The 288,358-nt window shown below is 39.6% G+C and overlaps 5 protein-coding genes, 3 long non-coding RNA genes and 1 pseudogene across 28 annotated transcripts; 4 read left to right on the top strand and 5 right to left on the bottom strand.

The window, feature by feature from the left end:
- Positions 1-10,064: 10,064 nt before the first annotated feature.
- Positions 10,065-13,396, bottom strand: LOC309623982 (cysteine protease ATG4C pseudogene; annotated as a pseudogene). Its single transcript has one exon. The product of its transcript is annotated as a cysteine protease ATG4C pseudogene (transcript).
- Positions 13,397-48,324: 34,928 nt separating this feature from the next.
- On the top strand, positions 48,325-112,808 carry FAM169A (family with sequence similarity 169 member A). Of its 9 annotated transcripts, none has more exons than XM_082376934.1 (14): positions 48,802-48,932; positions 57,674-57,851; positions 67,556-67,690; positions 68,747-68,846; positions 69,160-69,245; positions 71,360-71,531; positions 88,700-88,879; positions 93,441-93,569; positions 94,073-94,185; positions 96,405-96,444; positions 96,960-97,110; positions 103,669-103,825; positions 107,111-107,314; positions 108,705-112,808. In XM_082376934.1, the coding sequence occupies exons 2-14, from the start codon at positions 57,816-57,818 to the stop codon at positions 109,251-109,253; spliced, it is 2,052 nt and encodes a 683-aa protein (XP_082233060.1). In that variant the 5' UTR covers positions 48,802-48,932; positions 57,674-57,815; the 3' UTR covers positions 109,254-112,808. The 9 variants fall into 9 exon arrangements, with proteins under 9 accessions (XP_082233063.1, XP_082233065.1, XP_082233060.1 ...); XM_082376935.1 differs by lacking the exon at positions 48,802-48,932 and adding an exon at positions 49,347-49,473 and having other exon boundaries at positions 94,076-94,185; XM_082376933.1 differs by lacking the exon at positions 48,802-48,932 and adding an exon at positions 49,347-49,473.
- On the bottom strand, positions 60,914-230,145 carry LOC309622626. The gene is made up of 2 exons (XR_014241041.1): positions 230,068-230,145; positions 60,914-67,449 (listed from the first exon to the last, which is right to left on the bottom strand). It is a non-coding gene; the product is annotated as an uncharacterized lncRNA (long non-coding RNA).
- NSA2 (NSA2 ribosome biogenesis factor) lies at positions 113,761-121,411 on the bottom strand. The gene is made up of 6 exons (XM_082378428.1): positions 121,254-121,411; positions 119,473-119,660; positions 119,232-119,382; positions 117,245-117,424; positions 115,234-115,426; positions 113,761-114,003 (listed from the first exon to the last, which is right to left on the bottom strand). Exons 1-6 carry the CDS (start codon positions 121,254-121,256, stop codon positions 113,936-113,938), a joined length of 783 nt encoding a protein of 260 aa, XP_082234554.1. The 5' UTR covers positions 121,257-121,411; the 3' UTR covers positions 113,761-113,935.
- GFM2 (GTP dependent ribosome recycling factor mitochondrial 2) lies at positions 121,514-175,085 on the top strand. Of its 11 annotated transcripts, none has more exons than XM_082376534.1 (22): positions 121,514-121,532; positions 126,730-126,813; positions 128,007-128,091; positions 129,672-129,701; positions 130,187-130,244; positions 130,743-130,840; positions 134,864-134,989; positions 135,749-135,837; positions 140,394-140,482; positions 142,021-142,081; positions 142,356-142,535; positions 146,427-146,507; positions 147,842-147,990; positions 149,442-149,582; positions 149,666-149,765; positions 150,495-150,684; positions 152,608-152,684; positions 154,922-155,060; positions 161,987-162,166; positions 163,580-163,695; positions 167,815-167,997; positions 168,445-168,926. In XM_082376534.1, exons 2-22 carry the CDS (start codon positions 126,754-126,756, stop codon positions 168,571-168,573), a joined length of 2,361 nt encoding a protein of 786 aa, XP_082232660.1. In that variant the 5' UTR covers positions 121,514-121,532; positions 126,730-126,753; the 3' UTR covers positions 168,574-168,926. The 11 variants fall into 11 exon arrangements, with proteins under 11 accessions (XP_082232660.1, XP_082232663.1, XP_082232662.1 ...); XM_082376537.1 differs by lacking the exon at positions 168,445-168,926 and adding an exon at positions 175,056-175,085 and having other exon boundaries at positions 121,517-121,674; XM_082376536.1 differs by lacking the exon at positions 168,445-168,926 and adding an exon at positions 168,207-168,391 and having other exon boundaries at positions 121,517-121,674.
- On the bottom strand, positions 163,722-203,348 carry HEXB (hexosaminidase subunit beta). Of its 2 annotated transcripts, none has more exons than XM_082377453.1 (14): positions 202,946-203,348; positions 198,999-199,144; positions 194,670-194,735; positions 189,430-189,476; positions 189,029-189,139; positions 177,353-177,454; positions 175,236-175,365; positions 173,662-173,842; positions 173,009-173,095; positions 171,664-171,736; positions 170,696-170,870; positions 169,717-169,807; positions 169,460-169,564; positions 163,722-165,530 (listed from the first exon to the last, which is right to left on the bottom strand). In XM_082377453.1, the coding sequence occupies exons 1-14, from the start codon at positions 203,203-203,205 to the stop codon at positions 165,455-165,457; spliced, it is 1,650 nt and encodes a 549-aa protein (XP_082233579.1). In that variant the 5' UTR covers positions 203,206-203,348; the 3' UTR covers positions 163,722-165,454. The 2 variants fall into 2 exon arrangements, with proteins under 2 accessions (XP_082233579.1, XP_082233580.1); XM_082377454.1 differs by lacking the exon at positions 163,722-165,530 and adding an exon at positions 168,922-169,085 and having other exon boundaries at positions 202,946-203,346.
- LOC309622569 lies at positions 199,151-205,462 on the top strand. The gene is made up of 3 exons (XR_014240985.1): positions 199,151-200,160; positions 200,522-202,812; positions 204,629-205,462. It is a non-coding gene; the product is annotated as an uncharacterized lncRNA (long non-coding RNA).
- Positions 230,146-231,759: 1,614 nt separating the features above from the next.
- On the bottom strand, positions 231,760-233,493 carry LOC309622554. The gene is made up of 2 exons (XR_014240969.1): positions 233,355-233,493; positions 231,760-232,156 (listed from the first exon to the last, which is right to left on the bottom strand). It is a non-coding gene; the product is annotated as an uncharacterized lncRNA (long non-coding RNA).
- Positions 233,494-236,652: 3,159 nt separating this feature from the next.
- ENC1 (ectodermal-neural cortex 1) lies at positions 236,653-250,070 on the top strand. Its single transcript, XM_082377338.1, has 3 exons — positions 236,653-237,483; positions 241,428-243,242; positions 247,224-250,070. Exon 2 carries the CDS (start codon positions 241,441-241,443, stop codon positions 243,208-243,210), a length of 1,770 nt encoding a protein of 589 aa, XP_082233464.1. The 5' UTR covers positions 236,653-237,483; positions 241,428-241,440; the 3' UTR covers positions 243,211-243,242; positions 247,224-250,070.
- The last annotated feature ends 38,288 nt before the right edge of the window (positions 250,071-288,358 follow it).

The raw sequence follows: 288,358 nt of genomic DNA, 5'->3' as shown, positions 1-288,358 counted from the left end.
TATCATTGTCTCTCCAGAATCTGGTAGTATGCCTGCCCAGAGTGGGTGTTTGATGGTTATTTGTTGAATACAAAAACATAAAGGAAGAAAGAGGGAGTCTAGAATGAATATCAGGCTTCTGGCAAAAGCAACTAGGTGGATTGTGAAATTCAACTCAGCTCAACTCCATTTAATTCTTTTATGAAATAAAGCACAAAGATATGTGCATTTGTGATAAAGAGAGCTGGAAGAGGTACATTCTCCTCTGCCTCTCTGAGGAGTCCCACAGGCTTCTCTGTGGATGGAATTTGCCATTGTGAATGAAAAATATTGCCTGTCATATCAGTAAACAAAGGATGTGGCAGCCATCAAGCCATCACAGTACAGCTGCCCCAAGAGTGAGCCCTGAGGGAACTCAGGATGGAAGCAGGATGCCTGCCATCAAATCATCAGACACTGTAGCCACCGCCCCCGCCCCCCCCCCTCCCCCCGACAGTGCACCCTGAAGAGACTCAAGGTGACAAATCACAGGATACTAGCCCCAGAGAGCTGATGTGCATATCAAAGGAATGATTTCAGGAAGCCCAGACTCTTGCATCTTCCCATACATAGAAAAGTGCTACATTCCTTAACTTGAGATGGCTGGTTTTCTTTCATTAACAGTAATCTTTTGATGTTCCGACTACCTGGTCTTTGTTGCAAAAACTCCTATGTATCCTGGCTCCCCCCTTGCATCTTCGGAGCGGTTTCTCAGAGTGATCTGAGATGCTGTGTCCCGGGCTAGAATCCTCAGTTTTGTCTGCCAAATAAAACATAACTCTCAACTTTTAGGTTGTGCATTTTTTTCAGTCAACACCATCTTATTACAACACATAGCACACCGAAGAGGAAACGAACAGCGTTAAGGCAGAATTCTGAAAGGGCAGGCTGAATTTGTTCCTTCAGAGGATCTATCTAGGCTGATTCCTCGAAAGGTCATCTTGAGATTTCATGAAGATGACAAAAAACTTATTGATCTATCTAGGCTGATTCCTCAAAAGGTCATCTTGAGATTTCATGAAGATGACAAAAAACTTATTGATCTATCTAGGCTGATTCCTCGAAAGGTCATCTTGAGATTTCATGAAGATGACAAAAAACTTATTGATAGGGGTTTCCCTGGTGGCGCAGTGGTTAAGAATCCGCCTGCCAATGCAAGGGACACAGGTTCGAGCCCTGGCCCAGGAAGATCCCACATGCCGCGGAGCAACTAAGCCCGTGCACCACAACTACTGAGCCTGCGCTCTAGAGCCCGCGAGCCACAACTACTGAGCCCTCATGCCACAATTACTGAAGTCTGTGCACCTAGAACCCATGCTCCGCAACAAGAGAAGCCACAGCAATAAGCTCACATACCATAACAAAGAGTCGCCCCCGCTCGCTGCAACTAGAGAAAAGCCTGCGTGCAGCAACAAAGACCCAATGCAGCCAAAAATAAATAAAATAAAATTAATTAATTAATTAATTAAAAAGCATATTGATAATTACAAAGCATGTGTTACATGGACTTTGGAAGATAATGATGTTTCAGTGTGGGTTCAATATCACTAATTATCAGAGAAATGTAAATCAAAACTCCAAGGAGGTATCACCTCACACTGGTCAGAATGGCCATCATCAAAATATCTACAAACAATGAATGCTGGAGAGGGTGAGGAGAAAAGGGAACCCTCCTACACTGTTGGTGGGAATGTATATTGGTACAGCCACTATGGAGAACAGTATGGAGGTTCCTTAAAAAACTAAAAATAGAACTACTCTATGACCCAGCAATCCCACTACTGGGCATATACCCTGAGAAAACCATAATTCAAAAAGACACATGTACCCCATTGTTCACTGCAACACTATTTACAATAGCCAGGACATGGAAGCAACCTAAATGTCCATCAACAGAGGAATGGATAAAGAAGATGTGTACATATATACAATGGAATATTACTCAGCCATAAAAAGGAATGGAATTGGGTCATCTGCAGAGGCGTGAATGGACCTAGAGTCTGTCATACAGAGTGAAGTAAGTCAGAAAGAGAAAAACAAGTACTGTATATTAACACATATATGTGGAATCTGATAAATGGTTTTACCAGATTTTAATGGTTTTTCCCATTTTTCTGGGAAAAATGGTACAGATGAACCTATTTGCAGGACAGGAATAGAGACACAGAGAGAATGAATGTGTGGACACGGGGGGGAGGAGGGAATGAATTGGGAGATTGGGATTGCCATATGTGCACTGCCATGTGTAAAACAGATAGCTAGTGGGAACCTGCTGTATAGCGCAGGGAGCTCAGCTTGGTGCTCTGTGGTGACCTAGATGAATGGGATGGGGGGTGGGGTGGGAGGGAGGTCCAAGAGGGAGTGGGTATATGTATACATATAGCTGATTCACTTTGTTGTACAGCAGAAACTAACATAACATTGTAAAGCAACTATACCCCAATTTTAAAAAAATTATTGATTGTAAAAATGTATCACTCTGAGCTTGATGTCGACAGTGGAGGCGGCTGCAGTGGCGGGAGACCACGGTGGGTGTATGGGGACTTTCTGTACCCTCTGCTCAATTTTACTGTGAACGTAAAACTGCTCTCAGGAATAAAGTCTATTAAAAACAATATGTTAAAGATAACTTACCCAAAAAGATAAAATTGTGGTTCTCATTCAGAAGCAAAATGAGCATGTTGAAGATTATGTTTTACTCAGAATTAGGGAATCAGGCAGATGTTAAAACTGGTTCAAAGGAAAAGTCAAAGAACAGACACGTTCATATAGTGGGAATATAGTGATGAATGTGCCAATGGAGGCAAATGAACTTCTTCCTTAGTGGGGGAGGGAAGTCAACTGAACATCTGTTGGACAGAATAGAATTTGCGTGCCTGTAGACATCTGCATGCCTGGAAAGATCAATTTGCATTTCTGTTTTCTATGGGGTACAGAGCTGTAAACTAGTTCCCATAGAATTAGCATCTGGACTGTGGAAGGGTGTGCTATCGTTTGCCTTTGAAGCACACATTTTCCCTCCACATGCGTACAATCAACCATTAAGACTGTGTGGCTCCATGCTGAGAATCCACTGTGTCTGCACAGACTTTGTTTAGTCCGGTGAGGATTGCTTCTTGGGGGAACCACAGAACTTCCACCTCACATGGTCTGGTAGCTGCAGGAAGATTGAACCACATCCTGACATTTCTTCTGAAACATTATATTCATCCCCTGGGCAGAAGCAAGGCAATGACTTCCTTATTCAGACTTTATTTTTTTTAAACAGCTTTATTAAGGAATAATTTATCAATCATAAAATTTACTTAAGAACACAATTCAGTGATGGTTAGTAAATTTACAGAGTTCTGTATCTACCACCTGCAATCATTACAGTTTTAGAATATTATCATCAACCCAAAGAGAACCTTCATGCTCATTTGAAGTCAATCCCTGTTCCCATCCCAGACCCGGGCTGTCACAAACTTACTTTTTTTCTCTATAAATTTGTCTTTTCTGAATTTTTTTTTTTCTTTTGGCTGCACCATCCCTCTCATGGGATCTTGGTCTCCTGACCAGGGACTGAAACTGGGCCACGGTAGTGAAGTCCAGAATCCTAACCACTAGGCAACCAGGGAAATCCTCTGAACATTTCTATAAAGGGAATCATATAGCATGTGGTCTTTCATGCCTGGCTTCTTTCACTTAGATAATTATTTTTAAGTTTGTCCATGTTTTAGCATCTATCAGTAGTTCAAACGTTTTTATTTCTGAATGAGTATTCCATTGTATGGATATAACACATTTTGTTTATCCATTCATCAGCTGATGGACATTTGGGTTGTTTCCACTTTTTGACTATCATGAATAATGCTGCTATGAACATTCATGTACAAATCTTTGCACGAAAATAGTTTCATTTCACTTGAGTAAATACCTAGGAATGGAATTGCTGGATCATATGGTAAACATATTGTTTTAAAACGTTGGTCTTATTTTTATTCATGTATAGTGAGGCCAACAGATCAAGAGATGATTTTCTTTGAAAAGATAGTCTGTTACAGTTCCCAGGAGAAGGGGGCATGCCAGGCCAGGCAGGGCTGTATCGGGAAGCACTGGGTTGGTCAGGAGGCAGAAAGGGAAAATGTGGGCAAAGGACTTTATTGTGGTTTCTGCAGAAAGGTACCGGCAAGGCAGGGTAAGTGGATTTACAATTGGCTGGTTTAAATAATTTCAGTAAGTTATGGTGCATAGAGGCTGCCCCTAGTTGTCTGGTACCTGGCCCTTAGGTGATTGGAGCAGGAGGATAGTGGCTCTGTGTGCAGAGCTCCATAAAGAAGGGAGTGGCGCTGGGTTTTGAATTGGTTGGTTTGCATATGAAAGGCGCCCTCCTGGATAGTTGTTTACTCTCTAGCTGGACCTGGGAGGGCAGACTCCCCACCTAGTGTCTGTAAGGCTCCAGATGTCAAACATTAGAATGAAAAGACATGCTTAATACACATATGTTTCACTTTTTGAGAAACTGTCAAACTGTTTTCCAAAGTGTCTATGCCATTTTACATTCATCTCAGCAATGTACGAAGGTTCCACTTTCTCTATAATTTCACCAGCACTAGTGATGACCTGTCTTTTTTTATAGCCATTTTACATTTTACCAGGTGTGACGTGTTATCTTGTAGTTTAATTTGCATTTCTCTAATAACTGATGATGGTGAGGCTAGTTTCATGTGCTTATTGGCTTTTCCTATATCTTCTTTGGTGACATATCTGTTCAAAAATTTGCCCATTTTTAAATTGGATTTTGTCATCTTATTGTTGAGTTTTAAGAGTTCTTTATATATTCTGCAATCAGACATATGATTTGCTTCCTCACAGCATGGCAGCTGGGTTCTAAGAAAGAGCCTTTTAAGAGGCAAAAAGTAGAAGCTGCCAGTCCTTGTATAGCCTGGGCTTAAGTCCAGATTGTCACTTCTGCCACATTCTCTTGATTACAGTTAGTGACATGGCCAGCCCAGATTGAAGGGGAGGGTAAATGAGCTCCTCTCCTTGTTATGAAGAGCAAAATGCACATACAGGGAGGGCATGAATTGGACTTGGCTATCTTTAGAGATGGGCTGTCACCCTTTCAAGTACTTTAATAATTCTAATATCTATAATACATTAAACAAGTATGGTGGATGTTAAGATATTTTAAATGGTTCAATATAATTTTCAAACATTAAAAATTCTCTTATACCTCTTAGCTCAAATTCCAAATCTAAATCATTTATTTACTCATTTTAAATTGGAATCACAAAGCTAACCTATTAGATGCTATAATTTGCCAAATTTTCTTAACATTACAAATATTTTAAATACCAAGCAAATAAAGATTGTTCCTCGTGGCAGACAGACCCTAAGGTGATCCCCAATGATTTCCCTTGTCCCGGTGTCCATACTTTTGTGTAATTCCTTCCCCTTGAGTGCAGGCAGGACCTGTGACTTGCTTCTAGCCAATAGAATATGGCAAAGGTGATGTGAAATCAGTTCCTTGGTTAGATTGTGTTATATGGAAAAGATGACCAGACATTACGCCCATGATTATGTTATGTTGTAAAAGACTCTGTTTTAGCAGACTGGAGTGAGAGATTCTCCTTGTGGGAGATGTAAGCATCTCTTACTTCATCTTACTTGATGAAGTAAGTAGCCATGTTGGGAAAGTCTGCTGTGGGCTGAATATTTGTATTCCTCCAAAATTCATACATGGAAATCCTAACCCCCAAAGTGATGGAATTAGGAGGTGGGGTCTTTGGAAGTAATTAGGTCATGAGGGTGACCTCATTAACTTCATGAATGGAATTAATACCCTTATAGAGGAGGCCCCAGAGAGCACTGGTGCCCTTTTTCTGCCACATGAGAACACAACTGCAAGCTGACAGTCTGCAACCCAGAAGAGTGCTCTCACTGGAACTTGGTTATGCTGCTATCTGACAACCAGTCTCCAGAACTGGGAGAAATAAATTGCTGTTGTTTATAAGCCACTCAGTCTATAATACCTTGTTATAGCAGCCCAAATGGACTAAGAAAAAGCCACGTAGCACTGTGGACTCATTTAGGAATGTGGACACCTCTAGAATCTGAGGGAGCCCTCCAGCCGACAGCCAGCAAAAAGTCAGGGTCCTCAGTCACATAGCAGAAAGGAAATACCTTCTGCCAACAGCCTGAATGCACTTGGAAGTGGATTTTTTCCTTAGACAAGCCTCCAGATGAAAATGCAGTCAGCGCCTTGATGGAAGCCTGGTGAGAGCCTGAGCTGAAGACCAGCCAGGACTCCTGATCCTCAGAAACTGTGAGATAATAAACGTGTGTTGTTTTAAGCCACTATGTTTGTAGTAATTTCTTATACAGCAATAGAAAACTAATATATTATTAATCTTAACACAAAAGTACTAATGTTATGGATGTGCTTTACTTTCTTTTTTCTACTAATTCTGATCTTCCTTTAGTCAAAAGATATCTATAGGGACTTCCCTAGTGGCGCAGTGGTTAAGAATCCGTCTGCCAATGCAGGGGAGACGGGTTCGATCCCTGGTCCGGGAAGATCCCACATGCTGCGGAGCAACTAAGCCCGTGCGCCACAAGTACTGAGCCTGCGCTCTAGAGACCGCGAGCCACAGCTGCTGCCCGCATGCCTAGAGCCTGTGCTGCCTAGAGCCTGTGCTCTAGGCACAAGAGAAGCCACCGCAAGGAGAAGCCTGCCCTCACACCGCAATGAAGAGTAGACCCCGCTCGCCACGGCTAGAGAAAGCCCGCGTGCAGCAACAAAGACCCAATCAATGCAGCCAAAAATAAAAATAAATTAAAAAAAAAAAAAAAAGATATCTATAAAACAATTATATCATCTATGCAAATTGGGAATCTTATTTTAATTCAGCCAATTGTGGTTGTATATCAGCCAGAGGGATTTTTCTTTAACTGGGACTTGGGATTTGATTTTTTTATACTTTACTAATGGCACATTATGAGCCATTTAATACAGTTCTATACCTTAAAGGGATGGTCTTGGGCTAGATTCAAATCACACATTACCTATTCTTCTGTCTGATTTGAATCTTCTACCCTACCCCGCCCTCTCCATAAATTATTAGTCCATTATTTGTTCCTTGTTTAGACGTGTGTTTATTTGGCTTTTAAAAGCTATTATAATGTCTTTCTGTGTGACTTAAAGGTTGTTTTAATGACACTGCATATGATTCTCTCTACATATATCTTATTCTTATTAGTCCTCTTTGAACATGATCATTGCATTTTTTTTCGTTTTTTGGGTTACAATTCATGTAGATATTTAAATAGCATTTGTCTGGATTCTGCATATTGCATACCAGAAACAATAAACATTTGATAAAAACTACAATATGAAAAGATGTGGAAAAACAAACAGAAAAAAAAGGAACCTGATGGAAGCAAACAGGAACAGAAGAAAAGAAAAACAGCCAATAAATAATATCCTTGGGAAAATAATAGAAGATTTTGCATCCATCAGATAAGGATGGGGTACTCTGAAAAACTAACAATGAACATTTGGAAATTTGAAAAATATGAAAGCTGACATAAAACATTGTGATAGAACAGTTGGAAAGTCAATTCAAGGTTATCGTCCAGCAAGAGGAACAAAAAGAGAAAAGGAAAATAGAACAGAAAGGGGCTGGTGACATGGACACAGAGCATCAATCAGAGAGATCAGAAATCACAGAAAGAAAAAAAAAAATGGAAGACAGAAATTTTCCCAAGGAAAAGTACAAGAAAATTTCCCACACATGAAGAACACAGAGCCTCCAAACTGAAAGGGCCCTCTAAGTGCTAGCAACATGAATAGCAAAACATCCACGAGGAGGCACATCCCTGACATTTCAGAACATCTGACTTAAAGAGGCAACATGAAGAGCTTTCAGAGAGATGAAACAGGTTACATATAAAATAATGACAGAGTGCCATAAGACTTCTCAGCACCACTAGATAGTAGATAATAATGTAGTTCTGCCTTTTTTTTTTTTAATTTGTTTATTTTATTTATTTTTGGCTGCGTTGGGTCTTTGTTGCTGCGTGCAGGCTTTCTCTAGTTGCGGTGAGCGGGGGCTACTCTTCGTTGCAGTGAGTGGACTTCTCATTGTCGTGGCTTCTCTTGTTGTGGAGCATGGGCACTAGGCGCACGGGCTTCAGTAGTTGTGGCATTCGGGCTCAGTAGTTGTGGCTCGCGGGCTCTAGAGCACAGGCTCAGTAGTTGCGACGCACCCCCTTAGTTACTCCGCGGCATGTGGGATCTTCCCAGACCAGGGCTTGAACCCGTGTCCCCTGCATTGGCAGGCGGATTCTTAACCACTGCGCCACCAGGGAAGTCCTAGTTATGCCTTTAAAATTACCCAGCCAAACCATGAATCAAGTGTAGGGGTCAATTAAGACACTCTCCTTCCTTAGAGCCTGCTGAAAGTTGTGCTTCAGCAAATGCGGAGAGCAAACAAACCAAGGGAAAGAATATTACTGGATCCAGGAAAAGGAAGCCCAACACAAGAGAAACAGTTTGATGGAGAAGGAAATTCTCAGGATTACAGCTGTGCAGAAGGGCTTAAGAGCAACCCATCCAGACTGTGGTAGGAAGGTAGAGTGCTATGGGAGGGAGGCCTCAGAGAAAAAAATGGAAATAGATTATCGAGAAATATGCTCGAGCATTGTGGGGAAAGAAAACACCTACTGAGAGTATTTGACAGAACAGATGGACCACTTGGGAAAATATTAAAGATCAGTACAGAGCAAACAGAATTTTTAAAATTGTTAATTCCAGGAAAAACAAAAATTTGTATGAGATACAATATAAAACTAACTGGATCATCACTAAACTATATTTGCATAGCCAAAATAATATATTGACTACTGATTTAGCTAGAATTTTTTATCCTGGAGAAGGAGAGAGGAAGTAGGAGGTGGTAATACAACAGACTATATTATCATCTACTTAATACGAAGTTAATAGTTTCAAACTGATAAATCAAGAAATTGCAGTATAAATATGTTACTTAGAAATATGAAGATAAATGCCAGGTTTAGGAAAAAAAGCTAAATTAGTTCAAAATATTTGCCTCCAAGGAGTAGGGAACAGATATTTTCATTAAGACCTTTCAGTATCATTTTGAGCACCTACTATATGCAAGGCATATACCTCCTTCTCCTCAAGATCCCAATCTTCAAAGTCAGTCCACTACCAAAGAGCCATATGGTGACCCCTTTCATTGCCTCCCCCAGGACCCTGCTCCATCCATCACTGTTTTTTTCATTTCCATCATCAGTCAGTCTCTCCCTCTCCACTGGTTTCTTTCCCTTTGCTTATAACTGTGTCCAAGAACTTCCAGCTTGGCAAACTGACTGGCCAACTTTGGCTTCATTCCCTGGATTCTGATCTCATTTCTTGGCACAGAATATCGTTGGAATGATATCCACTACTAATGAGCCCTCGTTGGGCCCAGCTCCAGGACCTCCCACATAATGGGTACTTGCCAGGCACATAACGCCAGCCCTACCTGTAGCGATGGGCACTGAGAAGTCAGAAGTACAGTAACTGTGGAAAAACAAAAAGGAAAGAGAAAAGGATGACACCAAAAGATGGCAGGGTCATTATCAACATTGGGAACTCAAGAACAGGACATTTGGTGAGAGAGGTAAGGAATATGAGAAATTTGGTTTAAAACATTGAGTTTGGGGCTTCCCTGGTGGTGCAGTGGTTGAGAATCCGCCTGCCAATGCAGGGGACACGGGTTCAAGCCCTGGTCTGGGAAGATCCCACATGCCGCGGAGCGACTGGGCCCGTGAGCCACAACTACTGAGCCTGCGCGTCTGGAGCCTGTGCTCTGCAACAGGAGAGGCCGCGATGGTGAGAGGCCCGCGCACCGCGATGAAGAGTGGCCCCCGCTCGCCGCAACTGGAGAAAGCCCTTGCACAGAAATGAAGACCCAACACAACCAAAAATAAATAAATAAATAAATAAATTTTTAAAAAATAAAAAAAATAAAAAATAAATAAAAACAAAAAAAAAAACATTGAGTTTGAAGCTTATAGAACTGGGTATTAATCAGGGTAAGGTGGACAGTTAATCATGATCCTGAAACAGTGAAATATAATGGGAAAGGTTTTGGAGTTAATATATACTAGATTCATATTCTGGCTCTGCCAGTTACTAACTGAATTGGCAAGTCACTGCTCTGAGACTCAACGTTCTCATCTGCAAAATAGGGATTGTATCTTGATTAGAAAGCAGGCATGACAAATTTGAGATGTCAACAGGCAATCAGAACGTGATTCTTTCCGCCTGCCAATGCAGGGAACACGAGTTTGAGTCCTGGTCCAGGAAGATCCCACATGCCGCAGAGCAACTAAGCCCATGCACCACAACTACTGAGCCTGTGCTCTAGAGCCTGCGAGCCACAACTACTGAGCCCGTGTGCCACACTCCTGAAACCCGCGCACCTAGAGCCCGTGCTCCACAACAAAGAGAAGCCACCTCAATGAGAAGCCTGCACACTGCAACGAAAAGTTGCCCCAACTTGCCGCAACTAGAGAAAGCCCGCGGCGCAGCAACAAAGACCCAATGCAGCCAAAAAAAAAAAAGAACTTGATTCGTATTGACTGTAGTGTGACATCTAGATTGGAGATGTCAGGACTGCAGGTCATATTCTGATTGCAATAGTGCAGAAGATCAAGGATAACAGGCTCGAGGTGTACTCGAGGGAGGGGCAACCAAGGGTAGAGAGAAATGGGACAATTTAGGAAATACTCAGGAGGTAGAACTATAAGGACGTTGTGATTTATCGGTTTGGGAGGCGGGATTGTGGCAGATGATGTCAGGGCTCCACCTGTGTGCTTTTGGGTCCCTCTACCATTTTCATGCTGTGCTTTCACTTCAAGCAGCCAACACCTGCGAGGAGAGCCAGAACTCTCTGGGATTACATCTCCCAGGGGAGAGCCCGAGCAAATGACTCCTGGCGTGGAAGTATACCTCCTCCAGCTTCCTTGCCCCTGGTCCAGACAGCTCTCAGGTACAACTGTCTCCAGGCTCTTCCGTGGAGTTAAGCCTAAATTGCCCTCCTAGGGACTTTGTTGTTTTTTCGTTTGTTTGTTTGTTTTAATGTTCTTATATCTTTATTAAAGTACTTTATAAACCTGGCTCAGTAATAACTCTTATACTTTTACATCACAAATTTGCCTTTAAATAATACATAATACACTTAAGGCAGATTTACCTTATAGATGGCCTCAGCTTCTAAACACCACTGCACTGATTTATACAAATAGCAAAAATCACATGGAGGAGCATCTACTGATATCTTTCTTGGTGCTTATCTTTAGCTTTTAAAACTGCATAATAAGTAGAGTTTCCATAAAATTTCATTTTTGAGATAGGAAACAAACAATTTTGCCTTTATCTATTAGATTGGATGTAGTTATTATTAATAACATAAACTTTAAATCTGTGGGGAAAACCAATACTTTACCTTCACTCCCCAGAGAAGGCTCAACAGCAAGCAAAATGAGGAGCCATTGTAAAATCATATTGCTAAGTATTACCTTAACTCAAAATTCTGCTTATATAATTGTATCATATCACAGCTAAAAATTACTATTTAATATATCAAGATACATCCAAAAGCATCCTTTGGTTGAATTAATATCAGGAGGCTTAGGCAGCACTGAAGAGTCATTCTCTGGTCTTCTGGTCATTAGTATAAACTGAAGCTTTTGAAACTATTTGGTGATCCCATTTTGGGGCCCAATATCACAAAACCTTCAGGAGAACAGTGGACCAAGGTGGAAGAATTTGAAGACTGGAAGACTTGCAGTTGAGGCAGAGTTATCACTAGCAGATCTTAGGGAAATAGGAATGCGGCCAGAATCACTTGATATTTATTAGAAATCAAGATTTACTAAAACATTTCTCTTTCAAAAAAATAGCTTTAAAACTTGTATATCAAATGTTCTTTTTTTAAAGAACATATAAAATTAAGATATTTGTGAAAATAAACCAGTTTCAAGTATACTAGTTTCTCTTCCTTTTTCCTCCTTCAAAGGATTTCTTCTCATTGAGCACAAATGTGCTAATCTTTACAGCAAGACAAACTCTTCTGTGCTAAATCTTTTTAATCTTTTCTTTTCATCCTCTGAGAAAAGGTGTTCTTCATTGGTTGTAGTAGATGTAAAATCATAGTCTCTGGAATGACCATTTACAAAACTAAATAAGGAATATTTCTCCTTAGAAGAAATTTTCAGCATCTTAGTGATTTCTTCAGAAGCTCGTTTGAAGTCCTGAACATTTTGACAGTAAAATCCTATTGTACAGCTAAGATCCATTTTTTGAAATGACATCTTTTTGGGAGAAGGGCAGTGGAATGTCTCAAGAGGGAAATCCTTTATGCTGACGTCTACAAAAGATTGCCAGTAATGAGGATCCATGTAAATCAAAGTGTCATCTTGAAATCCAGCAAAGTAATATGACTGTTTAGGTTTGCCACCAATAATACCCACACAGTATTCAAGGCTTAAAATACCCTTTACAAAATCTAAATAGTCGGCATTGTTTCTTTCTCCACCAAGTCTAACAGGAACTAGAATAATAACAGCTTTGTCATCTGTATTATCAGAGGCCATGGAAGCACACTGTTTATCAGTTACATCAGAACTGTAAACTGTGCAATGTTGCACAACATAAATAGTTATTCCTTGTAAATCTGAGTGTCTTGCTTCTTCAACTGCTTTTCTTAAAATGTGAGCAACCACAGCTAGTCCATACCAATCTCCAGCTTTTTCCCCAGACTTCTTTCCATATTCTATTAGTTGGTGTAAACCAAAGAGAGCCAAGGGGGAATCACCAAACCAAGGGATGATTTTCCTGTGATAAATTTCATTTTGCATTTCATGATCATCAGAATATCTCCCAGTTGTTTCCTTCAGAGAAATTGTTGGGGTTTTGAGTTCTCTTTCCCCTGAAAGTGATGCTTCGAAAGATGCAGTAAATTACAGTGTTGGAAGTCCATGATTCAGAGTCTGAATTTTCAATGTTCAAAGCATCAGGCCAGCCAGGTCTAAGCTCTACCAAGAAAGTGTAGTATGAGTCCTTGAGCCAACAGCATCTGGCCAGTTCTTAATGTACAGCTCCAAGCACAGTCCGTTGTCAAAGCTGAGCCTTCTATTTGAGGAAATTCTTCCCTGTGGGTAAGCCATATTCTTGAAATGAAACCTTTACGAAATTCTTCTACATTTCCCTCAATTACACGATCTTCTATTGTACATCCTGATCTTGCAGGTAAACAGTTCATTCTCATTTTATTGAAATATTTGCTTTATTGCGGTGGTCTGGAACCAAACCCACAATATCTCTGAGGTATGCCTGTAGTCTAAACAACTTCATATTTAAAATGGTAACACTTTCCAAGCAATAATACAGGGGAATTTCTACTAAAATATGTCTTTGTTTTCAACACCCAACCATATTTCACGTTGTTCCAAGCAGATATAAATTTAGTTTTTAGCTTATCAACTTCATCTGTTCCTGTGGCCTCCCTATTCAGATTCTAAAGAAAAAGCCATCACTTGACTGCATTCTTCTGTAAGTTTAGTCTTTTGTTCGGGATATGTTCCAGCTCCAGCAGCAGCTGCTACAAAAGCAGCCAGCACACATGCAGGCGCTCCGACCTCAGCGCCGCAGCTACAGGCACCTCGAGCTCCCCAGCCACCATAGTCGGGACTTTGTTTGATATCAAACACTTGCTTAACCTCCTTCTCTTCCATGTCTCTCTTCCTCACTCCCTTACTGTTTCTTCCTAGTGGCGCTTCCTGATCAGTCGCTTTCACATGAACCTTCATCTCAGAGTCTGCTTCTGGGAAGTCCATCCTGAGACAGTGTGGTAGTCATTAATGTTGCTTATTAATTTTTCTGCCCTCTGCCTCTGGGCACGTGGTAGGGCTATACTTCCTGGCCTTCTGTGCTTGGCTGTTGGGGCCAAGTTATCAGCTCTAGCAGAGGTGATGTGTGCTGCTTCTGGGCTGAGCATGAAATCGCCAAGATGAAACCCTTCAGAGCTCTTTTCCCTTCGTTGTGGTGACCAAGAATGTTCCAGATAGTGGCTTATCTCTCAGCCTGGGACCTAGAGGCAGTGTGACAAAGTGGAGCAGAGCCCCAGCTCCGACTCAATAGTCGGAGGGAGAAGTAAACTTGCATTGTGTTAAGCCACTGAGAGTTTGGGATTATTCGCTATACAGCAATACAACCTAGCACCTCTTGACAGATATAGAGAGTGAGAAAAGGAGAAGAATCAAGGATGACTAAGTTTTCTGACTCGGGCTATTAGACGGATGGGGTTAACATTCTTTGAGCTTGAGAAAAGCAAGGAGGAAGAGCTGGATTTTCTTTTTTTTTTGGTTTTTTAGGTAGGGAATTAAGTGCAGTTTTAGACATTTTTGAGTTTGAGATTCTTGTGGCAGTCTAAACTGAGATATTGAGAAGATTGGTTCTGAATCTCTGGAAAGTGATCTGAGCTAGAGACAGATACTTGGGACATAAGTAATAATTTAGGAAAATGGAAATATAAAATCAGGACCAAGAGAAAAATAGAACTGCATAGGTGCTAATGATAAACATTAACACAGATGCTGTGATTGACATTAAAAATTTTTTTTAATTGAAGTATAGTTGATTTACAACATTGTGTTAGTTTCTGGTATACAGCAAACTGATTCAGAATATATATATCTATGTATTCTTTTTCATTATGGTTTATCATAGGATATTGAATATAGTTCCCTATGCTATACATTAGGAACTTATTGTTTATCTTTTTAAGTTTTGAATTTTATTTTATTTTTTTATACAGCAGGTTCTTATTAGTCATCAATTTTATACACATCAGTGTATACATGTCAATCGCAATCGCCCAATTCATCACACCACCACCCCCGCCCCCCCGCCACTTTCCCCCCTTGGCCTATACGTTTGTTCTCTACATCTGTGTCTCTATTTCAGCCCTGCAAACCAGTTCATCTGTACTATTTTTCTAGGTTCCACATATATGCGTTAATATACGATATTTGTTTTTCTCTTTCTGACTTACTTCACTCTGTATGACAGTCTCTAGATCCATCCATGTCTCTACAAATGACCCAATTTCATTCCTTTTTATGGCTGAGTAATATTCCATTGTATATATGTACCACTACTTCTTTATCCATTCGTCTGTTGATGGGCATTTAGGTTGCTTCCATGACCTGGCTATTGTAAACAGTGCTGCAATGAACATTGGGGTGCATGTGTCTTTTTGAATTATGGTTTTCTCTGGGTATATGCCCAGTAGTGGGATTGCTGGATCATATGGTAATTCTATTTTTAGTTTTCTAAGGAACCTCCATACTGTTCTCCATAGTGGCTGCATCAGTTTACATTCCCACCAACAGTGCAAGAGGGTTCCCTTTTCTCCACACCCTCTCCAGCATTTGTTGTTTGTAGATTTTCTGATGATGCCCATTCTAACTGGTATGAGGTGATACCTCATTGTAGTTTTGATTTGCATTTCTCTAATAATTAGTGATGTTGAGCAGCTTTTCATGTGCTTCTTGGCCATCTGTATGTCTTCTTTGGAGAAATGTCTATTTAGGTCTTCTGCCCATTTTTGGATTGGGTTGTTTGTTTCTTTAATATTGAGCTGCATGAGCTGTTTATATATTTTGGAGATTAATCCTTTGTCCGTTGATTTGTTTGCAAATATTTTCTCCCATTCTGAGGGTTGTCTCTTTGTCTTGTTTATGGTTTCCTTTGCTGTGCAAAAGCTTTGAAGTTTCATTAGGTCCCATTTGTTTATTTTTGTTTTTATTTCCATTACTCTAGGAGGTGGATCAAAAAAGATCTTGCTGTGATTTATGTCAAAGAGTGCTCTTCCTAAGAGTTTGATAGTGCCTGGTCTTACATTAAGGTCTCTAATCCATTTTGAGTTTATTTTTGTGTATGGTGTTAGGGAGTGTTCTAATTTCATTCTTTTACATGTAGCTTTCCAGTTTTCCCAGCACCACTTATTGAAGAGACTGTCTTTTCTCCACTGTATATCCTTGCCTCCTTTGTCATAGATTAGTTGACCATAGGTGCGTGGGTTTATCTCTGGGCTTTCTATCTTGTTCCATTGATCTATGTTTCTGTTTTTGTGCCAGTACCATATTGTCTTGATTACTGTCGCCTTATAGTATTGTCTGAAGTCAGGGAGTCTGATTCCTCCAGCTTTGTTTTTTCCCCTCAAGACTGCTTTGCCTCTTCGGGGTCTTTTGTGTCTCCAGACAAATTTTAAGTTTTTTTGTTCTAGTTCCGTAAAAAATGCCATTGGTAATTTGATAGGGATTGCACTGAATCTGTAGATTGCTTTGGGTAGTATAGTCATTTTCACAGTATTGATTCTTCCAGTCCAACAACATGGTATATCTCTCCATCTGTTGGTATCATCTTTAATTTCTTTCATCAGTGTCTTATAGTTTTCTGTATACTGGTCTTTTGTCTCCCTAGGTAGGCTTATTCCTAGGTATTTTATTCTTTTTGTTGCAATGGTAAATGGGAGTGTTTCCTTAATTTCTCTTTCAGATTTTTCATCATTAGTGTACAGGAATGCAAGAGATTTCTGTGCATTAATTTTGTATCCTGCAACTTTACCAAATTCATTGATTAGCCCTAGTAGTTTTCTGGTAGCATCTTTAGGATTCTCTATGTATAGTATCATGTCATCTGCAAACAGTGACAGTTTTACTTCTTCTTTTCCAATTTGTATTCCTTTTATTTCTTTTTCTTCTCTGACTGCCGTGGCTAGGACTTCCAAAACTATGTTGAATAATAGTGGTGAGAGTGGACATCCTTGTCTTGTTCCTGATCTTAGAGGAAATGCTTTCAGTTTTTCACCATTGAGAATGATGTTTGCTGTGGGTTTGTCATATATGGCCTTTATTATGTTGAGGTAGGTTCCCTCTATGCCCACTTTCTGGAGAGTTTTTATCATAAATGGGTGCTGAATTTTGTCAAAAGCTTTTTCTGCATCTATTGAGATGATGATATGGTTTTTATTCTTCAATTTGTTAATATGGTTTATCACATTGATTGATTTGCATATATTGAAGAATCCTTGCATCCCTGGGATAAATCCCACTTGATCGTGGTGTATGATCCTTTTAATGTGCTGTTGGATTCTGTTTGCTAGTATTTTGTTGAGGATTTTTGCATCTATATTCATCAGTGATACTGGTCTGTTGTGGGAGGCATGCAGTCTTAGCCGGAGGTAACTCCTGGAGGAGACAGTATGTCTCTCACAAAAAGCAAAGCCCTTACCCTTGACTTGGAATGCACTCTTTTTCCCAGGCCTGAGGAATGTAAAAGAGATTAGCAAAGCTATCTCAAGCCAGGAGACCTCAAGGAACTGAGAGTCCTGGTTTTTCCTTATGGCTGGGGGCTGTGTGTGTGCCTGGTTAAGGGAAGCTAATGCTCAAGGATAGTTGTTGTAAACTTGTTGACGTCCATGGTGGTGACTGAACTGAGACGATAAGCAATTCTATGGGTTCATTGTCTAATAATGAGTTCCTCTTCTGTCTATATAAGATTCAATAAATTCTAAATAAAGTGCCTTGCAACCATCAGTTGTCTTGGTCGTTCTGACCCCATACTCGCAGTGCTATTTCGTCCCTTACCCCTCTCCGTCGGGACCTGGAAGACCCCCTGCGGTGGCTGGACTGTCGCAGCCTGTAATTTTCTTTTTCAGTAGTATCTTTGTCTGGTTTTGGTATCAGAGTGATGGTGGCCTCATAGAATGAGTTTGGGAGTGTTCCTTCCTCTGCAATTTTTCGAAAGAGTTTGAGAAGGATGGGTGTTAGCTCTTCTCTAAATGTTTGATAGAATTCACCTGTGAAGCCATCTGGTCCTGGACTTTTGTTTGTTGGAAGATTTTTATTTATTTATTTATTTATTTTATTTATTTATTTATGGCTGTGTTGGGTCTTCATTTCTGTGCGAGGGCTTTCTCTAGTTGCAGCAAGTGGGGGCCACTCTTCATCACAGTGCACGGGCCTCTCACTATCGCAGCCTCTCTTGTTGCGGAGCATGGGCTCCAGACGCGCAGGCTCAGTAGTTGTGGCTCACGGGCCTAGTTGCTCCGCGGCATGTGGGATCTTCCCAGACCAGGGCTCGAACCCGTGTCCCCTGCATTGGTAGGCAGATTCTCAACCACTGCGCCACCAGGGAAGCCCTGTTGGAAGATTTTTAATCACAGTTTCAATTTCATTACTTGTGATTGGTCTGTGCATATTTTCTGTATCTTCCTGGTTCAGTCTTGGAAGGTTATACCTTTCTAAGAATTTGTCCATTTCTTCCAGGTTGTCCATTTTATTGGCATAGAGTTGCTTGTAGTAGTCTCTTAGGATGTTTTGTATTTCTGCGGTGTCTGTTGTAACTTCTCCTTTTTCATTTCTAATTTTACTGATTTGAGTCCTCTCCCTCTTTTTCTTGATGAGTCTGGCTAATGGTTTCTCAATTTTATCTTCTGAAAGAACCAGCTTTTAGTTTTATTGATCTTTGCTATTGTTTTCTTTGTTTCTATTTCATTTATTTCTGCTCTGATCTTTATGATTTCTTTCCTTCTGCTAACTTTGGGTTTTGTTTGCTCTTCTTTCTCTAGTTCCTTTAGGTGTAAGGTTAGATTATTTGAGATTTTTCTTGTTTCTTGAGGTAGGCTTGTATAGCTATAAACTTCCCTCTTAGAACTGCTTTTGCTGCATCCCATAGGTTTTGGATGGTCGTGTTTTCATTGTCATTTGTCTCTAGGTATTTTTTGATTTCCTCTTTGATTTTGTCAGTGATCTCTTGGTTATTTAGTAACATATTGTTTAGTCTCCATGTGTTTGTGTTTTTTACATTTTTTCCCCTGTAATTCACTTCTAATCTCATAGTGTTGTGGTCAGAAAAGATGCTTGATATGATTTCAATTTTCTTAAATTTACTGAGGCTTGATTTGTGACCCAAGATGTGATCTATCCTGGAGAATGTTCCGTGCGCACTTGAGAAGAACGTGTAATCTGCTGTTTTAGGATGGAATGTCCTATAAATATCAATTAAATCTGTCTGGTCTATTGTGTCATTTAAAGCTTCTGTTTCCTTATTTATTTTCATTTTGGATGATCTGTCCATTAGTGTAAGTGAGGTGTTAAATTCCCCCACTATTATTGTGTTACTGTCGATTTCCTCTTTTATAGCTGTTAGCAGTTGCCTTATGTATTGAGGTGCTCCTATGTTGGGTGCATATATATTTATAATTGTTATGTCTTCTTCTTGGATTGATCCCTTGATCATTATGTAGTGTCCTTCCTCGTCTCTTGTAACAGTCTTTATTTTAAAGTCTATTTTATCTGATGTGAGTATTGATACTCCAGCTTTCTTTTGATTTCCATTTGCATGGAATACCTTTTTCCATCCCCTCACTTTCAGTCTGTATGTGTCCCTAGGTCTGAAGTGGGTCTCTTGTAGACCGCATATAGCTGGGTCTTGTTTTTGTATCCATTCAGCAAGCCTGTGTCTTTTGGTTGGAGCATTTAATCCATTCACGTTTAAGGTAATTATCGATATATATGTTCCTATGACCATTTTTGTAATTGTTTTGGGTTTGTTTTTGTAGGTCCTTTTCTTCTCTTGTGTTTCCCACTTAGAGAAATTCCTTTAGCATTTGTCGTAGAGCTGGTTTGGTGGTGCTGAATTCTCTTAGCTTTTGCTTGTCTGTAAAGCTTTTGATTTCTCCATCGAATCTGAATGAGATCCTTGCCGGGTAGCGTAATCTTGGTTGTAGGTTCTTCCCTTTCATCAGTTTAAGTGTATCATGCCACTCCCTCCTGGCTTGTAGAGTTTCTGCTGAGAAATCAGCTGTTAACCTTATGGGAGTTCCCTTGTATGTTATTTGTCATTTTTCCCTTGCTGCTTTTAATAATTTTTCTTTGTCTTTAGTTTTTGCCAATTTGATTACTATGTGTCTCGGCATGTTTCTCCTTGGGTTTATCCTGTATGGGTCTCGCTGAGCTTCCTGGACTTGGGTAGCTATTTCCTTTCCCATGTTAGGGAAGTTTTCAATTATAATCTCTTCAAATATTTTCTCAGGTCCTTTCTCTCTCTCTTCTCCTTCTGGGACCCCTTTAAATGTGAATGTTGGTGCATTTAATGTCGGCCCAGAGGTCTCTTAGGCTATCTTCATTTCTTTTCATTCTTTTTTCTTTATTCTGTTCTGCGGCAGTGAATTCTACCATTCTGTCTTCCAGGTCACTTATCCGTTCTTCTGCCTCAGTTATTCTGCTATTGATTCCTTCTAGTGTAGTTTTCATTTCAGTTATTGTATTGTTCATCTGCGTTTGTTTGTTCTTTAATTCTTCTAGGTCTTTGTTAAACATTTCTTGCACCTTCTCAATCTTTGCCTCCATTCTTTTTCCAAGGTCCTGGATCATCTTCACTATCATTATTCTGAATTCTTTTTCTGGAAGGTTGCCTATCTCCACTTCATTGAGTTGTTTTTCTGGGGTTTTATCTTGTTCCTTCATCTGGTATGTAGCCCTCTGCCTTTTCATCTTGTCTGTCTTTCTGTGAATGTGGTTTTTGTTCCACAGGCTGCAGGATTGTAGTTCTTCTTGCTTCTGCTGTCTGCCCTCTGTGTTTATCTATTTTACATGTAGTAATTTGTATCTGTTAATCCCAAACTCCTAATTTATCCCTTTCCCTTTTGGTAACCAAAGTTTATTTTCTATGTCTGTGACTCTGTTTCTGTTTCATAAATAACTTCATTTGTATCATGTTTTAGATTCCACATATAAGTGATATATGCTGTTTGTCTTTCTCTTTCTGACTTAATTCACTTAGTATGATACTAAGTCCATCCATGTTGCTGCAAATGGCAAGATTTCATTCTTTTTTATGGCTGGATAATATTCCATTGTGTATATATATATATATATATATATATACACAAACACACATTGTGTATATATATATATGTGTGTGTATACACACACACACACACACACACACACACACACACACACACACTACATCTTCTTTATCCATTCATCTGTTGATGGACATTTAGTTTGTTTCCATGTTCCATGTCTTGGCTATTATAAATAGTGCTGCTGTTAATATTGGGTTGCATGTATCCTTTCAAATTATAATTTTGTCCAGATTTGTGTCCAGGAGTGGGATGGCTGGATCATATGGCAACTTTTTAAGGAATCTCCATACTGATTTCCATAGTGCCTGCACCAATTTAATTCCCGCCAACAGTGTAGGAAGGCTCCCTTTTCTCCACACCCTCTCCAGCATTTATTTGTAGACTTTTTACTGATGGCCATTCTGACTGGTGTGAGGTGGTACCTCATTGTAGTTTGGATTTGCAGTTCTCTTATAATTAGTGATGATGAGTGTATTTTCATGTGCCTATTGACCATCTGTATGTCTTCTTTGGAGAAATGTCTCTTTAGATCTTCTGCCCATTTTTTGACTGGGTTTTGTGTTGGGGCGGTTGTTGTTGTTATTGAGTTATATGAGCTGTTTGTATGGTTTGGAAATTAAGCCCTTGTCGGTCTCATTGTTTGCAAATATTTTCTCCCAGGTTGTCTTTTCATTTTGTTTATGGTTTCCTTTGTTGTGCAAAAGCTTGTACGTTTGATTAGGTCTCATTTGTTTATTTTTGTTTTTATTTCTATTACCTTGGGAGACTGACCTAAGAAAACATTGCTACAGTTTATGTCAGAGAGTGTTTTGCCTATGTTCTCTTCTAGGAGTTTTATGGTGTCATGTCTTATATTTAAACCTTTAAGCCATTTGGGGTTTATTTTTGTGTATGATGTGAGGGTGTGTTCTAACTTCACTGATTTACATGTGGCTGTCCAGTTTACCCAACACCACTTGCTGAAGAGATTGTCTTTCCTCCATTGTATATTCTCGCCTCCTTTGTTGAAGATTAATTGACCATAGGTGTGTGGGTTTATTTCTGGGCTCTCTATTCTGTTCCATTGATCCATTTGTCTGTTTTTGTGTCAATACCATGTTGTTTTGATTACTGTAGCTTTGTAGTATTGTCTGAAGTCTGAGAGGGTTATGCCTCCAGCTTTGTTCTTTTTCCTCAGGATTGCTTTGGCAATTGTGGGTCTAGGTCTTTTATGGTTCAATATAAATTTTAGGATTATTTCTTCAGTTCTTTGAAAAATGTCATGGGTAACTTGTTAGGAATCGCATTAAATCTGTAGATTGGGAATTCCCTGGCAGTCCAGTGGTTAGGACTCTGTGCTTTCTTTGCCAGGGGCCCAGGTTCAATCCCTGGTCAAAGAACTAAGATCCCATAAGCCGCATGGTGCAGCCAAAAAAAAAAAATCTGTAGGTTGCTTTGGGTAGTGTGGCAATTTTAACATACGATTGAAATTTAAGTTGGGCATTAAGCATCCTGGCCAGGGACACAAAGGACACATGTTCTAATATATGACTCACACTATTGGAAAGAAATAAGTATATCAGTTCCTTTCTTTCAAGAAACTAAAGTTCTGAATGTTCTCCTCCCACTTCAACCAGAGTAGCTTTTGAATAATATGGTCTTAGAGAAAGAATTTTATGACCCCCCAAAATTTGGAAAACTAGAGGTAATCTTCCCTGAGTATCATTTCTTTGGGCTAGATTTCTGATACAAACTGAATGACAGAAAATTCAATATATAGTCTCTGAGGAACTCCAAATGGAAGAGAATCCCAGGGGTATCTAGGCAAAGCAGACTTTTCTCCAGGAAGCAGCTTTGGAATTTTCCCAGCATTTATTTTCGCTATCTAAGTTGTCCTGTGAAGTTACATTTTGTGGCTTATAGCCCATCTTGATCACAAGTTTGGACAGTGCTGCTCTGTATTTGCCAGCATCTCCACTGAATAGTGACTGCCACTACTTTTGTGGCCATGAAACTTTCCCAACAAGTATTATGTCTTCAATAGAGCAGAAGGGAATAATCAACCACAAAGGGGCCTGGAAGTGATTTTAATCATGGAGAATGACTCTGCAAGATGACTACAATACCTAGCTAATGTGATATGTAGGGTTTTCTTTCACAGGACAGCAAATCAACTCAGTTCACTGAACGGACATGGTCATTGGTAAAGCATTCATGTATTTGTTGGAGCCTAGTAAGTTTTATGAGAGTGAAAGAATAATTCTGGCATATATGTAAAATATCAACATTTGAGGGAAAATAGCAACCATAGGAAAGAAAATGGAAAAAAAAATCACAAAAAATAAACATTTTAAATGTAAATACCATGCAAGAACCACTAATATATGCTCAATAAGATGCCATGATAAAAGTCTTCTTTTACAGAGTGAACTAAGTGAACTAAAGCATGTTTTTGGTATTAATGATAGTGTCTATAAGGAAAACCCACCTACCCTTAAAACAAAAAGACAATGATTTAAGTGTTCTCCTTATTCTCCCAATTTTAATGGGTTCCAGAGTTTAGCGAAAACTTCAATTGTAAAAATGCTCATAGAATGGGCAAAACAGAGAACAACTATAAAAAGCCAGTGGTAGGCACAAAAAGCACAAACCGTAGAAGAAAAGATTAGTAAATTTAGACATTAAAACTAAGAATGTCTATTCATCAAAAGATACTACAAAAATAATTTAAACTTTTCATCAAAAGACACTGATAATAATAATAAGAATAAATATTAATAGAGTGCTTCCTAGATGTGAGGCACTGTTCTAAATATGTTACATATTTGCTTAATAATACTTAATATTATTACTTAATAACTTAATATTACTTAATAATACTTAATTTTTAAAATAATACTTAATATTATTACTTAGTAACACTTAATAATACATACTTGCTTAATAATATTACCTTCATTTAACAAATGAGGAAATTGAGGCAAAAAGGATTTTTTTTAAGTGAAAAACAAGCCATGGACCAGGAGAATATATCACACACACACACACACACACACATACACACACACACACACACACAGAGAATATCTGGAAAACAATAAACAGAATAAAAATGACCCAATGGAAAAATGGGCAAAGGGGATGAACAGAAGAGGAGACCCAGTGGTCAATAAACATAAAAGATGCACAATCTCAGTAGTAATCAGAGAAATGCGTAGTAGAACAGTGATGAGACAGCATTCCCAGGGCATCCAACCTGCAAACAAGACTGACAATACTGAGTGCTGGTAAGAATGTAGAAGAACTGGAACATCATTACACTGGTGGCAGCAGCAGAAATTCGCACAACCACTGTGAAGAACAGTACGACCTTATCCAGTAAGCTTGAACAGGCTCAACCGTTAGGAGTCAGTAATCCCACTCCTAAATATATATTCTTAAAAATACAAGCCCATGAGCATAAGGCGACATGGGCAAGAATGCCCATTGAGCCGTATTTATAATGGCTAGTTATTGGAAACCGTCTTAATTTCTACCAATAGGAGATAAACTGTAATTGATTCACCTGCTAGACTAACTCACAGCAGTGAACATTAATGATGGGCACCTGCCAGCCTGTGTCTCTGTGAACCTCCCCCAGCCCTCTCCTCATTGCTTCCTGGGTTTACCAGACCCTTCTCTTCACATGGTCTTACTGTGAATGGGGCAAATACAATTAATTGTCTTTCTGTTTATTAAATTACAGGGGAGTTTTTTCCCCATATTTTCTCCCTCAGATTACCCAACACTTTTTTTTTTTTTTTAATTGGAGAGTCTCTAAATCCTTCAGTCACATATTTATACACAATTGCTTGCTTTACCTCGAGAGGGCTAATCACATCCACGGTGTACACGTTTGCTTGTTTTATTCTGTGGCAGCCTTATTTCTAAATCACTGGGTAAGGGACATCTCACTGTAGCCTCGAGATAGAAAAAACACCCTTGCGTGTGCTGAGTTTTGAAAGATGATTAGAGTTTGCCTGGCAGACTGTGGCAGGTAAGGGCATTCCAGGTGGAGGAATGAATATATGTGAAAACACAGAGATGGGAAACAGCTGGGTTGTTGAAGGACCTACGAGCAGTTTCTAGAGCTCTCAGTGTGACTGCAGTAGTGTCAAGGGCAAGCCCGGACATGGAGGTGTCAGATTGGAGGGGGAGGGCTTTGTGTCTTGGGAGGAGCGAGGGAGCACGTTAAACAGGCATGTCACTTCCTCTCCGCACGTTTACCCCTCTGCTTTCACACTGTTTCCCCTAAGCTTTTTTCATTATTGCCATAACAAGTCATGTCAACGTATTAATCTTGAAAAATAATTGCTGAAAGGACCCCAGTTTTGAAGAAAGTGCTCAGGAGGAGCACTCTTCCTTTTGCTCCCAACTGTACGTCCCTCTGAAAAGTGGCTGCAGAGTGAGGTAGACAGTGGCCTGGCCACATGGGACTTAGGAAAACCTGCTAATCGCTGGGACTTAACCTGGTCTGTGATGTGCCCAGCAAAAGGTTTTAGGCAAAGGATTAATCCAAAAAACCCTACACACCTGAGAGCAAACACACACTCCTACACACACATATACATATGTGCATGTATAGATAGACACACTATTTAGAGGCATTAGATAGATGCTCTATAAATGTATCAAATATGTATATAAATGTATACATAATTGCTTAGTTTACTATATTCACACACATATGGTGTGTTATACATATATATATACATACATGTATGTATATACATACATACAGTCTGGTATGTATATATAAAGAATATGATATTTATATTATGTATGCAATGTCTATATACGTATCTATATACTGTACAGAGGGAGAAACAAACAGTTGGAGAGAGAGAGGTAGAGAGATGGAGAAACTGGATGGATACCTACCTACACTACTAACAATGGTTACCTCTGAAGGCAGATTGGAGGGGGGACTTTCACTTCCTGTTTATACCTTTTAGGATGATTTGAAGCTGATACAAGAGCATACATTGATTTTGTAATATAAAAATCTCAAAAGCATAAAAATTTAAGGATTATGTAGATTTGGCTAATAATGAACATTTTAGAATAAATGCCCAGTGTTCTATGGAAATGAGAGCTGTGGCAGTGGTGTGAGGTAGGGATGGGGGGGCTGCAGAGGTTGGAGCGGGTACAGGCTGGAGATCAGTCAGGAGGCCTCTGCAGCAGGTCCAGGAGAGGATGATGTGTGGATATATGCACTCTTTCACTGCTGAGCCTTTGCTCTGCTCCTCCCCAAATCAGGAATCTGTCTCCCACCACAACTTCTCTACCTACTGAGATTCTGCTCATCCTCCAAGGATGAGTTCAAATCCTGGTTTCTTCATAAAGCCTCCCCAATCCCAGTCTCCTTTCCAGAGTCACCTCCTCAATGTTTCCATGGCACTTTATTTCTTCAAGGATGGCATTTCTTTCTGCCTTGTTCTATCACTAGTTATTTATATCTCTGAACCAGACTGTAACAACTTTAAAGGTCAGAGCCATTTCTCTAGCCATTAAAAAAAAAAAAACTCACAATTCTAGCACAGGGCTTTGCATGTCATAGATTCTCAATAAACGCTCTTTGAATGAAAATCATTCAAAAGAACCAGGTCTTGAGATAGAAACCATTTTAACGCGATATTTTCCTTTTTTTCTTCTGTTGATGTAGCTTATGATAAACCTACAATTTTTTTCCTAATTTCATTACTCTTCAATTAAAAAAAAAACCTGACTGTAATGACCACATAGAAAAAATTAAAAGCTTATTTTCCTAAAAGTGTAATTTTTTTTCAGCTTTTGAAAAAATTTGATTGAAGTCTGGTTGATTTACAGTGTTGTATTAATTTCTACTGTACAGCAAAGTGATTAGTTATATATACATTCTTTTTCATATTCTTTTCCATTATGGTTTATCACAGGATAATATAGTTAATTGAATATAATAATATAGATAATATAGATAACTGATAATATAGATAATTGAATATAGTTCCCTGTGCTATACAGTAGGACCTTGTTTATCCATTCAATATATAATAGTTTGCATCTGCTAATCCCAAACTCCCAATCCGTCCCTTCCCACACCCCGCTGCCTTGGCAACCACAAGTTTCTGTTTCATAGATAAGTTCATTTGTGTCATATTTTAGATTCCACATATAAGTGATATCATATGATATTTGTCTTTCCCTGTCTGACTTCACTTGGTAATGATAATCTCTATATCCATCCATGTTGCTGCAAATGGCATTATTTCATTCTTTTTTATGGCTGAGTAGTATTCCATTGTATCTATGTACTACATCTTCTTTATATATTCATCTGTTGATGGACATTTAGGTTGTTTCCAGGTCTTGGCTATTGTGAATAGTGCTGCTAAGAACATAAGGGTGCATGTATCTTTTTGAATTAGAGTTTTGTCTGCATATATGCCCCAGAGTGGGATTGCTGGATCATATGGCAACTCTATTTTTAGTTTTTTGAGGAACCTCCATACTGTTTTCCACAGTGGTTGCACCAACTTACAGTCCTACCAACAGCGTAGGAGGGTTCCCTTTTCTCCATACCCTTTCCAGCGTTTGTTATTTGTAGACTTTAACGATGGCCATTTTGACTGGTGTGAGGTGGTACTGCACTGTAGGTTTTTTTTAATAAATTTATTTATTTTATTTATTTATTTTTGTCTGCATTGGGTCTTTGTTTCTGTGCGCGGGCTTTCTCTAGTTGTGGCAAGTGGGGGCTACTCTTTGTTGCAGCGCGTGGGCTTCTCACTGCAGTGTCCTCTCTTGTTTTGGAGCACGGGCTCTAGGCATGCGGGCTTCAGTAGTTGTGGCATGCAGGCTCAGTAGTTGTGGCACACGGGCTTAGTGGCTCAGCGGCATGTGGGATCTTCCCAGACCAGGGCTTGAACCTGTGTCCCCTACATTGGCAGGCGGATTCTTAACCACTGCGCCACCAAGGAAGCCCCCACACTGTAGTTTTGATTTGCATTTCTCTAATAATTAGCAACATTGAGCATCTTTTCATGTGCCTCTAAACAGTGTAATTTGATGTTCTGCATATTGGTGTCTTCTTTATGGAATTTCAACCTTGCCTGCCCATAAGAATCACCAGAGGAAATTTTTTTAAAATACAGTTCCCACGTACTGTATATTTGAAAGTTGCTTGGATCTTAAAAATAGATCTTAAAAGTTTTCATCACAAGAAAAAAATGTGTAACTATGTATGGTGATGGATGTTAACTAGACTTATTGTGGTGATCATTTCTCAGTATATACAAGCAATGAATCATTGTGTTGTACACCTGAAACTAATATAATGTTATATGTCAATTATACCTCAATTAAGAAAAAACAAAGTTTCCAGAGCTACTTTCAGAGATTTTGATTCAATTGTTCTGAGGTAGAGGCTAAGGCCCTTATTTTAAATCTCCTCCCGTGATCTTAGCATGCAGCCAGGGTTGAAGTTTTACTGAGCTAGTGCATCCCGGAAGGATTTCCTTTGAACTCCTTTACCAGAGAGAGATCAAAGGCTTCACATGGATTCACTTGAGATCAATTTCACTTGGCCATCTGGCTGACTCTCTGGGTCTTCCTCATTTCCACCAAGATTCTAACAATGTTTAAGCCCCAGCACCCCCATCCCTTTACCCGCTTACCATACACACAGGTCAGGAGCTTTATTCTCATTTCACTTTTTAAAAAACTTTGCCATAAGTTTGACAGATTATAATGCATTTTGTCATTTTGCTTTTACAGTTCACTATAAATGTCTTTTAAATAATTCTTCCAACTTTATTGCTTCCTATTTTTCAAAAATATACTATTTATATAAAAACATACTGGGAATTCCCTGGCAGTCCAGTAGTTAGGGCTCTGCGTTTCCACTGCAGGGGGCACGGCTTCGATCATTGATCAGAGAACTAAGATCCCACATGCCACGTGGCATGGCCAAACAAAAAAAACAAAACAAAACAAACAAGCAAACAAAAAAAATACAGATATATGTGTATTGCATATATGTAAGCACACACACACACGTGTGTACACCTTTATCTATTGTTCTGCACCTTCCTTTTTTTTTAGCTTATTCTGAGATCTTTCAAACATACAGAAGAATATATATAAGAAGTAGTCAATAAATAGAAGCATAAATCCAAATGGCCAATAAACGTATGGAAATATTCTCAATCTCATTGTAATTAGGAAAACGCACATTCAAACTACAGTAAGAATACAGTTTACATCTATCATCCTGTCAAGAGTTTAAAAGTCTGACAAGAGGAAGATGTGGAGCAATGCAGTGCTAAAATACTGCTGATTTGAGTATAAGTTAGTACAACTGCTTTGGAGAGCAAGTTGGCAGTATTTTGTGTATTAGTCAGCCATAGCCATAATAACGCTCTGTAAAAAAACCACTCCAAATAAGCAAAGATTTCTTTAAAAGGATACAAAAGAAAAATGAAAAGAAATTAAAGAAAACTTTGATAAATTGAACTTCATTAACTATTTATTAACACTATTAAAAGGGTGAAAAGAGAATCTACAAACTAGGAAAAGACATTTGCAATAATACATCCTACACAGGACTTATATCCAGAACAAAAAAAAAAACTACAAATCAATAATGAAAAGAAAAAAGGTAAACTAAAAAATTAGGCAAAGACTTGAAGACGCACAAAAGAGGATAGTCAAGTGGCCAGTAAGCATATAAAAAGATATTGTTCATCAAAGACATGAACAGGTTGAAAGTAAAAGGATGGAAAAAATATACCATGCAAACAGCAAAAGAGAACTGTAGTGGCTATATAAATATCAAAGTAGACCTTAATACCAAAAAAATTTACTAGAGTTAAAAAGTCACATTTTATCATGATAAAAGTATCAGGAAGATGTAACAGTTATACACATAATACTTACCTAAAACTGAGCCCCAAAATACATGAAGTGAAACTTGACAGAATTAAGTGGAGAATTAGACAATTAGTGATAATAGTTAGACTTGAACACCCAACTTTCAATAATGGGTAGAGTAACTAAAAAAAAAATCAGCAAGGAAATAGAAGACTTCAACTACACTACTTATCCACTAGACTTAACAGACATATACAGAATGGGTCACCCAATAGTTCATCCAACAACAGCAGAATACACATTCTTCTTAGGTGCACATAGAATATTCTCCAGGATAAACTGTATTTTAGCCTATAAAACAAATATGTACATTAAAAAAGAAGAAAGATCTATCATCAAAAAGAACACAAATAACAAATGTTGGCCAGGATGTGGAGAAAAGGGAACCCTCCTACACTGTTGGTAGGAATGTAAATTGGTGCAGCCACTGTGGAAAACAGTATGGAGGTTTCTCAGAAAGCTAAAAATAGAACTACCATATGACTCAACAATTCTACTCCTGGGTATATATATGAAAAAACCAAAACTACTAATTATAAAAGATACATGCACCCCAATGTTCATAGCAACATTATTTGCAAGTACCAAGATATGGAAGTAACCTAAATGTCCATCAACAGACGAATGCATAAAGAAGATGTGATACACACACACACACACACACACTCACACACAGTGGAATACTACTCAGCAGTAAAAAAAAGAATGAAATTGTGCCATTTGCAACAACATGAATGGACTTGATTGGTATTATGCTAAGTGAAATAAGTCTGACAGAGAAAGACAAATACTGTATGATATCATTTATATGTGGAATCTAAAAAATACAGCAAAATAGTGAATATAACAAAAAAAGAGGCAGATTTACAAAAATAGAGAACTAGTGGTATCAGTGGGGAGAGGGAAAGTGGGAGGGGCAGGGTAAGAGTAGGGAATTAAAAGACACAAACTAAAAAAAAAAAGATACAAACTATTATTTATAAAATAAGCTCCAAGGATATATTGTACAACAGGGGGGAATATAGCCAATATTTTGTAGTCACTCAGTTCTTATGTTTCATTCTTCTGAGGGTGTATGAGTGAGAGTCTCCATTTCATACCTCCGGTCCATTTTATTGTTTGTTTGTTTGGTTTTGGTTTTTTTGCCACACCTCACAGCATGTGGGATCTTAGTTCCCTGACCAGGGATTGAACCTGTGCACCCTGCCTTGGAAGCATGAAGTCTTATCCACTGGACCGCCAGGAAAGTCCCCTCTGGTCCATTTTAGAATGAAATCCTTTCAAAGCTTTTGGATAGACTGACCATAAAAAGAGAAGACTCAAATTACTAAAATCATGAATGAAAGGGGATCATTACTACTGACCTTTCAGAAATAAAAAGGATTATAAAGGAATACTATGAACAAGTGTATGCCAACAAATTAGGTAACCTAGATGAAATCAACAAATACCTAAAAGCATACTATCAAAACCAACTCAAGAAAAATATATAGAGACTTTGAATCGACCAATAACAAGTAAAGAGATTGAATTAGTAATCAAAAACTACTCACACACACAAAAAGCCTAAGCACCATCTTCACTGCTGACTTCTATGAAACATTTTAAGAATTAACAATAATTCTTTTCATACACTGCCAAAAAATAGAAGAGAGAATACTTCATAACTCATTCTATGAGTTCAGTATTACTCTGATAACAAAGCCAAACAAAGATATCACAAGAAAAGAAAACTGCAGACCAATATCACCTATGATCATAGGTGCAAAAATGGGATTTATCCCAAGAATGCAAGGTTGATTCAACATATGAAAGTCAATCAACATAATACATGATATTAATAAAATAAAGGAAAACCACAGAACTATCTCAACAGACAAAGAAAAAATGTTTGACAATATCCAACACCCTTTCATGATAAAAACACTCAGCAAAATAGAAGGGAACTTCCTCAGCCTGATAAAGGGCACCCATGAAAAACCCACAGCTAACATCATACTCAATGATAAAAGACTGAAAACTTTCCCCCTAAGATCAGCAACAAGACAGAGATATCTGGTGTCATCACTTCTTTCAGTGTTGTCCTGGAGGTTCTAGCTAGGGCAACTAGGTGAGAAAAAGAAAAAAAAGGGAATGAAGATTGGAAGGGAGGAAGTAAAATTATTTTTATTTGAGATGACATGATCTTGTACACAGAAAACCCTAAAAAAAATCCAGAAAAATAATAGAGCTGATAAACAAATTAAAGTTGCAGGAGGGAATTCCCTGGTGGTCCAGTGGTTAGGACTTGGCGCTTTCAAGGCCACGGCCCAGGTTCAATCCCTGGGAACTAAGATTCTGCAAGCCACGTAGCAAAAAAAAAAAAAAGTTGCAGTGTATAAGATCAGTACACAAAAATCAGGGTTTTTTTTGTTTTTTTTTAAATTTTATTTATTTATTTATTTACTTATTTATTTATTTATTTATGGCTGTGTTGGGTCTTCGTTTCTGTGCGAGGGCTTTCTCTAGTTGCGGCAAGCGGGGGCCACTCTTCATCGCGGCGCGCGGGCCTCTCACTATCGCGGCCTCTCTTGTTGCGGAGCACAGGCTCCAGACGCGCAGGCTCAGTAATTGTGGCTCACGGGCCTAGTTGCTCCGCGGCATGTGGGATCTTCCCAGACCAGGGCTCGAACCCGTGTCCCCTGCATTGGCAGGCAGATTCTCAACCACTGCGCCACCAGGGAAGCCCCAAAAATCAGTTTTATTTCTATACACTAGCAGTGAACAATCTGAAAACTGAATTAAGAAAACAATTTCATCCGAAAGAATAAAATAAATTTCTCTAAGGAAGTATAGGGCTTGTACCCTGAAAACTATAACAATGTTAAAAAAAAAAGTTAAGATCTAAAGAAATGAAAAGATACGCAGTGTATACATACTGAAACACATAATATTAAGATGACAGTGCTCCTCAAATTGACCTACAGATTCAATGCAATCTGTATCAAGAATTCAATTGCCTCTTTTACAGAAATGGACAAAATGATTCTAAAATTCATATGTGTTTTGTTTGGGGGTGGTGGCAAACTATGCTCAGAGACTGAGATTGTCTTTGCCGATATTTTTGTATCTATTTGACACACGTGTACTGTAGGAATTATAATAATTTTGCAAGCCAATAGCATACAGGATAACATCTCTTAATAAGTCAGTAAAGTAATAACATACTCCAGGGACTCCCCTGGTGGTCCAGGGGGTAAGACATCGCCTTCCAATGCAGGGGGTGTGGGTTCGATCCCTGGTTGGGGAGCTAAGATCCCACATGCCTTGTGGCCAAAAAACCAAAACATGAAACAGAAGCAATATTGTAATAAATTCAATAAAGACTTTAAAAATGGTCCACATCAAAAAAAAAAAGAAAAAAAAAAAAGAAAGAAAGAAAAAAGATAAGAAATAACATACTCCAAACAAACGATAGATCAAAGACACTATTGTTCCAGGCAAGGGAGATAAAAGAAATAAAGCCCAAATTTAGTTCAAGGTATACCTTTATACAAGTTGGTTCTCGGGAGAGGCAGCTTAGCCAACAGTGAGCTGACATCCAGCTGCCAGCAAAACAAAAGTGAAAAGTCCCCTGTTGCTAGAACACATTGCTAGGGAACCATGGCGCTGGTGTTGGCAGGCAAGATGATCTTCTTCTTTGGGCCACTGCATGGCTTTTGCCACTGTGGATAAAACAGTTACCTTTACCATGGCAGGAGCTAATGCCCTAAGATCTTCAAAGGCTATTTAGATCAGCAAAGGGTGGCCTTACCCATACCTAACACTCTTGGATAGTCCTCACAAACTGTAGGTATTTTTAGCCTAAATGTCCCCTCATAACAGTTGCTTCTTCATATGTTCTTATTAATCAGCCTCCAGTGGGTCCCTTCAGCAGCTGAGTTACTGAGTGCTTATCAGCAGCCCCAGATGTGGATGATGACATCCTGATGTATGATTTCACTTTGATATCAAAATAACAACTTCCCTCTTAACGACAATTTCATTTTTGTCATAAACAAGTGGATCTGAAATCATATCAAACCACTACACAATAAGATGGAAATGCCAAACTTGAAATGACTGATGTCCATCAACAGGAGAAGGGGCAAATACATCATGGCATTTTTATCCAGTGGAATAGTACACAGAAATCAAAAAGAAGAAGCTACTTCTACACTCAACAACATGGGTGAGTGTCACACACATAATGCTGAGCAAAAAAGTCAGACAGGGCTTCCCTGGTGGCGCAGTGGTTGAGAATCTGCCTGCTAATGCAGAGGACACAGGTTCGAGCCCTGGTCTGGGAGGAGCCCACATGCCGCAGAGCAACTAAGCCCGTGAGCCACAACTACTGAGCCTGCGTGTCTGGAGCCTGTGCTCCACAACAAGAGAGGCCGCGATAGTGAGAGGCCCGCGCACCGCGATGAAGAGTGGCCCCCGCTTGCCACAACTAGAGAAAGCCCTCGCACAGAAACGAAGACCCAACACAGCCAAAAATAAATAAATTAATTAAAAAAAAAAAAAAGTCAGACAAAAAAAGTTCATACTACATTATTCCATTTACATGAATTTCAAAAACAGGCATCTGTGACGTCAGGTGTCAGAATGATGGTTACCTCTGGGGAGAGGTATTGACTGGGAGGGGGAATGGGGGAGCCTGCTGACATGTTGGAAATGTTCCCTGTCTTGATTTGGGTGGTAGTTATCTAGGTGTCCACATATTAAAAATTCATTGAACTTTACGATTAACGTTAGAGAACTTATGCCCTTTCCTATAAATGTGAAGCCTTAGTTCAAACTTAAACATCAGAAGTTTAAATCCCTTCACTTTGTCTCATCTCAGTTTCTCTGTTGCGTGAATAATCTCACCCTCTGCAGAGTTTTAATAAAGGTGATAGCCATGATACTTATTCAAAATGCAGATTCTTCGGTCCCGTTCTAGACGTCCTGGATTGGAACCTTTAGAGAGAAGAGACTCAGGATTCTGCATTTTAACACTGAAGCTGGAGAGCACAGGGAGCCCGTGCACTGAAGACCTAGTTCCAGCCCAGCCCACACCCTGGTGCTGATCAGTTCCACTGTAGCATTTTCAAACTAAGGCCAAGCCGAAAAATTGAGAGACACTGTGCATTGTTTTAGCCTTGATGTGGGGGAAGCAGAAGACTGTCCCTCTTCTAATCCTTGGCAGGACATGCCTTTCATAGCCGGATGTGCCTTTGTTTGGATTGAAAGTTAATTTCTTTTTGCTCCTTTCCACCATATAAAAGAAATCAAGAGTTTTGCCTGATCTTCTTTTTTTTCCCTAGTCATCCTAGTTCAGAGTTTCATGAGGTTTTGTTTGTTTGTTTTATTGATTGATTTTTGGTTTTGAAGTTGGGGTAAAGGAGTCCTTGCTTTATGTTTTCTTGATTACAACATCTATTGCTTCCACATGCAAATTTTTACTTTGAAAGCATTTTTAGTTCCAGCATTACCTGTAGGACACAATTTAGCTGTTGAGCAAATTCCTCGTTCTGGTAACTAAGCTGACATGAAAAAAGCCAATTGGTAATATTGCCGCCCTCTGCTCTGCAATATTTTTAAAAATCAGTAAATGAAGCTGGCAGTGGTGTTAGCGAAAAAAAACTTGGGTCCGCTTGCCCCCGTGTAGTAAAGCCAATCCACTGACACTAGGTTGTGGTGAGGGAATGTGCAGCGTTTATTGTAAGGCACCATACAAGGAGTTCGGACAGCTAATACTCAAGAAGCCTGAACTCCCCAGTGGGTTTCAGCAAAGCGTTTTTAAAGGCAAGGGGAGGGAGGTCGGTCCCAAGTGTGTGGTCAGCTTCTGCACAATCCTCTGATTGGTTGATGGTGAGGTAAAGTAAAAGGCGATAAGTTGTTGCAAATATTTCCTGGTTCCAGAGGGGATGTGTTAATCTCTTCCAACTGGTGGGGGTTTCAGCACCTGTAAAACATCTTGGGAAATGTGCATAAGATACTATTATCTAGGTACTTCAGAGAGCAGCTAAAGCAGAGGACATGGGGGAGGGGGTCTGTCCTGGGAAGGCCTGATAGGATCTTGCTTGGTTACAGTGGGGCTGGGGGGTATTGGAGGGGTGGGGAGGAGGGTGAATGGCAGGGTGGGATTGCAATGCCTCTCCATCTTTAGTAAACACAGGTGTAGGTACTTTATACATTTTGGTTAGTAGAGTGTTTGCACAACAGTGTACTCAGAGTGTGGAATGTGCCACCAAAACCCAAAATAATGTGCTGTAATTCATTTTCATTTAAAATGAGTTATGTCTTTCTCAAAACGGATTAAAGACCTAAATGTAAGGCCAGACACTATCAAACTCTTAGAGGAAAACATAGGCAGAACACTCTATGACATAAATCACAGCAAGATCCTTTTTGACCCACCTCCTAGAGAAATGGAAATAAAAACAAAAAGAAACAAATGGGACCTAATGAAACTTAAAAGCTTTTGCACAGCAAAGCAAACCATAAACAAGACGAAAAGACAGCCCTCAGAATGGGAGAAAATATTTGCAAATGAAGCAACTAACAAAGGATTAATCTCCAAAATTTACAAGCAGCTCATGCAGCTCAATATCAAAAAAACAAACAACCCAATCCAAAAATGGGCAGAAGACCTAAAGAGACATTTCTCCAAAGTAGACATACAGATTGCCAACAAACACATGAAAGGATGCTCAACATCACTAATTATTAGAGAAGTGTAAATCAAAACTACAATGAGGTATCACCTCACACTGGTCAGAATGGCCATCATCAAAAAATCTACAAGCAATAAATGCTGGAGAGGGTGTGGAGAAAAGGGAACCCTCTTGCACTGTTGGTGGGAATGTAAATTGATACAGCCATTATGGAGAACAGTATGGAGGTTCCTTAAAAAACTAAAAATAGAATTACCATATGACCCAGCAATCCCACTACTGGGCACATACCCAGAGAAAACTCTTGATTTGAAAAGATATGTACACCCCAATGTTCATAGCAGCACTATTTACAATAGCCAGGACATGGAAGCAACCTAAATGCCCATCACCAGAGGAATGGATAAAGAAGTTGTGGTACATATATACAATGGAATATTAATCAGCCATAAAAAGGAATGAAATTGGGCCATTTGTAGAGACGTGGATGGACCTAGAGTCTGTCATACAGAGTGAAGTAAGTCAGAAAGAGAAAAACAAATATAGTATATTAACGCATATATGTGGAATCTAGAAAAATGGTATAGATGACCTTAATTGCCAAGCAGAAATAGAGACACAGAAGTAGAGAACAAAGGTATGGAAACCAAGGAGGAAAGGGGTGGGGTGGGAGGAATTGGGAGATTGGGATTGACACATATACACTATTGATACTATGTATAAAACAGACAACTGACAGTGATTTCGGCTGCAGGCAGCAGTAAGTGTCAGCTTGCAGCCAGCAGCAGGGAGAAGTAGCTGCAAGCAAGATCTTAGTTCCCGGGCCGGGAGTTGTAACCACTGGACCACAGGGGCCAGCAGCTAGGGCCTGGATCCCTAGTTCTTGCCCACCTTGCCAAAAATGAATTCAGACAAGGAGGCAGAAGGTAAAGAGAAAAGTAGAAAAGTTTATTGGGAAAGCAAAGTACATGTGGAAAGACGCACGGGTGAACTCAGGGAGAAAGAGTCCCCAGAGTCGCCCTTCTGGGGAGTTTAAATCCTTTATAAGGGGGCAGTCTTCCGGGTCTTTGTCTTCTTTTTGACCAATCGTATGGTTTTGACCCCATGGCTAATTTGCCTCTGGACCCTCCCCTGGGTGCGCACACACCCCTCCGTTAAGATGAATCCCACTGCAAAGGCCTCTGGGAGGAGATAGTAGGACTTACTGTGTTCTGGCATCTCCTGCCTTTTTGACCCCGTGAAGGTTTTTGCGCATGTGTAGTGCCTCCCTTGCTCCAAGGATGGGAAATGTGTGACCTCTTGATCTTTTAACAGGGTTTAGTCCCACTCTGTCCCTGCCATAAAAATGCCCAATGTCCGGTTATTTACCCTATTCCTGTTGCTGGTTTTTATATCAAGGTACAGATCTTGAAATATAGACAGGAGTCCGGCCATAAATATGTAGTCCTGGAGCCCATTTGTCTCCTGCTTCAGGAAATGCAAACAAGGGGCTGGTAATGAGCCTGGAGCTCATCTTCTTCTCACCCCAGGAGGTGTGAACAGGAGGCCAGTTGTAAATGCCTAGCCTGGAGCCCATCTATCTCCTGCCTCAATGGGAACACACTGTATAGCACAGGGAAGTCGGCTTAATGCACTGTAGTGTCCTAAATGGAGGGGATATATGTACATGTATGGCTGATTCACTTTGCTGTGAAGTAGAAGTTAATACAATATTGTAAAGCAACTATACTCCAATAAAAATTAATTTAAAAAAAAAAAAAAGAGAAAAGAAAAAGGCGCCCCATCCTCTGGCTGTTGGAGTTAGGGCACTTGGTATGGCACACAGAGCCCAGGTAGGATTTCAGACTTTTCTCGTGCCCTCTGGTGTGTGGCCTTGTGCCAGGCCCAGCATGTATAAAGACCATGGAGCAAGGACATTATAGTGTGTATTCTCAGGGTCCCTCTTCAGCTAGGAATCGACTCTGCTGGGGAGCGGGCAAGGATTAAAGTATGGGACTCATTTATTACGAGACTGATGGGGCAGAGGCCTTTACCCAGTTGTGTAGGAAGAGGACCTACACAGCCTCTCCTTGATCTGTCACCTCTTCTATTTTTTTTTTTGTCCCCTCTTTTTGATCTTGGACACGCTGGTCCTGAAAACTGCAAAAACTCTGGGTACAAATAATTCCATCCAAACCCTCGTCCTAAGAGACTTGACCAAACTCTAGCCGGCTTCTAGCAGCCTAAGGCCCTGGCATGACCCACCGTCCACCCCCCCCTTAAGTTCCTGTCTGGAAAAGCTCTCAGCTGACAAAAGAATTACTGTTTGTTCCCGCCAACACCGGACCATAGGCCCTTGACCTCCCATTCTCAGAGCAGTTATTGAAAAAACTTACAGTTGTAAATTCTTCTTCTGTCCCTTTGAGATATATGTGAGTCTCCTACAACCCAAGAATGTCTTTTTCAAAGCCCTGAAAGCCATTTCTTTGAAGCGTAATCATCAGGATGATAGGGCCTCTGCCTCCCAGTCTCTGGGGGACACCAGATACCTAACTTGGATGAATTCCACTTAGCAGACACAGAAGGCCTAAGCACATTCACATTCACGTTAACCAACTCCCTTACCCGCTTTTTGTAACTTTTCCCTTTTCTAATTTTGCTCGCCCCTCCCTCCCTGCTTTGCTCCCCCTCCCTAATCCCTAATTCTCCTTTTAAAATGAGCACACTTCTGCGCAAATCAGAATTGAATTCGGCTCTTTCCCCTGCGGCAGTAGTTACTGAATAAAATCTGTCTTTATCCCCTTTAACTAGTGCGTGGCTTTGTTTGTCTTTGATGGTTCTACCAATTCTTATCCTGCTCCTTTCTATAAAAGTAATATAACTTGCCATCCCTTAATGTTCTAGCACACATATTTTTCCATGTTGATATCTAGTTTCTATAAATATAATATTTAATCACTGCATGTTATGGGTTATGTACCACACATTTCTTAACCAAAATCTCACTAAATTTGTTCTTATTATAAAAGGACTATATGTTTATCATGAAAAAATAATATAAAAAAATATAAATTACCTATTCAGTAATGCCACTACCCAGTTTTTCCCCTTTTGAATTCATTTTCCAACTTTTGGTGTTAACATTTCAATATATATCCTTATGGTTTATACATTCTCTGAATATATCTGTATAATCGAGCATAATTTTAAAAGCAAAAGTGGTATCATACTCTTTAGACAGATGTCTTTGCTACTCAACATTTTCCTATGTCCATAAATATTGTTCAGAAAGGCGATGTAAAGACTACAGCACATTCCACTGTATGGAGGTACCAACACTTTCAGTAACAACTCTTTGGTGGGCTTCCCCACCACCAGTATTTTCCTGTTACAAACAATATCGAAATCATCTTGTTTGCAACTCTTTGTGTTCACCCTTAACTAGTTCCTTTGGATAAATTCTGAAGGGAACCTTTAACTCCACTGATGACTCAACTCCTTTCTTTGGGCCTCAATACCCCACATTCGCCCCTTCCTCTCTGGCTACGTCTCTGCTTCCCATATAGGACCTTCTTCTGGTCTCTGTTAGGTTTTGCCTGTGCCTGTGCTTTTTCCTCCCAGTCTCCCACAGTAAGCTCACTCATCCCATGGCTCCTCCAACTTCTATCCCCATGCAATGACTCCCCATCTATACCTTCAGTCTAGATGTCTCCCCTGTTGGGGCCCAGGGCAGGCCGCCTCAATAATCAACAAGCCTCAGTGTCATATTGATTATTTTGAATGAAAGTTACCTAAGGGAATTCCCTGGCAGTCTAGTGGTTGGGACTCCACGCTTTCACTGCCAAGGGCCCGGGTTCAATCCCTCCCTGGCTGGGGAGCAAGCTGCGAGGCACAGCCAAAAAAAAGAAACTTAAAAAACAGCCAATGCAGTAGAGACACTTTGACCCTCTTCTCTGTCTCCCTGAAAGCGGGAAATAAATCTCCCATGTGAAAGATGCCTTCCCTGTGCCAGGAGGTAGAAAGATATCCTTATCACCAGAGGTAGGGAATTCAGGGCTGAGAAGCCTGTATAAATAAGGCTTGTTCCTCCTTTACTAATTTACTACCCAAGCCCAAACTTTGCTTAAATTCCTTAGTAATTAAGCATCCACACCTAAGGTTCTTTGTCCTGTCAAATCCTCACAAATTTATTGTTTCTTTGTGTGAAAAAATATAAGAGCTACCCGCCTTTGGTCACTCTCTGAGCATCATTTTATGATCTCCTATGTGCGTGAAATTTAATTGGTTTTTCTCTTGTTAATCTGTCTTGTATATTAGTCCAGCCACTGTTACTGATCCAAACGCGGGTCCGCTTGCCTGTGCCCAGTAAAGCCAATCTACTGACACTGAAACCCTGCGGGGCCCTCCCAGGTACAAAAGACTTTCCTTGTCCCGCGTCCAGCTTCTTATTTGCAGGATAAAGGCTTCAGCCTCCTAGACCTCCCTGAGCTCCAAAGAGCAGATTCAAACAGTTGCTAATCAGGGAAGTAAGGAAATGAAGAAACAAAGGAGTAACAATCAAGAAACTATAGTGCAGGATCCTGGTGCCTCCTCAAGGAATATACGTAACAATATCTTTGAGTTTTCTGCAGGAACTAAGGTCCCCACCCAGGTGGAGGATGGTAACTTCAGGCTGAGCACAAGATTCCTGGGGCACCACCCCTTTACCTCAACCACCAACCAATTAGAAGAAAGTCCCATACCCTCCTCACCCCAAATTTTGCCTATAAAAACTTTTCCCAAAAATTATCTAGGAGTTCGGGTTTTTGAGCACAAGCCACTCATTCTCCTTTCTTTGTCCTGCAATTAACCTTTCTCTGCTCCAAACTCCCACATTTTGGGTTATTTGGCCTCACTGTGCATGGGGCACATGAACTTGTGTCCAGTAACAACACTGGGTTGTGGTGAAGGAAAGTGCAGCATTTATTGCAGGGTGCCAAGCAAAAAGTCCAGGGCAGCTAGTGCTCAAAATACCCAACCTCCCTGATGGGTTTCAGGGAGGCATTTTTATTTTTTTTATTCTTTTTTTTAAAAAATCAATTATTTATTTATTTTTGGCTGCATTGGGTCTTCGTCCCTGTGCGTGGGCTTTTCTCTAGTTGTCGAGAGCGGGGTCTACTCTTTGTTGCGGTGAGTGGTCTTCTCATTGCGGTGGCTTCTCTTGTGAAGCACGGGCTTTAGGCACGTGGGCTTCAGTAGTTGTGGCTCACAGGCTCTAGAGCGCAGGCTCAGTAGTTGTGGCGCACGTGCTTAGTTGCTCCGCGGCATGTGGGATCTTCCCGCACCAGGGCTATGAACCCGTGTCCCCTCCATTGGCAGGCGGATTCTTAACCACCGTACCACCAGGGAAGTCCAGGGAGGCATTTTTAAAGGCAAGATAGGGAGGGGAGTTGCAGGATATGTGATCAGCTCATGCACAATTCTCTGATTGGTGGATGATAAGTTAACCGGCTGATGTCACAGGGGTTAACATTATCAATCCTCAGGCTCCAGTAGGTCGGGTCATCAAATAGTCAACTTCTTCCATTTGGTGGGGGTTTTAGCATCTCAGTAAAACAACTGAGGAAATGTGAATCAGATACTGTTATCTAGGTACTTCAGGGAGGAACTAAAGCAGAGGGCATGGGAGGGCGCGGTCTGTTCCGGGAAGACCCCATAGGATGCTGCTTGGTTACACCACAAGAACATAAGAAGGGTAGAGAGGGAAATTGCCCTCCTGTCCCCGACAACCCTGAGCTCCAGTTCCTAAAGATCTGTTTCAGATGTTCCCACTTTAACGTCTCACAGCACAGAAAACTCAACATAGCCAAAATGAAATTCATGATTTTACTTCCTAAATTCTCCTTCTCTAGTGATGCCTATTTTAGTAAGCAGCACCAGCATCTACCCTGGTTGAAGCCAGAAGCCTGGTGGTCTTGCTTCTCTTCTCTATTACTTTGCACATTTTGCCAAGTCCTGTTGATTCCACTTCCCACCTTTGAGCTTTAGAATTCATTTACTTCTCTTCATCCTCACTGTGACCTCTAGACCAGACTGCCATCTCTCACCCAGATTAATTAATCAGCTCCATAACTGGTTCCCTGCCTCAGTCATATTTTCTTCAATTCATTTTCCCCATTGCAGCCTGAGAAAATTTGCTAACATGTGTCACTCTGAAACTTAAACTTTTTAAACAGCTCTCCCTTGCCTTTGGGAGGGAGTCCATACTGACCATGGCTGACCAGGGCTTTTTAGAGGAATAACTGGTCTTGCCTGTTTCTCTGGTCTCATTTCTTGACACTCTACACTCTGCTAAAAGCACTAGTTGTCTTCTCAGTTCTCCCAGCAAACCATTGTTCTACAGGCACATCCACATTTCTTGTTGCCTCTGCCTGTCCCATTTGTCACTTTGTCACATCACAGGGTCTATACAGCACAGTGCCTGGCATAAGAGACTTTTCGAAAGACACATGTTCAGTTAATAAATATATAATATTGGGTGAGAGGGTGTTAATATAAATATTTTCTAGAAGCTTGGATATATACTAATTGAGAAGCAGTATAGTTAAGTCTAAAGTCTAGCATTTAAAGTCTAGTATAATTCAGGACAATGGTCAAATTCCTGCTCTTCCACCTTGGGTCAATTTCTTCACCTCCTTAAACCTCAGTTTCCTCATCTTTGAAATAAGGATATAGTATCTACCTGAAATCGATAGTGTGAGGATTAAACAAGACAATTTAAGTAAAACATTTAGTACAATGTTTGGTACATAAGTGTTTAATAAACGTAACCCGGCAACAGTGACAATGGTGACCATGATACTTTGCCTCCAGATGGGCGGTCCATTTGCATGCCAACCTATTACAGAGTGAGTAGCTGTTTCAATAAGCTTTGTGGTTGCTATTAGTGATTAAAAATAATACCTCTTATTGCCTGCAGTAAGATAGGCAAACTTTTTTGTATTTCTTTGATTAATAGTAATATACCTCTTTAGACATTCATGGTATTATTTATACATTTTGGCTTTTAAAAAAAATTCTTTAGTGACATCTTCATGCACATAACTTTTTTTTTTTCCACTGTTTTGAAATTTTTACTTATTTTCTTGTCATTTATTCAATACCCACTTTAGGAAATACACTCAATAAAAAACATTAGATTGTAGTTAATTTTTTCTTCTTTTTAAAAGTTTCCTTAAGTATTAAGGGGAACATTCACACTTTCATCACTTCTGATATGTATTGCCAGGTGGCTTTCTATGAAGTATAGACTACTTATTCTCATTTTAGGATCCCTCTTGATGCCTTGATTCTTCTACTTGTTTTTAATTAAAAATGAAAAACATAATTATACTTTTCTGTATATTCCTTATACACTTGGCATGGCGATTACTTTGGCCAGTAACTTGTTTCTAGACTACTAACTACAGCCACTTCTTATCCTTCCTCACAGTGATATTCAAGACTTACTGAGGTCACGTGTGAAATGTTTAAAATCAAATGCACTAAATGATCAAGTATAAGATATTCTTTTCATGGTCAGGGAGTAGTGTGTTTTCTTCATCAAATACTAGGTAGGTGAGTCACAGAGAGCACTGATTTCTGCAAAATGCAGTTCATTAAGACAGCAGCAAAATCAAAGAAGAGCATCTATAAAGTATAGTATACATATTATAGAAGAGCGTTCTTTTTTTCTAGCCATAGCAAGGAGACAACGTTTAATTTTGAATTTTAGTGAGGACTGCATTTGTTGGCAAGTGACCAAGAAGACTGGGGGTAGGCAGTCTGGAACTGGTGTGGTAGCTCCATTATGTCATGATTGTCCCATGTTACTATATCTTGACTCTGGCGTACTTAATACATGGGTTTCATTCTCATGGTCAGCTCACGGTTGCAAGACGGCTGCTCTGATCCTAGAGGTAAGGTCTTCTTTCAGGCAGGAAGGAGAAAAATGTACAAATGGCAAAAGGCAAAGGGATAGCTCAGCGTGTCTTTTATCAGGAGAAAAAAAAAAGCTTTCTTGGAAAGCCATACCAAATAATCTGCTCACATTTCATTGACCAAAATGATCATAAGCGGCAAGAGGAGTCTGGGAAGGAAAATAGTTTTGGTTGGACACATTGCCACCCTGAACAAAATTGGGTCTGGCAGAGAGAAGGGGAAAATGGATATTAACTAGGCATCTTGCTATATATGGATATAAATATGTAATTTTTCTTCAGTGTTATGAAAAATACCACATCTTCTTTCTCCTAAACTGAGCCTAAACTTACCAAATACTCTGTGCTTAAATTTGTATCTCATATTAGATCAAAGCAAACCAGAAGAACAAATGTAACTGGTCTTCTCAAACCTGTTATTTCTCTTGTTCTTCAGGTTCTTTTTTCTTCTTTTTCTCAGTGCATAGTACCATTCAGGAATTTGAAATCCTCAGATAGTAGTAGTGTTTGACAAAGAAAACCCCAACAAAATACTGCTTTTAATAATTAAAGCATTCCTGTGACATACTTTACATACCTGAGGAAAAAAATAAAACATTCTTCTAGGGTGAGTAGGAAAGATTACCTTCTCGCTTCCCATTTTCCATGGCTGACACTATTAGCTAACTAGTTAACTAACTGGCTAATATTTTAGATCTAAAAGTCCCTGGGCTACCTCAGTCATGAAAACCTTCTCATTGTAATTTTATGAATTCAAAACGTGTATTGTATACATTGGACCCTAATTCTACCCATCTAAGTCTAATGGAGGGTCAAAGACGGTGATGAATCTTTTCTCAGGAAATGTGTTTCTTCCATTCACTAAATAAATGTATAAATAAAACTTATAACTGCTCTCTGGAACCTGAAAAAGAAAAAAACTTGGAGAGCAATTAACCTAAAAGTTTGTGTTTTTTTTTTTGTTTTGGTTTTTTTTGCTTTTCAAAAACTAACAGATTATATAATTTTGCTTAATATATATGTGAGGAAGTCTTACAAGTTTTCTTTCTAACTAAGGGTTTAATTCCCTCTTCATGTCCAGGAAAATACTACTGGATCTAAGAAATTATTTAAACATGAAGGCACTGGTATTTGTTATGTTTTAGGGCTTCAAAAGTGAAATTCAATTATATGGCATAAGATTTTGTGTCCATGAAAGGCGGTATAGAACACTGGTTAAGGGAGTGTGCTCTTGAGCCAAACTGCCAGGATTATTAGCTGTGTGCCCCTGAGCAAATTACTTAGCTTCTCTGTGTGCCTCAATTTCCTTGCAGGTAAACCGGGTATGTACCTCGAAGGACGGGTATGAGAATTAAATGAGTTAATTTCCAGAAAGAAGTTAGTAGAGTGCCTTGCAATTTGTTAACAATCAAAAACATTAGCCATTATTTTAGCCATTAGGAATTTCTCTTTTCCAGTACAGTTTAAGGGCTCTTTTCTGGGTCATTTGTATCAGCAATCTCCAAAGTCCAGTGTTGTAACCAGTCTCTCTTAACATGGTTTCATTCCACTTTTGTCATATACTAACAATGCAGTAAGAACTCTTAACATGTTTCTTTCTGCTTTTAACAAAATAATAATTAAAGCAAGCATATGCAACAACAAAAATCACAGCAATAATCCTTTTACTTGCTACAAAACTTTTTAGACAAAAGCGTCAAAGCATATTTCGAAATATTTGGTAGTGATTTACAGTATGCATTAATCTGATAAAGACTTTATTTTCTTAATTCTTTGCGCACTAAGAGCACATGGATCTTCAGAATATGGGTAAACACAGAAGCAAGATTTCATGTATCTCAGCCAAAGAGGGACATAAATGGTGATTTTTTTTTTTTCTTAAAACACTCAAAGCCTTATCACGTTGCAAGTAAAGAGAACGAAGCCAGAGCTTCCTCACAGGACACTCCTCATAGGTAGGAGACCGCACTTCTTCAGCAGGTCTCTGCAGGAAAGATCCTTACTGCAGGAAGAGAGCTGGGTTTAGCTGCTTGAATGAGGGGGCCACTGGACCCTCTCTTTTATGGGGCTAGGTGAGTGTGGCTTTGATTCCTAACAGAGTGGCCAGACATTTGAAAGACAGGGTTCCCAGGCACAAGTAGCCACTGACTACAATAATAGCTAAAAGCCAATCATACTCATGCATTTCAAACATAAAAAGTTGCATTGGCTAGCTTTACTCTATGGCCCAAGGCTTCAACACCTGTAGTGTGGTAGCCAAAAGAACATCTTCCCAAGTGGCAGTTGTTTAGAATTGACCTGGGGACTCTGACTTACATACAGTCCTAGAAATATAAATTCCAGAGTTATATAACTTCATTCATTCAAGATTTGCTGTGGATAAAACACATGCACCCCAATGTTCATTGCAGCACTATTTACAATAGCAAGGACATGGAAGCAACCTAAATGTCCATCAACAGATGAATGGATAAAGAAGATGTGGTACATATATACAATGGAATATTACTCAGCCATAAAAAGGAATGAAATTGGGTCATTTGTAGAGATGTGGATGAATCTAGAGACTGTCATACAGAGTGAAGTAAGTCAGAAAGAGAAAAACAAATATCGCATATTAACACATACATGTGGAAGCTAGAAAAATGGTACAGATGAACCGGTTTGCAGAGCAGAGATTGAGACAAAGATGTAGAGAACAAACATATGGACACCAAGCGGGGAAAGCTGCCGGGGGTCGGGGGTGGTGGTGTGCTGAATTGGGCGATTGGGATTGACATGTATACACTGATGTGTATAAAATGGATGACTAATAAGTATAAAAAAATAAAATAAAATTCAAAAATTCAAAAAAACCCCCCAACTATTCAAAATTCCTGCTCAATTAAATCTAGTTCATCGTTAAGGTCCACAAAAACAGTAATTACTTTATGTATAACATTTAAGATTTCTGCTAATTAAATATTACAAATAAAAAAACATTACAGATGTGAGGTTGATTCTTATGAGCAACTGAAGGTTGAAAAGTCTATCTGATTCAAAGAATCTGAGCCAAATATCTCTGTATCAACAAGTATTCTTTGAAATATTTATTGATCTCATTGATCGTTAGTAACTTCATGAAAGGTCGGTACTATGATTGCTAAATATTTCTGAGGAATCGAAGCAATTTCAAAGGTACTGGATGAGCTAAAAACAGTGCCACGGCTCTTGAATGATGAGTTTATTTTCCAGAGTTTATGGATAATACGAAGTATTAAAATTACTCAAATAAATACTATTCCTCAGTACATTTATTAAACATATTTAAACCATGGCATGCATTACTTTAAAGAAATCTACCATGCTTTAAATACTTGAGAGTTTATCTTTCTTCCGTGGGAGTGTAATTAGCAAAAGGGCCCTGGGCGCTAAGGCAAGGGAAATGAATTGGAAGAGGAAGGGGAGGAAAGGAGGGTGGACCGCGGTTCTTCTGGGTTAGGGATAGTTTTGCGTGTGCTAGTTTCTTAAAGAGAAAGGCTCAACGCAGGAATCTGGTGGTTCCTTGTAATCTCAAGATGGAAGTCTGGGCACTTGGGTTTGTCCAGATTGTGAAGGGGCCTCTCGACTTCCTTTCGCCTTCCATCCTCCAGTGTGGCAGTGGGTTTCGGAGGGAGGTGGCTGGCGGGGGCCTGTGGTCCTTGTCCGCACCCTCCGCATCCCTGTCCGAGGCCGGCAGGCCTCGCCCACCCTGGGTAAATTCCCGGAGGTCCCGCCCCTCGCTAGAGGAGAACTCCTTGGGGCGTGCAAACGGGATCCTGCGAATGTTGACATTAAAGGAAGACGCAAATTCAGCGTCGTGGTCCCCGCAGCTTACCCGCACCTATTTTTGTACCTAAGCCAAGGTCACTCTTTAATACCCGGCCATTGCCTGAGCTGGGGCTAGCTGGGGCTAGCGACGGCGGCGGGAGCGGGGAGAGGGGGCGCGGGTGGCGGGGCGGCGGCCGCGTGGCGCCCTCCGGCCGGCCGAGCCCGCACCTGCCCGGCGCCCGCCTAACCAGCGAGCCCGGCGGGAGGCAGGGCGGCGTCCCGGGCGCCGAGGAGGGGCCGCGCGGCGCGGGCGGGCGGGGGGATTCGCGGTGGGCGCGGGCGCCGCGCGTCTGCAAAGGCTGGAGGCGCTGCGGCGCGAGTGCGTCACGCTGGCGGAGGGCACGGTGGGCTGCGGCCGACCCGCCGACCAGGAGCCGGGCGTCCCGGGCGAGGGGCGGGCGGCTGTACCGGCCCCGGCAGCCGCGAGCGGCGCGGCCCGGGCCCGGCCTGGGGTCGCCAGAGAGCCGCCGCCGGCTTCATTCATTCCCGCGGCTCCGCCTCCTTTCCCGAGCTCCGGCGGCGAGTCCGAGGTGAGTGCGCGGCCCGTCCCGGGCGGGGGCCGCGGGCCCAGGCCGAGGCTGCCCGGTCGGGCCTCGCGCCCCGCCGGCCTCGCGCCCCGCCGGCCCCGCACCCGCGGCCCCGCACCCCCGCGCGCGGGCGGTGACGCGCACCACGAGCTGCGGGCCGCCCCGAGGACTCGGGCGCGGCGCAGGCCCACGCCGGCCACCCGGGCCCGGGGCGCGCGTCCAGCTGCGGGCGACTGGCCTGCTCCCCCGAGGGGCGTGTGGCGCGCCCCAGGTGCGCCGGCCTCCGCGCCAGCGCCACCATTTTGTGTGAGGGAATGCCTCCTCCTTCCTCCGCCCGCCGCCGCCCGCTCCCCGGCTGCTGCTTGCTGTGCCCCCTCTACTCCCCTCCCCTCCCACCTCTCCCACCTGGAGCCTGTCCGCCCGGATCGGTCGCCTCGGCGTGGGGGAAGCGGACCTGGTGGCTGGTGGGGCGGAAGCGTTTGGACTCGGGTTCAGCCACGGATGCTCTGACCGCCTCTCTTACCTTTAACCGCTTTTGGAATAGGTATTGTATGGATTCCGTTCTAGAATGTAGGTCATTACAATTTTGTTCTAATTCTTAGCTGCCCATTATGCAATTTTTCGAGGCCTGTGCCCTAGGAAATCAGTGGGTGAAGCTTTGGATTGTTTGTGGCTCAGGGATCTGGATTACATTTACTCCCATTATCGCCCTTTGGGAGACGGGGTGAAGTATCTCACTGGCTTTTCAGCTTCTGGAAGGTGTATGAGTGTCTTACCTGGAGTAGATTCTAAAATAACCACTACCCCTTCCTCCTTTGGGATATCGTTTCAAAACCTCAATGAAAACGCTCTCGTGTGAGGATTTTGAGGGGGGGTAGGGACAGGTTGCTAAAAGACTACCCAAAGGAAAAGTTGTGATTTAGAACTGTTACACCTTCCGTCATTTTCACGGTTCCAGAGAATTTGGTAGTTCTTGTTTTAACTTGTCTCCTCGCAAATATACGTACGTACCTAGTAGATTATACTTCCGTCATCTGTATTTTATCACTGCATCACAGACAGGGATTAAAGTCTGGAATGGTGGCAGTTGCATAATACACACATTTGGGCCCTGGAGGGAATTCACTAAAATGGATCTGGGTTTGATGTGCCTTGTATCGTCTGCTTGCATTTATGTATGTATGTACAAAAGATGTACAGGTTATTTTTGCAAACTGTATTTTGCTTTTCTCCTTCAAGAGGAACGATTTTTAGTGACTAACATGGACAAGATTAAGTTTTTGGTATGTGGATGAGACTAAGTTTTTGGTTTTTGAAAACGTTTGCTTGTTTGTTGTTTGGTTTTTCTGGTGGGGGGAGCCCAGGGAATGTGGTGGTGAGAGGAACCTGGGAAAAGTCCATTTGTGATAAGACTTCCAGTACAAATAAAGGTAAACTATCACAGCCTTTCACGGAAAGCTTGTAGCTGTCACAGTGAACTCCTCTCTTTGAATTTATGATGAGGATTGGCTTAGGGAATTTATCTTATATGAGTAGCAACATTGGTCTGCTGCTTGAGTGATTATAACCTAAGATGCTATACCTGTGGATTTTAGGTTCTAACAAGTTCCAAATGAGACTGACCTTTGAAATAGTATTCGAATCATTACAACTGGTATCGTTTCTCTAATCAAAGATACAATATATGTCAAACAAAAGGCTTAACTTTGATTTGGAGAAAACAAAATATTTTATAGTTAGATGCTTTTGAGAGTCATCCTCTTTATTAAATTGCTCTAAACTTTTTTTCGGATTAGTTGAAGACTCTTTCACTTAGTATCTCTGCAAACACATGATTCCATATCATGTACCATCCCTAGCAGAAGTGTCATGCCACTCCTTAATGACATGTTCTGTGGGAAGAATTATGGAGGTGAAAGGGACCTTGGACATCAGGAGATGAGCTGAGAGATGTCTTGTTTCAGAGAACTTAATGAAGTAAAGATTGCCTGCTAAGGATTGCCTGTGCCCTGACTGGACCTGTGCTAGGTCCCGAGGGATTGAGATTGTTCCTGCTGGCAAGTTCAACACGTAGTCAAACACAATCCCTATATCTTTACACTGATTCTCTTAATATACCTGTCAGAGAGGTTCACTGAATTGGTACTATTGTATTTAATTAACCTGAGTTTGGAAGTGATCTTGGTGTGCTTCTTTATCTTTAATGTGGCTTGAGATTTTGAGCATTACTATACCAATGGTTGAGAAATTGAAAAGAGAAAAAAAACCTCTAACATTTTTCTACTTATCTCCTACCTAACTAACCCTTTTTAAGCCATCTGTGTGTGTTAGGTTCAGTCATATGCCTAAGATTTACTTTTTAGAGTTAATTAGAATACAAAAGGATTGAGTATTCGGGCAGGTTTTCAAAAAATATCAAGGATTCTGTAGAAAGGATCGTTGGTTGGGTAGGAAGTTAAACAAGACTTTCATGTTTATTCCCATTTCTAAGATTTTATTATTCTAAATTGAAAAAAAGAATCGCACGATTATTGTGTTTACAGTGATTTTCTTTTCACACACCATTAGGCTTCTGATCCTTTGTATGTTTAACCCTGAAATTAAAGTACTAAATTTGGCATGCTTCATCGGTAGTAGGGGTATTTCACAGTTCTTTAGTACAACAACAACAAAATTACTCAAGGTTGTATTTATTAAGGAAGAGGTGTGATGATTTAAAGATAATCTGGGAACAGCTGATAATTATTAGACTCATTGAATTTTAGAGCTGGTATATGAAACCTTAAGGTTTATCTGCTCTGTAGGAGGGATCTACTCATCTAGTCCAACCTATTTTTTGGGCCAGAAAGTTTGTGACTTAGCACATACTTTTAAAAAAAAAAAAGCATGATTTTAGTTACCAGCTGCTCCAATGAGATGTTAGTTTTAGGTTACACCAAAGGTAGCTTTCATGTATTCAGCAAACACTGAGTGTCTTTATGTTATGGACCACAAAACCAAATAGACCCCACCCTCATGGTGTTTATAGTTTAGTGAAGTATTGTGGATTAAAATTCCTTAAAATCTAAATGCACAAAGGTTTTTGGAAATATGTATAGGGAACAAATCAACTTAGTAAATCGTATCTTTAAGAATGCGCCAGACTGCATGTTGGGGACCCCTGCATTTACGGGTTGTGCAGAGGAGAGAGAGGGTTCAGTTGCTGAAAGAAACTGAGGGAAAGAAGCTAAAAAAACAGAATTGAGAGAGAGTGTTGTCCAACGAAGGAGGGAAACTTTTAAGTGGCAGAAAATAGTCAGTTGGGTCTGGTCTGTCATAAGGACAAGAGGGGTGAGAATGAAAATAATCCCTTGAATTTGGGAATTGAGAGGTTATTGGAGGCCTTAAGAGAAGTAATATAAGTATAGCGATAAGGGGAGAAGCCAATTTGAGAGTGAATAGCCGTGGAGAAAAAGTCAATGAGCTTGACTCTTTTTTTTTTTTTTTTTTTTTTTTTAGAAATTTCATGTAATGTCTGAAACATTTATATTAACATATTTCCATACATATTTCCATACAAGTACAAATATAAGATTTTTAGAAATTTCATGTAATGTCTGAAACATTTATATTAACATATTTCCATACATATTTCCATACAAATACAAATATGATTTTTAGAAAAAGAAAAAGTCAATGAGCTTGACTCTTTGTTGTACAATGATTGATAAAGTAATAAACTGTACTGATAAGGAACTTTTTAGTCTGAAGTCCTTTTTTTTTTTTTTTTTTTTTTTTTTACTTTTTGGCCACATGGCAAGGCATGTGGAATCTTAGTTCCCCCACCAGGGATCAATCCCGAGCCCCCCGCAGTGGAAGCGCGGAGTCTTAACCGCTGGACCACCGGGGAAGCCCCTCTAAAGTCTTATACATATTAACGATGCTTTCAGGTTTAGATCTGCCAGCCCCTGATATATCAGATGAAGTTATTCTGATTCTTAAGTTAACAGTAGTTATTATTCAGAGGCAGTATAATTCCACAATTTAAACCAAATAGACGTAAGTTTGAACCCTGGCTTTATAAAAGACTAGTTATAACAGAGCTTATCTCAAAATGTTGGCAGAGGTAAATGTGATAATGTTCCTAAAGGTGAGCTACAACTAATGTTATCATCAATGAGATTAGGATAGTTTTTGTTTTTGTTTTTTTTGGTATCTAGTTCAGTGTTTCTAATCTTTTTCTCCGTTTTATTATCTTCTCCCCACCTCGTGCCATGTACAGCACTTTTTTGAGGTACATTTCAAAGCACTGCTTTACTTTTTCATTTTTAAAATTGTGATTTCTCTACCACTTGTCAGAGCTTTTGCTTTAACTGAGATAAAGTATAACCAAAATGAGTTGAGTTGGTAGAATTCTAGTTAAAACCAAGAAAATCTTTGGTTTTCATTATTTTGTGTATTATGTAGGGGAAATATGTGTTTTTTGAAAAATTCAAAGTAATTCATGTAGTCCCCTTTATAGCTTTTGTGGATCCCAGACTAAGAATCTGTTTTCTATTAATTACTTACTCATATGAGTGGAAAATAGAGCTATATTTAGCAAAAAACAACCACATGTTAGAAGCCTTGATATTTAGCTTTGTAAGTTAATGCATATCTAAAAGTCCTTGAAATTAATTTCAAGGCTGAGGAGATTTCTTGATAAAATTTTCTAAACCGTGAAAAAAGAAATTGAAGTGATTCTGAGTAAATTTTGTTTGGAGAATACTAACTTTTTGTATCTGAGTAGCTTCTCAGAATGGCGACAACAACAACAAAAAGCATAGTTTTATTTTATAAAATGATTCATATGATTTTACAATTTCATACACAAATAACCAGTCAACTGAAGTCTAGAAGCTCTTGGCTCTCCTTTCTAGAACTGGCTCACGGATGTTCTTGTGCCTTTATTTACAACGGGGCAGAGAGATGTTACTCCAACCAGAGTTGGACTGTATCAGCTGTCACTAACAGTACTCTTTGATCAGCTAATTGGTTGGTCTGTGTTTTCATGCGGCGTGATACATTTGTGGGTAGAATTTATTGTTGGGAAGGCACATTTCTTTTACTCTTTAGAGATATGTTGAAAAAGTCTAAGTTTTCACCTGCGTATTGACTCTTCAAATATTTGAAGGGAACTTTCTTGCCTCCCTTCCAAGACTTCTCCACCAAGACATGCCCTCACTGATTTCTCCCAATTCCTGTTCCTCATCTACTGTACCGTGGATTCCAGATCCTTTGCCATCCTGGTTGTTTTCCACTGGAGGCATTCCAGTTTTTCAGTGTAGTTTTCTTAAAATGTGGATGTTCATTGTCTGATGCATGAAGAGGGCAGGGATTATTTTCCATCTCTGCATCTGGACAGTCAGAACCCTAATAATGATGCCCTATGATGGGGTCATTTTGCTTTAGCTTAAAAAAAAAAAAAAAACTTGCTCATAATTCATATTGAGTCTAGTACCAACTGAATCTCAAGCAATGGATAATAAAAAACTGTAATTTCGGTTTTTTCCCTTAGCTCTATTTTGTAGTAATTTGTTAAAGAAATATTTGGTAAGCATTTTACTTTGTCAGCTTTTAAGTTTCCCTTTTATTTTAGAACAGTTGGCTTTGTATTTATTGTGTAGTAAACATTTAAAAATTCTGACGAAGATGGATCATAGTGATTAGAACAAGTATCTAAAGTCTGAAGAGAGGATACTGCAAGATTTTAAAAAAATCTAACACTTAAAGAGTGCCTGAACAATATGCTTGATATATTCTATGATAACTGTATGATTAGATACATTATGGGTTATAGTGACCTTTTGTCTTGACCTGGGAACCTGGTTAAATCCAGGTTCTGGAGAGAGATTGCCTAGGTTTAGAGACTGACTCTGCCGCTTACTAGCTGTGTGAACTTGGGCAACTTACTTAACCTTTTCACACCTGAGGCTCCTTGTTGGAAGAATGTATGAATACCTGCCTCATAGGGTCATTTTGAGGAATAAGTGATATAGTATGTGTAGAGTGTTGAACATAATGCCTCGTGCGAGGTAAGCAAGCAATGAATGATCTTTCATCATCAGAAAACATTTTGAATTATAAAAAATGGTTATAAATGAATTTGATGATACCACCCCTTTGTAAATTATTTCCTATCTTCGTTCTCTAAGTAATCAAACATAGACACCTAAGTTACTAGTTAGAAAGGACATCAGAGATCATTTGATTCATCCCTACTTTTTATATGTTTGGAAAAATGGATTATGCTTCTTTGGAGTTCTGAGCCTGGTAGAATAGACGAAGAAAAGTAAATCACACTCTCACGTGATAAGTATGTTAAAGGAAGTATGCACAAGGAACTTACGAGAAACTCATGAGTTTCTCAACTTGTCTGCCTTCATTTCTACCTATTAATCCCTCCTACACACAGCTGCTAGATAAATTGTCTTAAAGCATAGCCTTGGATGTCTCTTTTCTGCTCAGGATCTTTAAATTGCCTCCTTCTGTGTGTCAAATAAAGTCCAAACTCTTTAGTCTGGTATTCTTGGCCTGTTATGTTCTATACTCAACTTATTTTCCTAGTGTATCTACCACTACTTCTTTTTATATACCTTAACTCTGTTGGTGAATCCAACTACTTGCCATTCTCAGTATGCTTTCTGGCTTCCATTTAGCATTCCCATCTTCTTAGAGGGTCTTCCTTTCTTATTTTCTTTTTTTTTTTTAAATTAATTTTTACTGGAGTATAGTTGCTTTACTAGAGGGTCTTCTGTCTCTGCCTGTTGAGAGACTATCTATTGCTTTTCCTTTAGCAGCAGAACTTCACGTGTTTCATCTGTGGCAGCTCTTGCTCCTAGCACCAGTGTGTGGTTTATTTATACAAACCTTTGTTCAGTCATTCATTTATGTAGTGAATATGTATTGAAGCCAGAGAGGAAGGCTACTACTATCTCTTTTTTTTCCCCTGGGACTGCTGCCGGTGAAAGGTAAGAAAACAATTTCACTTGACCTGGGTAAGCATACACACCTGAGTTTGCACGAGGATTGCAAGAGCAGGTGTATGGGGCCATGAGTCTTACGTGCAGAGTTGGAGAAGCCTGGAAGGGAGAGCGGAATGGTTAGCCTGTGGGTTGGAGGCTGCTGTTTTTCCAAGTTGGGGTGATACTCTGCAGATAGCAGCAACCCTTGGTTACACTTATTTGTTGTGCAGTGAAAATATTAGGGAATGGGGTGGGGTGGTTTTGGTGGTGGTGATTGTGACTCAGCAGAATATTTCATAAACCATATGCCAAAATTAAGCACCAAGTTTTGTTTTGTTTTTGCTTTTTGTTCTATTTCCTTTAAAATGAAAATATCCATCTTCGTGGTTCTAAATGAGACAAAGCTGTGATATTTTATGTTAAAGATATCTGCAACAATGTGCATGTTGTTTGGACTTCTGTTTTTAAAAATTGCCTGTGTCCTTGAGGTTTCCTACCAAACTCCTGTTAACTTTAAGCACTATAACATCAGACCTATTACATGGTAAAGAAACCAGGTTAAAAAAAAATAAATTTAGATTGTCTAATGTTGAAATGAAGGACAAAACTTTATGGTGTATTCATTTAAGTAGTTCTTATTTTGCCCTTCCTGATGTTTGTAGACTGCTCCTGTGAGATAAACAGTGTTCAGTAAGCTGGGTCATGAAGGGCTAGAGTAGCTGACATGTTCTAGAGGCACATGTATTCTGTAGTACTATATGTAGTCAGTCAAGTGGAAGCTTCAGTTATAAGGGCTTTTTTTTTTTTATTTTGTGTAACTTAAAAAAAATTTTTTTTAACATCTTTATTGGAGTACAATTGCTTTACAATGGTGTGTTAGTTTCTGCTTTATAACAGAGTGAATCAGCTATACATATATCCCCATATCTCCTCCCTCTTGCGTCTCCCTCCCACCCTCCCTATCCCACCCCTCTAGGTGGTCACAAAGCACCAAGCTGATCTCCCTGTGCCATGCGGCTGCTTCCCACTAGCTATCTATTTTACATTTGGTAGTGTATATATGTCCATGCCACTCTCTCACTTCGTCCCAGCTTACCCTTCCCCCTCCCTGTGTCCTCAAGTCCATTCTCTACGTCTGTGTCTTTATTCCTGTCCTGCCCCTAGGTTCTTCAGAAACATTTTTTTTTTTAATTCCATATATATGTGTTAGCATACGGTATTTATTTTTCTCTTTCTGACTTACTTCACTCTGTATGACAGTCTCTAGGTCCATCCACCTCACTACAAATAACTCAATTTTGTTTCTTTTTATGGCTGAGTAATATTCCATTGTATATATGTGCCACATCTTTTTATCCATTCATATGTCGATGGACACTTAGGTTGCTTCCATGTCCTGGTTATTGTAGAGCCGCAATGAACATTGTGGTACATGACCCTTTTTGAATTACGGTTTTCTCAGGGTATATGCCCAGTAGTGGAAATATCACCTATTAATTTATTGTTAGGCTTTTGCATATGTATCTGAGGAGTGTAAATAGCTCTCTATATCTTGCTGCAAGTGTATATGTAGTTAGAAAAGGGTTTAGCATCCATTCCTGGGTGTGGTCATTTAGTATTTGTGTTCTGACTCATTTTGCCTAGGAGTCTCATTTCAGCCCTATGAGCCCTGTTTTGCCTCCCCAAGGTAGAACCCCCATATCAAATTCTGTCTCCCTTGGAGGTTGGATGCAGGCACGTAACCTAAATTTTGTCAATCAGATGCATCCAAGAGAGACTGCACTACAAAAGCGATTGAGGAAGGGGCTCTATATGGAATCTCCTTTCTTCCCGGCATGTCTCTTCCCTTGGGTCCCTCCTTCCTCCTTCATCAAGAATAACTACTGTTAACAATAACAATATAATGTATGCCCTTCCACATCATCTTCTGTATAAACATGTAAGTATATACCAGTATTTTTCATAAATTAGTTTTAAAAGTACATGCAATAGGCTTTTAAAAAAAAATTAAGAGTTGAGCATTTTTGGTGTTTGTCCTGTTTTATGAATTGTCCATGCCACTTGCTTATTTGCATCTTAGTTTAAAAACCATTGTATTTGTATTAAGCAGCCTAACTCTTGCGGGTCATATTGGTTACATAACGTTTGCCTCTGAATTTTTTGTTTTTAGATGTGAAAATTTTAATATGTATTCAAAGTTATTAGTTTTACCCTTGCAATTTAGTCCTTCCTCAGAGTTCCTTTTTCTCTATCTGTTCAAGTAATTTGCCTATGGTCACACAGCTAGTAATCCTGGCAGTTTGGCTCAAGAGCACACTCCCTTAACTAGTATTCTACATATTCCACCTTTGACGTGTACAAAATTCTATGACATATGACTGGATTTTGCTTTTGTAAGCCCTAAAACATACCAGATACCCAATACCTTCATCTTTAAATGATTTCTTAGATCTAGGACCATTTTTCTGGATATGGAGAGGAGTTAAACCTTTAGAAAGAAAACTGTTAAGATTTCTCTTGATATGTATAAGCAATCTTATACCATCTTAGGGTCCTAAGGCTCTGTGCTTTCAGACATAGCGTGGTAACTAAAAGGATAGGCCTCACAGCTAGACTGCCTGGGTTCAAATTCTAGCTTTGCCACTTACTATAGTGTGCCTTGAACAAGTTACTCTGCTGCTATGTGTTTTAATTTCCTCATCTGACAAATGAGATAATTAAATTATCCGCTTCATGGGTTTGGGATAAAAACTCTATCAGGGATACATGTGAAATGTTTCAAATAGAACCAGGTGTGTAGTCCACTGTTGGCTCAGTGATTATTACTTCAAAAGATGATTTTGTTTTCTACTTGAAATAAAAAGAGGTAACAGGTGTGAACCACATTTAACTTCCTGCCCCATTACCCATAAACTTGTAGGTAGTCTTTACCTATATGTAATCAAATCTTTTTCCTCTCTCAGAAGATAGAAAAGGATTTCTGAGCAGTGTTGAGCCCACCTGAGAGTTGATAGTTGTAGTGGTCTGTTCAGTGGTTTCATTTTTGTCATACTTAAAAACTCAGCTCTAAGAGCAGAGAAGGATTAATCTAGGAATTAGGGCCTTGTGTGGGTAGGAGGAATAGAAGGATAAAAGGTGAGTAGGGGAGAGAGTTCAGTTGAGCTGATGTAGTACATGGGCTAGGTTCGTTAGGGAAGGTTATGATGTTAGAAAGAGACAAGGGAAGAATCAAGAGGAGAATCATAATAAGGTCCAGAAACAGGCCTTTTGTGTTAAAGGTTGAGAGCTTTGCGGATTATGTTGCTGGGACACCTAAGCTATTTTCGGTGTTGGGGGAACAATGAGGAGAGGTAGGATCATGCCTTGGATTGGTTGAGATAATTGTTTTTTCTCTAAGAACTCTTTCAGCTCTAAAATTTCCGTAATTTTTTGCTTCTTCTCCTCCTCCTAAAGCCCCCAAATAATAGCAATAATCTATAAGAATCTTGAAATTATTTAGGAACTAAAGTTAAAAAAATATATTTCCCTGTTTTAAGAGTATAGTTGATATCCAGTAATTAACCTTAAATAGGGAAAAAAATCACAATAATAGGAATATGGTTTTTAACTCTTACATTGTCTTTCTTGTTAAGAGCATTCATTCTTGCAAATAGATAATTTTTCAGGAAAAAGGGATGAAATTATTAAAAGATGGGTGTAAAATAGCTGGTGGGCATCTTAGAGTTCTTATGTAAGAGGTGTGAGCATTAATGTTTTTATACAGGTTATCCAGGATTAATCAGCATGCCATTTGCTTAATTTATAAATTAATTTGGACACTTTTTACACTTCATTGTCCATTCTGCGTAAATTTTTTGATGAGTTAGTTCACTTAAGGCGACATTAAGCTTTCTCATTCATGTAGAATCTAGTTAGGCCTTTTGGTTCATCTCATGGGCAGAGCATAAAGTACTTGACAGAATTTGATCTGACAGCTTTACAGTTATGTAACATAGAACAGAAGCTTAAAGACAACAAAAAAGAGAGAGGTGACTGATTTTTTTCACAGCAACCTATATTTCTCTCCAGAACCTTACTACCCTTCTCTTGCCTCCCTGAACTAGTGGAACCAGCTTAAGGCTAGTAATTTACACAGTCTTAAGTAACCGCTATTTTTTTAAATAAACAGTTATAAACATTTAGAGGTGAAAGGTCCTTAGGATTATCCTGTCCAGTTGCATCACATTACCAATGAGAATACAGAAGCCTAAAGAGGGTAAGTAACTCGCCTAGGGTCACAGAGCTGGTTAGCACAGCTGACCCGGGAATCAAGGTCACAGCATTTCAATGCGAGTACTTTTTCTGGTGTAATATGTGAATAGAATATTTAATAACAAGGTAATTATTGTGATATTTTGCAAAAGGAAGTTTCTTATAACCATGACAAAGACTATGATATTTGATTTTGCATATTGAGTAAAAATAATTATATTGGAATGTATATTTGATTGTCTGGATTCATATTCTTCTAGCTCCACTAGTGGTATGACATTGATCAAATCTTAATCTCTAAAGCTCCATTTCCTTATCTATAGAATGGGGCTGATAGAAGTGCCTCATTACGTATTACATGCCGCAGTCCCTTTAAAGTCTGGCGTGTGGTCATTTCTCAGTAAATGTTACCTGCTATTACCGATTTATAATAATTTCTAGTTCTTTCATCTTCTTTAAATACTAATTGGTGATTGTTTAGCCAATAAAATTTAGCACTGAGAATGACCAGTAATAAACGTAACAGATTTAAGGACAGATTTGAAAACACAAAAATATTTTAGAAGAGGTGTGTGTGTCTGGGCTTTTGGAATTGGGGAAACATTTTTTAATTTTTTTCATATTAAAAACTGATGCTGTAGTTGTTTTTAAACTATATTCAGAAATCACAACTTTAAAAAAAATAAATTTATTTTATTTACTTATTTTTGGCTGCATTGGGTCTTTGCTGCTGCACACGGGCTCTCTCAGTTGTGGTGAGCAGGGGCTACTCTTCTTTGCTGTGCGCGGGCTTCTCATTGAGGTGGCTTTTCTTGTTGCAGAGCATGGGCTCTAGGTGCGCGGGCTCAGTAGTTGTGGCTCGCGGGCTCTAGAGCGCAGGCTCAGTAGTAGTGGCACACAGGCTTAGTTGCTCCGCGGCACGTGGGATCTTCCCGGACCAGGGCTCGAACCTGTGTCCCCTGCATTGGCAGGCAAATTCTTAACCACTGCACCACCAGGGAAACCCCAGAAATCACAACTTTTAAGTTTGTTGGGAGATGCCCTGGAGGTGAGATGAGAGAGAAGACAGTGAAATAATTCCTTCTATAGTGAAGAAGAAATACATTCCTTTTAAACTAGCTTTGCTGCCACAAAAATGATGGATTTAAGGATTTGTTTAGTTATGCTTCCAAATCTCAAAAAAAAAGATTCAAAAAAAGTCCTATAGATCAACAATATTAAAATCAAGTCAGATGTATCTGGAAATTGCCAGATTTCTAGTGCTCCAAGTCTAAAGTTTTTCACTATAAAATGTGCTCTTAAAGGGCCTTGAATGTGACGCAGTACCCAGTATTTTACTCTGTCTGTAGGATGGGCTTGGGTGTCAGATCCATGTCTGAATCTCAGGTTTGCCACCCGCTGTCCATGTGACTTTGGGGAAATGATTAACCTCTCCAAGGTGGTTTACTTTTCTATAAAATAAGAATATTAGTCGGGTCCACCACATATCTGCTACAAGCCTTGAATGAGGGTGAATGGCATTCATTTAGCACAGTTCTGACACATTCTGGCACTGAGTAAAAGTTAGTTGTTAAAAATCACAACCTCTAACTAAGTGAAGTTTTTTCCCTCCAGTAACGCTCTTTATGTAAATTTCAGAGCATTTAAATGATTGGATTTCAGGAAAATAGGATTGTTTCATTTTGTGTTTGTATATATAATCTTTAATAATAAAAATTAGCCCAGAAGAGATTATTTTTCTATTTAAAAACCACAATCTAAAAAGGTTTAAGAATGAAGGCTAATGACTTTCTCTTTTTACACTTGAGTTTAGTCATGTTATACTTGCCTTTGATCTGTAGCAGTGTCTTCTTTTTTAATTTTTATTTATTTATTTTTATTTTCGGCTGTGATGGGTCTTTGTTGCTGCGTGCGGGCTTTCTCTTGTGGTGAGTGGGGGCTACTCTTCCTTGCGGTGCGCAGGCTTCTCATTGCGGTGGATTCTCTTGTTGCGGAGCACGGGCTCTAGGTGTGCAGGCTTCAGTAGTTGTGGCACTTGGGCTCAGTAGTTGTGGCTCGCAGGCTCTAGAGCGCAGGCTCAGTTGTGGCGCACCAGCTTAGTTGCTCTGCGGCATGTGGGTTCTTCCTGGACCAGGACTCAAACCCATGTCCCCTGCATTGGCAGGCGGATTCTTAACCACTGCGCCACCAGGGAAGTCCCTAAGAAAGTTAATTTAGTAATAGATTAAAGAAACCAATCCCCCATAAACTTGCTATCCTGTCAGTCTCTTCCTTGTGGGTCCATTTTGTATTCTTTGTCTAGAATACTGTATTATTTTTATGTGATTGTAATCAACTATGCTTTTGTAGACCAAGTTTTTGGCAGCAATCTTCAAATATTAATTTACATTTTATCCTTTAAAACATGATTACTCTTAGCAAATGAAAATTTTAAATGTTTCATTCATACCTTGTTTGGTAGCTAATATTCTAGAGTCTTTTGAGTTGGTTTAAGAGGAATAGTTTTTTTGGGGGGGCCGCGGCATGCGGGATCTTAGTCCCTCCCCCCCCTCAGGGATTGAACCTGCGCCTCCTGCAGTGGTAGCCCACTGGACCGCCAGGGAAGTCCTAGGAATACTTTTATATTAATCCTTTTTGAGCTTCTATAGTATATTAAATGTTTTTGAATGTTTTACTTGGATACAAAGCTGGGAGCTTGTCTACAAAAGAGCAAAAACAGTTACTAACATTCTTTTAACTAGTGTCCTCATAATGCTTCTTTCACCCACTATTGACCATTTGTTTCATGTTTTTAGTTTTGTCTAAATTTTAATCTTCACTACAATTGTTAGATCTTACTATAGAACATAATGTTGTATTTCCTTAGTTTGCTTTTGCATATTGACTTTGATAGAGATATAAAGATTTGCCACACTAACAAATAAGCGTCCTTCAATGCAGAGCTTTTTTATTTTATGATCCTTTTCTAACTATAACATCTTTTTTAGATAAGCTCCTGATGGTTCTCTCTTGAAATTCAGTCTTTTTTTTCCTCCTTTTTGTAAGTTGGCTGGAAGTTCTGTGGTATTGCTTTCATAAATCGTTCACAAATTTTTCTTGCTTTCTCCTTTTATTTAGACATTTACATTTACTAACAGATGGGCTGAATTTATGTGTTCTATTTCTAGGTTTTGATTTTTAAAAATTAAAAATCAGTGTAATTAAAATATATATATTTGTATGTATGTAAATTTATATATACAAATCAGGGCCCCAGTCATATGTATATCAAGTTTTAAAGTTCTTAGCACCAAGATTTCAGATTACGGTAAAAAAGTAACTTCCTCTCATTATCATATCTTAGAAGTTCATAAAAATATGTTTAACTGTGTATAACCATTACAATATATGTCTGTCCTGTCTTTTTTGTGTTTATCTCATATTTCCATTAGATTTTCAGTTTCTTGTCTACTAATACTTTTGTTGTGTTAAAATAGATTGATGAAGGTCACCTTCGAGAAAACTTTTATTTTTTCAATTTATTTTCTCCTGCCTTTCCATTTATAAATTTTTAAAAAAATTAAAATTGAGGTTTTTGACAGATAGAGCTGTTCGGCTCTGTAATTTTTATTGTGGGTAAATACAAAGCAGGTAACTTTTAAGACAAGATAATCTTTACCAGCTTTATTTGTACCTCCTTTAAGAACTAGTAGATCAGTAGTTGACATAGATCATAAGTTTTTTTTTTTAAACTTTTTCTCATGGAAATTTTCAAGAATACACAAATCAGGATGCTCTCCACAATGCATTTGATCAATATGCCTCTTAAGTTTCTTTTAATTTACATTAGTTTCCACTCTTTCCTTTAAACTCTATTCTGTATATATATTGAAGAAACTGAGTTATTCTAAATTTGGCCGGCCGCATACTTTAAACATCATTTCACATGTTTGTCTAATGGCTTAGGTAGATTTGGATCCAATTTTCCTGTTGCATTACATCAAACTACGTACAATATCTGCTTGTCTTACTTTTAGTAAGATTGATAAGTCTGGGTATGCAGGCCTATCACAGAGGAGTGCATTTTAAAAAAAACATAAATCAATGAAGCATTATTAAATATTGTATACCTTGGAAAAAAACAGAAGTGAGTGCATATATCTACCGAAATATTCCTGCAGCAATGCTCATGGCAGCCCAAATGCCCATCAGCAGTAGATTGGTAAATAAACTGTATATGTGTATTGTGGAATACTACATAGCAATAAAAGGGGACAAATTAAATGATAGATGCAGCACCGCTTATGTTTCTCACAGAAATAATGTTGAGTGAAAAGAGTTGACGCAGTAGAGAGCATACTGTATGATTTCAGATATCAGAAGTTAAAAAATACGCAAAATTAATTTCTCATTTAAACATATTGTAAGACCAGTGAAACATGCTGCCTATTAAAAAGTGCTTCTTTCTCCCATTGATTGAAATAGCTCCATAATCATATACTCAATTTCTATAGGCATTAGGGTATATTTCTTTATCTTGCTCCATTGGTCTGTCTATTTATATGCCTGTATAGCATAGAAGTTTTATATGTGCTTGTATCATAGAAGTTTTATAACATGCTTTAATATCTTAGAGGGTTTGAACTTTTCTCCAATCATTGCTCTGCCTTTTTAGGATTTTTCTAGCTATTCTTATTCATTCTTTCAAATTCACTTTATAATCAACTTGTCTTGCTTCAGGAAACAATAATCCTGAAGATGTTTTCATTAGGATTGCATTAAATTAACAGATTATTTTAGAGGAAACTGCTACCTTAATGATGCAGAATCTTCCTTTCCAAGAACGTGGTTTGTCTTCCCTGTTGTTCACTTTGTTTCCTTCAGGCATGCTGTTTTATAGTTTTCCTTATATAAGTTTTATTTTGTTTATTGTTAAATTTAAGTCTATTTTTATCTTTGCCATTGTAAATGGGGTTGTCTTTTCTATTTTTACTTCATTTTTTTTCCATTTATTATTTCTCCTGACTGATTATTATTATATATATGAGGGCTTGATTTCTGTATGTAATTTTATGTCCTACCATTTTACTACGTTTTCTTATTGTTTGGAATAATTTTTCCATTGATTCGTTTGGGTTTTTCAATTAAATGTATTATTTGCGAATTGAAGTTGAGATAGGCTCCCCTCGCCCCAAGCCATGCACATCCCCAATTGTTATACCTCTAATTGCTTTCTCTTTTCTAATTGCATTAGCAAGTACCTATCTAACGTTATTTATTAGTTAAGTCCTTATTTTTCTTGACTTTAGTGAAAAAGTCTTTAGAGTTTTCCCCATTAAGGTGCTGGCTTTTTTTTTTTTTTTTTTTTGACAGCTGTATACATGAGAGATACAGTTTACTTACTGTAACATTTACCGATTACAGCTGTACAATTCCTTGTTTTTTTTAGTAAATTTATAGGGTTGTGCAGCCATCACTATGATGTAGTTGTAAACATTTCTATCATTCTGAAAAGTTCCATTGTGTCCTTTTACAGTGACTTTTATGTTGGGAGGTATATGAGGATATATTTGTATGTATGTGTGTTTATATCCTATACCTTATAAATATTTATTTTTACAATTTAAGGGATTATTCATTTTTTAAAATTGAAGTATAGTGGATTTACAATATTAGCTTCAGGTGTACAACACAGTGATACAATGTTTTTAGAGATTATACACCATTTAAAGTTATAAAATAATGGTTATATTTCCCTGTACTGAACAATATATCCTTGTAGCTTATTTTATACATAGTAGTTTGTACTTCTTAATCCCCTACCCTTGTCTTGCCCCTCTCTGTTTCTCTCTCCCCACTGGTAACAAACAGTTTGCTCTCTATATCTGTGAGTTTGTTTTGTTATATTCATTTATTTGTTTTATTTTTTAGATTCCACATAAAAGTAATAACATACAGTGTTTGTCTGACTTCTTTCACTAAGCATAATACCTTCTAGGTCTATCCATGTTGTTCTTTTTCTTTTATTCTTTAAAAGAAAAAATTTCATTCTTTTTTTAATGGCTGAGCAGTATTCCATTGTGTATATATTAACACATCTTCTTTATCCATTCATCTGTTGATGGACACTTAGTTTACTTCTGTATCTTAGCTATTGTAAGTAGTGCTGCTATGAACAGTGGGGTGCATGGATCTTTTTGAATTACTGTTTTTGTTTTCTTTGTATATACACCCAAGAGTGGAATTGCTGGATCATATGTTACTCCTATTTTTATTTTTTAAGTTTTTAAAAATTTTTTTTTTTTGGCCGTGCCGCGAGGCATGTGGGATCCTAGTTCCCCAACCAGGGATTGAACCCAGGCCTACGGCAGTGAAAGTGCCAAGTCCTAACCAGTGGACCACTAGGGAATTTCCTATTTTTTGTTTTTTGAGAAACTTCCATACTTTCTTCCACATTGGCTGCAGCAATTTACATTCCCACCAACAGTGTTCAAGGGTTCCCTTTTTTCTACACCCTCTCCAACATTTGTTATTTGTGTTCTTTTTTGATGATAACCATTCTGACAGGTGTGAGCTAATATCTCATTGTGGTTTTGGCTTGCATTTCTCTGATGATTAACGATGTGGAGCATCTTTTCATGTGCCTGTTGGCCGTCTGTATGTCTTCTTTGGAAAAATGACTATTCAGGTCTTCCGCCCATGTTTTAATTGGTTGTTTTTTTTGATATTGAGTTGTATGAGCTGTTTATATATTTTGGATATTAACCCCTTATTAGTCATATCATTTGCAAATATTTTCTCCCATTCAGTAGGTTGTCTTTGAATTTTGTTGATGGTTTTCTTTGCAGTGAAAAAACTTTTCAGTTTAATTAGGTCCCATTTGTTTATTTTTGCTTTTGTTTCCTTTGCCCTAGTAGACAGATCCAAGAAAATATTTCTGCGGTTTATGTCAAAGAGTATTCTGTCTATGTTTTCTCCTAGGACTTTTATGGTTTGCGGTCTTACATTTAGGTCTTTAATCCATTTGGAGTTTATTTTTATAAATGGTGTAAGAAAAATGTTCTAATTTCATTCTTTTACATATAGTTGTTTGGTTTTCCCAGCACTACTTATTGAAGAGACTGTCTTTTGTCCATTGTATATTCTTGTCTCCTTTGTCATAGATTAATTGACAATAGGTGCATGGGCATTAATTCTTATTTCATTGCTTGTTTTTAATACAAGTGAGTGTTTAAGTTTTCTTTCTGACATACATTCAGATTAGCAGGCTTAAGTTGTAGTCTGTCTTGGCATAGTGAAAAAGAAGTCTCCTTACAATAAAATGCTGCGCTATTACAATAAGAAGTTTTTTCTCAGTACAGGAAGATAGCCTTTCATATTCTGAAACATTTTGTCCCATGTTGTTTGTTAAAGAGGATGGCATTCCCTGTGGATATGCTGGATAATTGCAGTCATGAGGAAATGGAAAATTCTGCTGAAGATTACATGTCAGATCTCAGGTGTGGGGACCCTGAAAATCCTGAATATTTTTCTCTTCTCAATATTACGGTAAGGCATCCTGCAGTGATTTATCAATCTTTTCAGTTGAGTTTATACATGAAATCAGTATCCTTTTATTATCTTTTGAAATGTTAACTAATCACTTTTGAAAATTGTATCAGAAGACTTTTGAGTAAAATGGATAAATATTGATTAGTTAGTACAGCAGCATGATCAAGTTTTAAAAAGACTAACTTTATAGGCAGTTGCTTATTATTTATATTGTGCCTTTAAAATTATATGTAAGTAGTTTGCTAGTTTTGCTAAGACTGATTACCGTATTTGAGCTAACTCAATTAAGTCTACTTTAGATTTGGAAATTGTTGTTTTAGAAATTTTTTTAATAAAAAAAAATCAGCAAAACACTACATTACACATTTTTGTGTCACAAATCTTCCTTTTCCCAAAATATTAAAAGTTCTAATTAGTAAACTGAGATATATTTTGATAGATCATTAGACATGAAATTATTAGAATTCTAGTGTGAATTTGATGATAGGCAAATTCTCTAACCTCTTTAGGCCTCAGGTTTTTCTTCTGGAAGATGATGTTTATTTAAAGAATTCTTTAAAGTTTCTTCCAACATCAATATTTTGTAATTCTCTGAATGGCAATATTGTGTGTAAGTAGGGAATTAGTGTTGGATTAATGAAAGCATAAAAAATGTAAAGTATTGCATATATCTCACTGGAAATATGAATTTACCCTAGTGGTTTTTACTAGAAAATGGAATTTTTTCCCCCTCAAGTGATCTAAATAACAGATGATAAAGTTTAACAACTTTATGGATCCTATCATGCTTTTGTTTTTATTCATATGCGTAGCTAGAGCACAATAATATTTATTGAAATAGACTTTCATTTTTTCCCCCAAGTTAATAAAATTCCTGCAAAAGCGAAGTCTATCTGATTTCCCCCCTTTTTTTTAAGACTAGAAATATCTCCTATGAAATGAAATTATATAATTAGCGTTAACGTACGTTTGAAATTTTGGTAGAAGCGTGGTGTTTTTGTCTGATGTTTTCTTACTGACTCTTCACTAATCTTTAATCAATTGTCATTTCAGATTCCTATTAGCCTGTCAAATGTAGGCTTTGTACCTCTCTATGGTGGAGATCAGACCCAGAAAGTTCTTGCTCTTTTTGCACCCGAGGACTCACTCACAGGTCTCTGTTTTGTTTAATATTTGTAAATTGAGGAATTCTTTTTTCAAACAATTAGAAATTTATTGAAAGATAGCTACATGAAGGAATTTTAAAAAAGAATACTTATTTCAAAATGTAAATTCAGGAAAATAAAATTCTCAGTTGCTTATAATTAAATGTTTAGTGAGTGAAATACAATAAAAATGGTAAAATGGGGCTGCCACATTGTATTGTAAACTATGGATATATTTAAGGGTATCCTTGAAAACCTTACCAAATAGTAATATCGTGTACTTTAAGACTTAAATGTTAACAATCATTTATTTTCTTTTAGCTGTGGCACTTTACCTTGCTGATCAGTGGTGGGCTATTGATGATATTGTGAAAACATCTGTCCCTTCTAGAGAGGGACTTAAGCAGGTAACAAGATCCTGTAATTTTAAAAGTGTTTAGGAGGCCATTTCACAATATGTTTCCCATAAACAGTGATAGTTTTTTGAAGTTATTGAGCTTTTCTCCATTTTAGTATACCAGGTTATATTAAACCCTTAGAGTTCCATTGTCAACGGTGAAACTGGCACTTAGATTGGGCTTCCTTGATTTTATGTGAAAGTGTCTGAGAATTGGGGGAGGAAAAATGAGTACCTGTGGTTTAGTTAAGCTGTAGTTACCCATATCAACTTTAGCTTCTGATTTTTCTTTTTGGGTGGGAAAAAGCTTATTATCTCTGTGTGGTTGCTTAAGTTCTCTGTCTCTAGGAGAGACTGACCAGTAAACTTGCTTATCAGTAGGGCCATTTTGGGTGGTCTATTCAGTGTTCCAAACAGTGTAGTGGAAGGGAGGTCCTCAGTAGCATGCTGTAAAACTGGGTCCTTTATTCTGTCTTAGTCACCATTTTATCAGTTAGTTAAAAGAAGACATAGTTGACATACTTACCAATTCTGCATGCCACAGTGCTGAATGGGAGAACTAATCCATAAAGGCGGAACTAAGAAACAAAGAGAAAGATCTAACATGATGAAAATAAATTAGTGAGAAAGGTAAAGTAGTATCTATGGGTTCAAAAATTTAACTGTACTGTATACCATGAAGACCATACTAAAACAGCAGCACATATGAAAAAGATTGGGCTTTAGTTAATTATAAGTAAAATCAAGGAAAGCAAAAAAGCTAATAAAAACCTTAAGTTTATACAGAAAAGCCCCATTATCTTATCAATATCTTCGATGTTTATACCTGTAATATCTGCATGCCCAACATGAAGAGAAAAAAAAAATGTTAGGGATCTGAAGCAATTTGAAGGGAGAAGACTGAAATGGCAAGAGTACCCCAAATCATATTAGATTAGTCTTTTCCTCTGTTTAGCTTTGATAGGAAATTTAAGAGAATATCATGGCTGTCTTCAAATATTTGTAGACTATGTGATCCAGAATATCAAAGTATAGTCTTTGGGAAAGAGATTTCAGCTCAGTATCAGAAAGAATTTCATTCTGGTCAGAGCTGTTCAAGGAAGGCATGGGATACCCTGTAAGCTGGAGAGCTTTGTCATTTCATGTGATGTTTGGTATTGGAAATCCCTTATTGGGGAGGTTTTTGAGAGTAGTGTGTGTATGCCTAATGCTGTTTCTCTCCTCTCGCCTAATTAGAAGACATTCTTGTTTTTCTTTAAGGAGACTTGGGGTGGGGTGGGGGGGATAGATTTCATGGATAGACTCTTGTTTTTAGCAGTGACAGATGTCTATGGGGAAGACCCCACTGTTCAATGTCAGGCAATTGGTGAGGGTGTCCCTGTGACCGTGCAGCCCTGCCTGTAGGAAGTGAGGTTCTCTTTCCATTCTGTGATTGCCCCAAGTTTTGTTTTCATCAGACTGCCCTGGTGCCCCCGTCATTGCCCACCTGGTCTGGCAGAGGGGTATGTGTGTATGTGTGTAGGGGGAGACAGGTAGTCCTTATAGTTAGACAACAAAGACATGACTGTTATATGACCATTTTACCTAGAAAAGATGAGAGAGATTCCTTTCCCAAGAGCATAATTATGACTTTGCTCATCAAATGAGATAATCATTGTTTTTAAAGTCTTCAGGGCGTAACGCTAAGCTTTTTTCACTTTCTTTTCCTTCTTTCTTTCTTTTTTTTAACGTGTAGGCTGGAATGGGGTGAAAAGAAGCACTAGAAATGGTGGGGGGCAGCAATTAGAGTTGGGGAGACCTGGGATCTGGGCAGCTGGAAGCAGAAAGAGAGCACTGACTGCTAACGTGGAGACGCTGGGGATTGGTATATTGGAAACCTGTTTTGCCTGTTTTAGAATTTTGCTGAGAGGCATTATTTCATGCATAATTTGTGTCCACAGAAATGGATTGTTCTTGGTATGAATGACTGGTCTCATCTTTGTGATAATAAAATGGTTTACAAATCATTCTGAATGTATTCAAAGTGCTTTGAATGTCAGTACAAGGTATGGAAGCAGGGAGCAAAGTAAACTGCATCTCTGAGTTGATGCTAACTGTTGTGCCTGGTGTCTCATCTCTTTGTAGGTGAGAACTCTTGGGGAGAGAGTGGTTCTGTATGTTCTGAATCGAATTATTTATAGAAAGCAGGAAATGGAGAGAAATGAGATCCCATTCCTGTGTCATAGCAGTACTGATTATGCTAAGATTCTGTGGAAGAAAGGAGAGGCCATTGGGTTTTATTCAGTTAAGCCTACAGGTGAGTCTTTAAAAGTTATTTAAAATATATATTATGTAAACCCACTTTTTGGACCCCAACTGTATCAATGTCCCTTTTAAATTAGTATCTAGAGTACAAATTGAGATGATTTTACTCTATTTCTTGGGAGTACTTTGATTCTATATAAGTGAGGATTGTTAGGAAAGTCTTGAAAAAAAATTAAACATTTGACAGAGTGGAAAATTTCTCCATTTATGTGGACAGAGAGTTGTATGTTGAGCCTCAGATTTGTCTTCTTTCCCTCTCATTTCCTTCCCTTTATTTAAAGGTCCTTGTTTTACTTTGATTCCTGCTGCTATCACTATTACTGGCTCGTTTTAAATCCCCTGTCTACCTGTGGACCAAATGCGTAGCCTTTTTCTTCTAGTGTAGCTGATTCAGCCTGATATAGTAAAGCAGCTAAAGCAAAGTACTTTAATATATTTAGAGAATCCAAACAGCTTTGAAATAGTCAGTCTTGTAAAGTTTGGATTTCTGATCCTAAGACCCAACTATACCCTTTTCCTGAAAGACTAGTGCAGCTTCATCTTGCTTTACCTGTTTTCCTGTTCATTCAGTTCCCTAGAGCTACTGGAGCCAGAAAAATCAAACCTGCTTACTCCATGTACACATATACCCCACACCTTACAACCACTACACAACAAAGGCAGCCTTGTTATGTATCTTGGCAAAAGACCTTTCACAGAGAGTACCTGTCTTTTTTATATTTCACACTTGCAAAATTTAGCTCTTGTGGTCAGATGCAGTCTAAAGATAATACCAAATTTCCTGCTAATTTGAAGGACAGTTGTGACTAATACCTTAATTGTATAATTAGTACACATTTATGATGAGAACATCCGTCATGATGAGTATGATGAATACATATAGTCAGTAAAAGGAAGGTCACTTTTTCTCAATAAAAAAACTGGGATCTATAGTTTTAAATGGTTTTGCTGTTTAGTAAATACTTTAACTCTCCCTTAATATGCTATTTTATTCTTGTATAAATTTGAAGTAGAACCAATAATTTATATAACTCCAGAAAGATATCATCATACAGAGGCAGAATAATAATGTTTGTTAAATGGAAGCTTAGTGCTGCATTGCATAAAAGGCATCACTTTATTGTTTTTAAAATGTTTTCATAAGTTTGGGGCTGGAATATGGTTTAATTACTTTATGCTTTATTTTATACAAGTAATTCCTATGGGAATTGGAGGCTTTTTGCTGCTCACGGTGGCTGCAGCGGGGTTTCCTACTTGAAACTAGCTCATAGACATTTGAAGTACATAAGAGTTTATGCTTTCTCATTTAGAGCATCTGTCGATGAAGGACATACAGTTAAGAAAGGGCATAGCATTCCCCCCTCAGTATTTCTGATCAGTACTTGATTCCAGGCATTGTCTCCTCTTTGTTTTCTGTGTTTTGGGGGCTCCTCCACTCCTTTGGGACCTGGCTTCTATTTTTACTTTTTCTGGTAGTTAACTCAGTTTTATATGCTGGAGCTTCCAAGTACTACTTGTCTACCCCTTTTAGCACCTTCCATACTTCTCTACTAATTGCCTTACTTCCTTACTATTTATTTCAGTGTTTTCCTGCTCTAAGCTCTGGCTCTCATCTGCCAGAGAACAGTGGAATTAGACATGCTTATGCTAGCCTTTGGATCAGTAACCATCTAATTCAGTCTGGAAGTGTTTTTTCTACAAAGGAAACCCAAACATAAAATAATTTGAAAAAAATTGTCCAAAACAAATACTGAAACACTTTGTGATAGAAGTATTCCTAATGTACATATCAGGAAAAAACTGTACCAGTAGCAAAAAGATAAAATCTTTATTAAATACCTTTGTAGTTGAATAAAAGCCTATGATATCACTTATTATTTATGATTTTTAAAAATAAAATAGCAAATCAGTATATAGGGATATTAGTTGGAACATAAAAATAGCCTTGATATATAAGAGGGGACTTTGTTTATGAGGTCAAATCCTATTATAGTATAATGAAATTGAAGAAAGTATATAAATTTTTTTTTTTGCCTGAAATAAAGAGATTACTATGAGGGATGTATAGTTTGTTTGTTTTTTGGGTTAGGTAGATGTCAGATCATTAAAAATAGTTTTTAACAGTAGGTCATTGTGTAATATCTGGTACATAACTCTAAAGGGCACTTGCAGAATTGAGTAAAATCACTATAATAAGATTTTCTGGTCCCTTCTATGGTTATTAAGCATTTTAATCTATAAAAATAAAAAATAGGAACAGGATAATGCTGAACCTTGTCACATTCTGGTAGTAAGTAATATTTGTTCATGGACTCATAAACTGAAGAAAAAAAAGGTAAGCTCCATGTATTTCATTGAGATGTATTTTCAATAAAACTTTATTTTTTGCTGAATAATTAGTTTTCCCAATGTATAATAGTTTTCCAAATGTATACTATACTTGCATTTTGATCCATCATATACTAATATTAATTATAATGATAACTCAGAATTTCTTTTGAATTGATACTTAGAATCTTATGGTCACAAGAAACTTAAAAATTTTATATTTTTATATACAGATATGTTTTTGCAGAGAAGAATGATTAGATAATCAATATATAATCCAAGTATAAAAATATATTACATTAGGGTAATAGTCTGTAGTATAAATATAATAGAAGGTCAGGGGTGGGGAGGGAACAATGTAAGTTTTTTGAGTGTTAAGAGTGGTTAGTTCAATAGTAAAGGGACAGTTTGTTCAATGGATGATGACAGTTATCAAATCAAATTGATAATAGTTTTTAGGGTCCATTTGATACATTTAAAAGAGTAGTGATATAGTTTTTCTTTAATCAATATTGTTTAATTGAAAAGGGAAACATAGTAAATTTACATAGCAAATCCTGGCAGACACCATGTTAACTAATAGATCATGGTTAACATCACCAGCAATGAGATACATCACCATCAGAGACCCCAATTTATGATGTAGTGAGAAGGACATAACGTCATTTCTGAGGTATTTTTGCCCAAAATGCATAACCTCAATTTTATCATGAGAAAACATTAGACAAAGCCAAATTGAAGGTTATTTTACAAAATAACTGATTAGTAACCTCCAAAAGTATCAAGATCATGAAAGACAGGGAAAGGTGGAGGAATTATCAAAGATCAGAGTTGGGACTTAAACTAAATACCATATGGAATCTTTGATTGGATTCTGAAACAAAAATTAGTAGAAAAACTGGCAGAATTTGAATAAGTCCTATAGTTTAGCTAATAGTATTTTATCAATGTTGATTTTCTGGTTTTGATAATAGTACTCTGGCTATGTAAGATGTTAACATTAGGGGAATCTGGGTGAAGGGTATGTGGGAACTCTTTGTATATTTTTGCAACTTTTCTGTAAGTCTAAAGTTATTTTTATGATAAATAGTTGTTAAAAAGTTAATGTTATAAGATGTTAGAAATTACATTCTTTGTAATTATTGAAACTTAAGATGGAAATTTTAGATGTTACCAAAATGTGTGAATACATGCCATCTATTTCAATATTATTTAATGGTTACATGAGCAAAAAAGTTCCCTTTGAGGAATTTGACTGGGCCAAGAGAAAAAATATTCTTAAAAATACCAGTATAAATGGTTCCCCTGGGAAAGGTCCCAGTCATTGTCAGCAATCCCCACCTTGCACACTGATCAACTTTTTAATGTCTCGTTCTTTTTTTTTTTTTTTTAAATATTCATTTATTTATTTGGCTGAGTCAGGTCTTAGTTGCAGCACATGGGATCTTTGTTGCAGCACATGGGATCTTTTGTTGCGGTGCACGGGCTTCTCTAGTTGCAGCACACAGGCCCTCTACTTGTGGTGCGTGGGCTCAGTAGTTGTGGCTCGTGGGCTCAGTAGTTGCAGCTTGTGGGCTCAGTAGTGGCGGTGCACGGGCTCAGCAGTTGTGGCACGTGGGCTCTCTAGTTGTGGTGTGCAGGCCCAGTAGTTGTGGTGCACGGGCTCAGTAGTTGCACTTGGGCTGTCTAGTGTGGTCCGCAGGCTCAGTAGTTGGAGCACATGGGCTCTCTAGTTGTGGTGCGTGGGCTCAGTAGTTGTGGTGTGCGGACTTAGTCGCCCTGTTGTATGTGGGATCTTAGTTCCCCAACTGGGGATCGAACCCGTATCACCTGCATTGGAAGGCGGATTCTTAACCACTGGACCATCAGGGAAGTCTCTAATGTCTCATTCTTAACTACGAACAAATAGCTTAGTTAGGAAAAGTCACTGATATGAAAGATAGAGATCAAAACCAAAAAAGAATAAAAGCAATTTGGAAGAGACAGACAGTGCAAAAACAAACAAAACAACTCAATATTTGTGGAATGTGAGAGTAGTTAGTACATTCATAAATGGGAACAAGATATATTAAAAGAATGTCCATAGAGCTCTTGGAAATTAAAAACTCAGTATAAGGGAGATAAAGTTGATGTTGATTAGAAAGGAGAGCAACCATAACAACAACAACAACAAACCCTAAATGATGGAAAATAGGAAAGAAAAGATAAAATTAGAGGAACAGTCTGCATAATAGATGTTTCAGAAGGAGAGAACAGAGAAACTGGAGGGGAAGAAATCACCAATGAAGTAGTTCAAGAAAAGTCGCAGAATTATAGAACATGTATTTCCAGGTTAAAAAGGCCCATTGAACATCCATCGCAATGAATGAATTAAAATAGGCCCGTGCTGAGGTAGATTATTGCAAAATTTCGGAACATCTGGGATAGAGAAAAGATTTTGTAAGCCTCTACAGAGTGAGAGGGGGAACTTATACAAAGGATCAAGAATCATAATGATTAGATTTCTCAAAAGCAGCACTGCACTGAACACTAGAAGTGGAACAATGCCTTTAAGATACTGGGAGAAAGTGATTTCCAATATAATTCTATACCCAAATTATGAATGAAGTATGAGAGTAACAGAAGGAAATTTCTACATGGTTAATTAAAAAAAAAAATTTTTTTTTTAACCTCTCATGTATCATTTTTCAGGAAGCTAACAGAATTTATGCTCTACTAAAATAAGGAAGTAAATCAGGAAAGAATGATACCAGATCAGGAAACTAAGGAGAGAAATATCCCCACATCACAGCTATTTGATAGTTCTGAGGCTGCTCTGTCCAGATTGGTAGCTACTAGCTTTATGTGACTATTTAAATGAAAATTAATTAAAATGAAATAAAATTTAAAATTCAGTTTCTCAGTCATACTAGCCACTATGTAAGTGTTCAGTAGCCGCATGTGGCTAGTGGCTACCACATTGAACAGAAGAGATATAGGACATTTCCATCATTGCAGAAAGTTCTTTTGGACAGCAGTTTTCTAGAGATTGACTAATCTAGATTGTAGTAAGTCAGAAAGCTCTGGGTCATTGATTCAAGAATATGGAATACCTGATGTGTTTGCACTTATCAAGATAAGTGTTACAGTTGTGGGAGACTTTGGGGGGTAAGTTAGAGGTAAATACTAAATAATGAGTGATAAACCATTATTAAGGCAAATCAAAAAGCAGTGCAGGAAAAAAAAAAAAGCAGTGCAGGAAAAGGAAAACAATCATGATATACTACACGGCTCAGTTATCAAAAGTGTGTGTGTGTGTGTATAATGTAAATGCTGAAAATTGACCTAGCCAAAATTATAAATTACTGTATTGGGGTAATAGGGCAGGGCATGTATAGGAAGTATGGTGATGGTGTATTGGGAGTAGGGTATGTGCATGTATATAAAAGCTGAATTCTCATCTTCCATACTGGGAAGCCATTTGATCATGCCTAAAATGGAAAAAGCAAGAAGTAGTAAGTTACTTAGAGATACGGGGGTAAATACCGAGAAAGACCAAAGTGTGTGTTTCTGGGGGGTGGAAAGTGTGTTTGTATGTGTGGGTCAGGGAAGCAGTCACAGGACGGTTTTTTTCCCAACAAATCTTAGGGGACTGTTGTACACTAACAATGTACATGTAAAACTTTGATTAAAAGTAAAAAGTGAACATGATCAGAGAAGGAACTATTCCCAGAGTCTAATCAGTGTCTACACAAAACTAGACGAAGTTTATAAATCCTCACAGGGCCTATGATGGTCAGGTTCCCCTGTTAAAAGGGCTGTGCTAACTAGAAAACTGCTAAGGAAAAACATCTCATACAGGTATGAAAAATAAGACAAAACCACTTGTTAATTCAGTGGAAGTTCTGTTAACTGTTTGTCCCATGTCAAGAAATACAAAAGATATAAATGTGTATAAATCAGATATCACATTTTAGTGTAGACAAACTGAGAAAAAAACAAAATGGAGGACACTATCATTAGGTGCTATTTTGGAAATATTGTTTGGCCTCAACTGTGAATCACCTTGATCCAGTTTGAAGACTCATGTTTTGGAAAAGTGCAAGAACCATATGGGAGAAGCAGAATCTAATCAACAACTACTTTAAAATCAGTTTGTTGACTCACTTCTAAAGGGAATTATGATCAATACCAGGAGACATAGTTTTGGTTTTTGTAATTTCCATGTGAAATAATTTATAGTGGAAGCATTCTTTCCTCTCTTCATTTGCTAGTTAGCTTTCCTTATGACTTTCCAACCTTTTTACTGAGAGCTATAGCTATGATCTTACCTCCTCTTTTGGGCAGATCACTCACTTTCTGTTCACTGAAATTCAGATATCTGGCCCTTCTGTTTTAAGATTATTTAAGGAATAACAAAACTGTGATATAAAATGATAAGTATTGATAATACATATAGCTAAAGGCAAAACATAGTGGAAGTTTGTGTTTGAGAAGGGTTGAGGTTATATTTTAGGGCCTTGAGACTGTCTAGGCTTAATCCTTTTCTTAAGGTGGTGAGCAAAGGCATGGGGGAGTCCCACTGTACTCTGTGGCTGCCTGAAATGTATCATTGGGAAATGAGGTGGGTACTTGGTTTTCAGGTCAAGTTTTAGCCATCTTAAAAAGCATATACTTCCCAATAAGGTTTCTGTTTATTGGGGAGGTAGGGCTGATTCCATTCTCAGTAGAGACACAAAGATGACTGGTCATGGGGTCAGCCTTCAAAGCACCAAAAATCTAGTGGATGAGACAGAAAACTAGTTACCTAATCAAAATTCAGTTTGATAAATACTATATTTGAAGTATCAACAGTAGTAGTCATGGAAGAATGGAGCAGTTAATTTTGCCTGGAGGAAGGTGTCACTGAGAAAGAGATATTTAAAAGTGGCTTTGAAGGATAAGTAGGATGTCAGTAGGCAGAGAAGGGGAAAGAAAAGGAAAATTCTTAGTAAACAGATGAATGGAATATAAATGTGAAAGAAGGAACAGAATCGTGAAAGTTCAAAGTGTATTTATAACACCACCTTGAGCAAGCTGGTGGGACTAAAAGGATTGTAGGGTGGGGAGAGGTGAAGATGGAGGTCCCCTTGTGAAGGTTCTTAAATGCCATACTAAACACTGGAACTTCATCTTATTGGCACGAAGTGATCAAAGAATTTTATTTAGGGGCATCATGGTTAAATATTTTAGGGAGATAATATTTGTAGCACTTGGTGATGGATAAAGAAATTGTGTTCTGAAGTCAGGGACTTCGATTAAAAGAGCTATTTCAGTCATCCAGGTGAAGGAAGGACCAATGCTAGGAAAGAGGCAATAGGGATAAAGAAGGAAACAGATTTGAGGGAGATTTCTGGATGGACAGATTGAGGTGACTGCAGTGTGTGTGTGTGGGAAGGGGAGGGGAGGAACCAGTGATGAATCTTGAGGGTTTTGACTCGGGTGCCTAGGTGGGACGCTGTTAACTAAAATTGGGAATATACGAGGAGTGGATTTGGTAATACTTGAGTTCAGTTTTGATATGTGAAGTTCAGTGTTCCTATGGGACATATAAGTAGAGATACATAGTTAGAAATGTAAGGTGGATCACATGGGGGAGATGTGGATATTTGTGGGGGCCACAGAAGTTAGCGTAATCTTAAAATGTGAATGAGATCAGTCAAAACTCTTGTATAACATGAGTATGTGTATTTGTGAATATTGATGTTAGGCTATAAGTTACTGAAAATAGCCTGAGATAAGCAAACATAACTGTGAAAGGAGTCTGCCAGCAAAAGGTACTATCTGCTGAGGTGCAAAGTTGAGTTCCTGAAAGTTGAAAAGGAAATGTTAATCTACTGGGAGATAAGAGAAAGCAGAAAGTTAGCTGAGGCTGCTAGCTGTCTACCAAATATTTGTGCTTCCTCTTCTGTATTCTTGTCATTGGCCAGCAACTGTCCAGTCAGGGATTATGTTTTTCAGTTGCTTTCACAAGTAGGTGGGGCTGTGTGACTAATTCTCCCCATGGTAATGAGAGAAATGATATGTATGACATCAGAGCAGAGTGGTTAAGATGCATTCCTTTTCCTCATCTGTCTGCTAAATGCAAAAGATTCTGAAGAGCTAGGGGATGGAGAAGCACAAGATAGAAGGAACGTGAGTTCCTGTGTTACTGTGAGGGCCCCCAGTGAACCGTGCTTCCAGTATTTATGTCTTTGTGTAGCCTGCTTGAATCTGTGTTGGCCCTGTGACTTGCTTTAACTAGTAGACTGCAGCACAAGTGACACTGTCCTAAACCTTAAGAAGCCTGGTAGTTTCCACTTTGGTACTCTTAGAGACTAGTCACCATGTAAGAAACACACCTACCTCAAGACCGCCATGTGGTGAGGAAGCTCAAGCAACTACATTGAACTGAGGTGCCCAGCTGGCAAGGCCAGCTGCGATTCCAGTCAGCAGCCGGCTAGCTACTGCTGTGGGAGTGAAGCCATTTGGACCTTTAGCTGTTCCAGTGGCCCACCTGATACCATATGAGAGTTGTGATAAATAATGAAATAATAAATTTTGTTTTAAGCCAGTACATTTTGGGCTGGTTTGTTAGGCAACAATAGGTAACTGAAAACGTTCTTGGATGATTGTGAGTCAGAAAGCCGTCCACTACCCAGCAACAACTATGTGGGACTGTTACTTAAACAAAAATGAAACTTTTTAATGTTAAGCTTTCCAGATTTGGTTTGTTATAACAGCTAACGTTACGTTAACCAATTTATAAAGCATGAAGACTGTAATGAGAGTACTTGCCTAGTGGTGTATGACAAGATCTCTCCTGTAAAGATAATCACATTATTTGTTTAGAATTCACTTTATGTTGTGTTCTCTGGAGACAGTCACACATTGATGGCTTTATGAAGGTTTTATGAAGGTCAGGAAAGACACATTCCTGGTTGGACAAAGAAGAAATGGTAATTCTATGAAAAGAGAGAGTCATTCAGTTGCAGCAGAATAGCTGTTCTTGAATGTGATGCATAGATCCTGAATGGTACTGTCGAAATTTATTCATTTATTCAAAAGTTATTTTTTGTGCCATATTGATAGGGAAGGAGAGGGAAAGGGGAGGAGGGTGAATAGGAGAAAGAGCAAGAGGGAGAAATTGAGAGATAGTAATACAATTTTTGTAAATAAACTGTCATCACAGAACCTACATTTAAGAGGAGGAGATAGCAATGAATAGACAAATAGATGACATGCTCTCAGGTCTGTGAAGAAATGTAGATTAAAAGAATAGAGAGTGTGTGTTGGGCGGTGCTATCTTAAATAGAGCGGTCGGGGAAGCACCTCTGAAGGAAGTGAGGGAATGATGAGATATGTGAAGTTTCAGGAGAAGAGGTATTCAGGCAAAGAACTGAAAGGCAAAGGCCATGAGGCAGAAGAAAGTTCAGGGTGTTTCAGAAAGAACAAGAAGGCCAGTGCGGCCAGAGTAGAGGAAGTGAGTGATACGGGGATGGAGAGAGACTGGCACATATCCTGACACGTCCAGTAGGCCAAGGAAAGAGTCTGAATTTCACTCTGTGGGTGATAGGAATCCAGTGGAGGATTTTAAGCACAGGTGAGACACAATCTGATTGGCCTTTTAAAAAAGGTAGCTCTGTTGTGTAGAAAACCAGAAAGAGAGGTGACAGGGTTAGGAGCTATGTTAGTTAAGAGTCTATTATTGCAGAAAACCCTGGTGAGAGGTGATGGTGGCTTGGGCAAGGAAGAAGGGGGTAGAAGTCATCATAATTGAGATAAATTATGAAGTTATTGCTGCAGTGTTTCTGATGGATTGTACATGGTCTATGAAGGAAGAGTCAAGGATGAGATCTCATGTTTTGCTCTGAGCCGCTGGTAGAATGGTGATGAGATTTACTGAAAAATTAGTAAACAGGAAGAGGAGCAGGTTTGGGGAGTATATGAAAAATCTAATTATAAATGGTTTATTGGAGTCACATGTATAAATTATGTTGTTTAATTTACATTTTTACAGCTTTATTAAGGTTTATTTATATACCATACAATTCACACATGTAAAGTGTACAATTCAATTTTTTTTTAGTATATTCACAGAATTGTACAACTTTCACCATAACCAATTTTCGATCACTTTCGTCACCACAAAAAAACCCCTGCCCTGTACTCGTTAACAGTCACTCTCCATTCCCTCCCCGCCTTCGGTACCTGGCCCTAGGTGACCACTAATCTGCTTATAGATTTCTGTCCCTGTAGATTTGCCTATTCTGGACATTTCATGTAAATGAAATCATACAATCAGAATAGTTTTTTGCATCTGACTTCTTTTGTTTAGCATACTGTTTTCAGGTTTCATCCATTCTTGAATCAGCACTTCATTCCTTTTTATGACCAAATAGTATTCCCTTGTATGGATATTCTAATATTGTCTTTTATCATTTGATGGACTTTTGAGTTGTTTTTGTGATTTTTGCCATTATGAATAATGCTGCTATGAAGATTTGTGTACAGGTTTTTATTTCTTGTGGTTATATACCTAAGAGTGGAATTCCAGGTTCATATGGTAACTCTAAATTTAGCCTTTTGAGGAACTGTCAGACTGTTTTCTAAAGCAACTGCACCGTTTTACATTCCCAGCAGCGATGTACCAGGACTGCAATTTCTCCACATCCTTGCCGATACTTTTTTAAATGTTTTCAGAGAATATTTAATGACATGGGAAAATAGACTATTTAAGAAAAAGTAAACATGATATAAAGCAATGATTCTTTTTGTTCAGCAAAAGTATATAGATGCACAGAAAATAGTGAAAAAATAAGCATTTCATTTAAGAGTTGCATTGTGAGCCAACACTTATTTTTATCTATGTTTTTGACTATATCCAACCTGGTAGGTGTGAAGTGGCATGACATTGCCATTTTGATTTGCATTTCCTAAATGGCTAAGGTTGAGCATCTTTTCATGTGCGTATTTGCTGTTGATATGTCTTCTTTGGGATGTCTATTCAAATCCTTTGCCCATTTTTAAATCGAGTTGGCCTTTTTTTAAAAAATCTTTTTCCCCCCCAGCTTTATTGTGGTATAAGTGACATACAAAAACTTGACCATATTTAAAGTTTACAGTTTGTTGTATTTTTACTTATTTATACAGCTGTGATACTATCACCACAATCAAGATAATGAACGTATCTGTTATCCCCAAAAGTTTCTTTGTGCCTATTTGTAACCATCCTTCCTTCCCCCTGTTTGACCCCAAGCAAACAGTTATCTGCTGTCTATGATTATATATTAGCCTGCTTTTTCTGGAATTTTATAAAATGGAATCATACAGTATATACATTTTTTTTTAGTCTGGGTTCTTTCAGAATAGTTATTTTGAGATCCATCCTACTATAATTCATATATCATCAAATTCACCCTGAAGTGATTCTTAGTATATTCACAGAGTTGTACAACCATCACTACTGTCTAATTTGAGAACATTTTCATCACCTCAAGAATTTCTGTACCCATTAGCTATCACTCCTCATTTCCTTTACCTTGAAATTCCTGGAAACCACTAATCTCCTTTCTGTCTAGATTATTTATCTTAAAAAATGTTTTGTAATCTTTATTGTGGTAAGAACACTTAACATAAGATCTACTCTCAACAGATTTTTAACTGTAGATTACAACACTGTTGACTATAGGTGTAATGTTATACAGCAGGTCTCTAGAACTTGCATTACTGAAGCTTTAAACCCATTTATTAACAGCTCCCCAATTCCCCCTCACCCTGCCCTTGGCAACCATTGTTCTGCTCTCTGCTTCTGTGAGTTTGACTATTTTAAATGCCTCATATAATTGGAATCATGCAGCATTTGTCCTGTGACTGGCTTATTTCACTTAGCATAATGTCCTCAAGGTTGATCCATGTTGTATATTGCAGGATTTACTTTTTTTTTTGAGGCTGAATATTATTCTGTTGTACATATATATACCGTATTTTTTTTATCCATCATCCATCAGTGGACATTTAGGTTGTTACCACATCTTGGCTATTGTGAATAGTGCTGCAATGAACACTGGATTGTTAATATCTCTTTGAGATCCTGATTTCAATTATTTTGGATATATACCCAGAAGTGGGATTGCTGGATCATGTGGTAGTTCTATTTTTAATATTTTGAGGAACCTCTATACTGTTTTTCATAGTGGCTGCACCATTTTGCATTCCCATTAACAGTATACAAGGGTTCCAGTTTTCCATATCTTTGCCAGCACTTGTTGTCTTTGTTGTTTTTCTTGTTTTTTTGATAATACCAATCCTGATGGTATGAGGTGATACCTCATTTGATTTGCCATTTCCCTGATGATTAGTGACATTGAACATTTTTTACATACCTGTTGGCCATTTGTATGTCTTTGGAGAAATGTCTATTAAATCCTTAACCCATTTTTAAATTGGGTTTTATTTGTGTTTTTATCATTGAGTTGTAAGCATTTTTCATACATTCTAGATACAAGTCCCTCATCAGATATATAATTTGAAAGTATTTTCTCTCGTTTTTTGGGTTGTCTTTTTACTTTCTTGATGGTATCCTTTGAAGCACTAGTTTTGATAAAATCCAATTATCTTCTTTTTATGTGTCACTTTTGCTTTTGGTGGTGTAGCGCTTTTGGTGTTGTAGCTAAGAAAGCTTTTCCTACCCCAAGGTGATGAAGATTAACTGCTATGTTTTCTTCTAAGATTTTATAGTTTTAGCACTTAAAGTTATGTTTATGATCCATTTGCAGTTAATTTTTGTATATGGTCTGAGGAAAGGGGGAGGGGTCCAACATCATTTTTTTGCATATAGGGATATCCAGTTGTCCCAGCACCGTTCATTTAAAAAGACTATTCTGTTCCCATAGAAATGCCTTGGGATTCCTGTTGAAAATCAGTGGACCATAAATAAGAGGTTTTGTTTCTGGAACCTCTGTTCTGTTGGTCTCTGTTTATTCTTGTGCCAATATCACACTGGCTTGATTACTGTATGTAGCTTTGTAAGTTTTAAAATGGGAAGTGTGAGTCTTCCAACTTTGTTCTTCTTTGTTAAGATTGTTTTGGCTGTTTGTGTTTTTTTGCATTTCCATATGATTTTTAGGATTTCTTTGTCAATTTCTGCAAAAAATCCAGCTGGGATTTTGAACCTGTAGGTCTGTTTGGGGAGTATTGACATCTTAACAGTGTTGTCTTCTGAACCATGAATATGGGATGTCTTTCCATTTATTTAAGTGTTCTTTTTTTTTTTTTTAATTTTATTTGTTTTTGGCTGCGTTGGGTCTTTGTTGATGTGCCTGGGGTTTCTCTAGTTGCGGCGAGCGGGGGCTACTCTTTGTTGCGGTGCGTGGGCTTCTTGTGGTGGTGGCTTCTCTTGTTGTCGGAGCACGGGCTCTAGGTGCATGGGCTTCAGTAGTTGCGGCGCACGGGCTTAGTTGCTCTGTGGCATGTGGGATCTTCCTGGACCAGGGCTCGAACCTGTGTCCCTTGAATTGGCAGGCGGATTCTTAACCACTGTGCCACCAGGGAAGCCCTATTTAAGTGTTCTTTAATTTCTTTTAAATGTTTGTAGTTTTCAGTATACAAGTTTTGTACTTTTGTTAAATTTATTCCTAAGAATTTTATTATTTGTTGATGCTATTGTAAGTGGAATTGTTTTCTTAATTTCATTTTCAGATTGTTCATTGCTGGTGTATAGAAATACAATTGATTTTTCTTTTTTGGCTGTCCTGCGTGGCATGTGGGTTCCTAGTTCCCTGACCAGGGATCAAACCTGTGCCCCCTGCAGTGGAAGCCTGGGGTCTTAACCACTGGACTGCCAGGGAGGTCCCCAATTGATTTTTGTATATTGTTATTATATCCTGTAACCTTGCCGAACTTTTAAAAAAATCAGTTTTGATAATTTTTTAGTGGATTTCTGGTACTTTGCTGGTGGTCCAGTGGTTAAGACTTCGTGCTCCCAGTGCAGGGGGCCCAGGTTTGATCTCTGGTCAGGGAACTAGATCCTGTATGCCTCAACTAAAAGATCCTGCACGTGGCAACAAAGATCCCACGTGCCACAACTAAGACCCTGTGCAGCCAAATAAATAAATAAATACTAAAAAAATAATAATAATTTTTTAGTGGATTTCTTAAGATGAAAATCTTAAGATCTATATACAAGATCATGTCATCTGTGAATGTGGTTTTACTTCTTTCTTTCCAATCTGGGTGCCTATAATTTCCCTTTCTTGCCTAATTGCCCTGGCTAGAACCTCCTTACCATGTTGAGTAGAAGTGGTGAGGATAAACATTTTTATCTTGTTCCTGATCTTAGGGAGAAACATCCAGTGTTTCACCATTAAGTGTGATGTTTGTTAGCTGTGGGTTTTTCATAGATCCCTTATCAGGTTGAGGGTGTTGAGTATTTTTATCATGAATATACTGAACTTTGCTTTTTCTTTGTCTTTGGAGATGATCATGTGTTTTTTGTTGTATTTACATTTATATGAGCTCTTCCATTCATCTTGTAGTAAGTCTCATGTATTACAGAAATAAAAGATTAGTGGTCATGAGCATTTGGATAAATGGTAGAAGGCTTGAGAGTAGGTGAGATTACCCAGAGAGAACATGTAGAAAAAGAAGGTGGCCAAAGATGGTACTCTGAGGAATATAAATATTCAAGCTGCCATGTGCAATGCTAAATTTAATTTTATTTCAATTAGTAGATTTATTTTAATGAAAACTTCATCTAAGTTAGGAGGTTGTGGTTTTTACTTTACTAAGTAATTGTGCTATTATCTGCAACTGTTGATGTGTCTGAAGAACCTCTGGTAACAGGGCAGAGGTTTTCTGCCCTTTATTTGATTGCTTTTGTATCAGGGTAGAACCTGATACAAATACAAAAATAAGTATTGAAGGTGTAGGCAAAGAGAATTAGCATGATTGTTTGAAATGAATATGTACATGGTGAGTAAATGGTAGAACTTTAAACTTTGTGAACACTATTAGTTCCATAAATTGACCATTTGAACACTGTTAGATGCTGGACTTTACTTTTTCTCTACTTAAAGGAATGTTTGTGTGAAAACAGAAAAAAAAATTAATTTGTGGGAAATTTATTTCATATAGTTGGTATTCTGAGGCATGCACAATAGTAAATAGCAACAGATCCTCAGATGGTATTGAGAACTAGGTAGTGCTTTCTCTTCTCATTTTTGCTTTGTCCTTTGAATTACTGCTACTTATAATGTCTCCTTTGATTTCATTATCACTTCTAGCAGTTACTATGAGAAAACCCTGATTTTAAGGCATTAAAAACTGATAATGGTCACAGTAGCTTGTTGGTGAGACTACCTGTTAGATTCTTTAAAAATTTATTTATTTATTTTGGCTTTATTGAATATAATTGATAATTTGAAGTTGTATATGTTTAATGTATACAACTTGATGATCTGATGAACGTTGTGAAATATTCACCAAAATCAAGATAATTAATATATTTATTGCCTCATATGGTTACCATTTTCTTTCTTTTTTTTTTCTTGAGGTGCTAACGCTTAAGATCTACCTTTTTAGTAAATTTAAAGTACATAATACAATATTGTTACCTAAATCACTATGTAAGACATTTTGACCCTTAGCAGTATCCGAACTGAATGTCAGCAGTTAAGATCTAAGTACGTAGCAATGTGTGTTAACTATTCTGAATTTAAATTAGTTGATAGTCTTAGAGTCTATTGCAAGAAGTTATTGAAGTTCTCCAATTTAATCATAAGTAATTCATTATTTGGTTGAACTAAAAAAAGCCTTGTTATATTGACCAACTCATCAAATGATATGATTGGTAAAAGTTAATTTGTGAGGTGTTTGTTTCTGAAATTTTGTTTCTTTCTTGAACTACGTTATTATAATTATCCAAAATCATATGAATAATGTAACTGAGAATAATAGATTGTTTTACTTGAGGCACAAAAAAGTAGAATGTTGACTGATAGCTAACTATGAATTAATACTAAAATTAATAGAAAGTGGGCCACCCCACCATGATGCCCTCAACTTATAAACTATCTTAAGATACATTACAGGAGCTTACACATCTGTTTGGAGGGTCAAAACCCAAATCAGGGTTCTTAAAAGACAAATCAGTATAGCTCTGTAATGTAACAAGGAGAGGCATATTTAATTACTACTACAAACATTTCTCCTGTTAAACCTTAAACGTGCAAGATATTTTAAAACGTATATTCACAACAGAAAGATTGCTGACTTAGCTATTTCTAAAACAGATGTTTCCATTTAGTCCTAATCCATAGTCCTTAAAAATTTGGAGAACTAATTCACTTCTTTGCCATCATTAAATAGATACAAATGAGACTGTAATCACTAGGCAAAAAGTAAAGGGAAAAGATGAATATTCATGTACTAAGGTTGGAATTAGATACTTCGTGTATTATAATATAAACTATATACAATCACCAAATACTCTTTAAATTTGAAAATTTAATAGTTATGAGTTTTAAAGCTGTGCAAGTCTATGGACAGTGATATGTATTCTAGTATATAGTTCATCAAATGGTAATAGTTGTTCTTCTTGTATGAGATACTGTTGGCAAATGTAAAATAAATAGCTCTTCTCATCATCTCGTATACATTATGATATGTAATAGCTGGAAAGCATTTTATATTATAAAACTTATGCGTGTCTTTAACATTCTTCTTGATGTAAGAAAAACTAACCAATTTTAGATTTAACTCATGTTCTCTAAATGTATATACATATGTGGCCTTTTAAATGTGAAAAATTGTTGGATTTCTGTTTTATGACTGCAGGAAGCATATGTGCCTCGTTTCTTACCCAAAGCTACCAACTGCCAGTTCTTGATACAATGTTCGTAAGAAAGAAATATAGAGGCAAAGACTTTGGGCTTCATATGCTGGAGGACTTTGTTGATTCCTTTACAGAAGATGCACTTGGCTTGCGGTATCCACTGACCTCTCTCATGTACATAGGTAATTGGATTAAGTTTTTAGAAAGTTAAACTTGTCTCAGTGTCACTTCCGACTTGTTTCTGTGGGATATTTTGTGCATATATCAATATTAAGTAAATTATATTCCTTGGCTCTCTAGGGCTTAATTTTGCAAATGTGCCCTTACCTCCACATAAATGGCATTTTGGGGGTGTGGTAACTTTTTTAAAAAGTTGAAATATAATTCACATACCATAAAATTCACCCTCTTAAAGTGTACAATTCAGTGGTTTTTTATTATATTCACAGCTATGCAACCATAACCACTGTCTAATTCCAGGACATTCTCATCACGCCAAAAAGAAAACCTGTACCAATTAGCAGTCACTCTTCTATTCCCCCATTCCTTTATCCCCTAGCAATCAACCACTAATCTATTTTCTGTGTTTATGGATTTACCTGTTCTGGACATTTCATATGAATAGAATTATATGATATAATTATATTGTACGCCCTTTGTGTCTAGCTTCTTTCATTTTGCATAAATGTTTTCAAGGTTCATCCATGTTGTAGCATGAATCAGTGCTTCATTTTTTTTTTTTAATGGCTGAAGAATATTCCCTTGTGTGGATATGCCACGTTTTGTTTATCCATCATCAGTTGATGGACTTTAGGATTGTTTCCACTTTTTAGATATTACAAATAGTGCTACTTTGAACATTTGTGTAGTTTTTGTGTGGACATTACTCTGGTGTATATACCTAGGCGTGGATGAAATTGCTTGGTCATAACCTTTTGAGGAACTGCCAAACTGTTTCCCAAAGCAACCGCACCATTTTACATTCTCATAAACGTTGTGTGAGAGTTGCAATTTCTCCATATCCTCGCCAACACTCATTATTATTTGTCTTTTTTATTAGAGCCATCTCAGTGGATGTGGAGTGGCATCTCATTGTAGTTTTGATTTGCATTTGATGTTGAGCATCTTTTCTTGTGCTTATTGGTCATTTATGTATCTCCTTTGGAAAAATGTCTATTTAGATCCTTTAACCATTCTTTCTTTGGGTTATTTGTGGTAGCTTTTTAAATTAAAAAAAAAAAAGAAATTTCAGATATACAAAAAAATATATAAAGAATAAGGTAACAAATACTCATGTATCATCCAGCATGTACCATCCATGAGAAGTGGATCATTGCCAATATAAGTTGAACTTCTGTCCTATCCAATTAGCTTACCAGCTTCCCTGAAATAAGCACTATCGTCAGTTTGGCATTTATTTTCCCCATGCATTTCTTAGACTTTTAATATATATGTATACATCTTCCAACAATGTCATATTGTTTTACGTATTTAAAAAGTTTAGGGGATTCCCTGGCAGTCCAGTAGTTAGGACTTTGTGCTTTCACTGCCGAGGGCCCGGGGTTCAATCCCTGGTTGGGGAACTAAGATCACACAAGCTGTGCAGTGCAGCAAAAAATAAAAAAATAAAAATAAAAAACTTTATATAAATAATATGTACTGTATGAATTCTTCTGTAGTTTGCTTTTTCTATTCATCTTTATGATTATGAGATTCATTCCTGTGGATTCATGTAGCTCTATTTATTCTTTTTTAATGCTGTTTAGTATTTCATTGTGTGGATATATTGTGTTGTGGTGTTTTAAAAGCAATTATGGATTTATATTTGCATTTTTGTAAAGTCCATAGCACTACTCTTTTCTTAATGAAGTAATATTTAACCTGGAAAGTAATTTATTAGAAAACGTTCATAAAATATAATTTACCATTGATTTTCACCTAACATCAGATATTTATTTCCACTGAAAAAATATTTTTGTTCTAAGTTTCTTTCCCGCCTTTTAATACCAAAAATCCATAAAACAAGAGCCAAGTGTTGCATGTCCATCTTGAATCACAGCTTCTCTCTAGACCCATACATGAGAATGGAATGAACCCTGTATATCCTTGGATAATATGAAAATGGATTTTCCTCTTAAAGTCTAATTATTGCTTTACTAAATTTGGGGAGGAATGCAAACATATCTACTGCAGGCAGACTCTCTTATTACCCTTTTTTAGGATTCTCATGTTAAATAAATTGAATACCAAATGAATTATAGGTGCTTATGTATTATGTAAGGTATCCTCTGCTATTTTAGTTATTTTAATTCAGGCAAAGGACTCAGTGTGGCCTGTTGGTTTTCTCCAGCTTTTCCCTTCCTAATAGGTATAGGAACTACAACCAGAAAACATGAGAAATATTGTCAAATATGTGGGGAAAAAGTGAGCAAATGGTATCCTTGTGTCCACATATCCAGTGTCCAGATTAACAAATGTTAAGATTTTGCCATATTTGTTTTCATTTATTTTTTGGGAGACCTAAACAAAACGTAGATACAGTTGATGTTTTCTTTGGACCCCTCCCTAATCCCATTCCCCTTTCTTCTTTCCTCCCCAGAGATAATTGTGTTCCTCAAGTTGGTGTATATCCTTCCTGCCCATGTTTTCACACATAAGTCTATGTCTATAAACACTATAAAGCATTATTTCGTGTGCTTTTTTATTTTAAAAATTTTAAACAGTTTTTAAAAATAATTTTAGATTTATTTTGTATATATTCATATTTAAACAGTTACTTTAGATTTTCACGCTTCCCAAAATATAATTTAAATAGCACTGAAGTTCCCCTCATTTGCCCTATTAGAGGTGTTGCCCGGAAACTGGGTTCTCCTCTTGGTGGTTGTTGAGCCAGAAGACACACCAAGCCAAAGAGTGGGAGAATTTACCACTTGCAGTAAGTAAGGAGAACACCGGGGATCTTTCCCAGAGCAGTGTCTCCTCAACAGTTTTTGGTCATAGAATATACATAACATAATATTTATCATTTTAACCATTTGTAGGGGTACAATTCAGTGGCATTAACCACATTCCAAATACTGTGTCCCCATCATCACTGTCTATACCCAAAACTTTTTCATCATCCCCAATCTAAACTCCGTACCCTTCAAACAATAATCCCCCTTCTCCTCTCCCCTCATTCTCTAACTTCTTTTCTGCTGTCTGTCATGAATTTGCATATTCTAGGTACCTCGCATAAGTGGATTCATAAAATATTTGCCCTTCTGTGCCTTATTTCACATAGCGTAATGTTTAAGTTCCATCCTTTTTGTAGCATATATCAAAATTTCATTCCTTCTTATGGCTGAGTAGATTTTTATTGTGTGAATATGTGACATTTTGTTTATCCATTTATCTATTGATAGATGCTTGGGTTGTTTCTACCTTTCTGTGTTTCTATGAATAATGGTGCTGTGGACATGGGTGTGCAGATATCTGAGTCCCTGCTTCCAGTTCTTTTGGATATAAACCTAAGAGTGGAATTGCTGGGTTATAATTCTATGTTTAACTTTTTGAAGAATTGTCAAACCATTTTCCACAGAGGCTGCATCATTTTTAAAATTATTTTTAAATTATTATTTTTTATTTTTTTAATTAGTTTTTATTGGAGTATAGTTGATTTACAATGTTGTGTTCGTTTCTGCTGTACAGCAAAGTGAGTCAGTTATACATATACCCACTCTTTTTTAGATTGTTTTCCCCATTTAGGTCATTACAGAGTACTGAGTAGAGTTCCCTGTGCTATACAGTATGTTCTTATTATCTATTTTATATATAGTAGTGTACACTACTACACTACTGGTAGTGTACACTACCCAGTCTCCCAGTTTATCCGTCCCCCCACCCCTTTCCCCCTTGGTAACCATAAGTTTGTTATCTACATCTGTGACTCTATTTCTGTTCTGTAAATAAGTTCATTTGTACCTTTTTTTAGACTCCACATATAAGCAGTATCATATGATGTCTTTCTCTGTCTTACTTCACTCAGTATAACAACCTCTCCATCCATGTCACTGCAAATGGCATTATTTTGTTTTTTTTAGATGCTGCATCATTTTGTTTAACGTGTTTTTAAACTTATAAAATGATATCCTTTTGTAGGTAATATTGACTTGTTTTTTCACTGACTTTTTTTTTAGATTTATCAACGTTGATTATATGTAGCTGTAGTTTATTAGTTGTAGTTGCTGTATAGTATTTTATTGTATACACAGTATAATTTATTCATATATCCCCTAATGATGGGCACCAAAGTTGTACCCCCTAAAACAGTCCTGTAATGATCATTATAGATGCCTTCTTCCGCATATGTATAAGTCATTACATTATATACCTAGAAGTAGAATTGGATCATAAAATATTTTTCTTCAACTTGCCTAAGCACTTTAAAATTGTTCTCACACCAGCAGTGTGGGAGTTTCCATTTCCCTTATTTTTCTGATGCTTGTTATTATCTGATGGGTGTGAAAATGGAATCTTGCTGTTTCATCTTATATTTCCTTGGCAACTATTGAGGTTTATCATCTTTATCTTTGTTTATTCATAAATGAGACTGCTATATAATTTTCTTGAGTTTCCTTGCTGTTTTTGGTATCAAAGTTATGCTAGCCCCATTAAGTGACTTGGGCAGCTTACTCTCCATCTTCTGTTTGCCCAAACATTTGATTTTGGGGATTTCTAGAAAACTTTCAATGTGTTTTTCAGCTTGCAACCAGTACTTTGAAAAATATCCAGGAGACCATGAACTGCTTTGGGAAGTTGAAGGTGTTGGACACTGGTACCAGAGGATACCAATCACCAGAGCATTACAAAGAGAAACATTTAAAATTACGGGTAAGAATGTTTTCAATTTGAACACAAGTCCAGCTTAAAAAAGCAGTGCCTAATGATGGTTGTGTCTTATAGTCCAGAGTAGTGGTGTATTGTAATGTGATCTCTCTAGTAACAGACCTCCTTTTCTAAACTTGAATTTTTGTTATATGTAAACATTTGAGTCGCTAATAGTCAGAGGACTTAGAGTAGTCCAGTAGAATGTAGCCCAGTAGTCCAGTAGGAATTGGTGGATAAGAAATAAACACAGTTTACTCAAACAGCATAGAATAGGCATCAGTGGATCAAAGGTAGTATGCAGTTTCATGCGTCTCCCCTTATACAGATAACTGTTTAAGACTCTTTACAATTGCAAGGCTTCATTATAAGATATTGGTGAAGGGGATATCCCACACTTGGATTTTCAACACCCTTCTTTAGGGCTTTGTAAAAATGAGTACAAAGAGTGTTACAATTAAAAGCAGATACTAACTGGTTTACAATTTTAAAAATTCTTTTACACACAGCAGTTTCTCAAAATGAAGCTAAAAGACCTGTGTCTGGAGAATATGGTCTTGCATCTGTTCCAGACTATGAAGCAGGAGCTGAAGACAGTCTGTCTAGTGAGATGCAGCTAACTGTAGGTACACTGTTGTTTACTATAGGAAATAATAATTTTGCTGTTTTTAAAAAAGAGGTTCAGCTAATATTTAACTTTTTTAATGTTATTGTTCATTCAACAGACTTATGTAACTTCTGTTGTGTTAGTTACTTGGCATTTTCTGTTACTTGGTTTCTAAGATTTAATTTTCTTTGAAAAATAATTTGGAATACACAAAATAATATAGAAGAAAATAAAAAGCGGTAATTCTATTACCTTAGATGTAGCAACTAACATTTTTGTATATGTACTTAATATATATTACAAAACATGTATCTGCATATGTTTCATTTTTGTTTTTATTCTTTTATGCTGCTTCTAACTGCTTTTCTCCATTAACATAATATTGTAAGCATTTTCTATGTCATTACTGTTTTAAATCATTGTTAAATAGTACACTATTCTATTATATATAAATATCAGCATTTGTTTCCTTAACATTTATACTTAAGTTTTTTATATTTATAAGTGACCCAGCCATGAATACATTTATACATGAATCTTTGTGCAAATGTAATTATTTCCTTGCACAGATAAATTTGTGGAAGTGGAATTAGTAGTAGGTCAAAGGTTATGAAGTTATTTTGGGAAGTCTGAGGCTATATATGTTAGGTCTTTGTAGAATGTAATATACTTTGCAAATACTAGGTAACCTGCAAGTAGAAGGGCAGGTCCCATTACTGAATTCCAGGGGACTTACCAGGTACTTTTCTAGAAACTACTTGATATTACTTAAAATACAGGTTCATTGATGGGATCCTAGAGGTCTATTTTTATGCAGTGTTTTGTTGTGGTGGCATTTAATACAGTCATATTTGTTTTGTACACGGGTATCTGAATATATTTTTAGTGAGTGTTGAATATGTCTATGTAAATGCATGTACATTTCAGAGACACAAGTGCTTTGGGGAATTATTTGTGCCTCTTTTCTCCTGTCTTAGTTAGCATGAGTGTTGACTATTTGAGTAAAAGTTTTTTAAAACATTTTTAAGGATAATATAAATAATATTGATACAGTAACTATATATAAGGAGTTCAGTTTTTTTGTGTTTTATTTCTACCTTTGGAATTTCAGACTTCAGAATAAGCCCCAGTTCTATTATACTGCATTCCAAATTCCTCAGATATATTCAAATTCATTTTAGTCCTGGTCAGATATCATAAAACCAGGGAAAGTAGAAAAATCTACTCTTCTCATACATGTGAGAGCAATGATCTACTTTTATATTAAGCCATATAATTTAAAACGTGTCATTTTAATGAGAACATATTAAAATTTCACCATATTATAAGGTTGGCAATATAAATTAGACTTTTTTTCATTTTAGAAATTCATACTCCTTATATTACTTTAATATTTTAATTAATTCAAGGAAAATATTTCTCATATTAAACTATTTTTTTTATCAGTAACCACATGGGGAAGTGGTTTTGTTTGTTTATTTTAACTACATAATTTTTTTAGCTTTATTGAGGTATAATTGACAAAAATTGTACATATATAAGGTGTACACCTTCATGATAAAGATGATAAATGCTTGAATTAAAGCATTGGTAGTACAAAAGAGGGGGCAGTTTTGAGAGATTCTTCAGAGTCAAAATTGACAGGCTTTGTGATTGATTGAATGAGGGACAAGAAGAAGGCATTACTGCCTCACAGGATTTTGGTTGGAATGGCATACTGAATTGTTATTGCCATTAACCAAGATAGAGGATAATATTGGGGAAATTTAAGATTTCAGTTTGGGACAGGTTGGATGTGAAATTGGTGGAGTATCCGCTGAGAGAGATTTCACTGGAAATAGAGCTTTGAAAATCGGGAAAAAAGTTGGGGAGATTAAATTGTATATTTGGATTCATCAGCAAATAGCTGTTGAAGTAAAGGTGGTAGATACAGTTACATAGAAGGAGGATGTGGACTGAGAAGAGAAGGGAGCCAAGAACAGAACATTCAGAAAGCCCGTGTATATCACTATAGCATATTAGATGGCTTCATAAGTTCCTAAGCTCAAAATAAACTGAGGCTATAATATAGCCTTTTTACTTTCTTAGTGAGTTTCTTAGTTGATGAATAGTGAGTACAAAAGGTGCTATTTGAAAAACTTTTAAAAAGATTTTCTTTGTAATTGTATGAAGTAGATCCATAGGGAGAAGAAAGGATCTAAAACTGGTGGTTTTAATCTGTATCTCTGTTTTAGATTGATTCTCTAAAAGATGCCTTTGCAAGTACTTCTGAAGGTAAGAAATTCAGCTCGTCTATTAGTAAGTGTTTGAGACAGTTAGAATTAAGTGCGTGTGTCTGTGTCTGTGTGTGTGTGTCCCTTAGAGTAAAGTGAAGACTTCTCCAGCCCTAAAATCTAGATCTGGGTTCTTTTACCACTGATTTTGCTGTGTGAACAGTTAGGTAAGCTATTTTGCCTCTCTTGTTTTCATTTCCTTACCTGTAAAATAGGGACAATAATGTCTACCTTGTTTATTTCCCAAGATTATTGGAAGAGGGTCTAAGTGAAAATGCAGAAACACTTTGCAAAAAGCTCAAGGTAACAGAAATTTGAGGAATGAATACTGACAAGGTTATTTCATAATTTAGAAAAAGACACTGACATGCTTTCTTAACCTGAAGTGACAGAGAGGAAGTGTGTAATGTTGGGGATTTAGGTAAACTAGCGTAGTTCTTGCATTTCTATGTATTTTAATAGGTAATCCTTTGAATACATAATCAATCAATTATAGTTTTGCCGTTTTTTTCTCAGGTCACGATAAAACATCTGTTTCCACTCGTACTCGAAGTAGTCATTTAAAGCGGCCAAAGATTGGAAAACGGTTTCAGGATTCTGAATTTAGTAGTTCTCAAGGGGAAGATGAAAAAACTCCCCAGACTTCACCTACAGCTTCAGTGAACAAGTGAAGTATTGTTTATTTTACTCTCGTTATTTTGTTTATTCTTATTTTCATATTATTAGTATTTTAGTTTTTAAGGTGAAGTTTATTATATTGTTTGTGTAATAAATGACCTTGGTGTAGAACTTTGTATTTGAGTTCTTCCACAAGATCATTGATTACACTTGGTAAGTGTCACTTTGACAGTGGTATAGGGAGAAGTTGCTAGTAAGAGAGTGGAATAAACTCATGATTTAGTCTCTTGTGTGAAAATCCAGGAGAATAGTCTAGTGATTATATTATCCCAAATGAGTCATTATTGTCAACTTTGAATTTGACAGTAGCTATGGTTTTTAGCAATGCTGAGGTTTAGTCAATTTAAAAAACCCTCATGAAAGGTATGAGCCCTAGAGGGACCCGCACAGCACCCCCGGGACAGGGCTGGGACCAGTCGTGTCTCCAGGTGGGAGAGCCCCTCCCGCTCCTCCAGCCTACTTTACTTGGAAATAGTGAGCTATACTTTAAAATGTATTCAAGAGATTTCCAATAAACTTTTTCTGTACTTTATAAAAAAAAAAAAAACCCTCAATTTTACTTTATAACTAATTCATTTTACTGGATTATAGAATATAACAAATTAGTGATAGCCATAAATGGTATTGTCAGCTCCTCCAGAAACTTAATAGCCAGCTGAATCAACAGAACACTTGGATCAAAACCTTATTCTCCATCTTCCTTTGACTCTTAAAGAAAGCAAGATTTTCAATATTATAGTTAAATTAGGCTTTTGCTCTGATAGTCCTGCTAACTGTGCCTGAGTCAACCATTCATAGTGTTGTCATTTTAGTTGTGAAAATATTCTACTCAGGTAGAGAATTCTGTAGCTCTGCTAATTTCATTATGTATGTAACTTTAAATTTGGATAATTATGTAAATGTTATATTTTAATGAAAAATTCATCACTTTAAAGTCAAATTTAAGTAAATATTTAACTTGTGAAAAGAGTAATGAGGTTAGATAATTATAGTTTTTTTCACTGAGCAACATTTTGTTGTAATACCCTTTTTAGAAGGGAATGTAACAGTACATTTTAAATTGAACATCTCAGAATTATTGTGGAATTTTTTTTGCTTTTCATAAAATATTAACAGTGAGACTAAATGCTTAAGTGCTCAGACACTATGAAGAACAAAACTTCATCTTTGCCCTTGAAGAATCGACTGTCTATTAGTTTCTGATACACATATCTGTACCTGTGACACAGGTTCAGAGCACTGCAAGGTGGATTGTGATATAATAATAGAAGTGCAAAGTGCTCTGGATGCAAAGGAGGGTGTGATTGATTCTAATTGAGGGGATAGAGAAATTTGACATTTGTGCCAGGGCTTCAAAGATAAGTAGAAACTCAACAAGCAGAGTTGGGAAAGAAGACTTTCTTTTCTAGTTCGAGGGTCTACAAACTATGATCTATAGGCCAGATCTGGCCCACCACCTATTGTTGTAAATAAAATTTTATTGTAACACATCTGTGCTTATTAGTTCACATGTTTATTATGGTTGCTTTTGCTTTACGCTGGTGGAGTTGAGTAGTTGTTCAGAGACCATGTGACTCAGAAAACCTAAAGGAAAAGTTTGCTGACCCCTGGTCTACACCAGGGCTGTTCAGAGAACCTTCTGGCATGGTGGACATGTTCTTTGTCTGCCCTTCCCTGTCCAGCATGGCAGCCACCACTCAGTTTGCTCATCACCGAGCACTTGAAGTGTGGCTAGTGCAACTGAGGAGCTGAGTTTTTAATTTCACTCAGTTTTTTGGTTTTTTTTTTAAATAATATTTTTCTGTTTCCTTTTTTTTTTTTTTTTTTTTTACTATTTATTTTTTGGCTGTGTTGGGTCTTCGTTTCTGTGCGAGGGCTTTCTCTAGTTGCGGCGAGCGGGGGCCACTCTTCATCGCGGTGCGCGGGCCTCTCACTATCGTGGCCTCTCTTGTTACGGAGCACGGGCTCCAGATGCGCAGGCTCAGTAGTTGTGGCTCACGGGCCTAGTTGATCCGCGGCATGTGGGATCTTCCCAGACCAGGGCTCGAACCCGTGTCCCCTGCATTGGCAGGCAGATTCTCAACCACTGCGCCACCAGGGAAGCCCTTCACTCAGTTTTAATTACTGTAAATAATGACAAGTGTCTCATGGCTACTGTATTGCACTGTGCAGTTCTAGACAGCAGGAGTCACGTGAGCAAAGGCACAAAGCTGGGAGGAGTGTTGGTAAGGAAAACTGATGTATAGGTAAGTGGTAGCATCGAGTAGGAGGTAAAAATATAAGGGTCTGGTCATGTTAGGCTTTGAAAGGAGGTATGCTTTATTCTCCAAGCCATAGAGAACCATCAGAATTTTCTGAGCTGGACTGTCACTGGTACAGATATGTGTATTAGAAACATAACTCTGGTGACTTACCGAGCGGTCCAGTGGTTAAGACCCTGAGCTTCCACTTCAGGGGTCATGGGTTCGATCTCTCTTCAGGGAACTAAGATCTTGCGTGCCATGGGATGCAGGCAAAAAAAAAAAAGAAACATAGCTCTGAAAACCTTACTAAAGAATGTATATATTGCAAGTCTGAACATGAGTTGGGAAGAAGTTACAGTGTCCAGAGAGAATTGGGCCTGAAGTAGGAAGATGAGAATGGGAATAAAGTTACGGATTTGTTTGAAAGGCATTTCACAGGTAGAACTAAACTATATCGTTTATTGTCCAAACTGAAATTTTTGAGAATGAAAGGGGCATTATTAATACACGCATACCTCAGAGATGTTGTAGGTTCAGTTCAGACTACCGCAATAAAGTGACCATCACAATAAATCAAACATTTTTGTTTGCTAGTGCACATAAAAGTTTTTTACACTATCCTGTAGTCTGTTAAGTGTGCGATAGCATTATGTTTAAAAAAAAAAGTACATACCTTAATTTAAAAATACTTTATTGGTTAAAAAAAATGCTGTCATCTGAGCCTTCAATGAGTTGTAATGTTTTTGCTAGTGGAGGGTCTCGCCTCAATGTTGGTGGCTGATGACTGATCAGGGTGGTGATTGCTGAAGGTTGGGGTGACTGTGGCCATTTCTTAAATAAGACAGCCATGAACTTTGCCACATAGATTGGCTGACTTCTTCCTTTCACTAACAATTTCTCTGTAGCATGCGATGCCATTTGATAGCATTTTACCCACAGTAGAAATTCTTTCAAAATTGGAGTCAGTCCTCTGAAACCCTGATGTGGCTTCGTCTACTAAGTGTATGTCATAGTCTAAATCCTTTGTCATTTCAACAGTCTTCACAGCATTTTTAGCAGGAGTGGATTCCATCTCAAGAAATCATTCTCTTTGCTCATACACAATAAGCAACTCCTCATCCATTAAAGTTTTATCTTGAGATTGCAGCAATTCAGTCACATCTTCAGGCTCCACTTCTAATTCTGATTCTCTTGCTATTTCTACCACATCGGCAGTGACCTCCTCCACTGAAGTCTTGAACCCCTCAAAGTCATCCATGAGGGTTTGAATCAACTTCTTCCAAACTCCTGGTAATGTTGATATTAGACCTCTTCCCATGAATCATGAATGTTCATAGTGGCATCTAGAATGGTGAATCTTTTTCAGAAGGTTTTCAATTGACTTTGCCCACAGCCATCAGAGGAATCTCTATCTGTGGCAACTATAGCCTTATGAACTGTAATTCTTAAATAATAAGACTTCAAAGTCGAAATGCTTCCTTGATCCATGGGCTGCAGAATGGATGGTGTGTTAGCAGGTGTGAAAACAACATGAATTTCATTGTACATCTCCATCAGAGAGCTCTTGGGTGACCAGATACATTGTCAATGAGCAGTCACATTTTGAAAGGAATTTTTTTTTCCTGAGCAATAGGTCTTAACAGTGGGCTTAAAATATTCAGTAAACCATGTTGTCAACAGGTGTGCTGTCATCCAGGCTTTGTTGTTCCATTTATGGAGGACAAGGGAGTAGATTTAGCATAATTCTTAAGGGCCCTAGGATTTTCAGAATGGTAAATGAGCACTGGCTTCAACTTCAAGTCACCAGCTGCATTAGCGCCTAGCGAGAGAGTCAGCTTGTCCTTTGAAACTTTTTTTTTTTAAAAGTGGGTGGATACATCTGTGGCTGTGCTACATTTATTTATTTATTTATATACAGCAGGTTCTTATTAGTCATCCATTTTATACACATCAGTGTATACATGTCAATCCCAATTGCCCAATTCATCCCCCCCTGCCGCCCCCCACCCCCCACTTCCCCCCCTTGGTGTCCATATGTTTGTTCTCTACATCTGTGTCTCTATTTCTGCCTTGCAAACCAGTTCCTCTGTACCATTTTTCTAGATTCCACATATATGCATTAATATACGATATTTGTTTTTCTCTTTCTGACTTACTGCACTCTGTATGACAGTCTCTAGAGCCATCCACGTCTCTACAAATGACCCAGTTTTGTTCCTTTTTATGGCTGAGTAATATTCCATTGTGTATATATACCACATCTTCTTTATCCATTCATCTGTCAATGGGCATTTAGGTTGCTTCCATGACCTGGCTATTGTAAATAGTGCTGCAGTGAACACTGGGGTGCATGTGTCTTTTTGAATTATGGTTTTCTCAGGGTATATGCCCACTAGTGGGATTGCTGGGTCATACGGTAATTCTATTTTTAGTTTTTTAAGGAACCTCCATACTGTTCTCCATAGTGGCTGTATCAATTTACATTCCCACCAACAGTGCAAGAGGGTTCCCTTTTCTCCACACCCCCTCCAGCATTTGTTGTTTGTAGATTTTCTGATGATGCCCATTCTAACCGGTGTGAGGTGCTACCTCATTGTAGTTTTGATTTGCATTTCTCTAATAATTAGTGAGCACATGAGCAGCTTTTCATGTGCCTCTTGGCCATCTGTATGTCTTCTTTGAAGAAATGTCTATTTAGGTCTTCTGCCCATTTTTTGATTGGGTTGTTTGTTTTTTTTAATATTGAGCTGCATGAGCTGTTCATATATTTTGGATGTCCTTTGAAACTTTAAGCCAGGAACTGGCTTCTCTTCTCTAGCTCTGAAAGTCCTAGATGACATCTTGTTCCAGTAGGGTTTTTTGTCTGCATTGAAAATCTGTTGTTTAGTGTAGCCACCTTCATTCATTATCTTAGCTAGATCTTCTGGATAACTTGATACAGCTTCTACATCAGCACTAGCTACTTCACCTGGCACTGTTATGGAGAGAGCTTCTTTCCTTAAACCTCATGAACCAACCTCTGCTAGCTTCAGACTCTTTTTCTGTAGCAGCCTCACCTCTTTCAGCCTTCATAGAATTGAAGAGAGTTAGGGCCTTGTTCTGGATTAGGCTTTGGCTTAAGGGAATGTTGTGGCTCGTTTGATCTTCTATCCAGACCACTAAAACTTTTTCTCCGTATCGGCAATAAGGCTGTTTTGCTTTCTTATCACTGGTGTGTTCACTTAGAGTAGCACCATTAATTTTTTTCAAGAACTTTTGCTTTGTATTCACAGCTTGGCTAACTATTTGGCACAAGAGACATAGTAGCTTTCTACGTATCTCAGCTTTCAACGTGCCTTTCTCACTAAGTTTAATCGTCTCTAGCTTTTGATTTAAAGTGAGAGACGTGTGACTCTTCCTTTCATTTGAACACTTAGAGCCATTGCAGGGTTATTAATTGGCCTAATTTCAATATTGTTGTGTCTCAGGGAATAGGGAGGCCCAAAGAGAGGGAGAGAGATGGGGAATGGCCAATCAGTTGCAATAGTCAGAACACACACAACATTTATCAGTTAAGTTTGCTATCTTAAGAGTGGACATGGGTATATGTATAACCAACTCACTTTTCTGTACAGCAGAAACTAATGCTACATTGTAAGTAAACTATACTCCAATTTAAAAAATTCATTAAAAAGTTTGTCATCTTATTTGAGTGTAGTCTGTGGCACCTGGAAACAATTAAAATTGTAACATCAACCACCACTAATCACAGATCACTGTAACAAATATAATAATAATAATAAAAGTTCAAAGTATTGTGGGAATTACCAAAACGTGACACAGACATGAAGTGAGCAAATACTGCTGGAGAAATGGCTTCAATGGACTTGCTTAGCACAGGATTGCCACAAACCTCCAATTAGTAAAAACATAGTATCTTCAAAATGCAGTAAAACAAAGTGCAGTAAAATGAGGGATGCCCATAATTATGCCAGTGCTGGGACAAAAGTTGTAAACTGGACTGTCCCAGGTAAGCTGAGATGTATGCTCATTCTAGGAGAATAAGATCCAATCAATATAGATAGAGTAAAAGAAAGATCTAGTTTACATAATTGAAAAGGTGGTGATCGAACTGGAGAACAAGGCAGGAAAGAGAGCAAACTTGTAAGAAGATGAAGAGGTTGGTTTTGGACCTGTAAAATTTGAAGTTGTTGTCTGAACAACACTTAGTTGATTCTCTAAAGTGTTACTTTATTAACGGATTCCTGAAATTTTATATTCATCTTTAATAAAACAAGTAAGAATGTTTTTCTTTGGTTTTGTAGATTGGAGTCTACTGCACGAACATCAGAGAGCTCAGAAGAATTCTTGGAAGAAGAACCTGAACAGAGTGTGATTGAATTTGAGGATGAAAGTAGTGATAAAAATGTTCGACCAGCACCGGAAACCCAGCCAGGCCTGGAAAAGCAAGAAGGTGAAAAGGTAGGAGATTCACTTACTAAATAAAATGAATGGAAGTAAAATTTAACTTTCTTAGTCATATATTGTTAGAAAAGCATAACGATGTATTTTAGACTCTTGGTAGAAATTGTATTTAATGTTAAAAAGCATATATGTTGGGACTTCCCTGGTGGCTCAGTGGTTAAGAATCCGCCTGCCAATGCAGGGGACACGGGTTCGAGCGCTGGTCTGGGAATATCCCACATGCCACAGAGCAGCTAAGCCCGCGTGCCACACTACTGAGCCTGCGCTCTAGAGCCCGCGAGCCACAACTACTGAGCCCATGTGCCGCAACTACTGAAGCCCACGAGCCTAGAGCCCTTCTTCTTCTCTGCAACAAGAGAAGCCATCGCAATGAGAAGCCTGTGCATCGCAATGAAGAGTAGCCCCTGCTTGCTGCAACTAGAGAAAGCCCGTGCGCAGCAACGAAGGCCCAACACAGCCAAAATAAATTAAAAAAAAAAAAAGCATATATGTCTAAAGCAAGGTCAGGTAGTAGAGGATAAAGTTACAAGTATTTTATATTTCAAACTGAGTTTATAAAGTTTGACGTATTGCAAAGATAAAATAGAGGATGTTTAGTTAGTAATGTCCCTCATTGTATTTAAAATACAAATTAATTTGTAGAATTAAACATACTTAAGAAGTGACACAATGATGTGACTATAAGAGGTCTACCTTATAAAACCAGTTAGAATGCCTTAATGTCCAACAAGCCCTAAATTGCACCCCTATTTTGGTTAGAAGGATAGAATTAGTTGTCCAGAAAATATATATGTTATTTGACTACAGTTGATTTACAAATTCCTAGAAAAATAACTAAATTCATTTTTTTTTACCACTAGAAAACAAGGAGGAAAATCCTTTGTGACTGAGTAAAAAACTCTTTATCTGGCTTCATTTCTTTTTTCATCTTCTCTATTTCCTATCCTTTTTCTTTAATATCTTCAATCTTTTCCTCTCTTACAGATTCCTTATTTCTTCTTTTAAACATACTTAAGTTTCTTTAAAAATCTTTTACCTGTTTGTCAAGTCCAGCCAGGAGCTAAGCAAGTGAAACTGCATTACTGATTTTATTTCCTTAACTTGCTCCAGTTTAGCTCCTGTTTCCTCTACTTCATGAAATTGTATTTTTAAATGGCATTTTTTCTCTTCTTGTAAAAATTAGGAAAACAAACACATATTTTAAAAAAGGGATTTATATGCTTCTAGATGTCTATGGGAATGTATATTTGTGTGGGTTTTTTTAAAAAAAACTTAAGATTATACTGTACATACTTCATGTAACCTGTTTCTTTTGTCCAACAATACATGTGAGTACCTACTCTTGTAGGTCACCAGTGACACTTTCACTCAATTCTGGTGGCTTTCCTTACCTAGGTTGACTATTCTCTCTTCCTCCGGATTCTCTAGTCCCCTGGCTTTATAACACTGTTGTGTTCTGGTTTCTTGGTTTTCCTCTCTCTGAAGTTTTTGTTTTGGTTTTATTTATTTGCTTTTTGACTCTTTTGCTTCCTCTTTTTTTTCCCTGTATTTGTGGACATTCTAGAAGACTCAGTTCTTGACTTTCTGCTCTTTTGTTCATGCTTCTCTTTTGAAAATGCATCTAGTCTAATGGCTGAATGGTCATCTCTGTGGGGATGACCAGTAACTTCAGACTTTCAATATTGATCCAGACTTCAGTATTACTTGCCTTCTGAATATTTCGGTTTAGACAGATGTCTTTTATCATCTTAAATTTTAACATCTCTGCTCTTTCCTATCACTTCTCTATTGAGCCTTTTTTCCTATTTCTTATTTTTCATTCTGTTCCCAAACCTAGAACTTGAAGGACTGAGTTTTTCTCTTCTGTTGCTTCTCACTTGTAGTTACTCACCAAAATTCTGTTTTTTTATAAAAACTTTTGCTATATCTTTCTCATTTTCTTCCTTTGAACATTTGTCATACCGTAGTTGGTCCTTTTGTGAGTTTTATTATAATTACCTTCTGTGTGCAGTTTATTCTTTATACTCTCTGGCCAGATTAATTTTTCAAAGTCTCTGATTTCAGTATCCCTTAGGAAAACATTCATTTTATGATTTCAGGGGTTCTATATAATCCAGCCAGGTCTATTTCTTAAAATGTGAGTGCATCAGTGTTCTAATTTTTATTTTATTTTTAGTTAATTAATTTATTTTAAATTTATTTTATTTTATTTTTGGCTGCATTGGGTCTTTGTTGCTGTTAGTGGACTTTCTCTAGTTGCGGTGAGCGGGGGCTACTCTTCATTGCGGTGCGTGGGCTTCTCATTACAGCGGCTTCTCTTGCTGCGGAGCATGGGCTCTAAGCATGGGGGCTTAGTAGTTGTGGCACACAGGCTCAGTAGTTGTGGCTTGCGGGCTCTAGAGCGCAGGCTCAGAGTTGTGGTGCACAGGCCTAGCTGCTCAGCAGCATGTGGGATCCTCCTGGACCAGGGCTCGAACCCGTGTCCCTTGCATTGGCAGGCAGATTCTTCACCACTACGCCACCAGGGAAGCCCAGTGTTCGAATTTTTTAAATGATAATTAAATAAAATAATCTCTAATTATTAGAATGTCATTAGGATTAGTTAGAAATATTAGATGTTAATGAAAGTCATGTAAATTGATAAACCTTGGAGGAAGAGTTTCAGAAATTGGAGACTTAGTGTTATCAAATCGCTTTTCCATATTTTAATGTGATTTAAGGAGCAGGATTGTTCAAAGATGACCCTTTTTTGACTGGAGAATGAGCTCGCTGAGATTGAGGGCTCTCTGCTCCCAGCAAGAAGCTATACCCAAACTCCACTTCCCACAGGACTGCTAGTGCTTCCTCCCCCTGGCATGCTAAACTGTGACTTCCCAGGGACCCCAAGGGTTCCGAGTGCTGAACAGCTGATGTTCTGTAAAGAGCTGGCACCAAATCTAGACTTTCTCTGGTGGCTTTTTACTGAAAAGGTTCTTCCTGTCACTGCCTATATGGAGGAAGAAGAAGGAGGAGGCAGGGTCTCTTCACTGAATCTCAGACCCACACTGGGTCCATAGAGCATCCTGGTCCTGTCTTTTCTCCTTGAGAACAGAGGGAAATTGGGGTGCTTACGGATTCTTTGCTCTTACTGACTCTGCTGTTCCTTAACCTGTGTCCTGTAATGTGGTAGAATGTATCTTGAGTCCTGGTGCATGACAGGGCGACTGAGAATGGACCCACCTTGTATGACAAGTAAGTTAATCTGTAATTTTGTCCTGACTTTTTTTGCCCTCGATGGTGTAGGAATCTGAATCAGAGCCTATGAATGGTGAGATAATGGATGATACTCTTAAGACTTCACTTATAACAGAAGAGGAGGACTCCACTGGTGAAGTTTTAGGTGAAGAATTAAAATTGCAGTCTTTTAATTCCAGTGAAGACTCTACGAATCTTGTTCCACTGGTGGTAGAATCTTCAAAATCTCCTGAGGCTGTTGCACAGGATAAGGTAATGGAAAAATATCCTAATTTTTTATAGTTATAGTGTCCAGTGTTGGTGACTTGGCTAGGGCAGTGCAGGATATATATTTTCCTCTACTTTAACATGTACCGTCCTTCAGGAAAAATAAATTTTACTACATTGGGTGTTTTAAGAAGATGCAATCAGTAATGTTTTTTAAATTCAAATCTTTGTAACTTCATTCGTCTGACTTACGGTAACAAAATGAGTTTCACTTTGTAGATTTAGGAAATGCTTAGAAAAATGGGTAAAGCATTAGTTACCAAATATTTGAATACCTATTGCTTACATAGTCTGTGACCAGTACTGTCATTTTAATTTGTTTTAATTAGGGAGACAGATTAGATTAGTGGGGAAAACTTGATGGAATATTTTAAAAGAAATTTAATTATTTATTTTTATTGAAATATAGTTGATGTACAATATTATATTAGTTTCATGTGTACTACATAGTGATTTGATTTTGCATACATTATGAAATGATCACCACTGTAAGTCCAGTAACCATCTGTTCCCCATATAAAGTTATTACAATATTGTTGACCATATTCCTTATGCTATATATTACATCCCCGTGGTTTATTTTGTAACTGGAAGTTTGTACCTCTTAATCCCCTACCTCTTTCAGTCCCCTCACTCCCTCCCTTCTGGCAACCACCCATTTATTCTTTTTATCTGAGTCTGTTTTCATTTTGTTTTGTTTTTTAGATTCCACATATAAATGAGATCATATGGTTTTTGTCTTTCTCTGTCTGACTTATTTCACTAAGCATAATCCCCTCTAAGTTCATCCATGTTGTTGCAAATGGCAAGATTTCGTTCTTTTTTTATGGCTGAGTAATATTCCATTGTATATATATAGGTGCCACGTCAAAAAGGAAATTTAATTTCTACTTTTGAATATTCCAATTTAAGGGTAAAGAACTCTTGTATAGCATTATTTTATTAGTGTCTCACATAATTACATGAATAAAATTTTTGCTGCCCTCACCTTTCACCTAATAGTCAAACTCAGTGGGGTAGCACAGTGTCAAGTCCCAGGATTCTCGGTCTGGCTCCAGTAACACCAGGAAACTAAAAACTGAGTTGATTCATGGTTTTGAAGAATCTTGACATAAAGTTTGTGCCTTAAGTACGTTTTGAGGTAAAATCATTATTTTTATTGCATCTTTAAAGCAAGAACTTAATGAATCCAAATTATCATGTAAGACAGTTTCGAAGAAATTGAGCTGTATTCAGAACATGTGCACATGATTAACAAAAGTAGTGAGTACTGAATTCTTTAAAATGTGGTTCAGGGTCATTGCATATTAGTGTCTGAGAATAATTTATGTAAGAACTATATTGCAAAAGTTGTTCACCGGTTTTTTGTTTTTAGACTTCACATGTAACTGACTCAGAAATGTTGCTAGATGAAGGCCCATCTGATGACAAGGGGCACACTGAAGAGAGGCTGCCTCTAGTTTCAAGAAAGAAAGCACATTTTGGGAGTTCAGACAATGTGGCTACTATCCCAAATGAAGAACGGTCCGACAGTGGTTTTCCAAACTCCGTGATAACTGAATTTGCTGAAGAATCAATTCCTGAAAATGTATCACCCAACACTACTGCCTCATTGGAAGACCAGGGTGAGGAGGGGGTAGCCGAGCCCCAGGAGACATCTCCAGCTCTTCCTCAGAGCTCTTTAATAGAGGTTGAACTTGAAGATGTGCCATTTTCACAGAATGCAGGACAGAAGAACCAGTCAGAGGAGCAGTCTGAAGCATCTTCTGAGCAACTGGATCAGTTGACACAATCAACAGAGAAGACTGTGGATAGCAGCTCAGAGGAGATAGAAGTGGAAGTGCCTGTGGTCGACAGGCGGAATTTAAGAAGAAAGGCCAAAGGGCACAAAGGACCTGCGAAGAAGAAAGCCAAGCTGACCTGAATGAGGAAGAAATGCGGATGATAGATCCTCTTCTTTGTAACGTAATTGTTGTTTTTAAAATATGGCAGTTAATAAATAGCATGGGGCACAGGACAAAAACTCCAAATTTTCAATTTGAACTTATTTATGATGCCGCTTTTCCCTCCCCTGTAGGACCTAGGATTCACCGTTCTTTTTAATTTTTCAGGCTATTTTGTGTAAATACAATTTTTTTTATTTTTATTAACCATGTTTCGATTTTGGGAAACCAGATCATACTGTATTTTCTTTAGCAGTTGGGGATATCTGACCATTAATATTTCAGAAAATATAAATTTAAAAATGTGAAAGTAGTAGGGTTTCCATCAATTGTAAGGATCACAGAAATCTTTTATACTAAGGGTTTTAATAGTAATCTTGGTGACGGTTCTAGAAGTTTTATCTTAAATTTCAAAACTAATCACCATTTTTTAAAATGTAGGCATGCTTAAACAAAAATGTCAGTAAATTAGGATAAATGCAACTTCAACTAAATGAGAGCACAAATTTGGAAATTTATGGTCAAAGGTTTATGAAGGTGGTATTTTGGCCTCTTAGTTCTTAGTTGTAGGTGCAATTTCTTCCTTTGACTTCAATGTCTGTGGAAAGGCACAAACAAAATCTGTTTCCAGTTCACTCTTGATAACATCTGATATTAACAGTACTGCTAGGGATTTAACTCTGGCCTGTAGGCACTCGTATAATTATTTAAAATTTCATTTGAATCTGGGGACTGTACTTTTGTCCTCACCCAGTTGACATGTATACTTTAGAAGTGTGAGAACCCTTCCTAAGGCTTCTCCTTAATCCTGCCACTGCCTTTATTCTAGAATCTTCATTATATTCCCCTCACTTTCATCCACTTCCCTAACTCATGGAGTGATTCCTGTCAAAAGATCTTTTTGCCTGCCTGCCAGCTTATGCCCTTGGCTTCCATTTTTGGTAGGTTTGGAACTGTGCCCCACAATCTTAGACCTAGATGGCAGGAATAAGCTGCCCTAGGAGCCATAGTTACAGGAGCTTAAATCAGATTGGAGGCTTCGTTTGTCCCTTTTGGCTTGCTCGCTCTTGATTTGTTCTGTGCGGACAGGTTACAATCTAGCCTGTGTGTACATTGTGGTTGCCTTTGCCGGCGCAACACAAAGGCCTTTGCCTGGGTAAACTGAAAACAAAAAACATCCTCAATTGTTTATTTTTGTATAATAATTTATTTAAAAATGAACAAAATGGTTATTCTTAGAATCCAAAGAGAATCTTAAAACAGTCCTACTCTTTGGAAGTATTATGTGTACTCAAATTTTCATGTAAGTTTGAGAATGCTTTGAGGCCATTTAGATTGTTTTTAAAACTGCTTGGTCCTTACATGAAAAAAAATGTTATGACTTTGTGTCATTATTTGAGGTGCTAAGGATTGATGTTGAAGGTTTATTCAGTCTACAGTCAGGTGATACTAAATTTTATTTTGGGATGTTGGCATTTTAGGAAGATTTAAAGTTGAGGTAAAAATCTTTAGCAGACAAAATAACAAACCCTCCTTATTCGTGTAAAATTTTGAATACTTGTATCCTCTACTATTTTCTTTAATTATTGGTCAGTTAGGCCAGATTATTCCATTCTAAATGAAAATTAAGCACTGTGGCCATTTGTTTTCCCAACAAATGCTAATCACGTGAAAGAATGACTAATATTAGTGTATCTATCGAATGTTTATGCTGTTTTATACATTTTGTGAGAAATTTTTGTTAATACCACAATTAGGGAAATAAGGATTTAGTAAATTCTTAACCTTTCCATTTTTAATTTCTTAAAGTAGATTTAAAAACCTAACACTTTTTTACTTGGATTCTTCATTGTTCTCTTTAAAATACTTTCTTTAAAAAGGTGTAGTTTAAGACTGAGCTCACTGACAACTCTTGATGTGTGAATATAGTTGCTGAGGTTTACAAAAAAGAAATGTTTAGTTATTCATATATGACCACTAAGGACTCTCAGTATAAATTTATACTTGTTAAACTTGTTTGGTTTAAACAGTAGGTGCATTTTAAGCAATTTCAAAACTTTCTGTTCAGCACACAATTTTTGTCCATATTATCTCTGACAGAAAATGTTATTTTGGAGTTTATAGTTGGTAGAGGAAAAAAAGTTAGGTCACATGAAAAAAACCTAACTTTCATGTTCAGTAACAGTGAGTTCTATGCTCAGTGAGTGAGTGTAGAATTTATAACAAAATTTATCCTCAATAAGGAATCTAAATAAAACTTAATCACATTACTTGTACTTTTTGCAAAAGGCATTAGAAAAACTCTGAGAATGACAGAGGACTGAAATCTGATTTCAACCAGGTAGTCTAGTTGTTAAGTGTCCAGTCACATTCTGTAGTCCTTTGTGAACTTTTTTCTGTTTAGAAGTCTTATTTGTGGAGAAGGGAGTTCAGTTCAGTTTGTGTAAATACATATATATTTCCTTGTGTAAAATAAAGCAGACAGTTACTAGCAAAATTTTAGTTCTTTCAAGTTTATTCAATTCCTAGACATCACAGAAATATATTTAAGAATTTATTATAAAGTTCCTCTACAACTTTTAACAGTGAGAGGGTCTATTATGATTTTTTATAAAATCATATAGCATGACAGAATGTCAATCTTCTACTACTTAAAATGTGTCTCTACTCACGGTGTTTCCATTCAGTGCAGAAAATTATCATGGCAAGGATAAAAACTACTAGTGGTTTATGGTTCACTTTTAGCTGACCACCAGAACACCACCTAAAATGGTTTCAGTGACTTTAGAAAAAAATATCTTGAAGGTTTATGATTGCATCGAATTGAGCCTTTACCTGGTATCTAAATATCTGCTCTTACATTCTGATTTACCCTTAGGGATTACCTTCTAAGGTGTGGTCACACCAGCAAACTGAAACAGATTTTAATGTAAATAAAGAGTTTATACTAACATTACTCATCTGTGTAACAGTATTTTAGAAATTTCTGCCTTGTATGTCCACTAGTAGCAATACCGTGTTGGAAGTGTTAACCCAGTCTTTCATGGGGGTGATTAGTTACAAATGTTTATGCTTCTGTTTGCATACTTAGTATCAAGCTTTATTTGTACAGATAGTTTAACTTGCTATTTTTGGTTGTGAAAAATAAGCAAACCTCAGTTCTGTATCCAGTGCTTACCTTCAGTCCATTTTTTTTCTTTCACCCTCCAAAACTTGTCATTCACACATTCCCCATTTCTATTAGCGGCAAAATCATTTGTTAAAATCTAATTGTAAGGAAGGTTCTGCTTCTGTTATCCTGAAGTAATTGTATCATACTGGATAGTAATTCCCAAGGAACTAGCCTTTCTTTTCCTTAGTGTCTGTGTGTTCTGAAACTTCTACTGTGTTTATACAATTTAGAAAAGATGTTACATTATTCAGAATAGCAAGACTTACTCAAGTACTTACGTTTGTTTTCTTGGTAGTTTCTTTTTTCTAATTTTTTTTTTTTTAATTTTTAACAGTAGTAATTAAACCTATATTTTGTGATTGTTTCCTGGTCTGTGTTTTGAAATTCCTTCCCTTTTCCCTAAGTTCATTGGTGAAGATGTGTTTAGATATTGAATTTGTTTAGACACTGATTTCGTTTAAGGCACAATTAATCACATTGGTTGTACTTTCAAGACAGACTTAAAAAAATAAACAGAATTGAAAACAATTAATGTGATTATAAATTAATAGACACCCTAAAGCTCAAAGTCACAAACATAACTCAAATCACAAATGTGCTTTTGACTAAAACATGACCTTTTTAATATTATCTAAGTAACTGCAAATAAATTTCTCTTTAAGGGCATCAGTGCAGCCTTTTTCTTTTTAAAACTATTTTACCTGGAATTACTTAATTTTTACCACTCTAAAAATATAAATACACTACCCTAAGTTTAGAATACAAGAAATGCTAAAAGTATAAACATTTTGGTTGGTATTTTTTTCATGTATCTATCATCTTGAGTAGAAAATACAGTTCCAAGTATATGGCATTATATATGATGAATGAGAGGGGAAAAATGTTTAAAATACTAATTTCCTGACTTACTATAGGAATAAGTTAAGGATTAATTAGAGGTAAAAAGTTTTACCTAAGTTCTTTTGAACTTTATAGTGTAGTATTCCTTCTCATATACTTTATGAAGTATTTTCATTAAAATGCTATGTTAATGCTACATTTCTTAGGATTAATAATCTACAGTGAGGAGGAGGAGACCTCAGGTAAGGTCTTAGATGTGACAAAGTTTCTTGGCCTATTCCTCACAGTTAAGTGTGCACTAACCTTTGATAAAATGTGTTTTCGACTGCACTGGCTTTTCCAATAATGACTGATCTACACTGCTTAGTACCACTTATTAATCCAGATACTGATGAAGTAGGATATTTCTATAATTGATTTTTTAATCATGCAATTTTATGAACATCTAAACGCTAAAAACAGACGGAAAAGACCAATTTGTAAAACTAGGCCATTTTAATTTTTTTTTTTTAAACAATAGAATAAATAGTTTTCTTGATGACTGCAGACATGTAAGGCTGCTTGGTAGTATTCAGAAATATCAGAGTAATGGTTTCCTGATTGGTGTGTAGTCTTCAGTAATTATAAGGAGTTATTTGTATGTATCTGCTGTCAAACCAGTAAGACTGCATTTATGCATCCGTCATTTTCAGGATTGTTGGTAACCTGGGCATATTTTCCTAAGGAAAACAAAACAAAAAGGAGGGATGTTAGCTAATAAAAATTACCTTTAAAGAATACATATAATCTTTGCCCAAATTATTTACAATTACCACTTTTAAGAAAGAAAAAATGGACGACAGTAGTATAAATGAGATTTTATAAAATAAATGAAATCACGCAAGACCAAGCTTGAGTTCTCCATACAATTTTTACATAAATATTGTTTTTATAAATGGTGGCTAGCTCCATTCTGTTACTATGTTATATTAACAAGCCCTTATGGATTGACCTGAGCATTGCTCCTTTTCCACACAATTCTTACTGGAAAAAGCATCAAGTATTAACTAAGTTTCAAATCAATTTAACCTATTTTAAAACCGAGGTCAAGGGAATTCCCTGGTGGTGCAGTGGTTGAGAGTCGCCTACCAATGCAAGGGACACGGGTTTGAGCCCTGGTCCGGGAAGATCCCACATGCCGCAGAGCAACTAAGCCTGTGCGTCACAACTGCTGAGCCCGCGTGCCCCAACTACCGAAGCCCACGCGCCTGGAGCCCGTGCTCCGCAACAGGAGAAGCCACCGCAGTGAGTAGCCCCGGCTAACCACAACTAGAGAAAGCCCGCCCACAGCAACAAAAGACCCAACGCAGCCCCAAAATAAATAAATAAGTAAATTTATTTTTTAAAAAACAAACAACCAAGGTCAACTAACATGAAGTATGTGCCAATGACTCATATTGAAGAGTCAATCAAGAAGCTATACAGTTTCAAAGAACATTAATGTTTCAAAGAACATTAAAGTTTAGAAATATCTGGGTACTGAAAGCAGAAAACAAAGAAAATGAAGAAAAAAGAATTTAAAATTGTTGCATTGCATATTTCAGGTTTTAATTATTACTGAAATAGTGTGGCTACAATGTTTGCTGTCTGCCTCCCTTCCCCCATTTGTGGTCAATTTATTTTCTTCCAGTATTTTTCAGTTACAATTACAACTTCCCATCTGCTTGTCTCATCTTTTTAAATAAAAAGCATCAAAAAAATATCTAGCAATGTAGTAAACCTTATGTAACTGAAACCAGTAAACTAAAGAAGAACTGCATTCATAACTCTACAGTGTTCTTCCTAAAGATTTAAATCTGATTTACATCAAGTTTAACTGCATTAAAATTTGCTCTGTACTTTATGTCAACTTAAAAACTTCTATCTTAGGATTACAACATCAGCAAACCCATATTCAAGATTGTACTTACCCCAAATGACCTTGCCTCCTTGTGTCACTAGGCCCAACTCGCTCACGTTCACCTCAATGACAGTACCTTTGGTAATAACACCCAAAGTTGTATACAGTGGGGATGAGGGATTCTTCTTCACACCAAGTATTGGCAGGCAGAAGGTGGCTTTCAGTTCAGGATGTGTTACGTGGGCCTTCTTAAAACGTAATCCCTAGTAAGTCGAACACAAGAATGTTTTGAGTCAAAAATGTTAATGATGAATATTGATCCTTTTTGCTTATCTTTTCCAATCGTCTCCCCACCCCCCCCGCAAAAGGATTGAATGTCTCATCTTAAGGCATCGAAGAAAATACTTAGAATTAATTCTACAGACTAAAAACCTGATAGTTACAGGAAAAGTATGTGGGGGAAAAACCCAAACACATAGTTCTGAAAAGTTTTCACCATGGAATAGCTACCAAGCGTCATATTCAGATTTTCTTCTGTCCAGTTATCTATACTTACTGAGGACTTGCTGCATGCCAGGCACTATGCCAGAGCTCACAAACAGCACCATTTAAACATGATAGCCTTACAACTCTCCCTATTTTTTTTTAAACGATAAAAACAAGGATCAGCAGGTTAAATAACTTGTTCCCAGGCTAAACAGTGTGAGGATGGAATCAAACTTAAGTATCTTGATTCCAAGTCTATATACTTCAGCCACCTTCCATGATGAAAGATTGTCAGCTTTCTTTGCGTTGATGGTTAATACTGGTCAAAAACTGGAGAGAGCCCAGAGAGATCTCTGTTACAGAGACCAGATTCACCCAGTCACCTAGATACGGTCTTCTGGGGTGAAGGCACTTTAGAAGCCACAACACTTTGCAATCTCTTAAGTTTGATTTTTCCCTGTATGGGGGGAAGGGGGCAAATGACAGTAAATCAAATTCTTAGTAACAGACTCATTAGTCAAGCCTACATAACATTCAGAATGCCACATGATTAATTCACAATAAGAAACGTATCTGCCAAACTACAGAAAGCCTAGAACAGCTTGACTAGTATATTCTCTCCCTGTAGAACTTGTTAAGATTACCAAAATATATTTAGAAAATTATGAATATACAATCAAAATAAGGGGAGTCCATGATGGAATCCAGGGATGGGTGAACATTTTCTGTAAATAACCATATAATGAAGCTCTTATTTTAGGCTTTGCCGGCCACATGGTCTCTGTTACAAATACTGTACTCAAACTCTGTAGAAAAAAATAGCCATAGACAATATGTAAATGAACAGGCATGGCTGTGTTCCAATAGAACTTTTTTTTTTTAATAGAAGCAGGCTGTTTGACAACATTTTAATTCATTGAAAATTATTCAGGTTGAGAGCTAGAGTAACACTGCCAACTTTCCCCTCTGATTCTTTGTTTTTGTAAGCAGGCTGGTATCCAGTGGGCAGATTAATTCATTCTGTTTAAAGGGGTTCTGCAGAAATATATCTTCAATTATATTTGGGGAGGTGGAGAGGAGATTGGTTTTGACCACCACTGCTGTCAACAGAAATTGAAGTCCCATTTTAATATTTTCTTTTGTCAACGACTGCATCCTAAGTATTTTCAAAAGCATTAAGATACTTCCCTTACTAAACCAGAATTAACTCTTGAAAAAACAATTGTACTTATTTTCTAACTGTTCTCAAAGACAAGTGTCAGGCACATAGTAGATCACTTGTTCAATGAGTAAAATGACTGGAAAATGAAGATTCTAATATGTCATATTTAAAAGTCAAGATTCACTGACAGTCTCTGTAATGAAAATTCTTTATCATCTCACATCTGCTATGAAGCTGAAGACAAGATTCTTGACAGTAGTGGAAGAGTGCTAACCCATTCCATCAATAACTTAAAATAACAAAAATAGCCTAAAAACATCTTTCAACCTGTTCTTTTCTATCAGTTTTAGGAATTTCAGGAAACTGTCAAGTACTTTATCCAGTTTAACATAGGAACTGATATTTAAGCCACTGCACTCTAACAGGGTCTTACCATTGGCCTAATGAATCTTTCATATTTAGGTGGTTTTCGAGTAAAGCCATCTCCAACAAAGCAAACTTTAGTAACCATCCTCTTCCAGGCTTTCTTCTTTCTCTTTCCCGTTCGAATAACTTTTAATACTTCTGTTTCTCCCTGGGCACGAACTTTGGGCAGAGGGACTTCCCATTTTCCCTAAAACAGACCACAATTAAAATTTATATTGTTAGTAAAAGACAATGAGAATAAAACGTCAAATATTTTTTAGTTGTACAAAGTAGTAGATTCACTTTTTTGTTTAACCAACAACATTTTGGCTCAATTGTTTTCTAGAGATCTGCACTGTCTCCTCACAAGCCTGAAGTTAACTGGAACTAGTTAAGTTTACTACTAAATAGTTAATAGGGTAAAACTGGAAGACTGTCTCCACCTTTTTTTGTTTTTAACATCTTTATTGGAGTATAATTGCTCTACAGTGGTGCATTAGCTTCTGCTGTATAACAAAGTGAATCAGCCATACGTATACACATATCCCCATATCCCCTCCCTCTTGCGTCTCCCTCCCTACCCCACCCCTCTAGGTGGTCACAAAGCACCGAGCTGATCTCCCTGTGCTATGCAGCTGCTTCCCACCAGCCATCCATTCTACATTTGGTAGCGTATGTATGTCCATGCCACTCTCTCACCTCGTCCCAGCCCACCACTCCCCCATCCTGTGTCCTCAAGTCCACTCTCCATGTCTGCATCTTTATTCCTGTCCTGCCCCTAGGTTCTTCAGAACCATTTTTTTTTTTAGATTCCATATATATGTGTTAGCATACGGTATTTGTTTTTCTCTTTCTGACTTACTTCACTCTATGACAGTCTCTATGTCCATCCACCTCACTACAAATAACTCAATTTCGTTTCTTTTTATGGCTGAGTAATATTCCATTGTATATATATGCCACATCTACTTTATCCATTCATCGGTCGATGGACACTTAGGTTGCTTCCGTGCCCTGGCTACTATAAACTGTCTCCACCTCTTAACATATCTTTATATTTCTACCTTGAATGGATTTTTAGATTACATTTACTAGTAAGACAAAATCATCACCCCATATTTTGTACCTCCCTAGAATGCAAATTCTATGAAAAAATGGAAGCAGTGCAAGGCAGTAGAAAGAATTCTGGACCTATCACTAAGGGCATAGGTTCTAGAAGAAACTCTACCATTTCACAGATAAGCGCCTGTGAAGAGTGATTTACAACCTCCTAGATTCCAGTCTCTTCATCTGTAAAATGAAGAGGGGTTAAGTAGATAATCTCTGAAGTTTCTTTTGGTGCTAAAGTTCTACCATTCTAATTTTGATACTTACATATCAAAAAATAAGCAATAAGATTTTAAAAATCCAATCTGGAGACTAAGTTCTTTAAATGCAGATACTGCATATTCTGCTGATGCCTAGATTTCTGTCAGTCTATCCACAGGTGTTTAAAAATAGTATCTATGTCTTTTTCTCTGCTTTTAGCAGAATTTAACCTAACTTGACACCAAGTGCCACCCAGAAGTATTTATTTTTTTTAGTTGCTCAATTTTTATCTAAGTCAAATCACTTAGGATGCTTTCCACTATTCTACTTTTTAAGCAGTTTTGGCACTGCAGGGCAGCAAAAACAAGAAGCAGTTGTATCCTTCTCCACAACAGCACAACATTAGGAGTTGTCAAGTATAAGAAGCTGTTTTAAATAATTTTTTAAAACTAAAGACACATGGCATTCTAAAAAAAATTTTAAATCCTGTTGAATGTTCTAATGGTGAGAAAGCACATTTTTTTTATTACTTACACATTTTATATAAAATGAAATTTACAAAGACTTCAACATCTAAATAATGGAAATAGTTGGACTTCATTTTTCCATTTAACTGAAGAAACAAAACTAAGAACCTCAAATATGTATTTAAGTAATTCTCCTGAAGAACGGCAACAAAAATAAAGACTTGAATTTTTATTGCTTACCGCTTTCTCTTTTCGTTTTTGTTTGATCATATTGGAAAGTACTTTAGCTCGAGACTGTCCCTCTCTGTCCAGTAGATATGCAGGTACTGCTCCTTGTGGAGTCTTTTCATCATTCTTCTGTTTGGTGTTTCTTTTTTCATGCATCTTAATACTACCAAGAATGAAAAAGATTCAGGATTTTTGGTTTTAATAATTATTACTCAAAAGACTAACTTGATACAACAAATAAATGATCACTTACGTCTTTTTCATTTGTATTTTCTCAGCATGGCGCTGTTTATGGTAGAGCTTAGCTTTCAGACCAATCATTTTTTTTGCCTTCTTTGAACGTTCATGAGCCTCTCGACCTTCCTTCTTTCTCTTTTTCTCATGGTAATCCAAACGATATCCATAGCGCTTACGGTGTAACTCGATATATTCATTTTGTGGCTATAACGTTGCAAAAAGTGTTACTTTAATTTAAAAAAAATCACTGACAGAATTATTCTAAAATACTTTCTTTTGAGTAGCATATAAAGTATAGAAGGTCCTAGGTCATCCACTGCTCACTTGATTAAATAACTCTTGCACTATTAAGCCTAGTCACATGATGTAAGTTAAATAAATTTTGATCCTGAATGATATGAGGCATCCGGATTTACATCTGTAATAAACTCAGTGAAAGTTACTGTTCATTGAAGAGAACTGTCCAAAATCCACTGAACCACAAAAGGGACGATCTGATTCTAGGATCTCTCTCTTCTGAACATCGATAATCTGGTTTTTCAATATCATCATCATACTTTTTTAAAATTTAACACTTTACTCAGTTTTATTGAAGTATAATTTACATACATACAATGAAATGTGCCCTTCTTAAGTGTAGATATAGAGTTGTAAGTTTTGACAAGCTACACAGCTCTGTAACCACCACAATCAAAATTGAGAATATTTCCAACACCCCAGAAAGTTCCCCTTTGAAGTCAATCCTCTTTTTCCATCTCCAATCTGATATCTATTGTTCTAGTTTTGCCTTTCCCAGAATGAAACGTAAATGGAATCTACAGTATGTAGCCTTTTGCATCTAGCTTCTTTCACTTAGCGTAAGGCTTTTGAGATTCTCTTATGTTGCTGCACGTATCCATACTTCATTTCTTTTGACAAGGAGTCATTTTATGGGTATACCACCGTTTATTCATTTACCAGTTGATGGATATTTGGGTTGTTTCCAGCTCTTAGTGAATAAACATTTGCATATAAGTCTTTGTGTGGACACATGCCAAACTGTTTTCAAGGTGGCTGTACTATTTTGCGTTTCATGAGCAATGTATGGGATCCCCTTTTGCTTTTTAAGTGCCTGTTTTATACGCCAATATTGTTTTATTTTAAACACGCGGCCCCAGTCTATTTGTACTTTAAGACTACAAAAATAAAACAACGGTGTAAAGCCAACTCCAGCACGGAGAATAACGCTATGTAACAATCAACAAGGTACTAGGTATCGTGTGGTGTTTTCAACTGCTATCACATACACCTGGCAGCAACCATGAAAAAGGTATGTGGAATGCCACTTTGCAGAGAAACAGAGATTAAACATGTAGCAGAAAGACAAAGGGTCTGGCAGCCAGATCTGGGCTATAAGCCCGGCTCTGCAATTCATTAGCTGCTTGGCCGGTGGCAGGGCATACACCTTCGGTTTCCTCGGCAGAGATGAGGACTGATGCGGGATTAAAGCCTACGGTATAGAGTTATCACTAGGCTCTGGCACTGATGGTCACACAACTTTGGACGAAGCCAGGAATTTAACAGAGTGAAACCTGTCTGGCTCCAAAAGCCTGTGCTCGGGCAAATACCCAACTCTATGGCCCGAGACTGAAGTTGTTTTCCCTCCTCGGAGCGCACCCCACGAAGTCCACTCTCATTCCCTCAACTGCATCTCACTTCCGCCTACCACCCCTCACCGCTAGCCCCAGCGCTCCTGGGCCCCCAGGCCCCGCCACCTCTGACGCCCTAAGTCGCGAGCTCCCGAGGCGACCTCCTCACCATGGTGACTGCCGCCGAGCCACCGGGTGCAGCCGCCGGGGCGCAAAGAAGCTCTCAATTTTCTGGTCTTAGAGACCCACGAGCCGACTCCGCGCCGCCCGCGACAGGAAAGGGACGCTTGTAACTCGACCGACTCCAGAGAAAGCGCCACACAGCCGTTCCGAGCCTCCGTTCTCCACTTTCAGCTCGAAGGACAGAAGTTGCTGGCCGGCTGCTTTTGAGTGGGGCACCGCCGGAAGTGGTGAAAAGAGGCGTCGCCGGAGGCGGAGAGAAGAAGATGTAAGTTCCGCTCACGGGTAGGGCGTTCTCGGAGGTAGGGCGTCGCGACGTGAGGCCTTTGCACTGTAGGGTGCAGCCCGCACATCGGCTCTCACCAGCCCGGCGGGAAAAAGCCGGCCCCCGGAATGCGACCAAGTGCCAGGTGGGTACGGGGCCGCGCCGTGTGACTCCAGCGTGCCTAGGCCCAAGATGGCCACTGGCGACCTTCCAGGATGCTACAGCCAGGCAAGCACGAGGACTGCAGGGCGTCCCGGCCCCTCACCTTGGTGTCCGCCCACGTGTGGGCCTTTCTCTCTCGCCTTTGGCGAGAGCGACGGGTCTTGGTTCCTGTCACCGTGTGTAATGTTGTGTACACGATTGAGAAGGGTGCAGAGGAATGAAAACTTACTGTAGAGGAAAGTAAATTACTGGGCCTTAACAGCCGTCAGAAAAGAAAGACAGCGTCCTGTTTTTCCGGACTAACTTCCGAAATTTCTGAGGCCTTTTGGTGCCCAGGACGGTGCCGAGTGGATTTGCATCTAGTGGTCCTCTAGTGGTACCGAGGAAAGCTGTCGGTTTTACGTTTTACTGTACGGTCGTTGAAGTTGCCTTAATTACCCTCACGGTCTGGAACGTCATTGTTATTGTCGCCCTAAGTCTTAAGAGCTTGGATTTGAGGCAGTTTTTTTTAAAGGCTTCATCTTCTAATGTGACTTATTTCCTTTAAAACCCGAACTAATTCTAACTAGCATTTGTATATTTTCAAGTACAGTAAATTACGTAATCTCTCTTCCTGGGATACACTTCCCCCTGGTATTGCCTTCCTCACCTGATTCAGGTCACTGTTTTATTGAGACCTTCCATGAGCTCCTTTTTTATAGTTACTACTGCCCCAGTTCCCCTTTCCTGCTTAATTCTTCTCTGTAGCACCTATCACCATAGGAGATGCTATGTATTTTGTTTATTTATTTTGTTTATTGTTTGTATCCACTGATTAGGATAGGGACAGGATGAGGGAAGGGATTGTTGGATTGTTTTTTGTTCACTACTTTTAACCCCATTACTTAGAAGGCAGTGGTAGACACACAATAAATTCTTGTTGATAATTGAATTTCCTTCTCATGTGGATCCTGTGATGTGATAGATGAAAAGACAGGCTCAGATTTGAAGTGATTTGTCAGAGATCACAGAAGACTTGGGACTCCAGCAAGTCCTCTGACTGTAAAGCCTAGTCTGGCGTTTTCCACCACAAGTAAAGGGCCCACTTGACATTTCTGGTATAATTAAAAGTTTATGGAGAGTTTTTAAAAGACTTTATTGATGTGTTATAATTATGACAGGCAGACAAATGCATATTGTAGATGAACGTTCTTAGTGGATTCTTCAAAACCTGAATATACCTGTATAAGCAGCACCCAAATCAAGAAATTACCTGCACCTGAGAAGCCCTCCTCGTGCCTTTTTCTAGTAACTGTCATTCCCAAGGGTACACACTATCCTGACTTCTAACAGAATGGATTAGTTTTGCCTGTTTTAAACTTGACATAATTGGAATCATATAGTATGAACTTTTTTGTGTTGGTTTCTTTTGCTTAACATTTTGAGATTTACCCTGTTTCCTGTCAGTTTATAGAAATTTTTAATAGGTTTGTTTAAATTGTGAACTCATGTTTTTTCATTTACAACCCTTAAAGCCATAATGCCCTTTTCCCTTCTGAATCAGAAATAGAAAATAAATGTTTTAGAGGTTAAGCAATAGTCACATTTTGATTTGTGTGAAATAGACGAGGCAAAGTTATCACTATGTTGGTTATCATTTGTTATTTCAGCTGTGATTGTGGGATAAAAATGGCCTAAACTGATCAATGTCAACAGAAGGGTCTCTTAAAAAATTTCTTCCTATGTAACTGGCAGTAGCCAAGTTGGGTTTCATCACTACTTTGGTACATCTACAAGTATATACTAGATACCCAGTCTTTGCATTTTGGCAGTCAGAAGCATAAAAATGTATTCCTTTGATCTGCATGAAACTTTGCCAGTATTTATTGGTACAGTTTAGAAGAATAAGCCAGGAGATGTGAGAGCTGCTTTATAAATTGCATGGTGTTAAAAAATGAAGCTTATTTGTGTTAAAGAGGAAGAACAGGTACAGTAGTAAGAGCCATGCAGAAAGTATGAATGAAATGTTTGTTATTGTGATATGCAGGATTGTTAAACCTAATATTTTTCTTGAGGATGGGAATCATGTGTTACTCATTTTCATGTTTCCGATAATCAACTCCTTGTGCTGCTCCAGTGAATGTTAGATGAACAGGGAATTGGAAGGGGCTTTTTCAGTCCAGGTGACCTAAATTTAAGAGTATCTTTAACTACTGAGCATTTTTTTTTAGCAAGTAAAAGTTGATTTGCCAAGCTTTTTTCTTGAATGAAGTTAAAGGCTAGAACTAATTTCTAAAATTTAGATAAATAGCTTGTTTTAGAACTTGTGACATAAATTCTGTAGTGAAAATGAATGCTTAGATAGATAGCTTGAGATGATCTATTCAATATAAAGAGAAAAAGAGCAAAGATGACATTAGGGATTGACATTAATCAATAATGAACATATTGACCTAATTCATATTTGATACTTTTTTAAGAAACAGTGAATATGACACAAATCTAAATTGAAGTTTCTAATTTAGGAAAAATTACTAAGTACAGTAACAAATACCATGTATGCAAACACAGACTATTTTAATTTGATACTTTAGAATCTCTGTTCCTACATTACTTTATCCTCAGCAACATCATCTTCATTTGTGCTTTTATGCTAATGTATGTTGTGATTGTACTTTAGTGTCCTGTGATTCCTGTTTTTGTGTATTAAGCCTTACAGGCCTGATAGTCCACTGATTTTTAAAAAAAAAAAAAATAGTCCATGGATTCTTTTGTTTATTGGTCGTGTAACTTGTTGATAATGTAGAATGGGTATTTACCTGTTTTTTTCTCATTACTTGCCATTTTTATACCATCAGGTGTCACAGTTTTTAGTGAGTACTTATGTTACCAAACCAGGCTTGGGTCCACTTGCCTGAGCGCAATAAAGCCAGTCTACTGACACCGGGTTGTGGTGAAGGAAACTGCAGCACAGTGTTTTAGAGGAATTTTGGCTAGAGCTCCTGGAATAGAGTAGGGAGTAGGAGAGTACAAGGCTGTGAAGGTAGTTAGGGACAGGACTTGTTGTATTAAGAACCTTTACAGGTTTTTAAGTAGGGAATTGACAAGATGAGGTTGTTTACTTGAAAGGTATGTGTCAAGAATGGATTCAAGCAGTGTTTCCCACTTAAGTGATCCCAGTACTACTTTTTTAAGACTGACAACTGAATTACCTGCGCTATTAATTACTTAATATTTTTCCTTAAATTCACATTTTTATGTAAATAATTTCATCATAAGCAACACTACAAGATCACAGATTTTGTTGGCTATTGTTTCTAACATTAGTTTTTGTTTTTGTTTTTTTTTTTACTTATAACGTAAAATAATCATGGGCAGTCACTTTAGGAAACACAGTGCTGGAATAAGTTTTTAAAATTTTTGGTCTATAGGAACCCTTCACACTCTTAAAAATGAGTCAGAATGAACAGTTTTGTTTGTATGGGTTGTAATTGATATCCAAATACTAGAAATGAAAACAAAACTTTAAAATGTTTTAATAATTCATTAAAAATAATAAACCATTAAATATTAATGTAATTAATATACTTTTATGAAAAATATCTGTATTTTCAAAAACAAAAATGATTTTGTTTGAAGAGTGTTTTATATTGCTTTACAATTTTGCAAGTCTTTTTAATGCCTGGCTTAACAGAAAACAGTTTACATCTGCTTCTGTATTTATTATGTTACTGTATATATATTTGTAAAATGTTTGGTTGAAGTGTCTGAAGAAAATCTAGCAGCATACATATATGTGGTTGGGAAAAGGAGGAGTATTTTAATAGTCTTTTCAGAAAATTGTGGACCATCTTAGATGTTATACCAGGTTTTGACAAGTGATGGTTTTTTAAAGGTTAGTTGCAATGTGGGATCAAACCATATTAGTGAGCTTTTTGTATCCTGTTATGGTAGAATCCATTGTTCTATTTTAGAATGGATCTAACATGCATGATTTTGCAAACATTCTGAACTTTGGCATTGGAAATGAAGAAGGGGGAATGGATTCAAGATATATTTAGGAAATAAAATCAAAAGGACTTGGTGGCTTCCTAAATAAGGGTAGTGAATGTTTCTGTCTGAAGATACAGAAAGGAGCAGATTTAGGAGGAATAATAATAAGTTTTGACATGCCTTCTTACATAACATGGTGCACAGTGGTTTAACCTTTTCTGTTTACCTGTTGCCCACCCCCTTCAGTCTCATACTTCCATGCATTTCTCATAGCTTTGAGAGTTGTGATGCATTGTGAATATTTAGTTGATGCATTGTGAATATTTAGTAAACGTTTTTAAACTAAAGATGCTTAGTTTCTGTGATCATAGAAGAAGAGGATTTACTTCTGTATATTTTTTACATGGTAGAAATACATATTTACATATTTATGGTAGGAAAATCAATATACAAATAAACCCAAAAGTTATTCTATCAGTGAGAAATTACCAAGTTAACATGTAGATGCTTACCTTTCTATACTTAATTCTGTTTTTCATTTTTACATAAAAGTGCTTTTTGGTTGGTATGATATATTTTTGTAATTTCAATGTATCTTTTTCTACAGTATCTTCATATCTTTCTTTTTTCTTTTTTTTTTAAAAGATTTTTTTGATGTGGACCATTTTTAAAGTCTTTATTGAATTTGTTAAGATGTTGCTTCTGTTTTTTGTTTTGGTTTTTTGGCCTCGAGGCATGTGGGATCTTAGCTCCCCAACCAGGGATCGAACCTGCACCTCCTGCATTGGAAGGTTAAGTCTTAACCACTGGACTGCCAGGGAAGTCCCTCTTCATATCTTTCTTGAAGAGTCAAAGGATGTTGAAAAAATAAGGGACCATATTTCTCATGTTTAGTGTGAGCTTTCATTTTCTGAATTATGCATTTTCTTTTTGATAGCTACAAATATTATTCCTACTTTTTAAAAGTAATACATTTTTACCTAATATATTACATTTGCCTTACTTACATATGTCTTACATGTAATACATAAATTTAGTTTTGTAATTTTGTATATTTCTTTTTCAGAGAATAACAGTTTAGAGGTCCAAGATGTCCAATCTGAGGATATTTGCAATGAATCATAAGAAAATATCCAGCTTGCACATTAACGTAAGTTTTTCTTGTACAATTAAATGTACTTCAACAACTTCAGTTACTTAACTTCCCCAAAGGTCTAGTGTATTTCATATACTAGTATATCAGCAGTTTCTTAACAGGGGGTATGGGAGAACCTGTAATCAACAAGAAGTATGCCTTATCATTTTGAGACTATCTGTATTCCATTTTTGAGGTCATTAGCAGCCCAAGGAGTTGCAGTTTTTCTTCAGTGTTTTCATTTCTGATGCTTTCAGACTGTACACCCTGTGACAGGTGATGCTGTCTTACCCTGGCCACTATGAAGTAGAAATTTAAATAGTTTGAGTCTCTTCTCTACTCTTAATATATTTGCTTAGAATAATAGTGTTTTATTGCCAGAAACTTGGTAACTAATGTAGAAATAATACAGAAGGCACAGGTATGCATTCTGTGACATCATGAAAGGCAGATTGTGGCAGCCCAAAATCACTACATACACTAACTACAATTCCAAATATATTGACAGCCATTAAATGTGTATTTAGTGGTCCAGGGATAAATCGATGGAGAACATTCAACCTCTATGTGGGAACATTAGGAGAAAATACCTGGGGAGCTTTTAAAAATGCTGTAGTTCCTCCAACTTCCCTTGCTTCCTCATCCCCCGAATGTTTTTTAAAAGCTCTCCAGGTGATTCTAATATGTAGCCGCTGTTATAAATCTAGGTGAAAACACCTAATGGTTTCAGAGTTCATGACCCCCACCAGCTCTTAATAGGCTTAAAGGAGAACCAAGGGGTATCCAGGGTTAGCAACCTTATTTAACCTTTCTGGCTCTCTGGAAACTTTAGGGTCATTCTCAAACTGCAGCTATCAGAATCACCTGGAGGGCTTGTTAAAACACATTGTTGGACGCTATCCCTAGAGTTTCTGATTCTCTTCTCTGGAATGGGTCCTGAGAATTTGTCTTTCAAATAAGATCCCTGTGATGCTAATGCTGCATGTCTAGGAGAGCCATCATCTAAGGTCAGCTCAAAAGAGCAAGCAGTATTAATTTTATCCTTATTTTTTATTGTAGTGTAATTTTGTGTTGTCACCTTTTAAAAGAATTGGAGTTAGTAAATTGAGACTACTATATGGAGATTCAAAGCATAATTATGATGTTAAAACTACAGTAGTAAGTTATGCTAAAATAAAATTAACGTTGTTTGTTTTTCTCCTCACTAGAATATGTGTTCCTCTAAAATAAGAGCAAGTCTAAAAAGATTAAGGCTACATGTGCTTCTTGGAAGAAATTACAGTTCCCTACCAGGTACAAATGTTAGATTCTTCTCATTTTACTTAAACTGCTTGCTTGCTTTCTCCCTTTTCTCTCTGTCTCTCTCTCTCTGTCTCTCTCTCTCTCTCTGTCTCTCTCTCTCTCTCTCTCTCTCTCTGTCTCTCTCTCTCTCTCTCTTTCTCTTTCTCTCTGTCTCTCATTTGCAAGCATCTCCCTTATTAGGGGTCTCCAACCATTTTGAAAACAGTGGCTCCCTTTTACTTCTTGGCTATTTCCTTGAGATTATTAGGAGTTGGCGTATTCTGATAGATGCTAGGAGGTAGTACCAGTACACTTATGTTCCTCATCTGCTGTCCATCCTCATGAGCTGAGCAAAGGGAAGGGTCGGCTCAAAGGTTTAGCAGGTGAGTCTACTTGTAGAGTGCTCTTGCTGTAAAATGTTGATTTTCCTAGTTCATTTCTGGTTTTTATTCAAAAGTATTTTCTGTTAATAGAGGTTTAACAGGATAATTTATTTTGAGGGTTCTTAAGACTAGTTTGGTGTAATATTTATCTGGGATAGATTAGGTTAGGTAATGTGGCTATTAAAAGCCTGAAGGCTGAGGAACTGGCTGCAGTTGCCCCTTGAACAGCACAGATTTGAACTTCAATATAAGTTTGACCATGTAAGAGTCCACTTATATGCAGAATTTTTTCACTAAATGGGTACTGCAGTACTACGTGATCCACGGTTGGTTGGATACCCATGCGGAACTGAGGATACAGAGGAACGATTTATGCACAGGACAGGCTGTGAAGTTATACTCGAATTTTTGACTGCACAGGGGTTGGCAGTCCTCATCTTCAAGTTGTTCAAAGGTCAATTGTACTGTAATTCTGAATGTCCTTCTTGTGTGTGAAGTAAGCAAGCATGTGGGAGACTTAGTGAAACTACAGTTGACCCTTGAACAATGAGAGGATTACAGGTGCTGACCCCTAAAACAGTTGAAAATCACATATAACTTTGCAGTTAGCCCACCGCATCTGCAGTTCCATGTGCACAGATTCAGCCAGCTGCAAATTGTGTACTGTAGCATGCATGTATTGAAAAAGATCCTTGGATAAGTGGGCCCACACACTTCAAACCTGTGTTGTTCAAGGGTCACCTGTAGCTTCATTCTGTAGCTGTTCTCATTACCATCTTTGTCATGTGAGAATAATGGAGTAAAAATGCCAGTTGGCTGTGTGACTTGTAAAGGCATGTGAATTTAATGTTCTGCATTATTGGTCTATATCTGGGTTTCTATATTTTGCCCGTACAAATTTATCTATAGCAGTACGGATTATCTTTCAGTCTTCAAACTGCCATCAGGTTTTCAAAATGTAATAGAAGTCATCATAATTTATTACAGAAATTTAGGAGAACTGGTTTAAATAGCAGGAAGGTATAGATTAAATTTATAAATGTAACTGCATTGTTTCTTTAGTATTAATAGAATAAATGGTAAGCATGGAGTAAGTCATTATGGACTTTTTTTTTCCAGAAATACTGTTAGTTTTTACAAGTTGGCCTTTTACAAGTATTAGATTATTATAGCTTCTATTCAGTGATACCTCCCAGGCTGTCTTTATAGGTATCGTGTCCTTGGAATTGCTGAGGGAAGGTAGGTTTCAAGTTGTACAAAAACTCATTATCAGCTGATATGAGTATCACTCTTTGCTCTTCAAACCTTGACAATGTAGGTTTACAGGACTGTGCTTTTTGGTTCAAGATCTACTAGTGCCTGAAGATTATTGTTATGAACATTAATTCTACTTTTGCAATTCTATTTATTATAGAATTCTATTATAGAATTGTAGCAGGTGGCAGAGATTGGGGTAAATCTATATTTTTCTAAGGATATAATCTAGAAATTGATGTTTAAAAGCTTTATCTTGTTTTATTGTCATCCACAGGTTTTTTTAGAGATTGCTAGAAAATAAATTTTAGGTAAATGAGTGTTATATTTAGCTTGAATTTTACTTTAATTGGATTTTCTTCAATAGTAATTTTACTATTTGCTTAAAATTCTTTTAATTTCTTTCATTTATAAATTAAAGGAAATTTTCTTTAAATTTAACAGTTCAATTTTAACACTCTTTCCATTAGGTTTAATAGGAAATGATATCAAGTCCCTTCATTCCATCATCAATCCTCCTATTGCTAAGTAAGTACTGTCATTGATATTGTCTTTTCCATAGGCTGCCATGAAAAGTTACAGGTTTTTCACACAGGCTTAATTCAGCATTTAGTGAATGCTCTAATTTCTGTAACTTCCTGCCCTAGCTAATTAACTATAAATAGATGTTGGTATATATCTTAAAAGCTATTTTCTTGTCTCAATTCAATGCTAAAAATTTTTAATGTAGCAACAGCACACTTTTCATAGAAATAAATATAAGATAGTCACAAAATTGTAGTTAGCTCTTTTGTTACTTAGCTGTTTTGTCAGAGTAATGTGATAGTGATGTTTTCCATTTTTCTAGTTTTTACACCATTATATAAATTGTTGAAATACCAACCAGCTTTGAAATTTGTGCAACATAGATATTTTGGTTTTACAATTTTAGTAATGTCCACCTTATAATACACATCTTTTTAAAAATTTTTCCCCTTTTTTTGTTTTTTTTTTTAATTTTTTTTTTATTTTTCCCCTTTTAAACAGAATCCGTAATATTGGAATTATGGCTCATATTGATGCAGGAAAAACTACCACCACAGAAAGAATATTGTATTATTCTGGATACACAAGATCACTGGGAGGTTAGAATGGATTCCTCCTCTCACCCTGCCCCCCCATTAGAAAAAACATCAATGGAAAATATTTTGATTAAGAAGTCAACCTAGAGATCTTGCATATGGCATGGAGGCACTGCTGTCTAAACCACAACATAAAGTTAAGGTAGTTACAGTACTCACCAAAGGGTCTTTTTAGGTTCAATTAAACAATCAGACTCACAAGACTATCTTGGGCTATAGTTGGCACTGGTCTATTCAGAAGGCTGTGAGACAGGAAACATAGCTTACCAGCAGACCAGCAATAGGTGTTTCTACAGAAGTTCTTATAGCAGTCCACATAGCTATGTGGGAACTGTCTTCTTTGGCCACCCAAAAGTGATAGCTTAGTTGCAAGGTAACAAGATTCACAGGAGCCACCCTAGCTTAGAAGACTCATGCCCCGTAGGAATGAGCATCTCTTGTTACAGCTCCATGGGTCATCTTCCTGGCTTCCCACAAGGGGCATGCCATACCCCACTCAGGGAAGCCTAAAGCTATGTATCTTCATCAGGTATTTATAATTCATTATTAATTCTTCCCAGGTCAGATGTAGTTTACCAGTCAGAAATTATTTTTTCCATAAATGTGTTGCCTAGCAATGCAGTTGGCATACTGGTTTTCTGGGCTCTAGAAGAAGAGAGCCAGAAGGTTAACCAGAGGTCAAATTCTCATGCAGAACAAGAAAGGATTTCGTTAATCCTTAACCCCCAGTAATAGTATAATTTACCTAAGTTTTGAATTTACTTTTTTATTATAGTATGTCAAAAAGTGTGGTTCTGGGCTTCCCTGGTGGCGCAGTGGTTGAGAATCTGCCTGCCAATGCAGGGGACACGGGTTTGAGCCCTGGTCTGGGAAGATCCCACATGCCGTGGAGCAACTAGGCCCGTGAGCCACAACTACTGAGCCTGCACGTCTGGAGCCTGTGCTCCACAACAAGAGAAGCTGCGATAGTGAGAGGCCCGCGCACCGCGATGAAGAGTGGCCCCCGCTTGCCCCAACTAGAGAAAGCCCTCGCACAGAAACGAAGACCCAACATAGCCAAAAATAAAAAATTAATTAATTAATTAATTATTTTTAAAAGTGGTTCTCTTTTTTAAAAAATTTTATTTTATTATTTATTTGTTTGTGCTGGGTCTTAGTTGTGGTAGGCAGGCTCCTTAGTTGCAGCTCACCGGCTCCTTAGTTGCGGCCGGTGGGCTCCTTAGTTGTCGCATGCAAACTCTTAGTTGCAGCATGCATGTGGGATCTAGTTCCCTGACCAGGGTTTGAACCCGGGCCCCCTGCATTGGGAGCATGGAGTCTTAATCACTGCGCCATCAGGGAAGTCCCAAAACTGTGGTTCTTGACCAGGCATGCACATTTAATGCCCATGTATCTTTTAAAGATTTTGTTTTGTTTTGTTTTTAAATAACAATGCCCTAGGTCCACTCTGAAAATTTAGATTCAGCATGTCTGGGTATGGCCTGGATGTCTGTATTTTTGCATCACGTATTTTGAAACTCATATTTGACTCATACACATTTATGATTGTTATATTTCTCTGATGAATCAACGCTTTTATCATTATGAAGTGCCTTTCTTTAACTCTGGTGAAACAGTTTTGAAATGTGACATGGAGGTCATCAGGTCAATAATACCAGAAGTAGAAATTAATGTCTTTTTCAAAAGCTCCGCAGTGATTTTGAAATGGCGCTCTATTGAGACCCATTTCTCTAGACCCTTGGAATTGGCTGAGACTTAATATTTATAGAGGAGAAAACCACTCACGATTAGAACCTTCATGATGATAGGTTCCTAAATGTATAAGCACATGAATTTCTCATAGAATTTATTGCTGTGTAAATGGGGAAATAACAGACAGCAAAACACTGAACATTGTTAGGCTTCCTCTTTTGTATCACGAATCTGATTAGAATCCTTCCCTCATATCCCCTGAGTGTATCCTTGAGTCGAGGGTCCAGATGAGTTGGACGCAGGCAATTTTCAAGTAAACAGGTTTTTTTTTAATTGTGGTGAAAAAAACACATAACATAAAATTTACCATCTTAACCGTTTCTAAGTGTACAGTTCAATAGTGTTGAGTATATTCACATTGTTTGCAACTATTCTGCAGAACTTTTTCGTCTTGCAAAGCCCAAATTATATGCCCATCGAACAACAACTCCCTGTTGCCCCCTCTGCCCAGCCCCTGGAAACCACCCTTATACTTTCTTTGTCTATGAATTTGACTACTCTAGGAATATATATATATATATATATATAATATATATGTATATATATATATATTAGATACATATATATACACACGTGTACACACACACACACACACACACACACACACACACACACACACACACACACAAGATATGTTTTGAGGTTCTTTTCTGGTTCAGGCCAGAGGCCTAGAAACTATCCAAATTGTGGCAGAATTTGTTGATCCAAGGTTGATTTCATTAGTCATATGTTTAATCATAAAGAAATAATAGGAGGACTTCCCTGGTGGCACAGTGGTTGGGAATCTGCCTGCCAATGCAGAGAACACAGATTCGAGCCCTGGTCCGGGAAGATCCCACATGCCGCGGGCAACTAAGTCCATGTGCCACAGCTATTGAGCCTGCGTTCTAGGGCCCACAAGCCACAACTACTGAGCCCGCGTGCCTAGAACCCATTCTCTGCAACAAAGAGAAGCCGCTGCAATGAGAAGCCCGTACACCACAACGAAGAGTAGCCCCCGCTCACCACAACTAGAGAAAGCCCGCGCGCAGCTACGAAGACCCAACGCAGCCAATAAATGAATAAATAATTTATATTTAAAAATAATAATAATAATAGGAAATAAAGATCTTTATCTTTGTGCAAATTTTTATTTTTTGAGTGTCTTAGAAACTTAATGCCTTATTTAGAAGCTCTGGTTAGTTATTTGGTCTTTGTCTTCTTAATGATACTTGTTTTCTTGGTTAGTTATATTGTGAATAACTGGCAATGTTAACAATTCTTTAACATTGATATTTGGAGTTGCTAACAGATACATTTTTCTTGCTATTTTCCCCTCTGTTGGTGCATTTGTGTGTGTGTTTATTTATACACACGTATACACACACAAAAATGATATGGAGTAACTAGTTAGCATTTTAGAGGTTTAATGCTGACATAAGCAGTGGTAGTATAAGGCCATGATAACTTGAATTTTGACTGGTAAAGATCAGCTCTTTGTCATTTCTTTTACTGAATAAGAGTAAGAGTAAAATGCATAATTCAAGAATTTTACTGCAGAGTAATTTGAGTGACCTTTTTGGTAGTCAGGATAAATTTTATCCATGACTTTATACTATAGAAGACTTTATTTATATTTGTATAAATAAATCCTAAAAGGAAAATTTAGTAATGAGAAAGGTTTGTAAAAGATGATTTAACTTTGGAGGAATTTTTTCTCTACCTTATTCCATGTAACTACCATTTACTGAGCTAGGTACTTATATATATATATATATATATATATATATATATATATAGTCTCATTTCATTCTTATAACAATCCAGCAAGGTTGGCTTTATTAGCCGTATTTTAAAAACTAGATTAAGTAACTTGCGCAAGATTGTAGAGAAGTGATAAAGTTGGGATTTAAATTTGGTCTGTCTGTGCTCTTTTATGGCATTACTCTGCCTCCTGTCAAGGGATTAGGTGTGAGGAACGTCAGATAAGGATGGGATGATGAAAGTTAAACCAGGAAAAAAATGGAAGAAGTATATGGTTCAGTAAAATTAAAATATTAAAAGAGTTTAATCTTAGTTATTACAGAAAAATTATTTTTATGGAAGAATTACTCATCTGCTGAAAAATCTTTTTCTAGAATGACGATTTATTTAGAGAATGATTAAGGGCTCTAAATATTAAACCAAATATTTTGTAAACAGTGTTTCTTAGAGCAAATTAAACTATGTCAGGTAGATATCAAAGACGTATAAAATATACTTTTAAGCCTAACTGTCATTTTTTTTCCTGGTTAGATGTTGATGACGGAGACACAGTGACAGATTTCATGGCTCAAGAGCGAGAACGAGGCATAACTATTCAATCAGCTGCTGTTACATTCGATTGGAAGGGGTATAGAATCAATCTAATTGATACACCAGGTATAGTGCTGTTTCAACAATGCAGAGGTGCTGCATTACTTTGAGGCTTTTCTGTTTGTGTATTTTTTTTTTTAAATGTGGTAAGAAAACATATATCATAAAAATTTACTGTCTTAACCATTTTTAAGTGTACAGTTCGGTAGTGTTAAGTATGTTCATATTATTGTGAAATAGATCTCCAGAACTTTTTCATTTTGTTGAACTGAAACTCTATACCCATAAAATGACTTTTCTTCTTTGTCCTCTCCCCTGAATCCTGGTAACCACCATTCTGCTTTCTAGATCTATGAGATTGACTACTTTAGATACCTCTTATAAGTAGAATCATACTCTATTTGTCCTTTTGTGACTGGCTTATTTCACTTAGCAAAATTTTTCAGGGTTCATCCATGTTGTAGCCTGTGACAGGATTTCCTTCCTTTTTAAGGCTGCATAGTATTCCTTTGCCCAGAAGTAACACATTTTGTATATATACAAAATTTTGTGTATATATATGTATATATATATATACACACACACCATTCATCCATTGATGGATATTTGGGTTGCTTCTGCCTCTTGGCTGTTGTGAATAGTGCTGTTCTGAACATGGGGGCGTAAATATCTCTTTGACATTATCCTTTCAATTATTCTGGGTATGTACCCAAACTGGGATTGCTGGATCACGTGGTGGTGGTGGTGGTGGTGGTGGTGGTGGTGGTGGTGGTGATGGTGATGGTTTAAAGACTTTAGGTGTTATATTTCTCATCTTTTTCTTAGGTCATGTGGACTTTACCTTGGAGGTTGAGCGCTGCCTAAGAGTGTTAGATGGTGCAGTGGCTGTGTTTGATGCCTCTGCTGGTGTAGAGGTAAAAAATATTGTCAAAGTAAAGTAAAGATAGAACAGCATGGTTTTTTTAAAAAGTAGAATGCATCAGATTAATTTAACTATAACCCCTTATTTGGTAAGCTCATATAAATCCAATTATGGTTAAAGGAATTCGGAATTTAATATTGAGATGTGATCTATATATGATCTCATATACTTCATAGTAAAAGGGAAAGTAAAGTTTGCTTTTCTGTAGGAAATACGAAAGTTTTTTGAGAACTGTGAAGAGGCTGAGATTCTTACTTTAAAGCTAACAAGTTAGTCTGCCATAGTTTTATGGATTCTGGCAGAAGACACAAGATTTCTGAGTCAGGGATGAAGGACTTTATTAATCACCAAAATAGCAATATCCAGAGTATCAGCATTTCATTGTGTTGGTTCCTCAAGCCCTAATTCCCGTAGGGTGACAAAGGGAAGTCAGGTGACAGCTGCAGTGGAACCCTGTGCTTAGAGAATGCAAGTATTTTATAATGGGCAGTAAACGTGCCTGCTCTTTGCTCTGAAGGGATACATTGTCTTCCAGGGTTGTAATTACCAACCTACCTTTTGCTCTGAAGGGAGATGCAATATCTTTCTAAACTGTTCGCTATACAAACATTTTTGAAAAGATAGTCCAGAATAAAGGCAGTCAGTGCCTCTCCTGACAAAACATGCAGAAATGTGAGCAACCCATGAAGGATTTTCTCCCGAAACTTAATATAAAACTCCTTGAATAAATCCTGAAAGTGGGTTTATAATAAAATTGTTGCTACTGGGGTCAATTATGCTCTCTTTAGCTGGTACTCCATTTGTTTTATAATCTCAAGATTGACTTTATCTTGAATATAGAACCCACATTAGTTCTTCTAATCTTAAAATTACTAAAAGCAATACCTTAATTAAGGTATCAAAATCAATATCCCCCAAAATGGGACAAATTGACACCATGGGCCTCCTGATATGATGCACTAAGAAAGATACAACATTACCTATGTTGTATTCCTGGCAAAAATGTTTGGCCCAAATCATGAGAAAACAAACAAATCTAAATTGAAAGACATTGTACAAAACAACTGGCCAAGACTTTTCAGAAATTCAAAAAAAATGTTTTAACATAAGGAAAATGAACAATTGGGGTTGGGGGGAAACTGTGGAATTGTTCTAGATTAAAGGATTCTAAAGAGACAAGAAAACTAAATGTAATATATCCTCTGTGGCTGAATCCTGTATCAAAAAGAAAAAGTTACAAAGGACATCACTGGGAAAATCAGAAATTTGAATATGTAATATATATATTAAAGTATTGTGTCAACTTAAATTTTCCTGAATGTGGTCTTTGTAATTGATTATATAGGAAAATGTCCTTATTCTTAGGAAATGCATGCTGAAGTATTTAGGATTAAAGTCTCATGGTGTCTGCAACTTGTTTTCATCCACCCATACATACACACATGGTGTTAGTTTGGGTACTTTGATCAGTAGATGCCAAGATGGGATTAGATGTATAGGAGATTTATTGGGGGGAAATGCCTGTGAAGAATAAGGGAGAAAAGAGGGAAGTGGGAGAGGGCGTTCAGACCACAGGGCAGGCTGACACCTGTGAAGGAGAGGGGGAAGGATGGGGGATTGGGCAGGAAGAGTCTCAGGCTATAGAACAGTTCCAAAAGGGTTTGGCTACGCTCATGGGGAGTCCTCGAGCTAATGTTACCTGTTAGAGGAACCCATGTCTTGTGGGAATAGGCCTCCATTAGTACTTCTGCTGAGCTCAGTCATTAGCTGGAAACAGCCCCCAAGAAGGTGGGCCTTGAGAATACATGGTGGTAGATCTAGAAGGGTAACAGTTGGAACCATCAGTTAATCATGCTCTTTATAGTAGTTCCAAGTGGCACATTTTCCCAGACACATAATGTTTTATAGAGAGAGAAAAAAGGCAAGTGTAACATGTTAATATTTGGTGAATCTAGGTGAAGAGTACGTGGATACTTATTGTACTAGTTTGAGGGGAAATAATACAGTTATTGAAAGCCCCACCTGAGGACCCCTGACAGACAGTGATATTTGCTTGATACAAAGCCTGACACTGCTGTCTGAGGTTGATTATACACTGATTATTTCTATTACTTTGAGTCATTTCATTTCCTAATGCTTCCTGTCATTATAACTTCGTTACATAAATTTGACAATCATTCAGATTACATTATTTACAAGATTGAAATATGCTGTAATAGGAAGTTTCTGAGTTTGTGATACAGGAGGCTATTGTTCGCTAAAACAGTAGATGGACTTTTAGCTGGCAGGTGGGGTGATGGGAATTTTTGTTTTATTTTTTAATATGTTTAGTTCTAGGGAAATTTATAATATATATCCCCCCACCCCCACATGAAAATTAGTTTGGAGTGGATCATAGTGTTAAGCTAAATCCGTATACCTTCTAGAGGGAAAATAAAGTATTATCTTAACAACTTTGGCGTGGGTGGAGAAGGTGGTAGGTAACAATTTCTTGGAGAAGACACAAGAAGCATAAAACAAAAACAAGTTGATTAATTGGACCTCTTCAAAATTATGTGCTTGAAACTTAAAAAAGAAGGCAAGCCTTAGACTGTGAGAAAATTTATAATGTTAGATAAAATATTATATGAATGTTAAACTTCCATAGCGCAATAACAGTTGATTATGTAGAGAATATTATTGTCTTAGGGAGTATGTGCTGAAATTTTTACAGTACATGTGTATGACCAAAGACTTGTATCCAGAATATATGAAGAATTGCATATCAACAATAAAAACTAACAACCCAATTTAAAAAAAGACAAAGGACTTGAATGGCTACTTCACCAAAGAAGACATGTGAATGACCAGTAAGCACATGAAAAGATGCTCAGTCTCATTGGTCATTAGGGAAATGCAAATTAAAATTACAAAGAGACCATTTCATACCCACAAGAATGGCTACAATTAAAAAGAATGATAGCAAATCTTGGTTGAGGATGTGGAGTAACTGGAACTCTTACACATTGTTGGTGGGACTGTAAAATATTATAACCATTTTGGAAGACTATTTGGCAGTTTCTTATAAAGGTAAATATACACTTGTCTTATAACCCAGCAGTTCTACTCCTCCATCTTTATCCAAGGGAATGAAAACATTTGTTCACCAAAGATTTGTTCAGAATGTTTATAGCAGCTAAATTCATAATAGTCCCAAATTAGAAACAACACAAGTGCACATCCACATGTGGATAGAAAAACTGGTACATTTATACAAAGGAATTTAGCAGTAAAAATGAACCAGTATGCCCAACAACATGAATGAATGTCAAAAACATCATGTTGGGTGAAAGAAGCCATGCTATTTATATGAGGTTCAATAATAGGCAGATTGAATCTGTGGTGACAGAAATCAGAACTGGTTGCTATGGGGGGAGGGACATAAAAATCTCTAATGTTCTGTATGTTCTTTCTCTTTATTGGGGTAATAGTTATACAAGTATATGCATTTATTAAAATTCATTGAACTATAAACTGAAAATCTGTATTGACCCTCAAACAACATGGGTTTAAACTTCATGGGTTCACTTATATGTGGATTTTTTCCACTAAATATGGGCTTCAGAACTATATAATCCATGGTTGGTTGAATCCGCAGCTGCGGAACTGCACATAGGGAGGGCCAACTGTAAAGTTGTAAGTGGTTTTTGACTTTGCAGAGGTTGGTGCCCCTAATCCGTATATTGTTCAAGGGTCAACTGTATTTTATTGTATATAAATTTTACCTAATAAAACAAATGACAAACTGGCTTCTGTTTTAACAGTGTCAGCACATTAGGCTTTTAATGCTCTACTTCAGGGCTATTAGACTCTACTAGGCAAACTATTTATATTTAACATGTACAGAAAGTGGAATTAAAAGAAGCCAAATATTAAAAATTACTTGTTTAACAATAACAACAACAAAAAAAGCCAAATAGAAAAGCATATGAGAATTGTAACTTAGAAATAACAGGTATTGGCTTCCTTTTCCCCCCTTAAATCCTCTTCAGTTTATATGAACATTCAAACATTCACAGTAAAAATACACGATTTTTATCATAGTAATGTTTTATAGTACATTCCTATTCTTTTTACATCACAACTGTCTGAATTAATTAAGGCAAAAGTCCATATTTCACAGATCAGAAAACTGATGAGTTCAGTATTATGTGATGTTACTAAGTAAGGTGAAGCCAAACAAAAAGTAGGTCTTGTAATTCTTGGTTAATTCCTCTTTCTGTGACTCCCAGTACTTCCCAGTTGTTAATTCCCTTTGTGTTGCAACCTAGTTCACCCGAAGTATTCTCAGTTTGAAACATAATCTTCAGTCATGCTTGATCATTTTCTTAACTGTTTTAACCTGATAGCATAAGAGTGGGTCTAGAGGTATGTGTGCAATGGTGCTAATTCTATGCTAGAATAGGGCCCAATTCTATGTTATAATAGAGTCTTAGGTTTGCTTATTCCATGTGTAGTAACATAGTTATTTTTGTCAAATATGGGTTTTTTTCCTTATCTTTGCTTTAGGCACAAACTCTTACAGTATGGAGGCAAGCTGATAAACACAAGATACCTCGAATCTGTTTTTTAAACAAGATGGACAAAATTGGAGCAAGGTATTTAACGTGTTTTTCTTTGGCTTATCAAAGTAAGAATATGATTTGAGCTTTTAATGCACTATAACTTAAATTTATAAACAACTGTTCCCTATAAAGTATAAATATTCCTTGGAATCCCAATTCAATCCCATTTAAAAAAAATTTCAGAGCAGCTGATTCATAGGTAAAGGAACAATGTGGGATTAATAGAGAGTTGATAGATGATGAATCGTTCTGATTCTAATGTAGAGAGGCTTTATCCTGTTTTCTAGGCTCCTGACAGAGTGATGTCTTGCTGGTTCCATTGCTTCTATTTACAGCTGTATGATCGAGTCCTTGTATTGCTGAATGTTACGGTGCTCCCTGTCAGTGCTGATGGTGGAGGGAAGAGAATTGTTTCTTGTAGCTGCTTCAGAGAATGATGTTCTTCCTTGTCCCTGATTTTCTTTAGCTAATGGGTAAAATGCTCTCAATGAAAGGAAACTAGGAGAGGAGAATGTAGATGTTTTGAGACCTGCATATAGGGCAAAAGAGTTAATGCTGAGATGCAGTGGTAATACTGCAGACTTACAGAGTGGTAATCCAAAATGGATACGTGTTCTGAGAACAGAATTCAGACAATCAAGAATATATGAAGGATTTGGAGAAAATGTGAAAGGGCAAGAATTAAGAATTCAAAGGATGCTGGGGAAATGTGAAAGGGAGAGATCCTGATCTGTGGTATGAGAGTGTCAATAAGAAAACATAAACCATGTCTCTCCTGATATCACACAGTATGCTTTGTATTTCTGTAACTCTGTACAGTAATTCTAAGGCTGCTGGTTTAGAGGACTTTTGTCTTGATTAGTAAAAAGCACAGCAACCTTCAAAATGTGCTAGGCTTAGGTTCTGACCCTTTTCTGTTTGGAGTTCCTTGAGGTTGATGGAAATACTGCCTATACTGACTGACAGCACCTGTGATGATGGGGAGGGAGATGACTGGATAGTAGGCTGCTTCTTAAAGACATTGGGACCAGAATGATCTGCATGTGTGTATGAATCAGCCCACGTGCCAAAGATGTGTCATGCGTTCCATAGGTAGCCAACCCTAGTGTTAGCACAGAAATGAACAGCATAGCATATGATACGAAGAATGCCTAAGATAAAAGTATAGAAAAATTAGTCAGGCTGGCTCTTGGAAGAAAGTGGGTAGTCGTGTGATAACAAATATAGTTGTTAGAAGAAAGAATCTTTGACTTGTAATCACAAATCTTGCATTTGAATCTTAACTCCAGTTTATTAATGTGTGACCTTGATCAAGTCACTTAACCTCAAACTTTAGTTAAATGAAGCTCACAATAATAATAATAATACCCTAAATACCTGTGTGGCAGAATTATGGTAGATACTCAATCACTATTATCTGAAATTAACATTAAAAGATTAGACAAGATGTTGTCCTGTGGAAAACTGGTAAATGGTGAACGTTAGGAACAATTTAGGGTTATAATTCTAAAGAACATTCTTAAATCCTGTTTTAAGTATCTTAACATTTTTAATTATTTTACTTTCTACAGTTTTAACTATGCAGTTGAAAGCATCAGAGAGAAGTTGAAGGCAAAGCCTTTGCTTTTACAGGTTGGTTGATTAATATTTGGTTTATTAATATGAACAGATCCTTCTCAGTTTCCTCATCAATGTATTTTACTGTGGAATATTATATACATTTTTAAAGCTATTGCAAATCCTTTTGGAAGAAGTTAGGATATAAATCAAAATAGGTATAGATTATGGCAATAATGATAAGAGAGATATGGGGGGGAGTGGGGAAAGATAAGTTCTATCACCAGTGCAGTTCTAATTGAGTTCTAATGATCATTTAATAAAATGTTAATCTCACTCTGACTTACAGTTACCAATTGGTGAAGGCAAAACTTTCAAAGGAGTGGTGGATGTAGTAAGTAAAGAAAAACTTCTTTGGAATCCCAATTCAGATGATGGAAAAGACTTTGAGAGAAAACCCCTCTTGGAAATGAGTGATCCTGAATTGCTGAAGGAGATAACGGAAGCAAGAAATGCCTTAATTGAACAAGTAAAATAAATACTTTGAGCTTAAAATTGTGTAAATATTTAGAAACTTTAAAAAATATTTATTGTGAAATTTCAACTAAAATTACATATGGAATATGTAAAGTATAATACAGTGAACACCAGTGTAATCACCACCCAGCTTAAGAAATAGAATATTAGCAATATTCTTGAATCTCCCTGTGCTACTCCCTCCTCTTCTCTCTCCCTTCCACTAATCATCTACTCCCCCATCACCACTATCTTGATTGCAGTGTTATCTTTCATTTGCTTTGCTTTATAGTTTACAGATATATATATACTACAGATATATACCTAGTTTTCCATGTTTTTGAATTTTACTTAAATGAAATGATACTGTTTGTATTTTATTACATTGTTCAACATTATGTTGGAGATTCATTCATGTGTGTGGTTATACTTCATTCATTTTCAGTCTTCTATAGTGTTCCAGTATATGATTATCCCACAGTTTATTGTCTGTTCTCCTGTGGATGGACTTGAGGTTGTTTCCTCTTTTTTGCTGTTACAAACAATGTTGCTGTGAACATCTTGAAGTGTATCCCTTTGCACACATTGCAAGAATTTGTTAAATCTAGGAGTGGAATTGCTAGGTCAGAGAGTATGTCCATCTTTTACATTAGCAGATGTCAAATTATTTAGAAAATTTTCAAACAATTTTATAGTTAATATATAACTCTAGACCTCATCCACCTTCAAGATTTTAATAGAAAATAGTAAGATTGTTAATATTTATAATATTTATAATAATACAGATTATATTAGAGCAATAAGTAAAACATACCTTAAATAAATTCTTATGGTAGAGAAAAGCATGAGTCTGAACCCTCTGATTTTTTTTCACTTGTAAATTAAACTGCTCAAAATAGAGCCTTTCATCATTAATTTTTTTCATTCATCTTTTGTATGAAGTTATTTTTGAAGATATTTTCTTTATAATATATAGTAATCATCAATTTTATCATTAACATAATGATCATTGTTGTTTTTATTATTGGATCATATTTATTGAGGACCTACTATGATATAGCTTAAGTACTTTACATGTATTACTTAATCCTCACAACAACCTATGGTATTCCCATTTTATAGGTGAGGAAATAGAAGCTTAGGATGCTTAAATAAGTTGTCATACAGCTAATAAGCAGCAGAGCTGGAATCTGAACCCAGGTCCATCTCAGTTTAGAGCTAGAGCTCTTACTGTTTTGCTGTACTCCCTAATTGGGGTGGAGGGGTACATAAAAAGAATACAAGGGGAATTGATGTTTATTAATCAGTAATTGGGTACATAACTGGTTCCCCTTTGAGGTGTTTTGTCTTATACAAAAGAGCTATCAGAATAAACCTAAGAAGGATTTTTTTTTTTTATAACTTTAATAGCTGCACAGTATTTTTTTTTTAATAGTAATCTTTTATTTATTTATTTATTATATTTATTTTTGGCTGTGTTGGGTCTCCGTTTCCACGCGAGGGCTTCCTCCAGTTGCGGCAAGTGGGGGCCACTCCTCATCGCGGTGCGCGGGCCTCTTCACTATCGCGGCCTCTCTTGTTGTGGAGCACAGGCTCCAGACGCGCAGGCTCAGTAGTTGTGGCTCACGGGCCTAGCTGCTCCGTGGCATGTGGGATCTTCCCAGAACAGGGCTCGAACCCGCGTCCCCTGCATTAGCAGGCAGACTCCAAACCACTGCGCCATCAGGGAAGCCCCTAAGAAGGATTTTGTAATCTACTTGAGGAGCCAACATACACTTACCATAGATAATATCATGTTGTTCTAGGACATGGTAGTAAATAATGAAAATAAAATTTGTGGGACTTCCCTGGTGATCCAGTGGTTCAGATTCTGTGCTCCCAATGCAGGGGGCCCGGGTTTGATCCCTGGTCAGGGAACTAGATCCCACATGCTGCACCTAAGAGCTGGCGTGCCACAACTAAAAGATCCCACACACTGCAACGAAGATCCTGCGTGCGGCGGCAGAAGTCCCATGTGCCGCAACTAAGACCCAGAGCAGCCAAAATTAAATAAATAAATAAATATTTTTAAAAAAGAAAATTTGAGACTATCATTAGACAGTAATAAAGTACTCATTACAAGGAATAAATACATATGTATAGAGTTAGAGAATAACACCACATCACACCTGCTAGGATAGCTACTATCAAAAAAACAGAAAAGTGTTGGCAAGGATGGGGAAAAATTGTAACCCTTGTGCACTATTGGTAGGAATGAAAATGGTACAACTACTGTGGAAAACAGTATTGTGGTTCCTCCGAAATTGAAAATAGAATTACCATATGATTTAGCAATTTTACTTCTGGGTATATATCCAAAAGAATTGAAAGTAGGGTCTTGAAGAGCTATTTGTTCATCCTTCTTCATAGCAGCATTATTCACAATAGCCAAAAAGTGAAAGCAACCCAAGTATTCATCAGCAGATGAGTGGATAAACAAAATGTGCTATGTACATACAGTGGAATATTATTCAGCCTTTAATAAGGAAGGAAATTCTGGCATATGCTACAACATAGATGAACTTTGATGACATTATGCTAATTGAAATAAACCAATCACAAAAAGATGAATACTGTAGGATTTCACTTATATGAAGTATCTAGAGTCTTCAACTTTATAGAGGCAGGAAGTAGAGTGGTAGTTACCAGGAGCTGTGGGGAGGGGAGAATGAGGAAGAGTTGTTTCATGGGTATAGAGTTTTAGTTTTGTGACATGAAAAAGTTCTAAAGATTAGTTTTACAACAGTGTGGAATATACTTACCACTTCCTAACTATTCACTCAGAAATGATTAAGGTGGTAATTTTATGGTTGTTATATTTTATCAAAGTTAAAAATTTTTTTTTGAATTAGAGAATAAAATTAGTGTGGACTAGAATCAACTTCCTGTGTTCTAAAGGTGAACAGTAATGAAAACAGTGCTTATTATATACTTACTATATGTCCTGGAAGCATAATTTGAATTGGTTATTTAAACTTCACAGTAGCCCCATAGGGTAAGTACTAGTATTGTCTCCATGAGTAACCAAGACAAAGAGAGGTGATGTAACTTGACAAAAGTTTTTTTGAACAAGTTTGTAAGTAGGAGCCATTTCCAGACAGTTTGATTCCAGAAGCTATGCTTAACCATCATATTTGCTGCTTTTTGGAAAGGTGGTTGGGTACATTTCTGCTATAGTTAGCTGTTAAAAATGTGTTTTTCTCACCAAGTTTGAATGTTTTGCTCCCTTTTACTATTACAAACTTTTGAAACTCTTTTGTTAATTTTATTGTCAGTTGAATTCTCCTGTCATATAAGCAGATGATTATGAAATGAACATGAATTAGATAATTACAGTTTTATTATTGAAATGATACCACTACACCCTCAACTTAAATTTTTTCCCTCAGTGAAGGATTATAAAACAAGTTCAGTCCTTTTACTTTGAATGTCTTGGAGATCTGGTGAACATTCAAAATATTAGAGGATTACCAAATGAAACTTTTTTTTATAAACTAAGACCCCCCCCAAATCTATTTAAAAACAGCAATTCATTGTATATATTATCATTGGCTATCAGCTGTGGATTTTTTATTTCTTTTGAGCACTCTGAGTATGTAGCACACTTTATTGAGGTGCTCTGTCTGGCTCTGGCTTCCCATGAGTTTAGGAAACTCATGAGAGCGTATCTTCAATTTTCAGTCTCCTTTCCTTTGAAAGAAAAACTCTTTATCTATTTAGAAGATGTGAAGAGTTCCTTGGCCTGGATAAGTTAGATCATGTAGCTGTCTTGAAATATTTGGGTAATGAATATTTATGGTGCATAGACTTAAGTTAATAGTTGTGATGGTGAATGCAAGTTACAGAACTAAAGCTTTCTTTATAGGTTGCAGATTTGGATGATGAATTTGCTGACTTGGTTTTAGGAGAATTTAGTGAGAATTTTGATTTGCTACCGGCTGAAAAGGTAAATTTTATTATTCATTTACTTTGACCGAGTTTTACTAATTGGATGTGGTTTGATTACTCTGTTGTAGGTGGGTTTTTTTTTTTCCAACTTTGCATATCATTAGAAAATGTGGACTTAAAAATTAGGAGAACACTGTTAAAAATTAGAAGACATTGTTCATTTACTGTAGCCTTTTCCCTTCATTATGATCATTTCACTAAGTAGTATTAGGGAAATCACAGATAGAATTTTTTTTTTTTTTTTGATCTACTGGTCTTTCGGACTACTATAATGGTCATTTTTCTCAGAACATTTTTTCTGAATCTGTTTTAATTGTTAGTGGAAACTTATTCCAGGCCTTCCCTTTTTTTTGGTTTTCTTTTGAAATATATTAAACCAGAGAATAGGCCAGTAAAATACTGGTAGTATTTATTTGAATTATGACAGATTTATTCAAGTTTTTTATTTTTTCTGCCAGGAACCTTCCCCCCATGAAAAGTGTTTTTAAGTGGTAATGTTTTAAGTGGGCTCCAAGATGAGCCCAGCAAATTCACTTAGTTATTTTTCATGAAAAGAAGTAAAGAAAAACACAAGATCTGTAGATTAATTTTGAGCCATTTGAAGTTAGAGGTGGAAAAAATTATTTCTTTTCTATTGAATGAAGTGCTATAAGTTTGAATTTTTTTCTTGTTTAGTATTCAAATGCTTAAATGCGATGTTTATTGTGCCCTATAGTCACATAACACGATTTCTGTTTTCAAAGAGCTTACAATCTAAAATTAAATTGACCCACCGTTTCTCTTATCAGTAGCTTGCAAGCACACCTAAGCTCTTCTTGGTTTTTGAGGTTTTTTTAAAAATTGTTTCTACTTTGATACCTCATTTTCCTTTGTATTTTATTTAATGTGGATTTAATTTATTTGAAGAAGTTGTAACTCATTTATATTTCTAATTTCTAACCAGTTCCTCTAGTAGACTATCAAGGTTAAATCACAAGTATGTTAATTCACTTATTCAAGAAATATTTGTATACATCTACTTTATTTTAAGCACTTTTCCAGTTTCTCATGATTTACAGTATCTTTACGGGACTTACTATAATGCTTATATAGATTTTACATTCTAGTGAATGGGGAGACAGATAATAAACTAATAAATATATATCTAATATACCAGGTAGTGATTAATGTTATTTACAATGAAAAATAAAGCAGAATAAGGCCATAAAGAATGATGGAAGTGTGCTGAGGAGTGATATTTTACATGATTGGTTAGGGAAGGCATCTAATTCTGGGATATTTTGGTCAAGACCAGAATACTACACATAGAACATTTATACCTCTGCTTTACAGCTACAAACTGCAGTACACAGAGTAACACTGGCTCAGACAGCAGTGCCTGTGCTTTGTGGAAGTGCCCTGAAAAACAAAGGGGTCCAGCCCTTGTTAGATGCTATTACTATGTACTTGCCTTCACCTGAAGAACGCAACTATGAATTTCTGTAAGTATGCAAGTGCATAGATTAAAATCGTATAGCCTTGAAAAGACAGGTAGACAGATAGGTCTTGTTTCACAGAGAGTAGTTGAATCACAATTTTTGAATAACATTGGTGAAGAATATTATTCTAAATAATATAATATAGAGCCATAGTAATTTTTCCTTGAAAGGGATATTTGTCATCATCTCTTGTAACCTGCTGTGTTTACAAATGGAGCTAAATAAGAATTTATGGCTTTTTTGCTGTGTAAAAGTATAAGTGTTGACCCTGCCATCTTAGTTTAAAAAAAAAAAAAAAGTAGTATACTGGGGATATTTGATAGATATTCTATAGATACATTTATATTTATTCTGGATTTCAAGATTTTTCATAATATTTTTTGACTGTAAGGAAAGGTCTGTTGTTTTATTCCTTGTCCCTAACAGCTTCGCCCTTCGTAATAAGTCCTCTAAAATCTGAGTGAGTTTTGTGCCAAATGGCAGACAGAGGTGGACTTTGATCCTATTAACTAGGACCTGAGTCACTTTTCATCTCTCTCAACTGGAGAGGCATTATGGTGATGTGATGATGAGCACGGACTGTGTACTGCCTGCATTTAAATCTCAGGTCTTCCAAGTTGCTTTAACCTCGCATCTATAAGATGCAGAGAATAGGACTTATCTCATAGGATTGTTACAAGAATCAAATGAGCTAATATTTATAAAGCACATAAAACAGTGCCTAGTATATGATCAACCCTCTATATAAGGATTTGTTAAATAAAATTAAAATTTGGAGGGAACAGGAATAAGATTAGAGAAGTTCAATAATAGAAGTGTCTAACCTACTTTGAATCATGGACTCCTTTGAAACTAATGAAAATATGGAGAAATATTTCCACATTTCCTCAGAAAAATGTACCTATGTGCAAAGTTTGGCAATTTGAGAGGGATTCAAACTTTCTGAAACCTAGTAATGAACCCCAATTTAAGGACATCATTCTGTAAGTGTTCGCTGTGTAAACAAGTTCAAGTTTATGGTGTAGATTTATATGGCTATGCAGCTGAAGAAAAGTGGGAGGAGAGAGTGAAAGCAGTAATTGGAAAGTACCTATTTGTTTACCCTGTATGGGGTTTTAAGAAGTGGTGTGATGTTCCTAGGTATATTTTTTGAGGAGGGAAATCTAGGCAAGAATTATTTGCTAATAGAGGTAATATTTGGAAGAGAATCCATTGCTTTTAGTTTTGAGGAATTAATGGTAAGATGTCCAATGAATAATTTAGTCCGGTGGAGGAAGAGAGGTACATAATACATTATTTAATTGGCCTTGGTAGCTAAACTAGAAGATATGAGGAATCTTTGGAGGACATCAAGGTTAGGTTTATGCAGTGATTCTGATCTGATCTGATCTGTATAGATATATAGGAAGTGTATTTTAAAGTGGCTTTTCTGGAACTTCTCCTTAATTTTATAGGCAGTGGTATAAGGGTGACTTATGTGCCCTGGCATTTAAAGTTCTCCATGACAAGCAGCGAGGCCCACTGGTTTTTATGCGCATTTACTCAGGCATGATAAAACCCCAATTGGCCATCCATAATATTAATGGAAACTGCACGTAAGTAGAAGCCTAGGTTATTTTCTAAAACTTCACTCATTTCTTTAAATATACTTATACTAATATAAATCATGGTTTTACAGGGAGAGAATAAGTCGTTTGCTTTTGCCATTTGCTGACCAGCATGTAGAAATCCCTTCACTGACTGCTGGTAACATTGCTTTGACTGTTGGGCTTAAACACGTAAGTGACCAAATCGTTTCTCTAGGAAATAACAGTTTAAATGTTTAACTAAAAGTAGGTATTTTGTAATAGCAAAAACCCATAGACAATCCAAAAGCTATCAGTAGTGGAATAATGAATATTGTAGTATATTCATCAACATGGTTGAATCTCAAACATTTAATAGAAAGAAAAGTAAATTACAGAAGACTATGAACAGTATGGATTGTATTCATATAAAGTTCAAATCCAAGTAAAATAAATACACTATGGATATATACTTATGTTTTAAGTTTATGTAAAATAATGTTATTTTCATTGTTTTTTTTTCCCATCTTGATTATTGCCGACAATTAAATCTAACTTTATAACTGATCAGGTTAAAAAGTGAAGATATTTTGCCAATGAAGGCTCTGTAAGGGCAAGGATTTTTGTCTCTTTTGTTCTTTTGTCTCTTTTGTTCAAAGATAAATTTGTTTTACCAAATGAGTTTTAAATGTATTTTTTGTGTGTATGAATGTTTTATTGTTAGAATTTATTACAGCAATATTTTGGACAGAATTCTTCTACAACTTAAATTAGCTTTACCAATGCAGAGTTATAATGAGCTTAATGAATTTGTCTCTCTTTTAAGTTATGATGAAGAGGAAGTGCTACCTTAAAATTTTTCATTGGTTTTCGTGGTCCTTGGTGGAAGCTGAGTGCTTGCCAATAGCCTGTTTTGTCCCAAGGCATCTTCTTTGCTTGCAGACTGCCACTGGTGACACCATTGTCTCATCCAAGTCCAGCGCATTAGCTGCATGTCGTCGAGCGGAAAGGGAGGGAGAAAAGAAGCATAGACAAAACAGTGAAGCAGAGAGGCTTTTGTTGGCTGGGGTGGAGATTCCAGAACCTGTTTTCTTCTGTACCATAGAACCTCCATCCATGGCTAAGCAGCCAGGTACAAATAATCTTGGTGCATCAATTAATTAGTGTTCTGATAATTTAGATAAAATAGTTACATTTTAACCTCAAAAGGTTTCTTATGTCACTGAGTTCAATTTTATGAGCATTTATTGGTAAGTATTTCTTATGATTGGTCTAGTTTTTTAATTCATTTTTATTTTTACAAACTCTTTTCATTTTTTTTCTTTCAGCTTTGCCATTTTTCTCTTACCATATTCTTCCTTATTCTTGTTCTTGTGGTGCTATCAATGGGATTCTAAGTAATTGACCTCAGGACTGCCCTTCCAGTATATTAGATTAGATGGTAACCAATTCATAACCGATTCAGTTTCCCATCACTATTTATAAAAATCAACTTTTCCTTGTTTTCTGGCTTAACTTTTAGAACTTAGTGAAGATATTTATATACTAATGTCATTTGTTTAATGTCATTTGACCTTTTTGAGTGATAAATGGTTTGTTCTTTAGCATATTGGCTCAGAATACTTCAGTGGCTTCTCATTACTTATAGCAGAAACCCAAACTCCTTAGTAGAGTATATAGTAAAGCTCATGATTCCAGCTGTAACATTTCTTGTTAGATTTGGTTACATAGAGCATAAAACCCCCAAATAGCAGTTGCTTTAATGACAAAAGTTCACTTCTTTCTCTTGTGAAATATGCCTTGAATTGGTAGCCCAAGGGTTCAAGGATGACTCCACACGTCATCAGGCACCCAAGCTCCAGTCTTTCCATCCCGCTTCTTAAAATTTCCTTATAGCTACATTTAACGAAAGTTAAAATGGCAAAATTAATTTAGTAATATATTTTACTTAACTCAGTATATCAAAATATTATCATTTCAACATAATCAATATAAAAATTATTAAGATACTTTACTTTCTTTTTTTTTTTTTTCCATGTGAAGTCTTTGAAACCTGGTATGAATTTTACACTTACAGCTAACGTTAATTCAGACTAGTAATATCTTGTACAGATGGGCTGTGGCTACCATTTGGACAGTGCAGGTCTAAAGAGGGAGCATGTGCATATCAGTTAATTAATTGTATTAAAGTATCCCTTTACTTTAGGTGGCATATTTAATGCAAATAACATACAGTTGACCCTTGAACAAGAGGAGGGTTGGGGCCCCAGCCCCCCACACAGTTGAAAAGCCCAGTATAACTTACAGTCAGCCCTCCGTCTGCTTGGGTCCTCCAATTCTGCATCCGCGTATAAGCAGACCCACATCAGACCCATGTTGTGCAAGGGTCAGCTGTATTCTTACTTCCTCTTTGGTGTGATAATTCATCATAGAGTGATCACATTAGTATCTCTTTATTCATGATGTAATTTAGCTTCCTTTTGCCAGTTTCTTATTATTGTATGTGTTTCTAAAGTCTTTTTTGCTTTTTTTGTCAGTTCCTTAACCTTTGCAGAACATAATCAGATGATGTTACTGTCCCATTTAAACCCTTCAGTGGCTTCCCAGTGCAAATCCAGACTCTTCACCATGGCCTTCAATACCTTACATGGTGTGCTCCCTGTCACACATCTCCCTCCTCATCTGATGCTACTCTTCCTTTTGTCCACCAATATCCAACTACGCTAGCCTTCTTGTTTCTCCAATAGAAGCCATTCCTTGCACAGCCATTTCCTCTATCTGGAATTCTTTTTCTTCAGGATTTTACTTGCGATGTCATTCTTTTTGGTTTGTGCCTTTATCTAAATCATCCTGGACAGGTCTTCCCAGGTCACTCAATCTCAAGTAACCTCCCATCACTATCTCATCACCTTGTTTTATTCTCTACAGAACATTTCTGGCTGTTTGAAATTTTCTTTTTCAAAATTTGCTTGTTCGTCTATTTTCCTACTAGAATGTATAGTACCTTATCTAAAAAAATGAAACATAAAGATAACAGTTATTGTTTATCCTCTAGATTTGGATCATGCATTGAAATGCCTTCAGCGTGAAGATCCCAGTTTGAAAGTGAAGCTAGATCCTGACTCTGGACAAGTACGCATATTATTATTTAATCCCCAGAATCTTTCAATAAAAACATTTGTGTGTGTGAGAGAGAGTGGTTAAGTGCATATATCCAAAACATTGATTGGTCTCTACCCCTGAAAGAAAAAGTCTTCTTTTTTGGTTCTCTCATAATATAAATTGCTGATTATATTTTGACTGTCAAGCTAAATTCTGCTTCCTCAGTATGATTATACCTTACTTATATAAACTACTTTCCAACATTTCTACCTTCCAGAAGACAGCCTTTTGTGAAATTTTGAAATAAGGTTCAGCCCCAAGACAAAACCTTGAGCCTCTTATGCTAAAACTTAGAGAAGCAGCTTTCTAAAGGGAAGATTCAAAGGTATACTTTTAAAGATGATAACACACCTAAAATGGGTGAGAAGTGCTAGATTACAGCCTAACAATGTGGGAGGAAATAGAGCCCTAAAGTTGGTACAGGACTGTGCTGTATGTTATATAGTACAGTAGAAGAACACATATTCATTCTGCATCTTCTTTTTAGGGAGGCAGGGTAGAGTTTATATAAAATTCTAGAAAAATTTCCTTAAAAAAATTATAAATTTGCCTTTAAAAAGGATAAATTGATTTAGTTAATCTGAAAAATATGGAGTACTTTATTTTCCCAAATGCCAGCTAAATGAGGTAGCAATTTAGTTTAATTGATTCTGAAGGCTACAACAGCAATTAAAACAGAAACTTTTTATTTAAAAAATGCCAGTACATATATTTTTTTAAATAGCAAATAACATTCAAGTGTACAAAGTAAAGAATTATAGTCTCCCTTTCAGTCTCTCTATCCTATTACTACATAGGTAATCACTGTGAAAACTTGGTGAATAGCCTTTCACACTTTTCCAAACATCCATTTTTCTGCTGTGCAATGTTATAGAACACAGTATTTATGTTTCCAAATATATATGTACAGGTATATAAGAAGTCATTCTATTTGTATTACTCTACAACTTACTTTTTTCCGAATAATTACTTCTTTAACTTTATATTAAAGTATAGCAGTCATATACCAAATAGTTTTTTGTTGTTGTTCCTTACAATTACAGTTTTATTATAGTGAGAGGAAACAAATCAGAACCAGCCAAAGGAAGAGACACCTAGGGCAAAGTCTGGGAGGGTTCTAAATGCAAGGCTTTTCTTCATCCTCCTGGCATAGAGTATTGTCAGTCAGGGAAGCTCACCCATGCCTTCCGTGCCCAGAGTTTTTATTAGCGCATAATCACATACTGTCTATGTAGTTGACATTTAATCTCTAGTGCCTCCTGTAGGTTTGGGCTACTACCTTTACTCTCTAGGTTGTAAATGGGTACAGCTATTCCAAAGCTGCATCATAAATCACATTGTTAGACTATCTGGTGGACAAAGGCCCCAGACAAGCAAAGACACTTCTACCAGGCAGCATCTTGGCCTAGAGATAACTTCCTAGTAGCTGAAGGCAAGGGCCAGGTCTCTCTTTAGGGTAAAGTTAATGCCTCACTACACAGATGGTATATGAATAAAATGGGGCAAATGTGGATTCCTTGCACTATATTCTCTCATACACAAAGATCTTCTTCAGGAAAAACCATTGTTGCTTTCTAAAAACAAAAACATGTTTTGATTGGTTTTGATGCAAATTTGGCTGACAAGGACCCAAAATAACATTGGTTCAAAGAAGATAAAAGTCAATTTCTCTGTCACGTAAAGTTCCAAGCTACTTTGGAAGTTTCAACTGCCCACAAAACTGTAAGGTGCTCAGGATGGTTGGGAAATAGCCATGTGGTTGGGAGTGTTTGGGGGAGGGCTTATTCCCCCCATTCACAAGATGTTGCCCTCATTCACATTTCAAGACAGTTGTCTATATCTTCATTAAGAGAAGGGCTTTATTTACCCTTAAAGACATAACCCAGAAGTTACCAACATCATTTATGCTTATATTTCACTGGCTAGAACTTACCTTTGTGGTTGGGAAGTATAGTTCGAGTTAGATGCCACTTACCCAGCTGATAATTCAACTATCAAAGAATAAGAGATTGGCCTAGTGATTCACTTTTAATTGATTTTTTATTTCAATCAGAAAAGTTAAAAGCAGTGTTTTGATGTAGGATCCAAAAAAAATTACAGAAATTCATTTTGTGAGTAATGAAAAAATATATTGATATACCTTTATTAGCATTTTGTGATAAACTTAATTTTTTCCTTGATCTTTGTTTTCTTCCTCTTTTAACCAGACTATCCTTTGTGGCATGGGGGAGTTACATATTGAGATAATTCATGACCGAATCAAGAGGGAATATGGACTGGAAACCTATCTAGGGCCCCTCCAGGTGGCATACCGAGAGACCATCCTAAATTCAGTTCGTGCCACAGGTAAAAAATACAACATTTAGAATTCACAACATTTAGAATTCGCTGGTTCTGTTGCTCTCTTTTTCTCCAGGACCTGTTTTCTGAATCTCTTAGTTCAGTTGCATAAGGCAGGGTTCATAGTCACTAGTGTCTTCCATCAGTGGGGACAGGTTTTATGTGTGTGTTTTCTTGTTCTTTAGCATTTGTTTGTTTTAGACACAGCTCTATTTCATTACAACTCATTTATTACGTATATTGGCTGAGCCACTCACCAAGCAAGTGTGCAGTGGGATCGGCCATTGAAGTAGACAGCTCATCCCAGTCCTCACTACCAGCAGGAGTATAACAGTTTGAACTTGGTGTGTCAATTTTACTCTATAAAGTGAGTGGAAATGGGAGGTGGGGAAGGTAGAATTAGATGAAGGTAGTCAAAGGGTACAAACTTCCAGTTATAAGATAAATAAGTACTAGTGATATGATATATGACATGATAAAGATAATTAATACTGCTGTACGTTATAAATGGAAGTTAAGAGAGTAAATCCTAAGAGTTCTCATCACAAGGAAAAAATTTTTTTTCTATTTCTTTAACGTTGTGCCTATATGAGATGATGGATGTTCACTAAACTTTCTGTGGTGATCATTTCGTGATCTACGTAACTTAAATCATGTTGTACACCTTAAACTCCTGCAGTGCTGTATGTCAATTATATCTCAATAAAATAAGACATAAAACTTTAAAATTTAAAAAGAAAAAAACAAACAAAAATAGAGTGGAAAATAATTTCCACTATTTAGTAAGTATGGTAATCCTGTGCTGATGGTATTCTTAAGAAAGTGCACTTTTTATATTTCTGTCCCAAAATGTAAGAATTCATGATTTTTCTACATATGATAATTTCAATTTGGTTCCCTTAAACAAAAGATCATGACAATCATTCCTATCGCCCCTGAAGGAGGAAACATGGGCAGGTTTGTGAAAAAATATAGAAAAGATATGTTTAGGATAACTAGGAACTTTTAAGCAACTCAGCAATTTCTAAAAAGGCCAGGTGGTTATTTTTCATTGAAACTTGAGAAATTAAACAAGCAGGATATAGGGGCAAATGACATGATGATTTCTCTTTCTGGACTTTATATCTGGAAAAACCAAAAATTCTGGGAAAATATAAATAACATCTTTTAAATTAATGTCTGAGATGGTTAGAATGTAATGGAAATTTCCAGAGGCCAAAAAGGAAACCGGAGCAGGAATCTTGGAAAATAAGCCAGCACCTAAGCCACTAGCTATCTTGGAGAAATCTGTGGTCATGTCTAACCTAGAACTTGAGGGCCACATCCTCATGGAAGTAATGAGGAAAATCTTCTCCATAAAAGAAGAGGACAAGGAAACTTGTCTGACTGACTGTGGGGCAAAGGGGCAAAATTTCTGAGAATTTGTAACTGTAGGCTTCTGATAGCATTTTCAGCCTAAATTCATAGAACCAATGTGACCTGAAAAACTCCAGAGAAGAATTTAGTGTAAAGTGCTCATGGATTGGTAATATACCAAAGAACCTGGAGAAAACAAATGTAGGGCCTCTTTAGATAAATGTATCCTCAATCCAGGCCTCAAAGAAAATCCCACAAAGGAATATGAACTCACAATTAAAAAAATTTTTTTTAAATAAATTTACCTATTTATTTATTTATTTTTGGCTCTGTTGGGTCTTCGTTGCTGCGCGTGGGCTTTCTCTAGTTGCGACAAGTGGGGGCTACTCTTCGTTGCGGTGCACGGGCTTCTCATTGCTATGGCTTCTCTTTGTTGCAGAGCACGGGCTCTAGGTGCATGAGCTTCAGTAGTTGTGGCACACGGGCTCAGTAGTTGTGGCTTGAGGGCTCAGTAGTTGTGGTGCACGGGCTTAGTTGCTCCGCGGCATGTGGGATCTTCCCTGACCAGGGGCTCGAACCTGTGTCCCCTGCATTGGCAAGCGGATTCTTAACCACTGTGCCACCCGGGAAGCCCCCCTGCAAAAAAAATTTTTTTTTTAAATCATAAAACCTTGAGCAAAGGCACAATGAGCAAAAAAGGCAGCAGAAACAATAAACATCACAGGCAGACCAGCAAAGGCTTCTGATACTAGAATTATATGCCGAGTATAAAATAAGTATTATTTTTGAAGAAATAAGAAAGGGGATAGAAAGTATAAGTAAGAAATAGGAGACTATCAAAATAAGCAGGCAACAGAACATCATGTTATCTGAGAAAGAAAGGAAATGCTCAAAAAAATGATGGGGATGTGTCATAAGGACACAGGAACCAACCCAAAGAGGCTCCACTGGCTAAATCTGGGTTAATTTGAGCTCCAAAATAATTACGAACAATAATCATAGACCACTGAGAAAAAATTGGAATTCATGAGTCCATACTGATGATAGATCAAAAAGAAGAAGAGACTCTTCTTCCTTACACTGAAGTGCCAAATGCTGACTGTTAGATGTTGAGGAGGAGGGCTGGAATAAGAAATTGTCATCTTGTAATTATGATGAATGCTTAATATTGAGTACATTGTTGAGCAGCATATTTGCATGGTCTTCGAGTGTCTCACTCTAGATTGCTTATTAGTTACAAGGTGAAAACTAGTAACCAGATGCTGCAGCAATCAGACCACACCCTGACTGGACAGTCAGATCACTAATGATCACGTCACTGATGAGGAGCAGATTACATTTGTGTACATCTAGAAAATCATAAAAAGGTACAGACATTAAAGAAGACCTAAGTTAAATGGAAAACCATACTATTCATAGATAAGACTAAATATCATGAAGATACCAGTTCTACCCAAAGAAGTGTATCAGACGTTAATACTTATTATAAAGCCATAGTCATTATGACACAAATCAAGCTAAGAATAGACAAATATACCAGTGGAACAAACCAGAAAGCCTAGAAACAGACTCATATCTATGTGGAAATTGGATTTACATCAGTGATATTGCAGCTCAGTGAGAAAGGGTGGACTGATATTCAATAAAGGGGCCTGGGATAATTATTCATATGGAAAAAGATTTAGATTCCTACCTCATACTGTATACAAAAGTCAATTCTAGGTGAATTTAAAAGCCTAAATATGAAAGAAGAGTTGGAAATCTCCCTTAGAGCACAAAAGAATAAAGAGAATAAATGCTAATATATGCAAAAAAGAAAAAAAAGAAAAACCCCAAAACTTTATGAAAGGGAAGCCTTCGAATTTTTGGAAGACAATATAGGAGAATTGTTTTACTAACCAGATAAGGTTGAAACTATGAACTAAAAAATTACTAAAGATATTATTGAAATTAAGAATTTATTCGAATACACTATAAAGAAAGCAAAAAGACAAGCCAAAAGCTGAGAGAAGATATCTGCCTCATATAAAACTGACAGATTAGTATCCAGAATATATAAAGAACTTCAAAAGATCATTAAAAACATGACAACCAACCAAGTAGAAAAGTGAGCAAAAAAGATTGAACAGACATTTCACAAAAGAGGATACCCCAAAGGCCCGTGAACATATTAAAAGATTCTCAATCTCAGTAATGATTAGGATCATGCAAGTTAAAAGGACAAGATGTCATTTTATGCCAACAAAATTGGCACAAATGCAAATCTGACAATGCCAAGTGTTGGTGAGATGTTGAGCAATGGAAAGTTTTACAAAAACTTCTGGTGGGAGTGTAAATTATATAACCACTATGAAAACAGTGTGGCAACTTTCTTATGAAGTTGAGTATGTGCAGACCTTACTACTCAGCAGTTCCACTAGTAGGTATATGCCCTAGAGAAAATCTTACACATGTACATTGAGAGACAGATACAAGAACCTTCATAATAGCATTGTAATAAAACAAAACTTTAGGTGAAAAAAATCCAAATATTTATGGACATAGTGGATAAATTGTACTCTGTTCCTATAATAGAATACTATATAACAGTGAAAAAGAATGTACTACATCACCAGGTGTCAGCCCAGATGACCCACAGATGTGAAGCAGAAAAAAGCAAATTGCTGAATACATGCAGTATAATAACATATTCAAAACAAAGCAGAAGTAAACTATATTGTTTAGGGATACCTGCATCTGTGATACAACTCTAAAAGAAAACCATATGAATGTTTAAATACAACACCATGATAGTGGTTGTTTCTTCAGAAGGCTTCTAGGTTACTGGTAATGTTCTGTTTCTTTAGTAGTATTAGGTTTCATGAATGTTCATTTTGTTTTTAGGTTATGCATGTATTTTTAAGTATAAAATATTTCATAATATAAAAGTTTTATATTTCATAATATAAAAGGAATTATGAAGAGGAATTATAGAGCATAATTAGTTCTTAGTTTTGAATTTGGGCCATGAGTCACCATGTTCCATGGTCACTCACATAAATACAGCATAGTTTTGTCTTAGTAAAATCTTGGAGATTGGTGATGTTGCCGAAAGCTCAACTCCTCTGTATACTGGTGCCAAATCAAATCTCAGAGACAGAGTTTTGGGTGAAGTAGAAAAGGATAGCCTTATTACTTTGCCAGGCAAAGGGGGACACAGCAGGCTCCTGCCTCGAAAAACTATGTGTCCCAACCTGGGAGGATTTGATGAGGGTTTTATAACAGTGGTTCAAAGGTGGGGTCTCTGGCAACATCATGGTGTACACAAGGCTTGCACTCCCTTCATCTCGTTTTCAGGTGGTCTCCTAATCTTGAGGAGCTTCTCTGGTCCCTTTAATCTTGCCTCAAGTGGTTTCTTGGCTGCTTCCTCCCTTGATTAGCAACTGTTCGAATCTGCCCTTTGGAACTAAGGGAAGGTCATAGAGGCTGGAGTCTTGCCTTCAAGAAATGGGGGACAAAAGGGCCTCCATGCCTTGGAGCCCCACAGGGCCTCACTCGGTTTCACTGACAGCTATTGGTTGTTAGCTAATGCGGGAGTCTATTTTCATTTTTACAAATAGATCACTAGTTTTTGGGGAAGAATCGTAAACATTAAATGTTGGGTTGGCCAAAAAGTTCATTCGGGGGACTTCCCTGTGGTGGAAGTGGATAAGACTCTGCACTCCCAATGCAGGGGACCCAGGTTTGATCCCTGGTCAGGGAGCTAGATCCAACGTGCGTGCCACAACTAAGAGTTTGCATGCCACAACTAAGGAGCCTGCCTGCCACAAGTAAGACCCAGTGCAACCAAATAAATAAATATTAAAAAAAAAAAAAAAAGTTTGTTGGGTTTTTCCGTACCAGCTTATGGAAAAACCCAAACAAACTTTTTGGCCAAACCCAATACATAAAATATTGCTGGAAGAGTGTATGAAATTTAAGTTTGTTGGTTGGCAGGGTAAAGCCTTTTAATTTTCATTAGATAACCGTTTATACTCTGTTTTACTTTTAAATAAAAATTTTGTGTTTAGAAGAATATCAGCCACATAAGAAATGTTTAAAAGTGTAATCTGCATAACAAAATTTGTGTGATCAGCTGCCTCAACACACCCTAACACTGAAGCAATTTTTTTTTTTTTTTTTAATTTTTTGGCTGCGCTAGGTCTTCGTTGCTGCATGCGGGCTTTCTCTAGTTGTGGCAAGCAGGGGCTACTCTTTGTTGTGGTGCACAGGCTTCTCATTGCGGTGGCTTCTCTTGTTGCAGAGCATGGGCTCTAGGTGCGCAGGCTTCAGTAGTTGCAGCACGTGGGCTCAGTAGTTGAGGCACGTGGGCCCTAGAATGCGAGAGCTTCAGTAGTTGTGGAGCATGGACTCAGTAGTTATGGTTCACGGGCTCTAGAGCTCAGGCTCAGTAGTTGTGGCGCACAGGCTTAGTGCTCCACAGCATGTGGGATCTTCCCAGACTATGGATTGAACCCGTGTCCCCTGTATTGGCAGGCGGATTCTTTTTTTTTTTTAACATCTTTATTGGAGTATAATTGCTTTACAATGGCGTGTTAGTTTCTGCTTTAAAACAAAGTGAATCAGCTATATGTATACATGTATCCCCATATCTCCTCCCTCTTGCATCTCCCTCCCACTCTCCCTATCCCACCCCTCTAGGTGGTCACAAAGCACCGAGCTGATCTCCCTGTGCCATGCGGCTGCTTCCTACTAGCTATCTATTTTACATTTGGTAGTGTATATATGTCTGTGCCACTCTCTCCCTTTGTCACACCTTACCCTTCCCCCTCCCTGTGTCCTCAAGTCCATTCTCTATGTCTGTGTCTTTATTCCTCTCCTGCCCCTAGGTTCTTCAGAACCTTTTTTTTTTTTTAGATTCCATAGATATGTGTTAGCATACGGTATTTGTTTTTCTCTTTCTGACTTACTTCACTCTGTATGACAGTCTCTAGGTCCATCCACCTCACTACAAATAACTCAATTTCATTTCTTTTTATGGCTGAGTAATATTCCATTGTGTATATATGTGGATTCTTAACCACGGCGCCACCAGGGAAGTCCTAAAGCAATATTAATAGGTGATTCAGAGCAGGTTTTTAATGTTGGTAAACACAGAAGCAGATGCTTTCTTTCTTTTTTAATTAATTAATTTATTTTTTGCTGCGTCTGGTCTTAGTTGCGGCACGCCGGGATATTTCGTTGTGGCATGCGGGCTCCAGAGTGTGTGGGCTCTGTAGTTGCAGCACATGGATTTGGGTTTAGTTGCCCCACCGCATGTGGGATCTTAGTTCCCCAACCAAGGATCGAACACGCATCCTCTGCATTGGAAGGTGGATTCTTAACCACTGGACCACCAGGAAAGTCCCAGCAGATGCTTTCTTGGTAGAACTGTTTAGTCTGACATTTTTATACTGTATTTAGTGTCATTGTTGATATTTTCTTCCACTTTACCTTCCATGAGACCTTGAACTTGCTGATTATAATTTTGCCAGTTGTGGTACCTTGACATCTTTCTGGAACAAATCTCTGAGGTACTATATTCGATTTGTTTACAGATACCTTAGATAGAACTTTAGGAGACAGACGGCATCTTGTGACTGTAGAAGTGGAAGCAAAATCACTGGAAACATCATCTCTTCTGCCAGTCATCGAGTATGCAGCAAGTGTTGCCGAAGACCTTTCGCAGGCCTCACGAGAGGCCATTGAAAATGGCCTTCACAGTGCGTGCCTCCAAGGTAAGGTACTCCAATCAGAGTACGCATTAGTATCACACTCAACGATTTAATCCCTCCTAATATTAGAAATTGTTTCATTCTTCTCTTCTAACTTTGGTGGTGTTTTCTCCCTATCTTTTCCCATCACACATATGTCATACCTTTATAGTTGTCCCACAGCCTTGGATATTGTTTTGTTTTGTTTTCAGTCTTTTGTTCACTTGGCTTTTCAGTTTTGGAGGTTTCTACTGATATATTTTCTAACTCAGGCTCTTTCCTCAGCTGTGTCCCATCTAAGACCATCAGTGGGCTTCTTCCTTTCTGTTACAGTGTTTTTCATCTGAAGCATTTCTTTTTGGTTCTTTCTTAGGATTCTGCCTCTCTGCTGTCATGCCCATCTGTTCTTGCATGCCCTTTACTTTACCTATTAAGCCCTTAGCATATTAGTCATAGTTGTTTATATTCTCAGTCTGATCATTCAGCGTCCCTCCCACATCTGGTTCTGATGCTTGCTCTCTGTATTCAAATTCAAATTGTGCTTTTTGCCTTTCAATATGCCTTATAAGTTTTTCTTTTTTTTCCTTTTATTTATTTATTTTTATATAGCAGGTTCTTATTAGTTATCTATTTTATACATATCAGTGCATATATGTCAATCCCAATCTCCCAATTCATCCCATAATTTTTTCTTGATAGCCAGATGTGATGTACTGGGTAAGGGACTGCTATAAACCGGCCTTTAGTAATGTGGTGGCGAGGTAAAGGGGAGGGGAAGCATCTGTAATCCCAGGATTAGGTCTCAGTCTTCTAGTCAGCCTGTGCCTTTGGATTCTGAGCTGCACAAGTGTTTCTCAGTTTTTTTCACCCCCCTTAGGTGGGACAGGATGGCTAGAATAGACTGGAATTGGGTACTTCCCTCAAGTCAGTTAGTCTCTGATAATATCCCTGCAGGTTTTGCTCTAATTAACTAGTTTCCCCTGAGGGCAGGCCTTGTTAAGAATAGAGTGCCTAGGAGTATTTCAGAATGGATTCTTTTCCCCTCCCCCTGAATCTCTGATATTTACTGTGAGAACCTGCTTGAGCTCACAAAATTATGCCCCTCTCCACCCCCAAGACTGGGTCCCCCTGGAGTTTTTAACTCTGACTTGGCCACACCGAGCCTCAGGCAGTTCATCAATTACAGTTCAGGTGTGACTGCCTGCACTCACCTGTCTCTCCAGTCTTAGGGACAGTGGTTTGCCCTTTGCCCTCCCATCTCTTACCAATTCAATAAGAATTGTTGCTTTTTACTTATTATTTACAACAAAGTGATGACTTCAAAGCTCCTTACATGCAGAACTGGAAACTAGAAGTTCTCTGCCTATCTCTTTATACATTTCATTTACCCCCTCACTGTATACTGAGTCCTAATAAAATCTTTTCTCCCTTACCTAGGACCATTGCTTGGATTCCCAATTCAAGATGTAGCAATTACTTTACATTCATTGGTAATTCATCCCGGTACCTCCACAACTATGATTTCTGCCTGTGTCTCAAGATGCCTACAAAAGGTATAGAAGTGTCCTAATCCTTTTTGCTTTAAGGTGACTCTCCGGACAGTAGTGAACCACTAGTCCACAGACAGCTGTGTTCGCAGTGCCTGACCTTGTGTCTTTGTATCCTGAGCCTTATAGTCAAGAGCTTTGATCATGGAGAACCTTTGATTTCTTAATCACCAGGGTTTTATTCAAAAGAGGATCTAAGAAATTACTGTTTGACACAGATAGTTATTAAATATCCTCTGATTTTGGCAAAGAGGCAAGTTTTTTTAAGTGGTGTCTCTGCTTTCCCCATCCCAGATACACAGCCATAAGAGGCAAGCTTGGTAGATTTGAGTAAAAGACATCTCTGGGGTCAGTTTGGCCCAAAATGGATTATAATTTAAAGGACATTGAACGTCTAATATTGGTTCCAATGTTGGAGTTCATGTTTGTTCTAATAAGATTAATCAAGGATCATTGAAATCAGATAAGTCCTGTTGAATAACAGATCAAATAAGCATTTTTCCTTCTCAGAGCATAAAGCAGTCTGGTCTTCTGCGGTTACCCGGGGGTATGTCCCTGAGTGTCTTGCCCCAGTAATCTACCAGAGCTGGATTAACCCCCAGGGCCTTAGTGTGCCCAATGCTGATTCCACGCATTCTTCTCAGTATAGGAATACTATAGTTTTGTTGGTGACTGATTTTGCATTAAAACACTTGCTTTTATAATCATTTTCTAATGTTTTGGACTGTGGTTGAGACCTGATTTTCTGTAGTCTTATTTGAATCCATAATTATAAAGTTAAATACCCTAAGCCCCTGACTTAGGAAGGCTGAACTTTAATGGCTCTTTCATATAAGTTCAAATTCATACTTCTTAAAAAGTTTTTGATTAAAAAGAAAAAACACTACACTTTCAAAAATAAAATTATTTAAATATTGTTTGCCTAAGCATATGTTAGAAATATTACCTGTAAAGTGGTCATGATTAAATTGTTGAGAACATTTACCTTCCAGTAATTCTTAGTTTCTCCTGACATTGGTTTTAGTATTGAAATAATGGTAACCTGAAAGATGATATAATGTTTCTAAATTAACCCCAAGCCCCAGTATATGGGCCAGTCCTTCAAAATCTAATATGCCTTGGTTAGCCTTTTTATTAAGATCATAGTAGAGAAGAAGAATTAACTTTATGGGGCTTACACTTAATCTTTTGTTTTAATTCATTACCTTAAATACTACTAATGGAAGTACTCTGGCCCTTGTCAAACTTCATCTAGTGGGGACGCTCCTCCTCTCTGCTATGAGAAGTGAATGCCGCTTCATATGTTTATTGAGCCATTGGTGGTGTGCTTATAGTGCACTGGGCACTGAGAGGGGCACAAATAGGATGCATACGTTTTTCTTTACCTAAAGGAGCTTATGATTTAGAAGGGAAATAAATAGCCAAATAGCCAGAATATTAGATAGAATGGACTGAGATCCATAAAAGCTGAGACTTGGGGAATTGGGGCAGGGTTCTTGGAAAGAAGTTTATGTTGCCGAAACTCGGCCTCTTCACCGGTGCCGAACAGAAACGCGGAGACAGAGTTTTGGGTGAAGTAGAAAAGAGTAGCTTTTATTGCTTTGCCAGGCAAAGGGAGCCACAGAGGGCTAATGCCCTCAAGACTGTGTGACCCACCCTGGAGGGGTTATGAGGAGTTTTATAGTGTTCAAGGAGCAGGGCGTGATCAGCTCGTGGACAGTTCTGGGATTGGTTGGCATCAAGGTGAAGTTTCAAGCATCATCAATCAGCCTTCTGGTTTCAACCAGTCTAGGGTCTGTGTGCTTGTGGTCAGCAGTTTTCCTCTGGCAGGGGTCTGCTTCCTGTACAAACAACTTAGGAATGTGTGTCAGGCCTTTATACCTTTCAGGGAACTGGGAGTTCGGTGATTCTGCCATGTGGCAGCATTATAGTCTAAATTGTTACCAGTTCCCTAGCCCAGCAGCTGTTCTTTGTTTCTGCATCTTCACATTTCCCAATCTTTAACTATTGAGTCAGCATTTTATTTCAAAATACAACAGGGACTTGTACATTGTTTCATTAATTGTTGAGCTGTGATGTTTTGGAAGATTTGGGCACAGTGGGCAGCATTCCAGACAAGGGGAGATTAAAGAAGGCAGGGGAGTAGTGAAATTAGGGTTGGAAAAGTAAAATAGAGTCAGACTGTAGAGAAACCTTTAAAAACTACATCTAGAAGTTTGAGATTTGTTTTGAGAACAGTGGTGAACAATTTAAAGTTTTTGAAGAGAGCAGTGTAATCATTAGAATACAGAAGGGACTGGAGTAGGGAAAAGAGTCTAGGACAGGGAATGGACTAGGTCTGAACCAGGATACCAGCAACAGGAGTGGAAATCTTACAGCTTACTTGTGGAAAAAGGGAAATCAAAGATGCATGTCCTGGTGAACTGAAGAGTAGTGATGCCATCAGCAGAAAGAGGAAAGAGCAGACAGGAGTGTTTGGAAAAGAAAATGATGAGTTCCGTTTGGGGCATATTGGGTTGCTATAAGATATTTAGACACTATCGCAGAGCAGACCAGTGGAGTACAAGGCTGAAGCACTCAGACCGTGGCTTGGGTAAAGTTTAGAATTTTTGAGGAAGCTATGTAGAGGCTGTTCTTGATGCTCTGTAACTAGGCAATGTTGCCAAGGAAAAGGCTTTGAAAAGAAAAGAGGACTAAGGACAGACCCACAAGCACAGTACTTCCTGTTCAGTTACACAGAACTCAGTCCTTTCCTTAGTTGTAGCATTTTTTCTCTTTAATTTTTAACCTTTTCCCACTCCATTATGTTGTTCTAAAAGACATTGCGTGAAGTGGCACAAAGCTTTTGGTAAGAATTGCAGAAATACAGAGGATATATTTAGTTGTTTGCTGTTGACTGTCATTATTTTTTAGTAATGTTTTCATTCAAGGACTATTTTTCTATAGTTGAGTTGTTTCAGTTGATAGTGATTTCAAAGGCTTAATCTGTGAAAAACTGAGATTATGTTTTTACTATATATGCGTGCTATGTTTTTTGAAATTTCTGTGATAAGGAGAATATACTGCTGGCCATTTTTCATGATCGTGAAGGTAGGAGGCAGGGGTGGGGGGGAGGGAGGAGGTGGTGAGGTATCGGGGACAGAAGAGCATTACTTGACAATGTAGGCGAAGATACCGCCTGGTCCTGAGTGAGTGGTGGCAGGTGAGCAGAGAGAGATGATCAGCCATAGCCAAATAAAGGTGAGGGGTACATTCCAGAGCCCTAGCTCTTTTATCTGGTTTCTGCTGCTAAATCTAAGTTTATTGCATCCCACCTGACAACCAAACAGAGGCTTAGAATTTATAGGAAATTGTTTTGTTATTTTTTAACTCTGGCAGGCTGGAGAAGTAAGTTAGCTTTTAAAATCAAACCCATCAGTAGTTATGGTGCTCGCAAACGCCCTCCAAAATCTGTTTACCAATTTGCCTGATGGAGTGATGCTCTAAAGACAGCGTCTGACTAGGACCCCAGGTCTTTATGCCTCTGCTACTTCCCCGGTTTTCGTCCACTTCCTATCTGCCCTATGCTGTTTTAGCTTTTTATAGTTTCCATGCTCTTTCCTTTCCATGTGCTTGTTCTTCTTGGCCTTTGTTATCTGTTCAGAATTTTAGATTTCAGTCTGTTTCAAATAGAGAATGTGTTTCTACTAACTTACTGTGTTTTTAGCTCTCTCCTTTGTTTCCCTCCTTGATTGCCCTGACTTGTAGCATGGGCTATAACTACAGGTATCGAAAACAAGAGAAGAGGTTTAAATATGAAGAAATAAGTCTTTGAAGGGGGAAAACCGTTTTCTTTCCCTCTGTCTCTGGGCACATGTTCACAGGTACTCTACATGATGAGACTTTACCAAGCATCCCCTTGCAACACACCATACAGGAGGTCTCAGACTACTGTCATGCATGTACAAGCAAATATTGAAGTTTTGGACTTCTTATAAAGAGTGTTAAAGCAGGCTTATGTCTTTTTGCTAGAGGCTCTAGGCTAAGAGTATGGACAGTATTTAAGTTTTTATGAATCTTCCCTTCATAAAAGAAATTTGATCTGCAGTTTAAGGAAGAAGAGTTAATATTCTTTAATTTCTTTAGGCTCTGAAGAAAGCTGATAAGCAAATTTTGGAGCCCCTGATGAATCTTGAGGTTACAGTGACTAGAGATTACCTCAGTCCTGTCCTAGCAGATCTGGCACAAAGAAGAGGGAACATTCAGGAAATCCAGACTCGTCAGGACAACAAAGTTATTATTGGATTTGTTCCCTTAGCAGAAATTATGGTAGGTACTTTGTGACTAAATGTACTTTTTTACGTAAATTGCTGGAGAAATCTAGGGGATTATGGCAGCATGGGGGGGGGGGTGTCGGGGTGTCCCTTTCCATTCCTCCACAGAGGTTGAGGTGTGCTGTACCAAAATGTGTCACCAGCCTAAATGACCATTTTTCCATCCCAAGCACTTATCTTACTTCTTCTTTTGCCGGCTTTCAGGCAAGTTTCATTCTCCTCCCCACCAGCCTCTCCTGTTAGGACAGGCACCTGAGTGCCAGCAGAGTCTTTTTACCAAATGTTGGGACCAAGGAATACTTCTGAAGCATACCCACACTACTGGTTTTCTGTCATCCACAGTACTTACCAAAATTTTTCCTGATAATGGTCAAAGGTTCTGCAGGAAGAGACTTGAGGCTTAACTTTGCAGAGATAACTGACTTAAAATTATTTTAATTAGGGTTATTCAACTGTGCTTCGAACGTTAACATCAGGCTCAGCTACCTTTGCCTTAGAGCTGTCTAATTATCAAGCCATGAATCCTCAAGACCAAAGTACACTGCTCAGCCAGAGAAGTGGCTTGTCCTAAGTCCTCGGAGAGAAACTCAGGAGTACCTACCTACTTCATTTTCAGTAAGAACAACTGAAAAGGTAGAACTTGAAACAGACAGTGGCACTGGTGCTGCCCATTCTATTTTATAGAATGAGAAACGTGCTTTGATGTTGAAGGTTAATGTACCTGAACTGTATTGTGTATCTAGGAAGTTATTACTGCCGGTAGTCAAGATTCAGTCTTTTGGAATATACTGAGTGATTGATAGATACCACGAGGTTTTTGGTTGGCTGATTTTAAGCTTCTCTCACAGGAAAGATGTCAGTCTTCTATGTATAATGTATAATAAGATGGAGATTCAATCAATAAAGAGATTTTATTCAAAAACATGATTTTTATTCAAAAACATGATTTTTAAAATCAAGCTGATCGTGGTACAGATGATTGTGGGCATTTTCCCCTATTTTTCTTTTGTTTCAGCTCATTTTTACATTCTGTCCTCGTGGTCACAGTATCCAGTAAAGACAGGTTCTGCAGCTATTCCTCGTCTGTAGGACAGGTAAAGTACAAACAAAAGATGTTTTAGATTGATATAACTCATCTCCATCTTAAGGAACTTAATAGCTCAAATCAGAATCACTAAACCATACCACTAATTATTGAAAAAAGAGATTCATAATGGAGTTCTAAGTTACAGCAAAATTTAATATATCTATAAAACAGTTTAAAGTCCAAGCATATCTTCTCCTTATAGGTACTGGAAATAGTTCCCAATTTCTCCTAATTAAATCACAGCCTCTTAGGTGACATACATTTCTATTTATAGAGGAAAAAAACCCCAATAAGCCATCTAACACTAAATAAGGTTAAAGCCCACCGTGTACTTAATAGTATCCTAGCTTGAAAAATAAGTCTGTCTTACCTGAGCATTCTGCAGCGGTGAATTGTTAGTCTCCTGTAGGCATCCTCTAGGCTTCTGACGTCTTTGTGACTCCAGAGTCTCTCACCAACAGCACTTGCCCGAGGCCTAAAATTTAAACCACATGTGCCCCAATGTAGTTTTCTGTTTTCTTAAATAAGCAAACCACATGCTTGGGGAAGTTCCTAGTGGTTTCCTACTTGGGTGAAGTAGGAAAACTCAGGCACCTTAATTCAAATGTTATCACTTAAATTCCATACCATAATCTTGGAGTAAGGTTAGTTGCATCCACATACTCTCCCCATAGACAAGCTTCTCCACCAATGACAAGTTTTTTCTGTTCCTGAGAACCTAGATTAAAATCATTGATGTAAGTTAGGTAGTTGCAACTTGAGGCCTATATACAGAGGCAATGCTGATTTCTATTGTTATCTTAGGGCAACATTTCTCTCCTGTTAAGCAGGACGTTGGGAGATGTTCATGGCTGTGGCACAAAAAAAGGTGGCCAACTTTTACTGCCACGGCTGACCCCATGGTTCACATAGTACTTGTTAGCATATGTTAACTAATGTGGCAGTCTGGTAGTAAAGATACCATTTTATTAAAGAGACTATCTATAGTAATTACGACTTTTTGATTCTCAGAAAATGCTTTTTAGAGAAACAGTTATGTCAATTCCTAATAGACCTACAGTTTTGAAACTCTTTTAAACAGCAAAATACTTTTCCTCAAAGGAAATTTTATATTAAAGTCTGGTGTACAAAACTGGACAAGGGAGAACTGTTCTTAATGAAGGGGGTTTGAGAGTCTGGAGCCCCACCACTCAGACATGACCACCCCCCCCCAAGGATGCCTCCTCCTCAGAACACGGAAGCCACTGAACAGGACGGGATCCCTGCTTAGGTGTCTTGCATTGGAGAGGCAGCTCAGAGTAGGAGATACAAGGTTAATGCAGTCAGGCATCTTTAAATGCATAGTGATAAGTCTTATCAGTGAAAATGGAGAGAAAAAATCTAAGGGAATCTACTTTTGAAGTTCTTTCATTTAGGGAAGAATGTGGTTTCTTTCACAGAGTTTAAAATGATATTGTAGTTGGTCTGTTTAAGTACACACAAACAAAATCAAGGGTCAAACATAAAAGGGAGGATAGTTGGTAGATGCTACCTAGGTAAGGATTCCCTGGAGGGAGGGTAGGGAAAAAAACCTAACAAATCAAGTAATGATGGTTGCTTCACTTACCCTCAAAACTAAGAGGGTCCACGGCATAGTATCGTTTCCAGTCTTGTCCATAACTGATCCAGTCTAAGTACCAAGGAGCAGAAAGGATCACAGGGAAGCCAGCTTCTGTAACTTTACTTTGTTCCTGAGTATAGTCCTCCACTTTCCACACTTGAATTACTGTGCCTGGCATGAGCTATTAAAGTCACAAATCACAATATATATTATTAGGTCTCGCAACTACAGTAGATGAAATTACAAGTCCGAGGCATTGTAGCTAAGAAAATAACTTTTAAGATCCTTGAAAAAAGCAGCATTTCCTTTTTTCCCTTTCTCTTTAGAATTAATATCAAATGCTATTTGTTGTAGGGACTTAGAAGTTTCATCAACCTTAAGGTTGGATATTTAACCTTTGTCTACATATGATACCATATAGGTGTAATGAATTAAAGGTTTTCATCCCATTTCTACCACACTATTGTACTTACTTTGGAACTCTGAGGATGCCACCAACCCCTTCTGGAAAGATAATACTAGTAGCTGGACTTGCAAATTCTCAGTTGCCCCCAAAGGAAAATAAAGAATTCTGAGTATGTCAGAGAGAAATGCCATTTAAAATAAAAAGTGTACATTGACAATTTTACTTAAAACTATCTTAACAGCAGTAAAGACTTATTTATGTTTGTTCTGCCCTTCTGGAAAAAGGAACGGTCTTCAAAGTACTTCAATTTGTGATTAAAAATGAGATGGTGGGGGAGGAGGGGAGATGGGAGAGATGAGGAGGAGGTGGCGCTGAAGAATGAAGTAAATGGAAGAAATCAGATCAATACCATTATCACTGGTCTCAGTGTTACAGCTCAAATGGAAAGGTAAGCTCATTTCCCCAGCATTACAGGGAAGCTTCATTGGGGTTCCTTCCATCCAAGGAAGTATTAAAGTATTAAGTCTCTCATATTATCAAAACCAAATGCAGTCTTAATACTTCTCACCTTGCTTGCATCATCAAAAACTTCTTGCCAGACTATGGAGTTCTTGTTTATGGCTGAAATCATATCCAAAACCCTACCATTGAAAAAATTACAAAGTTATTTTAGATCACAAGCTGACCAATATGTGTAAAGAATGCACATTTTTATCCCAAGAACTCCAACACTGAGAGGTGCCTCTCAGTATAGCACAGCTTTACAGCAGAACTAGCTAAAGCTGGGTGGCGACCCATGTGGTTCCTTCTTTCTAGCACGTGGCTCAGAACCTGACACAGCAGAGGGGTTCAAGTCAATTGCAGAATGAACGAGCTAAGCATACCCCAAAGATAGGAAGATGGGGCAACTCAAAGGGAAGTGTATAAACAGCAATCTTTGTAATTTCATGGGTATCTTAGAATAAAGGAAACTAAAAACTAGCCTGTGACATCACCTAAATAACTTCCAACAGTGTTGACAATCAATTCACAAATATTTCCTGATGTTCAGACAATGGCAGGTGCTCTGCAGGCTAAAAAAATTAGACTGTATCACACAGAAAGCTGAACAGGAAAAGGCTAGAATCTGGGCTTGCTCAGTGCAGGAGTTGGCAAGCTATAGCCTGCAGCCTGTTTTTGTATGGCTCTTGAGCTGAGAATGGTTTTTTACATTTGTAAAGCATTGTTTAAAAAATAAGAGTATGCAAAAAAAAAAAGTATGCAACCATATGTGCCCCACGAAGTCTCCCATATTTACTGTCTGGCCCTTCAGAGAACAAGTTTACTGCTCCCTAGCATAGAGCAGCACCGTCTACTAGAACTTTACGCAGTGATGGAAATGTTCTATATATGCACTTTCCAGTATGGTAGCCACCAGCCTCATCTAGCTGTTCAACACCTGAAATGTGGCTAGTGTGACCGAGGAACTGAATTTTTAATTTTCTTCAATTCTAATTTAAATACGAACAGCCACATGTGGCTGTGGCTACCATACGAGACAGCACAGGTATAAAGTAAAAGAAATGCTCCAGCGTTGACAAAAGGGACTGAATTCCAGAGGATGGATGGTGACGAAGACTTCGCAGGGCAGCCAGGGCTCTGAGCTGAGTTCTTAGAACAGATGACTGTTACCCTGTGTTTCAACAGTTACTGCAAAAGGATCAGAGTCACCATGTTATTGATTTAAAGAAAATAGTGGCTATTGCTCCCTCCTTTATGATTTTTCATCTATACTTTGTGTAACAAAGAATATAACATCTACACTTTGGCAAGGAGTGGAGAGAAAATGAAAAATATAGTACTAAATAACAGCTTAAGCTTTTACAAAAGGCATTGATGAAATAAAAACAGAAGTAGGCTTTAAAGTAACTTACGCTTGCATATAGAAGGATTCTAGTTTCTTAAAATTTCTGCCAAAGCCTTTGTCCCTCATGAAATCCTGGATTTCTGGATTGGATGCCCTTAAATAAAAAGTGATCAAAATTTCATTAAAAGTTCAATATGCCCCATCTTTTTAAAGCAGCATATATCCCTAACATCTTATACACATGTAAAACTATTAAATTTTGTAGAGTAAAATAAACCTAAAAACTTAATTATGAGTTATCTTAGCTTTCCACTGCAAATAATTTTTTTCTAGAAGCTGATTTCCTATAAAAATGGTTTTCCCTAACCTCCCACCTCTCTCCTCCGTCTGAGGCTATTTGCAAAGAGGACTTTTACTTGAAAAATCTCTCCCACTTAATCATTACCCTCTTTCACTAAAGCTATTCTTGTTCACTCTTTAGTCTTTTTTTTTAAATTCCCATTTCCTTCTGCATCTTAATTCTCCTCCCTAAAAGCTTTTACTTTGTCATACCACCCATATGTACATTCTACAGAAATCCACCATCTCACGAGTTGGGTTGCCAAGTTAAAACCGTACAGAGATGTTACCCCAAATCTTCCCTTTTCATGTGGAGACCTCTACACCTACTTCAAATGCAACAGTTTTTAGAAATAGGGGGGATTTAACATATTTTCATACCAACAATCAAAATCTACTTCATCTCCTCCCAAATGAATGAATTCATCCGGAAACACGGTACTAATTTCTTTGAACAATTTAGACAGGAAGCTGTAAGTTGTATTCCAAATAGGGTTTATAGGTCCAAAAGCCCCAGATGGCTCTTTTCCATTATAACATGGAGTCAGGAGGTCTTTCTGGCCTGGAAGGAAACATGGAGAATCTTTTCTAAAGGAGTATTTCAGTCACAAAGACACGGCTTTGCACATGATTATATTACTTTATTTTGTTGAAGCCAAAAGAGATTTTATACAGAAAAAGATAAATGTGTTTACTAAGAGTTACTATGATAATTTCTTCCAAATAAGAAGAATTGTTTCCTGAATACTATCCCTGTACCTCTTTTGTTTCCCTTTCCATCAGCCTCTGAGATTTTACCCATTTCAAATATTACCTCAAATATTAATGACTCCCAAATCTAAACCTTGCCCCAATCCTTTTGTCTCAAGCTTCAAACCATATTTCAAAGTCCCTGCTGAACACAATTAGATATCCTAGCTTCACTTCAAATATAATCTAACAAACACCAAATTGTCTTCCCCAAACTCCTTCTGTAGCTTCTCCTGATTTTCACATTCTGGTAAGCGAGACACCATCCTCCTAAGTCTCTTGTCCCTCTCCTCCTGGAGTCAGTCAGTTGCCAAGTTCTATGGGTTGTATTTCCAGAATGTCTCTCAGTTCTGTATATTATTTTCCATCCCTGCTATCACCATTCTGGTCTAGGACCTTCAATCTCCTCCCCCTTCCAATCTGTCACTTTCACATAGGATTCCCTGAAGTGTGGCTCCCATCATGTCACTCTTCTACTCTGTAACTTTCACTGGCTTCCATGTGTCCTGATGAATCCCACATTCCTCACCCAAGGCCCTCTACACTACTTTTTCAGACTCATTTCCCACTGTACTCCATGTCTATTCTAATAATACTTATTGCACAATTATAAATGCTAGGTGTGGTGCTATGTGCTTTACATTCATTCTTTAATCTTCAAAAAAAAATTTACATGATAGCTACTGCTAATACTCCCATTTTAGAGATGGGAAAACTGAGGATGAGATGTTCTGACTGGCCCAAGGTCACTCAGTTTATAAACGCCAGAAGCAGGATTCAAATCCAGGCAATCTAGCTCCAGAGCCAGTTCTTAAGCACCCGACAGTACAACTACTCTCTGCTGCACTGTACTCCAGCTAAATTGCCTTTCCTGTTATTCCCTCTACCAGAAACACGAATATATTCTTTGATCTCTCAAAAGCATTTTAAGTGTTACTTCATTCATGTAATGTTTAATTCACTTATGCATTCTACTTGTTGTAATCATTTCTTGTTTTCCTTTATCCCTTGTGTTTATACTTTAGGCAATGCCTAGATAGTGACTTGCTCACAATAGACACATAATAGTTACTGAATTACAACTATCAATAGTTTGCACAACCTTTGTGCAAATCACAAGTAAGAACAAAATGAGCAAACACGAAGTCATGAGATGTAAGACCTCAAATGTTCATTTTCTGCAACTCATAAAACACGCTCCTTACCTTCTCCCCAAGACTGCGTATGTCCAGGGCTATCAAATTCTGGCACGACCCGAATCCCTCGTAATCGGGCATATTCAATCACCATACGGACATCGTTTGGAGTATAAACATGAGACGAAGAATAGCTTCCCTGTAAAAGCCATATTTCTTAAAATGTATGAACTGTTTACAGTTCTGTTTGTACTTCAGTATCTGCTGGCAGATTTTTCAAGTACTACAAAGTATAAAATAGTCTTATGTGATTGTTTACTGTATCTTATCAATAAGCTCTCAGCACACTTTAGGTTAATTCCAGATTTACTGATAGGACTGTCTATCTCTACCAGCACCTCGTTTCAGCAACGTCTGTCTACCGTCAGGCTGTTTCAACCTCATGTAACTGTACGACAAAACAGAAATGTTTGACTCCGAAGTGAAAATTCTGAATACATTGCCCTTGTCAGTTTTAGAATCAAAATTCACACATTATTACAGAGCATAGCTGTTGTCTTTCAAAGTCACTTTAATTACTGTCAGCTTTAAAAATTCCCCGAGATGCTCTGATAAGTGACCTGTGTTTTTTTTGTTTGTTTTTTTTAAGATTACCCTTGGTCCTACTATAGGTCCTTGAAAAATTAGAACTCAATATTGGTGGTAGCTAAAGGTCCATTAAAGGTGTTACCATGGCACATTTCTCAAGGTATAAATATATAAATATAAATAAATGCTCAACTTCTAAAAAGTAGTCTTGCCCTACCCCCATCTTCAACATCAAATTTGTATTGAATCAAGACTAGATCTAACCACCAGTTTACAGTAAATAGAGGAGACAGAAGAACATATTGACACTGGGAATGCAACCAGCAAAACCCAGACTGTGGGAAACTATAGGACAAACTGAGCTTAGTTTCCTCAATGAAAATAATAAATTACAAGAAAAAAAAAAAGAGATGGGCAGGGATGGGCAGCTATATATAAAAGAGAACAGACGTATTAACTGACCACAATGTATGGACCTTATTTGCATCCGAATGCAAATTTTTTTAAAAAAGAAAAAGGCACTTGGGGAAACATGAATAATGACTGGCTATCTGGATTATTGCTATTTTTTTAGCTGTGATAACGAACTATAACTTTTTAAACAGGCCTTTTTACCAATAAGATATGATGTCTGGGATTACCTTCAAAATAATGGAGGGGGTATAGGTGATACAAGACTGGCCATTACCTGATTACTGAGGCTGACTGATAAGGAAATGGGAATTCATTAAATTCTACTTCTGTATATGTTTGAAGTTTTCCATTTATTAAAAGCAAACAACAATAGGAGTGCTGCTAGGATTTCAACCCAAACTACATCAAAACCTTGGAGAAAGTTTTGGAATTGTGGCCAGAGGACAAAATTTAGGGTCTTGGCTCTGCCTCTTCCTAACTACAACTTCGGATGAGACATACAGCTTCTCTTGGCTGTCAGTGACTGGCCTTGTACTAGAGGGGGATTCAACTAGATGGTATCGAGGCTCACTCCCAGCTTCACTGGTCTATAATACAGTGAATCTGAACACTCCTAAGACCACCATTATTTTCCAAGAAGGAGCCATTATCTGTAAGATTCTCTGCTTCATATAGCTTTTCAGAGAGAAAAGAAGTTGTCATTTATAGAATTCAAAACAATTCTGTTTAAAACAAATATACAGTTGGACTACTTGGTAAATATAATTACTTAACCTTATGTTAATCACGAATGCTTCAGGTCTCCTACATTCATTAAAGTTTTAAAATTTTTATTTGTATAGCCCCTAGAGATTGTTTACATTTATGATAACATAACAATTACAAAACCACAACAGTTTTGTGGATCTAAAATGCTCAGCCGCAGCCTATTAAAAACATTTAAAACCACAAGTATCTTCTTCTTTTTTTTTTTTTTTTTTGGCCGCACTGACCAGGGATCTAACCCACTCCCACTGCAGTGGAAGCATGGAGTCTTAACCACTGGACCGCCAGGGAGGTCCCCCAAATATCTAACTTTTACACTTCAATTCTATCCATAAGAAGAAACATTTAAGCTGCAAACTTCTAATGAAACTATACCAAAATTTTTTTTTTGTATACCAACAATAACATGAATTACTCACATTTTTGCTTAATCCAGGAAAAGTGACACTCTGATAAGGGAAAGACTGGTCATCTACTATGTGCCAGTGGAGAACATTAAACTTATTAAAAGCCATGGCATCCTGCAAGCAAACATGTTAAAAATTTATATACCTTAAAACCACAATGAGATTATCAGCTCACACTGTCAGAATGGCTATCATCAAAAAGAACACAACAAATGTCGGCAAGGGTGTGGAGAAAAGGGAACCCTTGTACACTGTTAGTGGGAGTATAAATTGGTGCAGCCACTGTGGAAAACAGTTTGGAGGTTTCTCAAAAAACTAAAAATAAAGCTACCACATGACCCAGCAATCCCCACTCACTCCTGGGTATATATACCTGAAAAAAACAAAAACGCTAATTTGAAAAGATACATGCACGCCAATGTTCGTAGCAGCATTATTTACAATTGCCAAGATATGGAAGCAAGCTACGTATCCATCAACAGATGAATGGATAAAGATGTGGTGTATATATATATACAATGGAATACTACTCAGCAATAAAAAAAGAAATTTTGCTGTCTGCAACAAGATGGATGGACTTGGAGGGCATATGCTAAGTAAAGTAAGTCAGACAGAAAGATATGTATGATATCACTTATATGTGGAATCTAAAAAATACAACTAGTGAATATAACAAAAAAGGAAGCAGATTCACAGATAAAGAGAACAAACGCAGTGGGGAGAGAGAAGGAAAAAAAAATTACATACCACAGATATATTATACAATCCAATTTACTTATCTGCATCCAGGATTGTTTCCAATGTGTCTGTTTCCTTTTAAAATTTACTTTTTCAACAAGGGAAGGATGTGAAGAAGTATAAATTCCTTATCTTATATTCTTTACATGGCATGTTGCTTTTCAAAAAGCCTATACAGAATTCTTATTTATTATAAACAGTAAGCTATAACTTTGCCCTATGGGAAGGGAGCAAGCTTATAAATTTCCAGTAAGTATTTAGGGTTAGCCAAGAAGGGAAAATAGTTCTTGGCTACCACTACTACTGTGTTTGGGAATGCAGCAGAGGAAAAATGGGACTTACAATTCCCACAATTCTGAGATTTGAGTGCCAACCTTTCCTTACAGATGAAAGAAATTCAGTACAAACACAGTACAATTCTAATTAAAATTCTCAAATTTGGGGGGAAATTGACATTGATTTTATGTACACTCTGGAGGAATAAACAATATGTATCTAAAATATAAAAGACTATATGAAGAAGATGAAAAATGATAAGGGGAGAGATTTGCCCTATCAGAGAATCAAAACTTATAGCCTCCCTTCTCCTTATGATGTGGCCAAAATGGCAGAGCAGGAAAACCCTCTTGCTCACCTCCTGCCACAGACACACCAAAATTACAACTATTAACAGAGCAATTATTGATGAGAATGACCTGAAAACTAGCAGAAAAGATTTTTCCACAACTAACAGTATAAAGAAGAAACCACAAGGAGACAGGCAGGTGGGTCAAGACCCACACCCCAGACTATGGGACCCACAAATGGGAGGATATCACAGTTGCAGAAGTTCTCCCCAAGGGGTGAGGAATCCGAGCCCACATCAGGCTCTGCAGCCTGGGGTCCAACACCGGGAAAACGAGCCCCCCAAAACATCTGGCTTTGAAGGCCAGCAGGGCTTGCATATGGATGAGCTGGCAGGCTGTAGGAAACAGATTGTGCTCTTAAAAAGCATATGTAGATTCCTCCTCCAGTGTGGGAGGATGAGGAGTTCACATCTCCCCACAACTAGGGCACCTGGCAGATGTTGGTGGGGGACCTCGATGCCCCAGGAGATGGGAGGAACCCCCGAGCAACCGGGTAGGACATGCTGGGGAGTGAGGGGGGAGGAGAAGTGGAGGCCGGACAGGACAGGCACCCCTGAGGGGTGGGTGGGAGAGGGGAGGGGTTCCCACACCTGGAGGGACCCTCAGGGGCTTGGAGGATCAGTGGGGAGCATGCCTAGTGTTTCCCTGCCCAATCAGGCCCGGGGAAGCCTGCTGGGCTCCGGGGCCAGGGCCTCCACTCTCTGAGGCCCCCTCCAGGCCACGTGGTTCCTAGGGTTGTAGGACAGAGGCGGGAAGAAGAGGAGAGGTGGATGGGGAGGGGCCCTCTGGGATTGGAGGATCAAGGGAGATGCGGAAGGCGTTTCCCCCACCCACTGAGGCCCCGGGAAGCCTGCTGGGCTCCTGGGCCTGGTCCTCTGTTCTCCAGGGCCCCCTCAGGCCTCGCGGGTCCTAGGGGTGCGGGAGGGAGGGAGGAGCGGGAAAGAGGAGGCAGATGGTGGCGGGGGAACCCCCAGGACCGGAGGATCAGGGGAGGCCTGGCGGGCATTTCCCCTGCCCACTTGGCCCTGGGAAGCCTGTTGGGCTTCCAGGTCTGGTCTCCTGCTTTCCAGGGCCCCCTCTGGCCATGGGGCCTAGGGGCATAGGAGGGGGGTGGGGAGAAGGATAGAGGCCAACGGGGAGGGACCCTCCAGGATCGGCGGATCGGGGGGAATGCGTCTAGCATTTCCCCTGCCCACTCAGGCCCAGGGAGCCTGCTGGAGTCCCAGACCTGGTCCTCCGCCCTCAAGGCCAGAGGCACTCCTGGGCCCCTCCTGCTACACTGAACCTAAGACCCACACCCGAAGGGCCTTTTCAGCTCCGTGGGTCCTAAGCATAGGCCCCGCCCACCACCTAAACCCCGCCTCCCAGAGCTAAGGTCTTCTCCAGCTTTTTTTTCCCTCCTCTTTTTTGGCTTTTTTACCTTCCAGTTGCTGTTTCATCTATATTTTTATTTCTTCTAACATATCTGTTAGTTTTCTAATCTTATTTTCTTTTTTACTCTGTTATTCTTCAGCTCCTTTTTTTTTTTTTTTTTTTTTTGCTGCCCTGCATGGCTTGCAGGATCTTGGTTCACAAGCTGGGGGTCATGCCTGAGCTCCTGTGGTGGGAGCTCCAAGTCTGAACCACTGGACTAACAGAGGACCTCAGACCCCAGGGAATAACTCACTGGAGTGAGGTCTCTCAGAGGTCCTCATCTTGGCACCAGGACTCAGCTCTACCCAACAGCCTACAAACTCCAGTGCTGGAAGCCTCAGGCTGAACAACCAGTAACACAGGAACACAATCCCACCCCAGAAAAAAAAAAAATGAGATGACAAAAAAATATGTCACAGATGAAGGAGTAAGGTAAAAAACCTACAAGACCAAATAAATGAGGAAATAGGCAACCTACCTGAAAAAGAATTCAGAGTAATGATAGTAAAGATGATCCAGAATCTCAGAAACAGAATGGAGGCATGGATCGAGAAAATACAAGAAATGTTTAACAAAAATCTAGAAGAACTAAAGAACAAATAAACAGAGATGAACAACACAATAACTGAAATGAAAAATATACTAGAAGGCATCAGTAACAAAATAACTGAGGCAAAAGAATGAATAAGTGAACTGGAAGACAGAATGGTGGAAATAACTGCCAAGGAGCAGAATAAAGAAAAAAGAATTAAAAGAATTGAAGACAATCTCAGAGACCTCTGGGACAACACTAAACACACCAACATTTGAATTATAGGGGGTCCCAGAAAAAGAAGAGAAAAAGAAAGGGTCTGAGAAAATATTCGAAGAGATTATAGTGGAAAACTTTCCTAACATGGGAAAGGAAATAATCACCCAAGTCCAGGAAGCAGAGAGTCCCATACAGGATAAACCCTAGGAAAAACACACCAAGACACACGTAATCAAACAAACAAAAATTAAATTCAAAGAAGAAATATCAAAAGCAGCAAGGGAAAAGCAAAAAATAACGTACAAAGGAATCTCCATAAAGTTATCAGCTGATTTTTCAGGAGAAACTCTGCAGGCCAGAAGGGAGTGGCAGGATATACTTAAAGTGATGAAAGACAAAAACCTACAGCCAAGATTACCCAGCAAGGATCTCATTCAAATTTGACGGAGAAATCAAAAGCTTTACAGACAAAACTTTAGAGACAAAAGCAAAAACTAAGAGAATTCAGCACCATCAAACCAGCTTTACAACAAATGCTAAAGGAACTTCTCTAGTCAGGAAACACAAGAGAAGAAAAAAACCCAAAACAATTAATAAAATGTAATAGGAACATACATATCGATAATAACCTTGAATATAAATGGATTAAATGCTCCAACCAAAAGACACAGACTGGCTGAATGGATACAAAAACAAGACCCATATATATGCTGTCTACAAGAGACCCACTTCAGACCTAGGGACACATACAGACTGAAACTGAAGGGATGGAAAAAGATATTCCATGCAAATGGAAATCAAAAGAAAGCTGGAGTAGTAATAATCTTATAAGATAAAACAGACTTTAAAATAAAGACTGTTACAAGAGATAAGGAAGGATACTACATAATGATCAAGAGATCAATCCAAGAAGAAGATATAACAATTATAAATATTTATGCACCCAACATAGGAACACCTCAATACATAAGGCAAATGCTAACAAGCATAAAAGGGGAAATAGACAGTAACACAGTAATAGTAGGGAACTTTAACACCCCACTTACACCAATGGACAGATTGTCCAAACAAAATATATAAGGAAGCACAAGCTTTAAATGACACAATAGACCAGACAGATTTAACTGATATTTATAGGACATTCCACCTGAAAGTGGCAGAATACACTTTCTTCTCAAGTGCACAGGGAACATTCTCCAGGATAGATCACATCTTGGGTCACAAATCAAGCCTCAGGAAATTTAAGAAAATTGAAATCGTATCAAGCATCTTTTCTGACCACAATGCTATGAGACTGGATATCAATTACAGGAAAAAAACTGTAAAAAACACAAACACATGGAGGCTAAACAGTGCACTACTAAATAACCAAGAGATCACTGAAGAAATCAAAGGAGAAATTAAAAAATACATAGAAACAAACGACAATGAAAACACGATGACCCAAAACCTATGGGACACAGCAAAAGCAGTTTTAAGAGGGAAGTTTATAGCAATTCAATCTCACCTCAAGAAACAAGAAAAATCCCAAATAAACAATCTAACTTTACACCTAAAGTAACTAGAGAAAGAACAAAGAAAACCCAAAGTCAGTAGAAGGAAGAAATCATAAAGATCAGAGCAGAAATAAATGAAATAGAAACAAAGAAAACAATAGCACAGAAAAATAAAACTAAAAGTTGGTTCTTTGAGAAGAAAAACAAAATTGATAAACCTTTAGCCAGACTCATCAAGAAAAAAAAGGAGAGGATGCAAATCAATAAAACTAGAAATGAAAAAGGAGAAATCACAACTGACACAGCAGAAATACAAAGGATTATAAGAGATTACTACAAACAACTATATGCTAATAAAATGGACAACCACGAAGAAATGGACAAATTCTTGGAAAGGTACAATTTTCCAAGACTAAACCAGGAAGAATTAGAAAATATAAACAGACCTATCACAAGTAATGAAATTGAAAGTGTAATTAAAAATCTTCCAACAAAGTCCAGGACCAGATGGATTCACATGTGAATTCTATCAAACGTTTACAGAAGAGCTAACACCTATCCTTCTCAAACTCTTCAAAAAACTGCAGAGGGAGGAACACTCTCAAATTCATTCTACGAGGCCATCATCACCCTGATACCAAAACCAGACAAAGATATAAAAAAAAAGAAAATTACAGACCAACATCACTGATGAACATAGATGCAAAAATCCTCAACAAAATACTAGCAAACAGAATCCAACAACACATTAAAAGGATCATACACCATGATCAAGTGGGATTTATCCCAGGAATGCAAGGATTCTTCAATATACACAAATCAATCCATGTGATACACCATATTAGTAAATTAAAGAATAAAAACTACATGATCATCTCAATAAATGCAGAAAAAGCTTCTGACAAAATTTAACACCCATTTGTGATAAAAACTCTGCAGAAAATGGGCATAGAGGGAACCTACCTCAACATAATAAAAGCCATATATGACAAACCCACAGCAAACACCCTTCTTAATGGTGAAAAAATTTCACTATGGTGAAAGCATTTCCACTATGATCAGGAACAAGACAAGGATGTCCACTCTCGCCACTCTTATTCAATGTAGTTTTGGAAGTCCTAGCCATGGCAATCAGAGAAGAAAAAGAAATAAAAGGGATACAAATTGGAAAAGAAGAAGTAAAACTCTCACTGTTTGCAGATGACATGATACTATACATAGAAAATCCTAAAGATGCCACCAGAAAACTACTAGAACTAATCAATGAATTTGGTAAGGTTGCAGGATACAAAATTAATGCACAGAAATCTCTTGTATTCCTATACACTAACAACAAAAAAATCAGAAAAAGAAATTAAGGAAACAATCCCATTTACCATCATGACAAAAAGAACAAAATACCTAGGAATAAACCTACCTAAGGAGGCAAAAGACTTATACTCAGAAAATGATAAAACACTGATGAAAGAAATCAAAGATGACATAAACAGATAGAGAAACATACCATGTTCTTGGATTGGAAGAATCAATATTGTGAAAATGACTAAAGAAATGTGCAGATCCAATTCAATCCCTATCAAACTACCAATGGCATTCTTCACAGAATTAGAGGCAAAAGAATGAATAAGTGAATGAACAAAAAATTTTACAATTTGTATGGAAACACAAAAGACACCAAATAGCCAGAGCAGTCTTGAGAAAGAAAAATGGAGCTGGAGGAATCAGGCTCCCCGATTTCAAAGTATACTACAAATCTACAGTAATCAAGACAGTGTGGTACTGGCACAAAATCAGACATATAGATCAATGGAATAGGATAGAAAGCCCAGAGATAAACCCACGCACATATGGCCACCTTATTTATGACAAAGGAGGCAAGAACATATGATGGAGAAAAGACAGCCTCTTGAATAAGTGGTGCTGGGAAAAACTGGACAGCTACATGTAAAAGAATGAAATTAGAACTCTACCTAACACCATACACAAAAATAAACTCAAAATGGATTAAAGACCTAAATGTAAGACCGGACACTATAAAACTCTTAGAGGAAACATAGGAAAAACACTCTTTGACATAAATCATAGCAAGATCTTTTTTGACCCACCTCCTAAAGTAATGAAAGTAAAAACAAAAATAAACAAATGGTACCTAATGAAACTTCAAAGCTTTTGCACAGCAAAGGAAACCATAAACAAGACGAAAAGACAACCCTCAGAATGGGAGAAAATATTTGCAAATGAAGCAACTGACAAAGGATTAATCTCCAAAATATACAAACAGCTCATGGAGCTCAACAGCAAAAAAACAAACAACCCAATTAAAAAATGGGCGGAAGACCTAAATAGACACTTCTCCAAAGAAGACATACAGATGGCCAAGAGGCACATGAAAAGATGCTCAACATCACTAATTATTAGAGAAATGCAAATCAAAACTACAATGAGGTATCACCTCACACCAGTCAGAATGGCCATCATCAAATGCTGGAGAGGGTATGGAGAAAAAGGAACCCTTTTGCACACTGGTGGGAATGTAAACTGATATAGCCACTATGGAGAACATTATGGTGGTTCCTTAAAAAACTAAAAATAGAACTACCATATGACCCAGCAATCCCACTACTGGGCATATACCCTCAGAAAACCATAATTCAAAAGGACACATGTACCCCAATGTTCACTGCAGCACTATTTACAATAGCCAGGACATGGAAACAACCTAAATGTCCAACAACAGATGAACGGATAAAGAAGATGTGGTACATATATACAATGGAATATTACTCAGCCATAGAAAGTAACGAAACTGGGTCATTTGTAGAGACGTGAATGGACCTAGAGTCTGTGATACAGAGTGAAGTAAGCCAGAAAGAGAAAACCAAATATCATATATTAACACATATATGTGGAATCTAGAAAAAATGGTACAGATGAACCTATTTATAGGGCAGGAATAGAGTCGTAGACGTAGAGAACAGACACGTGGACATAGGGAGGGGAAAGGAAGGGTGCGACAAATTGGGAGATTAGGTTTGACATAAATACACTACCATGTGTAAAATAGATAGCTAGTGGGAAACTGCTGTATAGCGTAGGGAGCTCAGCTCGGTGCTCTGTGATGTCCTAGATGGGTGGGATGGAGAGGGCAGGAGGGACGTCCAAGAGGGAGGGGATATGGGTATACATGTGGCTGATTTGCTTCGTTGCACAGCAGAAGCTAACACAACATTGTAAAACAATTATCCTCCAATTGAAAAACAAAACAAAACACATTTAAAATCTTACAGGCTCTGAGTCCCAAGTCAGAGGCAGTAATTTGTAAGGAGCCTGGGTCAGACCCACTTGCTGATCTTAGCCTCTCAGAGAGGCAGGAGACAACTGGGACTCCCCCTGGGAACAAAGACACTGCAGGGAACCACTTCAGGGAGCTTGTTGTACCACGAGGACAGTGGTGCTGTCAAGTGCTATTTTGGAGTCCTCCCTCTAGACTGTCAGCACCAGGGGCTTACTTGCCCACCAACAGGCCAGCACCAGTCCCAGGAACCCTGGTCCCCATAGCCAGCTGCCCCAAGACCCAGCTCTGCCCACCCACAGGGCAGCAGCCACCATAGGAGGCGGGGCCTGGCACCCAACTGGTCCAGGGGCCAGCCCTGCCTACCAGTGTACTCACAGTAGTCAGCCGTACCACAACAGAAGGGCCCATGCAGCCCACATAGGGGACACCCCTAGAGGTGGCTCTGGTGACCACAGAGGAGTGCACTGCTGGGCCCCATAGGACATCTTCTACATAAGGCCACTTCCGCAATATTGAGAAATGTAGCTGACCTACCTAATACCTAGAAATAAACAGAGAATTAGGCAAAATGTGGACACAGAGGAATATGTTCTAAACAAAGGAACAAGACAAGACTCCAGAAAAGGAACTAAACGAAGTAGAGATAAGCAATCTACCCAAAAAAGAGTTCAAGGTAATGATCATAAAGATGCTCACTGAACCTAAGAATGGATGAACACAGAATTTTAATAGACAGTTGGAAAATATAAAGATGAACCAAAAAGCTGTAGAATATAGTAAATGAAATTTAAAATACACTAGGAGGAATCAATAATAGATTTGTAGATAGAGAGGAACAGATCAGCAAACTAGAAGACAGAGTAGTGGAAATCGGCCAAGTTGAACAGAAAAAATTTTTAAATGAGGATAGTGTAAGAGACCTCTGGGACAACATCAAGGATAATAACATACACACTATAGGGGTCCCCGAAGGAGAAGAGAGACAGGGGCAGAGAATGTATTTCAAGAAATAATAGCTGAAAACTTCCCTAATCTGAAAAGAAACACCCAGACATACAGTCCAGGAAGACAAAGAATCTCAAACAGGGTCACCCAAAGACAACCACACCGAGATACATTGCAATTAAAATGGCAAAAATTAAAGACAGAGAATCTGAAAAGCAGCCAGAGAAAAGCAACTAGTTACTTCCCAGGGAACTCCCATAAGACTGTCAGCTGACTTTTCAGCAGAAGCTGTGCAGGCCAGAAGGAGTGGCATGACATATTCAAAGTGATGAAAGGTAAAAAACTTACAACCAAGAATATTCTGCCCAGCAAGACTATCATTCAGAGTTGAAGGAGAGATAAGAGTTCTACAGACAAGTGACAACTAAAAGAGTTCAGCACCACGAAACCAACTTTACAAGAAATGTTAAAAAGACTTTTCTAAGCAGAAAAGACCATAACTAGAAATATGAAAATTACAAAATGAAAAATATCATTGCTGAAGGCAAACATACAGTAAAGGTAGTAGGGTAATCATCTAAAAAGCTAGTAGGAAGGTTAAAAAACAAAAGTAATAAAAATCATCTATATCCACAATAAGTAGCATAGGGATACACAAAACAAAAAGATGTAAAATATGATGTCAAAAACATTAAATGTGAGAGGTGGAGTAAAAACGTAGGGTTGTTAGAACGTTTGAACTTAAGAGATCGTCAACTTACAATAATCATGTATATATAACCTAATCATGTATATAAAACTATACATATATATATATGTATGTATATGTGTGTGTATATATATATATATATATATATATATACACACACACACACACACACACACACACACACAGTTAACTACAAATCAAAAATCTATTAATAGGTACACACACAAAGAAAGAAATCCGAACATAACACTAAAGATAGTCATCACATGGCAAGGGAAGAGAGCAAAAGATGATGAAAGGAACAAAAAAGAACTATGAAAACAACCCCAAAACAATTAACAAAATGGCAGTAAGTACATATCAATAATTACTTTAAATGTAATTGGACTAAATTCTCCAATCAAAACACACAGAGAAGACTCAGCCATAAAAAAATGAAATCTTGCCTTTGTGACAACATGGATAAATCTAGAGGATATTATGTTAAGTGAAATACATCAGACAGAGAAAGACAAATATCAATGATCTCACTTATATGTGAAATCTAAAGAACAAAACAAAATGAAACAAAAGTAGACTCATACAGAGTGGTTGGCAGGAGGGAGGAGGGTAAGGGGGTGGGTGAAAATAGGTGAAGGGGATTAAGAGGAACAAACCTCCAGCTATACAATAAATAAGTCATGGGGATGTAATAATATTGTAATAACTCTGTATGGGGACAGATGGATACTAGACTTATCATGATGATCGTTTCATAATGTATGCTAATGTCAAATCATGATTTAGTACACCTGAAACTAACATAATGTTGTATGTCAACTATATTTCAGTAAAAAAAGAAGTCATATTATACATTAAGATATTCATTTTTTAAGTTTAAAATGAGATAAATGGGACATAAAAATTTATGTCAATCTTTGGTAAATGAAATTATGGGATTGCTACTTATTTTATGCATATCTATGTTCAAACTTTTTATACTAAGCATACATTTCTTTCATAAAAATTACAATAATGTCTTTTGGAGAAAGAAATTCAGGGTTTTAATGTAAACGTAAAAATAATTTTTTTATAACATAGTGTGCTCATAAATGATCAGGTGAAGGTGCAGAAAAATATGTCAAGAAAACCTCCCGATCCTTACAAACTGGCAGTGATGGTGGGGATGAACCAATGAAAAGTCCTTAAGAGAAAATAGTTAATGTCCACCTTGCCCCCCAGCTCCCACCACCTGAAGTTCCATATTCCTTTGGAACACTCTTCCTTAGGTATGAAGCTGCTCTCAGATTCCTTTCTAGGCCACTTTAAAAAATGTAAGTGGAGATCACAAAATTAAAGCCAACTAGAGGTACAATGACCATATATTCCTAACCAGAAGTCTAGACCCATGATTTGACAAATGATTCACAGAGGGCCAATGGGCACTATTAAAACTGAGTCTTTCTCTTAACAATGCTGACCGAATACTGGTTAAGCCCCTCTCCCACCCCAATGAAAACAAGAGAGTGATTCCCTAAGGGAGCCTCCACTTCTCAGCAGAGGAAATACACTTCCCAGGGGAGGGAGGGAAGAAAGCCCAGTGCTTATACTTAGTATATGGAAAATGAATCCCCTGTTCCAACCTGCACAACAGCATATGTAACCAACGTAAAGTAACAACATTAAAGGACACATCTTCAGAATAGACAGTGGATTAAAATAAAATAATTACCTACCAGAGTTTTAAAAATACTCTTAACGGACAGAAAGTGTCTGGATGTATCAATTAAAATTCCTCTATGAGGAAACCTTGGAGAATCTACAATGTTGGATTCATTGACAGTGAACTAAAAGACAAAAGAAAATTTTTATTTATTTTGTCTTAGATAAAATGTGTACTCATTTTATTTACGTAATAAATAAATTATACCTATCTATGCAAGTATTGGATAAAAGATTAATTTAAAACCAAAAAAAAGTATGAAATATACATTTACCAGATAAGATACACACTTGGGAAGAAAAAGCATTCAAGAAGCAATAAACAAAAAACATTCAAGAAGCTAAAAAGTTAATATTTTTCCTATAGTATTATATCTACCCAATAATGTTAGTAACATATAATAATCATACTTACAGTCCCATAAAAATCTTGATAAATTAACTGGCTAAAGGTCTCTAAGCCTAGGGAAAGTAAAATTTATTGCATTAATTTATAAAAGAGACAATAAAAGATGTATTATCCATACACAGAACCATAACCAGAAAAGGCAAATAAAATTAAATATGTTATACATATGCCCTGTAACATATTTTCTAAAATCAAAGCTCAATTTTAAAAAATCCCTGTGCCATCTAATAAAAATCCTTTACTTCACTGTACCCATACCCTTGGTTTTGTCTGAATGATAAACACAAAATAGTGATTTAATAAAACAAAATGCCAGTTCCTTAATAAATTTATAGCACTGTAAGAAAGAATTTTTATCATAAAATATTATAGGCACTTTAGAAGGTACCTAAACTTAACAGAGGGCAAAGAGGCTCAGAAAACATCATGAAACTATAAATAAAGGCCCAACTTACAGTGTTTTATTTATACCTGCAAAGACTATCTCCTGACCAAAAATTTTTATTCAAGTGGATTGTTCTCTATATTACAGGCCAACTCCTCTATCTGGCCTTGACTTTACCAAAATTCATCATTCTAGCTGACAACTATATTGCCAAGGAAGATTTTAACCTAAGAATACAGGCATAGGGACTTGCCCGGTGGTCCAGTGGTAAAGAATCCACTGGACCAATGCAGGGGATGCGGGTTCAATGCCTGGTCAGGGAACTAAGATCCCACATGCCGCAGGGCAACTAAGCCCGCGCGCCACAACTACTGAGCCTGCATGCCTCAACTAGAGAGAGAAAACCTGCACGCCACAACTAGAGAGAAACCCATGCGCCACAACGAAAGATCCCGCATGCCGCCGTGAAGATCCCGCGTGCCACAACTAAGACCCGATGCAGCCATAAATTAAAAAATATATAAATTAAGTTTTTAAAAAAAGAATACAGGCATACCTCATTTTATTGCACTTCACAGATACTGCATTTTTTACAAATCAAAGGTTTGTGGCAACTCTGCATTGTCAGATGATGATCAATATTTTTTAGCAATAAAGTATTTTTAAATTAAGGTATGTACCTTGCTTTTTTTAGACATAATACTATTGCACACTTAAAAGACTACAATATAGTGTAAACATAACCTTGATATCCACTGGGAAACCAAAAAATTTGTGTGACTCCCTTTATTGAGATAGACACTTTACTGCAGTAGTCTGGAACCAAACCCACAATATCTCCAAGGTTTGCCTGTAGTTCAAAGTCAAAAGAGAAGATGTGACAACATACCACAGAAATACGAAAGATCACAGGAGACTTCTATGACAAACTATATGCCAACAAATCTGACAACTTAGAAGAAACGAATATATTCCTAGAGAGAGAAAACTTACCAAGACTGAATTATGAAGAAACAGAAAACTTGAGCAAACTGATTACTAGGAGATTGTATCAGTAATCAAAAATCTCCCAACAAACAAAAGTCTAGGACCAGAAGGCTTCACTGGTGAATTCTACCAAACATTTTAAAAAGATTTAATTTTTTGGATATGACACCAAAAGCAAAGGAAAGAAAAGCAAAAATAAACAAGTGGGACTACACCAAAGTAAAAAGCTTCTGCACAGCAAAGGAAATCACCAACAAAATGAAAAGGCAATCTGGGACTTCCCTGGTAGTCCAGTGGGTAACACTCCATGCTCCCAATGCAGGGGGCCCAGGTTCGATCCCTGGTCGGGGAACTAGATCCCACGTGCATGCCACAACTAAGAGTTTGCATGCCGCAACTAAGGATCCCGCATGCCAAAAAGAGGATCCCACGTGCTGCAACTAAGACCCAGTGCAGAATGAATGAATGAATGAATGACAGCCCTTTATCTCCCCCCTCCAAGAAAAATGAAAAGGCAATCTACCAAAGGATGAAGATACTTGCAAATCATATATGTGTTAAGGGGTTCATATATAAAGAACTCATACAACTCAATAGCAAAAAAACAAACAATCCAATTAAAAAATGGGTAGAAGATGTGAACAGATATTTTTTCAAGGAAGACCTATAAATAGCCAACAGATATATGAAAAGGTGCTCCACATCACTAACCATCAGGGAAATGCAAATCGAAACCACAGTAACATATCACCTCACACCCAAAAACACAAGAAATAACAAGGGTTGGTGAGGACGTGAAGTAAAAGGGTCCCTCATGCACTGTTCACAGGGATGTAAACTGGTGCAGCCACTACAGAAAACAGTACAGAGGTTCCTCAAAAAACTAAAAATAGAACTACCACATGATCCAGCAATTCTACTTCTGGGTATTTATCCAAAGAAAACAAAACACTAACCCCCCAAATATATGCACCTCTATGTTCACTGCCGCATTACCATAGCCGAGATATGGAAACAACCTGTCCATCAATGGATGTATGGATAAAGATGTGGTATACATATCAATGGAATATCATTCAGCCATAGAAAGAAGGAAGTCCTGCTATTTGGGACAACATGGATGGAACTTGAGGGCATTATGCTAAATGAAATAAGAGAAAGACAAATACTGAATGATCTCACTTAGATGTGGAATCTTAAACAAACAAACAAAAACCAAGCTCATAAATATAAAGAATAGATTTCTGGTTACTAGAGACGGGGATAGGGGGTAGGCAAAATGGGTGATGGGGGTCAAAAAGTACAATCTTTCGTTTATAAATAAGTCCTAGGGATGTAAGGTACAGCATGGTGACTATAGTTAATAAATATTGTGTTGCCTATTTGCAAGTTGCTTAAAAAGAGTAAAATCTTAGAAGTTCTCATCATAAGAAAAACAATATTTTTCTAACTATGTGTGGTGATGATGTTAACTTACTGTGGTGATCATTTTGCATTATACACAAATATCAAATCATTGTGTTGTATACCTAAAATTAATATAATGTTATGTCAATTATACCTCAAAAATATAGGAAATAGGAAAGAATAAAAAGTTCAAAGTCATTTTTGCTATGCCTCCCTCTCACCCCCAATACAGGCCCATACCAGGAGGAATAACTTTGGAATTTTGTTAAGTGGCAATACACTCAATTATCATTTAGAGCACATTTGTTACTTTCAAAGTCTGACAGTAAGCAGAAAATAAGGCCTTCCTGGACTAGATTCCCAAAATGCTCTCAAAAGTTCTATTATTTTGACGTGGATCAGGGCAAACATCAAAAAACTTCTGTTTTCCCTAACAGGCCCCAGACAAGACAGGCACATCAGACCGACAAAAGCTTAAAATCACATAACATTATATGTAAATGATCTACATTATAATGTTTGTAGTTACATTTGCGGTAAACATCTATAGCTATTTTCATGTCATATTTTGAAATAAGATCATAATCATACCAATATTATTATGACTATAATACATATAGCAGTAACAATGATTACAATCATACCATTATTATTATGACTACAAAACATATAGCAGTAACAATGATCATTTTATTCTAGATAACACTCAACCTGAGTCAAATCCAAAGCCTTCTTTATTTTTAATAACTTTGGTTGGCCTGCTCACATTAAAGAAAATTACTCTCCTTTCTCAAAACTATACTAATTTGGAAGCCAGTACAACAAAATCTTATCTACTTAAAAGAAGAGGTAATAGCAGCTTTTTTAAAATAAATTTCTTTATTTATTTATTTTTGGCTGTGTTGGGTCTTCGTTTCTGTGCGAGGGCTTTCTCCAGTTGCGGCAAGCGAGGGCCACTCTTCATCGCGGTGCGCGGGCCTCTCACTATCGCGGCCTCTCTTGTTGCGGAGCACAGGCTCCAGACGCTCAGGCTCAGTAGTTGTGGCTCACGGGCCTAGCTGCTCCGCGGCATGTGGGATCTTCCCAGACCAGGGCTCGAACCCGTGTCCCCTGCATTGGCAGGCAGATTCTCAACCACTGCGCCACCAGGGAAGCCCAACAGCAGCTTTTGAACAGCAAAAATAAATGTCCCAATGCCCGAACTTTGAAGTTCAGACTGAAAGTCACAGGAAAAGCTTTTAAGGTTCCTCTCTGCCCACCACCTCCAAACACTCTAGAGTATATTTTTATCTTTTCATGCTATTCCTGCAAACTTTGTTATATTTCTAAATCCACAGGAATTTAAAATGGGGGAAGGGTTCTCTTCTCAGCCATCATGGTGTGTATGGTTGACTCTGTTCCTGACCTTGTCTTCTCACAAGACTCCCAGGATCAAGTGATTCCTGGCCAAGAAACAGAAGCAGAATTGTCCCATTCCCCAGTGGATTCAGATGAAAGCTGGTGATGAGATCAAGTACAACTCCCATGAGGAGACAGTGGAGAAGAACCAAGTTGAGTTGCTAAGGACTCTCACATGCGATGGCACATGCATTTATGCTGCATCTACATCACTAGCATCTTACCATATCAAGCTGAAAACATCACCACTACATGGACAGTTGGACATGTTTTATTGGGAAAATGATTATTCTCTTTGTTTTTATGCTTCTGCACTAATAGGTTGGTTCAGAAAAAAATATGTGAGTATACTTTTGTTTGAATGTATAAACAAATGCAGAAGGGAAATGCTTGCTACGGAAGGCAGCAAGAAGTGATGATAAAACAAAATTCCTTAATCAGAGCAGGTCAGAGCCATTTATAACTCTATAAACATTATAGTCCCGGGGCTTCTCTGGTGGCGCAGTGGTTAAGAATCCGCCTACCAGCCCTGGTCCGGGAAGATCCCACATGCCGTGGAGCAACTAAGGCCATGCGCCACAACTACTGAGCCTGCACTCTAGAGCCCATGAGCCACAACTACTGAGCCCACGTGCCACAACTACTGAAGCCCGCGCACCTAGAGCCTGTGCTCCGCAACAAGAGAAGCCACCACAATGAGAAGCCCACGTACCGCAATGATGAATAGCCTCACTGCAACTAGAGAAAGCCCACGCGCAGCAACGAAGACCCAACGCAGCCAAAAATAAATGAATAAAATAAATAAATTAAAAAAAAATTATAGTCCCAAGAACATCAATGAATTACAGCATTATGAATGTAATAACCTTCAAGCATTTTTAAAAGGTCAAATGATCTTTCTCCCATGCTTTAAGTGGTATATATTTAATGGAAATTGTTTTGGAAATACCCAGCAAATCATTCTATAAAGGGTCCAAGGAAGCAAAGTTTTGCTGTGCTTCATTTCCCAAAGTGGCAACTGAAAATATTTCCTTACTAGAAAATAACAATGAAACCACATAGAACTCACCTCGTAATACTCCCCAAACTCTGTTGGCAGTGAGCGAGGCCACTGGTCCTTTCACAAGTAAAGTATCTGTATTGGAAAAAAAAATGTTTCTTGTATGGTGACAGATGGTAACTAGACTTTTATCATGGTGATCATTTTAAAATGTGTAGAAATATCGAATCACCATGTTGTGTAACAGGAGCTAACATGGTGTTGTAAGTCAATTATACTTCAAAAGCAAACAAACTCATAGAAAAAGAGATCAGGTTTGTGATTACCAGAGGCGGGTGGTGGGGGGAGAGGGAATTGGATGAAGGTGGTCAAAAGGTACAAACTCCCAGTTATAACATAAGTACTAGGACTGTAATGCACAACATGATGAATACAGTTAACAGGGCTGGATGCAGTATATAACAGCTGTTAAGAGAGTAAATCCTAAGAGTTCTCATCACAAGGAAAACAATTTTTTTTCTTTCTTTAACTTTGTATCTATATGAGGTGACGGATGCTCACTAAATTTACTGTGATAATCATTTCATGATGTGTGTAAGTCAAATCATGATGCTGTACACCTTAAACAGTGCTGTCGATTATATCTCAATAAAACTGGAAGAAAAAAATGTTTTTAATCCCTTTAATACATTTCCCTAAACATATAATTGGTATTTCTGGATCATTCTTTTCTCCTGAGCTCCAGACCTGTTTCTCCAACTGCCTCCTGTACATCCTCACTTAGAAGTCCTATAGGTTCCTTTAACTCCACATGCCCCACTCTGAACTCTTCCCTCTTTCACCTGCTGGGCTCCGGGCTCATCGTGCACCACACTCCGACCAGCTGATTTGCTCAAGTCAGGAACTTGGGTGTCACCTCCATGATTCCTCATTTTCCCCTGCAGGAGAGTTATTCTCTCCAACTACCCCTTTACAAAGGAGGGTCCTACTTAAGCTAAGAATTTAAGTCAAAAGTGCAAACTCCTCAGTGCCCATAATTCCTTGGTGAAGCCTCCAGTATCACTCAATCTTCCACTCCCTCTAAAGCCAGAGAGTCTTCTCTACTCTGTCCCTTCTCTCCCTGTGCTCCCCTACTTGCCCTGTACCTACCTTCCCCCAACATTATCCTAAATCTTCCTTAAGACTCACTTCTTAACTCACTATAGCTTAATTCAGCTTTGTCCCACTCAATAAAAAGTTCACACCCATCTAAAACGGGGCTCCAGTTGGCTGCTTCTGGGCAAAGGCGGCACTAATCTCTCAATCCTTGAAATCATACTCTGCCTGAGGTTGCCCCAATAGTCATCTTAGTCTTTGGAGAGGTTTGGGATGGAATCATCCACAGATAAAGGAAAGCACCAGAAAGCACAGAGAGATCGAAAGCTAAAGGGGTGTGACAGATGCAGACTTTGCCACGGTAAAGACACTCAAGGGCTGCAGGTTAATGATTTAATAGCGTATCTGGGCTGCATCCTCCTCCTCCACCACTCCGACCGCCCCAGGCTGTCCCATGATAATTGGCTACAGGTAGGGAAAACCGTTCTATCAACAGCAAGTAATCAGGTGACAGTCTTCTGACAAGGCAGCCTTTGCCATCAGAAGAAGAGAGTCATGAGTTAGCTAAAGGCCAGGCTAAGGATGCTATAGCTATTATGACCACAGTCTAACCACGATTCTCCCCCTCTGTACCAAATTCTAAGTTAGCTATCTAGATAGAGCTCACCGTTCCACAGGTCACTGTTTAAAAGCCAGTTTTTGCCACATTACCGTTCTGAGATCTCCTGGAATTAGTCAGCCTGAAGAGTTATCTAAAATCATTAACATGTGGCATGTACCTGATGCCAATTATTTTCCAATAGCTGAGGGCGGGCTGATATTTAAAAGGATTCTGATTCAACTCAACGCAAAAACTGCAGATACAAAGCAGTTAGAAGGAGATTTTGGTTTCTAAATATATGGACAAATAAGCTATAGAATTTCAATTTTTATTTCAAAGCCAAATTCTTAGTGTTAACAGTGATTACCTCCCTGACAGGGGATAGGAGGCACCTTTTTTTTCAGTTATCCCTTTCTGTACTTTTTGCACCACACTGTGGTTTTGAAGGGTATACATACAAATAGCAGTAATGGATTCCTCTTTTTAAAATAATAAAATGTTACAGATAAGGCTAAAATCCCCTTTGAGATGCCCACTCAACTCCCCCTATTTTCCTCAGAGGAAAGAAATATCAGGCCTTTTCTTAGGCATTTTCATACACATACGTGTAACAAGAAAATGCAGTATTGCTTTATGTGTGCTTTCTTTTGTATATGTTGGTATATAAATGGTATCCTCCTGTACACATTATATAAATTTCTTTGCCCAACTCAGCAATTTATCTTCGCAAGTTCTCCACATCTGTTCTTTATAACTCCACTTCTTTATTAATTGTTGTATAGTATTCTCTAGTGTCAACTGACAAGATATATTTAGCCATTCTTCTAGTGATGAACATTTAGTTTTGCTTATAAATCTTCATCACTGCAGGCAAACTGCATGGAACATTCTTGATGTATGTAATTATTTCTCTACGGTAGAAATTAGTCTATTTCTGGTTCTGAGGGTATGCACATTTTTATTTTAATTGATGATGATGCTGTAACACTTGTCACTTTCTCCAAGATTTCCTCATCCTCTTGGACAACGGTTGATATCTTGTTATTTCCATTTGTGTGTGCTACTTTTATCATCATCATCATCAACTAGTTTAAAACTAGTTTATCCTTTAACCAGAAAATTTCACAGGCAGCTTGTCTCCAGAAGCTTCCCTTTCAGAAAAAAGAGGGTTTGCAAAGCTGAATGGAAGATAGGCTATAACTCCCCAGCCTCGATATGTTCCATTTTTTGGAATTTACAGTATGTCATTGTATTGCCTGTCAGCAAAGATCCCTTGGTAATTTAATGACCATTTCTCAATTCAGATTGCAAAACCTAATTAATAAAGTGTCCAGTAAAATCACATGGCTAATGTTGGCAAATCATCCTGTTTCTCTTCTAAGAACAGCTACAGAATTGAAGAGAAATTAAGTTATTTTTCAGAGATGTATTAAGAAATCTCATCTCTATCGAGAGGATGAAGAGATGTACTTAACTGTCTGTGAGGCAGTCTGAGAACAAAGGAGTCACTCTTTTCTCTAAGATATGCATTTTCCTTTCTATTTTTACACCTGACTCACCAGTCTGCTCTTTCTGCACTAATCTTATATCACCCATTGCTCTTCTTTGATTCCTTGATACAATTCCACATTATTCCCAGTCAGTACACTCTATGGAAAAGGGCTGCCCATTTGTTTATTCCTTCTAGAACAATTTAGGAAAAGCCTTAGAGAATAATGTTTTAGGCAAACAAAAAGAATCATGTAGCTAAATGTTGATTACATTGTCAATCAATATAAATGAAGATGAAACATATATAATACAACATAAATATAAATGAAAATGAAACGCTTCACCCCTCCCAGTTCTGCATTATCTTTGTGTCAAATTAAATTGTAAATAGAGATCATGCCAGGACTTCCCTGGCGGTCCAGTGGTTAAGACTCCGTGCTTCCACTACAGGGGGCAGGGGTTCAGCTCCTGGTCGGGGAACTAAGATCCCGCATGCCTTGCAGCACAGCCAAAAAAAAAAAAAAGAGAGCATGCCTATAAGCACAGGCTTGTCTTCAAAATAAACTACCTAGATGCCCAAAAATCAGGGATAAGCCAAGTAAGTTTTGATACATCTGTACAGTTGGTAGAACATTATTCAGACGCTAAAAATGCTGTCATAGAAAAATATTTAGTGAAATACATGTTTATAATGGATTGTTATGCAAAACAGAAAAACCACAGGTACAGTACTCCTTTTTCATGCCATTGTTTATCATATGCTTCTATTTATATCTATAAAATATTTAAATGTATCACTCTGCAAAAAAAAAAAAATCTGAAATAACAGTGGTTAACTCTGAGTGCTGGGGTTATGAGTAATTTATTTCCTCCTCTTCACTTACTGTACTTAAAGATCTCCTACAACAATTATCTATTCGTCTTGCCATCAGACTTTAATGGTAATTTTCTTTTTTTTTGCGCCACACCTCACGGCACGTGGGATCTTAGTTCCCCGACCAGGGATCGAACCTGTGCCCCCTGCAGTGGAAGTGTGGAGTCTTAACCACTGGACCGTCAGGGAAGTCCCCTAATGGTAATTTTAAAAATAGGAATTATAAACTCACTGGTCAAGAGCTCACAATAGTTCATGGCGTGGAGCCAGCTTCTAGCACTCGAGTCTGTAACAAGCAGCTTTGTTCACAATACATTCACATGACATAGGTACTCACAGGACTCATCCGAAGAGATCTTGGGGAAAGTGTCACACTCTGGGTCCAGGACAACTGAGACTTGAAGTTGCTGCAACTCCACTCCAACACGAAGATCAGCAGAGCCATGGTGCCACTTGTAGAAACCAAAAATATAGTCATAATATCTGCGTGAGAGAGAAATTCAAACAAAATTTTAAAGCACTGTAGCCAAGTTTTAAATACATATGTGGTAGCAGACACTGTCGTTGACTCCTCAAATCCCTGCTACCCCATATCAGTCCAACTAGAGGCTCGCACCCCAAGCTGCACATTAGAATCACATGGAGGGCTTTTTGCAAACAAGTATTGATGTCCAGACCTTCAGAATCAGAATCAGAATCTGAATCTCTGAGAGCATGATCCAGGCACAAAGATTTTAAAAGTCCCCCTGCCACAATCCCAAGTGACTCCTATGAAGTCCCCATTAAGAACCAATAATCAAACTAATAATCCTGGGTGTGCAAGTCAATTCTGACCAGTGATGGGGCAGGGGTGGGAGGACGCTTCCTCTCCTAAGTGAGCCACAAGAAGAAAACTTTCTCTGTACGCGATACCTAAACCAGTTGCAGCCACACCAAAGATGGCAGAGCAGAGGTGGAAAGAATACGGATTTCCTAATCATACTGTTGAGCCACTTAGCCAACCAGCCCTGAAATCCTGCCTGCTTTTATATTTCCATAATGCGTGAGATAATAGGTTTTCTTTTTGCTCAAGCCAGATTGAGTCAGGGTTCCTGTTACCTTCCAACAAAAGTATCCTAGCTAATACACAAACACCACAGAATTCTCACTAGGGCCTTGAAAATTTACCTTCTGCTGGTACCCGAATAGCAGAGGAAGAGGATATTAAATAAACATTTGAAGGTGCTAGAAGATAAAAGATCACACAGGCTTCAAAGCCTATATTTAATAGATTTTGATAAGCCAGAAGGTTGTGTATGCTACTTATATGTAAGACCATCTTGTGTTTTTCCAGGGAAGTAAGAAGAGCTGGGAGAGTTCTGATGAACTTGGAAGTGAGTGTATGGAAGTTAAACCAGTGAGACAGTGGAACAGATGAAGGCGCTGAGGACCTTTTTCGTAGGAAAACCTTGACAGATTCAAAAGGAAATTAAGATCACTAAACTGTATACTTAAAAATGGTTAAGGGCTTCCCTGGTGGCGCAGTGGTTGAGAATCTACCTGCCAATGCAAGGGACACGGGTTCGAGCCCTGGTCTGGGAAGATACCACATGCCGCGGAGCAACTGGGCCCGTGAGCCACAATTACTGAGCCTGCGCGTCTGGAGCCTGTGCTCCGCAACAAGAGAGGTCGCGACAGTGAGAGGCCCGCGCACCGCGATGAAGAGTGGCCCCCGCTTGCCGCAACTGGAGAAAGCCCTCGCACAGAAACGAAGACCCAACACAGCCATAAATAAATAAATAAATAAATAAAATTTAAAAAAAAAAAATGGTTAAGTGCTTGCTTCGGCAGCACATATACTAAAAAAAAAAAAAAAAAAAGGTTAAGATAGTAATCTTATGTATATTTTACCACAAATTTAAAAAAAATTTTTTAAGGGAAATTAAAGCTGCCAGCAGCTTTGAGATTTGAGTTAGGTGCTGGCTTGTCCCAAATAAGGAAAATCTTGGCTCTGGATATTAAAACTCTAACAGAAAACTCAAAGGGTTCTGGCGCAGTGGTGTGCAAGGTATGTGGGTTAATTTAGCTTTTCAGGAACTGAGGGAGCAAAGCTATTTGTTCATTAAAAAAAAAATGAGTAACTAGCATGTGATAGATCTTGTTCTAGAAGCTGAGGAAGCAGCCATGTACCAAACAGACAGAACTCTGCCTGCAAAATGCATAGTGTTTCAAAGCAGGGTTTGAGATAAAAATTGGGCTCTTCAGGAGACAGGAGCTACGAGAATCTGAACAAACCTGTGTGTTCCCCACGGCCTAGAGCTTCTGGAACAACCCCATCATGCTTTTACCCTGAAGTAGATACCGCCCCTCCTGAGTTCCTAGAATGCTCACCAGAATGCTTTCAAGTCTTAGCCATAAGGGCTAATGTTTTATTTTTTTTAACATCTTTATTGGAGTATAATTGCTTTACAATGGTGTGTTAGTTTCTGCTTTATAACAAAGTGAATCAGCTATACATATATCCCCATATAGGACTAATGTTTTATAACCTGCTTCCTAACAATGCAGGGTATAATTAATAGCTGCTTCACACACATGGCACGAATTAGTTAGGCAATCGTCAGATAATTACCTGCACTGCCTTGAGATGCCAAGATTTGTTTTTAAACCATCTCACAGCTGATTCAAGTTCTGGTTATCTAACCATGGTTAACTTAAGTCATCCACGCTTTCTTGCCATACTCATATCACTTCAGCTTATTACCGAGTCCTTATTTTACTAGCAGGATGGCACAGAAGGAAAATCCAATTTTATGAACTGAGTCCCGAAGCAAATATGGTGTGTTTGTTTTTAAAAGATTTCCTAGTCATGATCTTCCATTAGATGGCCTGCAGGTACTTTTTCCTTCTCAATATCCCAAGGCAACCAACCACCCTGATTTTACTTCTTCACCCAGACTCTAGCCATTCTGACCTGTTAACAGATTCAACACCAAAGGCTCATTGGAGTATGCATCTAAACTGAGGGCCACAAGGTCCCTTTAATTGTACACAACCGAAGGAGAAGAAACCATCTCTGCCATCAACTTCTTGAGACTCTTCAGGCTAAGCCTATGCTCCAGGCCTACCTGGGGCCAGCAGGTGTTATTAAACTAGTTTTGCATCTTTCCACCAACTGCTTGGTGTCCTGCAGGCACGATTAAACTATAATGACCTCTAGGAACAGAGACCAAAATCTGAGGGAGAAAAGGGGTAGTACTGTCAGCACCAAACTACAATCCTTCGGGGCACTGAACACCTTCAGGACAGTCCTGCCCACACAGGTCGCAGAGTGAGCCTTACTGAAACATCTCCCCAAGTGCAATCTGTCTTGTACATGGTGCAGTTAGCAAAGCTAGCGTTGTGACGCTACACTGTAAATCAACCTTACATCAATTTAAAAAAGCAAAAAAACCCCAAAAAGCTAGCACTGTGGGCTCCCTCCTCACTACACAATTCACCCTGTGGCCAACGGGTTTACAGACATGAGGGCTGTGGAAATGTGAGGTGCTAAAGATCTAAACAAGAAGCTGGGAGAGCAAGCACATAAGTGTTTCTGGGAAACAGAGAAGCAGATACTGCAGCGCAGCGACCATATCAAAGTAGTTAGGTGAAAATATTCAGCATTTTGCACGGAAGAGAGATTTGGGAAGGGAAGGGGAGTTCTGGGCAGTGCTCCAACCTACGGACTTCCTGCCATCTGAATTGTAACCAGATTTGGGGAGGGGGAGAGATGGCCTATAAATGACAAGCAACTTTGGGGAACCCCTGGTCCCCAAGCTTTAAGCACTCATCTTCCTCTCAGAACTCCCTTCAAATAAACTGCCATTTCCCTCCCTCCTCTCCGTCTACCGCATTCTCCCCTCCGAGGCGAACACGGCCACTGACTGAGCAACCTATTCCTTCCACTCAGTATCCCGCACTCAAAGCAGGGTTCCAGAGCACCCAGGAAGTTCCTTAGGAGGCAGGAGGGGAAGGGGAAGTGCTTGGGTTTCAGTTCGTGTTGGTTCGAGCCGGCTCTGCCATCTTCTAGACCTGTGACTTTGGTGGGGTCACTGGCTGACTCGGAGACTGTTTCCTCCCCTGTCAAAGGGAGATCAGAGCGCCGGCGCGGCTGGATGGCTGTGCGGGTGGTAAGAAGCGCTCAGGTGTTCCTCCTCTCGCCCCCCCCCCCGCGCCTGCACTGCGTCCCAGGGTGGTCTGTCCCTCCCCGTCCCGGAGTCTCCGGGTCCCCTTCCCGCCCGGCCGCCCGTCGGGAGCACTCACCGCCGAAACGCCTCCTGCAGCAGTGAGCAGGAGGGGCCGGCCTTGGAAGTGGAGCTGTGGCCGAAGAAGAAGTTGTCGGGAGAGAGGTGCAGCACGCGCGGGGTGGTCTGCACGGAGAGAGGCATGGGCCAAAGACACAGGTCCGGCGAGGCGGCGGCGACGGCGGAGGCGCGCACTGCCTGCGCCGCCAGCGCCGCCAGCGCCGCCAGCAGCTCCAGCAGCCTGGGTAGCCTCGGCCACCCCAGCCCGCGATGCTCCATGGCTGCTCAGCTGCTCTCTTCCGCGGTCGGCCGGGTATGCCCGAGCCGCCGCCCCGGTACCTGACTTCTCTTCCCCGGCCGGGGAGGGGGGAGCGCGGAGCGCGCGCGAGTCACGGAGTCAGCTGACTGTGTGTTCCGCCCCGGCTCCGCCTCCAGAGCGACCACCGTCCCGCCCCGCCCCGCCCCAGTTGCCCTCCCCGCCCAGCCCAACCCCGGACTCTGCCAGGCGCGGAGTCGACCGCTGGTTTCGTGCCTGCAGCGCTCGCGCTCTCCTTCCGGCCTCTGGACTTAGTGACAACGCACGCCACGAGCACCTAACTTCCCCCACCCCTAACACCAGATAACCGGGTGGTTATTTGCCCCTCAGTCTGGACTTTTCTATAACTGCAGTAGAGCTTTAATTATTAAAGCCTCCCATCAGAACCCCTCAGGACAGAGTTTTGAACAGATGGGAGGTTAAAAGTTAGGCAGAAGATAGGGACTTCCCTGGTGGTCCAGTGGTTAAGACTCCCCTTTCCCAGTGCAGGGGGCCCGGTTATATCCCTGGGGGGGAACTAGATCGCACAGCCGGCAACTAAGATCGCGCACGCCGCAACTAAGACCTGGCGCAGCCAAATAAATAAATAAATACTAAAAAAAAAAAAAGTTAGGCCGAAGATATTTTGAGAGAGAATGTGCAATATTGAATCTTTCCACTTAGACATAATCTCTGAATTTATAAAGTTGTTTTATGCCTGTCGCCAAAGTCCCATAGTCTACTTTACCTGGGCTTTCTTATTTCTTGTTAGGCATGTTCCTAGACCTTACATTCCTTTGTTGCTGGTGTTAATATAATCCCTCCTGACCCCTAGTTTCCCCCCAGAAATTAAAAAAGAATGAGGTAGACCTTTAGATATTGACCTGGAAAGATCTTTCCACCTGCTGCTTGTACCACTGACCTCACCCCTACCTCAACCAGTGTGGAAACACAGCTAGCTGCCAAAGTCTTCCTTGTAAAAGGTAAACTAAGTCATGTCACTTCTTTACTCAATACATGTCAATGGCTTTTTTCCCATTGTCCCTAGAATAAAATTTATCTCCTACCCCTCCTTCTTACCCTCCTCCCACCATCCCCAATTTGTCATGGAATGTGAGACGTTATGATGGAGGAATCTGAACTGGGGGGAAATGAGAAATGTAATGACCGAAGGACTTGATGTGTGGAGATGAACCAGGGCCTGTCAGAGAACATCTCTTATGTGAGAAGAGATGGCACTAGCTACCCAGGGCAGGGTTTACTAGGAGGGCACTGCTGCCAGACCTGAACATTAACCTGCCCTGCTCTCCACATGAAGAGGTCTAGAGAGAGGTGAGGAGTTTGTCTTCTAGGGAAGAGCCAAGTTCTTGGGAGTTAGGAACTAGCATTTGGTTTGTTCCCTGCCAGAGTCATCCAGTCTGGTCTGCAGCTTCAGAGGCTGAGCGATTCCAAGAGAACCACACACGAAATGCGAAGCTGACACTGAATGAGGCTTCACTTTTCACTAGGACTTGCAGGCAGCTGGCACTCATGGAAATGCTCTGGGAAGTGTGGTGTGGTGTGTGGAGGACCAGAAAATTCGGCTAGGAGCCTTCAGAAGAGCGCTAAACAGGAGCTGCTTCCTTTTGTTGAAAATGTGCTGGTTAGAAGAAGGAACCATGGGCTGCCCTGGAGAACTGCCCCATCTGAGCAAGGGGGCACGTACCTGAAATGGCCTGCACAGGCATGGGGATGAGGGGAGACATGGTGACCCCTTTTGACACTTCATCATGTCATGGTACCAGAGTGGGTTGGGGTAGAGTATACGGCCTGAGAACAAGCATCACATACGTTGGGACAGCAGAAGGAACTCAGACAGGAACCTCCAGGAGAACAAACCACCTAGACCTCATCAGCCCCGAGTCCTAGCATGAGAAGAGAGGCAGGAGTAACCAGCAGCAAAGGAGGGGTTCCTTCCTGGTTTTACCAAGGTGCCAGACTCCACACGGGCAAGAAAATACTTTCCTAGTATCCACCAAGGAATTCTCCCATTCCAAAGAGACAGAATCTGAGAACCAGGAAGCAGCTCAGATATCCAGCGGTCCTCAACCTCACTATGCCTCAGGCTCACCTTGGAGCTTAGGAAAAACACTGATGCTGGAGTTCAGGCCCAGATCTATTAACTAAGAATCAGCAGGTAGAAGATGAGGGTGATTCTTTTTTTTTTTTTTTTTTTCTTCTACAACTTTCTTGAGTATAATTGACATCCAATAGACTGCATATATTCAAAGTGTACAGTTTGGTAAGTTTTATGTATGTAACAGTGGAGCCATCACCACAATCAAGATAATGGACATATCCATCACCCCCGAAAGTTTCTTCCTGCCTTCCGCAGTCCCTGCCCCCTGCCCCTGCCCTCTCTACCCTCACCCCACTCCCACCTCACCTCCTGTCCAGACAACTGCTGATCTGCTTTTGTAACCAAAAATTAGTTTGCGTTCTCTAAAATTTTAAAGAAATAGAACCATACAGTATGTTCTCTTCTTTGGTCCTGTTTATTTTACTCAGCATAATTTTTTTAAGATTCATACATGTTATCGTATTGCTACCAAACCAAATGTGGGTTCACTTGCCCTCACACAGTAAAGCCAATCTACTGACACTGGACTGTGGTGAAGGAAAGTGCAGCATTTATTGCAGGGCACCAAGCAAGGAGTTCAGGACAGCTAGTGCTCAAAAAACCTGAGCTCCCCAAAGGGTTTCAGCAAAGCATTTTTAAAGGCAAGCTGAGGGACAGTCGCAGGGTATGTTATCAACTCTTGCACAATTCTCTGATTGGATGATGGTGAGGTAACAGGGCAATGTCACAGGGGTTAACATTATGAATTCTCAGGCTCCAGTAGGTCTAGGGGCTATGTGCTCATGGTCATTAAATAGTTAACATCTTCCATTTGGTGGGGGATTTCGTATCTGTAAAACAACTCAGGAAATGTGCATCAGATACTATTATCTAGGTAATTCAGAGAGGAGCTAAAGCAGAGGATATGAGGGGGAAGGGTCTGTCCCTGGAAGGCCCCATAGGGTCCTGCTCCATTTCAGTATTTCTCACAGCAGGAGGCTCCTGGGGGCTCAGAGAAGCTATCATTTTAAAAGCCCTTCTTGGGCTTCCCTGGTGGCACAATGGTTAAGAATCCACCTGCCAATGCAGGGGACACGGGTTCGAGCCCTGGTCCAGGAAGATCCCACATGCCGCGGAGCAACTAAGCCCTTGTGCCACAACTACTGAGCCTGCACTCTAGAGCCCACGAGCGACAACTACTGAAGCCCACGCTCCTAGAGCCTGTGCTCCGCGACAATAGAAGCCACCACAATGAGAAGCCCGCGCACCACAACGAAGAGTAGCCCCCACTCGCCACAACCAGAGAAAAGCCTGCACACAGCAACGAAGACTCAATGCAGCCAAAAATAAACATAAATTAATTAATTTAAAAAAAAAAGAAGCTCATGGGCAAGGATGTTAAAAAAAAAAATGGATTAAAGACCTAAATGTAAGACTGGACACTATAAAACTCTTAGAGGAAAACATAGGAAGAACACTCTTTGACATAAGTCAGAGCAAGATCTTTTTTGACCCACCTACTAGAGTAATGGAAATAAAAACAAAATAACAAATGGGACCTAATGAAACTTAAAAGCTTTTGCACAGCAAAGGAAACCATAAACAAGACAAAAAGACAACCCTCAGAATGGGAGAAAATATTTGCAAACGAATCAACAGACAAAGGATTAATCTCCAAAATATACAAACAGCTCATGCAGCTCAATATCAAAAAAAACAAACAACCCAATCCAAAAATGGGTATAAGACCTAAATAGACATTTCTCCAAAGAAGACATACAGATGGCCAAGAGGCACATGAAAAGATGCTCAACATCACTAATTATTAGAGAAATGCAAATCAAAACTACAATGAGGTATCCCTCACACTGGTTAGAATGGGCATCATCAGAAAATCTACAAACAATAAATGCTGGAGAGGGTGTGGAGAAAAGGGAACCCTCTTGCACTGTTGGTGGGAATGTAAACTGATACAGCCACTATGGAGAACAGTATGGAGGTTCCTTAAAAAACTAAAAATAGAACTACTATAAGACCCAGCAATCCCACTACTGGGCATATACCCAGAGAAAGCCATAATTCAAAAAGACACATGCACCCCAATGTTCATTGCAGCACTATTTACAATAGCCAGGATGTGGAAGTAACCTAAAGGTCCATCAACAGATGAATGGATAAAGAAGACGTGGCACATATATACAATAGAATATTACTCAGCCATATAAAGGAATGAAATTGGGTCATTTGTAGAGACGTGGATGGACCTAGAGACTTACACAGAGTGAAGTGAGTCAGAAACAAAAACCAAATATCGTATATTAACGCATATTTGTGGAATCTAGAAAAACGGTAGAGATGAACCGGTTTGCAATGCAGAAATAGAGACACAGATGTAGAGAACAAACGTATGGACACCAAGGGGGGAAGGGGAGGGGTGGGATGAACTGGGAGATTGGGATTGACATATATACACTAATAAGTATCAAATAGATAACTAATGAGAACCTGCTGTATAGCACAGGGAACTCCACTTTGCTGTACAGTAGAAACTAACACAACATTGTAAAACAACAATACCCCAATTAAAAAAAAAGATACACCAGTAAAAAGTAAAAACAAAACAAAAACAACAACAAAAAACAAACCAACAAAAAAGACAAGCTGCTGGATGAGGCACACTGCTACAGCTCTTGGGATTTCCCTTCCCCCACCCCTGCACCTGTTCCCTATCTCCATCAGGTAACCCTGCCTGGGCTGGGTCCAGCCTCCGAATAGATCACAATCAAGGCATTTTATGGCTGAATATCAAAGAGCCAGGCTCCATCCCTTTGTGAAGCAACAGAACAAGTTGTCCATTCTCTGGGAGCCTTTGTCCCTTCCCAACCCACTCCTTATGGACTGTGGATGTCATATAACCTGAGATCATTTAGTTTAATATTATCCACTGTAAACAGTGTGATGCATGAGGGGCCAGTTAGCATTTGAGGCCCCCTAATCAGGGATCCACACTTCAGGGATGAGCAGTGAGCCTCTAAAGCACCCTAATCAAGAATATACACTCCAGAATTATGGATTTGAATATTGTTTTTGAAATCTAACAATAGAGGGTTGGTTAACTAGTGGAAGTAATGACTGGAATGATTCCCCATAGAAATGCAGAGTTGAAATCTGTGGCTGACTAGAAAGACTGTCATGGGCCCTACTGCCCTCACCCAAGCAAGTATGAGTGTAACAGGGAAGAGCCAATTTTGACTCCATGTTGGATCTGTTTCTTTGACTTTAACCTTTGCTTTTGTTGCTTTTGTTATTATAATCATACATAATGGCCTGCCTCAGGGAACCCTGCCCACCTGTGAATGGCTTCAGAAAAGAAGAAATTAACACATCCCCTCCCTGAGGCAGGCCATGTGAGGAGATGTTTTGCAAGATAAATGGCCTTTTCACTTTACTTCCTCACCTCCTCGCCCTCTCTGTTCTATAAAAGAAACTGGCATCCAGACCCCATAAGATGGTTTTTTGGAGATGTTTGTCTGCCATCTTCTCCGTCTGCTGGCTTAAAGCGAAATAAAGTTGTATTCTTTGCCTCAACACCTTGTCTCCCGATTTATTGGCCTGTCATGGCGGCAAGCAGAGTGAGCTTGGACTCGGTAACATGAGGGTCTGGCCAGCCCAGCCCAAGCCTTTGGAGCAGTACTTGACCCTCAGATGTTTGCTTGACTCTGCGCTCTTCCTCATCCCTGTGACCTCATCCCCTGACCCAACCAGTAAGTTGGCTAATCCTGCTCTAAAAAATATTGTTTCTCCTTGGAGTGAATCTCTCAAGCAAAGAGCTAGTTGGAATGCCTGAAGAGAGAGGGGACATTTCCCCCACTCATAAGAAAGCACTATATGATCATTTTTATACCTGCTGGTTAATAAACACTGACATACTCAGCAGAATTTGATCTCAGATTCCATTTCACTGCAATAAACAACCTGGTAGCAAAATTGTCAAGGAGAGGACGCACAGTCTCCACTCTCTCGAATGCCAGAGGTGACCAGCATTTACAAGAATACCAAAAACAACAACAAATAAATTGCCCAATACTTACTTGCTCGTGAATGCTTTGGCTTAGGGCAATTTGCAACATGGCCCTTTTAGCCTGAAAACACACCTACAAGATGCCCTGAGATCTCCTACATCTGTATGTGAAGCAAAGACACAGAGTGACTGTGTCTGGCTGTGACTTCAGAGATGCAAAGCTAAAAAAGATTTTGCTCCCTGCTCAAATCCCTATTTTGATAGACATGTGGAGAGAATTGACCACAGTGAGATGCCTTCTAATTAGCTGCAATGACTGTGGCTGCCAGGACCAGCTCCACTGATGTCCCAAGGCTAGTGCTCTGCAGGTTCTGATTGTGTGGGGTGTTGGGGAGGGATGGGGGAGGCGAGGGCAGGGACACCCGGCTGCTGAAGGGCTAGGGGAAGCCACACCTGCTCCCGTGGAACCTGATCCTGTTGTCTTTATGAGGACAAGACTTCCAACTGGTCCAAGTGAGTATTTTGTTGCTGGTAGACAATGAGAACCAGGCCTCCAATCACAGCTAAACTGTCACAGCCAACTTGACCTACTATTATGGAAATTGCTCCAATTATGTGCATCACATTTGCATGTGAAATGACAACTAAGTGCTGGCCTAAGAGGCAAATTTTGCAAATGAAGCTGGGTGTTAACAAAATAGGGTAGTTTGTCCTTTGTTGGGATTATTTGTGACTCAGTGAGACAGCAGCCCTCCTCAAGCATTGCCTTGTGGCCTGTCATAAATTACTTGTCCCTCAAATGCTTCCTATGGCTTGCAGACGAACCCCTTGAAATAAATGGGCTTCAATAACCAGTTTCAACAATTGTCCTGTGTCCAAGTAATAAAACATCTGGAAAATTGGGCTAAATGGATAAAACAGTTCTTTGTAATAAGTATCTGGCATCCTTGCAACTCTGTATAATGCATTTTTTTAAAAATGACCAGATGTGGTACTTTTGCGTTATGAAGAACAGAGGCATGTTTAGTCATGTTTTTTATTACCTTTAAATGCAAGGTATATTTTCATAGCTCCCTGGAGAAATGCTATCCCATTGATTGGGAATTGTTGATGTGTTGGTTTACAAACTTGAAAAGTAAGCGAATCGCTAAGAAAATTGCAGATATAATTTAAACCGTCATTATACTGGACACTCACAGGGAACAGGATTAAGAAGAAGAATTCAGTCTATAAATTTTACCTTCTCTCCTAGTGGATTTGTTCCATAGGGTCTTTGATCTTGCCGTCGTTTATGTTCTTATCTATATTCTGTAATATTTACAGCTTTATGAAAAAAATGATTTCATCAAACTTGCTGTTCACTTCTTTCCAGTTTCTCATTAAGAAAGCTTATCTGGTAACCCACCTGTGTAGTCTCCATTTTATAGGCCTTTGTGGGATTCCAACAAGATGTTTTTAACATATGTGTGTGTGTATGGGGGGAGGGAAACGAAGATATTTAGAGCACTGTCCACTGGGCTACTATTCCAAAGATCTCCTGTACACCACACCACCAAAGACACACACAGACAGAAACACACACAAACTTATTTTAGACAGTTTGGAAAACACAGAAAAGTACAAGAAGACATTTTGCTGTACACCTGAAACTAACACAACATTGTAAATCAACTACACCTCAATTTAAAAAAATAATATTTTTTTAAAAGTACAAGAAGAAAACTAAAAAATCATCTGTAACCATATCCAGTTATCACCACAGTGTATATAGTTAGTATTTTTCATTTTATAAAATTATACTGATGCTCTATATACTGTTTTGTCACTTCAAATACCACAAATATTTTTCCTTGTATTAAATGTTCTTTTAAAATATGAGTCTTGATGGAAAGACCATTTTTATTGAACTAGTTTACTTGGGGACATTTAGAATTTTTAGAAATGTTCACTATTATAAACAGTCTATGATATTGTGGTTGCCAAGGAGGAGGGGGAAGGGGAGAGGGAGAGGGTTGGACCGGGAGTCTGGGGCTGGTAGATGCAAACTATTACGTGTAAAATGGATAAAGAGCAAGGTCCTAATGTACAGCACAGGGCACTATATTCAGTAACCTGTGATAAACCATCATGGAAAAGAATATGAAAAAAGAATGTCTCAATGTGTATAACTGAGTCACTTTGCTGTACAGCAGAGATTGCCACAGCATTGTAAATCGACTATACTTCAATTTAAAAAAAGTCTATGATAAATATCTTTATATAAAAATCTTTTCACAGATCTCTGATTCTTTCTTAGAAGTGGAATTGCTGGATCAAAGAGTATGAGCTTTTATTTTTAAGACTTTATTTAAGACATACTGTCCCAAGTGTTCTTCAGAAAGGGTGTAATGATATGTGTCATACACGCCCACTACGAGAATAAGGGTGTTCTACTTTCCATGCTCTCTGGGTCCTCCCATTAGTAACAGTTCCATAGTAAAGTTATTAACCCTGTGTCTGCTGTTTAAGTTGCTACTGTTTCCCTAGTTTGATATTTGCCTTTTAACTTGGATGATGAGCTGGAAAATTTTTATTTGTTTTGCCAAGTCTTCTTCCCTCCCTCTCCCTTGTTTAGAAGTTTGAAACTTCTTTCCTCTGTCTCTTCCTTTCTGGAGGCTTCCTTGGCTTTTAAGCTTTTCCACCTTGAAATCAGAACCTAGATTTAGGCTTTTCTTAAATTTGTGCTTTTCTAGTTCTTTAATGGTTTCATTTTTATATGTAACACCAACCTATCCAGAACGAATGGGCATATTACATGAAGTAGGGAATAATTTATTCTTTTCTAAGTGGTTAATGGATTGTATCAGCACCACTGATTCAATATTCCATTTAAAAACAATCCATTTTTTAAAAATTAAAAGCAGAAGTTGTGTTACTTCTCTATCTGGATCTTTCTTAAATGTATTTGCTCTCACAGATAATTCACCGATATTTAATTTTTTCCTTAGTCAATCGCTCTGCCTGAAAATAGGATTTACCTATTTTCACTGATTGCAAACCACAACTCTCTGCCTGACTTTGAAACCCTTGACTCCTAAGAGTTTTGTTTAGAAATGAATTCTTCTCAGTTTTGCTCCTAGCTTGCCCATTACATTTCACCATAATGTATACATCTCTGTTGTGTAAGCATCTAAAGCCTTAAGCCTAAGAGAACTCACACAGCACACAACTAGAAACAGGTCCTCTTTCCAGTTGAAGAGCCGACTCTAGGCCTGCAACAGATGCCCACGTGAGTCTGTGGGCTTCAGTTTACTCAATGATAAACCTGCAGAGACGCTATGAGCTTGAAGTGTGTGCTTTAAAGGAACTAATTTTTTAAAAAATATATTTATTTATTTTTGGCTGCGTTGGGTCTTCGTTGCTGCGTGCAGGCTTTCTCTAGTTGCAGCGAGCAGGGGCTACTCTTCGTTGCAGTGCACAGGCTTCTCACTGCGGTGGCTTCTCTTGTTGTGGAGCACGGGCTCTAGGTGCGCAGGCTTCAGTAGTTGTGGCACGTGGGCTCGGTAGTTGTGGCTCGCGGGCTCTAGAGCACAGGCTCAGTAGTTGTGGCGCATGGCCTTAGTTGCTCTGCGGCATGTGGGAATCGTCCCGGACCAGAGCTCGAACCCATGTCCCCTGAATTGGCAGGCGGATTCTTAACCACTGTGCCACCAGGGAAGTCCCGAAGTGTGTGCTTTAAAATGTACTTATCTTGCTAATATTTGCAAGTAGGTTTGAGGTATTAAAAAAAAAAACTGGTGGTGGTGGGAGGGGCAATTACTTAAGTAGGCCTCTAAATGCTTGAACTGGATCCCTCACTTAATCATTTTAGTAACTGTGTAGTCTTGGGGAAATGGTTTAACTTCTGCTAGCTTTTTTTCCCCTTGGCAGTAAAATGAGGTTTGTTTCTGACCTAGGGCCAAATCCTTCACAAAAGAGAAAATAGAGCTAGTTAATAAATTTCTGGAAAGATGTACCAACTTTGGTGGTAATCAAAGATGAGGTAAATTAATAATAATGAGATATGATTTTTTACTGAAAAAGAAATTTTTTAAAAAACACCTGCTTAGTGCTGTGAGGGTGTGGTTAAATGGAAACTTTGGCGTATAGATAGCTATAATACTTTTGGGAAGCAATTTTTACAATCAAGCACCTTAAGACGTTTTTTTCCTTTGGGACCAGTAGTGCCATCTCTAGTAATTTAGCCTAAAAGAAATTCATCTAAGATATATAAAAAGATTTGTACATAATGATGTTCATCGGAGAGCGAGTGAAACCAGGAAAATCTCAATAGTATGGAGAATGATTAGCTTGGTAGATCTTATAATGACATAATTCATTTAGATTTTTGCTTAAATGACACTGACAGGGTAATTCAAAACAAAGTAAGTATTTATTTTAGTAAAGTATTTCATTATCAGAAATACGTAAATTATAGTGTGCAATCATTAAAAAATGATATTTAGTAAGAGTAACAATATCCTGAGAAAATGTTCATGTTATAATGTTAGATGAAACAAAAGCAGAAAATAAAATTGTCTAATCAATATTATTATGCCTATGGAAAAATACCACACACAGCACAAAGACTAAAAGAAAAACTTATGGGGATATAATGTGAGCATGGTGACAGTGGTTAACAATACTGTATTGTATATTTGAAAGTTGCTAAGAGAGTAGACATTAAAAGTTTGCATCACAAGGAAAAAAATTGTAACAATGTATGGCAATGGAGGTTAACTAGACTTAGTGTGGCGATCATTTTGCAATACATACAAGTACTGAATCATTATGTTGTACACCTGAAACTAATATGATGTTATCTGTCAATAATATTTTAATTAAAAAATTATTTAAAAAGAAAGAAAAGTTTAAAATCATTGTGGTTTTCTTTGGGGTATGGTAAATTTTTCCCCTTCTACTTTTCTGTATTTTCCAATTTCATGCAATGAACACATATAAATTTTATACTCAGCTAAAAGTAAACCCACCTTTAAAATGAATGTCTTCTTTGAACAAAAACATAATTATGAAAGGAAAAATCTGTTCCTTTCATAATCATAGGGTTATCATAAGTTTTAAATGGAATTGTCATGGGGGCAAACAAGTTGTGGACACGTTTTGTAAAGTATGAAGTGCTTTACACACAGGTAAGATGTTATGATTGTACATGGACACGATACTGAAGAATTCTGCTGAATTCAGATCTTGGAGTAAAGGTATTATGAAAGTGCATTTTATGAACAACCTCTGCAGTATGTAAAATGAACTCTCCATCCACAATGTGAATGATCTTGTTTCAACATTTTTTTATGTATTGAATTTTCTTTAAGTAGAACTCAGTTTTAAAATATGTCAGTTTCAAAATATAGTCAGAACTAAAAAAGAAAAGCCTTCTTAAACTAGAGGAAGACATGAGCCCTCAGCTGGTTTGTCTAGCATCTATTCTTTTTCTGGCTTTTCTTTTCCACCTCTCTGTCTCCTGTTGGTTTTCCCTTATTCTCATTCTCCTTCAGAGGATAACTCTTGGGGGTCAAGGACTGTAAACTTCAATTTATGTTCAGCTTCCAGAACGCTCTGGGGATCTAATGTGCGCTCGGTACAAGCGCAATTGGCCTCTGCTCCAGCTCTGGGCTTGTCATGCTGGGACCCAGAGAGGGGCTGATTGCTCCTCGACCCCCCATCAACACCAACAGACAAGGCTCCCTGGCTCCTGGAGGTTCAGTCCACTGCTGTCTGGCCTGAAGGGTAGAGGCCAAGCCAAAAGGGATTTCTTACTGTCATTTTCCTTCTGCCGGAGGGATGCTGGGCCGGCCCCTGTTCCAGTGCCCATGTTCTCACTTTCCTGAGCTGACTCTTTTCTTCCAGTCAATGCCTTGTCTTTCTTACCCTCGCTGTAATTGCATCTCTGGCCTAGTTCAGTTCTCAGACTGGAGTGTGTGAAGCCCTGAGAATCAGAGGCCTCTTTGATGGATTCCATGAACTCCAAGACAAATTTCTTTTTTCCTTTTTTTCCTTTTGCAGGATTTCGCCTGTGATCATCTAATCTGTGGTTTTACCAGTTATAAAGTCTATCAAGATTGAAAGATGTTTTCTTGGAATAAGACTTTTGTATTGAGGTTGCACTCAGCGGCTGCTGGGAAGGGCAGACGCAACCGGGGGTAGCTTAAGCAAACAAGTTCTGGTTTTTCTTACCTCCCATGAAGTCCGCAGGTGGGCAGCTGCTGGCTCAATTCAGTGGCTTAACGTCGTCAGGGCTGGTGTCTCTGTGACTGTCCTGCCCCGTCCCTTGAGGCTTCATGTTGGCTGCTGCAGCTTCAGGCATCAAGGGCAGCCGGGGACGCAGGAGGAAGAGGGAAAGGGGTGGCACCAGCCATATTGATTTGTTTTAACAAAAAAGCAAAACATTTCCCAGAAACCTCCTAGCAGGCTTCCTTTTATATTTTATTGGCACCAACTGAGTCACACAGCTACCCTAGCTAAAGAGGGAGGCTGGGCAACCAGCACTTGGTAAGAGGAAGAGGGTTGCTATGATTGGCTTAGACCAATCACCATTCATTACTTAGGGCTGGGCACACTGTGTGGCATAACATCCGTGTTTGGGGTTGCTGTCGGGCCTGATAGTGGGCTCAGCCAGACTGAGGGTCTCTGCACCACACATGCCCTATCCTCTTGCTTCTTTCCCAAATGACCTTTTTTTTCCTTGACGAAGGTCAGAGCCTCTCTTCTCCCTTTGCTTCTTGCTCAGGTAATGTGGCGATTGCCTCTCTGCCTTTGGGCTCCTCATCTTCTTCTCCACTCCATCAGTTATAGATGGGGTGTAGAGAGGGTTATTCCCCTCTCGCCCTTCACCCTCAGGGTGGAAAAGCACATGATTTCTAAGGCAAGAGTCTTCTTTGACTTCTGAGGTATGGTACTAAATTCCAGCTATTTGTCAAGATTTTAAGGTTTAAATTCCATTTATTCTCAACAAAATGCAATTTCCTGGGTTGAGGAAGAACACTCATGTTCAGCTGACAATAAGGCAATGCTAGGTTCTGCTAAAAGCCCCTAGTGTTACATGTTGGCTGATTGAAAAGATAAAGGGAGAAAGCATTGAGCGCAATCCTTGCTTTTTCCTAGAACAGGGATGAGCTGGGCTTATTCCCCAGCTCGACGATCTCCTCCCCACTTTCTCTCTGTGTTCACATCTACTAAGTGCCTCTGGGTCTTTCTTCACCCCCTCCTTTTTTCCTTCTGCTGTCTTATCGCCTGCTGGTGGGAACTTCATGTATCACCTTGTGATCTCTTTGAGTTCAGAACTGCCTGCGGCTCCCCCTTCAGCATTTCTGTATTTTTCCCTCATCTCTTGCTTGGCTCGGCCCCTTCACCTGCTCTGCACTGGGGCTCGTGTGCTTTCCAGTGTGTTCTAAGGTTAGTGTGTCCCTGGTCTTGACCATGGTCTTCCGGGCAGAGGGAAATCAGGCATTTCATGTTCCATTCTCAGTTTTGCTCTGAGTGTTATGAGGCCTTAGGCAGGTGATTGAATTATGCTGAAAAATTAATACTGTGCTGGGAAATCATTTTAAAATTTTATATTTTTAGAGTATCTTGGGACTTACTGATGCGAATATTACATAAAGAGCAGACATGTTTCTCTCCTGTTTTAGAAGTCCCTTTCCTCTGTGAAAGCTTTGAAATAGGATATAAAGAAATATAAAAGTTACAGCTAAATGGAAAAAGAGAGGATGCATGTTGTATTGAATTGAAAGGCCTTGAAGCCGAAGCATCAGTCTCCTTATGGCGCGGAGACGGACCCAGAGTTAGCCAAATTGCAAGGTTTGGAGGCACAGTCCTTAAGACTGCCCTCACTTTTGACACCAACTGCAGTTTGTGGGAGGAGGTTCCCCAAACCACCCTCAGTTTTGGTAATTCACTAGAAGGAAGGACTTACAGAATCCACTGAAAGCTATTATACTCACAGTTATGGAACACCACAGGAAAAGGATACAGATTAAAATTAGCTGAAGGAAGAGACACGTAAAGTAGAGTCTGAGAGGGCGCCGAGAGCCAAGTTTCTGTCTTTAGGACACATTACCACCCTGACATCGATGTGCAACAAAACACACGGAATATTACCAACCAGGGAAGCCCCCCCTGAGCCTCGATGTTTGGAGGCTTTATGGAGGCCCTATTCCATAGGCATGGTTGACTGACCAACTGCCCATGAGTTGATCCCAGCCTCCAGGTCCACTGATACTGTGTGACCTAAAGCTCCTATCCTAAGTCTCAAGGTTGGTCTTTCCGGCCTGGCCAGCTCCCACCCTAAAACTATGGGGTGTGGCTATTCCCCCGCCCCCCAAGATCTGCTGTGTCCAGGCTCTGCCCTAAACAAAGACACTTCTATCAGGAATGGCACAGACTGCCTTCCAGAAGCCAGGGGCAAGGGCCAGCCCTCTCTTTGGGCAAAGCCAAATTCTTTACTAGCAGGATGCTTTGCTTCTTGCTGGTCGTTGACATCATGGTGCTGTCTCCAGGAAAGTGCGAAGTGAGAGGGGCATGGGGCCATCCTGGAGGCAGCAGTTCGTTAGTGGTGCTGGTGATCACACACAGTTGCTTTGAGCCATTTTCTTTCTCACCAGAAACGCCCTAACGATGCTGGGGGCCACACATACCAGAGCCCCCAGCTACCACTCCCCGCGGCTCACAGACATCAGAGATGCTGAGAAGCCAGGGCTCCAGAGTCCTCTGTGTTTCAAGACACCAGTGCCCTGGGGACTCACAGATAGTTGACGCTTCTGGAGGCAAATGACCAGCTCTAACTAGCTGAGTCTGTGAACACCTGAACTGGAGATCTGGGGGCACGAAGGCTTAGGGGATTCAACGAGACCAAGCAGCTTGACTTGGAAACTGGACAGGAAAACTAGGACCTTATATACAACAGGTGGGAGGGGCAGGCTGGGGGTGGAGGGCACCACACAACACGTGAGGCACAGAGTCAGGAACTAAAGAAGCCAAAGGGGGCAAATAGAACACAGAGATTCATTAGGAAACTTGTGACTACACAATTAGTGTCAAGTTTCAGAAGGAAAATATATTCTTCCTTAAGTGAAGGATTTATTAGCCTTCTCATAAGATCTTGATGAATAAGTGCCATCTATTCATTTAACAAATATTTATTGAGCATTTACTATTTCCATGCAACATTCTAGGTGCTGAGGATTCAGCAGAGAACAAAACAAAGTCCCTTCCCTCACGGAGCTTGCTTTCTAGTGGGAGATACAAATAATAAATAAATATACACCCTGAAGTGGTGATAAGTGTGCTGAAGAAAAAGAAAGCAGGGCGAAGAGATGGAGAGACAGGAGCTTGTTATCTTTGATCAGGAGCCTATGGACAGCCCCACTAATCAGGAGAGATCTGAGCAGCAATTTGAGTAAAGGGAGGTACCTGGTCATGTGGGTATCTGTGGAAAAGTGTTCTGGGCAGGACAGTAAAGTGCAAAGGTCCTGAGGCTGGAGAGTGGCTGGTGACGAACTATGAAGTAGCAGTGTGAACATGAAGTAGCAGTGTGGCTGGAGCGGAGATGAAGCCAGATAAACTGGGCCTTGTGGTTGTAGAAAGGAGCTGGGAACCACTGAAGGATGTAAACTGTAAGTTTGTGTGACAGGGACAACAAAGGTTCGCGTAACACTCACACACACACACACAGCCATCTCCAAGTCTCCATCCTCAGCCTGAGTTCTGTGTTGCCTTCTGGTCCCATGGTCATCATCTTGACCAGAGGTAACTGTGGAAGAGCCTTAGAGGGAGCTGAAGTGTTAAACTGATTTATATTAGAAAGGCTGTGGAATGACCAGGGAAAGAAATGAACTCCGGAAGGCATGAGAGGTAAGGGTGGCCGGCAAAGGGGCAGCACAGCGGCGGAGAGTGGGTATGGAGGTTGGTCTTTTGGGGAAGAGCCATTTTAGGGGGAGCAGCTACCGAGATGAGGGAAACTTTAGAAAAAAGATTTGGGGATGTTCCCCAGTGTGTCATGCTGCTTCTCCAAGAGACTCCTTACATTACGTTGCAAGGCATTTTTGCAGCTGGATTCGTGTTTCTTTTGGACACGACACGCTGCCAAGACCAGCCCCAAAGTGGCCCAGCTTTATTCAGGTTTCATTTCTATTTATAGTGTCCATGACGTGATCGATGAACTAGCTGTTCAATAGCCTTTTCTAGTCAACTCTAAATATTGTCTTTTTCCTTGAACAATTGAAAAAAACACTCTGTGTCACTTTAGAATATTTATGCCATTGTCATCACGCAACAAGTAACTTCAGTTGGAGTCTCAAATTTGCTATTGAGGCCATGTTTTTTGTTTTGTTTCATTTTTGTTTTTGTTTCAGGCAAGGCTTTCTTGCGGGAGGCCATGTTATCTCAGATGAGTCAACTGATCTTTCTGGGCGCCAGTAGTCTTATCCATAAATGAAGATAATTTTTAAAAATTTCTACCCAGAATCTTGAGAATTAAATGATACTGTGCATGTAAAAAATAATGCAAATGACAGTCATCATTTTAACTGACCACTTTTCCTTTAATTACCAATTTGGATACTACTGTGTGCTCACTAAATATATGTGAAATAAATTTAAGAAATAATGAAAATGAAAGATTCCGTACCTTGTCAGCTTAGCTGTGCATAAATGTCAGTAGTAGACTGATTTGGTCAGAAGAGAGAAAATGTGTGCATCAGAGTACAGTAAATTTTATCAAATTGCTGGAATCTCTTTTTTATCCTCCGTAAGTCAAGAAAGACATAGAAAACGTTGCTTCTCTCATATTTCAGAGTATGCAATCCTGTGAATAAATTTTCTTTACTAATAATCAAAATAAATTCTTCCAAACTATAACTTGTATATCTCAAGTTGCATAATAGATTATTGAAAGTATAACTTAAAAAAATAAACACCAGTAAGATATGCATATCCATTGAGGGGGGAGAACCTATTATGTAGAAGTTCTGACAAATAACACATAAAGTAGCAAGAATAATCATTGGTGGAAGACTGGCTTTGCTGTGAAAATTGGATTTGACTCCCTTAAAAATAAACTGATTTTTTTCATTGCTGCAAGTCATTTGCATTTAATAATAGTGCAGTACCTAATTGTGTGAATTAGCATAGAGACTGATTGCCGACTGGTTCTAACTAACTGGCTTTGCCACACTATAATGAATGGTGATTCTTATAGATGTTGAGAGATCAACAGTCAGTAATCTAAAATTCTATCCAAAAATTTAAAAAAAGGTTCAACACTTTAAGGGTTAGTATCACCATGCTTACCTGGATATTGGTTAGAACATTCTTAAAATCACATTGATATTCTCATCACAGCCCTTATTAGTGCCCGGCAGAAGCAAACATATCATTTTATATCCTCATGTTAATAGATACTCAGTATTGTTGAAATGGGAAAGGGCACCCTGAGCCAAAGAACCACTTCGTGCGGCTTTCCCAGCGCCTCACCACACCTGCACCCTCCCTGGGAGGACTAGAGCCCCGACTCCACCACCGCTCCTGTGCTCATGGGATCAAGGTCAGATAGCTAGTGTCCGTCTCCTGGACATTCAACCCCACCCAGCCTCAGCGCCTGCACAGCTGTGCCCCTACCTTCCACATCCACAACTGTCCCAGTAAAAGGCACCAGGCACCCATCCACAGGTTATGAAGATCCCGCTTCCTGCTTCCCTGCTCTCTCTACTTAGTCCAGACTTGTGCTGTCTCTTGCATTGGACAGAGCTATCTCCCTGGTCTGCTTCCTCTCTAGCTGGCTCCCTACACAAAACTCAGTGTGCTCTCTCTGAAATACATGGTCCATGGAGTCTTTAACCTTTCAGTGTGGCTGTGTGTGCCTTGCAGGCACTCACCCCTCCATGGCTGTCTCTCCTCTCCACCCGCTGAACTCCTATCTTTACACACCCAGCTCAGAAATCACCTCCTCCCGGAAGCCTTCCCTCACCTCCCCAGAGAGTCCGTCATTCTCCTTACATTCTATGCAATGTATTTATTTATGTGTCGGATCCCCTTAACTAAGGAATGAAGGCTAACCTCATCTCCAAGGAGTCATAGTCCCAAGGGATTGAAGAGCTGTCCGTAAAACTCATGGGAATGTCTTTGTGTGATTCTGTGGTTACAGATGGCTTCCATGATGCTGCATCTTGTCAGGCCTCACTACTCAGGTGTGGCCTGCAGCCCAGCATCATGGACATCACCTGGGAGCTTGTTAGAAAAGCAGAATCTCTGCACCTACCCCAGACCTTCTGAATCAGAATCTGCCGTTGAACAAGACCCACAAGTGATTTGTACACACATTAAAGTTTGAGAAGCGCTGGTGTGAGGATTAAATAGAAAGTGCACAATACCTGCTACTTCCTGGGCGCGGATGTTTTAAGTTGGCCAGATTCCAAAGATGTGTTGCCTCTTCACACTGGGCACTAGCATGGGCTGGCCACACCTGGTTCCAGAGGCACACATCTGAGTGGGGCAAAGGGAGCGAAGGCCGCTTCACCAGGAGAGAGCTGGGTGGGCTCGCCATCTACACCCTGGAGCCACCCAGGCGGGCGTCCATGGGATATGCAACATCTTTATCTTTTGTTGCATAGGACATTGAGGTGTTTGGCACGAGGTGGCCTTATGGCTGATTTAGAATGCTTAGGCTAGTCTCTGAGCTCCCTGGAGGTGTATCCTCCGACCCCCCAGAACCAGACACATAGCGGGGGCTCCATAAATGCTGATGGGTGGATTTTGGCTTAAGTGATGCACATTGTGTCTGCTCATGCCTCTCAGGCCAGCACAGTGCACAATCCCACTGATTTTAACAGAAATGAGTCAATCATGACAGAATTCCAGGGACTTTATCAGGGTTTAAAGGTATCACTTTTAGCCAAAACTATCTACACCGACACCACCGCCAACCTCACAATTCCTGTGGGAGCCTCACTTAGTAAACTGTAAATGTGTGTCTGTTCATTCAAGCAAAGAGAGAGGAGGTACTTAGAGGTCCTGTGGCCTTCATTGCCTGCTGACCCGATGTCTTGAAGGTCCTTGTTTTGTATGCTTTGTCTGGTTTTACTTGTTTCAAGTGGGAAGGTAAATCTGGTCCCTGTGATTCCATTTTGGCCAGAAGTGAATGTTACCTACTGTGCTTATAAACACATAGTACTTTTGCAGTGTTTTAATAGCCACCAGATTATTCAGGAGGGGGACCACTGTGAAAACTGAGAGACAGCTCTTTGTTCTGTTTGGGACTTTAGCAAGAGCTGATCATCATTTTGTTAAATCATGTTGATGATGTGAGTCATGGTACTTGAATGGCCAATATAAGGCCCAGTTTCAGGCTACATCTGGAGACCCATATTCACAATGATTCTGCATACGTGTTCGGCCATCTGACTTCTTTTGATATCTTTTCGTGTAGTCATGCTAGGGCACTTACATATTTAAGTGTATATGATTTTATTATAATTTTCCATTTGTTTCTCCTCTACATTACAGTTAAGGAATTTTATTGAGTTTTTGTGAAGTTATATTTGATAGATTATATTGTCTAAAAATTCTGTTTTAGGAAGGCTAAGGGGGCATTAAAAATAATTGACATAAAAAGAGACTGCCACTGGTGTAGGTGTGGGTAGTTCCCTGAGAAGGAGGCATTTCTCCCTTACTCCTGATGGGATAGGCCTGGGGCTGTGACATGACCTCAGAGGAAGCGAGTTGTGTGGTGTGTTTGGGCTGAAAGGGCCTTAGACAACCTAGCAGAGTTTCCAGTGTGAACAGGGCAGCAAAATGACACAGGGTAACTGAGAAGGGCAGGGAAGCTGGGGTGACTCAGTGACCACCTAATGAAGATCAAAAGGGGGGATGGTTGTTCTGGCAGTGGTGCCATGGACAGATGGTGGAGGGCCCCAGATGGGCCTCTATCCTTCACCTTCTGGCTCTTAAAGAGCACTTTGGAACTTGGGCACAGCCCTAGGGGAAAAGTGGGAGGGTGCGTGGTGAGGGAGGGAATCCCTTAAATGACTCAGATTAAGTTTTCACCAAACCAGCAGATTAGGGGCTTATAATAAAAATCAAGTTCTATTCTAGAAAGAGAAAAATATATTTCTTATACTTCTAAGTTTGTGTCCTAAGATTCATAATTACTACCCAAGTATAAGGACCCCTTTCAATGTAAAAAATTTTGCAGAATGTCCCCAAGTATGAGAGCTGCTGTGATTTTTGTATCCACCGATTTAGAAAATACAGGAAGGTAAGAAGCCACTCTGTATTCAGGAGCTGCCTGCTGGTTGCACGAGCGGGTTCGCTGACCACAAATTAGGAAGAACACAGGTTCTGAGTAAAAAAGTCTGGGGTCTGGTGTTTGCCATTTACTAATTGTGGGCTCTTGGGCAAATTAAAATACATTGTTACCCCTGTTTCCTCATTAACAAAACAGGGATAATGATAGTACCTACCTCACAGGATGACTAAGTGTTCAAAACACTCTGTAAGCCATGGTGTGACTATAAATGGACATGAATTATTATTTATAGGTGATCCATGTATATTGTATTACCTATGGACTTCAAACTAATTTCTGTATAGGCTCCTCACTGCAGACTTAAGTATTAGACCCAGCAAAAAAATTTAGGGTTAGACTTTTAAGGGAATTCCTAGTTTGTCTGACATAAAGGTACTGTTACATAGAGCTGGTGAATAGACTTACCTACCAGACCACAGGCCAGGAGGATTTGTGCTGGCATGTTAGAATTAACAACCCACGACTTACTGTGAGGCTTTCCCACCAGGAGATATGCTCTGGTTTTCCATTACCTAAGTCTTATTTCTTGCACCAAGGAGTGCAGACCAATTAATCACCAAGGAGCAGAAATAAATTACCTCCCCTTTGGGTGACTTGCTCTCTGGGTGATTTAACACTTCTTATCTTGAGAGGAAAAGCGCAGAGATGTTGGTTAGTTTACAGTTGGAATGGTCCATGTTTCCAAGGAAACCCAAGTTGTTTGCAAAGGTTCATTCATCACATGCTGATGACGGTTCTTCTTTGGAGGTTTGGGGGAACTTTCCTCTAATTCATGGCTCTGAATGTGGTCCTATTTCTTGAGGCATCCAGTGAAACTCTGATTAGGCAAAATATTCTGGAAATGGGGTTTTCCAGATCATGTCAGACAAATCATCTGGGCTTAGCCCAAGTTGAACATCTATTTTAAATGCTTTGTTAGATTTCTTGACTTAGCAAATACAGAGCAATGAGCATACTTTGGTTATTTCTTTGTGAGATAGTTGGGAGAGTCATTCATTTGTTAAACCATTCATTTGTTCATTCCACAAATGTTTATTGTTTTACTACTGTGTGCTGGGCTAGGGGCTAGACACACGGTGGAAAAACGACAAAGGTAGTCTAACAGAGGTCAAAAGAACCCATGTGCAGGCTGCAACACCACCACTTCACAACTATGTGATGCTGGGCTAGGTATATATTCTCTCAGACTCAGTTTCTCATCAGGAAAATGGGCCCCAATAACCATAATGTCTAGTTGCCTAGGACATTTGAGGATTATAAAGCACAAAACACTCTAAAAACTGCAGTTCTCTATGAATGGTCATATTATTTGATGCCTGAGAATCTTGCATTGCCTTATGAAAATCATTCTAAATGGTCCAAACATTAGGACATTTAAAAAGAAAAAGCCATTTCTATTTTGACTCTATATTTGATTAAAAATAGCATTTCTTTGGAAGAGACTATCTGGTTCAATTCCTTCCTTTTACAAATTAGGAAACCAGGGCCTTAAGAGATGGACTGACTTGCTCAAGGACGCTGTTAAAAGATAAACTGAGGCATATTTAAAAATTTAAGAGTTTATTTGAGGGAAAATCTATTTGAACTGAGCAGCATCCAAGTTAGCAGACAGAAAGGAGCTCTAAGGAGCTGTACAGAATGGAAGACCCTTACAGGCAGAAGGCAGCAAGGACAAGCAAGTTACAGTAGGCAAAAAGCAGGTTGGTTATAGCAACCTTTAGCGGATGACAGGGCTATCAGGCAGGTGACCTAACTAGTGCTGATCAGGCCATTCCTGATTGACTGGTTTAAAATTCCATTTCTGGGAGAGCCGAAACTGTAATTAAGACTCGGTTTGGTGATGTGGGGCTTAGCCTAAGTGATTCCATTTTGGGCCTGTTGTCTTGTATTTAACAACCCACAGGGCTGGGACTACAGCTCAGGCCACTCTTGCTCTGATCCAGTTCCCATCACTTACAGTTACGAGCCAGACCTACAAAGCATCTGATACTAGCTGAAAAAGAACAGTAGCCTGTTACCTGATATTGGGCTGTAACTTCTCTCCACTTGCATCTGTCTTCAAGGAAGAAGAATATAATTATTGTTCCTTCATCCATTTCCAAGGACTGTTGATTTTATCTCGATATTTAAGCTTCTGTAGTAGCTTGGCTCCCACGGTCTCTGCCCTCCATTGTCATGACTGTGGTTATGTTGTATTATGTAGCAAAAGGGACACTGTGGATATAATCAAGTTACTAATCAACTGGCCTTGAGATAGATAGATTATCTTGTATTATCCATGTGGACCCAATGTAATTACATGAGCCCTTAAAAGCAGAAAAGGCAGACAGAAAAGGAAAACAGATAGATGCAGGAGAAGGATTCAATGAACCATCATTGGCTTGAAGATGAAGGGGTTTGTGAGTCAAAGAAACGGAGACCACAGTCCTACAACCTCAAGGAACTGAATTTTGTCAACAACCTGAAATGAGTTTGGAAGGGGAATCTTCCTTTGAGCCTCTAGATAAGAGCTCAGCAGGCTGAACCACAACTTCAGCCATGGGAGGCTCTGAGCAGAGGAAACAGTTGAGCCACTCTGTGCTGGCACTTCTGACCCACTGTGAGATAATAAATGGGTTTTTTTTTTTAAATAACATTTTAATTTTTGTTGTTGACTTTTAAAAATTCCTAACATTAACCAAACTAGTGGATGCATAATCAGCACAGAAGGACAACAGGAAAGGCAGCAGTCTCCGGTCCCCACCCCGCAAGCTCCAGCCCGCTCCGCAGAGGCTGCCACGTGGGATGGTTTCTGTTTTCTGTTCTTCAGCTGCTCCCCACATCTGTCAATATTGCCTTCATACTGTTCATTTTTATTTCTCAATTTGAGATATTTCTTACTGATTTGTTGCTTGGGTAGATGTTACTTGCTTTTTAAAAAAAAAGCTCCAAAAGGGACTTCCCTGGTGGTCCAGTGGTTAAGACTCCACGCTCCCATTGCAGAGGGCCCAGGTTCGATCCCTGGTGGGGGGGAACTAAGATCCCACATGATCCCACATGCTGCATGGTGCGGCCAAAAAAAAATAAGAAAATTTTAAAAGCTCCCCCCGAAAAATAAATAAATAAATAATAAAAAAAGCTCCAACAGGGACATATTTTCTTGTGTTTAGCATCTTTTCTCTAAAAGTTCAGTATAGGAAAATGTTTTATTAATCATTCTAGATGTTTTATTAGTCATCTAGCTTTATTAATGTCTAGTTGGCTTCTAGACAATTGAGGTTTATTGTGTTTGGCTTCTTCAGGGAGTGAAAAGCACCATGACATTCTCAAGGAGGATCCATGTCTCCTCACTGACAACATCCTTCCCATCTGTAAACCACTGTCCAATCTAAGGATTTCAAACTTTAGCATAATCTGTATATCTTAGGGTTTTGTTTGTTTGTTTGTTTGTTTTAAATTTATTTATTATTTATCTTTGGCTGCATTGGGTATTTGTTGCTGCGCACGGCTTTCTCCAGTTGCGTCGAGCGGGAGCTATTCTTCGTTGCGGTGCACGGGCTTCTCGTTGCGGTGGCTTCTCTTGTTGCAGAGCTCAGGCTCTAGGCGCGCGGGCTTCAGTAGTTGTGGCTTGTGGGCTCCAGAGCGCAGGCTCAGTAATTGTGGTACACGGGCTTAGTTGCTCCGCAGCCTGTGGGACCTTCCCGGACCAGGGCTCGAACCCGTGTCCCCTGCATTGGCAGGCAGATTCTTAACCACTGCACCACCAGGGAAGCCCCATATCTTAGGTTTTTAACTATAATCTCACAGTTGTTGGATATAGCCAAGAAGTTCAGTGCTTCCTTCATTTTCCATTGCATGTTCTCTCCAAATCCTTCCAGGAAGACACACAGAGCTTCCCCAGATATTTGGACTGCAGACATTGAAGTGGGCAGAGATGTGACTCTCAATATTCGGTGTTTAATCATAGCTGGGGAAATAGTGCTTCATTCCATAGTTAAGAAACTATGTCTGAACTACATTTTTGAAAGCAACTTGATTAGGACATTATTTTGCTTGTGAATTGATGTACCCATTTCTAGTGGGTACAGCGTGCCAGAATGAAAGAATGATCTGGTAAGACGTTTAATCAACTATGGTTAAAGGGTAAAGATGATTTTTTAAAAAACATGTAATTTTAGTCAGTTGATTCCAGCTTCTCATTTGTCACATCCTTATCAGACCTGTCAACGTGAAGCAAAGAAAACCAAACAATTCACTTTTTCTCCTCCTCTTGTAAATTCTCTGCATATGTGCCAGGGGTCCAAACCTGGCCTTCCAGGGGATGGAAGAGCAGGGGCCCTAGCTAATCAGGTAAGTAGAGGAGACAGGGTAGGTGAGTGGTTAGGAGCGCAACTCTAGTGGGATAAAACCCACCTTGGGTTCTGGCTTCACCCACTGAGACTTTCAGTCTTTTTGGGTTGCTGCAGGGATTAAATGAGACAGGCATGTGTAGTGTTTAGCCCACGATAAGACAAAAATAAATGCTCGCCATTCTCGTCATTCTTATTAGCTCCAAGACCATCCCCGTGGACAAATGGGTCCCTGTCCAGTAGCCTTGAAGACAACTTATATTAGCATTGTGTGCAGAAGGGGCAATGGCATTGGACTGGCCAGTGGGAAATGTCCAGTCTGTGCTGGGGAGACAGATGGCCCAGCTGTGCCCTCTGTTTGCCAGTCTGTCGAGCACAAGAGTGGCATCACATTGTTGCAGACAGACCGGCCTCCAGATTACACTTGGCCGTGCTCATTTGAGTCATAACCTTCAGGGCTATGCAGCTGCTCAAAAGGCCCCACACTGTGTTCACTCTTTCTTTTCCAATATCTTGGTTGGTTTTTTTTTTTTTTTTAACTTAAAAAAGTACTTTATTGAGGTATGATTGACGTACAAAAAGCTGTACATTTTTAATATATACAACTTAATGAGTTTGGGAGTAAGTATATATCCATGAAACCATCACTGCAATCTAGGCCATGGACATATCCATCACTTCCAAGTTTCCTCCCGCCCTCTTTATTTATTATTATAATTTTGTGATACGAACACTTAACGTAAGACCTACCCTCCTGGCAAAATTTCAAGAACACAATACAGTATTGTTACCTATGGGCACTATGCTGTACAGTAGAATCTCCAGGCCTTAATCGTCTTGAATTTTGGCTGATTCTTCATTGTCGCCAGAAGAGGGCACTGTTGCTTCACCCAAATTCTGCACTGTGGCCCTGCATCTTTGTCCTGCACTAGTGTCCCATTCCTGGCTTTGTCCGGGATGATAGTTTTCTTTCTTATGTAACCAGCAAGTGGTGAAAAAAACCCAACCTTTTGTCTGTAGCAGGAATATATATACACAAAATATTGAGACACTTTTTAAAGTTTTAACTTGTTTAAGTTACATAACATTGTATATGGCATTTTAAAAATACACAAGTGAGACAGAGAAAAGGCATGCTGGTGAAACTGATCAAGGATCTGCCTGGAACACCACCACCATCAGAAAAATCAGAGTGTAACTTGCTGTTCCTGCTCACTGTGGGCATCACAAGTGACCCAGAAAAGGTGCAGAAGAAATTGATGCACAGTTTGGGGAACCCCTGGGATGTTTCCTCACACTGTGGCAAAACTCAGAGCCTCTCGAAAACAAAAGCCTTTGTGAAAAGCAAGGAGGTGCAATGTTGACTCTCACCTCCTGCCTATGAGGTTTCCCTTTTCCTTTCCTGGCTGGTGCCATTCTGAGCCACTTTACCATTTTTAACAGGCCAGGTTTTAATGAGGCAATAACGGCTTTATTTATAATCCTTGGATAAAAAATGGCAATTGAAGACCACCATTTCACAACCCAGGCACTCTGCATTCTTCTGGTTCTCTTCTAGACTAACAGTCTAATAAGGGTGACAGAAATTGAGCTCCTTTTCTGCCTGTGCTTTTCTTCTTTTCCCCCTCATTCCTCTCAAGTTTCCCTATATGACTTCTTTCCGTGGTTTCAGAGTTGGGAGGAGACACATTCAAAATGCAAATATGAGTACACTGATGGCAAGCCAAGCCTACACGGTGTAAAATCACAATGGAAGGCTGGAAAAACCCTAATGGAACTGGGAAATACCCCAGCCTTAACTATTAATACGATGCCTGTAAATAAATATTTGCTGGATGAATGACAGATTGAATGAATGAACAAATGAATGAATGAATGAAACCACAACGTCTCAGATAATTGTGGGTATGCAAATAGATTTAGTACTATGTGAATATACATAATTTTTTAAAGTTATCATTTCCTCCTGATAGTTCAATATTTCCAAATATCCTCAGATAAAGAAATAGAAAGTCTTCCAACTTTATTTGGGATTTTATAGCAACTGCTGTCAAAAATGACTTACGTGGGGCTTCCCTGGTGGCGCAGTGGTTGAGAATCTGCCTGCTAATGCAGGGGACACGGGTTCGAGCCCTGGTCTGGGAAGATCCCACATGCCACGGAGCAGCTGGGCCCGTGAGCCACAACTACTGAGCCTGCGCGTCTGGAGCCTGTGCCCCGCAACGGGAGGGGCCGCGATAGTGAGAGGCCCGCGCACCGCGATGAAGAGCGGTCTCCGCACCGCGATGAAGAGTGGCCCCCACTTGCCGTAACTAGAGAAAGCCCTCGCACGAACCGAAGACCCAACACAGCGAAAAATAAATAAATAAATAAATAAAGTAGCTATTAAAAAAAAAAAAAAAAAAAAAAAAAAATGACTTACGTGGCTAAGGGAAACTTGAGACCATAAAATGCACGTGACTTCATATCCCTGCTCAGGTTGTATTTTCAAAATCACAAGGAGAAACAGTTATGAGAACTTAAAGACAATACCCTCACCAGCATGTCTCTCCTTTTTCATTCTTTCTTCATTCTCATAACATTGACTTGCAGCTTCCTGATTTCAGACTCCTGTCTGAGTGAAGTGTGTGCTCACAGAGTGCCATAAAATCCTCTGAATATTCATTCATTCAAAGGTACGAGCTCTTGGGCCACAAAGGTCCCTTCTTCTGGTCCCTTCTTCATGCCCAGACGTGCTCAGACTTGGCATCTTGCCCTGGAAGCAAAGTCTATAGGCCAAACAAAACCTTCATTTTCACTGCTCGGAACAACGGTCAATTCTTCAATGTAATTACTGAGAACAAATTAAGAGTTTAGATCCAGGGGCTTGGTGCACTCAAAAATTATGGAAAAGAGAAGGAAAATTGTTTCAGATGCCCCTGGGCTGCGAAAGGCCACACCCCGCAGAGACCTGGTATGATTCTGACAGATATGAGTAAGCTTTTACCCAGTGCCCTCTACCAGATCTTCAGGGCAGGAAAAAGCAGGGACCTGTATTTCACGTATGCTCTGTTTTGGCCTGCTGCCTTCCAAATACAGCTAGCTGCTTTTAAAAAATGTGCTTTCCTAAATACTTTTCCCTTTCAGCAGCTTAGTTTTTAAGGTAATGGAGAGTTAAGAATTGTTTCTCCAGCATCAACTGAAGAACGACGGTCCCAGGACAAAAAGAAGACAGTGTCCATAAGAGGTGGAAGGAAGCAAAGGTGATTCCCATGAATTTGAGCTTTCACTGCACAAGCTAGGTTTGAGAGAAGCAGACCCTCAGACAAACACTCCAAAAGAGTATGTAAATTCATTCAAGATCAGAAGTGTCCTTTAATCCAGTGCTATTGGGCAGATTGTGGAAACAGCAACTTTAAAAAGGATTCAAGTCACTTTTATTTAGGAGAGTTCCTAGGAAATAGCTATGGGGTTGCAGGAATATCATTCTCCTTGAACAGTCTACCACAATCATAAAAGGAGCCATTATATAGCACTTACCACTAGCTGGGCTCTGTTCTACGTGCTTTACATATGCTTATTAAGGAGCCAAACAACCCTCTGAGCCAGGCACTGTTATTAGCTCATTTGCAACCTAGGAAGCTAAGGCACCCAGATATTATAATACTTGCCCCCCAAACACCTTGCTAGTGAATGTCAAAGCAGGAATTCCAGCTTGGTTCTAGAGTCTCTGTCCTTAACCACTTAACTGCTAAAAATAAAATACTATGTGGATACAGAAAGACTAGAATTTATTTATTTATTTGTTAAATTTTTAAAGGAACATTTATTTATTTATATTTGGCTGCATTGGGTCTTCGTTGCTGCATGCGGTCTTTCTCTAGTTGTGGCGAGCGGGGGCTACTCTTTGTTACGGTGCGTGGGCTTCTCATTGCGGTGGCTTCTCTTGTTGCGAATCACGGGATCTAGGCGCATGGGCTTCAGTAGTTGTGGCACGTGGGCTCAGTAGTTGTGGCTCACGGGCTCTAGAGTGCAGGCTCAGTAGTTGTGGTACACGGGCTTAGTTGCTCCGTGGCATGTGGGATCTTCCCGGGCCAGGGATCAAACCCTTGTCCCCTGCATTGGCAGGCGGATTCTTAACCACTGCGCCACCAGGGAAGTCCCAGAAAGACTAGAATTTAAATGCTAGGTGTCATTATCTCTAAGTGGTAGGTTTATTTTTTTCTTTTACTTTTCTGTTTTTTTCCAACCTTCTACCATGCAGTGCTTTTGTGATCAGAGAGAAAATAATAAATGCAGTTTTAAAAGCCTGACCCTAAAATATATAACCAGCCACAGGCTGTGAAGATCATTGTTTTGAAGGGCCCTGCAACAGAAATAGCAGAAGCATCCTAAATGGTTTGATTTACTAATGACTGGACCTTAGCAAGGAATACCAGGGAAGAGTGCCTCAAATGTGTCCCTCTGCAGTCCTGTAAGCAGCCAATAAACTATCTACCACTTGCAATGTCACTTGGGGGTGTGGAAAGTGATGGAGTCTCAAAGCAAGAATGAATTCCCCAGCTCTAACCCCGAATAAAGGAGTTCAGCCCCATGGTGGTACTCAGCGCCGAAAGGACACAAATACACTGTCACAGAAAACTTTCCATTAAACATCATTATACAAAAGTCCCCTGTATTCCTATATATCACCAATGAGCAACTGGAATTGTAAATTAAAAAGTCACACTATAATCCAACTTAATTCACAAAATACACGTAAAGTGATAGCACATATAATGGATTTAGGAAGCAACTAAAATTTTAAAATATGACCATGCCAATTTGGATCCAATTCTAAGAATACTCTCAAAGTTTATCATGACGTGTTTAACGCAAATACAGTTAAAAAGACATAAATGCAGCAGGTGGTAAACCAAAATTTAGACAACTACCAGTTTAGACCTCTTGTTTGCCCCCAGAGAGACAAATAACTGACTTAGACAATGCTGATGACTTCTTGTATTGATTACCTTACTTTTTTCTTATCCTTGTCTTTTTAACAAATAGCCAGATTTAAAAAAAAAAAAAATCTCCCTCTTTTTGAAAGAGGATTGCTGGCAGGAACTGAGGCCTCATTTTCCTAGGTCTGTATCTCTGTGTTAGGGTGAAGGGTCAAAGCGGGCATTGCACTGAGCGCCTCAGAATCTCCTTGGAGAAGGAAGGACTTCTTGCCTGGCCCCTGGGGGTGCTGGCAGCAGAAGACACACAGCTCTCTGCCTTCCTCAGAACTGAGGAACACGACCGTGGCCATGGCCCCCTTCCTGGGCAGCCTGCATTCAGTAACTGGTAACGCAGCAGCCCTCTAAAGCCTGGCCTTCTCGCCTTACCTGAGGACAACTCCGCGGGGTCATTTCCGCTCTTGAGCTCCACCTGGGGTCGGCCAAGGCCTTGACTGAGCGCGCACCCCAGCTCAACTTCCTCCCCTGCCCATTCGGCTTCCCTCCCCTTCCTTCCACAGCTGTTGAGCCCAAGATGTAAGCACGCATGCGCGCGTGTGCGCCACGGCAGGCTGGGGGGGCGGGGCGGAAGGGGGCGGGGTGGAAGGGGAGGCGTGTGGTCCCTGGCTGGGTATCCACTTCCAGCACGAACTTGACCCTAGGGGGGAGGAAGAGCACAAGTCTTTGTCAGGCTGTTAGGCTGTTGGCCACACTGACTACAGGCCACAGTCTTGAGGCCCATTTCGCAAATCACAGGAGGAAGGAAAGCTGTGCCATCTTCGTCACACATTCAGGAAGAGGAGCAAAGAACAAACAGGACACCTTTGGAAGACTGGCAGGGAATGTGTCTGAAACGCGGGTGGGGCTTCGGGGTGCGGGGAACCACAGGAGGCAGGATGGCAGCTGCTTAGCCACTGTTTGGTCTAATCCCCTGAGCTGTCCTGTCCCTGGTACTATGGTCACACGGTGTTAATTAAATCATTCTCATTAATTCAGCCAGAGTGTAAATTAGGATGGAATGAAGATAAATTACGTTTGAAGGCAGCTAATACATTTAACCCCATGCTGCTTATTTTTCAGCCTAACAAAATAACATCGTTAAGGGAGATACAAGGCCAAAGCCTTCGGCACAGCTTCTTAATAGCATTAAAAACAAGACCTTGGTTTGGTGTCACAAGGCAGAGGCGCAGACCAGCTCCCAGGGGCCCAGGGGACTGGCCTAACATCTTGAAGGAGGTGGTGGCCATTGTACAACAGGGATGTCTGTAGTATTTCCCAAGATGTTTATGGCTCATATCTACAAGGTCTATCATCATCCAGTTTGATCACAAGTCTGTCTAGAGTTCTTCCTGTACAGATACAAGACTTGCTCACCTTTTCTTCCTGTAAGTGAAGTGATAAGAATTACCTTTAGGATTGGCTGAGAGACGCCAGAGGAATAACAGTTTTAGTTGCTGTGATTGTAATATGCTAACTTGCAAATCACTTTCAGCTGTGGAATAACATTAGAAACTGCCCATAGGCCTGAAAACTTTTCATACATCGGTTCAAGCAAACCAGCGTACGGTTTGCAGCAGGTCATTTGTCTTCCAGTTTTCATAACCCATATAATAAGTAATTTCTTTTCCCTTCGTCCATGTTGCTTATCTCCCCAAGGCAGATGAAGCAAATGTATATGGTCACTGAATACTTTCAAGATTTTCCAGGCCACAACTTTTTTTTCCTTCTCTTTTCTTGAAGCGTAGAAAGGTGGCAACGTTAGGTAGAACAGACACAGGAAATTAGCATCGGTGGATGATGACACAACAGCCAGACGAGTTCACTCTTTTCTCAGCCCTGCCTGCTTAGCAAAGCTATTTGCAAAGACCTGTAAACTTTATTCTCCCCCCCACCACCCGCCCCTCGGTTAAGGACACTGCAGTTTCCGGGTGGTAAAGATGCAACCAAAATAGATGGCCTGTTCCTAGCTCAGTGGCTTTCTGTGGCAAAATCCCCAGCCAACCAGCTGAACTGAGGACATGTTTTATTCCTAGGCAGGGTCATCTAGGTACAGTTCCCAGTAGATTTGTTAGGTAATTTAAGTAAGAAGGAAATACTCCTTAATGAGAAAAAAATGTTAATCTCTTAATTTAAACAGAACACCCTACCCCCCCCCCCAGTCCCACTCCCCGCGGAAGACATTAACATTTGGTCTTCAGAACCAACCTGCTTGTTTTTGACCCACAACCCAGACAGACAAAGCGCTTGGAGGAGGTGCCTTTGGGGGCTGCACTGATCACCTTCCCCCACTCCTTGCCGCAGGCTACAGAAGCATGTTTTTTAAAAGACATATGTGCAATAGCTTCACGTTTCCCTCTCCCTGCTTTTCAGCACCTATCTCTGGCGTCTACGGTGTTTCTATCCGTCTGGTCTTCGCTGATTTTATCCACATCTTTAGGAACCGGGTCGGCTTGCGGCGCTCCCCCAGTCTTTACCTCGCAGCAGGCAGACCCTTGCACGTGGGTCTGGCCGGGAATTGATCTGGCCTCTCCGGCTTTGTGAAGCAGTCTCGAGCCGAGACTCTGCATAATACGTTAAAATATAAAGCAGATTTGTAAAGGCTCGTGGTGAGGCTGACGAGTTAATGCTAACAAAGGACTTCAGAGGGCACTATCTTTCTTTGTTTGCAAGGAGCGAAATTTCTCAGCGCGAATACCAGAAGGGACCGCGTGTAAAGGAAAGTGGGATTAAAGGACCGACAGAGCCTTGGTTTCGGCAGTCTCTGGGCTCTGGGCGCGCCAGGCAGAGCCTCTTCTGCCTGTTAAACCATTTCTGCATCTAATATTTAAAAGAAAGCTGGGAGGTGGAGGAGTGCGGAGAGAAAAGTCCGTCGTGGATCCCCACTCCAGCTATAGGGCTGGGCCACTGCAAGTAGCTGTGGGCCCTCTAGCTGGACAACTCACATCTCCCTGGGCCTCAGTTTCCTAACCTGTAAAACAAGGGAGCTGGATCGGTGAAATCTACAGTTCATTCATATACTTTATTCCAAATACCCAATAAAAAGAAAACGAGGCATTTCAGCTCCCAGTGGAAAGACAAGCCCTTGGTACAAAGATCAAAAGTGGGTTTCATAAATCGTGATCGCCCTTCGAGATTAGTTTTCTAATCGCCTTCCCTTCTCGTGGCACAAGGGCGCTTCAAACGTGTGTGTGCTGAACCATTTCTTTGCTGAACTCCTAACTAACACGACCCGGCGATAAAAGACAGGAAAGGGCCCAGTCTGAGAGGGCGATTGAGGCTTTCTCGCTACGAAGAGGCGGTGGCGGGGCCGCTCCTAGGAGCGGGTCGCTTTGAATAAAGCGGCGGCGGCGATTGGCTGCAAAGCACGTGGTGCACGCCTCGCCGGAGAGTGCCGGGTTGCTGCTGCCCCGGGCTGCGTGGGGCAGAGTCCAGCCGCGGGTGCAGCACCCGCGGGGGGTGGGGAGGGAGGACTTGGGGGCGGGAAGCGCCTGGGGCTCGAGTCTTTCTGGTCCACTGCCACCGAGAAACCCTACGGCCCGGCTTTGCCCAACCTGCGGTGTCCCCGGAGTGTCCAAAATTGTGTCCAAACCTCGCCACCGTCCTCCCTCCAGATATCCCACCCAGCGCGCGGGCTGTGCGCGCCCACGGCGCGTGCCGCGGACACCCGGCTCGCCCCTCGCCGCCCTGTCCTGAGCATCAAGCGGGCTCCCGCAGCTCGGAGCGCGCAGCGAGGGGCTGCGCTCCCCAGCCGAGGATCCCTCAGCACCCGGCTGGGCTAGAGACGCAGACACTCCAACGCAGGAAAACTTGTTTTATTCGTGATCCCCGAGGGTTGCAGCTGCTCTTGGCTGAGATTCCGCGTGCGCTTTGTCTCTCTCCACTCGCCACAGCCCCCTCCCCCGCTTCCTCTCACGACTAACTCCCCCGACACACTCTCCTCGGACTCTTGTCCTCCTTGCCTTCCTCCTCCTCCTCCTTCTCCGCTGGCCGCATTCACGCGCTTCCTCCCTCCCTCCCCTGGTGTCACTTTTTGCCTACGCGCCCTCTCCCCTCCCCTCCCCTCCCCTCCCCGCCGCTCCGCTTAAAGCCGGGCGCTGGGCGGCCGGGCGCAGAGTGCTCGGGAAGCCGGAGAGGAGGCGGCGCGGCGGTGGCGCTGCTGAGGCCGAGTCGAGACGCCAGGCGGCCGCCGGCGCGCAAGGCGCTTTCCAGCTCCCTCCCGCGAGGGTACAGCCGGCCTCCTTCGGCGGCGCCTGCAGCCGCGGGCTCGCTCTCGCCTCCAGAGCTCACTCAGGGAGCTGCTCCGCGGGTGGCGGGCGCAGAGTCCGCGACGTGGGGATCGTGAGGCCGCGGCGATCCGCCCGCGGTAACCAGCCCGCGAGCCAGAGTTCCATGCGCGCTCCCTTCGCCCGGGCAAGTCGCTGTTGCTTCCTGGGGCTGAGACGTCCGCTCCGTCCCCTCCCCACCCGGTGACCGAGGCAAGAACCCAGCTGGTCGTGCACTGTGGCCGGTCGCCACTGTTGTAAGTCTCCCCTACCGCCGCGGACCTGTTGCGGGCGCCGCGGGTTTCAGGGGCTGCCTGGCCTGCGGGCTGTGATCGCGAGGGGTGTGTGTGCGCCCCGGAGCCTGGAGCTCCGACTGAGGCGGCGGTGGGGAGCTGTTCTCGGGGCGGAGACCTGGTGTCCACCGCTGCCCTCCCACAGCAAGAAGATCCGGGCATTGCTGGAGGGGGCTCCTCTCGGTGGCGCGCCGCCCGGGCGAGCTGCTGGAGAGCTAGGAGCTGAGCCGGGATACGATCAATCCCCCCTCCCCCTCCCCCTCCCCCCCCCAGCGGAAAGAGCATTGTCGAGCGCGCGGGATTGTTGGTCCACGTTGCACCCTACCCGGCACGGTGAGCACTGGGGCCACGCGCAGACACCCGTAGTGAGGGTACGTTCACTGCGGCCAGACGTCTGTAGGGAATGAATGAAAACTGGTTTCTGAAAAATTAGTTTCTTCTCATGGAAGTATTTAGTCTTAACATGCTTAGTTTCGAAGGATAGGAATTGGTGGGCAGGGTGGAGATGAACCGTTGAACTTGGCGTGTGTGTGGTGTCGCCCTCACAGGCATGGCCAGAGTGTTAAAGAGCATTACAGGTGTTATAGAGGACTGTATAGTAAAATGCTTTTCTTGTTAACAATCTCTTTATAATGTACCGTTGTTATCAATAATATGAATGTCCGAGAAAATCTGCCTAGCTTCTCCTTTGATTGCGTTGAGATCAGGTTTAAAACCCAAAGAAATGTGACACGCCGCTAAGTATTGGAGGCCCAGAGCCTGGTTAAAGAGCATTAAGTGAACTGAAGTTACTGTAGCTAGAATCCCTTTTGATGTTGACTGGTAATAGCAGCCCTTTTCCCCTTCTTTGTAGAGGCAGGTTAAGTATATGTGTGCGTTTTTTTGGCCACTTAACTTGGCATGCAAATATTATTTCTCTGGGGGCTTAAAAAAATGCCAGAAGGATGATTCATTTCATGTTGAAGGTGTGTTTAGTGGCTGTATATGTGGTTTCTGCTGATGTTCTCACATTTGCATAATTTTAAACTAGAAGGCAAGTCGTTTCCCTTGGGTCTTCAACTTTACCTTTTATTTTAATCAAATATTGCTGCAAGATTGTTGGATTTTGACTGACACACTTCTCCATCTGGGTGGCATCCAAGATGACAAGCTAGGCTCTTTCTGCTGGCTTTATGAACCTACCTGGGAAATACAGGAGCATAAACACAGGATGCAAAGAGATGCAGATCCTATATCCCAAGGTCTTCTAAACTGTTTTGTTAAGTGTAAGCCTGGCTGTGAGTGTTGTTTTACACTGCTTAGGGAAACGCCTTCCGGGCCGGGTGGGTGTAATTCCAGCTCAATTTGCAGGCACTTTGGTGCTTATGTACCTTGTGCAGCCTCATTCTTCCGTCAGAGCTGCATTCACTCTTAGCCGGAAAGAAGGCAACTTTTTTTTTTTTTTTAATTGAAGTATAGTTGGTTTACAATGTTGTTAGTTTCAGGTGTACAGCAAAGTGATTCATTATATATATATTATATATATATATAATATATATAATATATATATAATATATATATACTTTTTTAGACTCTTTTCCATTATAGGTTATTAAAAGACATTGAGGATATTTCCCTGTGCTATACAGTAGATCCTTGTTGGTTATCTATTTTATATATAGTAGTGTGTATATTTCAATCCCAAACTCCTAATTTATCCCTCCTCCCCCTTTCCCCTTTGGTAACCATACGTTTGTTTTCTTTGTCTGTGAGTCTATTTCTGTTTTGTAAATAAGTTCATTTGTATCTTTTTTTAGGTTCCACATATAAGCAATATCATATGATATTTGTCTTTCCCTGTCTGACTTACTTTGTATGATAATCTCTAGGTCCATCCACAGGAGGCAGCTTTTGAGGTTGCTTTGGAAGCATTAGCTTAAAAAAAAAAGCATAGCTACTCATTTGGAATTCTTGCACCTTTCTGTATAAGGCATAGGAATATTTATACCATCTTTTGAGGTTTAGGCTTAAAAATCTTCCTCAAAGAATTTCAGTTTGAATGTACTAATGCAAATGATGACTACAGCAGTAGAACAGCAGGGATGCTAATACTGTTTTAACACGTTAGAGAACCTAGTGTATTCACATAGGGTCCAGGTCCTGTCACTTGCTCTTAGGAGCATAGGGCATTGGGTAAAATGGACTAGACCATAGATACTTAGCTTGAGGGTGGCGGTGATGCTTGCCTCCTCAGCATTTGTCAAAGCCCAAGTCACTGTGGAGACTGATGGGTGCTTTGTAAAGGCTTCTTAACACCAGAGCCCTAGGACTCTGTTGTTTATTTTCTTCCACTAAGTCACTTTTACTCACAATGGAAAGTTACATGCCCCAAATGAAAGAAAACAAGTTGCAACTCCTAATAGTATGAGGCCTGCGTGTCAAAGGCAAGTTAGGTACCTGCCTCTGTTGTTTTCTGTGCCTGCCTTGCCTCCGCTGGTCAGGTTGAAGGAAACAAGCAGGCCTTGGGTTTCAGCTCTGCCATAAGGACTGGCTGTTCCGTGTTTGGAACAGATACTGTAACCACACAGTTTACCCTCCTGGGATAAACAGCTTCCCTAGGAATCCTTTGACTGGCAGGTTCTTGAAGCCATTATTTCTTTGAAGTAACAGAAGGGTAGGGTGAAAAAGGAAAAAGATGGTTCAATTTTTGAAGATAGGTGATAGGCATGTCCTGTATCTTTAGCCTACAGTTTGATTACTGAGGAAAGCCAAAGAGAGCATTCGGTTCTGCTATAATTTCCATTTAGATACTGAGGAAGACACTCTAGTCAGCAAATAAATTCTAGAGTGGCCCTAAATTAACAATGGCAGGCAACACACATACACACACACGTGTGTGTTTTGATTTAGATAAAACGACATTTGCATTTTGGACTCCCTGGATGCAGGTGCCAGCGTTTGCAGGTACACAAGAATGGTCCTGGTGATGCCCTATTTAATTAAGAGAGATGGGTGGATACATCCTTTGTTCTTGCAACTGGTTTTCTAAGATTTAATTTAAAGCAGGGAGAACAGAACAGCAGAATTCCTGAGTTTGCTACTCAAAATATTCTTCCCTTTCTGTGCCCAAATCGCCACTTTGGAAGCTGTCCGGAGCAGGAAAGGGGAGTGGTGACTGTGGCCAGAATCTATCCTGTTTCCACGATAGCTTGCTGATCAGTATATGGTTGTGTTTATATTGGGGCTCTTTCAGGACGCTGTAGTGGTAGAGGTGTCTGGTTACAAATTATTTGTAATGATAAATAAAAGTTTGGTCATTTTAGAAGTTGGCCTAAGCCTGTGGTTTTAATGTTACATTTCCCATTTACTGCACTTACACTTTGGTAAGACACTGGGTCTTACCAAAGGAATTCTTAATGGAATTAATGAGTAGGTATTTGTTTTACACATGGCTTTATGTTGCTTGCATAGGGCATTAAAGCCTGTGCCCATCCCGGCGTTACGAGAGCTGGAGGCCTGGCATTTCAAGTGGCCAGCAGTGAATCAGCTGGACTAGGGCAGGGAGCTGTGAGAATGAGACCTTGCGCCTCTTGGCTTTTGCTGACTTACATTCTCAAGGACTTCAATATCCTGCAAGTTGGCAATCAGGTTTTCCAAGATAAACCTGCTCTTAAGCAGTGATTGTTTTTTTTTTTTTTAAACAGTGTATAGTTTAAATAGCTCAACAGTATTATAATAAGTGTCTTTCCTTATAGGTAGGTCGCCGTCTCTGACTTTGTATAGGCCTGGCTGTCCATTGTTCAGAACAGTAGGCAGCAGGGCCAACAGCGAAGTGTTCTGTTTCCTCTGTCCAAAGCAATTGCTGGTTTGGTTCGGCCGTTCTGAACACTGGGAGCATCAGATTCAATAGTTGTGTTTTGTTTTTTCAGGAGTGGAAACAAAATGTCTGTCAGCGTGCACGAGAACCGCAAGTCCAGGGCCAGCAGCGGCTCCATTAACATCTATCTGTTCCACAAGTCCTCCTACGCGGACAGTGTCCTTACTCACCTGAACCTGTTACGCCAGCAGCGTCTCTTCACCGACGTCCTTCTCCATGCCGGAAACAGGACCTTCCCGTGTCACCGGGCGGTGCTGGCCGCGTGCAGCCGCTACTTCGAAGCCATGTTCAGCGGCGGCCTGAAGGAGAGCCAGGACAGCGAAGTCAACTTCGACAACTCCATCCACCCGGAAGTCTTGGAGCTGCTCCTCGACTACGCTTACTCCTCCCGGGTCATCATCAATGAAGAAAACGCGGAATCGCTCCTGGAAGCTGGCGACATGCTGGAGTTTCAAGACATCCGGGATGCCTGTGCCGAGTTCCTAGAGAAGAACCTGCACCCGACCAACTGCCTGGGCATGCTGCTGCTGTCCGACGCGCACCAGTGCACCAAGCTGTACGAGCTCTCCTGGAGGATGTGTCTCAGCAATTTCCAGACCATCAGGAAGAACGAAGATTTCCTCCAGCTGCCCCAGGACATGGTAGTGCAGCTCTTGTCCAGTGAAGAGCTGGAGACGGAAGACGAAAGACTTGTGTACGAGTCTGCAATTAACTGGATCAGCTACGACCTGAAGAAGCGCTACTGCTATCTCCCGGAGCTGTTGCAGACAGTGAGGCTGGCTCTGCTGCCGGCCATCTATCTCATGGAGAATGTGGCCATGGAGGAACTCATCACTAAGCAGAGGAAGAGCAAGGAGATCGTGGAAGAGGCCATCAGGTGCAAGCTGAAAATCCTGCAGAACGACGGTGTGGTGACCAGCCTCTGTGCCCGGCCCCGGAAAACCGGCCATGCCCTCTTCCTCTTGGGAGGACAGACTTTCATGTGTGACAAGCTGTATCTGGTCGACCAGAAGGCCAAAGAGATCATTCCCAAGGCTGACATCCCCAGCCCAAGAAAAGAGTTCAGTGCCTGTGCAATTGGCTGCAAAGTATACATTACTGGGGGGCGAGGGTCTGAGAATGGAGTCTCGAAAGATGTCTGGGTTTATGATACCCTGCATGAGGAGTGGTCCAAGGCGGCCCCCATGCTGGTGGCCAGGTTTGGCCATGGCTCTGCTGAACTGAAGCACTGCCTGTACGTGGTCGGGGGGCACACTGCCGCCACTGGCTGCCTCCCGGCCTCCCCCTCAGTCTCTCTAAAGCAAGTAGAACATTATGACCCCACAACCAACAAATGGACCATGGTGGCCCCTCTCCGAGAAGGGGTCAGCAATGCCGCAGTGGTGAGTGCCAAGCTGAAGCTGTTTGCTTTCGGAGGTACCAGCGTCAGTCATGACAAGCTCCCCAAGGTTCAGTGTTACGATCAGTGTGAAAACAGGTGGACGGTCCCGGCCACCTGTCCCCAGCCCTGGCGTTACACGGCGGCAGCTGTGCTGGGTAACCAGATTTTTATTATGGGGGGAGATACCGAGTTCTCCGCCTGCTCTGCTTATAAATTCAATAGCGAGACTTACCAGTGGACCAAGGTGGGAGACGTGACAGCAAAGCGCATGAGCTGCCACGCTGTGGCCTCCGGAAACAAACTCTACGTGGTTGGAGGGTACTTTGGCATTCAGCGATGCAAAACCCTGGACTGCTACGATCCAACGTTGGACGCGTGGAACAGCATAACCACGGTCCCGTACTCGCTGATCCCTACTGCGTTTGTCAGCACCTGGAAACATCTGCCCTCTTAAACACAATGCATCCTAAAGAGAATGAGCGTAAGGTAAGAGTCGGTTTAGCTGTAAGTATCCATATAGTTGAGCTAGCTGTGTAAGCCCGTACGTGAGTGAAACAGGCTCCATATAGCCCATCCTATAGAGGTTCTACATGAACTACAAATAAAAGCACTTGTACCCCGGAACTTAAACACTTGTGTTGAGCACAGCTGCAACCCCCCAAACATAAGCCAGTGGTTCTCAGCCTTTATTGGGCCTCAGAGTCTCCCAAAGAGCTTTTTGAAGCCTGCCCACTCCAGAGGCTGGGTTTCATTAGGTCTGGGTGGGACCCAGGCATTCGCATTTTTAGAAAGTTCTTCAGTGATTCTAATTACGGCCAGGTTGGGAACCTTGTCTTCTGAGCCCTCCCTGTGTGCCGACAGCTGGGCTGTGGGTTTCCCATGGATCATTTCATTTGGTCCCTACAACAACCCTGTGGGATATTATTATGAGAGCACTGCATAGATGAAAACACCTGATGCACACAGGGGTTAAGTAAGTTGCCCAAGGTCATAGGGCTTAGCAGGCGGAAGGGTTGGTCAAGACATCAACCCAGGCAGTCGGGCTCCAGAGCGTAAGCACTTGAGCTCACGCCGAATGGCTACTTAATAAACTTCACGTTGTTATCACCCCAGGAAATAATTGTAGATTTTTAAATTGAACTTCCTCAAACCCTTTTTAGAATGAAGTGGGGTTTAAAAAATTGAATGCTGAAAATTATTCCCATTGTATTCTGTCCAGAATTATTCGTTAGCTTATTTTAAAAGTTTTTCCTTCTCCCCCACCCCCCCCAAAAAATAGCCCCCTTTAGGGCATTTATTAACTTTTGAGAAGTCTAGGTCTGTCCTTATAAAAGGTTGCACCTGCATTGTATAAGCTTGTCTGATGTGTGGACACACTGAGCCATCTAAACTGCCCTTCCTGCAGCTTTTCAGAGTTAATCAGTCAGGCTGACCCCATTGTCAGGGCGAACAAAAGTTGTGTTTCTGTGTCATATATCTGGGTACATAATGGTTGTCTTGTGTACTTAAGAGTATATAATACTCTTGGCTCAAATAATTAATAGGCCTACACAGTTCAGGGTTCGGGAAGCTAATGGCCGCTTTGCTGCTGTTAAAGCATTCTCAGGATTGGCCCCGGAATCACTTAAGCGTATCTAAGTGTAGCACAGAGCACACGGAATGGGTTGATTTGTTTTGGTGACTAATGGGCTCATGACTAATAATAAGAGAATAAAATTTAAAAATCTGCTTTGGAGGAACTGCTGGGGAAATGAACTCATTCCTTGGAAAGGTTTGGTTCTGTGTTCCCTAGTATGTTTCACACCTTTGAAGGGGACCTTCTAGCAAATAGGGGTTTGGACTCATTTGTCTTTTCTTTCCTCATCTCTTACAGCTCATTTAGAAACACCAGTAAAACTGGCCTCCCTTTCACATGGAATCGTGCTCTTTCTTTCATTTCTTAAGTTATCTCCTCCAGCCTGTTACACTTCGTACAGTTCTTAGTAATGTAATGTTTTCCTGGACTGAGACTCCTTCAAAGGAGCAGGAACTCTCAGAACCGTCCTCTGGGGAGCGAGTGGGGCTAACAGTGTGCCACACCAAACTGGTTTTTGCAGCCTTGCTGGCATCTCAATAATCCTGAATAAACAAATGCTCTGAAAGGGGTTATTTCATTTGCGATATGAATGCATTACTCAACTCTAAAGAAGGTTTAAAGAACCTTCTAGGCAAAAGCATCAATTAACAGTGCACTAAATTGGGTGTTAGTCCAGAACTGACTATATTTGCATAGGAGAGCCTTAAAAATTGCCAGTGATGGTGGCGGTACATCCAAGTGGTAACTGGCTGGCATCCTTGGAAGTGGCTGGCATCCTATATGTCATATAGGTAGAAAAGAGAGAGACCACATGTACATTCTGTTTCTAGCTGTGGAGTCTGGACCTCTCTGCACTTCAGAGAGCTCCTTTGTCAAATGAGTGATTCGAATTTTGCTTTCCTTAAGATCTGTCCCAGTTCAGACTTGGGTGAATTGATAAATGAGGAAAAAGAAAAGAAAGGCGTGAAAATACCTAGCCCGTGCCTGGTACATATTAAGTGTTCAATACTCGTATTAGTTTTCTTTCCTCCCTTCAATTTAGACCTTAGCTCGCAGTGGAATTAGCTTTGTGTGTCATGCAAAAATGAGGTTTCTTTGACTATTATCAGCTTGTTATCTTAATACTTCATTTTTGGTACCTCCTTTCTCAGCCCGGAGTGAGTATGTTGGCAAACACTCGAATTCACCTTCTCCTGGGTATTTGAACCTAATCACATGTCCGGTCCCTGGGAAATGGAACAAATAGAGTGTTCGGTTATATTCGAAACAACATCCCCTCTGCCCTTGGTGCTCTTAGCCAGAGAGTCAAGCACAGAATAAGGAAATTCGACAGGTCCAGGTTCGCCTTTTTAAAGGGTGGCGTGGGGCTGATCAAAGCCACTGTTGGAGTTTCCGACAGGAGAGAATGTTGGTTTAAATTTCTAAAGTTTACTACACACAAGATAGTGTTAAAACACTTAAGCCGGATGGAGTGACTTAAAAGAGGTGCTGTGTAGGTATCAGTCCTAAGCTGCAAACGCTTCCGGGACCTGGCTTTGCCCTCCACATGTAGGTGCTACCTGAATTAATACAGTGTTAACAAAAAGTTTCCCTAGGTCTAAAAGCTTATCCACCAAGGAGATTTTAACTCTCTCCTGCTGCTCCCAGCTGCTGGGAGGGACAAAGAGGAAATTACTTTTGATTTCGCTCCATTTTCATGGTGCTGTGTGGCCCACAACTTGACGGCGTTTGGATTTTGGTTTGCTTTGTTCCCGGCCCCTCTTTTTAGTGGTGTTTTTGTTTTGGGGTTTTTTTGTTTTTCTGTTTGAGTATGCAACATCTTGACATTTCATATTATTACAAGATACATTCTTTTGGCCTAACGTTGACGTATAGTTTTCAAGGAGGTGAGGGTGGGCGATGACACCCGTAGTCTAAGGAATGCCTTGAAAGCTTGAATCACTGTTATGAAACTGCCAAAAGAAACAACTAATGAAATGAATCAGACTTCCGAACACACAAGGGCAAGAAGAAGTCAGTGCAAGTGATGAGCGCCCCTCCTGAATTCCCTCTGTCTGTACTTCGAGTTTCAGCACTGGGGCTGCAGACTCTTATGCTAGGGCTGGAAATGGGCTCCAAGAACAGATAGGGTGAGCATTTGAAAGACAAAAGCCCTCTGCAAACTCTCCTTCTGTAAAATTAGACTTAACTAAATGGGAAGGATGGGTGGTATGGGGAAACACCAGCTCCCATGAAACGTGCAGGCTTCGTGGTTATGGCACCTTGAATTTATATTCACGTTTGACAGCGGTTGATTCTGTAGATAATAACACTGCATACCACAGCCCGAGTCTCCTAAGTGTGGGCTGATGAACTTGGAGAATAAACTCCAGCCTTGGGCTGGTGAGGCCTGGTATGCTGTCATGTGAAAGAAAGCGAGACTGATTTCTGCCGTAATGAATAGCAGAGATGCATTTAAATAAGAGGATTAATATGTCTGCCTTCTATATGGTGAATAAATTTAATTTGGAATCCTTTATGGTAAATGGGCCCAAGGCCGGGGGTGGGGGGAGGGGATTGGCAAAGGAATCTCTTGTGACCCTCTGGTGATCACTTTACAGTGGCTCTGTTTAACTGTGGAGAGGAATTATGAATGTCGGAAGCAGAAGAAGGCAACTCGTAACAGCACCTAGATGTATAGGTTTGAATTTTAAACGTATATATGTTTAGGAAAGAAGTGAAGATCTTTCTTCGGCTACCACGGTTTTTGTTGGGCCGTCTGCATGCATGAATGCACCTACCGAATGTGTAATTAAGACCTTTGGAAGCCATATTGACTGCCTGTCCCAAGTTTAATCTTTTTTTTTCAGATCTTGAGACTAACAAAAAATTTTCCTTTTCCTCTATTTTAGCTGACTCCATCCCTTAACGAGACAAGATGGGATTTCTACTTTGGAGAGACCAAATTGAATGAAGAGAAAGAAAAGAAAAAGGAAAAGAAGTTGCTACAGTCCAATCCACCACACCTTGTAAATGCTTCTAACTGGACTTGAAGGAGGGGGGGGGAGGGGGAGGGGAAGGGGGGTGGGCTTTTCAGTGCAAGAGGCACATGGTTTAAATATGAATGAACGAACCTGTGATCTAGTCCTTGTCTTGTAATTGTGGATTAATGTCAGCGTTAATCAGCCCCTCAAAGGGAGAGAAAAGCCGGCCCTCTTCCCTTGCTGTACCATATTCAGCATTTGATTTCCATGGGTTCCACCATTTATGTGTAAAATTTGAAATGGTTGTCACCTCTCTCTGAGGAGCGAGCTTGAAGCCTCCACACCAGCTGCTGTTGGAGATTGAAAGCCCAACTGGGGGGCCTGGAGGGATGTTTGCTGGGCTGGCTGCGGAGTGAGGACCACTGGACTCCACGATAATCTCCGAGGGGCTGTGCTCCCCAGGAACGTTTCTGAACAATGGGGACATTGTTGGTAGCTGTTTGGTAGATGTTCTTTTCTATTTATAAGTGACTTTGAACTTTCCCTTGGCTGGTAAGAAATTTGTTGTAGATTTAGCTATTTATTGTTTGAGGCCTGCATGCTGAAACAATGCTTACAGTTGTCTTCACGTGTATGGACGCGTGTGAATGGTTGTACGTTTTGCACAATTTTGTGGCTGTTATGATGTGCTCTGCCGCACAAAAGTGAAAACTTTGGAGTTACAATTAGGAACATAACTGGAGGGTGGGTTGGGAAGGGTGGGGGGATGGGATTTTGTAAATGTCAAGACAGGGAAGGATTACAAGATAGAAACTTAAGTTACATCCTAGAGGTAGAGAAAGCATGAAGGTCATTTTTCTCAGACTCATCAACTTTGACTGGGGTTTTGTGGGCTGTGGTCCTGCCAATGGCTCCTGGGGCAAGGGAAGGCTTCTTTCTGCCCTTCTCCTTCCTGTCCGATTCACTCGCTTCAATCTCAGCTACTGAAATTTGGAAAGGACCAAATCGCTTGGCAGTTGTTTTTTTGTTGTTGTTTTTTTCTCCTCTGTGTAATATCCTGAAATCCTGGAAAATGCTATGGACTAGTTCTGTATATAGGGCACAGGTAAAGACATTGTCCAAAGTTTATTTATTTATCTATTTATTACCCTATGAGAATGCTTGGCCATAACCACAGTTAACAGGAGAAAACGAAACACTCACGGATGGAAATTAATTCACTCACCGGATTTACTTGACCTGGATGGGTCCTTCTCTCTTCCTGCTGTAGGGTTTAGCAGGTGCTAAAAGTTCTCCAAGGCAATATTCACATGGGTACAATGTATACTTTAGTGCTCCCTCTTAGGTAAGTCTCTAAAAGAACTCTTTGGTGCACAAAAGTGACACATATGGCCACCAAACACCAAAGAATTGTAAGCAGTGACCCTTGCTGAGAGGCTTTCTGGGAGAGTTGGGAATCAGTTGTGAATACGTTCTTTGCTAGTTCAAGTGCTTGTTTCCTAAACACGTGCCGTGATAGTTATTAGTGGTAGACTCATAGGTGCTTCCTCACAGGTGTCCGGGGAAGCTCAGAATTTGCAATTCGCACTGCTTTCATGGCTGTTTCTCTCATTACTGTATTTTAGAAAATAGGGTTTAAGACCAATAACCTTTGACATCGTGTGTTTGCATTGTCTAATGACAGATGAATCCTTCACGTTTCTCTCCACCTGAATATATTAGACTAATTGTACATGTCTGTTCGTGCCGTGAATAAGTGGGCTATAGTTGGACCAAAATAAATGAACGGTTGGAATCAAAGGGTCTCAATACTTTGCGGTAGTCAGTCCCTTGCCTCTAGATGTGTTCTAATCCAGCGGTCCCCAACCTTTTTGGCACCAGGGACCGGTTTCGTGGAAGACAGTTTTTCCACGGACCGGGGTGGGAGGCGTGGGGAGTGGTTCAGGAGGTAATGCGAGCGATGGGGAGCGGCAGGTGAAGCTTTGCTCGCTTGCCCTCCGCTCACCTCCTGCTGTGCGGCCCGGTTCCTAATGGGCCCAGGACCGATACCAGTCCACGGCCCGGGGGTTGGGGACCCCTGTTCTAAGCAATGCAAATGTCTGATTGTACCCTGGCAGTATATTGTAGCAGTTACGGCTCCGTAGTTTATGATGCAAATCTGCCAACATGTGCGTGTCACTGCGTGGCTTTTGAAAGCAGGGTGAATTTTTTGCAGCTGTTTCAAAGTTGTGGTCTGTCCTTGAATTCTCTATTAATTGCTGTGTGTGAGCCAGAGGGAGCTGTGGTCAGGGTGGGCCCCCAGCCTGCAGGGAACTTTCTGGACTCCCCACTCTTTGAATTGATGGAGGCATTTGGGCTCACTACTTGACCATTCTCACCCTGTGAAACGTCCTACACTTTGAAGCAAATACAATTCACAGCACAGTGCACACAAAAACCTTGGCATAAGACAGAGAAGGTTCTTCTTATTCTGTGGACTGGTTGCTGTGGAAACGGATAACAAAGGGCAGCCTTCCACTTCTGGTATAATTGTGTAGCCCCCTTTTCTCTGGGCTTGACACCTGTCTGAATAAGAATGATTAGAGCTGAATAATATCCCTCTCTTGACTATTGAATATGTGGTTCACATACAAAACTGTATAAGTTGAAGAAGTAAAGTGTTCGTGTTCATATGTACCTGTTTGCTACTACATTTTTGAGGTTTTGTAAAACTGTTATTTTTTTTTCACAATGTGAAACTGAAGGTCAAATAAATTATTAGAGATTTCCTCTTCATCGTGTGTATGGGTCTTTATTTGAATACAACATAATTTTAGGCATTGAAAACTTGTGCTTTTTCTAGTTTAATCCAAAAGAGGATCATTTCAAATTTTTTTGGATGTCCTCTATTTCACCATTTAGTTACGTCCATTTATGAAAGCAATTTTGCACATTAAATAATTTAAAATTTTGACCTTTTAGAATATTTAGAATATTTAAGCAAATATTAAGCAAACCAAAACTACCTCAGTTAGGGTTATTGATAGCTTAGAATATAAAGTCATGTACTATGCAATGATGAGACAGCATACTTAGTATATAGAAGGAATTTAGTTTCTATACTCATCATGTGGGATATATTTTGATAGGAAAGCTGTGAGAGAAGGGGCTGTAGTTCAATCCTCTTTTCATCTGACATGGCCTTAGAATCATTTAAAGTGGAAATATGTGCATATTATTTCTCTGAAATGGCACAGAAAACCACAAGTTTAACCCCTCTGGTATACTTAGCTTCTTCCAAGTTGAAAGCCTCCATCCCAGCTGGCTCATTGTAAAGCCAGAGGAAGCCTCCTGCTCCCACCTCATGACGGCTTCGTGTCACAATGAGATGCTCCTTTATCACTTAGGGTGGACCCCTTGTTGTTTTAATGGGCAGAGCAACACTGGGCATAATCTTTTTTGGAGAGAACATAAATACTACCTAATTAGAAATCTAGGAGATCTCACAAGTAGGCAGAATGCAATTACCGCCCTTGGACTTTGACCAAGATGCCAGAGCAGATGCCTCAGGTTTTACAGAAGCATCATTCAGTTCTGTGCTGGGTGAGGCTGGTCTAGAGCCAAGCTTTGAGAATAAATGACTCTGACAAGAGTCCTCAGACACCTTGGTGCACGGTGCTGGTGACCCATGGAAACCCTGTTGATGACACCAGTCCTCAGAAGGGTTGAGAATAATTCACGTAGAGATGATTGGGAACCGACTTTTCATTCTCGGGAGTTTTTTTCCTTTATCATCTCGGGATGTGTAAACAGATTAAAAGAAGATACTTCAAATTCCTAATTTTCAGTTGTTTGGAAATTTCAGTTCATTCAGAGATTCATATCACCCCAAACAGTGGCTGTATTAGTTTGGATTGCCTTCAGCTGCATGTAATAGAAATCTGGCCACGGTGGTTTAACCACAGTGGTGAAACCCTTTGGAGGCTGGCAGTCCAAGGCTGGGACAGTATCCCTACAAGGCCATCAGGGGTCTGGGGCTCTTCTTTCTGCCTTGGCATCCTGGGCATGGGCCTTTAGTCCTCATGCTTACAGGATGGCAGCTGTACCACATGGCATTACATGTGCTTTCTAGGCAGCAAAGATGGGGACAAAGGGGAAGAAGTACGTGTCAGATGAAACTTCCTTTTTCTTGGGACAATAATAGTTTTCCCCAAAGGCCCACCTAGGAGACTTACACTTATCTCTCATTGGCCAGAATTGGGTCTCATGAACTTCCGAAGAAGTAAGGGAGACTGATAAGAGGAGTACATTTATGGAGGCACGATGCCGCCTCACACAAAAGGTGATTTTTGTTGGCAAGGGTGAAAAGGAGAACAGACATTGGCTAGGCAATTAATTGCTGCCTAGGGTCTGTCACAGTGGATAATCCAAGGGTCAGCTTAAACAATAGCCCCGGTGATTGAGTGATTACAATGTGCTGGAACTGCACTAAGGACATGTTTCCTTCATCTCTTTTAATTCTCACAACAAATGCAGGTAAGTACAGAGAGGTTTCTTAACATCTGTAAGCCTCAGCTCCTTCCTCTATAAAATAAGGATGATTAATATTCTCTAATAGAAACATTTAATAATATACATTTAAGCACCAAGCCCAGTGCCTGGCACATAGTAGTTCCTCACTAATTTTCAGCTGTCATTTTTAGACATTCTAAACATCCAATAAATCAAAATCTGAGTGCTTATTCTGTGTGAGGAGTTGTGTTAGAAGTTTGTATGTCCATCGCCTTCATTGATCCTTACAGCAATCCAATGAGAACAGGCACTATTTTTTTTTTTTTTTTTTGGCCACACTGTGCGGGATCTTAATTCCCCCACCAGGGGTCGAACCCATGCCCCATGCAGTGGGAGCACGGAGTCTTAACCACTGGACTTCCAGGGAGGTCTTGAGAACAGGCACAATTATTACCCCCATTTGGTAGATTAAGAAACAGGTTTGGAGAGATTAACTTGCCCAAGGGAGTGGTGAAGCCTGGATTTCAAGGCACACTCTCTGACCTGTCCAGGAATGTGGAGAATGGTGATTCATGGGGTTGAGCCTGACTGTGGGAAACCCAGGGCTGCCCATGTCCGTTGTGTCTGGGAAGACTTGACTTTGTGACACAGCCCGAGAAGGTTGCAGCTGGTGAGTCCCATCCCTGGACACCAGGACTAAAGAAACACAGGGAAAGAATCTGCCCTCCAACTCACAGTGTTCCTTGACAACAGGCTTCTAAGATTCTGATTGAGGAGAATTTTAAAATAAATGGGGGCCCTGGATGGTTGTTACACTTGATAATTCATTAAGCTGTACACTTAGGCTCAGTGTACTTTTTTGTTCATACAATGTTTATTGCCTGAGAGATTGAATATACAAATGGACAATGGCCAGAGCGTAATAAAAATAGAACTCTGACCCACAATCTGCAGCAACCAGCGCAGGAAACCAACCCCATTATCTGCTGTAACCAGCCCAGGATGTCAGCCAGCAATCTACAAATCAGACTTGCAGGAAGTCAGATTACTATCTCTAGCAACTGGTCCGGGAAGCCAAACAATAACCGTGTTAACAATTGGCCCCAAACTGCCAGGACTTGATTAATAACTTCCAGCTTCCTTAATTTTTGTTACTGCTTCCAACTTGGGACCAACCAGAAAAAAATCAAATATGCCCCCCTAACTATCACATAGGGTGCCTACTTCTAGTTACCCTGCTTCCAGCTTCCCTAGGCCACCAGCCTTCAATCAGGGCATATCTGAAACCTTCCCTTTTTTCCACTTATACAGCTTTCCCACTTCTGAGCCTGCCTTTGAGTCTCTGCCAAAACCAAGTGACAGCGGCTGACTCCCCTGCTATAGCTAGCTCTAAATAAATAGCCTTTGCCTGTTCTCATTTGGTCGGTTTTTGTTTATTTTGACAGACAAATGTTTGTTCAATAAAAAAATTAAATATTTCAACAAAAAGGTTCATAAAAATGAGGTGAGAACCAACATTTTGGGTTCTGGGCAAGCTGGGCTTTCAAAGGGATGTTATTTTCATCCTGAATGTCGGAGTAAGATGAAATGTACACAATACATATAGTATGAGAAAAATGGATTTTGAGTTAATGGGGTTGAGATTAGGGCATCTGGTTTGCCAAACGGAGAGCAGTTGCTTTGTTTGGGAATATTTTGAGTAAAGTGAGAACACTAAAGTGAGTTTTATAGTTGTATTCATGGTGCACATGAATATATGAATAAATGCAAAAACTTAGCAGTTAATTCCGGGTCTTGCCTGTCACAAATCTTAAGTGCTTTGCCTGTCTGACACATACTTAGACAAGCCATCTGTCCTTTATTTGAGATTAATCATAGACAATGAATTTTAAAGCTCTGTTATTTGTCAGACCTTGGACCACTAAGTGCAAGACCTAACTTTCAGAGGAAAAAAAAAGTGTACATTGAGGCATGACTAGGAATTAAAAGCAATTTGACTAAGTAAATTACAAATCTACCATAATCTCATCCAGCTCTGCTTACAACCCAGCTTGCTTTGTGAATCTGGGGAAAACCAAATGAGACAAAGTTTCTGTCTTTCTCTCTCTGGTCCTGTTTCCTTGGCAACCATAATCTTTATCTGCGCAAAGATGGGGGCCTGCGTCAAGGAAAGGCAGTTGGAGGTGTAGCCAAGTCTCTCACTAATCCTTTTCTTCGGTTATCAGATGATTTGTTTTGTTAGGAAAAGTGATTTTACACCCAGTTTTTAGATGCTGCTGGGAGCGTTTATTGGACATCCTAGAAGGGCTGAGGGTACTTGCTAATATTGTAGCTACAAAGAAGATGAAATCAGTAGACACAAATTGGGCACCTGCAAAGTGAAGGACTAAAATGTCTCTCTCTGAGGATCTAACTAATCTAGTCGCAAACTCTAAATTGCAAACACCGGTGTCCCACTCAGCCATCTCCACACATTCTGGCCCAGGCGTTGCTGCCACGAGAACCATTTTGAGAGAACAGATCTAGGAATCGTACTAGCGTGTGTCTGCTCTGAAGGGAAGGAAGGGAGAAAGAGGAAAAAGCAGAAGAAACCCCGGGGAGACGTGTCTGGTGGGTGGTGGTCCACCTCACGTCCCTTTCTGGTACCTCCTGAGAGCGCAGCTATTCAAGAGGTGGAGGGAGTCAGTCAGCACCCTTTCTCAAAACAGAAACACCTAAGCTCCATTGGGGGCTGTTAGTCATTCATCCCTTCCTGTGAATCAGGCCACTCTGAGGGTGGCGGGGGGTTGGGAGGGCTGACCAGCTGCCCCAGGGAACGCTGGGGGGAGCGCCTGCCCGAGAGGGGCTCGAACAGGAAGACACACCCAGGGGAACACTGGGTGTCAGGAGGCCTGTTGGTGAGGCAGTAGCAGGTGGGAGAAGAAGAAAGGCAATATTTTACTTCAAAATGTTACAGTTAAGGGGGAGGGAGGGATGAATAGGCAGAGCATGGAAGATTTTTAGGACCCTGAAACTATTGTGTGATACTATAATCATTGATATATGCCATTCTATATTTGCCCAAACCCATAAAATGTACACCAAGAGTGAACCCTAACAAGCTATGCACTGTGGGTGATAATGATGTGTCCTTGTATGTTCCTAACAGATACAGGCTGTAACAAATGGACCACTTTGGTGGCGAGGTTGATAGGGGGGAAGGTTGTGTGCTGTGCTGGCCAGGGGGGCAGGTAAGGGTGTGTGTGGGAACTCTGTACTTTGCCCTCAATTTGCTGTGAACCTAAAACTGCTCTAAAAAAAGAAAGTCTATTAAATGCCAAAAAGTAAAAAGAAAGTTTAAAAAGAGTCTTTTAAGGATGTCAAATAAATTGTTAAATCTAATAAAGTATACAGTATATATATATATATATATATATATATATATTTTTTTTTTTTTTTTTTTTTAAACTGTTACCATGGGTGGACTCCAGGTACCGGAAAGAGAGAAAACTCCTCCTCCCATCCCAGCATTCATTGTCCCTGGACCCAGGATCAGGCCCGCCTAGCGGAGGCTTAGGATGTGGTGTCATGATGCGTAACAGGGGAACCAGCCACCAATTATAACATCGCCGCTAGGAGGATTTGTCCCACATTCCAAACGATGAACTTAGAATTCACACTGCCAGAATCGACTGACTCACAGTTAATGACAGTCAGTATTTTAGCAAATACCTTGAAGTGAATATCTGCACTCACAGTGTAAATGCTGATTCAGAGATTTTTATTTCTGCACAATTTTTTCCTCCACAAGACTTTGTGTTCGAAATTTAATTACTGTAATATATTCTTATTTCCACGTCCAGGTATTTCTCTGGAGCAGAAAGCTTAACTTCATACGTGGCAGTGTGGGTGTACAAACGCCCATATAACTAGAAATTCATTTCGTCATTCATTGGTTCATTGGCTAGGAAAAAAATTTAAAAACAATCAGAGAAGGAAGGGATAATAATCTCAGTTGGAAATGTAGAAATGTTCAGAGATAAACCAAACCATTTGGGAAAAACAATGGGTCTTTCAAAAAGCTCTGGTGGAGCTGATTAAAGTTAGCTGGGGGGAAGCAGAACATTTCTCTCTCAGATGACATAGGTGGGCCTTGCTGGCCTGGGCTAGGGCAAGCTCCTTGAACTTTCTGTGAAGAGGCACCTTTCTGCCTGGGCATCGCTGGGGGTGGAGAACGGGGTGGGGCACAGAGGCACCCTGGAGGCAGGTAACACTGCCGAGTGCCCTTTGCTTCCAGCAGACCAGAGAGAAGGCTGTGAGGAGAATGGGTCTAGGGGGGTGACTGCCTGTACAACCTCTGAATGCACTCAGAGCTTTTCTTGCCATCCAAGAACCATGTCCAAGGGCAGAGAACCACGGAGTCCTGGGGCCTCTGGGTTGGCACTGCCTGTGCTCTGACATTCAGCATGCAGTGAGTTACTCAGGCTGGGCGGTGAACTGTCGTCAGCAGATCCCTTCCTCCTTCTGAGAGCAAGGGATGGGCAGGAAGCCTCCTTTTGCATCTCTGAGAAAGCTTGTAGGGGCTCTTTCAGAACCAGAGAGGAAAGGAGCCACCCTCGAGGTGGGCAGGGGAAGTTGTAACTGCACCTGGAGACTAGGGGCCAGGCAGCAGCCCTCAGTGGGGAGCAGAAAGGGGGAAAGCAGAGACAGAGAGTGGAGAAGAGCTGCCCACTTCTCCTCTCCGGGGTTTGGCTTACGCATGAACACCCGTGTTCACAGGTGGACCTGGAGAGGTATCAGAGTCTGTGATGGGCATAGCATCGGTCTCGGTAACCTACGGCATTGGATAGGATCCGCACGAAAGGGAAGTGGGATGAGTAGACAGAGCAGCTGGTGCCTGACACGGCGGCCCCACTACCCACCACCAACAGCAAACGTTAGTGTTTAGAAAAGTGCTTTCCCTCCTTCCTGCCTTGCTTCCCAGGGGTCCGACCTGGGATGCAGTCTGAATGCCATCCCCGCCTTCTCTGGTTGTCTCCCCTTATTCTTCACAGGCCTTTCTCCTGAACGCCTCTTGCTGGGCTCCTCCTGTCTTGATGTCTGCTTCTCGGAGGACCCGACTAACTCAGGAGGGTTACAGCTGAAGGCTAAGATTGAAATCACCCCCTACCTGCTATCTCACCCCGTGGCCCTGTGATTTCATGTGGGCCAGGCAGGTGTAGGAGCAGGTGAGGGAAGGTTTAGAATAGGGATGAGATCACCCCAGTGGCCCAGCTTTCAGTATCTCACTTTCAGAGGGATAGTTTCTTCACTTTCCATTTTATATTTGGGGGTATGACTAAATGGTTTTGAAAACTTCCTAGCATTTGGCAACAATCTGCCTGAGCAGAGTGATATGATTGCTCTGCTCACAAAGAAGCTGCAATTTTAGGCAGGATTTTCAGAGCATCTCAGTGTCTAACAACTCATGAAAACTTGGCGGTAATTTCAGGATGCCTAACATCTGCTTAGTTCATTTTGTTACAGGTCACCTGGGCAAACACTCTTCCTCCCTCTGCCTCATAAATGAGCTTATATCCAGTTAGAACATTCTGGTTAATAGCAGCAGCAATCATCCAGGGGCAGTCTACAACAAAGCCTTAAATGTAATGGCACTTCTCCATGTTAACAAAACCAAATCATTATTTTTCTTTTAGCTCAGATGGACTATTTGCTAATGTCTTACCAGCTCTCACAGCTTATTCTTTGAGGAAGTAGCAGCCTTGGTTTCTTTGAGAAGAAACTACTCCTTTTATCTGGGGGTTTTGAATAAAAGGATTTGGGAGGCATTTAATGTGCATTTTACAATAATGTGGTTCCATAATAGCACCACGGCCCACCTCTTTCTGATCAGTTTAAAAAGCATGACTATTGCATCTATTCAAGATTTTACAGTGGAGACCTTTGAGCATGGTTATGAAATAGATGCCGAGCAGGCCGAGTTCCACAGTTATTTCTCCTCCTAATTTTCCCCCCCAGCTATAATGTTACTCAGGAACAGCATGATGATTGAATGCACCTGCAAAGATCTTCACAGCTTTAGAAGCAGCAGGAAGCCCACACTGGTCACCTTCAGTTTATTAAATATCCTGACCCCCTAGCAAGTGTTTTTCTTCAAGGTCAGTTTTCTGTTGTCAGGATATAGAATTGGAAGATGACCGGAGGACAGCACCTTGGAAGCCGCCGCTAACGGATGCCAGTGTCTTGATGCCATCAGCCAGGCACGAGGGGAGGTGCAGGCCTTGTGCGCTGCGCTCCCATCCTGCCTTAGGGCGCCCGGGACAAACTCCACGGGGCAGGGGTGACTGAAAGTGATCTCAACTGGGGCCCCACGGAAGAGCTGAAAGTTTCCTTTCAGTGCTCATCACGGGTTTTCTCTCTCTACCCCAAAGACAAAGCTTTCGCAATATCATGGGATCAGAGCTGATTACCACTCTGGGGTTTATATTCAACCTTGGATCCTGACTCTCAGCCTGTGCTTCATTTTCTGTGGTGACAAAGATTATTAAAAAGCTGACACATTGTTTTCAGCCTTCAGTTCATCTCTGTGATTCACTTAGAAATTTTAAGAAAGGAGGAGAAGAAACCATATTAGTCACAGGCAAAAAAAAAAAGTTTGGGGCCTCCCTTTCTACATTGTAAAGTTATTTGTAATTGGAGAGTTATCGAATGACTTCCACTAAGAAGATCCCTTTCTGTTGAAATGTTAACAGCAGGAGATGAAATTAAGCCTTGTCAGTGTGCCATCCTTCACCCACTGGAAATGGTATGAGGAGCTGAAGTAGAATCACTGACAGCCACAGGCCTTGCTTGTCACAAACTCATCCTTAGAATTTTAACTGAAGGAGAAATGACAGATGATGAAGAATAAGTTTTTTAAATCCAGAAAAAAGTTGACTGGGTGGTTTTCATGTGGCAGCTTGATAAAAATAATTCCAAACTTCTTTTTACCAAAATTAAAAAATCTAAGTAACTTGGCCTATTCCCTGTATAGTGTGATGCCTAAAACTAGATTTATTTAAATAGTAATACATACTCAACTTGTTATTTAACCTGTTAATCATAATTCCAGATGGGAATATTTTCCAGGTGATTTGAAAAAATACTTTTGGAGGTGAGGTTTGGGTCTTCATGGGCCGCCTATGGTGGAAGGGTCCACAGAAATGCACCAAAGGCCTGAATGAAAGCTGATGAGAACATGTTAGCTTGCTCCTGGGAAATAATTTTTATAAACCACCCAGCTTTTGAGAAATAAGAATCAAGGTAGGGCCAAGTTAAGCCATTGTGTAACAAATATTTGGAAGCCTTTAAGAATGACTCATGTTTAAAAGCTGATAAGCAAGAATTGTTTGATATTTGGGACATACCTTTCCACAGAGGAGGTGTCATCCCTGATGGGTGAACTTTCTGTGATGGCCTCTAAAGTGCTGTGGCCTAAATGCAGCTAATCCATAATACCGTGCTTGCTTGGATTCTGATGAATTTGGTCATGGGGTGGAGCAAGGAGGATCAAGCATACTACTGAATCTGCAACTTGCATTTTTCTTTTAATATGTCATTGACTTCTTTCCATGTGAATATTTTTCTAATCTTGCCCTCTTTTCCTCTGGAAGCAGGCTGGGCATCAGGACCTTAGGAATATAGTAGGCACTGTGGCCAAGTTTTATATATCATTCAACAACAGATATACCCAACCAGAAACAGACTTTGTTCTTTTCTGTTTCACGTTCTATTGGCCCCCTTAATCCAAGCTGCCTAATAAACGCTTGTATTTCTAACTGCCTTTTTTGGGTTCCTTGGCCAGTTCAGACCTGGGACTTCAAACATATCTGAATGAATGGAATGAGAAAATATATTCTCAGTGGCTTGGCTATGGACAGAACTTCTTAATACAATCTCTGATAAGCATCATTTTATAGAAGTACAGTCTGTTGGCCAACAGCTCAGTCCTCCAAACCAATTTTCTTGATATCATTGCAGGACATTTGATACCACCATTGTGGTTTGTAGCCTTGGCACTGCTGAACCTCTAACAGTGATTTGCCAGGATCTATGTCAATCAACATTGTCCTGGGATGTAAGATGTTCAGCTAAGAGCTGCTGTGTGGGGCAGCAGAGTAGCTGTGCCACAGCACAGTATGCCAATTTTATATGCGGGAGAAGAAAATGAACGTGCAATGCATTTGCCTAGGTTAACTGGCAGACCTTATGTGGTCTTCCTGCCCTTAACAGCAACATGAATTTTTTTTTTAATTGAAGTATAGTTGATTTACAATGTTGTGTTAGTTTCTGGTGTACAGCAAAGTGATTCGGTCATATATATATATATATATATACACACACATACATATATATATATATATATATATATATATATACAGACACATGTATACATTCTTTTTCATATTCTTTCCCACTATGGTTTATTATAGGATATTAAATATAGTTCCCTGTGCTATACAGTAGGACCTCATTGTTTATCTATTTTACATAGAGTAGTTTGTAAATGCTAATCCCAGACTCCAAATTTATCCCTCTCCCACCCCCTTTCCTCTTTGGTAACCATAAGTTTGTTTTCTATGTCTGTGAGTTGGTTTCTATTTCGTAAATGTTTGTTTGTGTCATATTTTAGATTCCACGTATAAGTGATATCATATGGTATTTGTCTTTCTCTTTCTGACTTCTTCACTCAGTATGGTAATCTCTAGGTCCATCCATGAGCAACATGAATATTTTAATAAAAGCTCTCTCTGAAGTACAAATGACACGATGAACAAATAGATGGGCCATCTATTTCTCAACTCGATTTTTAGCCTTGAACTAAGTGACTGGAATAGAATTGTACACCTTTGTTGATTGGTGAAATGGAAGTTGAGTGAATGAAAGCATTTCTTTCTCAACCTGGTGTATTCTTTCTTGGGCACTAGGGCTTCTTGTATTGAGGCAGGCCCTAAGTCACGAGAGTAAGGCAAATGGCATTGTTGCTGTAATAGGGACGCCTGGCTTAATCTTATTTGCCTAGCTTGCTGTTACATCAGTCTATGTCATTAGAAGCACAATGTGTTCCATTATGTAGTGTCTTTAATCTGGAATGTCTCTGTACTTGAAAACTATTATTGCTTTAATCATCACCTCACCCCTAGGAGGAACCAGAGGTGGAAACTCTGACCTGCATTCTAGTATTACAGGTGAAGGAGTTAAGGAAGAAATACTGAGTGACAAGACAGCCTCTAGTACGCAGCCAACCTAGAGGCAGCATGCCAGCCCTGAGGAACCGGGGTCACACTTTCAGGCACTGATCTGTGTTTCTGTGTGGAATGTCTGACAGCTAAGATAGTTGATGGCCCTGTGGCACCCTGAAGAATTATGTCAACAGTCATTTTGAATGAGGTCACAGAGCCAGGTAAACAACCCTCATTCTGGCTTTACTGATTATAAAGGAACACTTGCCTGGCATGAGGAAAAATTTAGTTCTTTCCAAGGACTTTGAATCATTGGTTTGAGGCAGCCTGGTCAGAAGGTTAGACCAGAGGAAGAAATGCAGTGCTCACCGGTCTTGCTTTTGGACTGTCCTCCTCTGCCGCCCCTTAGGCCAGCAAGCGCTCTCTCCCACACACACATACAGCATCCGCAGACACACACGTGCACAGGCGCTAATGCACACACACACACACACGCTCCAGCTCTCCTCTGGCTTTGTGAATCTTCTTCAGTTGACAGTTTAAGGAGAACACAGTTCTGTGATATTAAGAAATAAATTAAAACTGTATTTCAACTAAAAAAGTCTCGAAGGGCAAAGTGCCTGATGCTATTGAGCCAGTTTACTATTTCCTTAGGCACCTCGTGTCTCTCAGAGAGCTAAAGAGGCGCCGGCCGCTTGCAGGTGAGGCTTCAGGAATGTAGGAAGGGCACGCACTCCCCGGGGTTGCTGGTTGCATCATATAATAGCAAGAGCTTGCCGAAGGATACAGGGCCTGGTAGGTAGATAATCTGGAGGAAAAAGTGCTCGTGTGAAGTGATGCTGTACAGGACCACTTATTTTATTCAAGTGCGTGAGAAAGAGTTACAGAAGGTGTCATTTTGAGTCCGGGTTACTTGCAGCCCTTCTGGGGCAAGCAGTGTTCCTGCCCTAAAGGAAAGGGTCTTGAGGTGGAGGGACCCTGAAGAGATCACCTAGTCCAGAGGTTCTCAGGCCCAGCAGATCCAGTGCTTCTTTTTTAAAAATTACGAATGTTTTGTAATTTCCCCCTTTACTATCCTCAATTAAAATTGCCATATAACATACTACTCAACGTCCAAATGCCATTATAATGCTCGACTTGTGTCACGGTTCAGGTTACCCAGGAAAGAGAACCTGAGATGGCATTAGGTGGTAGGAAGTACATGGGGCACGCTCTCAGGATCAGCACGTGTGGGAGAGAGAAGGCAGCAGGTTTGGGCGGAGGCAGAGGTTGGGCTCTGCCTTGATGCAATCCGCAAATGACTCAGCAGATCCCACAGGGAGCTCTGGAGCTGGGGTGTTCCCGCAGAACTGTGCCAAATTAGAGCTGTATTATCCCCCCAGCAACCAGTCAGTGGATGTAGGCAGCTCCTAGGGAGGAGTGATGGGGCGGGACCCTGGCAGAGACAGCCCTCTGGAATTATTGCTGGGAGAGGGTGGTGGCACTCAGCTCTGGGCTGTCAGCGGTCAACACTCCAGCAGCTGAGGAAGCCCTGGAGTGGGGATTCGGGTGGGGCACACGGGGTCCAGCACAGCCTGTAATAGATAGGAAAAAATAATAGGAAAGTAACTCATGTTAAAGGCATATATATATATATTTTTTAAAATAAATTTATTTATTTATTTTTGGCCGTATTGGGTCTTCGTAGCTGCGCGCGGGCTTTCTTTTTAGTTGCGGCGAGCGGGGGCTACTCTTCATTGTGGCGCACAGGCTTCTCATTGCAGTGGCTTCTCTTGTTGCGGAGCAGAGGCTCTAGGCATGTGAGCTTCAGTAGTTGTGGCACACGGGCTCAGTAGTTGTGGCACACGGGCTTAGTTGCTCTGCGGCATGTGGGATCTTCCCGGACCAGGGCTCGAACCCGTGTCGCCTGCATTGGCAGGCGGATTCTTAACCACTGTGCCACCAGGGAAGCCCAGCATATGTATTTTTGGTATGCAAAACTAAAAGATATTAGAAAATAGTTCAATTCTATTGGAATTGAATTCTATTGTGTAACCACAACTATTTCTTGTGAATTGGGCTTAAGAGAAAACAACACTCAACTGAGTATTGTCAACACTTTTTCTTTATATTTGGCATTTTGAAAGAAGGACCAGGGAAGTATATTTGTATCTATACAGAAGTTATACAGGCAGACTGATACATTGTCATCAGAGATTTACTCAAAGGGTGATCAGTCTTGGTCAAATTACACACAAAACAGGTGTTTGCTCACAGTGGTGGCATTCTAGAAAAATTCAATGTATATTAAATCTGTGAAAAAATACATTGTGTTTCCAGGTTAAATGGAGTTAGACCTTAGGCTCAGATAATTTTATCAAGTTTTTCACTTACATAATTGGACATTCATATGAAGTTAGGAAGGGATATGGGAAAATTCTTTGTCATGTGGACCAAATCCCATACTTAGCAAGGTGTTTACCTTCCACCCACTGAACGCTAGTGGTGCCTCCCAATCAGCAATCAAAAATACTCCCACAGATTTCCATATTTCCCCAAAGGGTACTATCCCTTCCCTTGAGAACTGAGTTGGTCAATCCTCTGCTTCTAGCCTAAACACACCTGTTTTCTCTTCTCAAGGTTTTGTAAAGCAAGAGATGTGGCAACCTCTGGTCGGTCCCTGTTTCAGCAAAGTAGTCCAAATTAAAGAGCTTCCATGGCTACATGCACACGTGGTTAAGACCAAGGTCACACCTGGGATCCCATGGCCTTGAGGGTGGGCCTCCCTGGCTCTCCCACAAGGCCCGGGGATGTCGCCCTCAAGTGTTTGAAGCCCAAGCAGGTTGTCAAAGGTGCAATCTGGTTTATCGATTACTAGCATCCAGGAAGGGCTGTGCGAGTCTTACTTAGCAGGGTTTTGTATTGCCCACTGGGGCTGCTCCCCTGCTTCTTGCTGTGGGAAAGCTACATTTCAGGAGAAATAAATCTATCATACCTGCTTAAATACAAGCAAAGGAAATGGTTGTTTTCCCATGTGCTTGATTTGACTCTTGGTGGGGCAGACACCATATTCCTTTCCTCCTGCATCAAACGTGTGTCCCAGCAAACACAGCGGAAGTAGCCTGCCTGATGGGACTGTCATGCCAAGCACCAAGGAAATGGGATTAGAGAGAAGGGAAAATGTTTCTAGTCTGATTCGAAGAACATGACAATAGCAACACCAATTTGGAAATTGAAAAGGAAAGCCTCTGATGTGACTTATTTTACACAGAATGTTTTACGCTAGTTTGGACGTTAGGATTTAATCTTAAAGTGCTTATGCAGCAAAACTGCTGATACCCATGATGGCTCAGGCTGCACAAAGAATTACAAGACCCTGGAAATGACTGCCTGAGCCTTAGAGTAATTTGTATCCAGAAGAGACCATGCAAGAGATGCATGTGTTTTATCTGCACACCTGAATAACATACAGACAAGTGTTAGTCATTTGTTTATGAATATTTTCCATTACTGCTCCTCTCCCAACATATCGCAAAAATTTCTTACTGTTTTGCTCTGTCCCCTCTTCGATGAGCTGCCAGAAACAGCTGGCGCATATCTTTTTAGGTTTTTGCTGATGACTCTTTTGATGCACTGGGTTTCTTCTTGGGATTAGAGTGAAAAATTATTGATCTACCAAAGACATTAGTTCATTGTTGCTGAGATGCCCAAGAGTGTTTTCTAAATGAATAATCAATCACCTTGCTGATTCTACCTTAGAAAGTGGGCATCTTAGGAATTTTTGAATAAGTGTATATTGACATAAGCCCCATTCTATATGCCAAGGATTGCAGCGTGATAATGTTCTAAATCGTGGTATTACACCTTTACAGACTTCACTAGTTCACGTCTCATCAGAAAAAGCAATGCTCAAAATTATGTGTACACAGTTAATTGTAACAAAACCTTGTTAAATCTGATACGGTGCAGCCTTACTAATTTCAGTTTAATCCTGATTTTATACAACTTTTCTTAGTTTTTGAAAAAATAATAAAAGCTATTCTGAGTATTAGAGCTTCAAGTGAGGACTCAAATGGATTTTTTTCAAATGCACATTTGAGAAGTAGGGCCATCACACTCAGCGGAACAGGTTGTGCATGGCACACCTGCTCACGGAGACCCCAGCCAGAACCAACATATGCAGATGAACCTGGACTCCTTCATAGTAGGTGCCCTTAAAAGCATTATGCTTATTTCAAGGACATTCTCTTATCCCAAACCTCCTCCTACTTTGGTTTTCAGATTTGGACTTAGATTCTTGGGATTATGGACTGATGTAGCAATTCTCTAGTCCTGGAGATGAGAGAAACTTTACCATTGGAACCCTCCCAAAGTAGGTTAAACCAAAATAAGTGAATAAGAATTGTACCAACCTGGGTAATATCATTTGCAATAAAAATGAAGGAGGCTAATTGGAAACTAATTGGAAGTCAATTCCAAAAGAGGATTATAAAAAAATGTTTTCAGTGAAATTAATGCACAATTTTTCAAATAGTTTTTTTTAAAGTAAATTACATGCTTAATCTATTTTAAAAATAAAAGGTTCTCATTAATTTTTTATATTCAATTCTCAATTTTCTATGCTTCTAAGGACAAGAATATCATATGTAATTGACACCTATAACTTAGCCAAGTATTTTATTGGACTGGTGACTAAAACAAAAAAGAGCAAAATAAAATTAAAATTAAATTAAATTAATTTTTTGTCTCTGTCTGCACATTGTGTGTATGAGTCTGTGTGTGTGTGTGTTTATATACATTACAGTAAGGAGGCAAGCTATAATAACATAAGCCGGAAAAGACTTAAGCCTAGGAAAAAGATACATCGTAGCGTCAGTCTCAGAGTAGTTGAATTAATTTGAGACAAAAATGAGCTGTGTTTAAATAGTATCTCAAATAAAAATTGCGTTATTTGTGTTATGGTCATAGTTTAGAATTATCATCACAAAAATGAAAATGTTCAATATGTTAAAAAATATTAAGGCACAAACTGGGCAATATTTTCCCCCAAAGCATAAAAGAAGACTAATTGAAAATGAACAAAGAGCATAAACGGACAACATATCAAAGAGAAAAGGCAACGAATACAAAATATGGGAAAATGATCAAGCACACAGAAATGCACATTAAGACAAGATACTGGGACTTCCCTGGTGGTGCAGCGGTTAACACTCCATGCTCCCAATGCAGGGGACCGGGGTTCTATCCCTGGTCAGGGAACTAGATCCCACATGCCGCAACTAAGAGCCTGCATGCTGCAACTAAAAAAAAAAAAAAGATCCAGCGTGCTGCAACTAAGACCCGGCGCAGCCAAATAAATAAATATTAAAAAAAAAAAAAAAAAAAAGACAGGATACCATCCATGACTTTTTGTGCCTGACAAATTACCGAAAGTTAAGAGAGTGAAAAGGAGAGGAAGGGAGAGGAAACTGACACGTGTGTCGTAGAACAAGTGCTTTCATACATTGTCAATGGGAGGATAAATTGACAATATTTAGGACACAATCTGGAAATAAATTTTAGGGATCTTTAAAAGTTTATACCTTTGACCCAGTTATGCCACATCCAAGAGTCCTTACTATGGACATCGTCCTCATTATTCAAAAAGTGTCAGGTTAAGAGGCTTATGGAAGCCCTAAATGTCCAACAGTAGAAGATTGGTGGCACCTCCACTTGATGGAATATTGTACAACCACTAAACGTAATGTTTACAAAAGTTATAACAGAGGACATTGTTTATGATAGAATGTTAAATAAAAATTAAACAGCTCTCAGAGCCATATGTGGATTATTAAATGGTTATATTTAAATTTATTTATTTATTTATGGCTGTGTTGAGTCTTCGTTTCTGTGCGAGGGCTTCCTCTAGTTGTGGCAAGCGGGGGCCACTCTTCATCGCGGTGCGCGGGCCTCTCACTATCGCGGCCTCTCTTGTTGTGGAGCACAGGCTCCAGACGCGCAGGCTCAGTAATTGTGGCTCACTGGCCCAGTTGCTCCGCGGCATGTGGCATCCTCCCAGACCAGGGCTCGAACCCGTGTCCCCTGCATTGGCAGGCAGATTCTCAACCACTGCGCCACCAGGGAAGCCCCTAAATGGTTATATTTAAAAGAAGAAAAACTAAAACCTGAAAATGATGGATGAGAAAGAAGATTGAAAAGAAATATACCCAAATGTAAACTATGACTTTTATTTGAGTGATGATTTGAAAGATGGATCATGTATTTCCTTTTTTCCCTACATTTCTCATTTTCTTTAAAAAAACAAAAACTACTTCTAAAGATATAAATATAAAAACTATCAATAATAACATGTTATGATTGTAGGCCAAGATAAGTGAGTGGTGAGGCTCCTATTCTGGTATCACATGAAAAGTCCTACCATGAAGGGAAATGGGTGAATTTTCCAAAAATTCTGGATGTTCACATGGTTTAAGCTGAGTCATTACAATCAAACATGAGGCATAACATTGACAGTTATCTAGTTATGTTTCTCATTTTGCACATGTGAACGAACCTCCAAGGAAAGGAGGTATTCTGCATTTTTCTTTTTGTTTGCCTGAAATGGTTCTGTGGACTAACTACCACCATTTGCCCTGTCCTGTGCGAGCCCAGATTGACTCAGTCCCCGTCCACCAACCCCTCCTTCTTTGGCCTGCCCATGTGTCCCCTTCCTTCTCTTTACCAGGGAGGCCTGACTCCGGGATACTCCACAGAGTGGATTCTGGAACAGGCCACTCCCAGGCCATTCTGAGTTTAATTTCTAATGATTCATTATTGCCTGTCTACAAAAAGGCCTGGTTTCATCAGATCTGATATTTCTTGTTCTTTTAGAATTATGCCTGCAGCTACCAGTAACATCAGAAGTTATAGCTAGAAAAATCTTAAACATCTTAGCTACAACAAACAAACTGGGCTGGGGAGCTTCAAGGTTTGGAGGGAGAAAAGCTTTAAAAGATAATCATTTTGAAAACTCCTTTTGCACTACTTGGCTGGAAAAAAGACTGGTTTTGCCCTTCCCCTTCCTCCAAGCTAATAATGCCGACCCAATCTTCAGGTCTCAAATTAAGCATCGCTTCCTCATAGCTGCTTTCCTTAACTCTTAATCTAGGATAGACCCTACACTCTCCACGGTGGGCTGCCCGTTTCTTTCCCAGGACCTCTAAGTATCACTTGTAAGTATTTGTAATTGAAATGAATACTTGTAAGTATTAGTAAATCTTTCTTTCCTGCTGGACTCTGAGTCCAGGAGAGCAGAGTCCTTATCTATTTTATTTATCATCATGTCCCCGGTGCCAAGAACAGGAGCTTGGTATGCACTGGGTACTGAATAAATATTTGCTTAACGAATGAATTTTCCGGTGTGACCTACTAAAGCAGAGAAAGAATGGCTGGCACAAAATCAAATAGTGGTGGAGTTAGAAACACAAATGCTAAAGGCTTTGTTAGTTTTTCTTCTTCTTTCTTTAAAATTCTAATTTTATACACACACACAATCTCATATCATTGCTCTAGTATTGAGTTCAAGAAGTTTGGTTTTGGTTTTTTGTGTTTGAAAGTGATGAATGCGTGGTCAGGGTGGGTCCTCTGTCATGAGAAGGGCAGATATTCGGAACCCTCCAGAAGCTTAGGCTAAATACCCCTTAGATAACGTTACCCACTTGAGCTGGGCTTTTACGTAAATAAAGTTTAGCACAACCTCAGAAATGCACAGGAAGGCATTCTGCGACTTGGCCTCTCTATGAATCCAGAGACCCCTAAGTCCCTCTTTCCTGAAGTTCACGATCAATTACTCCGCTTAGCACATCTGTTATTCTGCCACCTTGACTTCCTTGCCTTTTGTAAAAGCAAAATTCTTGGAATTTATCTTACAGGCACAAATCACCTTGTAATTCTTTGCACTTAGTTAGTAGCTATTGAGCATGTAACTACAGAGCTTAACAATTACCAGATACTGTAATCCTGCAAAGATTTTAATCTTTCAAATTAGATCTCACCTCCACACTGGGGAAGAAAAGGAAATTTACAGGATAATTAGCTCACAGGCTAGTCGGCACTTCAGGGATTGTCAGGAAGTGTCTGCATGAATGGTCTTAAGGTATTTATTTTTTATTAAGTGCCTTTTATTAAAATTACCCTGCATGCTTTGCACTGGAGAAACTGGAGAAAAATGTCTTTTGCAAGCTGAGGCAGACCTTCTGTAATGAATCCTGGGCAGAGGGTGGCATATTTTGGGATGGCATATTCTGCTACCCTTCCGGGTAAATAATCTTCCATGTATAAAAAGGGAGCCAAGTCAAATTTTAAAAGTGAGATACCAAAAAAAAAAAAAAAAAAAAGAAGCCAAAGTTATGCTTATTTTTTATGAGCTGAGCATTTGGAGTTGCAGAGCTACCTACCCTTCCCCCGAACTGGAGCCCGTTCCACCTGGTTCACTGGTGCAGAGGAGCATAGCTCTTTTACCTCTGCCTTCAGTGGTGTCACATTCGCAACTTGCAATTGGCTGTGGTGGCGCTAATTACACCAGGACCATCTGCCCTGGCTACAAATCAGGGCTCCCTCCTGCAGATGGGTTGTTACACGTTTACCATCACTTCCCCACCTGTAGCAGAGGAGTCCAGACCCACGCAGGCGCTCAGAGAATGCCATTTCCTCCTTCCCTTGAGCAGCAGACAAGAGGAGTGCGGCCACGATAGCAGCACACAGGGCTGGGGCTGGGGGAGCATTCTGGCTACTGGTCTATTGTCACTGATACACAGGGCATTTTCAGGGGTTGGCGTATAAAAATGAGGAGTCTGGAGAGGGATGTGGCCAGGAAATGTGCGTTGAAAAGAGAGGTGCTCCCGCTCAGCATCAACTCCTGAAAGCAGGAGACAGGCTGGAGCAGGGAAATCTCTTGGGAAATTTGGCCGCAAGTAGCGGGATTGTTGGGGACTGTGTTCAGGGCTTGGGGGGGCTTGGAGCAACTCCTCTTCCAGAGACATATTGTTTTAAAAGGCATTGAACTTATCTTTCAACTTCACAATCTCATTAGAAGTCATAAGCCATCCTTTATTCACTATGATGAAGAGAATCCTCAGGATGAAATTCTATATTGCCAAACAAAAAGTGTTACTGTTTTGTAAATAAGTTCATTTGAACCATTTTTTTTAGATTCTACGTATAAGTAATATCATATGGTATTTGTCTTTCTCTGTCTGATTTACTTCACTTAGTATGATAATCTCTACATTGTAACTCTATTTCAATTGAAAAAAAGAAAGTTACTGAGGACTTACATGACCCATCCTGAAGCTGGTACTGCAGAGGTTCAGGAGAAAGCCCAAGCCTGAGCCTTATTTCCAAGGGTCTTACAATCTCATTAGGACAAAGCTAACCCACAGAAAATTTTAAGATAAAAATTAATCACTGGGCAGTTTGACACGTGCTAAAAAAAATTCAGTGGGGTTTAGTGAAGGGAGGGAGCACAGTGGGCAGATCATTCTTTTTTTTAAAAATATTTATTTATTTATTTATGGCTGTGTTGGGTCTTCGTTTCTGTGCGAGGGCTTTCTCTAGTTGTGGCAAGCAGGGGCCACTCCTCATCGCGGTGCGCGGGCCTCTCACCATCGCGGCCTCTCTTGTTGCGGAGCACAGGCTCTAGATGCACAGGCTCAGTAATTGTGGCTCACGGGCCCAGTTGCTCCGCGGCATGTGGGATCCTTCCAGACCAGGGCTCAAACCCGTGTCCCCTGCATTGGCAGGCAGATTCTCAACCACTGCGCCACCAGGGAAGCCCCGGGCAGATCGTTCTTAAAGGCTGTGGTAGTAGAGCCTGTCTGAGTGAGCTTCCAGGCCTGCTGATGGATTTCTTATATTATTATAAGCCCCATTAACAACATCAGTAAAACTATAGGACTGCTAATAGAGATCCATAATAATAAAATCTTGACTATAGCTACAGACTCATTCATCCTTAGAGCCACACTCCAAAGTGGATGAATGCCAAGTATTTTAAATCCCTGGTTTATACTAACTGAGAGAGTCAAGTTCAGTACCTTGTCTCCAGCTTTTTGTCATGTCAGTAGCAGAGCTAGGGGGAAAACAAAATAAAACACAAGTCTCCACATGGGATCACTGGCTCTAATGAAATAACTTGAAGAGCCATATCAGATTTGAAGATGGCAACTCTCCTAGAGAAGTCCCAAATGTCCCTGGAGACGAGGACAACCAAGGAAGTGATATGTGTACTTCTTGGATGTGGAACAGACACGGGATTTTCATCTTCAGACTGTCAGACAATAAGGAGGTATGTGGACCATGTATGGAAAAATCGGACCTGTCAAGATAAGTTGAGATTAGGTGTGCACATGGGTTTCGATCTCAGCAAGGAGCAATTCTAGGAATGTTTTAGAGATAGTGCCAGGCAGACCAGCTGAGGAAGTGGCTGTGGAAACTCAGTGTAAGTTCAGGGGTCAAGGCCTTGGGAACAAATTATAGAAAAGAAATAAAGGAAACAAGATATACATTTTTTTCCAAAGGAGAGATTTAATTAGAACAATATCAGGCTGGAAAGACAGGAAGTATTGGTGTGTTCTAAAAGTGACTGAGAAGACAAATAGGGGAGAAATGCACATTTAAGGAAAGTCAAGAGCATCAGGTGATACTAAATAATATTTAGTATCTGGAAAAAAGGGAGGTTAAATAATGTCAAAGCACAAAAAACTGCACCTAGGCCTAGAAAAGCTCAATATTGAATGGTCTATAAATTTTAGTCCAGCTATTCAGAGAATATAGGGCAGAGCAAGTTTCTAAGACCTGGAAGTGTCAGTTGTTGCCTGTCACACTATGGTGCAGACAGGTCATGATAAACAGTTTGACCAAAAGATGCTGTTCAGATGGTTCTTAGAGTTAACATGCTGTGTCATCCAGAAGACAGGACTTCAAATCTCGAATTCCTTCCCTCCTTCATTATTCATTCACTCAACTTTCCATTTATTCACTTAACAAATATTTACTGAGTGCCCACCCTGGGTCAGTCTCTGTGCTGGCTTTGAGGATATGGAGATAAGTAAAGCCACACAGCACTTGCTCTTGGTCAAGCAGACAAAACAGATGGCTTGGAAAATATGTGATTACAAAATAATGTAATAATGTGTTCTGAGGAAAGAAAGTTCAGAGACAATTGCACTTTTTTTTTTTTAATTGAAAAATAGTTGACATCCTATTAGTTTCAGGTGTACTAATAGGTGCTTTGACATTTTCATACATTATGAAATGATCACCATGATAAGTTTAGTAACCACTTGTCCCCATACAAATTTATTACCGTATTCTTGACCATATTCCTTATGCTGTATATTACATCCCCGTGGCTTATTTTCTAACTGGAGGTTGAAAAGGGCTTTCATCCCATTTCTGAAATTCTATGTTTCTTGCCCTGCACTGGAGAATTATCCACGTCCTTTGCACTGATCTTTGGGGACTCTGAGGGCAAGGGAATGCTATGTCAGAATCACTCGTCATCATGCAGAGACAGCACAGATGTGACGGGGAGATATGAAGCTTGCATCTGAAGGACACTTTTTGTTGGAGAAGCTTTCATTTTCACAGCATTCAACATAGTTTGATATTGAGCATCCCTGCGGTAAGAATGCCAGCATTCTTCCTTATCTGGCAGGGCAGCTCTTGCCAGATGGCCTTTCCATTTTGCACAATGGCATATGTCATCGTCAGACACAAAGGCAAAATACTCAGTTGAAAAGTCAAAGATTCAATCAATAGGTTATCTTGTCGAATTGATATCAAACAAGAGATTTTTATTAATCTCGGGATTGAAAAGACATCTTTTAATCCAGTGATTTAACTAAATTGGAGGTGTTTGGGGGCATTAGATGGATAACCAAATACCCTTTTTGAATTTTGTTCGAGAGAAGCAAAGACAATACTTGTAAGCATTCTAGAAAGACCATGTGAAATACACATAGGGGATAAGATTTGATGTGGAGCGTGAATTGATGAAATAGGAAGATGTCCTTTATCATGGTTTGTCTCAACTGCTGGTCCATGCCTCTAGCTAACTGGTTTATTTCCACACACTTTGTGGTATGAGGAATATGCCACTAATAAGGCCCAAATCAGAAATGATCTAAGTATTCTATGAACAGAGGCTGCACATATTCATACAAAATGATGTTAAGAACTGAAGCAAGTTTTCAGATAATTCAGCAGAAAAATATCTGATGTGCACATCTGGATATTCTAAGGAAAGTATTGATACATAGACATTTTCGGGGGTCTGGCATTATCTTCGCAATTGCTTCAACTGTTTACTTCTCCTGCATGATGTAAATATGGTCAGGGTTGATCTGACCTCCTGCTCCAGAACTTTTTTTGCCGAGCACATTTTGCTCGCCAGTTATGCCCAAGTTGCTGGTATGAGCCCGTGCGAACAGGCTTCATCACACCACTGCCTGAAGCTCTTGTTTATAGTAAGATATGTATTTACTTAGCTTATGTTTTATGGGGGGGAGGTTGGAGAGATGGAGATTATTGGGGCGAGGTGTAAAATGCTCTCAAGTTATCCTTTGGTGCCGCCGCCCCTCTCCTATGGTCAAAGCTTAGGAAAAACTGAAGACTATAGCTCTCTGGAGAGGATCCTAATGCTATTAGCCTATTAAAAGGTTCTGAGGCCTGTGCCACTGTAACTCAGCACCTCTCAAACTTAATTTACCACAGAGCCCAACCTCCCCTCACTTTGCTTCCCTTCCCAACTTGTACTGACATCCCAAGGAAATCGGGTTGCTTAAAACTCATTTGCTAGGGCACTCCCAAAAGAGTTTTTCAAAACTATGTACTCTCTTATAAACATTTAAATTAACATCTAACAGTTTTCATCCTGGATTTAAAGAAGTTCACTCTTTGTCAGTGGAGGTAGAAAAGTGTTAAACACATTATAATTTGAAATAAGATGAGCACTGATTGTAATTAAAATACATATTTTATGACACATTTGACAAAATAGATTTTAAGTAACTTCCTGAAATGTTGCTCTTCCCTGTTGCCGGCGGTGGGGTGGGCCTTATCTACGGAGTTTGCCATTTTGGCACCAGCCATACCTTAAGAGACCAAAGGAAGAAGGCATCTGTGCTCCCAACCTACCTTCACTGCCATGGGGGTGGTATGCAGGTGACTTGCAAGCTGGCTTATATCTGTGGAACAGCTATGAAACTTGCAGGGCTACCCTCAGATTGTACTTGTTTACAAAGGCAAATAAGTACCTCCTTTAGGTAAAAGAAAAAAAAAAAAGTCTGCATACCCAAAGTATTTTAGGTAAATGAAGACCTTAGTTTTCCTTAAAGGGACTAACAAAGAATTTCAGTCCTTGTTGTCAGTAATGTCTTTGTGGCAGGTCCCTAATCTTTTCTTTTTCAAATTTCCTTCAGAGGATGGTTAAGGAGTCTTTAATTAACTATTAAAACGGTGTTCTAACATGGGGGACAAGATTTAGAAAATCCCTTTAATTACTGGAACCAGATTTTCCTCCTGATGTGTAAATACCAGTTTACTCCTCAACCAAAGTGGGCTTTAATTAAACTGGGGGTGGGGGGTTGGGAGCCTGAATACTGGAAAGTGCCTTAATTTGCATCGGCCCCAGTTTCAGTGAAATTGGCTTAAGGGTGGGGATGAGAGACTCTTATGGTTTATTGTTTAACCTGGAAAGTCAAGCAAAATGGGATTTGCTTTCCATACAGGAACTCATGGAAATTAGACACACCCTTGCCACCTCCGATTTATTCAAATGCCTGTGCTATAGGATTACCACAGGGACCCTCAGTGGTATGAGTTTATGAACCAGCCATGCACTTCTTTCTTTTCCCCCCGCTCTGGATACATGAATCAGGCAAAACTAGGCTTACGGTTCTAGTGACAAGGAAAGAAAAACCAGAGCTTGCTCTACCCCTCCCTCAGTTTAATGCTTAACATTCAATATGGTGCACAGTTTGTTGAGAAAATAAGGTACATGTTTTGTCATTCCCCTTATGGATTTCAGTCAACACATGGAGGTGTCTGAAATGATCTGCTAATCCAGTTTCCTTTCCTTGAACCATCTGGTTCGAATTCTGTCTACCTGCTTGGAGTGCACCAGTCTCGTCTGCATGTACATATAAGGAAGTCACAACTCATTAACAGTTTAGGGAAAATCCCTGTGGAAATATACAACTTTACTATTGTGGTAGGTTTCCTCTCGGGAGCAAATTAGATAGGACTTTGATGTAAACCAAAGAAACTTGAGAGTTTTTGGAAGACATGAGTGGTCCTAAAAAAAAAAGTCAACTAATTTAAAAGCTTTTAATTTAAGTGGGAAGAAAGTTATTGCATACCATCAGTTCACTTACACCATAGCTCAACTCTAAGTGGTCAAGTGATGAGCAGCACGTGGCCTTAAGAGCTTCATGATGGGGTGGGTCTTTGATCAAATTTCAGGAATGAGCATCCAGTAATAATAGAGTTAGTGGATAATAATCTGGTGGCAGATAGTTATCATTGGTTGAGCCGATAGACCTACTCAATCTTCTTGTTGCCTCCATTTTAAAAATTTATTTATTTATTTATTAAAAATTTTACTGGAGTATAGTTGACTTAGCCTCCATTTTAGAGGCTGGGAAAGCTCAGTGCCCCCTTTCCAGCCTTGCTTGAAGCTATGTCACATGTTTTGGTCAATGAGTTAAAAGTCAAAGCTTGCTAGGGGCTTCTGGGAAACATTTCTCTTTCCTGATAAAAGGGAAAGACATCACCAGACCTACTTCCTTCTCCTTCTTAGACCCTAAGAGAAAGATTGAATGTAGATGTGATGTCTAGAGCACAGGCAATCATCTTATGACCATAAAGAAAAGCCTATAAAAATTGCAGACAAAAAAAAAAAAAAAAAAAAAAAAATTGCAGACATTAACCTTAACTGGATAAGGTACTAGACTAAAACCAACAACTTCCTTCCTCTAGGTTTCTTCCTATTTAAGCCACCTTATTGGTTACTTGCAGCTGAGAGCAATGTAACCAAGCAGGACCCTATGGGGTCTTCCCGGGACAGACCCCTCCCCCATGTCCTCTGCTGTAGCTCCTCTCTGAAGTACCTAGATAACAGTATCTGATGCACATTTCCTGAGTTGTTTTACAGATGCTAAAACCCCCACCAAATGGAAGACTTTAACTACTTGATGACCATGAGCAAGTAGCCCCCAGACCTACTAGGGCCTAAGGACTGGTAATGTTAACCCCTGTAACATCGCCCTGTTACCTCACCGTCAACCAATCAGAGAATTGTGCATGAGCTGATCACATACACTGCGACCCTCCTCCCTCACCTGGGCTTCAAAAATGCTTTGCTGAAACCCATCAGGGAGTTCAGGTATTTTGAGCAACAAGGTGGACTCCTTGTTTAGTGCCCTGCAATAAATGCTGCACTTTCCTTCACTGCATCCTGGTGTCAGGAGATTGGCTTTACTGCCTGAGGGCGAGTGGACCCAAGTCTGGTTCAGTAATAGCAATAGTAACTGATTGATATAAACCCTATACACTTGTATCTGCCTTGAGACCGTCTTCCTGAGTTGAATAACTCATTCAACCTTCCTTCCTCCATCGTGGCACCTGGGGTCTCCCATGGGTTGGGACATCCATGCAGGCCTGGGAGGTAGCACTTGGGTCCAAGCACAGGATGGATGATAATAGTGTAGGTTGAAGGAATAAGTCAAAAACCTAAGAAAGAAAGATGAAAGATGATTTCCCAGCCTCCATTACACGCATGGGGAAGTGATGCAATAAGAATGTTGCAGTCTAACTATCTTATTGTTTTGAGAGAAAATGAAAAGTCAGCATTCCATAGAGTATTTGCAATACCCCGTGCCCCATCACAGGCCCATTCTATGATTCACCCAGACACCCCTCTTCCTCTCTACTTCTCTCTTCCCACTGCTCCAGCGCCCAGAATCTCCTAATGAGGTCAGTGCAATGGTTTATTTGCTTATTTCTTTATTTGTCATGGCTGAGGTTTGACGCCAATTTACACCCCCTTCTCAATTCCCTCTATCTTCCCATTTTTCTTAAGTACTTTCTCTCAGCTCCCCTGATCTCATCTTACGTGCATTCAAATTTATGGTGTCTGACATTTAAGCCAAAAAAGAAAATCTCTGGTGATGAGGAAATAAAAAGAGAATCCTTAAGAGCAGATGCAGATGTTGTATTTCCTGATTTAAAATGGGATATGATATCTAAGAGAAAAGATGCTGTCATAAACATTTTTATTTTTCCCGACTGGATTTTTTTTTTTTAAAAACAGTGCTTCCTATTGACCTAACATACAGAATAAAATAGAAGAGAAGGCTACAAAAATCTGACTATGTTCATTTTTGATTTTTCCCTCAGGGTGTGCTGCTCAAGGACAAAGGATCTTTTCTAAGAGGAGTTTTTCCTCTGTCCTGGAAAAATCCCAAAGACAGACCTCCAATTCAGCAGGTCAAAGGCCCACTTCACCAGAGGGGCTGCTTCACAGGAAATGGTGGATTTCCTCTTCAATAGGGATCCCTCCCAGAGCTGGGCAGGTTTGGGGGAGGGGAGGCAGCTGTTCTGACCACTCAAATTCAGAATTTAAATAGGGAGAGTTGGCTGGAGCTGAGATCCTGTCCCCAGGTTTATGAGGATGGGAGAAGGCACCGCCCTCTTGTGACAAATCCATGTCAGCGTTGGTAGAAAGGCCGAGTGGGAAGCTTTGGTTGCTCTGCCCATGTTTCCTTGGTCAGATGAATCTGGGGAAACACTGACAAAATAAAATTAAATAAGATTCTTCACTATTGTGCTTCTCTACTGGACACTGGGTTTAGTGTCCAGTAGTCTCCAGATTTATATGATGCCAACTGACTGTTTTTGTTTTTCTTTTTGGTGGAGTAGCAAAATGTTCCTCAAGCAGGAGCGCACAATTCCTGCCACATGGGGAAATGATACAGCAAGAAACCTGTTACTAGGATCCATCTTTCTCCTGCTTCTCAATCTTCCTCAGCTCTGTAAGTAATAACAGCTCACTGTACTTGGCCACTTGGACTTAACATGTTCCTACCCAGCTCTGCAGGTAACCAAAGTGGGATACCATCTGTTTAATATCTGAAGACTCTTCCGAAAGAACACGGTCTTAGCAGAAAGAATTTGGAGACTGCATACTTGTTCTGTCCCTACTTAGTGGCAAAGCACAGTTTACCTTTTTGAAGGGGGAAAGAGCTTCAGAGAATATGGTACTGTTTACGTGGGCACAGGAAATTATTGGCAAAACTGCAGCTATATTTTTCAGAGCGTCATGAATTACCCATTGCATTCATGTAGAAAGCCGATCGCTTCCCTCTTTTCGTTTGGTATTGAAACAAACCCTTGGCTAGTTCCTTTGCTGGGAGACAAAAGAATTTGAAAATGATTGTTCTTTTTTAAAAAAGAAATTACTTTTCTTCTTTTTTATTTATTTTTTTGCTAGCTGGGATGAAACATGGGTTTAAGATCGCTATTCTTTTTAATATTCCCTAAAGCACTGCATATGCTGACAGCTTGTGAATTGAATTCCCCAGGCCAGAACTCTCCTTTTGAGTCCAAACCAATGTTTACCACCACCCACTGCACAGCCGTTCCAGGATGTGGCAGAGACACTGCAAATTCATCATCGTTACTCCTGTTCTTCCCATGTCCCCACCCTGACTGATGGTACCACTGTCCATTCACTAACACAGGCCAAAACCTGGGACTCATCCTTCTTTCTCTCTCTCTTGAGATTGACTCTCTCGGATGACTTTTTGCACCCAATTATCAAGCTACTTCAATGTCGCTTTTGCAAATGTTTCCTCTTTTGCATTGTCTTTCCCTTAGTTCAGCAAAGACAACGCTGGCGTTGCTTACCATCCTTCACGACCTGACTCTTCCAACCTTTCCTGTCATCTCCTACTTACCCCTGCCTCACCCTGTGTTCTACTCACACTGATTTCTGCACAGTTCCCCAAACTCACCCTGTTGTTTCACATTGCTCTGACTTTACCTGTTGTTTCTCTTTCTTTCAATGACCTCCTTTTCCCCCCTATTTGCCTAATGATCTTCTACCCCATGTCTGAGGTCTGAGACCTCCATTAAGTGCTTCTCTTTTCAGAGCCTTCCCTGAGCTCCACAGGAAGAAATGGCTGCTCCCATCTCTGTGGCACCACTGTCACTTCATCACGATCCTTGATTTTTACCTGGGCATGCAGAATCGGGAGAAATAATACATGCTTGTTGCTTTAGGGTGAATTGTTATGCAGTAAAAGCAAACGGGTGCAGACTGGTATATAATAGGTGCTTAATAAGCATTCAGAATAAGCAAGTTGTGAATACTTGAGGGTATTTTATTTTCCTCTACGAGATGAAAAAAAGAAGATAATATTTTGTGATCATGTTGCCTGACTTAGAAGTTGACAAATGGCGGAGAGGGTCATTGGATGTGTGCCAGGGACTTAGTCATTCTGTCTTTGTCATTCTGGAACGTTCAGTGGGCAGATGGCAGTGGGCTGTTGCTCTGTCGGGGCCCTTCTGCACAGGCATTTTTGATGCCCTGAACTCCAGTCTCACAGAACTGGGACCAGATGTCACCCCACTGGCATCTCACCTCCTATAGCCAGCTGAGCTTCTGAGACTTTTAAATGACCCAGTAAAAGTGTCAAGTTACCTAGTACCAAGTCTGACAGAGAATACACACTTGCTAAGAGGGAGTTTTCATTTTGCTGTTTTTTAAGAGGCAAAAAATACAAAACGAGTACTTTTTTTTCATGAAAATCTGTGCATGGGATGTGGGAAGAGGATGGTTACCAAGGTGCATGATGTTCTGCTTTTATATGTTCATCCATTCTAAGGCAAATCCCCCCTCCAGCTGCACCCTCCCTCTTTCTCTTGCCTCCCAACCGATCCCACTTCACTGATCCTGCTGTTTTACCTGTGAAAAAGGTCAAGACTTTCTAATTATAAAGAACCTTTCTTGATTCTGTTCAGCCCCCAGTCAGGCTACTAGCACCAAGTGACCCCAAAACTGGTCTCTCGGGGCCTCTGACTCTCATTACTGTTCTGGCCACTGCAAGCTGGCTTCCATCTCAGTTCTTTCATTTACTGCTCCTGCTAACGTCAACTCTGACCTCCTAACTGCCAACTTGAATGGAAAGTTCAGTCCTTATCTAATTTGCTGAGCCTGCTGCCATCGAAACTCCTCTTGGCTGCTGGGACATCACTGTGTCCTGGCCTCTTCTTACCCCTCTGACGATATCTTCTCATATTTCTTCCCTCTTCTTCTGTCCACATACTGATGACTACCGTGTGTCTGGTCTGGTAAACTTTGGTTGGTTGAAGGGGTAATTCAGTGGATGGCCACAGGCACACAATTTGCTGCTGTCATGGCCTGAATCTTCAAGTTGACTGTGGTCTTCGTGCACCGGTGAGTTTGTCCAGGTGTGCTTTGTGTCCTGACAGCTCCTGCTTCTTCGTGGGCACAGGGCTTCCACCGTTGACCAAACTCCCCCAGCTACCGCATTTACTCTCCTTGGAAGCTCGGAGAACGTGTCCCCAGATGTCTCTTTCCTAAGCAACAGAAGAGAGTTTAGATTAGGTGACCTCTGGAGTCCCTCCTGACCTTGAAAATCTGTGATGGAATAAAGGCAGCCCAGAGCCAAAGGTCTGAGTTTCAGCAGCAGGATTCATGCTGACCTGCCTGGCTCGTTAGGGTCAATCAGGAAACAGGTTGCTAAGACAATATTTGATTCTAGTGGATTAAGGTGGAGGTGGGTAGAAGAAAGTGTATTTAAGGAGAACAGTTGTTACAGGGACGCATAGAACAAGCCTGGAGCAAGCCGCACCTTTTCCTGGAAGCCTTTTATGCTCTATGGGCCCTCAGCTCATATAGCACACTGACTTTTAGAAAACATTCTGGTCTTAGACCATGATGAACCTCTGACCACATCGTTTCTCTCTCTCTCTTAAAATATGTATTTGTTTTGTAGCCCTCAAGATTAGGAGCCGAGATTAAGAGACATTTTTGGGAAATGCCCCATTTCCCATAATACCTAGTTTCATGCTGGAGACAGAGTACGTGTTTCATAAGAATTTGATTGATAGCGTGAAAGTGAAAGTTTCCAAGGACTGTGCCTGAAGCCTTCTGTGGTGGGCAGGCAGGGGATTGCTGGAGGTTCTCTCTCCTTGGTACAAGTCCCTGAGAAGGACCTCAGAGATGACCTGGGCTAGAGTTAGGTGATCCCAGTGTGGTTTTTCCCAAAACGTGGGAGCCACCAAATTCATTGCTGTTGGGAGCTGAGGTCTTTCATGGTAGGTTTCCAGGAAGAATCAACCAAGTACAGAAGATGGGGTGATAGACTTTCTTTGGAGTGCAAGTGAGAGCTAGCTTCCCATTCTCCTGGGGCAGCAAATACTTTATGTCCCTGACTCTGATTCCCACTTCTAGCTCAGGTCCCACTGTCCTCTTGGAGGCTGAGAATTGCTGTGGGAGTGGTAGGTGCATAGCTTTCCAAAATTTCATGCAAATTTGTGATGCATAATTTTTCTGGAGAATGAGTCCATTGCTTCAAACATGTTTATGCTCCTCAAGATGTTAAGAAACACTACTTTATCCACATTTCTGCTGCACAGACTTTCTTGAGAATGATATATATGAGAATATGCATAGATCCTACAAGAGAGGGTAGGGATGAGCAGGCCTTCTGGCTTGGGCCCTCTAGCTCAAAGGTGAAGTTCAAACTTTGATTGTTTAAAAAAAAAAGACTTTACCTTTTAAAGCAGTTTTAAGTTCGCAGTAAAATTGAGAGGAAGGTACAGAGATTTCCCTGCCCCTGCACGCATGCATAGCTTCCCCCATTGTCAAGATCCCCCATCAGACTCTGGGAGGGCTCACGCCAGGGAGTGCTTCCCAGGGCTTCTGCTTCCAGTATCCTTGTCCTCACGGAGGGACACTGCCACCCCCTGCCTCTGCAGGAGACCCTCCAACACTAGCAGATCTCTTCTAACCATGGAAGAATTGGATGGTCAGGGCTTCCCTGGTGGCACAGTGGTTAAGAATCCACCTGCCAGTGCAGGGCACACAGGTTCAAGCCCTGGTCTGGGAAGATCCCACCTGCCGGGTAGCAACTAATCCCGTGCGCCACAACTACTGAGCCTGTGCTCTAGAGCCCGCGAGTCACAACTACTGAGCCCGCATGCCACAACTACTGAAGCCTGCGCGCCTAGAGCCCGTGCTCCACAACAAGAGAAGCCACCGCAATGAGAAGCCCGTGCACCCTAGCGAAGAGTAGCCCCTGCTCGCTGCAACTAGAGAAAGCCTGCGCAACAAAGACCCAACCCAGCCAAAAATAAATAAATTAAAAAAAAAAAAAAGATCCCCTATCAGTGTGGCACATTCATTATGATGAGCCTACACTGACTCATCATTATCACCCAAAGTCCACAGTTTACATTAAGTTCACGCTTAGCGTTGTACATTCTATGGGTTTGGACAAATGTATATACATCCACCATTATAGTAGCCCACGGAGTAATTTCACTGCCCTAAAAATTTTCTGTGCTCTGCCTATTCATTCCTCCCTTCCCACTAACCCCTGTCTCCATAAGGTTTTGTTTTTGTTTTTGCTTTTTCCATAATGACGTATATCTTAGAATATGCAGACTTTCCAGATTGGCTTCTTTCACTAAGTCACATGCATTAAAGTTTCCTCCATATCTTTTTGTGGCTTGAGAGCTCATTTCTTTTTAGCACTGGATAATATTCCATTGTCTGTTTGTACCACAGTTTATTTATCTGTTCACTTGTTGAAAGACATCTTGGTTGCTTCCAAGTTGTGGCAGTTGTGAACAAAGCTGCTATAAACATACACGTGCAGGTTTTCGTGTAGACATAAATTTTCAGCTTCCTTGTATGAATACCAAGGAGCATGACTGCTGGATCATCGGGTAAGAGAATGATTAGTTTTGTAATCCAAACTGTCTTCCAAAGTGGCTGTACCATTTTGCATTCTCACCAGCAATGAATGAGAGTTCTTGTTGTTCCACATCCTTGCCAGCGTTTGGTGTTGTCAGTGTTCTGGATTTTGACCATTCTAATAGGTGTGCTGTGGTAGCTCATTGTCATTTTAATTTGCATTCTCCTGATGATGTGTGATGTGGAACATTTTTTCATGTGCTTACTTGCCATCTATACATCTTCCTTGGTCAGTTATCTGTTATGGTCTTTGGCCCATTTTTTAATCAGGTTGTTTGTCTTATTGTTGAGTTTTAAGGGTTCTTTGGATGAGTCCTTTATCAGATATATCTTTTGGAAATATTTTCTTCCAGTCTGTGGTTTGTCTTTTCATTCTCTTGACAATGTCTTTCGCAGAGTAGAAGTTTTAATTTTAATCAAGTCCAGATAAACAACTCTCTCATAGATTGTGCTTTTGGTTTCATATCAAAAAGTTATCACTGCACCCAACATCATCAAAGTTTTCCCCTATGTTATCTTTCGGGAGTTTTAGAGATTTGCATTTTATATTTAGGTCTATGATCCATATTGAGTTAATTTTTGTGAAGAGTGTGAGGTCTGGGTCTGATTCATTGTTTTGTGTGTGGCTGTCTAGTTGGTCCAGCACCATTTGTTGGAAAGACTCTCTTTTCTCCATTGTACTGTGTTTACTCTTGATCTTTTTAGTTGCAAACTTGTTCATGCGTGTGGTTGAGGTCTTGACACTAATATTGCTTCTAAATAAAATTAATCAATCTTCCTCTCACACCCATATTAACTAAATCTGAGGGTGGGAAGACAGACTCAAGGTCAAGGGCCCTCATAATCGAAAACCCTGGGCCCAAAAGAGGTGCCAGATTGGTAGTTCCTCCAGGACAATGAAGGTCAACGTCAGGATTCAGAGGGGGCAAGCCAGGGATGCATATCTTCTTTTCAGAACTCTGCCTTAACAAGGCTGATTATTGCCTGGTTTATTTCTGCCACTTATCATTTTAAGATCATGGCTACCATGTTGACTGTTTCTATGAGCTCAGAAATCCTGTTTTTCTCTATTATTACCTCTTTTAGTTTTAGTCTCTTTGGTGAGAGAGATAAGAAGAAAAGATTTTTGGGGGGCTATCATTGTTGAATAGTGTATTTTTCTAATAATAATAATAATGAGAAGAAGGAGGAGGAGGAGGAGGAAGGAAAGAAGAAGTAGTAATGGTTATTGAGCATTTACTATAACCTAGGTACTGTTTTAATTGCTTTACATGTATTATACCAGTGGCTCCTCACAACCACATCATAAAATACCATGATTATCCCCAATTTACAAATAGAGAAACTGAGGTACTGAGAGGATAAGAATTTGCCTGAGGGTAATAGCTGAATAGTCAAACTAGGGTTCAAACACACAATCTGGTTCTTAGTGATGCTGCGCTTTTCTTCAAAGGGTCCAGCCTTCCAATAAGCATCTCCAAAAGGGTTGTAATGGTAACTTTGATCTTAGTGGTCTCTGGGCACAGGGTCCACTCGTGTCACTGCTGGGTGAGTGGGCTTTCTCTTGCTCCCTGGTGAGTAAGGTGAGGAGGTTGAGTTGAGGGGAAGCCAAGGACTGCCTCCAAATATATGCATGCTTCTGTTCAATCCTTGGGCACATAATGTTGAGTGAATAATGACAGAGAATCAATGTTTAGTGATCTGACTTATTTCCCCCTTGTTGTATACTATATATTCCCAGGCAAGATAATATTTATGGTATCAAAGCAAAATGGTAATCAGAAAATGTGAACGTGGTCAAAACTCTCACAAGAAGTGTGGTAGACCCAGAAATACAATTTAGCTAATGGCCTAGTCCTTCTAAGTGGAAGGTTCATTTTATCTTAAAAATAGCTTATTTGAAATGAACCATTATTTGAAATAATCCAGGGAGAGATTCCTCCCACACACATGCTCTACAACCCACACCCCTCCAGCCACACAAACAAATGAACACAAAACACCAAGGCGCCCAGACACCACAACAATGAGACAACCTGAGGGGTTGACAGAGTAGGCCAATTGCCTCCTAATCTATCTAATAAGCTTTGAGGCCCAAGCAAATATCGACTCTGTGGCGAAGCCAGCCTTGTCACATCAGAAGTAAACATGCTCTGGTGTTGATACTGCCCTCCAGGCCAAGAACTGCAGCAAAATGCACCAAGTCCTATGACCCAAAGGATGGGCTTTCCAACTGGATGCCTGTCAAAGAGCAGTAGAGCTGAGGGCTGAGTTGGGGGGCCGGCCTGAGCCGACACTGGAATCCGAGGCCCTGAGGCTTTGTGTCTTGGCCAGGGATATTTTCACAGAGCTGGAAATACCCTCCCACTCTCCCTGGATTTCCTTCACTGCCACCCCTTCTGCCCAATCCTCAAACCTGCATCATTCTCACAGAGTCCTCTGTGGAAATGAAACAATGCAAGAATTTTGTTCAGCCTCCCGTTGCTTCCTTAACTCATAGCTTCTACATTTGGCCCAAATGGAATAACAAGATTAAAAAAAGATTGGATGACAGCAAAATGACTAAACCATTTCTCATAAAAGACAATTCCCCCCCCCCCCAAAAAAAGATTGCATTGCCTGAAATAATTTTTACAATAAAGTGTATCTTGAATTGAATATTATCCATTGCTTAGAAAAACTGTGGTTATTAGCATGCGCTTGGGATGGAAGGTAGAATACGTATGTGGATGATGCCGCTTCCCTTTGTGGACTCTGTGACCTACCCCGTCCCAATTCATCACAAGGGGTGGTGGGACTTTTTAAAAAATGGTAGAATCTGCCTTAAGTTTAAAAAACAAAAAAGGCCAGATATGCAGAATAGTGCTTCATTGCTCCTGTGCATGTGGACCGTCTCAGGAGGAGCTGCTGGAGATAAGTAGCTTGGGGGGCAGGTGGGGGGGAGTGGTATAGGAAGAAAACTTACTTTTCACTCTATACCATTTTGTCCTTCTAACTTTTTTTGTATCATGTTTATGTATTACCTTTAAAAAGGATAATAGTGTCCCTTCTAGGTGTAATAAATGATCTAGAAAAATTTAAAGTTCAAAAAACTTTTTTTTTTGAAAAAACAATAAATTGTCCTTTATTCAACGAATATGTGTTGAGACCCAATACAGCGTCATTGTTCTAGACACGTGGGACCAAACTGTGAATCAGAAAGAAATACCTTCCCTGGTAGATCTTACTTTCTGTCTGGTATGACAGGACAGTTGACATTTTACAAAGCAAATTCCATAGCATACAGAAGGTGTTAAAAGGCATAGGAATAGGGGCTTCCCTGGTGGCGCAGTGGTTGAGAATCTGCCTGCCAATGCAGGGAACACGGGTTCGAGCCCTGGTCTGGGAAGATCCCACATGCCGCGGAGCAACTAGGCCCGTGAGACACAATTACTGAGCCTGCGCGTCTGGAGCCTGTGCTCCGCAACAGGAGAGGCCGTGATAGTGAGAGGCCCGCGCACCGCGATGAAGAGTGGCCCCCGCTTGCCACAACTGGAGAAAGCCCTTGCACAGAAACGAAGACCCAACACACCCAAAAATAAATAAATAAATAAACTCCAATCTCTTTAAAAAAAAAAAAAAAAAAAAAGGCATAGGAATAAAAAACAAAGCAGGGTAAGAATGAGATGTATGTGAGATGGGGTAGGGTTTGCAATTTTAAATAAGGTGGTCAGGGTGGCACTGATCCAAGACTTAGATGGAGATTGGAGAGCGAACCAGGCAGATACCTGGAGGAAGAGCATTCCAGGCAGAAGGAACAGCCAATGCAAAAACTCCAAGAGCTCAGGTGCATCACCCATGTCATCCTCACGGGTGACCGGTGAGGCAAGCAGAACAGAGCCATTATCATTTTTTCACGGACAGGAATCTGAGAGACGGTGACTTGCTAAGGTCCCAAGCCATTTAGGTGTGAATGGAGACTCAATATCAGATCTCTTGTTGGATCCTGCTTTCTTCCTAACAGACGGCCCTGCTTTAGTACATGGTCATACAGATGGTTGCTTTTCTAGTTGTTTCTTAGAATTCTTCACACCCCAGAGAAGTCAAAGGCTTGTGCTCTTGTAGTTGACAATGTCAGAGACTTCACTTATCACAGACTTTTCGGTGGGGGTGGAGGAGGGGGAAGAGCAGGAAAGCCTTGTTTGCCACCGTGAATGCCATGTCCCCTCACTCCCCCCATAGTCTCTGACTAGCCAAGAGTGAAGCGGTGTATAGGTCAGTCCTGACTTTTAAGCCAGGAACTTAAATCGTGGAAAAGAATTATGTGATTCAATTATACTATTCAGTTAAACGTAGGTAATTATAGTCATCTTCGTCCTTTGTAATCTTCTTAACCTTGTGGTATTTCCTGACTCTGACATACTTTGGTATGATTATATCTATCAGCTGGATGATGACTAATTCCTCTGAGCTATTTTCTGTCTGTTCTTATTTGTGATGGGGAACTATCTCTTTGTAAATCTGCACCGAGAAGACCAATTATTAGTATTACTTTTGTAGATGTAGCTTAACACTGCGCCTGGGATGTAGTGCTCAATAAATAAATGGTGGGTATGATAATTAAAAATCAAGGTTTGCTCAGGAACCTGCTGGCCAGGTGATTTTTGAAGCACTCCAGTCACATAATAACTTGGGAAATCTGGAAAGCTTTTCAAGAGTGGCCACATCAGAAAACCAAGGGAAAGCAGTCAAAGAAATGATATGCTGTAGCATCTTTTTATTTATCCCTTTCATTTCTTCAATTCTTCCATGAAAAAGACAGATGAGGACTTCCCAAAATTAACATGCACTTTGTAAATAACCACACTTTGGAATAATACTGTGAACACACTTGCTTGATTGGAAGAGTTTGACTGTCTTCCTTTTATCATCTGATATTGATAAAACACCCCCTTAAGGACCATTCCAAGCTGGCTCTGCCTGGTCCAACCGCACTCAAATTTGGATCAAAGAACTTTCCCCAGATGTCCGCCCCACCCACTTGGTCCTGAGCCTTCGGGACCAAACTTAGCAGGAAATTAAACATCCAATTCTTATGAGCAGGTAAGGAGTAGAGTCAGTCTTGAGCCCCTAATGAGCGCTCAATAATCCTTTCTGACTTCTGCTGTGTTTGTCCAGGTTCTGATTTAGACTTCATTTCCCTCATCTTGAAACTACCTTGAGATTCCTGCAGCCGGGCTCCTTTCATCAAAACAGACAACATCAGGCCTGAAGGAGCCTGCACAGTTGCATTTTAAGGGCAGGGCAGTGGGAGCAATTCCCCCAGGGTGCAAAAAACAAAGGGGTACATTTTCTAAGTTCTAAACAAT

Source organism: Balaenoptera borealis (genome assembly GCF_965194805.1).
Source record: "Balaenoptera borealis genome assembly, chromosome: 2".
Lineage (NCBI taxonomy): Eukaryota > Metazoa > Chordata > Mammalia > Artiodactyla > Balaenopteridae > Balaenoptera > Balaenoptera borealis.
The sequence above is the reverse complement of the archived record's forward strand: the minus strand, read 5'-3'. Positions and strand labels throughout refer to the sequence as shown.

Coding starts and splice junctions, on each gene's coding strand:
- FAM169A (XM_082376934.1), top strand. CDS start 57,816: ATGTATGCCCTTCCACATCATCTTCTGTATAAACAT. Junction 57,852..67,555: donor ATCATCTTCTGTATAAACAT/GTAAGTATATAC, acceptor TGTTTGTTAAAG/AGGATGGCATTCCCTGTGGA. Junction 94,186..96,404: donor CTAGTGAGATGCAGCTAACT/GTAGGTACACTG, acceptor TCTCTGTTTTAG/ATTGATTCTCTAAAAGATGC.
- NSA2 (XM_082378428.1), bottom strand. Junction 119,383..119,472: donor AAAATACAAATGAAAAAGAC/GTAAGTGATCAT, acceptor CATTCTTGGTAG/TATTAAGATGCATGAAAAAA. Junction 114,004..115,233: donor AGGAGGCAAGGTCATTTGGG/GTAAGTACAATC, acceptor TGTTTTCCTTAG/GAAAATATGCCCAGGTTACC.
- GFM2 (XM_082376534.1), top strand. CDS start 126,754: ATGTCCAATCTGAGGATATTTGCAATGAATCATAAGAAAATATCCAGC. Junction 140,483..142,020: donor ATGGACAAAATTGGAGCAAG/GTATTTAACGTG, acceptor TACTTTCTACAG/TTTTAACTATGCAGTTGAAA. Junction 150,685..152,607: donor ATCCATGGCTAAGCAGCCAG/GTACAAATAATC, acceptor TTTATCCTCTAG/ATTTGGATCATGCATTGAAA.
- HEXB (XM_082377453.1), bottom strand. CDS start 203,205: ATGGAGCATCGCGGGCTGGGGTGGCCGAGGCTACCCAGGCTGCTGGAG. Junction 194,736..198,998: donor GATCTCTTCGGATGAGTCCT/GTGAGTACCTAT, acceptor TTTCCAATACAG/ATACTTTACTTGTGAAAGGA. Junction 169,565..169,716: donor AACCTTACTCCAAGATTATG/GTATGGAATTTA, acceptor TTTAAATTTTAG/GCCTCGGGCAAGTGCTGTTG.
- ENC1 (XM_082377338.1), top strand. CDS start 241,441: ATGTCTGTCAGCGTGCACGAGAACCGCAAGTCCAGGGCCAGCAGCGGC.